The sequence below is a fragment of the Mercurialis annua genome, linkage group LG3 (assembly GCF_937616625.2).
Source record: "Mercurialis annua linkage group LG3, ddMerAnnu1.2, whole genome shotgun sequence".
NCBI lineage: Eukaryota > Viridiplantae > Streptophyta > Magnoliopsida > Malpighiales > Euphorbiaceae > Mercurialis > Mercurialis annua.
In genome coordinates, this window is record NC_065572.1 from 264,188 (window position 1) to 530,341 (window position 266,154).

General features: G+C 33.9%; 34 protein-coding genes and 1 non-coding gene across 54 annotated transcripts; 19 read left to right on the top strand and 16 right to left on the bottom strand.

The window, feature by feature from the left end:
• Positions 1–341: 341 nt before the first annotated feature.
• LOC126674264 (uncharacterized) lies at positions 342–1,117 on the bottom strand. The gene is made up of 2 exons (XM_050368687.2): positions 1,032–1,117; positions 342–911 (listed from the first exon to the last, which is right to left on the bottom strand). Exons 1-2 carry the CDS (start codon positions 1,038–1,040, stop codon positions 528–530), a joined length of 393 nt encoding a protein of 130 aa, XP_050224644.1. The 5' UTR covers positions 1,041–1,117; the 3' UTR covers positions 342–527.
• Positions 1,118–13,182: 12,065 nt separating this feature from the next.
• On the bottom strand, positions 13,183–14,326 carry LOC126672055 (ethylene-responsive transcription factor LEP-like). The gene has a single exon (XM_050365951.1). The coding sequence runs from the start codon at positions 14,136–14,138 to the stop codon at positions 13,443–13,445; it is 696 nt and encodes a 231-aa protein (XP_050221908.1). The 5' UTR covers positions 14,139–14,326; the 3' UTR covers positions 13,183–13,442.
• A 7,761-nt stretch (positions 14,327–22,087) lies between these two features.
• Positions 22,088–24,687, bottom strand: LOC126671548 (nudix hydrolase 13, mitochondrial-like). 4 transcript variants are annotated; one of them, XM_050365326.2, is made up of 5 exons: positions 24,441–24,680; positions 24,135–24,321; positions 22,826–22,943; positions 22,657–22,740; positions 22,088–22,590 (listed from the first exon to the last, which is right to left on the bottom strand). In XM_050365326.2, exons 2-5 carry the CDS (start codon positions 24,203–24,205, stop codon positions 22,264–22,266), a joined length of 600 nt encoding a protein of 199 aa, XP_050221283.1. In that variant the 5' UTR covers positions 24,206–24,321; positions 24,441–24,680; the 3' UTR covers positions 22,088–22,263. The 4 variants fall into 4 exon arrangements, with proteins under 4 accessions (XP_050221283.1, XP_050221282.1, XP_050221284.1 ...); XM_050365325.2 differs by having other exon boundaries at positions 24,135–24,324; XM_050365327.2 differs by having other exon boundaries at positions 22,088–22,377; positions 22,441–22,590; positions 24,135–24,677.
• A 13,622-nt stretch (positions 24,688–38,309) lies between these two features.
• On the bottom strand, positions 38,310–39,443 carry LOC126675236 (uncharacterized). Its single transcript, XM_050369846.1, has 3 exons — positions 38,933–39,443; positions 38,463–38,801; positions 38,310–38,386 (listed from the first exon to the last, which is right to left on the bottom strand). The coding sequence occupies exons 1-3, from the start codon at positions 39,441–39,443 to the stop codon at positions 38,310–38,312; spliced, it is 927 nt and encodes a 308-aa protein (XP_050225803.1).
• Positions 39,444–56,085: 16,642 nt separating this feature from the next.
• Positions 56,086–58,863, top strand: LOC126675480 (indole-3-acetic acid-amido synthetase GH3.17-like). The gene is made up of 4 exons (XM_050370126.2): positions 56,086–56,665; positions 56,739–56,840; positions 56,954–57,819; positions 57,906–58,863. Exons 1-4 carry the CDS (start codon positions 56,376–56,378, stop codon positions 58,484–58,486), a joined length of 1,839 nt encoding a protein of 612 aa, XP_050226083.1. The 5' UTR covers positions 56,086–56,375; the 3' UTR covers positions 58,487–58,863.
• An 8,269-nt stretch (positions 58,864–67,132) lies between these two features.
• On the top strand, positions 67,133–73,213 carry LOC126673537 (uncharacterized). The gene is made up of 4 exons (XM_050367717.2): positions 67,133–68,526; positions 70,160–70,731; positions 70,825–71,044; positions 71,777–73,213. The coding sequence occupies exons 1-4, from the start codon at positions 67,303–67,305 to the stop codon at positions 73,121–73,123; spliced, it is 3,363 nt and encodes a 1,120-aa protein (XP_050223674.1). The 5' UTR covers positions 67,133–67,302; the 3' UTR covers positions 73,124–73,213.
• Positions 73,214–73,340: 127 nt separating this feature from the next.
• On the top strand, positions 73,341–74,422 carry LOC126673540 (uncharacterized protein At4g14100-like). Its single transcript, XM_050367721.2, has 2 exons — positions 73,341–74,059; positions 74,145–74,422. The coding sequence occupies exons 1-2, from the start codon at positions 73,588–73,590 to the stop codon at positions 74,288–74,290; spliced, it is 618 nt and encodes a 205-aa protein (XP_050223678.1). The 5' UTR covers positions 73,341–73,587; the 3' UTR covers positions 74,291–74,422.
• Positions 74,423–74,523: 101 nt separating this feature from the next.
• LOC126673539 (E3 ubiquitin-protein ligase At3g02290-like) lies at positions 74,524–78,326 on the top strand. 3 transcript variants are annotated; one of them, XM_050367719.2, is made up of 6 exons: positions 74,524–74,833; positions 74,976–75,183; positions 75,695–76,127; positions 76,253–76,362; positions 77,457–77,562; positions 77,651–78,326. In XM_050367719.2, exons 2-5 carry the CDS (start codon positions 75,073–75,075, stop codon positions 77,541–77,543), a joined length of 741 nt encoding a protein of 246 aa, XP_050223676.1. In that variant the 5' UTR covers positions 74,524–74,833; positions 74,976–75,072; the 3' UTR covers positions 77,544–77,562; positions 77,651–78,326. The 3 variants fall into 3 exon arrangements, with proteins under 3 accessions (XP_050223676.1, XP_055960894.1, XP_050223677.1); XM_056104919.1 differs by lacking the exons at positions 77,457–77,562; positions 77,651–78,326 and adding an exon at positions 77,387–77,413; XM_050367720.2 differs by lacking the exons at positions 77,457–77,562; positions 77,651–78,326 and adding an exon at positions 76,646–77,004.
• LOC126673538 (protein NRT1/ PTR FAMILY 6.1) lies at positions 78,033–80,640 on the bottom strand. Its single transcript, XM_050367718.2, has 4 exons — positions 80,052–80,640; positions 79,762–79,979; positions 79,097–79,677; positions 78,033–79,026 (listed from the first exon to the last, which is right to left on the bottom strand). Exons 1-4 carry the CDS (start codon positions 80,287–80,289, stop codon positions 78,144–78,146), a joined length of 1,920 nt encoding a protein of 639 aa, XP_050223675.1. The 5' UTR covers positions 80,290–80,640; the 3' UTR covers positions 78,033–78,143.
• Positions 80,641–81,885: 1,245 nt separating this feature from the next.
• Positions 81,886–84,708, top strand: LOC126673749 (mediator-associated protein 2). The gene is made up of 5 exons (XM_050368003.2): positions 81,886–82,180; positions 82,820–82,964; positions 83,070–83,148; positions 83,273–83,356; positions 84,229–84,708. The coding sequence occupies exons 2-5, from the start codon at positions 82,830–82,832 to the stop codon at positions 84,540–84,542; spliced, it is 612 nt and encodes a 203-aa protein (XP_050223960.1). The 5' UTR covers positions 81,886–82,180; positions 82,820–82,829; the 3' UTR covers positions 84,543–84,708.
• A 95-nt stretch (positions 84,709–84,803) lies between these two features.
• LOC126673746 (sterol 14-demethylase) lies at positions 84,804–87,553 on the top strand. The gene is made up of 3 exons (XM_050367998.1): positions 84,804–85,151; positions 85,316–85,808; positions 86,399–87,553. Exons 2-3 carry the CDS (start codon positions 85,329–85,331, stop codon positions 87,395–87,397), a joined length of 1,479 nt encoding a protein of 492 aa, XP_050223955.1. The 5' UTR covers positions 84,804–85,151; positions 85,316–85,328; the 3' UTR covers positions 87,398–87,553.
• A 365-nt stretch (positions 87,554–87,918) lies between these two features.
• On the bottom strand, positions 87,919–90,567 carry LOC126673748 (peptidyl-prolyl cis-trans isomerase FKBP19, chloroplastic). 3 transcript variants are annotated; one of them, XM_050368001.2, is made up of 11 exons: positions 90,397–90,557; positions 90,255–90,321; positions 90,008–90,148; positions 89,750–89,835; positions 89,623–89,673; positions 89,426–89,506; positions 89,292–89,336; positions 88,841–88,896; positions 88,642–88,717; positions 88,428–88,561; positions 87,919–88,312 (listed from the first exon to the last, which is right to left on the bottom strand). In XM_050368001.2, the coding sequence occupies exons 1-10, from the start codon at positions 90,460–90,462 to the stop codon at positions 88,466–88,468; spliced, it is 765 nt and encodes a 254-aa protein (XP_050223958.1). In that variant the 5' UTR covers positions 90,463–90,557; the 3' UTR covers positions 87,919–88,312; positions 88,428–88,465. The 3 variants fall into 3 exon arrangements, with proteins under 3 accessions (XP_050223958.1, XP_050223957.1, XP_050223959.1); XM_050368000.2 differs by having other exon boundaries at positions 87,919–88,259; positions 90,397–90,555; XM_050368002.2 differs by lacking the exons at positions 87,919–88,312; positions 88,428–88,561 and having other exon boundaries at positions 88,636–88,725; positions 90,397–90,567.
• Positions 90,568–90,968: 401 nt separating this feature from the next.
• On the bottom strand, positions 90,969–93,671 carry LOC126673747 (uncharacterized). Its single transcript, XM_050367999.2, has 6 exons — positions 93,352–93,671; positions 92,739–92,910; positions 92,175–92,525; positions 91,828–92,016; positions 91,558–91,740; positions 90,969–91,434 (listed from the first exon to the last, which is right to left on the bottom strand). Exons 1-6 carry the CDS (start codon positions 93,516–93,518, stop codon positions 91,189–91,191), a joined length of 1,308 nt encoding a protein of 435 aa, XP_050223956.1. The 5' UTR covers positions 93,519–93,671; the 3' UTR covers positions 90,969–91,188.
• Positions 93,672–95,002: 1,331 nt separating this feature from the next.
• Positions 95,003–98,695, bottom strand: LOC126675435 (probable beta-1,4-xylosyltransferase IRX10). Of its 3 annotated transcripts, XM_050370075.2 has the most exons (5): positions 98,396–98,695; positions 96,704–96,837; positions 96,083–96,471; positions 95,756–95,997; positions 95,003–95,680 (listed from the first exon to the last, which is right to left on the bottom strand). In XM_050370075.2, exons 2-5 carry the CDS (start codon positions 96,798–96,800, stop codon positions 95,167–95,169), a joined length of 1,242 nt encoding a protein of 413 aa, XP_050226032.1. In that variant the 5' UTR covers positions 96,801–96,837; positions 98,396–98,695; the 3' UTR covers positions 95,003–95,166. The 3 variants fall into 3 exon arrangements, with proteins under 3 accessions (XP_050226032.1, XP_050226033.1, XP_055961232.1); XM_050370076.2 differs by lacking the exon at positions 96,704–96,837 and having other exon boundaries at positions 98,396–98,692; XM_056105257.1 differs by lacking the exon at positions 98,396–98,695 and having other exon boundaries at positions 96,704–97,313.
• A 1,948-nt stretch (positions 98,696–100,643) lies between these two features.
• Positions 100,644–100,742, top strand: LOC126675956 (U6 spliceosomal RNA). The gene has a single exon (XR_007640137.1). It is a non-coding gene; the product is annotated as a U6 spliceosomal RNA (small nuclear RNA).
• A 478-nt stretch (positions 100,743–101,220) lies between these two features.
• Positions 101,221–103,253, top strand: LOC126673314 (uncharacterized). Its single transcript, XM_050367406.2, has 6 exons — positions 101,221–101,532; positions 101,750–102,008; positions 102,099–102,135; positions 102,334–102,439; positions 102,551–102,661; positions 102,878–103,253. Exons 1-6 carry the CDS (start codon positions 101,437–101,439, stop codon positions 102,992–102,994), a joined length of 726 nt encoding a protein of 241 aa, XP_050223363.1. The 5' UTR covers positions 101,221–101,436; the 3' UTR covers positions 102,995–103,253.
• Positions 103,254–103,383: 130 nt separating this feature from the next.
• LOC126673313 (cytochrome b-c1 complex subunit Rieske-4, mitochondrial-like) lies at positions 103,384–105,739 on the bottom strand. The gene is made up of 2 exons (XM_050367405.1): positions 105,438–105,739; positions 103,384–104,308 (listed from the first exon to the last, which is right to left on the bottom strand). Exons 1-2 carry the CDS (start codon positions 105,601–105,603, stop codon positions 103,665–103,667), a joined length of 810 nt encoding a protein of 269 aa, XP_050223362.1. The 5' UTR covers positions 105,604–105,739; the 3' UTR covers positions 103,384–103,664.
• Positions 105,740–108,012: 2,273 nt separating this feature from the next.
• On the bottom strand, positions 108,013–112,176 carry LOC126673252 (glycine--tRNA ligase, mitochondrial 1-like). Its single transcript, XM_050367332.2, has 9 exons — positions 111,634–112,176; positions 110,900–111,282; positions 110,642–110,759; positions 110,243–110,437; positions 109,929–110,153; positions 109,519–109,578; positions 109,312–109,392; positions 108,826–109,231; positions 108,013–108,493 (listed from the first exon to the last, which is right to left on the bottom strand). Exons 1-9 carry the CDS (start codon positions 112,132–112,134, stop codon positions 108,258–108,260), a joined length of 2,205 nt encoding a protein of 734 aa, XP_050223289.1. The 5' UTR covers positions 112,135–112,176; the 3' UTR covers positions 108,013–108,257.
• A 12,489-nt stretch (positions 112,177–124,665) lies between these two features.
• LOC126672417 (E3 ubiquitin-protein ligase ORTHRUS 2-like) lies at positions 124,666–129,758 on the top strand. Its single transcript, XM_050366366.2, has 9 exons — positions 124,666–125,259; positions 126,000–126,532; positions 126,765–126,890; positions 127,697–127,796; positions 127,893–127,954; positions 128,034–128,136; positions 128,464–128,599; positions 128,720–128,937; positions 129,108–129,758. The coding sequence occupies exons 1-9, from the start codon at positions 124,810–124,812 to the stop codon at positions 129,462–129,464; spliced, it is 2,085 nt and encodes a 694-aa protein (XP_050222323.1). The 5' UTR covers positions 124,666–124,809; the 3' UTR covers positions 129,465–129,758.
• Positions 129,759–129,956: 198 nt separating this feature from the next.
• On the bottom strand, positions 129,957–132,105 carry LOC126672418 (uncharacterized). Its single transcript, XM_050366367.2, has 5 exons — positions 131,763–132,105; positions 131,305–131,659; positions 130,618–130,688; positions 130,318–130,416; positions 129,957–130,206 (listed from the first exon to the last, which is right to left on the bottom strand). Exons 1-5 carry the CDS (start codon positions 131,982–131,984, stop codon positions 130,096–130,098), a joined length of 858 nt encoding a protein of 285 aa, XP_050222324.1. The 5' UTR covers positions 131,985–132,105; the 3' UTR covers positions 129,957–130,095.
• Positions 132,106–136,779: 4,674 nt separating this feature from the next.
• Positions 136,780–139,081, bottom strand: LOC126675535 (ethylene-responsive transcription factor ERF113). The gene is made up of 2 exons (XM_050370189.2): positions 138,643–139,081; positions 136,780–137,737 (listed from the first exon to the last, which is right to left on the bottom strand). The coding sequence occupies exons 1-2, from the start codon at positions 138,764–138,766 to the stop codon at positions 137,097–137,099; spliced, it is 765 nt and encodes a 254-aa protein (XP_050226146.1). The 5' UTR covers positions 138,767–139,081; the 3' UTR covers positions 136,780–137,096.
• Positions 139,082–144,019: 4,938 nt separating this feature from the next.
• LOC126674776 (OVARIAN TUMOR DOMAIN-containing deubiquitinating enzyme 1) lies at positions 144,020–148,427 on the top strand. Its single transcript, XM_050369284.2, has 10 exons — positions 144,020–144,247; positions 144,361–144,519; positions 145,047–145,112; positions 145,204–145,287; positions 145,406–145,528; positions 146,175–146,227; positions 146,435–146,484; positions 146,593–146,693; positions 147,004–147,294; positions 147,977–148,427. The coding sequence occupies exons 1-9, from the start codon at positions 144,035–144,037 to the stop codon at positions 147,268–147,270; spliced, it is 1,116 nt and encodes a 371-aa protein (XP_050225241.1). The 5' UTR covers positions 144,020–144,034; the 3' UTR covers positions 147,271–147,294; positions 147,977–148,427.
• Positions 148,428–149,342: 915 nt separating this feature from the next.
• Positions 149,343–156,267, bottom strand: LOC126672096 (protein MEI2-like 4). 3 transcript variants are annotated; one of them, XM_050366009.2, is made up of 15 exons: positions 155,699–156,267; positions 154,984–155,152; positions 154,846–154,891; positions 153,822–154,151; positions 153,220–153,617; positions 152,949–153,107; positions 152,668–152,784; positions 152,446–152,594; positions 151,914–152,011; positions 151,439–151,831; positions 150,699–151,359; positions 150,416–150,500; positions 150,227–150,295; positions 149,961–150,140; positions 149,343–149,847 (listed from the first exon to the last, which is right to left on the bottom strand). In XM_050366009.2, the coding sequence occupies exons 2-15, from the start codon at positions 155,041–155,043 to the stop codon at positions 149,701–149,703; spliced, it is 2,892 nt and encodes a 963-aa protein (XP_050221966.1). In that variant the 5' UTR covers positions 155,044–155,152; positions 155,699–156,267; the 3' UTR covers positions 149,343–149,700. The 3 variants fall into 3 exon arrangements, with proteins under 3 accessions (XP_050221966.1, XP_050221965.1, XP_050221964.1); XM_050366008.2 differs by having other exon boundaries at positions 151,439–151,837; positions 155,845–156,266; XM_050366007.2 differs by having other exon boundaries at positions 151,439–151,837; positions 155,699–156,266.
• A 10,327-nt stretch (positions 156,268–166,594) lies between these two features.
• LOC126673333 (uncharacterized) lies at positions 166,595–174,300 on the top strand. 2 transcript variants are annotated; one of them, XM_050367431.2, is made up of 9 exons: positions 166,595–166,982; positions 167,428–168,467; positions 169,239–169,279; positions 169,367–169,452; positions 172,053–172,215; positions 172,766–172,871; positions 172,934–173,137; positions 173,545–173,766; positions 173,943–174,300. In XM_050367431.2, the coding sequence occupies exons 2-9, from the start codon at positions 167,451–167,453 to the stop codon at positions 174,054–174,056; spliced, it is 1,953 nt and encodes a 650-aa protein (XP_050223388.1). In that variant the 5' UTR covers positions 166,595–166,982; positions 167,428–167,450; the 3' UTR covers positions 174,057–174,300. The 2 variants fall into 2 exon arrangements, with proteins under 2 accessions (XP_050223388.1, XP_050223389.1); XM_050367432.2 differs by having other exon boundaries at positions 166,601–166,982; positions 172,955–173,137.
• Positions 174,301–180,808: 6,508 nt separating this feature from the next.
• On the top strand, positions 180,809–183,668 carry LOC126673778 (trihelix transcription factor ASR3). The gene is made up of 3 exons (XM_050368039.2): positions 180,809–181,864; positions 182,139–182,180; positions 182,980–183,668. The coding sequence occupies exons 1-3, from the start codon at positions 181,135–181,137 to the stop codon at positions 183,270–183,272; spliced, it is 1,065 nt and encodes a 354-aa protein (XP_050223996.1). The 5' UTR covers positions 180,809–181,134; the 3' UTR covers positions 183,273–183,668.
• A 95-nt stretch (positions 183,669–183,763) lies between these two features.
• LOC126673779 (uncharacterized) lies at positions 183,764–185,253 on the bottom strand. The gene is made up of 2 exons (XM_050368040.2): positions 184,823–185,253; positions 183,764–184,685 (listed from the first exon to the last, which is right to left on the bottom strand). The coding sequence occupies exons 1-2, from the start codon at positions 185,165–185,167 to the stop codon at positions 183,984–183,986; spliced, it is 1,047 nt and encodes a 348-aa protein (XP_050223997.1). The 5' UTR covers positions 185,168–185,253; the 3' UTR covers positions 183,764–183,983.
• A 5,775-nt stretch (positions 185,254–191,028) lies between these two features.
• Positions 191,029–199,797, top strand: LOC126673787 (ADP-ribosylation factor GTPase-activating protein AGD3). The gene is made up of 19 exons (XM_050368054.2): positions 191,029–191,507; positions 192,107–192,183; positions 192,669–192,769; positions 192,910–192,980; positions 193,341–193,403; positions 193,731–193,775; positions 194,601–194,666; positions 194,772–194,819; positions 194,926–195,021; positions 195,103–195,144; positions 195,898–196,116; positions 196,281–196,412; positions 196,500–196,724; positions 196,889–196,975; positions 197,051–197,383; positions 197,832–197,977; positions 198,078–198,171; positions 198,608–199,095; positions 199,316–199,797. Exons 1-19 carry the CDS (start codon positions 191,463–191,465, stop codon positions 199,428–199,430), a joined length of 2,493 nt encoding a protein of 830 aa, XP_050224011.1. The 5' UTR covers positions 191,029–191,462; the 3' UTR covers positions 199,431–199,797.
• An 829-nt stretch (positions 199,798–200,626) lies between these two features.
• Positions 200,627–203,033, top strand: LOC126673788 (inactive leucine-rich repeat receptor-like protein kinase CORYNE). The gene is made up of 2 exons (XM_050368055.1): positions 200,627–201,898; positions 202,280–203,033. The coding sequence occupies exons 1-2, from the start codon at positions 201,000–201,002 to the stop codon at positions 202,587–202,589; spliced, it is 1,209 nt and encodes a 402-aa protein (XP_050224012.1). The 5' UTR covers positions 200,627–200,999; the 3' UTR covers positions 202,590–203,033.
• Positions 203,034–203,609: 576 nt separating this feature from the next.
• Positions 203,610–207,121, bottom strand: LOC126673789 (uncharacterized). 2 transcript variants are annotated; one of them, XM_056104967.1, is made up of 8 exons: positions 206,875–207,121; positions 206,269–206,411; positions 206,047–206,173; positions 205,925–205,968; positions 205,625–205,735; positions 205,457–205,549; positions 205,237–205,343; positions 203,610–205,144 (listed from the first exon to the last, which is right to left on the bottom strand). In XM_056104967.1, the coding sequence occupies exons 2-8, from the start codon at positions 206,355–206,357 to the stop codon at positions 204,996–204,998; spliced, it is 720 nt and encodes a 239-aa protein (XP_055960942.1). In that variant the 5' UTR covers positions 206,358–206,411; positions 206,875–207,121; the 3' UTR covers positions 203,610–204,995. The 2 variants fall into 2 exon arrangements, with proteins under 2 accessions (XP_055960942.1, XP_055960941.1); XM_056104966.1 differs by having other exon boundaries at positions 206,269–207,121.
• Positions 203,920–204,682, top strand: LOC126673790 (light-regulated protein, chloroplastic). The gene is made up of 3 exons (XM_050368058.1): positions 203,920–204,104; positions 204,185–204,343; positions 204,471–204,682. Exons 1-3 carry the CDS (start codon positions 203,920–203,922, stop codon positions 204,538–204,540), a joined length of 414 nt encoding a protein of 137 aa, XP_050224015.1. The 3' UTR covers positions 204,541–204,682.
• Positions 207,122–212,209: 5,088 nt separating the features above from the next.
• On the top strand, positions 212,210–217,215 carry LOC126674032 (auxin response factor 2-like). 2 transcript variants are annotated; one of them, XM_050368396.2, is made up of 14 exons: positions 212,210–213,019; positions 213,131–213,252; positions 213,352–213,447; positions 213,527–213,583; positions 213,683–213,835; positions 213,940–214,024; positions 214,359–214,449; positions 214,620–214,784; positions 215,021–215,140; positions 215,274–215,349; positions 215,423–215,585; positions 215,660–216,549; positions 216,630–216,820; positions 216,913–217,215. In XM_050368396.2, the coding sequence occupies exons 1-14, from the start codon at positions 212,989–212,991 to the stop codon at positions 217,049–217,051; spliced, it is 2,379 nt and encodes a 792-aa protein (XP_050224353.1). In that variant the 5' UTR covers positions 212,210–212,988; the 3' UTR covers positions 217,052–217,215. The 2 variants fall into 2 exon arrangements, with proteins under 2 accessions (XP_050224353.1, XP_050224354.1); XM_050368397.2 differs by having other exon boundaries at positions 212,211–213,022; positions 213,137–213,252.
• A 64-nt stretch (positions 217,216–217,279) lies between these two features.
• Positions 217,280–221,054, top strand: LOC126674033 (pentatricopeptide repeat-containing protein At5g13270, chloroplastic). Of its 2 annotated transcripts, none has more exons than XM_056104981.1 (2): positions 217,280–219,469; positions 220,931–221,054. In XM_056104981.1, exons 1-2 carry the CDS (start codon positions 217,280–217,282, stop codon positions 221,006–221,008), a joined length of 2,268 nt encoding a protein of 755 aa, XP_055960956.1. In that variant the 3' UTR covers positions 221,009–221,054. The 2 variants fall into 2 exon arrangements, with proteins under 2 accessions (XP_055960956.1, XP_050224355.2); XM_050368398.2 differs by having other exon boundaries at positions 217,280–219,561; positions 220,931–221,020.
• LOC126674035 (protein NEOXANTHIN-DEFICIENT 1) lies at positions 220,648–223,474 on the top strand. Of its 2 annotated transcripts, XM_050368400.2 has the most exons (11): positions 220,648–221,148; positions 221,234–221,317; positions 221,410–221,473; positions 221,549–221,595; positions 221,692–221,796; positions 221,899–221,953; positions 222,083–222,121; positions 222,390–222,558; positions 222,850–222,913; positions 222,992–223,048; positions 223,151–223,474. In XM_050368400.2, exons 1-11 carry the CDS (start codon positions 221,084–221,086, stop codon positions 223,398–223,400), a joined length of 999 nt encoding a protein of 332 aa, XP_050224357.1. In that variant the 5' UTR covers positions 220,648–221,083; the 3' UTR covers positions 223,401–223,474. The 2 variants fall into 2 exon arrangements, with proteins under 2 accessions (XP_050224357.1, XP_050224358.1); XM_050368401.2 differs by lacking the exon at positions 221,692–221,796 and having other exon boundaries at positions 220,654–221,148.
• A 54-nt stretch (positions 223,475–223,528) lies between these two features.
• Positions 223,529–226,647, bottom strand: LOC126674034 (serine carboxypeptidase-like 45). Its single transcript, XM_050368399.2, has 10 exons — positions 226,335–226,647; positions 226,149–226,250; positions 225,809–225,904; positions 225,343–225,435; positions 225,159–225,238; positions 224,625–224,906; positions 224,403–224,527; positions 224,212–224,304; positions 223,969–224,086; positions 223,529–223,872 (listed from the first exon to the last, which is right to left on the bottom strand). The coding sequence occupies exons 1-10, from the start codon at positions 226,570–226,572 to the stop codon at positions 223,723–223,725; spliced, it is 1,377 nt and encodes a 458-aa protein (XP_050224356.1). The 5' UTR covers positions 226,573–226,647; the 3' UTR covers positions 223,529–223,722.
• Positions 226,648–261,146: 34,499 nt separating this feature from the next.
• Positions 261,147–265,847, top strand: LOC126673940 (DUF724 domain-containing protein 2-like). 4 transcript variants are annotated; one of them, XM_050368272.1, is made up of 7 exons: positions 261,148–261,773; positions 262,325–262,741; positions 263,300–263,743; positions 263,888–263,975; positions 264,211–264,273; positions 264,772–264,861; positions 265,030–265,847. In XM_050368272.1, the coding sequence occupies exons 1-7, from the start codon at positions 261,255–261,257 to the stop codon at positions 265,680–265,682; spliced, it is 2,274 nt and encodes a 757-aa protein (XP_050224229.1). In that variant the 5' UTR covers positions 261,148–261,254; the 3' UTR covers positions 265,683–265,847. The 4 variants fall into 4 exon arrangements, with proteins under 4 accessions (XP_050224231.1, XP_050224229.1, XP_050224230.1 ...); XM_050368273.1 differs by having other exon boundaries at positions 262,325–262,726; XM_050368274.1 differs by lacking the exon at positions 264,772–264,861 and having other exon boundaries at positions 261,147–261,773.
• The last annotated feature ends 307 nt before the right edge of the window (positions 265,848–266,154 follow it).

The window sequence follows — 266,154 nt, forward strand, 5'->3', positions numbered from 1 at the left end:
ACGAATTAGGAATCAAATGAAAATTCATTCTCACTCAACCACTATCTTCTTGAGATTGACTTCTTACGGATTATTACGAGTTGACATTTTTGCTAACACATACCAATCCGGTCACAAACCGGTCACGACAATTGGTGACAAAAATTCAAAAATCGGTATCAAAGTTTCAAAATATATATATATATATATATATATATATATATATATATATATATATATATATATATATATATATATATATATATATATATATATATATATATATATATATATATGTGTGTGTGTGTGTGTGTTATATATTATGTCTACATGAATTTGCATATTCAGCTTAATGCAAAATCAATCATCAAACATAAAATAATCTTTATTGATCGCAGTCGTATAATTACAGACATAATTAATCAATGAATAGATAATAAAACAAGGGATTAGTATTTACAAATTGACATGACATATTAGTAAGCATATAGAAGAGTTAATGAAAGATATTTAGCATGAAAAGATTGTTGAAAAAGATGATGTGAAGATCAGGTGGAAGAGGAGGAAATGTGTTGATGATGATCCTTCTGGATGCGACCAACCTTCCTGAGGAATGATTTGTTGATGAATTTGTCACCATCGGATGTGACGACGTCAGGAATATCCAGCTCCGGCAGAGATTCTCTCCTTTTCTTGCTTATGCTAACGCCCGGGGCATGCACCAGCTGCTGCTTCGCTGTGTGCAGCCCTATGGCAACTGCCACGCTCACAAATCCCATCACCACATACACTGGCGCAAACTCTCCTGTCATTGCGTACTTGTTGTGAATCGGACGGCCCGACACCACTCCTTCGCCCTTTGTAGCCGTCACAGTTCCAAATGATGAGTTTCGCTGCTGGTTCGCCATGAATGCTCTCCTTAAATATTGCCTCTGCAATTTATTTTCCTTTTTCTATTACTCTTTCATCGATGCATCGTGCATTTCAAATACTAATTTAATTTCTATTGTCAAAAATTTAAAACAAAGAAAATTAAGCGAAAAGTTACTTACGGTTGCCATTGTTGATGGATCGAGGAGGCTGCAAATGATGAGGAAATTAAAATATAGATAGTAGTGGAAGGGAAAAGCATTTATATAATGTATACATTTGACTTTTCCAACCGGAAAAGAAGCATGCCAAACGCCTAACCGTTCAAATGAAATTGCAGCAGCAGATTGACACTTGGCGCGCATGCAGCAGTATTTTTTTTTAACAGCTTTCTGAACGAGAAATACTTGTGTGAACCTAGTTCGGCACATAAGATTATGAACTATCCATTAAATAAATGATATGTGGCGTTATTAAATGTTGTATCCAATATACATTAATTAATAATATTTTAATTACAATTAAATGCACTTTATTGATTGGATACAATATTTAATAACGCCATGTGTCATGTATTTAATGGATAGTTTATAATCCTACGTGACGAAATAGGTTCACACAAGTATTTTTCCTTTTGAACACCTCCTTCACTTGAGAAAAAAATAATTAATGGACCAAAGCCCATAATATATCCTATTCAATCAATGAGAAAAATTAAAAGAAAATGACATCTTATATCCCTTTTTTTGTAACTTTTGCAAACTTACTCTCATTAAAATTCGGTTAGCAAGCGTGCTTGTTTGTTTTGTTATTTTTATTTTCATATTTAGGCCTTTTAATGTTTTCTCCCTTTTTTTTAGTGGCCATGCGATCATCACTATAAACTTATCCTTTTAATGGACCAAATTTTTTTTGGATGTTCAGATCAAATGTATTCTGCAAAATTAACAAATAATTTTAATTCTATAAATATTAAGAAATCATGTCACCTAAAATAAATTATAAATTTTATAATTAATGCTCATTAAAAAAATCATATGTAACTTCCTTTTTACTTTATTTTAATATTATATTATAACTATGATAATTAAAAAAATTAGCATAATTCATATTATTTGTAAAAACTTTATAATGCTAAAATAATCTAGATGTTTGTCTTTTTTCTATAGACACTTGTTTTTATTTATAGATATTAATTCTCCATTATTTAAGCATTTTTCTATCTTTAGACACTTATATATTATAATGAAACACTTGTTATTTTACATTTTTAATTTATTCTTGGATAAAATTTTAGTACTCGCTCCGTCCCGTAAAAATAGAAAAAATAACTATTTTTTGGTCCTATAAAAATAAAAAAAATAGTATAAAATTATCAAAATACCTTTAGAATTTATCTATATCGATATTAATTGATTTACAGTTTTAATGTATGATTTTAAATATATGAAATTTCCATTAGACAATATTTATGTAGTGGTTTTGATTTAAATCGTCTTTCGTTTAATAAAATGGATCACTTTAATTTTATTTGTTCTTTTACTTAAAAATATTGGGTCGTTGAGTTTTTGTTGATGAATATATTTTTTCTCTCTTGTAATTAAGGTTTGTAGTACACTAAACAATTTGAGACTTGATATAATGGTTCATGATATGATGTTGTCTATAGATTTTGACATGGATAAGTTCTCATGAGTAAAGAATATGACATTGTATCGAAGTTTTACAATTTAAAAAAGAAAATTATAAATGAGAAATTCGAGCAACTAAAAAGCAACTAATGAGCAACCGCAAAACAACCAATGGGCAACCATAAAGCAACGAATAAACAACAACAAAAAAAGCAGTTATAAAGCAACAAAAAAACTATTCCGTAACTAAAATACAACTAAAACTAGTATAGGCATCAAAATATTTTACGTAAAGATATTAACACTTGTGAAATTAAGATGTTGATAAGAAATTTGGACAATTAAATCATAACATTTCGTCATTTTTAAAGAATTTTATTAGTTGAAAAAAATATATAATATAAACGTGAAGGAAAAAATAAAAGATAACTATTGAATCATCATTTGTGTTGTGTCATTTTAGTTATTTCTTAAACTTCATTTTTAACTAAAAACTAATAAGAATATAACATTGGATGTTTAATCTAACAACGGAATATATTAGTAAAATGTATAAATTCAATTTATATAATAATTAAAGTTGTCTGCAGCTTATAAATGCAATAAATTAAATACTATACAACTTATGTGATTGGCTATTAAAGTCAAATGAAAATAAAAAAATATTAAATAATTTTATTTAACAATATTTATAATAATGAAATTATGCAAAAAATATAAAATATATATTTTATTAAGAATAAATTTAAGAAAATATTTTCTTACTTTAATATTATATAGATTATATGTTATATATTTTATATTTTTTTATTAGATACATAAATTTTAATATTTATATTTAACTTGATGCAAATAATCTTGATTGGCTAATAATAATAATTTGTATATAATAAATAATAGTTAAAAAAACAATATTACTTGGGATGTTACAAATGGACAAGAGTTAAATCTTTAAAATGTAAAATATAATCAAAGTCAGTGCCTTCTGACTTCGTGCTCTTGACCTACTTGTTCTATTAGTCTTGGCGGGAAAACTCCAATCAGTGGGACTGTCATATTCCTTATTGGAGTTTTTATGCAAAAGTTTCTTACATAAAAGCGTAAAAAATGCATAAACATTCTTTTCGGCGTATGAAAGTTATATAGACCACTTATTCAAGTGTTTATGTAGAAAGCCCAAAAATTAATAACTACCCAACATAGGCAAACTTATTAAAAAATATACCGTGGTAAAAAAAAATTGACAATATTAACTAATATATTATAAATTGCACAAATAGCTTTAGTTAATATAAGATATACGGTGATGATATGGAAAAGAAATATGCTAAATCTTTTAAAATGCTTAATTATAGCAACCATTATGGAAGGATTCTGTTATGAAGAGATGATAAAAATCTTTTACAATCCTTAAATGCTAATAAAAAACCATAAAAAACGGAGATTAAAGGATTCTTCAAATATATAAACTGATTTGAAAATAGAAAATCATCAAACAATTGATAATATATCAAATTTTCAGCAAAAATAGACATTAAAAAATTCAACCGCTTGACAGAAAAAAATTTGCAGCAATAGAAGACATTCATAAACTCAGCATTTCAATCGGGTAAGTGGTTTCTGGAATTAAAATAAAAATTTTCATGTACCAAAAGGATGAATTATGTATTATAATTGGTTAATTATGTGTTTACTAATGATTCGAATCAGCGATAATTCGAAAACATTAGTGATTCAAACAAACCAAAATTACTAAAACAGCAGCTTAGAAATTGTGTTATAAATAGTGAATTACAGGCGTATTTCATAGTAATTGAAGAGTTAATTGTTCATGCAATTGCATGCATATTTTTTTCTGAATGTTGCCATATTAAAGAGGATATTAACTGACATTTTTAGTTCTGTAAGCTAACTATTAGTGTACTAATGGTTAACTAAAGGTTAACTTAAATAATTAATAATATTATTTATTTTTTAAATAACTGCAGGAATGACAATATTCAAGGTTCTTATTTACTATGACAGATTATGGGATGAAAATCTAAACTACTCAAAATCAAAAGACGATGTGGAATTTGAAACTCTAAAATCTTTGATTTTCGGTATATTAAAGGTTAAATTTGGAAAAACTGAAATAAACATCAAATTTCAGTTTGAAAACTGAGCAAGATCACATTCAACTGAGAACATGTAATTATATTGATTTCAATCTTATTTTTGTCCTAGTTACTTCTATTGTCGTTTATAGTTAACCTATAGCTAACTATAAGATTACTAATAGTTAAGAGGTATTTTGTTTCATTAATACTAATCATCGGAGTTATATCAGGTGCTGGACAATGACATCAAATATTGCTGAGTTTTTTAATGCAGCAATCATATCAGCAAGGGAATTACCGATTGCAACACTTCTAGAGTATTTAAGGGTATTAGTTCAAGAATGGAGCTACAAAAATAAAAATATGGCTTCTTATACTATTACAAAACTGACAAGTAAAGCAGAAGAAGCACTTAGGGAAAATTATTCGATAGCTAGAAGAATGATAGTAACATCAACTTAATATTTTAAATATATATATATATATATATATATATATATATATATATATATATATATATATATATATATACACATACAGTTAACTTGCAGACTAATTTTACTTAATTATTATTTTTAAAAAGTACAAACTGCCTATCTAGATCAATTTTTGTTAATTAATAGTAAATTTGTAGATAACTAAATATCTGATTGAATTGATACATGTTATTCCTTCAATAACATATATATACAGTGTGAAAGACGGCATAAAAATTTTAATAGTAAATCTCATTGAAAGGACATACAGTTGTTGTAGATTCTAAAAAGATGAGCTAATATATGCACATGCAGTGATTTATTTATGGCTTAATACATAGTTTGACCCTTGAATTTGTACCCTTTTACCCATCTAACCTCTAAACTTAACGTCTCACCTATCGAACCTCTGAACTTGTTAAATAATCCGATTTGACCCCTGAACTTGATAAATTTGTAAATATTGAACCCTTCGTGTCCACCTGTCACTTGAAACATTTTTGAAGAAATTGTGTACGGAGGGGTTCAATGTTTACGTATTTATCAAGTTCGGGGGTCAAATCGGGTTATTTAACAAGTTCAGGGGTTCGATAGGTGAGACGTTAAGTTTAGGGGTTAGATGGGTAAAAGGGTACAAGTTCAGGGGTCAAACTATGTATTCAGCCATTTATTTATTTTAAGAAGAATAATGTTATTTTAGAATAATATTATTGTAGTTAATGTTGAAAACTTTCTAATTTAAGAAGAATAATGTTATTGTAGATGGTTTTAAGTGATTTATTTATATTTAAAAATTGTTATTATTTTAAATAAAAATATTTATGCCCTTAACATGTTATTTTTATGTTTATTTTATTAATTGTATTATTAATCCTTTAACTGTACGTGCATAGTTAACTACTCCCTTCGTCCCACAAAAATAGGCCGTTTGGACAAATACGAGAATTAAAAAAAAAGTAGTTAGATTAGTTAAAATTAGTTTATTTGTGTACTTTTCCATTTTTAGCCTTTAATATTTTTTTTAAATAAATAAATAATGTATTGATGACTAATTTTTGTATTGGTGTAATTTGCATTGGTGCATTTATTCCATATTGGAATATGGAGCAATTAATTACGTTAAAGATAACAATGTACATTTAATAGGCGTAAATAATATTTTTAGGTTCAAAATTATTAACCAAAAATAGAAGGTGGCCTATAATTTGAGACGCTCAAAATAGAAAGGTGACCTATCTTTGTGGGACAGAGGGAGTATTAGTTAACTAGTAGGGTTTTAATAGTTACGTAATAGTTTTTGTATAAATATTCTATATACATGAAAGTTTTAGTTAACTAACAGTGACATATTAGAAAACTTATAGTAAAGAACAATTTATAAAAACATATCACGTAATTTTTAAAAAAAGGGATAATATCACATTAAAAAGTTGACTAAACTATTAATCAAAAAGCAATATAGGAGTGATTACAAAAGTTAACTAATTATTAATCAAAATGCGATATATTATTTGCATTTAAATTCGCAATCCCTTGTTTATGTTATATATTTACTTTTTTATTTGAAAGAATTGCTATTTTTTAAATAACAGTACACTATCAGTTAACCATTAGTGTACAGATAGTTCAGTGTTTAAATTTGAAATGTAGTTTACGTGAATTAACTAATGGAACATTATTAGTTAACTAATATTACAGTGTTTAAGTAGTTATAGTCATATATTTATTTTAACTAACCTGAAAATTTAACATTAATAATAGATCAATTGTTAACCAAAATAAATTGTATATTTGACATAAACATGTGTTTTCAATTAAAAAAAGATATATAAAAGAATTCTAAAATTGGTCACACACTTACAAATATTTTAATTTAAAAAAAAAAAGCAAAAACCTAAAGATCACAATCTGTCAAACCTATCTAATTCTTATATATTGCCTTCTTCTTTGTTCTTCCCTTCAAGTTTGGTTTCTTACTGACCTTCTCCTTACTGACAATGTTATGAGCATACTTGTTTTTTCCATATTGAAACGGCAAAAATGAAAGCCGCTCAAGATGGCTCTCAATTGGGAATGCTGCTAGAATTGGAAGATTCTGGATTAAATGCTCAGCGAACGCCAAAACAAACGCTCCGCAATCACTAAAAATAAACAAATCATGGTTAATAATTATACACAAAACACTGAATAATAATTCTGCATAGTAAAAAGCGCCTATTTTGCTGGGTTGGTAGACCGGGAACATGGACAACGGAAAATGGAGCATGCATCGCTTTATGACGATATGCAGGTGATGAAAAATCAGTGTCCGTCCGAGCATCGTACAAATTTAAAATAGCAAAAATCTTGGGAAGCACCAGGGCATATTTTGATCCAGCTTTCTCTGATTCAGCCTTTGAAGTAGGAGTGTTCATCGAATTGCATATGTAAATGCATCTGTCTTTAAACACCAAACGCCCTAACACCCAATGTTTCACATATATTAATCCTTACACATGTACCAAAACAATAAAACACATAAATAAAAATATGGTTAACATAACAAACACATAACCAATCTTACTTATCATAAAATTAGCAACATAAAAACACAATACACATTTCATAGAAAAGATCTAACACATTAATACATTTTACACTCAGTTCACATATAGTTAACCATCAGGCAACTGCATAGATTTTCATAAAACGGATTACAAACATCAAACATGTATTAAAAAAAATTGAAAACAAACATAACAAATACATAATTTAAACACAGCCAAATAAAATAACAAAATAGACAATATTTAGTTATACAACTGTATATACATTATTGAATCACATGAAACAATTAACAAAAATCTATTAAAGGTAAGAAAATAAAGAATTTAAAAATATTATACCTTAACAACAATATGAGGAAGAGGAGCAAGAATTGAATGTCTCGAAATCACTATTACTTTCTTCTTGATTTTCTTCTTGATATTCTTTGATTACTAAAAACTCTACGATTCTTACTCGAAGTTGGAGCATCAATAAAATCAACCTTTCCTTTTGTAGATACCCTCTTCGATTTTGCAATTACGGGTGTCTTTTTTGGGGATGATTTCATATCAGATATCTTTGTTGAAGAAGACGTAATTTTCGATATTGCAGATTTTATGTCAACCAAAAATCGAACAAATGGGAAAGATTTGGAAAGTCGGAATGTGGAGTTATTTCCGGCTGAATTTTAGAAGAATCTTTTTCAAATTAAAACATGCCATCTGACTTTGAAGAGGGAGGTTATCATTTCAGTTAAGGAGATTTTTCTAATTTGAAAAGTCTATAGTTGCTAAACAATTTGATTAAAATCAAAAAAAAAAAAGCTAACCGTAAAACACAAAATTGACTTTTGGGGCCGTACTTTTCTAATTAAAAAGCCCTAAGCCCGTATCTGGACTAATTTTCTCTCAATCAAATCATACATGAGGTTATGAATAACGGCCCAGAATAAATTTGTTCAAACCAATACAGTTCTTCTGCTTCATCTTCATCCATGGACCATGGTACGTTCTTCCTTGTTTTGTTTCACATTTTAATTTAATTTTAATTTTATATGATTAGCTGAGTTGAGTAGCAACAAATTAATTTGATCTTAATGAATGAATTAGTGTTTGTATATACCTAATTGTGTATTTGACAACTAAGAAACTTCTATATTACATCAAAGCTTCCGTTTTATCAGTGTGGTAGCCACCATAGTAATTCAGAAGTAGGAAGATTGCGCTGGGATAACTTTCATCTGCCTTAGCACCAATGCTGATTTCTTTTTGAGGGCATCGTTTCCGAGAAGTTGGATAAGGATCCTCTCTGTCCTTTGAAATAAAGCGTCGCTTATCTTCGTATGCTTTACTATTTTGTGCAATAGGTCCAGCGCTTTGCTTTTTCCTGCGACGGATCCCTTCTCCACCACTTGTAATATGGCCGCCACCCCCTGGCTATCCACAATGGCCGCAGTTGCATACGATACAGTGGCAGGGTCTGCCACCAAGGTTTCCAGTGTTGTTAGTGCAGCCTCTGCCACTTCGCTCTCTGTTTCGCTCATTATTTTTACAAGCGGTTGCAATGCATCTGCTTTTACCAGGCATAATGCGTGTCTAGGTGAACAAGCAGCTCCATGAACACCACATAAATCCTCATCATCTGCTGATCCTGAGCAGCATCGAGACATGTTTGGGAATAGGTTCATCACTTGCAGCATAGGTGCAGATCTCTTGGCCTGCTTTGCCATATTGGTCGCGTCCAATGCTGACTTGCTTGTTGATTGAGATAAATGCGCAAGTGCAATGGCTGTTCGTATCTTGGCCAGCGAACTGCCTCTTGAGAGAACTCGCACTAGGGATGGATACAATTCAAGCTGGCCCACCTGTCTCTGAAGTTCAGGTTTTGTTGGTTCTGTGAATCGTAAAAGTGCTGCTAAAGCATTCTCCAGTAGAGATGCATCTACATCAGCAGGCCCTCTCTTCCCATTATTTTCCTCTACTGCACCACAAATCACCTCACGAATGGCTTTTAATGCTTCTGATTTTTGCAGTATGTCATCGATGTTGGTGTCATCTTTAGGGAGCTGGCTGATGATTGCTGCAGCAAGACTTCTTTCTTCAGCATCCACTGAATGGGTCAAAATTGCTATTAAGGAATTAATTGCAGTTTCTTTCCCATGGGATGGAGGGAGCCGTACCCCATCAGGATGACCATCTGAAATACAGTGTGTTAGTTTAAGTACCCATCTTTTCACCTGAGGTTGAGCACCATCAAGCAAAGAAAATAGGTGAGCGATTGTATGGCTATTGGATCGGATTACTTCTTGAGCTATGCTAGATTTATGGCTGAGTTCAACAAGAAGGTGCAAGAATTGAATCTTTACTTGAGGGTCAGGGTTGACTACTAGTTCCATAAAGAGGCTAATGTTGTGTTCTGATTGCAGCTCTCGAAGGCCCTGATGCATTTCGAATTGAGGATGCTGGCAAGCTTCAACTAGTCGAGCAAGGATCTCACCAGCTTCTTGCTTCAAATGTACATCAGTGCTAGTAAGTGAGATGACACCAAGTAGAGGCAATATCATTGCAGTGTCGGATAGAAGGTGTTGTGACATTTTGGGGTATGCTATTAGCTTCTTGAAGCATCCGAGGGAAACCAATTTTAATGCGGAGTTGTTTGAAGAGAGCATATGTGTTAGACTCTCTATGAATTTCCTATCCTTCAAGCCATTTAAACTTTGTTCACTGAGTTGCATCTTCAGAAAATCATTAGCCATCCATGCTCTACTTTCTTGGGGTCCTGTGGAAGAGACTATGTCAGTGATTTCAAGCTAAAGTGGTGGAAAAGTAATGGGTGCCATTTTTTTGCTTATGTACCTTGATTGAAACGAGCTACAAATGGTTTGAAATATCCAGCTTCAGCCATCTTCACGACAAAGGATGTGTTGGAGGAAAGATTCTCTAACACGTCCTTTGCTTTTTCTGAAATGCCAGGGCTATTATTTTCAAGCAATGAAACCAAAAGAGGAATGCAGTCTCTGGTATTCCCAATTTTTTCTGTAAGCGTCTCACGCTGGGACAATTCTAGCAAAACTGCAACAGCATCAGCTATTTTATCACTTCTATAGATCTGTTTCACAATACGGCGAACCACCCCTGCTTCTACCATTGCTTCCTGCAAAGTTCCACAGAACATGACCTCTTAGAGTTACATAGGGGAAAGCTGAAATCGAAAAGATAGTCAACATCTAATCTCTGCTACCTTGTGGTTATCAGTGTGTTTGGCAAGGAAGTAAAGACATTTCAAGGTTGCCATGGTGTTCAGCCTATTTTCATTTAAGAATTCTACTAATTTTGGAATGATGCCCTTCTCTACGGCTGTGACTGCACACTCTGGGATTTCCATGAAAATCTGCAAGTCCTCCAAGGCCGTATTTTGTGTAGGACTATCATTGAAATTGATAGCAGAGAGTGCAGCTTGGAATTTTAAATCCATGTCCCTTCGTTTCCGTTCTTCTACGGAGCTTCGAAGAATAATATTTGGAGTAAGCTCTAAAGAAGAGAGCTCCTCTCTACAAGTGGGACAGTTTTTCTCTCCTCTGTCGAAGTGGTCCTGAATGGCCTTCCTCTCAAAGCTATGGCCACAAAATATTGCAACTGGGTCAGTCATCATCTCTTTGCACAAGGGGCATCTGAATGAATTAATCGGGTATTGCTTTTGGCGAGTATCGATATCCTTTTCTTGTGCTCTGCTTACAGTTTCTGTACTGTGTAACAATTGCATCAATTGAGACAGTTGAAGTGCCTCTGCCTGCTTCTTCTTATCTTCCATTTCTTCCTTTTCCTGCTTCAGAAGTATCAGTTCCTTTTGAATCAAGGATGCATTTGCACCAACACCAACAATTTCTGCAATCTTGTCGAGGAGCTTCACTGCATTTTCCTGATTCCTAGCGTTCTGGGACATTGAATTCTCTATCTCTAAAGCAATTGATTCCATAGCAACTGTTGAGCGGAATTCCATTGATGTCAGATTGCTGATTATCTGGTTAGTCATGGTTTTTAAGCTCAGTGCAATATCAAGATTGACCAACTGAAACGAGGCAATGGTAGTGGCTATCTCTTTAGCTAATTCTTTCATCTGCAATAGGATTGAATGTGATTGAAGTAAAAGGCGGAGGTGGCTTCCGGTCTTGTAGTCTCGGACAATTTGGTGAGCCTTCATTAGCTGACCAGTTAAGGTCATTAATGCAACTTTTGTAAATTCTGAACCCATTGCAGCTTCAACTTTTTTGGCGTCCAAGGCCCTGAGGAGATTGCTTAGCTCAGAGAGAGTCCTGGAAAATTGTTGAAAGCTGTCCTTATTAAGAACTACATCCCTTGTTTCGCTAACAAGGTCCATTGCCTGGAATGTGACCTTATTCCACATTTCCTGCAATACAGCTACTCCTACGTCCTCAATTCCAACATCCATTGAAAGTCGCTGATATTTTGGAAGCAAACTGAAACTTGTTTCAGTTACTCTTTAGGTCTCAATATCTTATTTGTGAGCATTGAACCTGAAGCTGACAATATATACAATTCATAGCTGCAATCTCGTCTCAGCACAGGTGAGAGAAAAAACTGATCAAACAGCTTGGAGTATGTTTCTCACCCTGTGTGCAAGATTTGGGGACAGTCTTCAGCTATGCCATATTTTTTACGAGGTAAATATGTTGGTTGAACTTACTAGATGGAAGAGTAAATTTCAGATGATTAATAGATTTGGTTAAAGTTAAATTTGCTTCTTGATATCTTTGATTTATAATTTGCACAATCATTTATTGCATTAAAAAAATTGAACTTTGTGAGATGCCCAACAAATGGGATAATTCAAGTGGCCTCTGAAGGATGACTTAAAAAGCAAAGTCAATATGCAGAAATAGACTAAAACACATTTAATGGTGAAATAAAGAACAAAAATAATAATCAGGTGGCTTGCCTGAAATCTGCAGCCTAAATATTCGCGGAAATAGCAGACACGAATTCCCTGTTTCAGTTTCAGGCTAAGAAATTGACTGTGTCGAGCAGAGCAGAAAATTGAAACCTAAGAGGAGCTTGAGATGATGTTAAGAGTAGCAGATGTGTGGTTTTGGGATGGTGGAAATAGAGAGGTAGGGGACTGAAATTAATCTTGATTTTTAATTGTTGCTTTAGCTTTGCACACTCTGGGGCCATATGATATATAGTCAAAGGTACTATTTATACGCGTACAGCATATATCTTGAGATTGAAAGGGTAAAGTAGTTGTGACTATATATTGAAAATGATGGCTAATTAATTACATAGGCGGCCTTGAGCAATTCTGGAGTGTAAAATGGGAGCTTAGCTCATTTTCTCGTAATTCCGGGATGCGCTTTGACATAGGAAATTTCCAGGCATTTTCAGAATCTAGATAATAATATTCACATGACGACCTTGTTATTTTCTTAGTCGTACCAACCATATTTTTGACACATTGATCCCAGCACTTGAATTTCATTATCCAGTTGAATTTTATTGTGGAATGCTAAATTTCAGATTCTTTTATGATATCATTATTTCGGAATGCTAATATATTTATATTTAGAATTCGTAAAGGGAAAAAAAAAAGGCATGCACTTGCAGTTGCATGTACAAAATTATAGTAACACATAAGAAGACCATAGCACACTGTTGCATCTCCTCTTTCTTGTTGAGGACAATCCAAAAACCGTTATGACTGTCTACACTAACTCGCTCACAAACCAAAACAAATGAAAATGGCACCACGAGGAGCCACATTCGCCCAAAAAACAAAAACGTTATTTATATATATAATATATAGATAGATATAGGCGTGCTTAGGCAGGCAATGCTGTATTTTAGTCAAAAGAAAAAGGAAGATGACGATGAGCTGAAATCAATCCCGTCTGTGATTGCAGCATCAGAAGATGGGTGGTCGTTAGAATGAAAATTCAAAAAGGATCCTGTTGCTGAAGGGTCAAGGCAATAATCTGCAGGCTGTTGAGAAAACCCATAAAAAGGGGTGTCGTTCCAGAAATGATGATCCAAGTCTGTGCCATAATTAGTAGAAGTAGTGACATCAGGAGGTAGGGGAGGAAGCTGAATATCATCAGAAGGCCTGCCAACAGCAACTACAGGAGCGGTAGAAGGCTCGAATTGGAAAGATGAAGCTGCAGACCCTCCTGGTAAGTTGGCATCATGAGGAATGAATGAGGAGGGTGCACTGAAATGAGGGAAGAAAGCAGAGAGGGATTCATCGGGGGAGAGAATGGAGGTGACAGAGGAGGTAGCAGGCATATCAGAGTACACAAAGTTTGTGCGAGCCTTCAAGCCACGCATGGAACGGGCAGCACGATCGTAGGCCAAGGCAGCCTCCTCAGCGGTGTCAAAAGTGCCCAGCCAATGCCTCTCTTTAGTTGAGGGGTCTCTAATCTCCGCAGCATAGCGGCCCCATGGTCTCCTTCTAACTCCCAGGAACCTCACTTGTGGCTCTTGGCTTTGGTCTGGCAGTTTTCTTTTGGTCTTTGAAGGCGAAGATGAGTTGGTTTTTGTGTCCATGTTATTTAATTGGTAGGCTAAGTAATCAAGCAAAGGATCAAACTAAGTAAAACAGATGAGAGTAAGTTGCTTGTTCAAACAATGGTTGCATGAAATATATATATAGCCCAGAGGAGTGTAGCGTTTTCCTTTCGACCCTACCTTAATCATATCTCTTGTTCTTAGGTATGTTATATATTTGGATTAGCATTTGTATTTCCAAACTAGTAGTAGTATTATATAGTATCTGCATTACAGTTATGTACTGGTATGCTGATGTGTCTGTCTGTGTATGATATGAACTTAAAATTAACTCCCTCTCACTACTGAACACGTAAGTGGTTGTGCAATTTATTCAATATTAAGTAGAGTGCTCTTTTTTACTAAAGGCTTCTTAATGGCATAGAAATTTGTTACTGCCTCACTGTAAAGAAACATCCAAATTCCAAGCATTTATAGCAGTACTAGTATTTTAATTTCAACTGAATTGGCATGCATGTATTCTCAATTAATTGACAATCTCTTTTATATTTTTAACTAGATCTTTTATTTTTTATTTTCTTTTATTATTATTAGCTTTTTTTGTAAAAGCTGAAGTATTTTATATGACAAGAGGGTATAAACTAAAGTAATTATTTATTATATTTAAACTTCATGTCGATAAAATACCAATTTTTTTTTGGATGAGGTCAATTCTAACCAGAACGTTTAAGATCATCAATTTTAGCCAATTTTTGATAAGTACATTTTAATTTTAATCAGTTATTCATTTTTTTTATTTGTTTTAATTATTACAATTTCGTAATATATATCCTACATTTGATTTTACAAATAAAAAAGATTAGGTTTGATTAGAAATGAAAATAAAATAAAAATGTGGTATTGTTTTTGAAAAGAATGAGTGACAAGACTAAAATTGAAATTTAGTTGTTGAAAATTGGTTAAATTAGTATATTTGAAAAGTTTGGTTATAACCGATTTCATCCGAAATTTTCTTTGTAATTTATAAGACATTTATAATTAATGTACTATCTTAAACAATGTGAATAATGTTGTTCTATTAGAAATATTGGTGGGAGTAATTAATTATAAATTGGTGAGAATGTAATAATTCACCCACATGTTTATGAGAGTGTTTAGGTTCAACCATGACCTAATAACTAGAACTAGTTAATAGGTGGTTGAACCTTTACTCTTATAAACTCATTTATATTTGTTCTTCTAAGCAATGTGGGATTATCTTTAACACTCCCCCTCAAGTGCAACCGGGACTGGACATCCGGTTATCACTTGAAATTAACTCCCCCTGAAACTGAAATTTTTGATTTAACAAGCAGCGGCAACACCGGACCGGGCCGCTGGGAATGAACATCCAGACGGACAACCGACAAATTAAGAATCCGGGCCAGACCCACTGAAATTTTTGATTTAATACGCAGCGGCAATACCGGACCGGGCCGCTGGGACTGGACATCCAGACGGACAACCGGCAAATTAAGAACCCGAGCCAGACCCGCTTTGATACCATATTAGAAATATTGGTGGGAGTAATTAATTATAAATTGGTGAGAATGTAATAATTCACCCACATGCTTATGAGAGTGTTTAGGTTCAACCAAGACCTAATAACTAGAACTAGTTAATAGGTGGTTGAACCTTTACACTTATAAACTCATTTATATTTATTCTTCTAAGCAATGTGAGATTATCATTAACATACTCCTCATGATTAGTCATAAATTGTACTCCCTCCGTCCCAATAGAGTTGTCCACTTTGAGAAATATTTTTGTCCCAAAACTCTTGTCCACTTTCAAAAAGTAACTACCTTTTACACTCAATTTTTCTTTATTAACCCTCTTTAAAATTTACTATTGAGTAACTTGCTAGTGGACCCTATATTAAATAGGGGTATGAAAAGAAAAGTAAGGAAAATTTTATAAAACCCATAAGTAATAATTACTTTTCTTAAACTATGTGATAAAGATAAAGTGGACAACTCTATTGGGACGGAGGGAGTAGTACTAATGAACAAACTCCATCGTCTGATGATGGATAATATTATGAGAATATTGCATGCCTTAATACCTCATACACTTATGATTAATTGCTCAAGACATGATCACCTCATCAAAATCAACTTATTATGCACATCATTATTCAATTGTCAGTGCCAATCAATCATCCCTACAATAACATCATAAGATTGATCGGCACATGATTCTTCTCTAACCCACCTTAACTTTTTTCTTATACAAATTAATTGAGACCATAAATTAATTATATATATCTACATGCACGCATACAAAAAGCTCATGTTACCCTATGCTATATAGTACTCCCACCAATTTTTTTAGTTGTCCATTTAACTAAAATTGTCATATTAAAAAGATTTAATTTCTTAAAAAAATCCCATCTTATATTTTTTTTTTCGTTTATACTCTAACCTTGTAAAAATAAATTTGTATTCAATTTTGGATTTTTATATTTTATCCCTACCCAAAAGCATTAAATTATACTATTTTTATTTGAAAAAGAATTTAAACAAACTTTTTTCTGTTTTTAAAAATACAAATAAATTCTTAAACTTACAAAATAATTAAATACATCCAAATAATTAATTAATTTTTTTAATTTTATAAAATTAAAAAAAATATTACTATTTTTAATTTTTTTGTCAGAAATATTTTTTAAAAAAAATTAAAAAAATTAAAAATAAATTCGGAAATATTTTTTAAAAAAATTTAAAAAAATTATCATTATTATTTTTAATTTTTTGAAGAAGATAGTATATTTATATTATTTTAATAACATTAATATCTAATTAATATATAAGTTAAAAATAAAAAATTGTTTTAAACTCTTTTTTAAATGAAAAGAGTACAATTTAATACTTTTGGGTAGAGACGAAATATAAAAACTCAAAATTGGATACAAATGGCGTTTTTACAAAATCAGGGTATAAACGGAAAAAAAAATGTAAGGTGAGATTTTTTTAAGGTTTTAAGCTATTAAGAAAGTGGAGTTTTTGTTTTAAATTATGGAGTAAATATTCAAATAACCTTATTATATAGTAAATGTTTTTGTAAGTTGAGTTATAGAGTCATTTATTAGGCAAGGAATAAATTTGGAAGATAATAGCTAATGTTATCTTAAATTTTTAAAAGGATAACTATTGATGGAAAAATATATTTGTTTAAAATGACAATTAAAAAAAAATGGAGAAAGTACTAATAATGTATATGGAGGACGTGGAACACAAAATGAGTATAATAACCTCAGCCATGTGCGTCCAATGTTCCACGATTCATCGTTTAGAATGCTATAATTAATATTAATGGGTTGCTTTCAAACTCCATGGAAGCCACTTTTCCGATTAAATTCGGTATTCAACTCCAGATTATGAGAATTAAGGCCTCACTCATTGGGTTGCATGTGCTGTGGGAGCGCCTTTCTCGATCAAAGCAGTCTCTAATATTTAATAACATAAACTTTATAAAATTTATAACTATTCTCTGTTTAATTAAACAGAATTGCATAATTGAAGAATAAGAAAAAAAATTAATCATTCAGTGCTCCTTTGTAGTCAGAGTAAATGTTTATGGAGATAAGATTGTAAGGTTCAAAAGCCTGAGCATTGTTCCCACTTGCATGCTGCAAAGACTTTAGAGGAGAAACGTAATGGCTAGAACAAAATACGACATTTACACATATGTAAATCATTCTTAACCAATTGTGAATCTAGCATTCTCTAAAGGTCATTACGGAGTAATTATTTTTATTAACTTTGTGACTCAGGGTTAAAAAAATTGGATTGAACATTTGCAATTTGCATATTATAGTTTGCCTATTTGGGCATTCCATACTCATAAATTTACTGTATTAGTTTTGGCATCATCTAATGCTACCTAACTTTCAAAATTAAAACATGCATTATCAGCTTGCAACTCTAATACTTAAAACATTAAGAAAGGGAAATTTGATGGTCAAAGTCACAAATCTAAATGTGTTTAACAATTAGCTAGCTAGGCCTAGGATAGGGGGATTAAAACATATAGAGTAAGATAATTATATAAAAGTAAAATATATTTATTTAGTTGTCAGTATACCTCGTTTAGTTATTTTATTAAATATATCAATAATTTATTTAAAATGATATGATGTAATATTACATGTTCACATATGCAAAACGTATTTTACTTGACATATATGATACCGTACTACTACGATATAAGCTATGTGGTGGTATTCAAAAACAAATGAAACAAATTATTTTCTTAAAGTAAAACATGATATACTTTTAGTAAGGAATCATATATAAATATATTTTGAGTGTATAAACGGGGAGTATGCAATGCATTACCAAAGTTGATCTCTTAATGAAAAACAATATAGTATGTTTGCCATGTGCAACCAAATAAGTTTTATAAATGTGCATCACTTGCGACAAAAATAGAGCTTTACAAAATGTTATGAAAGTCCAAGTAGTATATATGGTCCTCGATCGGGGCAAACCTAACCTAGCTAGCTAGAGCCACTCGAGCGATATTCTCTTGAGCCAAAAAAATTATACCTATATATGTTTTCTAATTCTTTGCTATCTATATTTGACCTACTACCTCAACTCAACATTACATCTGTTTTGCTTCTTGTTATTTCCATGATCCAAATACAATCGTTTCTTACATATTTAGATAAATAAAAATTATGCTGTTGATGTAGAAATTAACGATGAAAGTCTTTTTAATTATTCCAGCTTCTCAATTCTCAATTCATCCATTGCTACTTCATTTACTAAATCAGTGTCATCTCTTGCGGCACAAACTTATTTTAGGAAACAAAATAAAACCAGAGACACAAGTTAGATCAATAAACAAAAATATAAATATTTTTTAAAATTCAACAGCATACATGTATGGAAAAGGATATTGTCACAATTACAAATAATAAACTAAAAAGACTTAATGACTTAAAAAAAAACTCTACCTTATAGCCTCTTTTCGATCCTACCCTGACGTTGAAAACTTGTCAAATTTACCGTATTTCGCATTTTATCGTTTCAATTATACCTCAATTTTTCAATTTTTGTCAATTTTTTACTTAAATAATGAAATCATTCAATTAACCATGTTTAAAGATAGAATTAAATTTATTTACATTAAAAAGATACAAATAAGTTCTTTATTTTTAAAAACTAACTAAAATCCATAATCAAATTAAAACTAATCTAAATTCTTTATTAATTTAATTAAAATTTAAATAAATTTTTAAACCTGTACAATTAATATATACTATAAATGGACAATATTTTTGATTTTTTTTTAATTAAAGACTGTCAATTTAATATTTCAGGATATAATTGAAATGATAAATGTGAAATCGAGTAAAATTGTCAGGATGGGATAAAAAGATATTATAAAATCGGAGATTTTTATGGTATTAGGCCAACTTGAAAAAAAAAATAACTCATGTAATATTGATAGCAAAAAGTATATTTCACTCGAAAATTCTAGTTCAAGTTTCTCCTTTTCCTACTATCAACAAAACACTTCACTATAAAAAGAATATTTTATTAGTCGGTAATGAATAATTTGAAAACTTAATTAATTTTCCATCTATTTTACAACTGCAACTTTAAAAATTGTTACCCTTAATTTAAATATAATAGTAATATTTAAATAAAATTCATTTATAGCTGAAAAAGTCAACTAAAAAGTTTTAATTCTAAAGCTTAATTTTCAAAAATCTCGACATTTTAGCCTCTTTTTAATTTCACCTCAACGTTGTAAAATCGCCAGTTGTACCCAAATCTGAACCTTTAAATTTTAATTGTACCTAATCTCATAAATTAGATTCTTTTTCATTAGTTAAAAAAAACGCTTACAAATGACTTAATTTAATTTCTTTTCATTTAAATAATTCGAAATAAATTACTTATTGGAACTTTTTTTTTTCAAATGAAAAAGAGATCAATTTAGTACTTGTTGTACAATTGAAAGTGAAAGATGTAGATTCGAGTATAATTGGCGATTACACCGTATGTAAAATAAAAAAAGGCTAGAAGGTCGAGATTTTTTTAGGACATTTGACCTAATTCTAACAACAAGTTTGGGTAGAAATTACAAGAATTCAAAGCTACTTGATAACATAGTGTCACCCAATAAAAAAAAATTCAAGCAATGAGGTTGGTTCAAGTGGTAAGCGGCTTGATATTGCTTAAGTAAGGTCTCGGGTTCGAGTCCTTGTGAATGCGGAAAAATTCACTGGCAGACTCACCCACCATGCCAGGTGCGCGACGCGGGTCAGATCCGGATTAGTCATGGCGAAGCCTTGAAAACCGGATGAGCTTACCAAAAAAAAACTTCACAAAACTAGATTTAGAAACAAAAATGTTCAAGTGAGCATAAACTTACATATCTAAAAATTATATAAAAAAAAACTTATATTTATAACAAATTTAGAAAACAGCATCAAGTTGTAAAAATTTGATGTGTAAATTAATCTTTCATAAGGGAATGAAAAAAATATGGATTTCGATGATACATTATTTTGGTCGATCTCAAAAGCGCAAAATATCGAATAATGTCTTGCAAAGATTTGTATTTGAAAAGAATCCAACATGAAACACATATAAGATAGACCGTAGATAAAACCGAAAAAAAATTGCTACAACTAATAAAATATGATAATAACATCATATATTTATTGTAAGATTAAGAACTTTTTAGGATGAGGAGGTGATTTTAGCCAAAAGCAAAGTCACCTCCCTTATTAAGGTCTTGTTAGGGCTTGGGAAGAGAATGTTGAAAAAAATAAAAATAGAATATTGAATAATTAAATTATATGCAGTAATAATAATGATAGAATAAGTAAGTAGTAGCTTATTTATTTTTTAAAATTTCTTTTAATTATTGTTTTTATGAATTTTTTATTTTATAGTAATTGATTTATGATTCATTTTGCATAAAATTAAATCCAATGGTGCCAAAAAGACAAAAAAAAAAGAATTTTAGAATTTCATCTAAACCTTTTCAAATTTTATAAATCTATCCAAAAATTTGAAAAAATCACTAAAAATATATTTAATTTTTTAAATTTTATTTAATTGTACCTACGTGATAATTGAATGTATAATTCAAAAAGAAAAATAAGAATTGCCAATTGGATGATACATTGTTCAGATATTGAAAAATTTGATAAATTTCCAACTCATTGATCAGATTGAGGTAGATTTATAACTTTGAAAGATTTGGATAAATTTTCAAATAGTAAAAAAAAATAGTTCTTTTGGCACCATTACACTTAAAATCAATAATTTCTTTATAACTATTTTTAAACTTTTGACGTTAATATTATTTGTATTTGGTACTAATTGAAAATTTTTGGCAGTAATTTTTATTGTTATTATTTGTGTATTTTTACTTGGTAATTTTTTTTATTACTGTCATTATGTTTTTATTTAGCGGTAATTTTTTGATTTTATATTGTTATGTTCAACAAGCTGATAACCGTTTATTTAAAATTATAGTTCGGTAATCATTTTGTAACTTTTTATAATTCGTTAATCGTTTTATAAAAATGTTAGAGTCTGATAATTGGAAAAATATGTAGCCTCTTATTTTTCTAGGCAAAAGGCTCATTTTAGCCCTTGAGGTCAGAGCGAAAGAATTAATAAGACCCTAAGGTCGGAGGTTGCTCACTTTGCCCCCTGACGTTGTCCAAACTGGCTCAGATCACACCAAAAACTTAACACCGTTTGTTTTTCAGTTAAATGATGACGTAGCATGTATGGAAAACTTAACACTGTCTTTTTTGGGCTGAAATTTTTATTAAATGTGAAAGTTGGGCTTAAAATTGGAAGATACTTGAAAATTTGGGATTTATTTTAACTATTAAAAATTCTACAAATTAAAAAAAAAAATCACTTGTTGGCTTGAATTAAGTTTGGGTTCCGCTAATGATTCCATCTGCATTGGCGAGGAAGAAATGAATTTTGTTGTGGTCGTAAAGAATGGACATGCTCATTTGTCACCGGAAACAGATCACAAATGCAGAGTATATAGTAATTAAGGTAGCTAGGGTCTACAAAAGAATGATGAGCGATTGGTTTGGTTGAATTGCTGTACAGTAGTTGATACATGGAGATGGTCACCAAACATTTGATCCTCTGCTCCCACTAGCTCCCAGCTTGTCCAGCAAATTTTGAAGAGCTTCTTTCATCCAGTCGTAGCGGCAGAGTTTAAACGCTTCCTCTGTGGTGAGCTGCAATGCAATATTCAAATCAGGAAACTGGAACCCAAACCCATAATTATCAAAACAACTGACCCATTTTCTACTGTAATTAGACTGTCCTGGCCAGCAGTGAAGCTCTTGCGTGACCTCCAGCGCAAACATATAGCCTCTACAGCCTCCGATCAAGCTGCTGCTCTTCTCGCTGCTCTTGCTTCGAAATTCCCAAGCTCCCAGTGGATTCTCCTGTTAGTAATAACATTTACATATTATACATTGCTACATAATAAGAAGAATCAGAGACGTACGTACAGCCAGTATTCCTTGCACTCCAGCTTCTTCCATGGCCTCACGGCTTGCTGCTTCTTCCAGGGACTCGTCATCTTCCCACCCTCCCTTTCATTTTAATTATATCAAAAACTAATTCATACTCGCTTTTCTATTCATTTCCGCACCCAATTTCTAAATAATTAATGTGTACCTTTGGAAACACGAGATCCTCACGTTTTGGTGTCGAAATCATGAGCACTAATATACTCTCCTCCACTTTGCAATTTCCATCCTCAATATTCTTCTTCTCAATTTTGTACGGAATGCACCTATATTATAAGCGAAATAGCACCACCACTTTTCAGCAAACAGCTACAGAGGCATTGCCGCACTAAAATTACTACGGTACTGATGCTAATAACTAATATGGCAAAAGATCCATATACACTCTTTAACTTTTTATTAAAACTATTTATATTTTTAATTCTTAACCCCTATTCTTGTAAAATCGGATCAAATTCGCCAATTTTTTTAACAAAAATATAATGAATTTATTATGAAGAGCTGATTTCTACCATTTTTTATAATTTAAGAGTTCGAGTTATACTAAATAAGACTTTAGAAATATAAATATTCTTTCATCAAAAACTCAAGAGTCACTACAACAAAAAAGGTCTATTGTGACACTGGACAAATATTACTTAATATTAAAAAATCGTCGCACAAAGTTTATACCAACATTTTTCATAAATGTTACTTGAGTGTTACATTAGCATCTTTGTCACAATAATACTATGTAATATTTTTTGCAATGGAATTTAAATAGCTTTAAAAACGGTATCATATAAAAAAGATTTGTTTAAATTTAACTTTATTTTAAATATAATAAATAATTAATTTTTTTTACTTAATACAAATTATAAATTTCTTATTAAGAATACCACAATATAAATGGTTACCGAATTATTTATTATTCTCCTACTCTTAAAATTACAAAATCAATTGTACTCAAACTATTTTTTTTTTAAAGAATCGGGTTACACCAAATTAAAATATTTAGATATATGAATATCTTTTTGTGCTTTATATGCAAATTTTGAAGGTCTAAAAAATTAATCATGACTTTCATTTAATGAAGTGGGCAAGTTAGGAGAAATTTTTGAGTATATATGATAAGTATAAGACATGTGTGAAGCTAAGAAATCGTTTGGATATAATAAATTCATAGTATAATTTGGAAACTGAACAAAGAAAATACAAAAGTGTCGGATGTGGTTGATGGAAGGCAGAGGGGATCCTAGAGTATGATCTGGGAAAACAGTACCCCTCAACCGACAAGCTCAATTGATTTCTAATTTTTCGCTATAACTTATAACTTAACAAAGAGTATAAGCAAATGCAATTGCAAATTATAAAATCGATCGATCAAACAGTCGTGTTAACGGAAACTGAATGTTTACTTGTAATTTGTTATTGCTGAAGCGAGAGTATAATGGGAAGAGAAATATAGACATACATACCCAGCAACAAGCCTAAGATGGCCCTGGTAACGCTGTCTGTGTCTGCCTGTTCGAGCTAACAAGGACGACATGCTTCGCAGTTGATCAGTAGCTAGAAATAGAAACCCTTTTCATTTATTTATAGCCAACCGTCTCATTATGCATGAAATACGTAGAAATGAGAGACGTTGACACCGACGACGACCTGCTGCTGCACATACAGATTCAATCAAAACTCAACGCTATGAAATGTTCTCTAAGGACGCATAGTCAATAATGGCAACTCAAACAAGGTTTTTATGTGATTTCGTAACTCAGAAATGCCACCTTCTCAGAAACATCGCTCAAACTCTTAATTTGTTTTCCTCATATCATATGACCACATCAACATCGATCTCATCTTTCTTAAAACTAACTCTATGACTATCACATATTTATCATGGAACACTCTTATCCATGTCAGCTAAATCAAAAGTAAGCATAATGGTGTAAAAAGCCTAATTTTTTCTTTTTACCTATCTAAACCTTTAAAATGTTGTAAATCTATTTCAATTTGACCAATGCTTTAAATCTTTGAAAATTGTCAATTTGGATGCTACATGTATATAGTTGAAGCAATAAAATACTTATTAAAAATTTATTGCCAAGTGCAAAATACTCAAAAACAAATGTATTGTGGCATATATAAATCCAATATAGATAAGAATTTTTGTTAATGTGATGTTTCTTTCTGCCCATTAACTTGGTCATAAAAATTTATACAGTCCGCATCTCCATCTTTATGTTTTTGTGATTTACTATACGTTACAAGTCAAAAGACAAGTTCACCATTTTTTTTTCTTTTTTTGGTAAGCGCATCCGGTTTTTAAGACTTCGCCTTAACTAATCCGAATCTGACCCGCGTCACGCACCTGGCATGGTGGGTGAGTCTATCAGTGGAGATTTTTTGCATTCACAAGACTCGAACCCAAGACCTTAATTAAACGATATCAAGCCGCTTACTACTTGGACCCAACTCTATTGGTAAGTTCATTTTCTAACCAAAGATTGATCCATGCCAACATTTTTCTTCGGTAATGAAATTATTGATTGTTAGATTGAAAAATAAATGATTAGATTAATTTAGATGTTGAAATAATAGTTAGTTCAATACATATAAAAGGACAAAATGCAATTAGATCTGATAGATGGAACTAAAATTACATATACAATTGCATGTACACGTAAGCACATAGCTAATCTGCCGACCATCTCACTTTCATTAATCCATTCTTTGGATTTATACTCACCAAATGGGAAAATAATATTAATTTCTACTCAAACATATCTGGAATATCTGATTGAGATGTGATCCATATGTTAGCTATCCATCCGGCCCGTCCAAATCTGATATATTTAGGTCTAAGTTGGACGCTAAATTTTTATGTAACGTTCAATCCAAATTTAAAGAGATTTAAATTTATAAAATGTGAGTCTTACTCAAATTCCGATTGAATATAAAACTAGTCGGATTCAAATAGCAAATATTAAACCCGAATTGGATTGGAACGAACTCAAATTTACATTTTAAAGTGTTAAGCCTACTTAAATCTGTTTCAGCCTGTTAAAATTCGGCTCATATTTCTAAACTCTCATATGGCTAACTACTACTAATTACACAATTAAACCTAGCATATGATATGACTATCCCTCACTTCATTTCTAAAGATTGCATAAGACCATTAAATTGTGGGTTAATAATATGTTTATCTTCTTTTCATTAATTATTTCTAGTTTTAGCCCCTAAAATCAGGTTTTTCTGATTGGGAAAATTCTCCCAATCCCAATCATTTGAATTTTTTAACCCAATCATTGATTTTTGTTTAAATTTTTCTAATTATTTAAAAAAAGTTATGGATAAAAAAATTTTATGGGTTAAAAATTTTACATCTTAATTGTTCAATTTTTTGAATTAAAAACGTTTGAATAAATTAATTGTTTTACATTCTATAAAAATAAATTTATAAAATATTACAAGACAATTATATTAACAAATATGCAAATATAATATGTACTTCATAACAATAACATATTTAATAAAAAAAATATTACAAATAAAAAAAATATTACTACAGCAGATAATGTTCAAAGTACAAATAAAATTACCGAGGGGTCCTATCGTCATATCTGCTAGTCACCGGGAGGTTCGAGCGCAAGTTGTTTCTTTTACGGTTCGCCCGACGGCCTGTACTGATGGTGAGGTAACGTCGATTTGGGCGACCATCACCATCTCCCCCTCCTGCATCGTCGTCGTCCTCGTCCCCGTCGTCACCCTGCTGGTCCTCGGGAATGGTTGTACTCGTCGTGGCTGGTGGCGGGGTGACAAACTCTTCTTGTTGACGGAACATCATAGCCTCCATGCTGTCTAGGCCTAACCAACTACTACCGTATGACAGAAAGTATGTGGTCCCAGGTGTATCTGGAAGTCCCTGTGAAGCTGGAAAGTCCTGTGTACCCTGCGTAGGCTGATCCCACTGAACCTGAAAAGGAGCCACCGTTGGCTGTACATAAACAGGCGGCGGTGGAACAAAAGGTGAAGAAGGTCCTGGTGGCACTGGATATAAACATGATCCCTGAAAATAGTGATGTGCCGAATCCCCGTAAAACTGGCCAGATGAAGAAGGACCCGATGAAAAGGGAGGCGGTACAGAGCTGGACCCAGCGTAATAGTAGTGTCCCCTAAAAGGATGAAAAACCACTGGGGGAGGCATATGATCGGTCGAACGCTGAGGTGGTGCAGGGGGATGACGCCGCTCTCGTCGTCGATGTCGCAGCGTAGTCGGATCTATCGGTGCGTCAGGTATGACTGATAGTCGATACGGTGGTATAGAAGGCTCGATAGGGGGGCGATGTAACATCACGGCAGTCCTCTCTAGTGTCTCTCTGTGTGCTGGCTGCAAACCGCCGAAGCTCAGTGTCAACAGGAGCATCCCTACGTACACGCTCCACAAAATCGGCCTGTAAATAAAGATATAATACGTTAAAAAAAGTAAGACAGTAACCCGAAATTTGAAATTGATAAATTATTTAAAAAAACATATTATTTAAGAAAATACCTGTGCTCCGAGCTCAGCGCCCTGTCGTGTGATCCAGCGACGCGTGATATATCGAAACCAATCCATATACTCAGAATGGTAATGCGGTGGATCCCAAAGGGGCTGTCTTAAAATAACATACGGGAGTCTATCGTCCCACACACGAATGTAGTAAGAGTGTGTCTGGATCCAAGATGAGTTGCTCTTCAAGGTAAGGGTGTGTAGTGAGTGATCCTGAAGTGAGACGTCTAGAATACCCTGTTGCAATCTGAACTGCTGCAGAACTCTGTCTGCCTGGTGCCACTCCACAATATGAAAATAGATCAGTGGAATTCTGGCTCGCCAAAAAGCGCGCCCATCCAAACAATACTCTGGGAGAGTGTCCAGCATATCCTCAGTGTACGGCTGCCAGATAAACTGCATTTATAAAATATAAGCTATTTAGTATTAAAATATTCTCATAATAAACTATTTAAAATACGAGGAAAAAAAACGAAATATAATTTCTTACATCTTCGTAGCGAGACGTGTCAAGCCGAACACGGATGTCAGGTAGCGAGTGTCGACCCGAATGGCTGGCGTTTCTCCGGCCTCCCCATCTGTTATTCAAGAACAGCAACACGTTAACAGTCACATTTTATGAAATAGAATGAAACTAACAAGTATTAAACAATAGAATAAAACTAACAGATATTAAAACACACCTGTCGCCCAATGGTAGATGTGGTGAAATAGTGGGATCGGCTAGAGCGGGAGCAATAACTCTAAGCCGGTCCAATGCCCACAGCTGCAGTATCCACAACGCTCCGCCCATGATGTGGCGATTCTGAGACCGCAACGAACATAGGCAAAGCTCGTGATATAAGTAAGCCAGTGTCGCCGATCCCCAGCTGTAGGTCCGAACTGCCGCTGGGTTTTTGATATTTGGGTGCCTCAAAGGCACCCAAAATTCCAGATCAGTGCCTCTTTCGGAATTAATTCCGAAAGAGTGCCTGGTCCCACCTGTTCCGTATTCTAGGAATGCGGAACAGATGGGGTTCCGCATTTCTAGAATGCGGAACAGGTTAAGCAGCTCATTAACCTCGTTAATTAGCTGCTTAAGCACGTTCCGCATTTCTAGAATGCGGAACAGGTTAAGCAGCTCATTAACCTCGTTAATTAGCTGCTTAAGCACGTTCCGCATTCTGGGAATGCGGAACGTGCTTCTCCCCAATGATTAGGGAGACAGTTTTGTCTCCCCAATCATTGGGGCTGCAATGATTGGGCATTTTAGTGCCCAATCATTGCTGAATTTTAATTTAAAAATAAATAAATATTATTTTAATTATTTTAATAAACACTATAAACTAAAAACAATTTAAAATAATTTTATCAAACGATATATTAAGAAACGATTTAAATGCTTGTTTGATTTAACTACTGATTTTAACAAACGCTTATAAATAAATAAAAATCTTAACAGACGATTTAAATATTTGTTTTATTTAACTAATGATTTGAACAGACACTTATAAAAAAAATAACAATTTTAACAAACGATTATAATATACAGAATAGAGTAAACATACAACATCTACTAAAATACAAAAATCGATAAATGAACAAAAATATGAAATCTAATCTTGATATCTACGAGTCCTCGGTCTCTGTATCCTCAAACCGTGAGTCTCCCGTCGGTGCCGCGAGCTGTCGGTAATCGAGTAAAACTGTCTGGGTACCAGAGGGCCCTCGCTGTCGTCGTCCTCGTCTTGAGCTGAAAGCTCAACGTCTGCTGCTGGTGGTGCAGTACCGGTCCCCTCCTGTGTGGGCGGTAGGAGTCTAAAAGACGGAGGTATGATATCCGGTCGTGATAAAAGCTCCTCGTACGCCTCTGAACCGATCTCCGGACCAAATAACCAGGACTCTGACAGTGTAAAATGTAGCTGTGATGGATCCTGAGCCTGGTGAGAAGAAGATGGTCGCGAATGTGACGTCGACGGCTGATCATCCGGAGGCAGCGTGGGACGGTAACACTGATCGAAAGAAGTGAGCTGCTGATCATCTGTAGATAGCGCTGGACGGTAATACTGATCTAATGCAGCAAACGGCGGTGGTGTGGCCTGCCGAAACTGAGACGCCGGTGGTGTGGCCTGCTGGAACTGAGACGGCAGCGTGCCCAGAGGAGTCGTATATGCTGTCTGTCCGTAGGACGGCTCAAAAAACGGCATCGACGAAGGCGGGACCTGATACGATGATACCTGGGGTCCTTGAAACACAAAGTAGAAAATGCAACATTTAGATTATATATTTAAATACGAGTTAAAAAAGCAATAAAATAATTAATAAATGACATGAAACCTGTGGGAAAGAGGTCTGAGGCTGATAGGAGTAGAAATACTCCTCCTTTTAGGTGTGGTTTTGACTCGATAATTGCATATTTTGATCAGTCTTATTGGTGTTTTATTGTCTTATTATTATTTCGAGCGTTTCAGGTGAAATATGCAATTATGGCGAGAATCAGGGCATTTTTGGTGAAACTTAGAAGTCAAGGATTAAAGAGGACACGAGAGCATAGTGGAAGGGCCAAGAATGAAGTTTTTCCAAGGCAGAATTGACAAGTATGCGAACGCAAGGGTAGTGTGCGAGCTCTTCACGAGCTGATTCTTGAGTTACAGGAGCTGATGGAAAGAAAAGGGAAAAAGAAATTGGCCAAGGCAAGGGGTGTGCGTTCGCACACCCCATGAAGGAAAGGGAGTGTGCGTTCGCACACTCCCAAGAAAAAGAAGAGTGTGCGTTCGCACACTCCCTTATGTGCGAACGCACACTACGCGCAGGATTGGTTTTAATCGGACAAAAATGCCCCTGTTCGTCAGCAATTTCTAAACAAGTTTCGAGGGTATTTCTGGGATTTCATCACCGCTCATCCTAACTACATCAGCAATATTGGGAGCCGTATAAATAGGAGACTTATTCATTGTAATGGGGTTCGCTTAATTTTTAATTAAAAACATAAACCCTAGATTAGAGTTTTATTATCAGTCGATTATTGAATTCATCGTTTCTTCATTATTTTGTTACCGATTATCATTAGTTTATTGTCGAACAAGGTACGATTATTATCAATTTCATATTCAGTATTTTATTCAATCTTAGCATGAATTCTTTAATGATTGTTTTTAGTATTTTTATTATTATGTGTAGCTAAACCCATCGTTGGGGATTATTAATCAAATTATGTCTGTTTAGTTAAATCGGAATTATGGGTTTTTGTTCTTGATATGTTCTTGATTATTGTACTTAATGCCTAGCCTGAACTGATCACTTAGTCTTTGCCAATTGTTCTAATTTTAGCTCGAGAGAGTAAAATTGGAATAGACCAACATAGTTAAGAACGTAGGAGTTAATTGTGCGAGAGTGAATTAACAAATACGTGTTCTTAGGATTCACTTCATAATCATTCAATTAATCAGTAATTAGGTTAATCATTGTGCGAGAGTGAGTAATTAACCTATTATTCATTAGTTTTATGTTTTTGCCTGCAATTGCTCGAGAGAGAATTTAAGGTGCTTCCGATTAGTCCGAACCATATCAGAACAATATAATTCATAACCCAAATTAAATAAACAGCATAACAAAGATTAATAATCCCTGCTTTTCTCATTATTGTTAAAACACCGTTTGAATTACAGCTTTAGTTACTTTAAATTACAATTGTCAATATCTGTCTTTTAATTACAAAACAACCAATATTTGTCTTTTCGGCTATTCAAATCGAGTCTTTCAACTGGTTGTCTTTAGAACTTTCCTTGTGGGTACGATATCCGGACTTCACAGTCTGTATTACAAGTTGGCATACGTACGCTTGCGTATTTTAACCAACAAGTTTTTGGCGCCGTTGCCGGGGAAAGTTTTTCTTTAACAACTAAGTTGGGATTGCTTGGCTTGTTTTAGTCTTTATTTTTCTTGTTTTACGCGTGTGGTTTGTTGATTTTGTTGTTTCAGGTACCCTTCTCTTAGTGTATGCATAATACACGACGCAAAGGACTACCGTTAGAACCGTTTCAACAAGACCTCACTACCTTTGAGCGAAGTGTCAGAAAAGCAACACACTCAACTCAAAGGAATCTCAACATGGAGAACGAAAACGATGCTCCTCCTGGATTCAACAATGCGGGTGATAATCGAGTGATCCCGCAGAATCAAAATCAGCAGAATCCGCAGAATGCTCAAGGACAGAATAATGAAGGGCCTCGAGTGAAAACACTGATGGAAATATTTCAGCCAAATGTGGGAAGCAACACCCATGGCTATTTTGCACATCCTGTGCCGACTACCCATTATGAGATCAAGACGAGTGTCATTCAGCTGTTGAAGGATAACTGCCAGTTCTATGGGCTGCCTAGGGAAGATCCTAACGCACATCTTGCAAACTTCTTGGAAGTATGTAGCACATTCAAGATGAACAACATGACTGACGACGAGGTATGGCTTCGCCTGTTCCCATTTTCTCTGAGGGATAAGGCAAAACAATGGCTTCACGCTCTACCTAGCGCAGGCATTAATACTTGGTCCGATCTGGCGAAAGCGTTCTTGCACAAGTATTTCTCCATGGCAAAGACTGCAAAGCTGACGAGGGATATTATGCTCTATCAGCAACTTGATGGGGAATCAGTTCATGAAGCGTGGGAGCGCTATAAGGAGATGCAGAGGCAAGTTCCGCATCATAACATCACTCGGGAGAATCTGATACAAACCTTTTACAATGGAGCAACTGAACTGGGGAGAAGCACGATTGACGCAGGCGCAGGAGGGTCTCTGATGAGAAAAACGGCGGATGAAGCATTCGATCTGTTAGATGAGATGGCAGTAAATGGCTGTTTTTGGCCATCTGAAAGGGCGAAGGCACCTGCGCAGAGAGGAGTTATGTCAGTTACTGCTGATTCTGCAATGGAGGCTTTAAAATCGAAGACTGCAGCATTGCAAAATCAAGTGGATTTTCTTACACGGCAGGCTGCAGGAGTTAATATTAACAGTGTAGCTGCCATTCAGAGTAACTGCGAGGTATGTGGGGAGCATGGTCATATGTCGAATGAATGTTCTGTATGGGGTCAGCCTAACAATGAACAAGTTAATTTTGTGGGAGGGCAAAGACAGGGCAATGATCCATACGCTTCAACTTACAACCCAGGATGGAGGAATCACCCAAATTTCTCATGGAAGGACAATGGGGGTAATGCCAACAATCAGGCAGGTCCGAGCTTTCAGGGCGGACAGAGGCCACAACACAATCAGGGCAACTACCAGAATCAAGGGAACTTTCAGAATCAAGGGAATTTCCAACATCAGAACAACCGACCGCAGCATCCTCCTGGCTTCCAACAAAGAGAGCAAGGCGAGTCTCTCCACAGCAAGTTTGATAAATTGATGGAGATGATGATGAAGAAGGATGCCGAGACGCAGCAAACATTTAAAAATCATGCTGCTACAATTCATAACCTTGAGGTGCAGAATCAGCAGATGGCTAAAGCACTGCAAAGCAGAAGTCAGGGGGGTTTACCATCCACTACTGAGGAAAACCCCAGAGAGCATCTCAAGGCTATTGAGTTGAGAAGTGGGAAAGCATTGGATGATCCATATGCAGGACGTGCTACAGTTGAGGCGGAAAAGGAACAGTGTGAGGGTGGCGAGCCCGAAAAGGTAGTTGCTAAACCACCTCCACCACCTCCTTTTGTGCCAAAGGTGCCATTCCCACACAGAGTGAAGAAGCCGCAGGACACTTGGAAGTTTCACAAATTTCTTGAAACTTTCAAGAAGCTACAGATTAACATCAGTCTGGCAGACGCATTGAGAGAGATGCCGCACTATGCAAAGTTTCTCAAGGAAATCATCACCAACAAGCGGAGTTGGGATGCAGAGGGACCAGTACCGATGACAGAAAACTGCAGCTCAATCATACTGAGCAGTCTACCGACCAAGCTGAAGGATCCAGGGAGTTTCACTATCCCTTGTACTATCGGTAACATGCAATCTGTCAATTGCCTTTGCGATTTAGGTGCTAGTATTAATTTGATGCCCTTATCCCTTTTTCGTAGTATGTTTGGTGATCAACAGGTACAGGCCACGCCGATGATGTTGCAGCTAGCGGATCACTCTCTGAAAAAGCCACATGGGATTGTGGAGGATGTCTTAGTGAAGGTCAACAAATTCATATTCCCTGTGGATTTTGTTGTCCTTGACTACGCAGCGGACAAGGAGTGCCCGATGATATTGGGGCGACCATTCATGAACACTGGCAGAGCTCTTATCGATGTTCATGATGGAAAGCTGACTCTGCGAATTGGGGATGAGAGCGTTGAGTTTGACATGAGAAAGATCACACGCCATCCCAATTCTGGAGGTGAATGCATGCGGGTAGACATGGTGGATGAGTTAGTGGAAGAACAACTGGTAGAAAACAATGCCATCCTGCAGTCTATGCCGAATGAAAGGGAGGAGTACTTAGAGGAACCAGTCCTCGAACCACTGTTGAAAAGCAAGCACATCACTCCTCCCTCCTCAGAGAAGCCACCAAAAGTGGAGCTCAAGACTTTGCCTGCACACTTGCGATATGCTTTCTTGGGAGCTGATGGCACTTTGCCTATTATCATCAGCAACAAGCTCACCAAGAAGCAAGAGCAGAGGGTCATTGATGTAGTCAAGGGACGTATCTTGGCTATTGGGTGGCAGATTTCAGATATCAGAGGGATCAGCCCTTCAGTAGTGATGCATCGGATTCATTTAGAGGATGAGTCTAAGGCATCTGCGCAGAGACAGAGACGGCTGAACCCTAACATGAAGGAGGTGGTTCACAAGGAGATTGTGAAGCTACTTGATGCGGGCATCATCTATCCCATTTCAGATAGTTCATGGGTGAGCCCAATTCAGTGTGTGCCTAAGAAAGGCGGGATGACAGTCGTAGAGAACGACAAGGGAGAACAGATCTCTACTCGCACAGTTACTGGGTGGCGAGTGTGCATTGACTACAGGAAGCTGAATGCCGAGACTAGGAAGGATCACTTCCCACTTCCTTTTATTGATCAGATGCTAGAGCGAGTGGCAGGACATGCGTTTTACTGTTTTCTGGATGGTTACTCTGGGTACAATCAGATCATTATCTTCCCAGAGGACCAAGAGAAGACTACCTTTACTTGTCCATATGGCACTTTCGCCTACCGCCGCATGCCGTTCGGTCTTTGCAATGCGCCTGCTACGTTTCAGAGGTGCATGACGTCGATCTTCAATGACATGATCGAAGACATCATGGAAGTGTTCATGGACGACTTTTCAGTCTTTGGAGACTCCTTTGAGCGTTGTCTTCGAAATTTAGATCGAGTCCTGCAGAGATGCGAAGACACGAATCTGGTGCTGAACTGGGAAAAATGCCACTTCATGGTGGAAGAGGGCATTGTTTTGGGGCACAAGATATCTAGAGAAGGTATTGAGGTTGACAGAGCAAAGACAGAGGTGATTGAGAAGCTTCCACCTCCAGTCACAGTGAAGGGAGTCCGTGCCTTTCTCGGGCACGCAGGTTTTTATCGCAGATTCATAAAGGACTTTTCTTCCATAGCGCGTCCTTTGACTAACCTACTTGTCAAGGATGCGCCTTTTTTGTTTACTGATGCTTGTTTAGCTTCTTTTCTCAGGTTAAAGGAAGCATTGGTTACTGCCCCAGTCATATCTAGTCCGGATTGGGATCTGCCTTTTGAGATCATGTGCGATGCAAGCGATCAGGCGTTGGGAAGCATACTGGGGCAGAGGAAGGACAAGAAGCTTCATGTCGTCTATTATGCGAGTCGTACTCTAACAGGCGCGCAGCTGAACTACACTACCACGGAGAAGGAGATGCTAGCTGTAGTGTTTTCACTGGACAAATTTAGGCAGTATCTACTTGGCTCAAAGGTTATCATTTATACTGATCATGCTGCGCTGCGATACCTTTTTGCCAAGCAAGATGCCAAGCCTAGATTGATTCGGTGGGTATTGCTTTTACAAGAGTTTGACTTGGAGATCAGAGACAAGAAAGGGACAGAGAATGTGGTGGCAGATCACTTGTCACGGTTAGAGGTGCCCGAGCCGGTGATAGAAGGTGAAGTCATCAATGAACGGTTTCCTGATGAGGCACTTATGCTCATTAAGGAGACGATGAATCCATGGTATGCAGACTTCGCCAACTATCTCTCAGCTGACATTATGCCCCCTGACATGAGCAGTCACCAGCGCAAGAAATTTCTCTCTGATGTTAAGCGTTATCTGTGGGATGAGCCGTATCTATTCCGAGTTTGTGCAGATGAGATGATCCGGAGATGTGTCGCAGAGGAAGAAATGTTGGCTATTATGACTCAGTGCCATTCTTCAGATTATGGGGGTCACTATGCTTCAGGAAGGACAGCAGCACGGGTATTGGAAAGTGGCTTTTACTGGCCTACATTGTATAGAGATGTGAGAGACTTTGTGCAGCACTGTGACAGATGCCAGCGGACAGGCAATATTTCTAGGCGCGATGAGATGCCTCTCTCTTCCATTCAGGCCACGAAGGCTGTGATGCTGAAGTGGAGGTGGAACCGTAGTACTGAGTCGGCCCATAGTACTCCCCCCGTCTGTCTGAAGTGGCTGTAGGATCGAAGTGGTAGTAGACCGGTTGGGGGATAGGGTCGTCCGGGCGCTCGCGAGGCTGGGGGGCTCTAGGCTGCCGTCTACGCGCTCCCCTGATGTGAGCCAGATCGATGTTCAGGGGAGGAAGAGGAGGTAGTACGTAAGACGGAACTGCTGGCTCTGGTGGGGGGCAGTGTGACGTCACGGCGCTCCTCTCCGTAAGCTAATTGGGAACTGCGTGCAGCAGTCCCAATCCTAGACGCACGCGCCTCTCTCTGAAGGGCGATCATCTCGAAAGTGTCGCGCTGTTTACATCAAACAAACAAATTGTCAGTGTATACAATAATAAGAGAAATTTAATAATAAAATAAATACATATATTCTGTCCGGCCGTTGCGCCCTCATGGGTAATCCAACGCCGGCTGCGGCTCCGAAGCCACTCGATATACGCTGAATGGTAGTGAGGTGGACGCTGGAGCTGGTAGCCCTGAACAACGTAAGCTGCTCTGTTGTTCCAAATCTGGATGTAATCTGAGAGCAGTTCATCAAAGTTGTAGTTCCCCTGATACTGGATGTTATGAAGGAGCCGATCTTGCATAGCAGGTAGGGGAATAGGCTGTTGTAAGCCGAACTGCTGCAGAACTCTATCCGGCTGGTGCCACTCGACGATGTAATAGTAGATCAGTGGCGCTCGGGCACGCCAAATATGTTGCCCTGTCAGGTAGATCTGTGGGATGGACTGAAGAACGTCGTCGGAGTATGGCTGCCAAATGATCTGTGTACGTAAATTAAAAAGTTAGTTAACATTTGTCCTTACATTAGTTCAATTGAAAAAAATTTAAAACTTACATCGTCGTAACGCAGCCCGTCCAATAGAAGTCTGAAGTGACAAACTGAGTATCTGGGAACTCGTCATGTCCCCCGCTCCCGCTGTCTGAGACCCCCCCATCTGCACACATTATTAAATCATATTACAAGTGTAGCGAAAAACCAAAATAAAGATAACTTCATACGAAAAGTGTACATGTCACCCAAAGGTAACCCCCCGTGACACCAAAGTCGGCCAAACGGGGCCGCAATGGCCTAAGACGCTCGTAAACCAGAGCTGTAGAATCCACACAGAGCCCCCGATGTTTTGTCTGTTCGCCGAAGCAGAGGCGCAGAGGCATATCTCGTGGTACAAATAGGCCAGAACCGCCGAACCCCAGCTGATATCGCGCAAACGGCCTAAATCCGCCAGATGCAGAAGAATCCTCACCCCATTCCTGATGCGAGAATCTATCTCGTGAAATGGAGTAAGTCTGGCGCTCGATCGTGACCCTAGGGAAGACTCGCCGTCCTGAAAAGGTAAAAATTATATAAAAATTAGGACTCAGATCTTGGAAAAAGCAAATATAAAGTATTGTGTTAATAACAAAACAAGATGTTACCTGGTTATCCCAAATAACCGAGGATCTGTGATCGTCCTGCATGGTCAGAACGTCTGGCACCAGCGGCCCATGAGTGTAGTAGTCCCGGCGTTTAGCCATAGCTGAAATAACAAATACATACAACAGTTATTAAAAATTACAACACACATTCATAAGAATAATAAATTAGTAAATGAGATTCATAAGAATTACTAAAATGAGATTCATAAGAATAATACATTACTAAAGTAACATTCATTAAAACAATAACAGTCATAACAAATACAATAACAGTCATAACTACTTCCTCTCTATTACACGACAACAGTCATAATCTACTCATCTCGGATAGGATTGGTACAATCATTTGCATTGTGACCCCTGTTACAACATCTACTACACCAGTTAGGACTCTGATCTTCCCTGTATTCTTGATCCATCTCGTTCCTGAAGCGCTGGTTAACTGGAAGCCCCCTTTTTCGACGCTATTCAGGGTTTGGAATGAAGTGGGGTTCGCCTACGCCGGACTTCCTCCAGTATGTGCGGGCACATAACACTTTAAATGGAGTGTTCCAGCATTGAATAGCAAACTTGGTATGATAATGCCAATGCACAAACTCAAGAGGGTTCAGCTTCTCCTTCGCACAAACGGCCATAGCATGAGAGCAGAGCAACTTAAATTGCTGGAATTTACCGCACGTGCATTTCTTATTCTGAAGGTTTACCGTATGGGTATTTCCTCCTCTCCCATTGGAGTGGTTCTTCCTAGTTTCCACTTTGCATGTCATCGTAGAACGGTCGTACGTCTGGCTGGTATGGAAACGGGTCTTCTCCCCCCTCTGCTTCAGTAGTTGGATGCATATTGGAGTGTAGTGAACGTTTGTGGCAATCAACTCCTCATACGTCTTCCAACGCGCGTCGAACATTTTAACCATCCGATCAAAAATTGCCTCAAGCATTGATGTGATCGGAAGCCCCCTTATATTCTTCAGCGCCGCGTTGACAGACTCAGCATAGTTAGTTGTCATCACATTGTGGCGTTGCCCTTTTTTGTCATACACCCTTGTCCACTTTTCTTTAGGCCGCTTTTCTTTCTTAGTCAGTCATGCATACGCTTCTGGTCTTCTAATCTTGATCGCGTCCATGTAGCGAGTATACTTCTTCTTCTGATATGCTCGGCCTAAAACACAAACCATAATATTAGCGCATAATAATAACCTATGTTGTCAACATAATCACTCGTAAAAAATCATTACCTGCTTTCTCCGCCAGCTTTTTCAAAACCTTGTTCCTAAACTTGGTCTGAAAATTACTACAGAAATGTCTGATGCAAAACTTGTGAGCGACTTCGGCCCATTCAGGACGCTTCAGAACCAAAAATATTCCAGCGTGCCGATCAAATATAATGGCCACCTTCCTTTCACAAATCACTTGCTCACGCAAATGTTCAAAAAAGTACTCATAACTGGCAGTACTTTCAGATTCAACAAGTGCAAATGCCAGTGGCATGATGTGACTGTTCCCATCGATTGTCGACGCGGTCAACAAGATCATTTTGTATTTGCCATACAAATGAGTACCGTCGACGAACAAAACTGACTTGCAAAAACAAAACCCATCAATGGTCGGTTTGAAAGTCCAGCGCCCACATATCACAAGTTCAATAATATTAGAATTATTACTTGAAGCAACTCGTTCTATAATAAATTAGAGTTATTACGTATACCTTCTGCATGCCAGAAAGATCCAGGGCTGACATGCATCATCTCGTTCATGAACTTGTGAACCATAGAAAATGATTCATACCAGCCACCGTAAACATCAGCTATTGCCTTTTCCTTTGCATTCCAGGTTCGTTTATACGGAGGCCTAACTCCATATTGTTGCCAAATTCCAGCTTTGAGGGTATCAATCCGTATGTCACGTTGCAGCTTTACTTGACCCTTGATATAGTCTGCGATCGGACCAGACCCAAAATTCCGATGGTTTGGATCAGGTAACAGCTGATTGCACGTGTGCGGGCCAATATATTTTGTCAACGTCCACGTCTGAGTTGATTGCAGAAGTGTAGCGTGCAACCACCATTTGCAGACAGGGTTGTGCCTACAAACCAACACTATTGTGGAGTTGGTAGTCCAGCGACCCTTGTACTCCCTTCCCACCCCGACCGAATAAGAAGTCGCACAAGTTCGGACGGCATCGCGATTTGGGAAGACCATCCCTACTCGGAATTCCATCTCAGGATCTCACATAATCTTTTCATCAGCCTCCGGGGCAACGTCAAAGTCGCAAAGATCCGCCCTTCTTACATGCTCAGGAAGTTGCGACTGATATTGTGAATCTGCTCCTAAGTCTTCCTCGACATCCTCTTCGTTGTTGTCATAGAAATCCTCTTCTTCCTCTTCTTCCTCTTCATCACTACCCCTCTCAGACCCGCTGGAATCACCTAAAACCAACTAGTCCAATAAAGTCTCGTTGCGAACCGCAGCCTCGTATTCCACGTACATTTCCAAAATATCCAGTTGCGGATACTGCACGACCTCGTTCAAAATTCCAAACACATGCTCGTTATTCTCCACAGAAAACAACGAGTACGAGCGTATCGCACCCCCAGCTATTCTTGGAAGCCGGAAGTAGATTTTTGAAATTTCTACTTCCCCGTCGGTAGAAACTGCTCTTCTACAAATATTTTATAATTCTTCAAAACTCATTCTCTCGCTAAGCGCCATATTAACCGGACGACCCCCATGATATTCTATTCCACACAGAGAACTCACAATACGGCCATCACACCATATCAACAAAGATATATTTGGACTCGTCATTTCTAATTAATAAACAGCAAATATATCACTGTTACATTTAAAATGCGAATCTTAAATTTATAGCATGAACATATCAATTGCAATTACTGTTACTTTATTTCTAATATTTTTTTTAAATAAAAATAAATTAAACATATTTTAATATAATTGTATGAAATTTCTAATTATACATTTCCTTATTACATGAAATTTCTAATTATACATGTTCTAATAATATCCTAATATAATTATATTAAACATATCCTAATTTTTTTATATTATACATGTATTTCTAAATTACAATTAAAGTCTAATATTTTGCTATATTAAAATTAATTTTATAACAATTTTACATATTATTAAATTTCTAATATTTATTAACACTAAAATTATTTAAAGCAATAATTAAAAAAAGTACACGTACTAACCTCTTGTAGTCCTTTAAAATAATTAGTATCGAATAAAAAATATAACATTTCACGAAGAGATCCGTTTAGCTCCGAAATATAACTTCATCCAACTTTTTTCTGAAATATAACTTCTTCAAAATATAACGCCTCGAAACTATTTTTTTTTCTGCCCTATGCTCTCATTTTTTACTCCCTTTAAATTATATTGGAATTTTTTTTAATTAAGTAAAAAGGGTTTGAACCCTTTTTATAGGCAACCGTGGGGAGCTGGTCTCCCAGCGGTTTTAAATGCGTTCCGCATTTCTTGAATGCGGAACGCATTTAATTTACCGTTGGGAGACCAGCTCCCAACGGTAATATTGCAATGTTCCGTATTTCTAGAATGCGGAACCCCACATGTTCCGTATTTCTAGAATGCGGAACATGTGGGTCCTGACACTCTTTTGGAATTAATTCCAAAAGAGGCACATGACTGGAATTTTGGGTGCCTATGAGGCACCCAAATATCAAAAACCCACTGCCGCTAGATCCTCTAAAAGTGGAAGAATCCGCAACGAAGTCTTTCCACTAGCGAGGTCAGTGAAGCACAACCCTGTGATAGCGAGCAACAGCTACGCCCGTGTATACCGACAAACAAGCTCGTCAGGGGCCTGGTCTGCTAAGCGACTAATGTGGGGGAAACTCTGTAGGATTCAAGATGTCCGGACTGAGGAATTTGCCCTTTTAACAGGATATGTGCTCGCGGGAATCTCCAAAACCCTCTCTGCCACTGCAGCCCAATCATGTACAATACCCCCTGTAACTGCATGACCGTCTACTAGTAGTCCGGTCTGAACGGTCACGTCCTCTAGGGTAACCGTGCACTCTCCGCCGGGTAAGTGAAAAGTGTGGGTCTCCGGTCTCCACCTCTCCACTAGGGCTGTGATCAGCTGCATGTCAACGCTGTAGTGACGCATAGCAAAACAGCCTGCAAATCCAGTAGGCTGGATCATCGACCGAATACGCTGGTCCAGCTTAGCGAACGGTAAAACGGAGCTCCTTCTAGTCGTACAACTACTGCGGGACTGAAATCCCTCGTCAGAGCCCTGGAAAAAATAAACATGGAAAAAATAAACCATTAAGTAAGTTCGAAATTTAAATTAAGTTGCAAACGTAACTATTGAAAAAAAAATATTACCGTGCCATCCCAGACATCCTGAGATATGTGATCATGCTGTAAATGTAGGAGCGCCGGTGTTTCGGGGCCCGGCTGCATGTGATCGTGAGCAGCTGCCATGGCTGCAATTTTTTCAATATAAATTATTAAATAATTAATTTATAATAATATCAACCAATTAATTTACAAACATGTCAAATAATTAATTTACAAACATATCAAATAATTAATTTATAATAATATCAAACAATTAATTTACAAACCTATCAAACAATTAATTTATAATAATATCAAACAATTAATTAAAAATAACTTCACTATAAAAAAAAGGCAACATTCCACAAACACAATAGATAACATCATTTTCAATAGAACACAAACGAAATTATACATCCTTAGTACATGATAAATGGAAGCACAAATCCTCACATCACTGAATATTCAAAGGACAAAACCTAAGGTTATGGTCATATGTAAGACCTTTTCTACAGTAGTTGCTAGTTGGCCTGTCTCTAAATGTCTGGTCCATTTCATTCCGACGCCTACTCTCAACCGGCCTGCCCTTCTTTCTCATCCACTGTCTGTTAGGAACAAATGGAATTTCAGTGGAATTGATCCAATACTTTCGATTTCGTAAGGGTTCAAATGAAACAGAGCTCCACGCTAAGATTCCATACTCGCATTTGTAATACCATGAAATGTAGTCACGGTAGTTCTCTCCGTATTGACTGACTCAGCATAGTTAGTTGTCACCACAACATGCCGCATTCCAGTCGTGTCGCCGCTCATGCTCCATTTTGTAACGTCAAGGCGGTCAAAATAACTATAACCCTCAGGTGAATCCGCCTCTATCAATGACATGTACCGAACTCTTTTATACTCTTGGTATGCGCGGCCTACACGTTGATTAAACCGTCAGTATTTTCCCAACAACCAAAAATTTATTTATTATAATTAATGACAAGAAAATTACCAGCTTTTTCAGCAAATTTTTCGAGATTTTTTTTTTGAAGGCATTGTGAAAGTTGCTCACTAGGTGTCTAATGCACCACTTGTGGGTATCACCCGCCCACTCAGGCCCCTCCATTGCACTCATAATACCGGAGCCGCGATCAGATACAATGCACACCTTTCGCTCACCCAAAACATACCTCTTCAACATTCTCATAAAATACCTTCAGGATGCAGCAGTTTCCGACTTCACAATGGCAAAAGCTATCGGCATGATGTGGTTGTTCCCTTCAATTGCAGATGCAATCAGCAAAGTCATTTTGTATTTTCCATATGTGTGGGTGTCGTCGATGTACACAACAGGCTTGCAATACTGAAAACCCTTCACCACTGGCTCGTACGTCCAAAACATATGCTCGAAAGTTCTGAATCCTGGATTGTTTTCAATGGGTGTACTTGTCCATACACCGTTATTCGTAATTATTAAATCATTACCATTAATATTTTTAAATAGTTGAAATTTTAAAAAATTTACCTGCAGCATGCCACACTGTCCTGGGATTAGCAACAGTGACATTCGTCATAAAATTGCAAATCTCGCCGAAAGAGTCGTCTCATTCTCCGAACATGTTTACAATGGCCTTTTCCTTGACATACCAAGTTTTTTGTATCCAGGCATAACTCGCAGACTTTGGAAAATCCCCGCTCGAAGCGTTTTAATCCTTATGTCACGTTGCAGTCTCAATTGCGTGTTGATGTGTTCAGCTATCTGTCGCGCTCTTAAATTGCGATGGTCTTGGTTCATTGCATGGCCGCTGCATTGGTGGGGGCCATCATATCTTGTTATCATCCAATCTGCCTCGCCTTTTAGAAGCGACGCATGCAACCTCCAATTGCAAGTGTCATTGTTCACACACACACAAGCACTATTGTTTTACTGGTTGTTCGACTACTCTTGTATTCTTTATTAGCTGCAGTATGATAACTCGTCGCACATGTCTGGACAGCATACCTCGAACTAAAAACCATCCCCAGTTCAAACTCTTTGCCAGCTTCCCATATTGCATTTTTTTCAGGCCACAGATTCATATTGACACGCATCTCGTCAACATTCTGATGCGTATACTCATAAGGAAGGCATGACTGAAAATGATCTGCATTTTATTCCGACTCACCACCGACATTAGCACCATGAGTGCCATCTCCATTCTCACCACCGATGTCATCATCATCATCATCATCATCCTCGTTGTCATCAGCAACAACCCTTCTTCTTCCTCCTCTTCATCACTAAAATCATCATCATTGTCAACATCCGCACAGTCCTCTACATCCGCACAGTCCTCTACATCCGCTATTTTAGAATCCCCAAACTGTGCACGTATACTTGAGATAGCAGGTTGTACACAATGTAAAATTCAAGTACCCTCATTTGTGGCGTCCGCAAAATATTACGCCACATTGCTTCCATGTGAACATCTGTCTCTATAGGAAAACCATCATATTTCTGAAATCTTCCACGTTCATCGAACCGGGGCACTCGTAGGTAAATCTTCACTATCTCATCAGTATCGTTCAGCCCAATTGCCCTTCTAATTACGACTTGTAGTTGTACAAAATTCACTACAATCGTCAACTCAACCAGTTCTGATTTACCAGAGACATAATCAACTCCACCCGGAGTCGTTAATATTGTACCGTCCCAATAAATTTTTAGGGTTGGCAGCCCATTTATCGTCATTACTACATTAAAGAACATAATTTTAACTATATTTTTTTAAATTGGCAATCATAATTTTAACTAACTTAACTACATTTATTTATTTTAAACTTTCAAATTACAATTAAAATTTAACACAAATTGAAAATTAAAATAAACAGGTTATTTAGCATTTTTTTACTAGGTCACATTTCAAATAGAGTGACAAATAAATGAAGCATTTTCTTCACAAAGTAACGATTAAAATATTAATAATATTACATTTAATATATAATTTTAAAATTTATAGTTTTCAAATTTTGTAGTAAATTTTAAAAAATATTAATAATTCACTTTATTCTCTTATTTAGATTTCTACATCAATATTACAGTTTATTAAAATTTCACAAAAATAATAAATATTCAATTTTCAAATTTTAATATAATCTAGTTTACATTTTTCTAAAATTTACACATTAATGTAATTTATTTTATAATCTAACTATATTATTTCAAAAATCTCACTAAATCTAACTATATTATTTAAAAAATATCACTTAATCTAACTATATTATCTATCTAACAACATTTCAAACATTATTTAAATTTAACTACATTATTTATCTAACAACATTTCAAAAATTATTTTAATCTAACTACATTATTTATCTAACAACATTCCAAATATTATTTAAATCTAACTACATTTAATAGTTAAAAATAACATTTTAATAAATTTAAAAACTAACCTGATGTAGTCCTCGTTTATATTTCTGATCGTCCGATAATTCCACCAAAAAACAAATATTCCACCATAAAAATCGATTCCGTAAAATCTGCTCCACAATAATTAATTTATGAATAATAGTTGCTGCCCTCCCACAATAATTAATTAATCATCCACTACATATTTTTTCCCCAAATCTCTTCCCCTCCCAAAATATTAATAATAGTTGCTGCCCTCCCACAATAGTTGCTGCCCTCCCAATATTTTTTACCTATTTTTTTCAATGCTGTGCACTGAAATGAAAGGGGGAATTCGTTCCCCCTTTTACAGTAGTTGTGTCTCGCGGAAGACTTCCGCGAGCCACAACTACTTAGTCAGAGGGATTTATTCCCTTTGACTGATACAACTCGCGGAAAGCTTCCGCGAGTTGAACCTACGTGGCTCCAGCTGCCTCCAGGTGGAGCCACGTATGTAAATCGCAGAACACTTCTGCGATTTACTGCAATTCGTAGAAGTGTTCTGCAATCTGTATAGGACAATTTGAGAAAAATTCTTAATCGGGGGCTAATGTGAGAATTTTTTTTAATTTTATAGATGAATATGTCACTAACCCTTAAATTGTAGCCTTAATTTGATATAAATTTGATATGATTACTTACAAAACCAGCTCTGCCTTCAACCACAATATTTACATTTTAGAAATAAACCTACGCAATTAGCAAAGCGGTTACTTCTTATTTAAAGCCTAACTTAAATACCCATATATAGCCCAGTACAAAACGAAAAAAGGTCCAAGGAATAATCTAGGGAAAGGCTGTAGGACTTTTTATGCCATCTTTGAGATTATGGGCCGAATTTGGGCTGGGTTAGAATAGAGAAAATTAGGGAAAACACTCTATTTTTTAAAATAATAGTAAATTATACCTCAACAAGTAAAAGATAGAGAAAATACCTCAGCTTTTTAACACTTTTATTTTTTTATTCTAAAGCCTTTTTTTATTATAATAATACTTATTTCCTATTATTATTTTTACTCTAAGCATTTTATTTTTACTCTCACATATATCTCCCTTTTTTTCCAGATTTTCTTCTCTCTCTCTCTCTCTCTCTCTCTCTCTCTCTCTCTCTTCTCCATTTTCTTCTTCTTCTTCGTTTATTTTTTTCTTCTTCATCACGCGGCCGCCGTTCCTTTCGACGATCCGCCATTGCTCCGCCTTCGTCCCGCCTTCGTTTCGTCTTCACTCCGCCGTTCTTACACATTTTAGCAATTTTTTTCTTAACTCGTGGTGATTATTACGATTTATTTTAACTCTCAGATCTAAAAAAATTATTTTTAAATTTTTTTAGTTTAAGATCTGAAAATCTGCATTAAAAACGATTTTATGATGAAAAAAAATTATTTTCTGCAAAAAAAACGATTTTCTGCAGAAAACAGCGCCTGATTATCATATTGTTATCACTATGACGTTATCATATCAATATCATAACACTGCAGAGAAAAACGATTTTCTGTCAAGAAAAATGCTTGATTATCATTTCGGTATCATTAACGTTAGCATAACTGTATCATAGCGTTATCATATCAATACCATAATATTATACGATTATGATAATAATATGATAAGGCTATGATATAGTTATGATAAAGTACGTTATGATAATATTTTTTGATATTATTATGATAAAGTATATTGTGATAATGTTATTATAATAGTATGATAATTTTATGATAAAAGGTTACGATATAGTTATGACAAAGTACGTCATGATAATATTATGATAATATTTTATGATACTGTTATGATAAAGTATATTTTGATAAGGTTATGATAATAGTATGATAATGTTATGATATATAAAGTACGTCATGATAATATTTTATGATATTGTTATAATAAAGTATATTATGATAACATTGTGATAATATCATGCTAGCGTTATTATAATAGTATGATAAGGTTATCATAATATTATCATATAATAATCTGCTACATACGGTACTAATAATGACATGATAATAAGATGACAATGCAATATGATAGATTGATAATCACATGATAAGTGAAACTGTGATAATCATATGATAATGTAATACTGTGATAATCATATGATAATGTGATACTGTGATTTTGTCTAATATTATCCAGCAGTATCATCACATTATCATATAATAATTTGCTACATATTGTACTGATAATGACATGATAATAAGATGCCAATGCAATATGATACACTGATAATTACATGCTAAGATGAAGCTGTGATAATCATATGATAATGTGATACAGTGATAATCATATGATAAAGTGATAATGTGATTTTGTCTTACATTATGCAGCAGTATCATCACATTATCATATAATGATCAGTTATATACGATTTTGAATAATGACATGATAATAAGATGACAATGCAATATCAGAAACTGATAATTACATGCTAAGATGAAGCTGTGAAAATCATATGATAATGTGATACTGTGATTTTTTATTTAGTTCATATAGTTTTTGAATATGCTATTAATATAATAAAATATTTAAATATTAGCATATATTTTTAAATTAAAAAATATTTGATACTGAAATAAATAAAAAGATGATTTTTAATTTATTTAATAATGTGTAATCTGCAATTTTATTAATTTAATAAATGAAGAAAAAAGAAAAAAGAAAAAGAAATGAATCACAAAAAAGAAATAAATAAAAGGAAGTTTAAACCTGTGAATAATTTGTAATGGGCATAAATAAGGTATGTCACGTCATACGAGAGAGAAAAAGAGAGCGAGAGAGAGGAGGGGGGACCACGTGGAGAGAGAAAAAAAGAAAAAAAAAAGAGAAAAGGAGGACCACGTGGAGAGAGAAAAAGAAAGGGGGACCACGTGGAGAGAGATAGAGAGCATGTGCAATGTGTGAGAGTAAAATTATAAACAATCAAATAAGGAGAGTAAAATCATAAAAATATTAAAACAGTGAGGTATTTGTACTAACTTTTCCTTATTGAGGTATAAAGTCCTATTATTTTTATTTTTTAGGTAAATTCCTAAATCTCTCGTTAGAATATCCACAATGTACTCCCTATTTTTTAAAAGGGAAGATTAGGATAATACTCTATTTTTTAAAATAATTTGATTTCCTACCTCAATAAGGAAAAGATATAGAAAATACCTCATAATTTTAATGCTTTTATTTTTTTACTCTAAAGCATGTTTATATTGTAATTATACCTACTTTCTATTAATTTTTTACTCTATATACCTTATATGACAGTTGTCATGTTGTTACATTTCTCTTTTTTTTCTTTCTCTCTCCTCTCTCCTCTCTCTCTCTTCTTCTTCTTCTTCTTCTTCTGTGTTTCTTTTTTTCTTCGTCAATTTTTTTCTTCTTTATTTCTTCTTCATTTTTCTTTTTTCGCCGTACCTTCATCGCTTCACCGCCGTTTCTTCATTGCTCCACCGTCACTGCATTATTCAATCATATTTTATTTTTTCTTTGATTCATGGTGATTATTGCGATTTTTTAACATTCAGATATAATTAAATTGCTCTTGAATTTTTTTTTAATTTTAGATCTAAAAATCTGCATGAAAAACGATATTATGATGAAAAAACGATTTTCTGCACAAAAACGATTTTCTGCAAAAAAACAGCATCTGATTATCATATGATTATCATAACACTGCAGAAAAAAAGATTTTTTATAAAAAAAACAGTCTCTGATTATCATATGAGTATCATTGTATTACCATGTTGTTATCATAACACTGCATTAAGAATGATTTTCTACTAAAAAAAATATTGATTATCATGTTATTATCACTGTATTATCATGTCGTTATCATAATATAATCATATGATACCGAGATGATAATGTATTATTGTGAAGAAAATAGTATGATAATGTGAAGAAAATAGTATGATAATGAAGTATAATAAGGTCATATTATCATACTATTATCTTCACCTTATCATCTTATTATCATAATTTTTTTATAATTGTTTTTTTCATACATGTATCATAATATCATACTATTATCTTCACATTATCATCTCGTTATCATAATTTTTTGTAATTTTTTTTTCGTACATGTATCATATTATCATACTATTATCTTTACATTATCATCTCATTATCATAATTTTTCTGTAATTTTTTTTACATATATGTATCATATTATCATACTATTATCATAACTTTATTCTTTTATTATCATCTGGTTATCATACCGGTGTCATGAATCTTTTTGTTATTCTATTTTCACGTACGTTATCATCTAGTTATCATAACCTTATCATAATTCATTATTATCTAATTATCATACTCCACTGTTATGATAACGACATGATAATCAAACACTATTTTATCATACATTACCATAGATGTTATCATATATGTACCATAAATATTATCATCTCGTTATCATATGATAAAACATTGTCATATGACACTATTTCTGTAATTTCTTTTCCATGTAAGTATCATATGATAATGTTATGATAACAATATATGATAATATTATGATAATCAAACATTATTTTCTACAGAATTTTTTTTCCTGCAATGTTATGATAATTACATGATAATATAGTGATACTCATATGATAATCAGAGGATGTTTTTCCATATAAAAATTATCTTTTCTGCAGTGCTATGATAATGTGATGATAATGCAGTGATACTCAGATGATAATCAGATGCTGTTTTGTTTGCAGAACATCGTTTTTTGTGCAGAAAATCGTTTTTTCATCATAAAATCCTTTTCATGCAGATTTTTAGATTATAAATTGAAAAAATCAAAGAGTAATTTATTTAGATCTGAAAGCTAACATAAATCGTATTAATCACCACGAATTAAGAAAAAAAAAATTCTAAAATCAAATATGAAACGAACGGAGAGCGACAGTAGAACGATGGCAGAGCGGCGGCGGATTGACGGCGGAGCGGCGAAGAAAAGGAGAATAAAAATAGAAAAGAAAAGAAGAAGAAAAGAAGAAATGAAGAAGAAAAAAAATGGTGGAAAACAAACAGAGAAGAAGGAAAAGAAGGAGAAGAAGACGAAGAAAAAAGAAAGAGAGAGAAAAAAAGAAAAAAGTGACAGTTGTCACTTAGAGTAAAGAAAAATGGTTAGAGTAAAATAATAATAAAAGTTAGGCATAATTATAATATAAACATGTGTTAGAGTAAAAAAATAAAAACAATAAAAAAGTGAGGTATTTTCTTTATTTTTTCCTTATTGAGGTAGGAAATCAAATTATTTTTAAAAATGAAGTATTTATCCTAATTTTCTCTTTTTAAAACTCTTTATAATAAAATAAAATTACACAATAATTAAAAATGCGGTAACTTTTTAGTCAAGTACCAACTCTTTTTTATCTTTTCTCCACTATCCATTCTTACTTATTTAAAAGAGAAAATTACAAGAATGGGTCTTTCTTACAAAAATGCTAAGACTTCTCAAATCTTACACCTATGCTAATTTTTTCTTTACTTTTTAAAGCTAATAACGAAAAAACATTACATTTCATACCTACTTAATCTCAACCTTCCACTTGTCCTTTTTGATTCTTTTTTTTTGTGTGTGCCATGTGTTGCATCCTCATTGGGAAAGTATTAAATGTAAAGTTTCAATTTTTTAAGGTGATCATGTAATATTTCAACAAATTTAATATTGTTGTTATTTTCTTCCTCTTTTTGTATAGTTTTGTTATTTTCTCTATTTAAAATAGCTTAGTTGGCATATTTTTTACATTTTATAACCATTCTATTTTTGAGCTGTCATGTTTATTAAAAATACACAAAGAAAAGGAATTCAAATTAGGTTGCTGGGAACTTAACTGCCTTGAACATAAAATTTTGACTACCGTAACTTTCACTCCGACAAGACCTGCAGAAATTTATTTTCTAAATTTGAACAGTGACTGACTACAGATTCAGGTCCGGATAATAATATATTATAATTTTTATATAAACTTTTATGTTTTACTCTTGTCTTAATCTATTTTAGTTATCTAGTTAATTGCATGTGACTGAAATTGATAAATGTCTTGTACATATAATTGTAAAGTAATATAATTTTTCTAACCACACGCCGTATGTCTATGATTGCTTTTATGAATGTTAATTAAACGCTAATTATGTCTATGTAAGAATCAATTTTTAATTTTACCATTTTAAATATCTATACAACCTGACTAATTACATTTCAATTGATTTTAAATATATATGGTAATTGAATTTAGTCAATTTAGACTAACTATTTACTAATCCTAAATTAATTATATACAAAATAGGTGATAGATAAAAATATAATATATACCTACATTTAAATTAATTTTAGGGTTTGATTGTTAATTTTAATTAAAAGAATCTAAATGTCTAGGTGTGATTGATTTTAATTAATTGATGTTTTTAATAAACTATACAACCATTAACTGTATTTTAATTAAATATAATCTTGTTAAATAAATTACTTTTATTTAAAATTATTGAATCGTCTAACCTAAACATGATTAATCATAAAGTAATTGCTTTAAATTAAAAGCAATTGTGCATCAGAGTTTCCACCGTAGAGCGATAGGAGTAGAAAATACTTTTATATTATATACATTTTTGATTTTGAGCTTATTTGTACTTATTTTGTGTTAGAACATCTCAGGAACAATGTGAGCATATTTCGTGATTTTTAAGTCATTTGGAAGCCATCGGAATTAGAATGAAAGTATAGAGGAAAATTGTAAGAATATCCGATGAAAATAGACGCCGAGAGCATAAATGCTTACTTGTGAATTTGATCTTTCTACATTAATTGAAAATTTTAAAGTATTCGAAACTTCTAATAAATTCATGTTCTCATAAAAAAATAAATTAGACATCCTAAACTTTCTAGAAAATTAAGAACTAGCTGATCCTGAAGTGTCTATATTATAAATTATGAAGTTGTGAAATTGACAGTTGTGTATCAATGTGTTTGGATGTGCGTTCGTATAAGTGAAATTGTGGATAAACAGAGTTTTTGACCTTTGGTTGTATGCCTGGAGTGTCGTTGATTTGGCTTGTGTGCAAATACACGGACATATGCGAACGCACATGTATCGATCCCAGAGGTCTAGTTTTATAATTTTGACCTGGTTTACTACTATACTAAGGACGACATGGTAACTTCAAACTACACATAGAACGAGTTAAAATTCTACTTCGTTGGTACTATTAATAATTCAAAATTGACATCTTGCTATTTAAAACTCGTTGCAATTTAATTATAAAATTATGAATTCATCCTGATTTAAAAGAATGTTTGCATTTTGGTGCACGAAATTGTAATTTAGTCTGTGAGCTCTTTAAGAAGACTATTTGTTGGACGATTATAAATTAATTATAAAATTTTGAAAAAGTTCCATTTAATACAAATCAAATTATTTTTTAGAAAATCATTTATTTTAAGTTGGACGATTTTTTTCTGGCTATCATTATTGGCCATTGGCGCATCATTTACAAAACTGTATCCAGATTATAGTACTTACATTAAAATTAAAATTAAAATTTAAAAAAAAGTGGTTTCACTCTCCTAAACCATCATTGTTCAAAAAATGTATTCATCATTTTAATCATTTCACTATATATATTTTTAAAACTTAATTTGAATTGATTCCTCAATTTTATAAAATATAATAATTTTATCCAAACTTAAAATTATATCTTTTTTGAAATTTATTTTATAATTTTATTATTCCATAAATAATTATTTTACACCATTGATTATTTATTTTAATTTAGAAAGGGTTATATTGATTTAAAATGAGAATTATATGTCTGAAAATAGAATTAAATTGAAAATCAAATAGATTTATTTTAATTTGTAAAATTAGCACATGAAAATGTCTAAATTAAATTTAGATATATATTCATTAAAATGATCAAAATTATGGATATTAAAAATCGTTTTGCTTAAATTTTAAAGTAAATAGAGAGTTTTTTTTATGAATAAGTAAATAAAGAGTTTGTTGGAGATGTTGTCTGAGATTAGAAACATGAACAAGTTAAGAAATTGTATCATGTTGTTGACATGCTAAATAATCAGTTGTGGATAAGTGAATAAATGGACAGTCATGCATCCGGAATTTGATCCTGAAAATTGTCTGAATAAACCATATATGTTAGTTAAACTTGTGTTAGTATAAATAATAGGGATTCATTATGAATTTATACAAGCAGCAGTCCATAATAACGTGATGATGAAGAAAGCAGTAAGTTCGGGTGCGGTGGCCATGATGATTGTGGTGATGATAACACTGGGAGGTATAATTGATCAGGTGAAATGCCAGGTGGACGTCGGAGAATGTGTGGAGCAGTGCGCTGATTTGATGACCGGGTGCATGGATAATTGCTCCTCCGCTGATCTCGGCGATGCCCAACAAATTTCATGCTTCACCGACTGTCAACAGAATTCCCTCCAGTGTTTCTCTTCATGCACCGGAACACAGTTACCACCACGCAACTGAGCATGCATACTTAATCCGCCACCTTTAATAATTACTATTATGTATGGCTTGATGCATGCAAATTTCACATAACTATTGATAATAAAATATGGTAGCTTTTGGTTCTAATCTAAGTATATATTTATTCGAAATATAAAAATGAATCTGGCTTTTGTTAGAAGTGAATAAGTGGTAGTTAAAGAAGAAGCATGTGCATCGCCTCCCCCTCCCCTATCCTTGAAAAAAGAATTGAGAGGCTCATGTGCTGCTTCTGGGCTCCATCAATACATAACGTGCCTCCTCCCTTTTCTATTGCTTTTCCAACTAAAAACAAAATCATATTTATATCCATATCTTTTGTCTCATACGTGACTTTTATGATGTCACATGCAGATTAATATATATATATACGGCTTATATTCACATTATTAATCCAACCATGCATTAATGTCTTCATTATCAATTAGGGTTCTTCATTGGGTACTCGACTCTAGTAATGTGTGTTATATTTGTAGCATGAATTTTTTTAAAATTTTGAGGTAAATTAGGAGATGGGGCTTTTATTTTAAATCTTTTTGCAAAGCTAGCTAGCAAATGTGTTTGTTGTCTTCTTTAATTATACGAATTGGATCTAAAAACCATTACAATTTGACATAGTCAATAAAATCAAGTTGAAGAGTTTTATAAAAATAATGAATGTAGTTAGTCTCGGATCTGGTGAGTTTGGTCAAATTGAAATGATGCAGGCCAAACCACTAATTGACGCATAAAAATAATCTTCTTGGCTTGCGGCATATGATAAGGATAAGTCTTAGGCTTACAGTTTAGTAATTTTTAATAATTTTTGTCCCTAAGCCTAATATTTATGTTGTATTTCCCCTGATACAGTTGAAATTAACAACACAAATTGTTAGTTAATGAATAATTAGGTTAGGTCCTCCCCTGACCCTGCCAATTTCAAGGGAAACAGTGTCCCCTCCCACTTTGTCCTTTTCTTCCACAAAATCTAGCAAATCCCCATATTTATGCTCTTTCCATTGCTTTCTTTACTACCTCCACTCAAATTTTCCTCACCCGTCGTCATGCATATAATTTATACTGCATTATATAATCAAGGTCTAATGAATCAGAAAATTCAAATATTATCAATTCTTTTACCATTCTAACCAAAACTTACAGCTTAACTTCAAATGTTCCAAGCGAATTTAGCCAAATCACTCAAATCGATATAATAACATGTGTCTAATCGGCATGATTTGAATTTTCTTTCCATTATATCTTGTCGCATCGGTGCAGTTTTTCAACAATGTTGGAACCGCGTGAAATTGGACAAATTTTACTGACGATTTGAATAAATTCATTAAAATTGTTACAAACATTTAAAATTTGGATAAAATTGTAAATTTTTAAGACTTTGGTTGGAATTGAAAAGGAAAATATTTGGTATTTATTGTAACTGGAGGGAGGATTTTCACAGCCGGATGGAGCAGATTAAAGAAAAGCATGCATTTTTTTCCATTGACTTAGCATACAAGAAATTAAAAATGAAACATGAAAAATGGAGTTTGGATCCCGATAACATATTTTAGGGTGGGCTCTCCAATCATAATAGTTTTTGTTGATAGATAGCAGACGTAGGACCCTTCAAAATTTGAAATGACATATGATACGATTCACCACTTTCTCATTCTTTTCCTTCTGTCTTTGTTTTTATTCTCTTTCTCTTTTTTTATCCTTCTAAATGTGCAATAATCAAAAATATGATTCGAATACCGCCAAGGGATAATTACTAAAATTAGAGTTACGTAATTTTGACACCCTTACGCTAGAGTTAAAAATAAAGTGCGTACAATGGCAATTTCTGAGATTTGGTGCATTTTAAAGGGTTACGAAAACCATATTTGAACAAGTTTCATTAATTGTACAAAACTTGACCAGGATAGCTAAAACTGAATACACTCTACTGCCGTGCCTATCCATATGACTAATTAAGATGTTTTTCCATTGCAAGTATATTTATATAATGTGGAAGAAATAGTGAGACATTGGTTTGGAAGATTTTGAGTAGCACTACCACAAAAGGAAATGTTTAAACATCATGCATGGATAGTTAAGCCACTGCAGACAATATGCGAGCTGTCAACCTAATTTTGTTTTCCGACCCAACTTTTTTAGCCAAAAAATGGCAACCCAAGGCCTAACCAAGGCCATGAGGTGTGTAATCTAGCGGCTGTTTTCATGCACATATCCATGTGTAGTGCTTTCAAAACAAATTAAACTCTACTAATAATTAATTGGTATAACATTCATGTCATGATGAATTCAGTTTTAGTGTCATCTCACTAACAATAATACATTGGCATCTGTGATGATTTGAAGAATAGTTTAATTAGTTTTTGACCAAAGGGCTTTAGCAATAATAAGTCTAGTTGATGCTGTTATTGAATTCTGAATTAGGACGTTAATTAATTAGTAAGTTGGTGGTAGTTTTGACCAATAAGAGTTGCATCTGATCACAGTTTATGACCAGACAAAGCCACGTGTGTAGGACCTTTACAGCCTCTGCTTCCATCACATTTCCTTCACTTGTGGTAATGTTGGCAATTCCAGTCCTGAATCTGTTTATTTAATCATTTCCCCTCTTCCCCACAATCCTTAATTTTGCTTTCTAACTCTCTATATATAATGCAAAAACAGGAGAGGCCTCCCATTCATTGAAAACAGTGAGTTTTCTTTCACATTTCTTGTTTCTTTTATTAGCATTTGAGTGGGATACGTTACCAACAGCCTAGCTTCTTATCAGTTTTCAAGGCTCATTTAACATGTTCCTCAGCTACTTAAAACCTCTAACCTGAACCATATATATACACAGAGACGGAGAGATAAAAAAATTAACATTCACATACAATTTCCGTAGTTCTGATCTTGTGTTTGATATATTTGCCAAAGATGTTCCCAAGCTTTGATCCTAATGACAACGAAGCCGGTCTGAAGCTTTTGGAAGACCTCACGACAAATGCATGTCAAATACAAGAAGAGGTTTTGCAGCATATACTAACTCTCAATTCCAAAACTGAATACCTTAGCAGCTTCCTCAATGGCCTTTCTGATAAGGCTAACTTCAAGGAGAAAGTTGATGTTGTTAATTATGAAGATATCAGGCCTTTCATCGAGCGAATTGCCAATGGAGACCCTTCAAATATCATTTCAGCTCATCCCATCACTGAGCTTCTCACAAGGTATCTACTTAAAATCCTTTTCTTAATCTTTCTCCTGCAGTTTCAAAACATTAATCTTCTCTTTATGATGCAGCTCTGGAACTTCAGCAGGACAGCCCAAAATGATGCCTTCAACTGCTGAGGATTTGGACAGGAAGACATTCTTCTACAACCTTCTTGTCCCTTTGATGAACAAGTAAGATTATTCTATTTATCAGTCATAATTTAGTTCTGTTACAAAGTTCTACTACATTTCAAATCATATGTATTATGAATGTAATAGTACTATCACACTTGTTTTTTCCCCAGGTATATAGATGGCTTAGACCAAGGAAAAGGAATGTATTTTTTATTTATCAAACCTGAAATTAGCACCCCTTCAGGCTTGATGGCCAGACCTGTTTTAACCAGCTACTACAAGAGCAATAACTTCAGAAATCGACCTTTTAACCGATACAACGTTTATACAAGTCCTGATGAGGCCATCTTATGTCCTGATAACAAGCAGAGCATGTACTGCCAGTTACTGTGTGGTTTAGTACAGCGAGATGAAGTTATTAGAGTGGGTGCAATTTTTGCATCTGCTTTCTTGCGAGCTATCAAATTCTTGGAAGACCACTGGCAGGAATTATGCTCCAACATAAGAACAGCTTCTATCAGTGAATGGATTGACGACCAAAGTTGCAGAAATGCTGTATTGTCAATCTTGAAGAAACCCAATTCAGAACTGGCCAGCTTGATAGAAAATGAATGCAGCAGCAAATCTTGGGAAGGGATAATCAAAAAGCTTTGGCCGAGAACCAAGTTTATTGAAGTCATTGTTACCGGTTCAATGGCTCAGTATATATCCACACTTGAATTCTACAGCGGTGGCCTCCCTTTAGTTTCAATAATGTATGCATCTTCCGAATGTTACTTCGGATTCAATTTAAAGCCATTGAGCGATCCTTCCGATGTCTCCTACACTCTGCTACCCAATATGGCCTACTTTGAATTCCTTCCTGTGGAGAGAGATTCAGGAGAAGCAGTACATCTGAATGGTGTTTCTGATCAGAATTGTATACATGGGGAGGGTGAACATAAGAAGAAGAAACAGAAGAAGAAAACAGACACCGTAGATCTTGTGGATGTGAAAGTTGGTCAATACTACGAGCTTGTTGTGACTACTTTTACAGGTGAGTTTTACGCTTCTACTACATAACAGACCGATTTATGTTGGTTCAAACAGTAACCTGTAAATGTTTCTGGTTTTGATTTTCAGGGCTATACAGATACAGAGTTGGAGACATTCTGATGGTGACAGGTTTCTACAACAATGCTCCTCAGTTCAGGTTTGTACATCGGAGAAATGTGGTCTTAAGCATTGATACAGACAAAACCAATGAAGAGGATCTGTTAAACGCAGTGACACAAGCGAAGCTACTGCTGGAGCCACTGGGGTTTCTTCTGACAGAGTACACTAGCTTTGCGGATACGTTTTCAATCCCAGGTCATTATGTACTGTTCTGGGAACTTAAATCCAGAGGAAATAATGGTCCCCTGGAGCTTGATCCGGATCTCATGGAGCAATGCTGCTTCACAGTAGAAGAGGGGTTGGATTATGTTTACAGGAGGTGCAGGAAGAAGGATAAGTCGATAGGAGCATTAGAGATAAGGGTAGTGAAGCATGGAACATTTGATGCACTCATGGATTTTTGCCTGTCTCAGGGATCATCCGTAAATCAATATAAAACACCCAGGTGCATCAAGTCCGAGGAAGCCTTGCAGATTTTGGATTCAAGAGTGATTGGAAATTATTTCAGCAAGAAAACACCTTCCTGGGAGCCGTTTAAAATGGAATAAACAATAACTTAATTAGTAAATATGAACGAGTGCAAATGAAGGGTCGCTTTGGCTCTTTGCGTTTTAATTTAAGGATTTGTAGTCTAGTCTAGTCTTGTCCTGAATCTCTAAATTGTTGAAAATTACAGTAGTTCAGCTCAGATGACACTTTGGTTTGCTTACTCAGAAAGAAAAAGCTTTTATGATATAATGGATGTAGATTATTAAAATTGATCAATGGTTAAGTGATTGTAAAGCAAATAAATAGTACTACTACAACATACAAGAGTGAGACACACGAGGAAAGTGATGTAAACAGAGCTAGGGGTGTTGAATGATTAAAAGTGGTCAATGTAGATATCCATTAAATTCAGATTTGGCTTCAAAGTGCACTATCACTATCATTTTCCAACACTATCCTTATCAAACACTGTGCACTAGATTAATTATTTCGCAAGAAAATTTCTGTTACTATTGTAGCCAGTGGCGGACCCAAAAATATTTTATAAATTGTTTAAAATTAAATTGAAATTTTATAAGATAAGTAAAATTGACAATAAATAAATTTTAAAGTAAGCAAACTATATAATGTAAGGTGACAAAATCATATTTTTCAATTCTTTAGGAATTCAAAATTATAAAATGAGCAGTTGCCCACCATACGCTCTTTTTAGGTCCGCCCCTGATTGTAGCTTTTTCATTTACAAGCGGCTACCCAGTGATTCAAAGTGTGCCACGATTACACACGGCTGTGAAGTATAAAAAAGCAAAGCAGGCAGAGGCCAAGACGCAGCCACGAGTGGTGGAAGATAGGCGGAGATCCATAAAGCATGGACATGGGTGAATAGGAGGGGACAAGTAGAACTGTAGAAACAATAAGGGTGTGTCTCCTGCATTTATGGGGAACATGTGGCCTTAACCACCACCAGCTCCTACTTAGCCAGCCCATCACCACTCTTCTTCTCCCTCGCCATTCATTGCTTGCTACTGCAATTCTTTCTCTGGCTCCACACACCTTCTTCTAACAATTGTCAAGTTTAGATTTAATATAGTACTACGTACAGATTAAGCCTAAACGAGAATATGAATGCTGCTAGCTCGATTAGGTAAGATTATAATGCAATGGTCATAGTCGTGTATTTCTCAAGATTGATTGATTGATAGAAAAGAGTTGACAAATTATTATGTTTCAGACTGGGAGTGGTGAATGTGCGCGGGTCACTTTGTTCAACACCTATGAATTATTTGTAAGCAAAATACTTTAACCTAAATCAAATAATTGCAAGATCTATAACGCAATTTTAATTCAGCCATATATTTACATACTTGATCCATGCTTTCAAACTTTAGTGAATAGATCGAAGATAATCTTTATTGCGGAAACCTTCTTCTTCGATCAATAAACGAATTTCTCGCCTCTCTTCCTTTAACCGTTCTTGTTTTCTTGATAATTAGAAAACTGCTGTAATTTTTGTATTGTACGTGTTTTTCTTTTCACTTTAAGGTGACTTTATATAAGGGAGAGATGAAGGGATTGAAACTCTAATTCTAATCCTTAAGCCTAACAACCATCACATTGGACCCGTACTGTTAGAATTAACCATAAATCACATGTGCCATAATTGGATTAATTAAATAAGTCCAATATTATTAACCTACGCACTCGTATGTTGCCTCCGCTCCTTATTATTTTAACAAAACACGCAAATTAAACCATCTTATTCTTTCTTTCTAACTCCATTTTCATTTCAATTTATTTATATTTACTGCATTTAATTTTAAATCTAATTGTTAAATCCTTTTACAGTTTTATTATTGTTACGAAATCAAAATACATTGACCATTGATCTTCATGAGTCCAAATGGTAACAAGTGTGGTCCAAAAAATTTGAGGTCTTCCACTTCCTGAAGATGAAAGGATTTATATCCTAAGACCATGTTTGGTTCATGGAATAGGTACGGAATAAAATATCTATTCCGTATTGAATAGTTGTTCTCCATTTTGATCATGGAATAGTAATTCCATGGAATTTCTATTTTATAATTTTGTGGATAAAATACTCCTCCCAAAAAAGAAAAGAATAGCTATTCCATTTATTATATAATAATTATTCCATTTCATATTATTCCATTACATGAACATGGCCTAAAATCGAAAACAAAGAGTTACGAACGTCGGCTGTAATATTGTTCCATCAAATGACGAAAATAATAATTATAACTTATAAATACTAGTGGTTGTAATACATTGTTTATAACTTTGTTCTATATCAAATCAAATACTAACAAGAAATTAGTTAACAGATCATAAACAAAAAATTTGCAAAATAGATTAAATGGAAGACATATAATATAACAATCATCCTTCATCCAAGGGGCTTTGTTCATGCATTTTACTATAGAATGAAAAGGAAAGGACCATAATAAAAAGAGGGTGTGGGTCATTGATGCTGTTTCTGTTAAGTCAGCAATGAATTATGCAAAGGACTGACTCAACCCAAACAATGAGAACAAAGTTCAGCACTGGCCCTTCTTTTTGTATGGATAATTGTCAATGTACTACATCCACCTCTCCATTATTATTATTATTTCTTTGAGAGAAACTCTCCATTATAATTTAGCTAGTTGAAAATGATTATATACATACATGCATATATACAGTATGTAAACAAATAAGCATTTTATTTTAAAGGAGTAATATTATAAAATACATAAACTATACATGTTTTCTCAATTTAATCACGAACTTAATTTAAAATGTCTCAATTGTATGCATGAACTTTCATTTTTTTTCTCAATTCGATACATAGAGTCATAATATGATGATGTGACTGCCAAAAATGATGTCCACCTTAACAAAATTACACGAATAAATGAGTGACACGTCATCATATGCATCAAATTGAAAAAAAATGAAAGTTAATGTATGCAATTGAGACAATTTAAAGTTCATGATTAAATTGAGAAAATATATATAGTTTATGAATTTATTTAACATTACCCTTATTTTAAATAATCTTTTTCTAATAATTAAGAAAGATAGCCCGGCGCTTATATTATTTGAGTTATGACTTGTTAATCCAATGAAATTTTTATAACATAAAATTAAAATAAAGAATAGATTCTTCTTTTTATATGTGAAAAGTCAAATTCTCTCTCTATTTTGTTATTACATCTTATTAAATAAAAATGGTAATATTGTTTCTCCATTAATATTAATTATAAATTTTGATTTTTGGAAAGTATCATAATCATCCAATAAGAAGGATTTTTCTCTTTAATAAAATTTTAAATTCAAAACACGTCAATTATCTTTTGTTTGTAAAAATATATATATTAAAAAAAATCAACATAAAAGGATTAAATTTTCTTTTCTTTTTAATTCGTCTCTTATAATTTTTTTACTTTATCCTTATACTTTTGAAAACAATTTTACAAAAAATTTCTAATAGTATGGTGCACTCACAGAGTCAAGTAAATCATTTTTTAAAAATACAAGAATTAAGTAAAAAAATAGATGGCTTTATAAAAGTGCTTTTGAAAAATAGGAACCAAGTAAATAAAAAAAAAAAGCCTAGAAACAGAATAAATAAATATAAAAAGTACGAAAATCTTTGGATATGTTAAGCCAATTGTGTTTATCAAATCCTTTTCTAAACTTCTATTTTTATCTATTTCATTAATTTATTTAGTTTGAGTTTTTAAGTCATATTTCAGACAGAAAAGGAGAGTACATTGTTGGTAGCGAACCGCAAGTGACGGTATCGTGCAAGTAATATAATCCGAAAGTATGGATATTGATCCCACAGAGACAATGGATTTAACGACTAATTTTGAGAATTCTTTTGACCGGTTATCTACGAAAATGGTTTGAGATTTTGTGACCAAAATATTAAAAATAATCAAGTAATAAATAAATTGAGTAAATAAAATCAATAAAATTAAAATGATTTAAAAGATAACTTTTAGAAATAATAAAAGTAAAGGGTTTAAGGGTTGATAATTCTGAATAAGAATATAAAATTACGAACAATTAATATATTGGTGATTATCTAGAATCGGGCTATTCTAAAACATAGAATTCCGCTCTCTCGAGCCTCAAAGACCGAAATGATCACAATTCAGTTGTATTGCCAAATTATAGTTCAGACTAGTCTAAAGTACCTATAGCTATCTCTCGAATTACTAGAGATAAAAATACGCAAATAGCCAATTTATAAGCAAATTACTACTCTCATATTATAATGAACCTAGTCAAATGATTAAATGATATTTATTAAGCAAACCCTTAAGAACACATATTAATTAACTCACTCTCGTGTTATTAATTCATACGTTGTTGATTAACTGATCTATTTTAACTAAGCTATCTCAAGTCAATAATTAAAACATAGGATAATGAATGAATTGAACAAAAACATTAAAGTATGAAGAATATTAATAAACACCAAATTTTAACACCTATTAATTAATCGATAATTAATTCACTCTCGTGTTATTAAAAACCAATTAACCAACTAAATTGTGATTATGAAGCAAACTCAAGATTACTTAAATTCCAACCCACTCTCGTGGCGTTGTCCTTTAAATTTCCGATTATTTAGATCTATTTAATTAACAATTTCTCAATTAGCTAATTAAACATGATCATGAATTAATTTCTCAATTTAATCCAAGCATTAAGTTCAATAACTGAAACACGATAAATCACCAAAATATCCAAGGTCAATCAATTATATAAATAAACGTTGATATCAACCCTCAAACTAAAGGTTTAGTTACCCATTGACATATGAATTATAACAATGGATAAGTTATACTTTGAATACATGAGAAATAAAAGATAGAAATAATCTATACTAAAAGAGTATTTTTGATGGCTAAGCCTAAGTTTACACTAAGTGGTATATATTTGCTCTACACAAATGGGGTCTATTTATAGAGTCACTTATAATGGAGTTCAAGCTAAAGATGTCATCCTTCCATATGAAACTTGAATCATGATCAAGGTGAGGATATCTTCTTTCCTTTGAAAGTGGAGTAATGATCAGATTCTTCCATAATCGTCTTGAGTGGACCAATTTTTAACTTGTCTTATTTTAAAAAGAGCATAGCTTCTTCCCTTAATGAGCTTCAATCTTATTGTCAAAGCTCACTTCTTTGTGTGCAAGTCAAGAAAGATCACTCTCTTGAGTGTGAATGTAATATTCTGCTGATTATGGAAAGTCCGATGTGATAACTTCAGAATTTTGTTGCCTTATTCCAATGCGAACACATTTTCGCGCGTATCCAGGTCTCAGCTGGCCCTTGGCCGGCCTGATGTCGTGGGCCGGCTGGAGGCCGGCTGACCTGCTGGTCTTTGTTCTTCGACCGGTTCGATTCAACTCGAACCGGTTGGACTTGGGTTTGGCTCTAGTTTTCTGAATTCTTCTGACTTTACTATTTGACCTTGTTTCAATCATAATTAAATACCCCAAAAATGATGAGATTTAATATTTATTCATAAAAACTACAAAACACGAAACCTAACTATATAAACTCTTATTTTACGCATAAATACTAAAAACTAACGAATAAATGCTATAAAAACTACGTAAAGTAATAGCTTATCATTCATTAACTCGGCTAATTGGTCTGAAGTTGTCGGAACGAATCATTTGCTTTATCGAACAAAGTCGTGCTAGAGTCGAACCTACAAAAGTCCTATTTCCTCATGAATATATAATGAATTGGGACTTTTTAACCCAATGAAATCCGCGTAGGGCCGAATTTAAAATTTCCACCTAACTCGATATACTGTCAAAATGAGCATCATCATCGAATTTAAAAGACCAGGTAAATAAAAATTAGAAGCACATGAGCTGATTGAAAAAAAATTAAAAATGAAACAGATAAACAAAATAAAAACTATAAGAGCCTTTTGTCATTTTTAACACGGAAATTGTTTATCACTTAACGATAACTGATTCATGTGATCAACCTCCGTCTGTAAAAGACTCATTAAATAAAAATTAAAAATAATGGAGTCTTTCGATGGGTCGAATCAATAAAGAAAAGTTTAGCCATCAAAAGATCAATGTACGTTTAATTTTTATTTATATGGTATCTTTTCGAAATTTATTATTCATTAGTTTATGTATTATTTAATTTTTATTTAATGTGTCATTTATGAACGAAATTTGTGAGTGTGGTGTGACTTAGCCGTCGTTAAATGATTACAATATTTCACCTCAAAAAATAGCAAAAAAACCCATATTTTTTAATTTCTTGTTTGTCGGGTCACTTTTTCAAATTATTTTTATTTGACTAATGCCCTTATACTTGTAAATTTTTGTTTGACGGTCTCGAGTTAGGTCGACATTTAAATTTAATCTCATGAGTGATTGATGAGAAGCGTTATGCACTCTTCTTTTCCATCCAAAAAAAACCTAAAATTTATAATAAATTAAGAATAAGAGCTAGATAAAGATATAAATTTTTTAAAAAAAAATAACTAGATAAACAAATGAATTAAATGTCATGATTGTTGTTTTTGATATCAAAAATCAGTTTGCGGGTGATAGAAAAATTTGATCGAAGACTACACTTCATTATCGAATAATTGATAATTTGATTTTTATTTTCATTAGTAAATCTATGAATCAGGCAGTGTGTTGTCTGTTGTATGTGAAGCTATTAATTTTTTTATAAATGTAACTGTTTATATTTAATTTAATGAAATTAAAATAAAAATTATAGATAAACAAAATCTTGGAGTGCATTACCTTAAGGCAAAATTTATATGGAGACCCCTATATTTTATCAGTTTTGTTCGAAATGGCCCCTATCCCAAAGATGTTTACGTTTGAGTCTCTGTATTTGGCAAAATTCTGATTTTCAAGTTCTTTTGAGGGACTGGAGGAACAAAAAAAATTATAAGTAGAGGAATTGGAGAAAAATAAAAAAAACCTGAAAATTAAAAATTATATAAGTAGAGGAACCGAAAGAACAAAAAAATAGTATAAATTTTTTTTGAACAAATATAATATAGTACGAGAATCTTTAAATAGGTTTATCTTTATCAAAAGATGGGTTTGGTCATGAAGAAATGACAATCCATAGCTATCATGAATTCATGATGATGATAGTGAAAAGATGGCTGAATACATAATTTGACCTCTAAACTTATACCTTTTTACCCATCTAATCTCTAAACTTCACATACCTATCTAATATTCGAACTTGTTAAATAATACAATTTGACCATGAACTTGATAAATACGTAAACATTGAACTTCTTCGTACATAAATCCTTCTAAAATGTTTCAGGTGCCAGGTGTACACTAAGGGGATCAATGTTTATGTATTTATTTAGTTCAGAGATCAAACCAGATTATTTAATAAATTCAGAGGTTCGATAGGTGAGACGTTAAATTTAGAAGTTAGATGGATAAAATGATATAAGTTCAGAGGTCAAACTACGTATTGAACCGTGAAAAGAGCACCAGAATGTTCTTGGTATAGAGCCATGCTAACGTGGCCTGGGCTCCGTCTGAATCGCAATGCACTCTTATGTTAGAATTTGGCCCAAACGAACTGTAAAATGGTCAGTATAGTTTGGGCTTCTCAATTGTAGAATGCATGATACAAATTCTTCACATAAGTAAAAGTTCCATAAAATTTGAAATCTATTTTATTTTGTGAGTTTCTTTTTAAAAAAAATTATTTTTAATCGAAGTTTAAGATTCAAATAAAATTTGAGTTCAATGGATATTTAAATATATAGAAAAAAATCTATTTATGGCCAAAATAGTTCAATATGATATGATGTTATAGAAATATCAATAAAATTTATAAAATTGTCATCACATTTTATAAAAATTTATTTATTCTTTGAATATCTAGAATGATTAAAAGCCTTAAAAATATGTCAAAAATTTTCTATCAAGCAAATAAATGGTAAACTTGAATAATAAAACATGATCAAGATTTGATAATGTAAGTTATTATTAAATATATATAACAATAATACAAATTAGTTCTCATTATGAGTTATTTGAAGAAATTTTGCGTTGTATGACTTCTAATATTCCGATGCATATCACGCGAACAATATGCTAGTTATATATTAATAAATAATAACGGCTATAAAATTCTTGGTATTATTTTGAATATAAATTTTTAATGAATTTCTAAGACAACTATACCGGTAAAATTAGTGTAAAATTTACATATACAAAAATACAGCATAAACTGTAAACAGCTTTACCATTTATTATAAATTTACATTTTAAATTTTTTCAATAGTTAATAAGTTTATTAAAAAATTAACAATAAATGCCTAATTCATTAATAATTTTTGATGACATACAATATCAATGAGAAAAGATATATTTAAAAAAAAATATTTTAACAAATTGAATATCAACTAATATATGGAACAATGAATTTTATTGTCTAAAAGAATATTAAAAATGTGATTTCTTAAAAAAATAAATTAATTTACCTTTTAAATTTCACAATAAGAAAGTAAATTAAAAATGTAAATAATTTAATAATTTGGTTCAGAACTTTAAGAAAAAACACAATTAATGATGTGTTTCATCCCCAAATCAGCTGTGAACTGTACCGTGTGTTGCTTATTACTATTACTGTGTAGAGGGGAGGGAGGCAGCAGGTAATTGTTTGTTTGGACCCACTAAACGGATGATCCAACGGTTCTTATTCGTCGAAACACGTCACGGTTTGCCCCAAGAAGCAGCGAAGATCAAAACAATCGCGACTCGAAATTCAGACACATCCTTCTCTCTCTCATACTATTAATCTCATTTCGCGTCCCGTTATAAGTCCGGCGAAAAATGATACCGCCGGAACTCCAGGCGCGGCCATTCCGACCGTACATAGCATCCTCCATTAGCGCCCCTTCTTTCTCTTCTTTCAGCAATGGCCGCTCTGATTCAAACCCTAGCCCTAACTCCCACTTCCATTCTCCTCTTCCTTCCTCCTCCTCCTCCTCTAGATCTCGCTTCTCTCCCTCTACTTTCGCTCACAACGCCAGAATCGCCATCGCTCTCGTCCCCTGCGGCGCCTTCCTCCTTGACCTCGGCGGCGGCCCCGTCCTGGCCACCCTAACCCTTGGCCTGATGATTGCTTACATCCTGGATTCTCTCAACTTCAAGTCGGGCGCATTCTTCGGTGTTTGGTTCTCTCTAATCGCAGCTCAGATCGCTTTCTTCTTCAGCTCTTCACTGCTCACCTCCTTCTACTCGCTTCCTTTAGGCCTCCTGGCGGCTTTCCTCTGCGCTTATGCTAATTTCCTGATTGGAGTATGGGCTTCTCTTCAGTTCAAGTGGATCCAGCTCGAAAATCCTTCCATCGTCCTTGCTCTGGAGCGTCTCCTGTTCGCCTGCGTCCCCTTCACGGCTTCCTCAATCTTCACCTGGGCAACCATTTCGGCGGTCGGAATGAACAACGCTTCTTACTATCTCATGATATTCAACTGCGTGTTCTACTGGCTGTATGCCATCCCCAGAGTTTCTTCTTTTAAATCCAAACAGGAAGCTAAGTATCACGGGGGAGAGATTCCGGACGATAGCTTAATCGTCTCACATCTCGAGGGCTGTTTCCATACTCTCAATTTACTCTTCTGTCCTTTATTGTTTCACATTGCTTCTCACTATTCTCTCATATTTTCTTCCGCTGCTTCTGTTTGTGATTTGTTCCTGCTCTTTTTTATCCCTTTCTTGTTCCAACTCTATGCTTCCACCAGAGGTGCTCTGTGGTGGGTTACTAAGAATGCTCACCAATTGCACAGCATTCGCCTTGTCAATGGCGCTGTTGCTTTGGTTATTGTTGTGCTCTGTCTCGAGGTTAGAGTTGTTTTCCATTCCTTTGGACGCTACATTCAGGTTCCTCCTCCGCTCAGTTATCTTCTCGTCACTCTGACTATGCTCGGAGGGGCAGCTGGTGCCGGTTCTTATGCCCTTGGTATGATTTCTGATGCTTCCAGCTCTGTGGCTTTCACTGCTTTGGCTGTCATTGTTAGTGCTGCCGGAGCTATTGTTATTGGATTTCCCATACTGGTATGCACTACTTTGCTTTATTCTGTTTCGTAGTTGTTTCCGTTTATTTTATAACCATTCATGTGCTATAACTGGATAGATATATGCTTGTATTTCATTTTTGAGATGATGAAAGGATACTTGGTTTATATTGTTCAATTGCTTATACTCTTGCTCATTTTCTTGTGGTCTGATTGTTAAATAAAAACTTAAGACGTTTGACTTCTGTATTTGATAAATGATCATATGATGCATTTTGAACTGATTGAAACCGGTAGCTTTTGTTACCTCAGCATATCTTTGGTATACTGGTATAGGAGGCCACTTTGAAGACTTGTATATTATACTTTTATTTTAGTGGATAGAGGAGTTGTTCCTCAAAAAAAAAGAGAGAGAGAGAGAGACCAATAAAGCACCTCAAAGCCACATCATGACAATTCTTAGAATTCTACTGGAGCAAAAACTTTAATTGGGAATAAACACAGACATGATGTGGGATAGAAGCATACAAAATCCAAACAAGCAAAACTTTTATCTGGGTTGAGTAATATAAATGATGTTCATGTATTGACTAAGAGAAGGAGATAGTAGCTGAATGATTAAGCTGCGAGCATACCTTTGAGGCCCAGACTGTTAAATATGAGAGATGGCTTTTTAGATTTGCAATCTTGCAATTTACTATTTGATTCGTCATTGAAAGATCAAGTTGTGATAATGTGAATTATGTTTGAGCCATTTAAACTTTTTAAGGATTAGAAAGCTCGCATGCAGGAATTTGGGGTAATGTCATGGGTTCTTGGAGGCTAAACTCGTGAAACTATTTTGTGGAAAATAAATGGCTGTATCAAACCTGCATCATTAAACACCCATTTCAGATTACGACTTGAATGCTTTCCCCAAACATCCCTCACCCTTGTCTTTCAACTAAGCTTTTTGAGGGAGGAGCATAATAACCCTTGCTAGCATGTAGCTGCACTACTAGCGAAGAGTGGTTCAGCTGTGAGATTAAACATTCTGCTAGGAATAACATAATTGCTGCCCCTGTTCAAGCTTATTTACTTATGTTGGCTAACCACAAGAAAAGTCCATGAGGAAAGCTAACTTTAACTCTATTTTTTTTTTCCGGAATGAGTAATTTTCAATATTTTTGCATCTTCTTTTGTAAAGTCTTAACCTGGAACAACTATCCACATGAGTATTGGAAAGCTATTCTACAGGTTCTATATCAGTTTTCTTAGACTAGCTGTAGACACATCACCAAGACATCTGGACTTAAAAGTTCAAACTTTATAAATTTATTTGCTAATGTATGTTAAAACTTAGATGTTCTGTTTTTTATGTTTTGCAATTTTTTCATGCATTTTAATCTGTTGAGTGTCATGTATATCCATCATGATTCTCTGCTTGTAGCTGTTGATTACGAACAAACATTGAAACGGACACGATAGAATTGGGATAAATTTTGATTTACATATTACTTTCGGAATAATAGACAGTCTTTATTTTTATGTCAACTTCTAAGTTTGTGCAATTGGATCTCAACAATGCTTTTCTTTGGTGTGATATCTCAATAATTTCACTATTATGAAGGGGGAGAAGTAAATGGTGTTCAAAGTTCATAAAATAATACTTTCATCTCTCTTTTATTTTGCAGTTCCTCCCTCTACCTTCTATTGCTGGCTTTTACTTGGCTCGCTTTTTCACAAAAAAAAGCCTTCCATCTTACTTTGCCTTTGTTGTGCTTGGGAGCTTGATGGTGATATGGTTTGTGCTGCACAACTTCTGGGATCTAAATATTTGGCTGGCAGGCATGTCACTGAAGTCATTTTGTAAACTCATAGTTACTAGTGTCATCCTAGCAATGGCTATTCCTGGTTTAACTCTACTTCCACCCCAACTTCAGTTTTTAGTTGAAGCTGGTTTGATCGGCCATGCATTGCTTTTATGCTATATTGAGAATCGATTTTTTAGTTACTCGGGAATATACTTTTACGGCATGGAAGATGATGTGATGTATCCAAGCTATATGGTTATCGTGACAACTTTTGTGGGTTTGGCTCTTGTTAGACGGCTATCTTTGGATCATCGAATTGGGTCAAAGGCTGTTTGGATTTTGACATGCCTATATTCTTCAAAGTTGGCCATGCTGTTTATTTCGTCAAAGTCTGTTGTATGGGTTTCAGCTGTACTATTACTAGCCATTTCTCCCCCGGTACTTCTATACAAGTGCGTAATATCAATTTGGACTGTTGCTTTATCAGTTGACTCTGAAGTGGGTTTCTTCATTCTTACATGATCTTCTCATGTTGTATGTTTCAGGGATAAGTCACGAACCGGGTCAAAGATGAAATCATGGCAAGGTTATGCACATGCAGCTGTGGTTTCTCTATCAGTTTGGTTTTGCCGAGAAACTATTTTTGAAGCTCTCCAATGGTGGAATGGAAGGCCTCCATCAGATGGTTTACTTTTGGGCTTCTGTATTGCCTTGATAGGATTGGCATGTGTACCAATTGTTGCTCTGCACTTCTCTCATGTACTGGTCTGTTTTTCTTCCTCGACTTTTTTGTTCCTTTAATTCATTCACTTCCCTTCACAAAATATTTACCTGTGTCTTTAATGAAGTTATTCGAGAAGGTATATTGATAAGTAAAATTGCGTCCTTAATAATAACTGGAGTAGGGACAATCCAAAACGTCTGTTTAAAATTCTGGAAAGTTGACTTTAACTAATTATCATTCCGAAGAAAAGAAACTCGAACCTTAACGTAGATTATTTATGATTCTAAGCCTCACTTGGTTGGGGGTAAGTTCACTAAGGAAGTTTAACTTCCCGGTTTTCTTACTTGGTTTATTTTTGTCAATCTACTTCCCGGGAAGTTGAGGGGTTGACTTCCCTTTGACTAGGGAAATGACTTCCCTAGCAAAACCTTGTTAAGTTCTACTTCCCTAGTTAAATTAATTAAAATACTATTATATCCTTACATTTAATTAGCCAATTTAGTTATTGAGGGTAACATTGTCTTTAAATTTTAATTAATTAAAAATAAAATGCAACTTCCCGGGAAGTTATAAAGTGAACCAAGCAATGAAAATATTAATTTCCACCACACTAACTTCCTCAGGAAGTATACTTCTCGGGAATTTTACATTTTTGAACCAAGTAAGGCCTAATTATCTGGTTGGATGCTTTTATGTTTCTCTAATTTTCAGTTTTTTAATGTTATCTGTAATTTAATGTTTTAACTGACTGCATTTCTTTCCTCTTTGTGCAGGCTGCTAAGAGATGTCTGGTGCTAGTTGTGGCAACAGGCGTTTTATTTATTATGATGCAGCCACCAATCCCATTGGCATGGACTTATCATTCGGACATTATTAAAGCAGCTCGTCAATCTTCTGACGACATCTCTATTTATGGCTTCATGGCATCAAAACCTACATGGCCATCTTGGCTTCTTATTGTGGCTATTCTGCTCACTTTAGCTGCTGTGACATCCATCATACCCATAAAATACATAGTAGAGCTCAGAACATTTTACTCCATCGCTATTGGGCTTGCTCTTGGCATCTATATATCCGCAGAGTACTTCCTACAAGCTGCAGTATTGCATGTTCTCATTGTTGTTACCATGGTCTGCACTTCTATATTTGTTGTCTTCACTCATTTCCCATCTGCTTCAAGCACAAAGATTCTACCATGGGTATTTGCTCTACTGGTAGCTCTCTTTCCAGTGACATATCTGCTGGAAGGTCAAGTGAGAATTAAAAGCATCCTAGAAGATGGAGGAGTTGGAGATTTGGGAGAAGAAGATAGGAAGCTCACCACTTTTTTGGCAGTTGAAGGAGCAAGGACGTCTCTTCTTGGTTTATACGCAGCAATCTTTATGCTCATAGCACTGGAGATAAAGTTTGAACTTGCGTCACTCATGCGGGAAAAGGCTCCTGAAAGGAGTGGAATTAGACACAGTCAATCTGGTCAAAGCAGCTCTGCTGGTTTTGCTCCACGGATGAGGTTCATGCAGCAGCGTCGGGCCTCTGTTCCGACCTTCACCATCAAGAGAATGGCCGCAGAGGGAGCCTGGATGCCTGCGGTTGGAAATGTTGCTACCATAATGTGCTTTGCCATATGTCTGATCCTGAATGTGAATCTGACTGGGGGTTCAAACCAGGCAATATTCTTCCTAGCACCTATTTTGCTGCTTCTAAACCAGGACTCTGATTTTGTTGCTGGTTTTGGGGACAAACAGAGGTATTTTCCTGTTGCAGTTGCTATATCAGCGTATTTGGTATTGACGTCGCTATACAGCATATGGGAAGATGTTTGGCACGGGAATGCTGGATGGGGGATGGAGATTGGGGGGCCTGATTGGTTCTTTGCAGTCAAAAATCTAGCACTCCTCATTCTAACATTCCCCAGCCACATTGTATTCAACAGGTTTGTGTGGAGTTACACGACGCAGACCGGAACCACGCCATTGATGACGCTGCCTCTTAATCTACCAACTATCATAATGTCAGATGTGACGAAGATAAAGATATTGGGGGTATTAGGAATATTTTATAGCATAGCCCAGACTCTAATTTCTAGACAGCACTATATATCAGGATTGAAGTACATTTAGAGGAAAAGAAAAAAACTACAAAGTGTACAATATGTTTTGGAAATTTTCAAGTGAGGTGTTACAGAATTCAGGTTAGAGTTGCATTTTCTTGTTTGATTGTGCCAAATTTCAGTGGGCACAGTTGCAAATAGAATAGGCAAATAGTTGCAGGAGACAGTATAACACCACCGCTGGGATTAAAAACCATTTCTCAAAGCAGACTGATCTATGCGAGGCCATGCTCATACTCATACCATATCAACCAGCAACCTTTATTTATAAACACGAAATGTAATTTGCCAAGTAATATAAAACCCTGAAAACGTGGAGTGAGCAGTATTTCTTGTACATTTTTAAAATAAAAAATGAATTGAATAAACTTTGTACAGATTGATGTCATTAAAGAATGAGCGAATAAGGGTAGTTGAGACATTACAAAAATGTTGCTATAGATAGCTGACGAAAAAAGTGTAGAAGCAGGAAGAATGGGCAGCGTAGCATCCTCCAGCTGTACAAAATGCCTTATCTTATTGTTTTTGGTGTTAGTAATGAGATCACGGTGGGCAGAAGGAGAAGCGAGTCCAGCGCCATGGCCGCACCAGTTCCACGCCCTTCTTTTTATGAATTACAGCGGGATTCTTCAGAAGATCGATCTCTGGTACGACTGGACCAACGGCAGAAACTTCAACATAATACAACACCAGCTGGGTAAGCTGACGTACGATCTTGAATGGAACAACGGGACTTCCTTCTTTTACACGCTGGACTCCAACAAAGAGTGTTCTTCGGCTCAACTGGAGGTGGGAATCCTCCGGCCGAATTGGCTGGATGGAGCCAAGTATTTAGGGCAACGTGACATGGATGGATTTGTTTGCAATGTTTGGGAGAAGGTGGATTTCATTTGGTACTACGAGGATGTTGTCACCAAAAGACCCGTTTACTGGGTGTTTTACACCGGTAATTTCAAGTGATTGTTTCTAATTAATTGTGTTCTGGTCAAATGCAGCCTAACTTATTGGTATGCTACAATATGAAAATGCAGGGAGGGAGGCCCATGTGATGACATTTGAAGTGGGTGCTGCACTTGAGGATGCTAAATGGCAAGTCCCTGCCTACTGCTTTGACCACACAACCTCTTCTTCTTCTCCGCAAACTTTGAGTTTTGTCGTGGATGGAGGCTCCAATTGATTTGTATCACATCCCAATATCCCATCCATGATAATAATAATAAGGATTGTGTTGTCTGTTTTAATTATGCAATTTAAGGCTACTGATGATGTGTAAATTATAAGCTTCTGCTCTTTTTGTTTTTTGTTTCAACCAACATGTGGCTCAATCACAATGTGGTGTGAGTTGAGCAGTCCATTTCCTTTGCTTTCATTACAGATTTTAGATTTATACTAACCTAATCCCATCCCACTAATTCACATAATCCAATTGTTAATCCACCCTCCCACACTTTAACTAATTGCCGATGCCATTTTGATTTGTTCTGTTGGTCCACAAGGAAGGAAGGAGCTAAATAAAATTGAAAAATAAGGCATAAAGTGGCAGGGGACTGCACAAAGTCATTTGATGACTTTTTCTTTTATCTTCATTAATTTAAGTGAGAGAGTAATTATGACACTGAAACACAACAGATCTTCTTCTCTCTTTCTTTCTACCTGTTTTATTTTTTATATATCACAAACATAAACACCCCATTTGATCTCAATCTCTTCAATTTCTCAGGTTAGCAGTTTCAATTATTTGATTATGGGTGGGGTTAATTTCCCATTTCTTTAATAAGAGCTTTCATGGTTAGTCACAGTGGTGGCTGGCAGCTTTGCTATTTCTCCTCATTCTCTTCTGTCTAACGCCTATCCTCTCACAGCCTCGACTCCTCTGGACTTGTCTGCAACATTTACTTGCCTTGGTGGCACCACTCGATTGCGTTACTATTATTATTGCCGGAGTATTGAAATTAAAGAATGGGTGGGCTCTGCTGCTGCCCAAGCAGCGATGAATTCCAAGAATATGGTTACCCAACCAATTCATTCTGCATCTCCCTCAGACTCTTTTTCCACCACCTACTCTCTGGGGTAAGCTATCCATTTCTTTTCTTTTACCAGTTCATCACTTTTTAGTAACTTTTGGTATATATGGAAATCCCATCAGTTTTGTTTGACAGCCTTCTGCCTCTGTTTTTGTTTGTTCAACCGGCAACATTTGGGAGTTTGCCTAGCCAAATATCTTCTAAGTCCCCTTTATAATGTCATAGTCTGTGTTTGCATATTCCTAAAATCTATGCAACCATCAACTAAATTATTTAGTGTTAGAGAGCAATGCCACTTTTAGGAGCCAAATATTTGAATACACAAGACTGTATAGTATACTACCTGCATTCTTTTATCCAATTCCATGGTATCTCTTTGTTCTATCAATATGCATTCTAATATTTGAGGAATACACTCTGATATGGAGAGCTGAAGTCAAGTTCAAAACATTAATCCCATCTACTATTTAATATCAACAAATTAATCGCATTTTTTATCTTCTTTTATCTATTCTAATTTGGTAAATCCTTCGGTTACCCACTTCATTCACGTGCAGTATGGCACAATGTTTCATAGACTTGAAGGTAGGCCCACATCTCCGACACAAATGGGATCTTCCTTGACTTTAACTGGTGTTAACACAGGACTGGCAGATGGTTTTGTGAATGATGCTCATATCTCATTGTCAAGGCCAGTCCCTTATGATGCTGATCAGCGATTCACTCGTTTACAGCGTGATGGTTTAGTATCTAGAAAATCAATGACCCATTTTCAAGAAGAAGCGCAATCATTGAGAAGGAGCGTGAGCAATCTTGGCACTGAATCATCTGGTTTTGGGAAGAATCAGAATGAGGTTGATTCTGAGGATGACAGTAAACCGAGTCGTTCAGATTTCTCAGAGAAAATTTTGGCAACAAAAACTACATATGGACTGTCTTATTTGCATTCATCTTCTGAATATGAAGATGTTTGCCCTACATGTCTTGATGGTAATTTTATGCGTCTATGTCTAATGTTTCTTGTTGGCTTACAACCTACAAGTGATAAGAATAGTTTTTGTTCTTAGTTCTTAAGCAAGTATACTTTGAATGATGATCTGATCATTTTCTCACAGAGTACACTCCAGAAAATCCTAAAATTACAACAAGATGCTCTCACCATTTTCACCTGGGTTGTATTTATGAATGGCTGGAAAGAAGTGAAAATTGTCCGATATGCGGCAAGGTATGCCTGATTATCTCCTTTTTAGTAGTGTCGCATCTTTAAATCTGTAAAGGGAATAACCTCTGGTATCATTTTTTTATGCTTCGCCACATTTTTATGGACCAAATTAGAATTGATAGAAGCTTGTGGCCTGTTTTATTACTTCATGGTCTCGCATTATTGTTATGTAAAGCTCCATATTTTAACTACCCTATTGAATTGGAGATGTAGAATGTATGATGCTTTAAACTTGAAATACTTGTTGAGTATGTCTAATATGAGCAGCTTCATTCTGAAATTTTAGGAGATGGAGTTTTGTGAGAGCCCTTAAGCTGATGTGCATCTGATTGCAAAGTAATGAGGCAAGAGCTGGTGGAACAGTATGTAAATAAAAGTTTTTTTTATTTTTATGGTCATCCTTGGAATGGAAAGTGATTTTGTAACATACTTGGTCAAATGAAGCAGGCCACAAGCTCTATTTACTTTGTTCTCCCTAATGATTGTGTGACATACTTGGTCAAATGCTTGTTGTCTATTTAATTCTAATGAAAAACTAGAACTACTGATCAATGTGAAGATGTAATTGCTGGTTGTAAATATTACTATCTTGCAATCATATTTACGATGCTTGCTGAAAAATATTAGTTACAATTTAAGCTTCAAGTTCTGGAGGTCTTTTAGCATGTATTTATTTGCATAGTTTGCTGGAGAAGATGACTTGGTTTATAGCACAATCTATTGTGTACACTAAGTGCAGAGTAACAAATTGAGCGATACTTTATTAACAAATTACTTCCACTGATGTCCTGTGAGGTGATGAGCTGCATTGTCATCATGGTGCTTTATCTTGGAGATCCTAACAACATTGTATTTTTCATTTTCGAGCAGACAAATCCCGTTTTTTGTCATAGCATGAATCCACAATATCATCTCATTGTCATAGCATCATGTAGTTTCCTTGAGAATATGGTTGATTTCTGCAATTAGAAAAATGTAGGTCCAGTCTTTCTATGAGAATGAGATATTTATTGATGGGCATGTCCAGTCTTTCTACTAGAATGAGATATTTAGTGATGGACATCCTTTTGCACTGTAATTTCATTTCGGGGAGTTAGAAAGATATTCCTGGAGGAGCATCTGCTAGTTTCACGAGCTCGAAGACTAATGTTACTGTTAGCAATTCAGAAAGAAAAGGACAATGATTGGAAAAAAATGACTATGGTACGCCCCTTTTCCCTATTTTTATGTCTTTTACCAAAATTTGGTATTTATTGTGCCGTAATGTGGTGTTACTATGCTATGCTGCCAGGTACGTTTTGTAGGACTGTTTAATGACAAATGGGTCCGTGGTTGAAACTACTGAGAAGGGAATTGAACTCAGAGGACTCTATCATGTGCATTTAGCAGGCTCAGAACATGTGCGAGCCGGGACAAAGTCATGAATATTGACAGGTAGATCCAAGCCAAGCAGGCAGCCATTAAGATGAGTAGGAGTTGGCCCCTGCTTCCAATCAGGTATGGATCAACAAAGTCATTAATCATTTAGTAATTTCCCAATAGAACCCCACGATATTTGCAAGGCAGAGCTGTGCCATCAAGTTCTTTAATGCACCAGGCAAGCTGTCTTGGGCGGATAGCAATCATGATTGAGATCATGATTACAAATAGCAATGTAAAGGGGTTGGCAGGAATTAACCCAAAAGAAACAATGGCATTTCACATATTTTTTGTTACATGGAGATGAAAGTAGAAAAATAGATACTATGGCAATTTCTCTATACTAGAAAGTAAATTCCTGTTGCCTAGGAAGCTGTTGGGGTGCTGTTTTTAATTGTCACAACTTGTTCCCCTGTTTCGAACTTTTGCTCTGCCCTGTACTTGTATCTGTAAGCTGAGTATAGAAAAACACAGAAATTTATGATGCTAAGAAGGGTTAGCAGCCAGTAAAAATAATCAAATCTACCAGTATTTATATTCTGGGACAACCACGATGCCTGTTGTTTTTCAGGGTTCCCTGTTACTGATTTGATGATGCTGTTCAAGATGCTTGCTCCAAAGCAGCCTAAACCCCCAGCTACTGCAGCGTAAGCAGACCCGATACTCTTCATTGCATCAGGGGATTCCTCGTACAGGAACTCCAGTAGTCCTACCACGCAAAATACTTCAGCTATTCCAATTAGGCAATACTGTATCAACAACCAGTATGCACTTAGGTTTGGCATGGGTGTCAAGAAACCAAGTTCATAACCATGTTTTATCGCATAGTCTCTCCGATACTTCTCAAAAATCCCGGCCCATGCCACAGATATGATTGAAACTGCCAGGCCAATGCCTACTCTCTGAAGCTGAGACGCACCATGAGGATGACCGGTAATGCGTCGGCATAGTGGAACGAAGACGGAGTAATAGAGAGAGAGTATAAGGAAAATGCTGAGGCCGGGGAACACAGGCATGCATGTTACAGGAAGTTTGAGACGACCGAGATGGGTGTTCATTGTGTATGCCTGCTGTACTGAGAGAGTGAGATACTCTGTCAAAACTAAATTCAGCATAATTGTGCAGGCTGTTACAGGAACAAGCTTTATTAGTATCTTCACTTCCTCTACTTGAGTTACTGTACAGAGCCTCCAAGGACTTGTACTCAAACCGTCTTCCTTCAGCTGCAAAGCTGCTTTGTCCAAACACCTGCAACCCCCAAAAAAGATTATTGCATCTAGCAACTACCATTTGCACGTAAACAAGGAACGGATTTTACCTGAAATCGTCAGTATGAGCTATCTTTCCACTGCCCATTATAGCCGAATGCTTGCCGGGAATCTCATAGAGGCCTATCATTTCGCTGCTAGAAAAGCTGGCATTTCTCTTCCGGAAGGCAGCAACCAGAACCTGAGCAACTCTTGTGAGGGGGCTGCCTCCGGGCAATCTATGGCGGTACATGGGAGTTCCTAAAAAGAAGAGTGTGTTTGATACACCCATAGCGATTGCCAGAGAACCAAAAGCAGATCCCCATCCATGTTCTATTTGAATGTAGACTACTAAAGTGAAGGCCACAATTGCTCCGATAGTTACAAAAAGATAAAAGAAGTTGAAAAATCTATCAAGGTGTGATTTGTAATTTGGACTTCTTTCGTCAAACTGATCGGCCCCAAAAGAAGAAACACACGGTCTTATACCCGCAGCTCCAAATCCAGTCACATACAACACCGTGTAGAGGAAGGTCATCTGCCATGATTTTGCAGGCTCACAATTACCCAGAAGCAAGGATAACTGATCACAGTTGTGCTGATTCGGAATGAAAATGCTCATTGATGCACACAGGGTAATGCCTGTCAAACCCTCCAGGAAACAAGTAGAAATGTTAGTTTTATTTTATATACAACAAATTACTACAGCAGGTTTTCATGTGTACAACTAACTCACTGCAAGATAGATGGTGGTGAATATGGCAATGGTCCAATAACGACCGAGGTAGGCATCTGCGAGGAAGCCGCCGAGAACAGAAGAAGCTTGTGAGATCCCTAAGAAGTTGTTAACTGCATTTGATGAACTGGAGAAGGGCATATGCATGACATAGAACATAAAAGCTACCATGTTCACTGATAGCCCAAAATATGCCATCCTCTCAGCCATTTCATTCCCTGGACAACAGACAAATCTTTTTCAGAGATGACTAACAGGAGTGTTGATGGAATACAAAAGTTGGTACTTACCAAATATGAAGATGGAAGCAGTCCAACCACCGGTCTTTGAGAGATCAGCAATAGGTTTCCCATGAATGTTGACCGGGGTAGTTCCTCCGGTATAACCACGCCCGAAAGCCATACGCCTATTATCGGACTCCATGAAGTACATTCCGAGCTTCTTGCTTCCACTCAACTCCGAAATTCTTTGCAATGGGGAAACGGCCGGCAGACCTTGAGGTGACTTGATTTCACTACTAGTACCCATTCTCCCACCTAACCTCACGCCTCGACACGAAGCACTTCAACTGTAACAGTTGAGTCAGAAACTGTCAAGAAAAGAAAGAAGTAAATAAAAGATGAAGAAGAAATGAGAGAGTAATAAGTAGAAGAAGAAGAAGATGGAAGTGGTAATGGGGACAGTTGGGATGAAGGCAAAAACATTAAAAGAGGTGCAACTAACAACAGCATCATTACAATAAATGTTAATGATGCTAAGCTCTTCTTAGTACAACCATGGAATAAATGCCTTCATATTTAGTTGCATTTCCCTTTCTTCCTCTTATTAAACATTTGCCGCCATTCTCAACACTTATTTACACACTTTCTTTCTTGATTTCACACACCAAACTCATTTTATCTACTCTTCATTCACTTGCCTTCATCTTATCAACCATTTATAATACAACTTTTCCTTTTTCTTTTTTGTATAATGCAACTGTTTATGTGATCAACATTCTTACATTTTTTTCCTCATTCTCAATCACATGTGCTTTTTGATTCATTCTCTTCTGTTTTTCTTCTATAACTAGCAACCATCACACTTGATTCATAGTAATGTTGGCGAATTCAGTCAAATTGTTTCTCTTAATTTCTACAATTATTAATATGAATATAATTTCTATTTACACATAGATATATATTTAAGGCATAAGGTATAAAAAAAATCCTCGACTTTTTCTCAAAAGTATAAATCAGCCCTTTTACTTTTTTTTGGGCATAATTAAACCCTCGTGTTTTTAAAATTGAACAATTAAACACTTGTTGTTTTAAAATCAAACAAATATATCCTTTTAATTTATTTTTTGGACACTTACCCCCTCAAATTTTCGGTAAATATTTTTAAACATTAAAATTATTTTTGAACTTTTTTCCTATATGATTATGAGAGACATGTCAGCCATTAACGAGTGTTTCTAATGATGTTGGATGCAATGAGTTATTTGTTTTATTTGAAAACAAAAAGGGCTTAATTATACCCCCAAAAAATAAAAGGGTTGATTTGTACTTTTGTGAAAACCATGAGGGTTTTTTTGTACCTTTTGCCTAAATTTAAATACAATAAGAACTAGAAGTCATCTAATTAAAATGTTATCATTGATTTTCGCAATAATAAAATAAAAAAAGTATTAAATCTTACAAAGCTAATAAATAATTAAAAACAATATATGATAACTTGAATAAATGTTGAAGGTACCAAATAAATGATTACTTAAATCGGGAATTTGAGCATAAAGATTCCACTGACCTATAAAATTATTTATTATAATTTATTTTTCATTATTAATAACAAAATTCTAATTATTCATATTCGAAACTACTAATGAAATTTGACGAAATTAAAATATTACATTAATATTAAAATTAACAGAATTTTTTAAATAACGAATCCTATAATTTAATAATATACTAATTTGAATGAAATATTTTTATTGAATCCGAATGAAAAATTATTTAGTATTAAGCTAATATATATTTTTATAAAATTTATTATAATCAAAAATAAATAAATAAGTAAAATTTGTGAATAATTGTGAAATTAGAAAGTTATTTTGTACAAAACCAAAAAAGTATGATGTTTTTTTTACCTTTTGCGCAATTAAAAAGTTCATTCTTCTTCTTCTTCCTTTTTGTTTCTTTACCCAACAAACCCTAATCTCTTATTTTATACCTTTTCATTAATTCCCTTCACGACTACCATTTTAATCTCCACCTTCCTAACCACAGCGGTTCGCCAGAAGCTCCTCAGCGCTGCCGCCAGAAATTCCATCAGCGCCGCCGTAGACCAGCAGCTCCTCACCCAGCTCGCCACGCCACCAGCAGCTCCTCTCCCAGCTGCTGCTTTGTGCTCTGTTCCGTCGTCTGCTGCAATCTCTTGGGTAATTCTCTCTTTTGTTCATCATAATTCTATCTTGTTCTTGAGTAATTTTAATTAATTGGTTATTATTTGTTGATTAATTCTTATTTCGGGCGTTGGAATTCTTTGATAAAGATTTAAAAATGGAGTAATAAAAAAAACATTAAACTTTGATTAGCTTGCTTAAATAAATTGTTAAATTGCAGATTGTTATTTTATTTTGCTTATTCAGATATTATAATTGCTTGCTCCAATTCCACTTTTAAGGCTTCCATAACATATCAATATATATAAATCGTTGTAGGAGACCCAAAAAAAATCAACAAATTAATACCCCAAGAAGCAGAAAATAAATATCCATAAATTAAATTTTCTGTTTTGCTGACCGGCTAGTAGTCTTTTATTTTGACTTTTTAGTTAAAAATAATTAATTATTAAAGAATCAGATCACTTTCCAATCAAAGCGTACCCTTAAGTCTCTTTATCCGCCCCATGCTGCCATGTGCAGCCCTGTTATTCTCATCTGCTGGAAATTGTAAGCAGTTATTGACATTTCTATGGAACAGGTTGTTGGAACTCTCATGTGTTCAGAGGGCATTCGTCTAAATGCCTCACTGAAGTTTTGTTGATGTTTTGACTATGTTTGTTTGTTGGATAACAGTTTCTGAGCAATGGAAGGTGTTGATGATGTGGCTTACTGGCCTACAGCGGAATTTGAAGAAGACTCTAGGGAGCCCCTTTTTGATCTTTCTTTAACAGACTCCGACTCAACTGAGTTTTGGCTCATTCAATGGCGACATAATGAAGTAACTTCCTTTGTCGATTCCTGCCGCCTTTCTCCTTCCCTTTCAATATTATTACTTCCTCTGGAATTTATTGCCTAATCCCTTTTTGGTTTGCATGTATTGTAGCTTCCGGATCTCCATGGCAAAGAATTATCACTTAATCTTCATAGTGATGGATGCTTAGCGTCCTTTGAGGGATCTTCAGGTTATTACAACTCCTCCCTGATTATCTCATTTCTTTGGTGAAAAAAAATAGCTCGTTTTAATTTATGTGGACCGTTCAGTTTTTGTGTTGTTTCTGAATAATGTGATTTATGTTATTGCATCAGGAAAAGTATATGATGTGGTCAGTTGTGCTGCTCAAGATCCTGATGCAACTGTTTTCCTTTCCTCTGCATCAGAAACAAAATTTGGTACTTCTATTTATCTTCTTGTTTTTTGTTTCCTCAAAAGTTGGTGTCTCATTTTCTATTTACTTCTTTGCATTTCAATTGTTTTCTGTTCTCTGTCGTGAGAATTCTGTGTGATTTTTTTGACAAATCTCTTGGGGAAACAAATTCCACAAGATACATTTGAAAATTATGTTTGATGGGTGCTCTTTGTATGCCATAATAGCTAGGATCGTATTCGTATGCGTTAGAAAATAGAATTTTATGAAATGGTTATTCATAGTGCTGACCGATGTAAATGGATTAATCACGGGAAGTCTTCAGGATCAGTTCTTCATCAAATAAGTTGAATTATTTGGTGAAGTCTTTTTGGCGTGATGCTGACAAATTGACAATTATTAGCATCATACAAATTTAAAAACACCTCGTGTTTTTCTTCTTGGAGGAGCAGGGCTGATTTGGAGATTATGTGATGGTGGTTTTGTTAGACGTTGGTTTTCAGTTGAGAATTTAACTGGTGGTTTCAATTTTCCGGGCCTCATTGGTCAACATATGTTAACAGTAGGGAAATTTAATTGACAATGTAATATCACTGATACCGAAGACTTTATAGATTATATCTAAAAGACCATTTTGAGGATATGGGGACTCTGCTAATTTTAATGACTGGCAACTAGTGTTGAGTCTTTGACATAATCATATTTTGAAAGTTAATACTCATAGAGTTTTGGATTACTTGAGTTGTTATAATTGTTAATCTATGGTGTGATGCTGACTGAACAGTGCAACTACTATTATATTTTGTACTTGTGTGTTTTTGACATGTCGATAAAATTGGGATTGAGACTTAGTTGAATTGAGTTGTGTGGTCTTGACATAGCTGCCTCTAATTACAGTGGGGAATATTTCAAGGCGAGTTTCTCTTGCTCATTTTCCTGATCCGAAACAACTTGAGAAGGAAGCAGCTGAAAAGAAATCAAAGCGACTCCATGGGATGTCTGCTGGATCTTCCTACTATTCTGCAACTCCAACCCAGACCAGCAAGCCAGGTTCTTCATCAAGGGCACGTACGGCCTCAACACACAGTAGCAGGCATAAAAGTTCTCTGTCTGAATTTGGAGAGCCAACGAGTGCGAAAAGAAGACAGAAGCATGAACATGGTGCATCAACAGATAGATCGACTCTATATTCAGGAAGGAGCCCGAAGTAAATGTACTGTTTCAGGCATCAAAGGAGAGTTATGAAAACTATTTAGTTGAGTCCCCCAATTGTTTACAAGTGATTGGATAAATGTTGTAACAAAATTGTATTATGATCTTTGGTAGTCCCTTAATTGATTTAAGCGGCATATGATGCAGAGGTGAGTTTATGCAGAATTGTATTTTATTATTATCATTATTATTGTAGAGTTATGCGTTTGTATGAATCTGCATCTTCAAGGCATTGGGAGAGAGGAAGAAAATGAGCAGAGGGGGATGAGGTTGTATAGAAATTCCAAACAGTATGAGATAAAAATGGAGTCCAAAAGCAGTTGAGTTGTGGTCCGTATCTTAAGGATTCAAAAACGAACAAAACAAATTGGTATCCTTATTTAAACCAAACAGGCAGTCCCCACTCACATGCCATTACTTGTTCTTCTATTTAACAGCTAAGATAGAGCAGACTCCTTCCGGTAAACGACACAAATGCCCTTCCTTTTTTTATTACTACAGTGACACTAACAGAAAAGCAGTTCAGATTCAGTCTCTCGTCTTTTTATATATAGTAATAGTAATAGTAGTATAGATTAACTTCTTCATTTTCCATTTCAATTCATCCGGTGCGTACTCCTCTCCTCGATCTCTCCGCTTTACTATTTTTTATTTTCTTTTCACTAATCATCCAATTTCTCTTATTTGCTTCCAAATTATTGATTTATTCCTTTCAATTACCATTTTTATGCTTGACGTCATCTATTTCTGTTTCCTTCTCCTCCATTTACAGTCTGTACGCAACCATGGATTGGGATGACAAGGCTCTGCTAAACATGAGTTTACTATTCGCGGCCACCCTATTAGTGGCCAAGCTCATCTCCACCTTCCTTATCACGCCTGCTAGATCTAAAAAACAATACCGTCTTCCTCCGCTATTGAAGGGCGGTTTGCCACTCGTGGGAGGCCTTTTCCGCTTCTTGAAAGGTCCCATCATAATGCTCCGCGAGGAGTACCCAAAGCTGGGGAGTGTCTTCACTGTCAACCTGGCTCATTGGAAGATCACTTTCTTCGTTGGCCCTGAGGTTTCCTCGCACTTTTTCAAGGCTCCCGAGGCTGATCTCAGTCAGCAGGAGGTCTATCAGTTCAATGTTCCTACTTTTGGACCTGGTGTTGTCTTTGATGTTGATTATTCCATTCGTCAGGAGCAATTCCGCTTCTTTACCGAGGCTCTTCGTGTTAATAAGCTCAAGGGCTATGTGGATCAGATGGTTACGGAAGCTCAGGTATTGTTGCCTTTCTTCTCATCTCATGCATTCTATTGTTTCGCTTATATTTTGAAGCTTCTTGCATTAAATTCAATACTGCCTTCATAGATGCGCTCATTTATACTGCTGTTGGAGTTCTGTCTTTACTGAAATTCACTTGAAACCTTCGATTTATTGTAATTTAGTGCATAGATAGGTGCCAACATCTTTAGTCTCTTTGAGTTTTACATTACTTGTTAATATAACTCTCAATTAATCCATATTTCAAGCATGCGTCTTTTATTTGGTTCTAAACCAACTTGATTATAAGAATAAAGGAATTTGCTTTTTGACATGATTTAGTGTTCCAATTATTCTAAACCTGCCATGGTTTTATTAGTAACAAGAGGTAAACTAAAAGGAATTTTTTTTTGTAATTTGTCTTTATTTAACCTTTCTTGTTACGTAATTATCATTCATCATCAAATTCTCTGTAAACTAGCTTTATTCAGCTTGATTATGATGATGCTGATTCAGATACAACAAACTTCACAGAGTTGTTAGATTGTCATGCTTACATGCTGAAATTCCACGCGCTAATTCTTATGCTGCCTTGTGGAATCTGACAGGATTATTTCTCAAAATGGGGAGAAAGTGGTGAAGTAGACTTAAAGTATGAGCTTGAGCATCTGATTATTTTGACAGCAAGTAGATGTCTGCTGGGTCGAGAAGTTCGTGATAAGCTTTTTGACGACGTGTCTGCTCTGTTCCATGATTTGGACAACGGGATGCTTCCCATCAGTGTTATCTTCCCATACCTGCCTATTCCAGCCCACCGTCGCCGTGACAGAGCTCGCAAGAAGCTTTCACAAATCTTTGGAAATATCATAGCTTCCCGTAAACATTCTGGCAAAACAGAGAATGACATGTTGCAGAGCTTCATTGAATCAAAGTACAAAGATGGCCGCCCAACAACTGAATCTGAGGTTACAGGTCTGCTCATTGCAGCTCTCTTTGCCGGGCAGCACACCAGTTCCATCACCTCTACTTGGGCTGGGGCCTATCTTCTCCGTTACAGAGAGTACTTATCTGCTGCGGTGGAGGAACAGAAAACCTTGATGAGAAAACATGGAAACAAGGTTGATCACGATATTCTATCTGAGATGGATGTGCTGTATCGGTGTATTAAGGAAGCTCTAAGGCTGCATCCTCCACTGATAATGCTGCTACGTAGCTCTCACAGCGACTTTAGCGTGACAACCCGAGATGGCAAAGAGTACGACATCCCAAAGGGGCACATTGTTGCAACATCACCGGCTTTTGCAAACAGGCTGCCTCATATATATAAGGAGCCAGACAGATACGACCCTGACAGATTTGCTCCAGGGAGAGAAGAAGATAAGGCAGCAGGGGCCTTTTCGTATATTTCATTTGGTGGGGGGCGGCATGGATGCATTGGTGAGCCTTTTGCATATTTGCAGATAAAAGCTATATGGAGCCATTTGCTAAGGAATTTTGAACTTGAGCTGGTATCTCCTTTTCCTGAGACTGACTGGAATGCAATGGTGGTGGGTGTCAAAGGAAAGGTGATGGTTCGCTACAAGCGCAGAGAGCTTTCAGTTGAGTAGTAAGAAGGTGTTTTGCAGGTTTTAAACAACAAACTCCCTGCAACTTTTCCTGTGTTTCTAACTCCTTAACTGGCTCTCTAGTTTTGTTAAGTTTATGTTTATGAATGTTGCTTTTGTTTGAATTCTTAATATGGAAAACCTCGGATTTTGTTTTCATTTTACCTTTTAGCCAAGATGTGGGTATTCCCTCAGTTTCCCTTTTCGTTTTCAACCAGTCGCTTTTCTTTAATTCATAACAAAATGGTCTTTTATCTCACCACCTCCCTACCTGTTAGCCGTAGTGGAACCAAAATTACTTTCAGCTTGGACTAAATTTAATCTGGTCATCTAGTTTATTTTATTTTTCCGGCAGTCCGGGTTTAACTTTCATCTGGCCTCAGTTTCACTATAAATTCCATCTCCTTTTCTTAATAACTTTCAAAAGTTTTCGAAGGCTTAAAGTGTTTCCGCCGCTGCTTGCCAGCGTGAATCTTTGGAGGGTAATTTTAAGAAATGATTTGAAGAAATTATACAATAATAAATGAAAACAAAAGCCGCCTTTTCTTTCTGCTGTATGGTATTCCTTCTTTCTTTCAACAATTATCTTAGTTCACAAAATAAAGAATGAAACATGAAAAATAAATATTAAAAAACTAGACAGTATCTTCTGTTTTGGACAACAAACAGATGATGCATTGCTCAAAAATACAATCATGAAGTCATACTTAAGCTCCAGAAAATCCACATAATGCTTGGCAGGTGGAAGCCAAGTGTTAATAGTCTTGAAAGAGAAACATGATGCAATAATCTGATGCAGTAAATCTTCATTCTCATTCCCAACAAGTGTTACATTGGCTAGCAGCAAATTAGGGTCCTTCAAGCCCTATACCATCACAAAGTTCATTAAAGCCTTGAAAAGGTATAATTAGTAATACTCTGCAAAACAAAGGTTGTACAAATACAAATTATACATGGGGAGTACTTCCCTACTTTTCAAAATGAAATAGAAATCAAATCGAATAAATTTAACCTAAATTCGGAAGGTACCAACCAGTGCAGTATCTAGACATTGACGATTAATATTTGAACTCAACGTGGTACAATCTTGAGGAGCTCAATATCAAACAGTAGAGTTTTGTCTATCAGCCCCTGGTTCTTCAAAACAAAGTCCAAGGCTCTTTGACCCTGCCAGTACAATAAGTTTCTCTCATTCTGGAAACTATTAACTTTAACATATGCATCAACAAAAAATACTTGGTTATTACTGAAAATGTTGTTGGTCTTGGACCGCTCCTGTTGAAGTCATTCTCTGGATATCCCAGTTCAGGTGGAACAATTAACCTGCATGGCTGTGAAGCATACGTGAAATTGAGAACATGTGTACTGTGTGAAGTTCTCTTCAAGAAAAAGGGTAAAACGATTCAAATGACAATATTTATGTAGTTAAGAAACCAAATGCAGCACCTTCTAACCCCTCCCAAAGCCATGCCTGAAACAGCTTCTTCAAAAGCTGGTATTACCTGAAAAAGTCCAGGAGCCAGGAAAACCTGTTAAAATGCCTTTATTCTGAGCATGGTATGAGGGACGCTACTGAACTACTAAACATATTGACATGATCAAATATCAATTAATATTGTCTAACATAATCAATATCTGTGGATTTGCATCGCAATTTTAAACAACGTAACGTAACTTAACATATAAGTATGACTCTAGAAAGACTAACTACGAAGTAGTAACACCCCAAATATCAAATATGTGAGTTGAGAAACAAATTTAAGTTCAAAATCCAGGATAAAAGTTGCCAAGAAAAAACATACTAAGGCACCAGGGGTACAAAAAGACAATTACTTCTATTCGAGCAGCAAGGGAAATAAAATTAAATCATTCAATTCAAATAAGAAATCGAGCTCACCTCTCCAGAACCTAGTTTGAATTTGAAAAACTCCTTGTCATTGCCCTGCATATAAAGAAGAGGAAGTGACATAACATTAAGGTGAAGCAAGTCAAGCACCTCCACTTCAGGAAGAGGTGTGGAGCATTTCATACCTCAAAGGATCCGCCCTTTGTCTTGTTTCTGGCTTCAAATATGCGACCATAATAGCCTATGGTATAACCATCCCAATCAATCTGTAACCAATCATAGCAGTTGAGAAATTATTTCCTCAACTATTCACCAACTACACATAATACAACGAACTTGACATTCCAAACATAAGAATACAATAAGAAAAATAATCCCTTACCACAACCGTGTCTCCCTTCTTAGGTTGGGGGCCATCTCCTACTCGCAGGTCCTGCAATTTGTTATAAATAAAAGTAGCATTCACAAGGAGTTTTTAGTGTATAGAAATCAATAGAATAGATGATGACCTTATACTGAAAGCCTGATTGAGTTTGTGTGTAGTCTGGATAGCTCATCTTTGACTTGCCGTAGTCTTTCCCTCGGATTGCTGGCACTGCATGCAGATGCAGATTCAGATACAGAAACAAATGTTTTAATAACATTTTTGCACACTAATAAGAAAAGACAGAGAGAGCAGTTGACGCAAAATGAAAGTTAGCTATGCAGTCGGATTAGTCATATACATATTAATAGGTATGGAATGTAAAAAAAATATGATGACATACTGTCAGCAAATTCAGCTGCCTCAGCTACTCCTCCTCCGTCATTCAACAAAGAAGAAGAAGCCGCTCCTCCGCTGATTATTCCTACGGATAATAATACTAATTCTCTTCTTGTCCTCCGGAGAGTATTGCTGCTTGTTTGAACTACAATGAATCACCAAAATCAGTGATTTCTTGAATCTGAAAATTTCATACATGTGCATATGAAAAGGAAGTAAGAACGGAATTTGAATGAAATTGTGCATCTAACCGGATAAAGTGGATGGGGAGAGCTCATCGGACTGATGATGGGCAGCAATTGCTCTTCTGCGCCATCCCTGGAACATATATTTACCTTCAATTTTATTTTCAAGAAAAGGAAATAAATTAAAGGGGAAACAAGAAGAGCGTACAAAGGCGGCGGTCGAAGTGGAGGGATGCAGCAGGGGAATTCCGATAGGTGTAGTAATTAAAGCCATTCTGTAATTTTAGAACGCGGGAGGGAGGATAACCGCCTCACCTTTCTTATAGCTTTTTCCTGCTGGGTTTTCCACCTCTTAATTTTTAATTATATTACCAGAAAAGGAGAAAAATGCAGTATCTTCCTACAAAAATTATCAAAGATGGTAAATATAAATTTATATGCTGGATGGAGATTATTATTAACCCACACTCGAATTTATGTTAAATTTTTAAACTTTCAACTCTTTTTCATTCTTACTACGGGCTGATCTTTTTTCATCCTCACTCACTCAAATCTTGACCTGCATCGTAAACGCGTTGGCATATTACATCATAGCTTACCAAGCAATTAGGTTGAAGTTAAATTAACCAGAGAATAATGTATATATATATATATATATATATATACATAGATGGGCAGAGCAGGAAAGATTGATGTGCTTTCATCAATACACATCCACCCTAGCAACATCTACAATACACCAACCCTCCAGCGGCGCCCAATTCCTCTTTCGGTATCTCATTGATCAAACATTACATTACTATTTTATGCGGAAGTCCACAAACATGCATACAGACACAATACAATAGTATCTCTCATATTACAATGAAAAAGATGGTACATAATTTGTCTTACATATCACACTCACCTGCTAGCTTTTCTTTTACAGCGGGACTCCGGACCCCTTTTATTTGCTCATCGCAGTACTAATCAAATTATTAAAAAGAACGATACATATGGTTTAAAGGCTAACAAGTTTCAGAGAGTTTGCCTTCTCTTGTAGGGTATCCAGCAAACTGTCAAAGCTCTTCTTGAAAGAATCAACCCCCTCATCTTCAAGCTGATTGCCCACAAAACCCCAATCAATTCCCAGTTTCTCAAGAGCACTGTATATTCCTTCAGCTTCAGATACATTCGCATCAATTGTCCTTCCAACACTTCCATGATCAATAAATGCCTGGAGAGCTTGGTCAGGCATTGTCGATACCTGCATATGGAAAGCATCGCATGTCAAAATCAGAGCTACTAGCTGTGATACATTAGCTTCAAGTTTATCAAATAGCTATGCACTTCAAGCTCAACGGACATAATTCCCGAAAAGACGGCTCACCGTGTCAGGTCCGATAAGAGGAGCAACATATAGAGTATCAGAATAGGCAGGGTTCTTGACGCTCGTTGAAGCCCAAAGCAACCTCTGCTTTTTAGCTCCTTTTTTCGCCAATGCTTCCCATCTAGGACCAGAAAATTTCTTCTGGTACAGCTGGAATGCCAGGGCTGCTTGAGCAACAGCAGCCTAAAACAAACACGATGCACTAATGTTAATGTTGCATGCTACAGGTTACATCAAATTACAAGGAAAAAAATATACAAATTTACTTACCTTCCCTCGAAGATCAAGGGCTTCTGGAGTTCCAATCTTTTCTAGCATTTTGTCAATGAGAGTGTCTACCCTGCTGACAAAGAAGGAAGCAACACTAGTAACTCTGGAGAGATCACTAAGGCCAGAAGCCTCAAGGCCGTCCAAGTAGGCATCAATGACTGCCTCATATCTAGAAAGAGAGAATATAAGCTGTGGCCAAGAATAAATGAGAACCGACCGTCAGTTGTTGCATTACGGAAATTTTAATACAAAAGAAAAAAAAAGCCAGCACATTCAGGTCACTATTTTCTTGTAACAGGAAGAACAACAATGAATAAGCCATGAAAGGAAGCACACGATGAACTTACAGTGACATTGACACTAATGCCATTTGCAATAACTTCCTTGATTGAGGGAATGCATGGGGCTGTGGCAGGAATCTTGATGTACACATTGCAACGATCAACCACCTTATGAAGCCATTTGGCAGCCTCAATAGTCCCTTGGGTATCATCAGCAAGTCTGGGAGAAACTTCAACAGAAACATAACCATCAGCAGCATCTGTTTGATCATAGATTGACTCAAACAGTTTGCATGCATCTTGAATGTCCTTCACCACAAGTTCCCAGTAGGCACTTTCAATGTCTTTTCCAGATTGCACTAGTTCTCTAAATTGATCATTGTAAGCATTGGAGGATGATATTGCTTTCTGGAAAATCTGCAACCAATAAAAAGCTAGCTAGATGAAAAACTGACAAAGAAAAAAAAGAAAACAAACAGCACCAGAAAAGGTTGAATAAACACCAAGTCTAAGTTAAACTGTAACCACCCAAATTCAATCTTTTTGTATCCTCTGTTACTTAGAGGAATTTCTTGAACTTAACTCATTGAGAATCAGATTTTGTACAGACAAGAAAGGGGAAGAAATTACCGCTGGGTTGCTAGTTACACCTCTGACACCACTCTCGATGAGAGGAATGAGATCGGTGACGGGACGGCAAAGGTTATCATACCATGGACTCTGTCCCTCTTTCTCATAGAGATCGTGAAGAGTGGTTCTCTTTGTTGGACTACCATTTCCGGTGGATTGTGAGCATCTGACACTGTAAGTGTAACAAAGATGCCCATTAAAATGTATTGAGCAGGAAGCAGATTATCCAATTGATCCCTTCTCATTGGAATCAAAACGTATCGAATGCAACGCAGTCAAATCATATAATAAAAAAGTCAAAAGTATTTCGTTTGGAATATGCATTGGATTGTATGAGGAAGCTAATAATGAAGAAATAAAGGTCGATGTAAATTTATTATGAAAGACAACATGTGGCATGGGTGTAAAAGAAGCTTGGATACAAAAAAAAAAGCAGAAAAAAATAATCTAAGAAGTTGGATCAGCAGAAAAATATCTAAATAAACAAAGTTGAAGATATATATGTTAAAGTGAACCAAACTCTAATCTAAGGCTGTATAAGAGATCAGGCAAATATATTTTTTTTCTTATTCTTTCTATTATCAAAAAAAAAAGAGATTAGAGAAATACATACATCAAGGATCCCCGGAAAGGGTGGATGTTTCGAAGGGAGAGCTTGGAGAGACGAGCATCTTTAGTTTGGAAAGCGACGAAAGAAAGAGGAGCGGCAGAAGATCTGGAGTTGAAGGCGGCGGAGGTAGCAGCAGGGCCTGGATTTGAGAGCTTGGAAATGGTAGCCATGGTTGGTGATGATCTGGATCAACAAATAAACACCAATACAAAGAGTCTGTTGAGTTGGTGAAAGAAGACCCAAGAGCAGGGGTGGGGTTTTCTCCTCTATTTACGTTACAATCTATGATTTTTAATTAAGTAAAGGGGTCGGAGCCTTGAAGGGTCATCTTGTCTCCTATCAGTTCACTAATTTATGATTGTATTAGGGTTAAGGGAAGTTCTTACCTAGATCCGGTCCATAAAAAATTCATGGACCTATCCAATGAGGTGTTAGACAAATGAGAAGAAAGAGAAAATAATGAGAAGAGAGAAAAAATTGTATTAGATTTTCTAACACCTCATTGGATAGGTGCATGGAAAATTCATGGACCGGAATTAGGTAAGAATTTTCCTAGGGTTAATACAAGCAAAACTGTTTTAATAATCGTATATATGAAGTGAAATTCTTACCTAAATCCGGTTCATGAATTTTCCATACGCCTATCCAATATAGGTCCATGAGTTTTTTATAGACCGGGTCTAGATAAGAACTTCCCCTATATAGATGCAATACAAAAATCAAATAAACGTAGTAGTAATTTATGTAATTTGTTTAATTTAGACAGTCGATTATAAATTACAACAATACAATTTACTTAATTTGTTTATTATAAGAGTTAAATATAAATTCCATCAATATAGCGATGCGTACGTAATTTTTTTATTTAAATGAGTTGAATGTATATCATTGCCAATACAACACAATTCAATTACTAAAATAAATTGAATATGAATAACATAAATATGATACATTTAGTATATTTATTGATAACGTGTTTTATCGGATAGACACAATATGACACAATATAAATATATTTTAGGTCGTATAATAAATGAATCAATTTTCATACCAATCGGGCGCGTCATGTTTTTTTTTTAAAGAAGGCACATCATGTTTTGAATAGTGTCATGAATGTTAAAATATGTTTTAAACTAAATAGCTTATGACTCGGACACATTTAACTTCAATCTCAACTCGTTATTTTTCTGTATCAGGCAAATCGAATTACGTGTCATCGTCTAATTTGACATTCCTAATTGTAATAATTAAACAAAAAACCAAAGCAAGTGGAAAATTTAATATTACTACATCTATTTAATAATGATATAAAAAATTATTATCATTAAAAAAAATTGGTGAGTATGAAATAGAAATAAAATAGGTTTGTTAGAATAAAATATTTAAATTGTTAGGTGAGATGGTTATAGCAGCATATACATTTAGGTGGATGGATTTTTAAGGCCAATAATGGTATTACAGAAATACTTGTGTATGTTTGTTATAACTTGTAAGCTCAATCTCACAATAATGGAAATTTGGCTGTCATCTTCATTTTTGCAAATGTAGCTTTAACCCAATAATTAAGAGTTAAGTTAAGACTTTTGTTTTTAGCTGAAAGACTTATAAATTGGTTTTATATCTATTTGTATGAGTAAGAGAAACCAACAAGATGTGAAAGTGAATCTACGCTGAAATTGACATCACAAATGCTCCCAAAACATGATGTATACAAAGCACTGTTCAAATGTACAAAATATATCATCTCTACAAGAAACAAAATTTCCTTTTTCTTTTTGGTATCGCAAGAGTTTCATTTCGGAAACACATCACCTTCACTCACCAAGGTTTCAGGTCCCCTACTGGCCCAGCTGTCCAATTCAAAACCTTATCACCACCCTTAACATAAATACTCCTGCCATGCGGCAATTTGCGAGCTAACCCGTTCAGGATTTGGTGAAATGCATCGCCAGATTGCGCAGGCTGAGGGAACAGCATTGCTCTTTTCATCGAAGGATTTGCGAGAAGCCTCTGCTTCCTTAGTATTACTTCTGTTGGTATAGATGTTAGAATAGTGTCCAAATTAGGAACATCTTCCTCCGCTACAAACACTCCGATTTCCTCCCATGGTATAGCATCCGCAAAGGGTAACACAATGTCATCGGCTATGATGACAGGAATGCACCCGAACACCACAGCTTCAACTAACCTCGGACTCCACGGAGCCCAACCGAGAGGGCACAAGCAGAATATAGCTCGCTGCATGTCTTCATAATAGGTTGTTGGATGTTCTGTTGAGATGTCAAATAGAGGATTGTTCTTGAAATTCTCCCAAACAGCGGCTCTCGCTCCTCTGTCGTTCAATCAAACAAAACTAATAAGAAATAAATTCTCACAAAAGCTACCCAATTCGAATATATTAACATACCTCGCATAGTAACCACCTTCAGGATCATTATTTACATCATAAAACAAGCCTCGGAAATAGACAAAGATGGATCGCGGAGTTTCTGGAGGTATCTGTCGGGCTTGCATCTTTTGTGGAGGAGCAAATGGAGGAATTGTAATGGAACCTTGTTTCAAGCATACATGATTCCGTTGTCCAAACGTTTGTACTAAAGTAGAACGACGGAGTAATGGGAAAATCCCCCGTTCAATAGCTTTCTCTTCCTACATTCACAAAATAACCTGAGAAAAAACTGTTGCTAAGCTGTGCATTCGGATGACTTATAAGTTAGCTATGCATATTATGTACCTGATAATGGAAGCAGGCCCCAAAGTCATGGGGCACAACAAAGAAATGATCCTGGCCTTCTGTGCGATTCCAATAGGGCCAACTGGTAGAAATAAGTTGGATGGCACTTCTCATCATACGTGGAGATTTGAAGGGCAATGGCAGGCCAGTAGGTGTGAGGTCACAAGTGGTGTAGATTGGGGTATAAAACCAATCAGCTTCATCAGGATTAAGGGTCCTAACAGGGCTGGATAAAAGGAACCTGTGCATATAGATCTCGGCAGCAAACATATGGGTCAAACATCTGGGATCCTTCTGCAGGATTTTCTTGTTGTATTTGCTTGGCAGCTCATACACATACACTTTCAACCGTCCAACCGGATCATCTTCCAACACATCACCAGCACTTCCTGAATTGATGAAATTCATCTCTCAGAATCAGAAAATACAAACTCATATTGCTCACTACCAATTAGGCTAATCCCATAATGATTGTAATAGTTCCATGCAACAATCCTGCCAAGAATATCTATGCCAATTTATTAAAATAAGATTTAGCTACTATAATATATTCAAAGAAGTAGTATTAGGTGCCTGTATTGTTTGGAGAGAAAGCAAATAAAAAAAGTAAAAGAATGTGACCTGAAATCCTCTCTGTGCGTGCTCTTTTATCAGCAAAAGCACTACTAATGAAGCCACATACAAGTAGCAAAGTGAAAATCCAAGCAGACATTGGCATTGGGTTAATTAGGGAATGGCTGCATAAAACCAGAATTCTGAACAGAAAAGAGCAATGACAAGATAAAAGTATTTAACAAGAGAAGGAGAGGTATGGGTGGGATGTCGTAAAAATAGTAGTTGAGGAGTTAGCTTAGAAAATGAAAATGGAGGATTTGCAGTGAAGTATTTGCTTCAAGAAACAGAGAAGAAGACAGTTGCATTGTTTATTTATTCATTACGTGAAATTTGCAAAATATTCCAAAACACAGCTTCAATTTGCAAAAATTGAAGTGTATGGATTAATTGAAAGGTGTGTTTGTTTTGCCAGTCTGATAAAATGTCCATCTCATCATTTTCTTTCTTTCTTGTTCCTTACTAAACTAACCACATTACAAAATTTCGCTCTCTTTCACCTCTTTTTATATGGTACAAAACTACAAAGTACACTTTTTCCACCTTCATAATTTTGTAATGAATAAACCTTATACATTTCAAATGACGCCACCTCATTCGATAGTCTAATTTTAATTCCATTGAAAATGGTTATTCTAAAATGCAAAATATAGGGTGATTGATCCTGACCATCACTATATTTTCAGAGAATTTCATTTCAGTCATTGAAGAATTTTTATTTTCATTTCAATCATTAAACTTCAATTTTTTTTCATCGGGAGGTATTATGCCTCTTTTTGCAAACGTGACTCTCATTTATCATCAGAATTTTCCATATCATTTATTTTTGACAGATCAACAAATCATGTCAGCCTAATATTTAATTCCACCGTGTCCCACTGTTCAAAGTTGAATAACGGGAAAATTTGTTCCCCAATTCTCTTCTTCTGGTAAAAAATAAGAACCCTAATTTTCAAAAACAAAAACCAAGATGATGAAACATTTATAATTCTTCTTTAATCTCCTTAATAACCTTCCTAATTTTTAACTTAGCCCTAATTTACAACAAAAACTAATACAGTCGACCTTTTAATAGTTAATATTCTATAAATTAATAATTCTAATAATTAATAGAAAATTGAGAGAACCAACTTCGTTCCACGTCGGATAATTAATAAAATTTTAAATATATTCTACATGAATATTAATTATTAGAGAGATTTTTTAAAAGAAATATATAAAAATTGATGATTTATTTGAGGCAATACTAACCTTAATTCATAAAGTGGAAGTTAAAATACCATCAAATTATGACTTTCTTATTCTTTTGAGAAATTTTAAAAGAAGTTATTAGATAAACAAATTAAAGTAAGTAAAGTATCTCTAGTATAAAAAATATTAATAATTATTTTATTTTATGAATACAGCTTCTTAATAATTATTTTTTGATTTGATATCAAATGATACTTTTTAAATTGAATATAAAATTATTTCTTTTAAATTGAGTGATTGTAAAGTATATTTAGTTAGTTTTTTTATAATATAATATTAATATTAGGTCTATTAATATAGATGCTTTAAAATGTCTTTTATAATTTTTTTATACAAATTCAATAAATTAATAATTCTAATAATTAATAAATTTTTGATCCACCATGTCTATTAATTATCAGAGAATTGACTGTAACAGGTTTATAAACCCTAAAATTAGCAATAACTTACAATATTTGGGGCCTCTTATTCCACTAACACGATGGAGCCAGCGAAAACCATGGCTTCAATTAGGATTTCAATGTCGCAAATCTTCCTTTTCTTCAATGGTAGACGATGACCTCGCGCCATTTGGTGACAGCAAATCGTCACATTCACTTCACTGCTACTGCTCGCTAGTTTGAAGTGAAGAAGGAACTATATTAGGGTTAACAAGATGAGGAAAGGAAGAAGATTAAATGTCAAAAAAAAAAATAACCCATTATTTTGTGGAAGAAGGGTTAATAGTCAGTGAGTGGACACGGTGAAAAAAATTCAATAAAATATTAGGCTGACATGGTTTGCTGATCTGTCAAAAATAAATGACATGAAAAGTTCTGATGATAAAAGAGAGCCACGTTTGCAAAAAGAGGCCAGAATACCTCCTGGTGAAAAAAGATTAAAGTTTAATGATCGAAATGAAAAGAATAATTTTTCAGTGACTGAAATGAATTTTTTTAAAAATATAGTGATGGTCAGAATCAATTATCCGCAAAATATACTAGTTATTTCAAAAATATCAAACATATTACATGACTGCAATCATCTCTTTCTCTTCAAAAAGACATATAAACATTAAATTGTTATTTGCATTAATTTTATAAATTGAAGGGTCGATTATATTGATTTAAAATTTAAAGATAAGTTATCTTTTATAAGGATTTAAGGACATATAAGTACATGGTAATTGTTTTTTTATCTTAAAGTGTATATACCCTGACCAAAAGTGTAAAATAATTGTCAAAATAAAATTAATTGTCAAAATAAAATTAATTAGTTTATTAATCATTAATAAGATGGTAAATCGTTTTGGTTGATCATTTTAGATGTCATAGTAGGTTTGATATTAATAGTAGATAAATCATGTACTATTTACAAGTGTTTATCCCACACAACGGATATGTCACGTCATTTTTACAACAAGCCAATAAACATTTTCGATAGAGAATATTTATTTATTTTTTATTTTTTTTATCATTAAACATTGCACATGGCTAACGCCTCATTGGTTTGTTTCACGAATGACGTGGCGCAACCGTTACGTTATATAATTATTCTGTATCTACTACTATTTGATTTCTTGATTTCTCTTATATTTTTCATTCAATTCTCGTAAAATGAATAAAGTTCAAAAAAAATCAATACATATTACTAAGGTTTAATATCATAAAAAAATCTCGATCTTTCAGTCCCTTTTCAATTTTCCCTAACGTTTTAAAATCGTCAATTGTACCCAAATGTACATCTTTAGATTTCAATTGTATCCAATTTTATAAAAAAATCACAAAAATATTTGTATTTAAATAACACTCTACTCAAATACAATTGCTTTATTTTTACATTTATGACAATACAAAGAGAAAGTTTATATTTTCTACCTGACCACTAAATAAGACACATGGCATACCAAAAAAGTCAAAAAATATGCCAAAATAGGTTAAAAACGCGTCATTAGTTTATTTTATCTAGTACTCTACACAATTATCTTATCATAATAGTTTATTTTAGTTAGTACTTTGATTTTAATAATTATTTTAACACAGTAGTTTATTTTAGTTCGTATTCTAACTTTAATAATTATCTTAATAATCTTTAATTGTAAGATAATAGATTTTAGGGGTTACTGAATTTTGACCATGTTGCAATTTGGTGACCCAACTTTAACTCATTATAAAATGGTTACCGTACAATAAAAAGCCTTCCGACGGTTGCTAAATGAATTTTGGCTAATTTTTTCCAATGTGGCAGCCGGAGTCCGAGCCACCCCTGCCTCTTTCACAGTATCATTTCGCAAGTCATTTAAAAATCACCAAAAGTCAGCCTTTCTATTGGGCAGAATTCATTTGTAAAATGTCGGAAGTTAGCTTTTTATCGTACAGTAACTATTTTGTAATGAATGAAAGTCGAGTCATCAATTTGCATCTCGGACTAAATTCAGTAACCTCGAGAATTTATTACCCCTAAAAAATAATTATATTTTATAAAATAAAAAAAGACAATAACATAAATATGTTTGTTCGTTCTACTATCCGCACTATAATATATAGTGCAGATATATTATAAATTTTAGTTTCGTGCAACCGACTCTAGAATTTATAAAGTCCGCGTAAAATAGTCCCTATCCCTATCCCTATCCCATTTATATTTTCATTAAATAAAGGGCCAAGTTACAACAACTTTCTAATTTTAAGAGTTGGACTTTACGAAGTTAGAATTTAGGGTCCCTTTTGGGACATCCGATCAAATTGAAACAATACAGAAAAGATTAGCATGGCCCAGCATAAAGATGCACATATAGATGGAAAAATACAAAATGATTGAAATCTAATTCAAATGGTTAAAATGGAAAAATACAAAATGATTGAAATCTAATTCAAATGGTTAAAACTCTTTAATGCATTTTTGAAATATTAATTTTAAATCTCAATAAGGCTGGTTGTGTAAGGCTATTTAAAATATTAAAAATCTTACTACTATTCACTCGCTCATTAGATTCTAACTCGATCAAAAAAAAAATTAGAATCTAGGAGTGCAAAAATTATTTGATGAAAGGATGTATTTGAAGATTTTGACAAACATATCCTCAGGAAAAATGGATGATTAATGATACGGAAAAAATAGTGGTATGTATTACATGATCCACCAAACCAACATTTATTGAGAGGAGAGAAGAAGATGCCACATATATGAATTTGATCAAACGTCTTTATCTCTATATTTATGATTTCTTTCCTTTCTTTATAAACAATGGTGTGTCCATTAGCCATCCACGTATACATATTTAATCTTGATTTAATCATGTTGACATTGGCACATAGCCAGGCGTAGTGTATGAGACAATTGCATGGGGGAAGCTTGACTAACGGAAAGAGTCGTGAGTCGCCCTCTTACTTCTAACTAACACAAACAGCTCATACATAACTAAGTACTACCAATTCTCTATAAAAACAAAAAAAAAAGGAAACAAGTTGAAAAAACAAAAGAGAGATCCTTCCTGGGATTTATAGAAACAAATGGAAACGGCACATGGCGAACAAATCGACGAGGTAGAGCAGCGAAAAGTCCGTATTATGAGAGCCCATGTCCAAAGAGAAGATCCCTCTGCAAAGGTTTTTTCCTTTTCTCTTCACTATGCGTCTTATGCCAAATCATGAACTCAATTCCTCTTCAATTCCTGATTCTTAATTTGTAAACCAAGCAGTTTAGATTGCCTATCGGATTTTACTTTCTTGAGAGATCACGTCTCCTATTTTGATACTTTGTGTGGCCTGAAACATGAAACTAGAAAATGTTTGTATTTGATTACCCTTTCATTGGAAATTTCAGGAAGTAGATGATTTGATGATCCGGCGATTTTTGCGAGCTCGTGAGCATGACATTGAGAAAGCTTCAACCATGTTCCTCAAGTACCTGAGCTGGAAGCGATCATTAATCCCTAATGGCTCTATATCTCCATCAGAGATTGCAAACGACATTGCCCAAAACAAGTTGTTTATGCAAGGTCTTGATAAGACCAACCATCCCATTGTGGTTGTTTTTGGTGCCAGGCATAAGCCTTGCAAAGGACACTTGGAGGAGTTCAAGAGTAACTATTGTGACATCTTTCTAAAATTATGTTTCCCCATTGAAGGCCAAAATATGAAACCATCCTGATCTGTTGTTTTTCTCCTTGCAGGATTTGTAGCCTTCTCTCTTGAAAGAATATGCGCCAGGTAACACATCCTCTGTATCTTTATGTATATATCTAAGAAAATGTCCTGTTTAACACATTCTATAATGCAATTAGACCTCAAAATTCCTTCTCAATCCTCTCATAAACTTGATGGATCGTAATCGATTCTTATACAGTCAAATATTCTTTTGAGTTGACTGATAAATCAAGCTTATGTAGCCTCTTGCTCCTGTTGTAGAATGCCGACTGGACAAGAAAAATTTGTGGCCATCGCTGATCTTGAAGGTTGGGGATATACGCACAGTGATATTCGTGGATATCTAGCAGCATTATCCATTCTGCAGGTTTTACTGCTTAAGACTTTTTAGAATTTTGTTCTTCTGAATATTCATCTTAACAATTATGCTAGTAATTCCATTCTGAGCGATAACGGAATGTGGATGTTTTGGTGGCAGGACTGTTATCCGGAGAGATTAGCTAAATTGTTCATAGTCCATTGCCCTTACATATTTATGACTGCATGGAAGGTTATCTACCCCTTCATTGATAGCAAAACCAAAAAGAAGGTATGATATGATATTCACCCCTTCATTGATAGCTAAAAGTATCTTCCGCGATGAAAATGGAATAACGAAACATAGAATTTGATAAGTTCCGTGCAACATCTACCTTAATTCTTAAATGGTATGGTGGAGATAGTTTGAGAACATCAATTTAGAGTTAAGACTGCCCTGAGCTAGCATCTTGGCATAGCAGTTTAACAAGAATGTGTTTGGTTGCAGATAGTATTTGTGGAGAACAAAAAATTGATGTCCACACTGCTTGTGGACATTGACGAGAGCCAACTCCCAGACGTATTTGGAGGCAAACTACCATTAGTCCCGATACAGGACAGCTAACTAGTTGGACTTGCATTTTGGAAAGAGGAAATTACATGTCCAACCATAAGCCAGCTTCAGAAGTCAGACGTTAGAGCAAAGATATCTTGTACCTGCATTTTCTTCTTCCTTTAGCCTTGTCAAGGGTTTGTAGTCTTTCAACCCAGACCAGGACCAAAGGCGCCTGTAGTAGTGATGACTTTAATGTATTTTCTGGCTTAATCTTCTACTACCCATATTAAACCACATGGGGAAATGAGAATTGTTCTTTTGACGTTAATCTTTATTATTATGCTGTGATTCGTGGAAACATCTGTATGCAGTTTGCCAAAGAAATATAAACTCAAAAATACTCCATTATGTCGTCAATAAATGGAGAAGATCCTAAAAAAGTCACCTGAAACAACATATTGAAGTAGAAAGAATGCACCATGAGCTACTGTCCAACTCTTGATACAATGAACTTACAATTAAACTGTAAATGTTCAGTAAAAATCCAGGTATATTATTCCAAAATCCGTAACCCGGTGAAACAATGGCAGCAGATACATTGCCTAAACAGGAGGAGCATTATGCGTAAAACAAACATAAAAATAAAATGAATATTGCAAAACTGTCATCTGTGCTTCCCGTTGTGCAGGGGACAATGTCTTTTATAACATCACAATATAAACCTAATGCTGTAGAAATCTCACCCTATGAGCAACTTGTTTTCTTCCAAGAAGCTGTAAGTGGGAACCTCTAAATTCAAAGGTGCTGGGCCCTTGCGAATCCTTCCAGAAATGTCATAGTGGGAGCCGTGGCATGGGCAAAACCAACCACCAAAATCACCAGCATTAGGTAATGGGATGCACCCCAAATGGGTGCAGACACCAACCACTATAAGCCATTCGGGATCCTTAACCCTGTCAGCATCCTCCTGAGGATCACGAAGGGATGCAACATCAATACTATTCGCCAGCTTAATATCATCTTCAGTTCGCCGCCTAATGAAAACGGGCTTTCCACGCCATTTGACTGTGACGGTGGTCCCAGGCTCAATGCTAGAAAGGTCCACCTCGAGGGATGCGAGAGCAAGGACATCTTTGCTAGCAGACATGCTCAGCACTAACTTGAGGACCAAAAGACGTATCAACGAGGCATACACAAACCTCCCGCCTGTCAAGACAAAATAGGCAAAGGCTCGCTTGCTAGGGTCACCAGGTGGATGACGCTCATGATTGTATTCATCATAGATAATTTTTGAAGTAGGATTCTTCACAGCAACTACTGTAGCTGGGAGATCTGAGATCAGACCAAGATCATGTGGTGGTGCAAGGGCTTCAGATGAATACCCTGTAGAAAGAATCACCAATTTGGAAATTCATTATGTAGCCAACATAATTACAGCATAAGATACATAAGGACACAACACAATTTTGTATATCGCTACTAACACTACAAGGAGTATGCAGTTGATCATTCATATAGTAGACAACATAATCTTGTCATTATGTAGCCAACATCATTTACAGCACAAGATACATAAGGACACAATACAATCTTGTCTGTCACCACTAACACTACAAGGAGAAACAGTTGGTCATTCAAATAGTCAAGAAGAAAGTGCAGAAAGCTAACATGTCGGTAAATTCTGAAAAAGGAACAGTCAAAAATGTTATTAAGCCAAAGTTCTGCATTCTTCATAATTCTCTAGATTCGGAGAAACTTGATTAGCGGTATTAACACATAAAAATAAATGATATGAAAAAAGAAAATGAAGCACGTGAATAGCCCTTGGGCCATGTTTAGTTCATGGAGTAACCAAGGAATAGAATAGCTATTCCATATGAAATAATTATCCCTTTCTTTGGTTCGTGTAATAGTAATTTCATAGAATTGTTACTCCGTAACTTCTGTAAAGTAGTTATTCCATTGCTCAGTAATAGCTATTCTACTCCATGTGTATTTTATCTCACGAACCAAACATGAAGTTAGAACTATCTGAAAGATCTAACACCAGAAAAAACAACGAGTCTGGGACTAATAGTTATACTTCAGTGTGATGCCATATTATTTAAGTTCCTCTATAAGTACCATGTAAATGAAGAAGTTGTTGCCTAGAAATGCACTTGTGTTTCGTGGAAAATAAGACAATCAACCCACAGGGTTCCAGGATTTGGGTTAGCTCATTATATCTTATCAAAACATGATGTGATGAGTGCATCTGCCATCAAAAGCATAGGGTGATAGGGTCAATTTTAAGCTGACATTTTTACTGGTAAAAGCATTTGAATGTGAAAGCAGAGAACAAAACATTTGATAGAGCAGAGATCATAACAGATACAAAACCAGAAGAAAGCATCCACTTCGAAATAATTGCGGTTGACATTAATTGATTAATATTGTGCAGAAAATAAAATCGATCCAAGCGGTAAGGCAAATTAAACATTTCTATGATAAAAAAAAAGGACAAAAAGCTAACCTCTGAAGAGATGAGGAGATAAGGAGAGGATGGATCTGGAAGGGGGAGAGTCATCGGAGCCAGTAGAAAGAGGATGAGGATTATTAACCAAGGCGGCGGCGGAGGAGGACGATGACCTCCTCCAATAACTAGCAGATGAGAGCCTCCTCCCTGCTGCCCTCAGCATCTTCCTTTACCCTTCTGATATGCCTTTTTTAGGTATGCTAACTCGCAATTCTTTCACAGCAGACTTCCCGATTATGATTTTCTAAATTTCTGCTACACCCCAATATCACCCATATTTTGCAATGCAACTCAACTAAACGATGCCGTACCCATCTCACTAGACTTGTCTTTATTGAAACAATTACTAAAACCTCGTAAAGGTCTTAAAAAAAAGCTTAATCACTCAAAAGCCCCTCACCTTTAATTTTTTTTTCAATTGCACCCTGACGTAGAAAAATTCTCTCAAAACTCTCCCATCTTTAGATTCTTTTTCAATTGTACCCCAAAGTATTAAATTGACCTCTTTTCACGTGAAAAATAATTTAAAATAATCTTTTATTTTTAATCTATATTCTAATTAAACACTAATATTATTAATAATGTAAAAAATCATTCTTCCTAAAATTATATCCAATAACTTTTTAAAATTAAAACCATTAAAATTTCTAATTTAGGATACAATTGAAAAAAAAAATCTAAAGGTGGGGTGATTTTGAGAGGATTTTCTAACGTCAGAGTGCAATTGAAATGGAATTTAACGGTGAGAGGGTTTTGAGAGAGTTTTCCAACGCCGGGTGCAATTGAAAAAAAGTTTAAAGGTGGAGGACTTTTGAGTGATTAGGACAAAAAAAAGGAAAAAAGGCAAATATGCCCTTATGATTTAGGACGGGGAGCAAGTAGGCTTTTTTTAAATTTTTGATCTCAATTAAACCTTTAATGTTTTAAAATTGGACCATTCAAGCCCCTCTGTCCAACATTGTCAACGAAATGAGTTGGCCTACGTGAAAAGATTCCTAAAATTTTATTGAAAAAATAAAATCATTTTTTAACTTTAAAAATGAGTTGGCTACGTGAAATTTTTTAATTGAGATATTAAATAACATGGACATTCCACGTAGACAGAGAGTAGCGACATAGAGCATTTTGTTAACGCTGTTAGATAGAGGGGGTTAGATGAACTAATTTTGAAACGTCAGAGACTTAATTAAGATCGAAAATTCATAAAGGTTCTACTTGCTCCTACCTTAAACCATAAGGGTATATTTTCCCCTTTTTGGCCACGTGAAAAATGACATGGACATTCTACGTAAACAGAGAGTAACAGTATATAGCGTTTCATTGACGCTGTTAGACAGAGGAGTTTGGATGATCCGATTTTAAAACATTAGAGATTTAATTGAGATCGAAAATTCAAAGAGGGTCTACTTGCTCTCCACCCGAAACCATAAAGGCACCCTTTACCCCTTAAAACACCTCCTTTGTTTTCGAGACTAAAAAAAACTGACCGGCTTGGTGTTCAGCTCGAATAGCTAGACTCTAGCTCATTTGTCAATCTTAACGATTTAATTTGAACTTGAATTTAGTATTATTCAATTTATTTGCATTTACAAACGACTCATATGTAAAGTCACAAGTTGGCTCATATGTAAGCTTGCAAGCGGGCTCGATCTTGATGATAAGGTCGATCGGGCTCGCATTTAAATTTGTTGGCTTATATATAAACTCGATTATTAATATGGAGTTCGTTTGTAATTTTTATTAAATTTTATTTATTTATTTTAATTAAGATTATATTATTATTATTATTTTAAGGCAAATCAAGGTCGAACTCAATTTTAATCATTTCTTTAGATGTTAAAAGAGTCGGGTTTAAATTCTGTTTGTTCATGAAAGTGCCAAACAAGATAATCTCAAGCTCGGTTTGTTTAGCACTAGAATGAATAAATTTGATCTCGGCTCATTTAGCTTCTAAAAGAACGAATATGAGTTGAACTTACAAAATTCAAATGAATTAAACTCAAACTTAATATTCAAAGTTTGAATCAATATAAACATCTCATTAATTCATTAAAAAATTAATGAAAATAATAAGATCAAACTTAAATTTATTTTGTGTAGTATAAATTAATTTTTCAAAAAATTAAAAAAATAACACAAATTCATTAAAATATCTTTTTAATATTTAAGTAAACAAAATATTACTAAGTACCAAACCCCTTGGACACCAAAGGGTCATGATCGTGATCAAAAGGAAATATTTCAGCTTATTTTTACTCAGCGCTCATATTAGTCAGATTTGTTTAAGATCCTTTATGACCGTCATGCCAGACAATGATATCCTCGGAACTCATAAGAGTCTGCAAACCTACTAGTACCTCAACTCAACTAGCCACACTTCTCTATTTTCCTATAGCCATAGAATTGGTTGAACTCGGATATTATACACACACAACTACACAACTACCACTGCATATAGTTTGAGGCTTTGAGCTATGAGCTATCTAGATGATCACATCAAAACATAATAAAACAGCAGTGAACTTCAAACAGTAAAAATGCAGCACAGATTTGAATCCTCCAGTATCAACTCTAACAAGAAAAAGATGAAGATTTTTTACCATATAAGATGTTAAACCAACAAGTGCCAAGTACATCATTTCATAGTATATAGTAAAATTATTGTCCCAAAACAATTAGAACAATGCAGAGAATGTTCGAGGATCGGTAACCAAATACAGATTAAAAGTATTTTCATTACCACATTGCATCTGTTCAAGAGAATTGTGTAAAGAAAGTGCTAGTGTAACCTAAAGTCTCATCGCCTTTATTCAAAACTCACTCTGTGTCTGTAGAACTTGACAAGTGATGAGGGAAGGATGCCCACACATCATCCCACGTCTGTAGCCCATCAGTCACAGACTTAACAACTAATGCTGCCTCTTCAATGCTAACACGGATTTGATCCTTGCTATCCCTCTCTCTGATTGTCGCCGATGATGTTGAGTCAACAGTTATAGCAAATGGCACACCCACTTCATCTGTCCTTGCATATCGCTTGCCAATTGAAGTGCCTGCAGACAACATTCGTACAAACAGTAAAGCATAAAAAAATTGCCAGTAAAAGAAGCCAATTATCAACTGCTGCAAATGAAATTGTCCCAGACTCTTTTCTTTTTTGGATAATTCCATGTAAATTTAATTACCATGGAACAGACTTTGAAGCACAGCGCTAAAGCCAATGCATATAGTTAACAGTTTTTGAGGGTTCAGAAGCTGGGAATAGGATTGTAAGTGCGAGGCATACTACTGAAGATGCCCCCACCTTATGTCAAGGTTTGCATAAATCATGATAATATCAGATTGCCAACAGCTACCACCAAGTTAGATTAAAGGACGCACTTACCTGTAATATCAATCTTATGTGAAATTCCAGCTGCAGTCAAAGACCTGGAAATGACTTTGGCAACCTCCTCGTACTGTTGATTCTGAACGAGTGGGAAAACAGTGCATTTGATAGGTGCTACGACTGGAGGAAAGCGGAAAACATTTAACTGTTCATCCCCAGCTTTACTAGGTCTCATGTAGAAAGAATGCTCAAAGAGACAATAAATAATCCGGCCAATGCCGAACGATGGCTCAATCACTGATGGAGTGAAAACTCTTTGGTGTTCCTTCTTCTTCTCCTTTGAAATTGTGACCATGTTCTTCTTAATGGTCACATTTTTCTCAAGAGTACAGACATAAAACTCTATTTCTCCCTTACTTTCCAGCGAGGCCTTCATTTCCATGGCCTCTTTTTCTTTCATTGCCTAACACAAACAGAATAGCACACATCAAGCTTCTGCAATAGCTTTCTCCGATTTAAGGACTGACGAAATTTCACTTTTACCTCCAATGCTTCAGTAACATTTTTTTGACTTCCCTTGAATGCAAGGCCCAGCTCTTTCTTTGCTGGAGATATAACAAGTTTCTGAAATCATAAATTTAAGTTTACTAACAATACTCAATCATAATTGATAAAAGTTTTATGATTAAATAGTTAGAACTGGGAAGCAGTTTTCAAAACATAATGACTGAGACTGACATAAAACATTACCTCAACTTCTCTAGGTTCTAAAAACTTCTCCTGGGCCACAAGAGGGATTCCGCTTTTCTCCTGTAAAATGCGATAAAATTTCCTCAACAGACATGCACCATTACTATGTTCGATGAAAATAGCAAGTATTTGAAACAAAGAGTTTATGATTCTGGATAAAGTGAATTTTCTAGATGTGGCATAAGAAAAGTTTTATAATGCCACAAACTCACAATAAGAGTAAATCCACTCTATTCCACTCTTTAACATCTAAGGTAAGTACATAACAGTTCATAATATAAACAGTCACAGGCTCACAGCTTAATCCTATTGGTCCTCACACATAAAAGAATTCATATTCAATCATCCCCAGTTTATAGTTATTAGCTGTAAATTTATTTATGTGCAATTACATCAGACAAAGTACTCACCGAGTGGGCATGCAAGTCAAATGCTGATCTATCAGCAATACCAACACACTCAATCCAACCATAGGAACACTCGATCTCAGCATCCCAGCAATCTGCAGCATAATGGGCCATTTCATTTGCAAGATGCTGTCGGAAACGTAACCTCTCCTTGTCTATGCCAAGGCGAGTTAGGAAGAGATAAACTCTCCCAATAAAGTAGGCGAGAGTTTCATTGTTGACAATTCCCTAAATCCAGATAGATCAAAGCATCATGACAAGGACAAGATGCATAAAACAACATTACAAGTTAAAAACTTTTCATGATCCAAACTAACATTTGAAACGGCATCACCAAGCCGAATTTGCTTTGCAGATTGGCCAGACATTTGCTCTTCCCTTGGGAACATCAGAAATTTCAGATCAGCAACTTCAGTGTATTTGGGGTGAGATTTGTCTTCAGGATCAACAAAGTGCTCAATCTCGGCCAATGTGAACTCACGGACTCTCAGAAGGCCTTGGCGAGGAGATATCTAACACATATGTATAAGAATGATAACTCAAATTCTCCCACATCAATAAGTACAGCAAACACTTGATCCATAAAAAATATAAAGCATGTTAATACTCTTAGCTTAGCTTCAATGCAGCATGGGCGTTGTCATTTAAAAAGATAAAGAAGACTTTGCAGCCAAGAAAAATAATTGAACAAATTCTGAAGTGTAAGGATTCAAAACCTCGTTTCTGAAAGCCTGACCAATTTGAGCAGCAGCAAACGGAAGTTTCTTCCCATTGTAGTAGTACAAGTCCTTGAAATTTACAAAGATACCTTGCGCAGTTTCAGGGCGCATAAAACTGCAGGAGATAAAATGATAAATGGCTTAAGCAGCAAAATCACAAAAAACTACCATGTTGTTCAAAAGCTAATCGTATAAGATATGCAGACCCAGTGCATGGCTGTAACAGAAATGATATGTAAGCACAATTAGACTCACCCAGAGCTCAAACCAGAAGGGCCAATTGATGTTTGAAACATCAAGTTAAAAGGATAGGGATCAGAAATGGGATTTTTTGTATCAGGAGCTGTAATGCCGTACTCTTTGATCTTTGCTCCGAGCTCTTCAGCAGAAAGATCATCCAACACTGCAAGTACATGTTTCAGTTCTGCAGCCTTCTCTGCAGTTATGCTAAGATCCTTCTGAAGCTTTTCATTGCAGAAATCTTTGAGTAAGTGGTCAGCCCGGTAACAGGTCCCAGTTTTCTCATCCTTAACCATAAGGTCAGTGAACTTATCAACGTGACCAGATGCTTTGAGGACAATCTCTGGCGTCACACATGGGCAATCAACCTCCAACATGTTCTCCTCCAGAACGAAATGCTGCAAAACAAATAATATAAACCATGATCTCCTGTATCGGTATATAAAAACGGAATAACAATGCTAACTTATATATTCAACAATTATAAAGTTCAAATGTTTAGCACAATGTGTGTAATAGAAGTCTAAAAACACAACCGTTTAATGCAACTCCATTCCTTTATTGAATTGCCAAATTTGCTGTTAAAATTCAATTGTTTCAGCTTGCAAAAAAGAAGGCATTAGGAAATTATTAACATCATACCAAACATGCGATTAAATTTACTAGAATTCAGCTCAATCATTGTATAAAATGTGTGCCAAACAATCCCCAAAACCTCCTAGTGAATTTCAAAAGGCAGTGTAGGATACCTGACGCCAGAATGCGAGAACATTGGATTTGACGGAGCAACCAGGAGGGCCATAATCGTAAAGGCCAGCTACACCTCTATAGATCTTGAAGGACGGAATAAAAAACAAACGGCGTTCGAGAGTGTTGACAACAGCTTGACGGAAGGCTTCTCTGTTAAGGGAGGAATCAGCTGCGCCAGTTCCAGTAACGAGAGCTTGAAGCTGCTTCTCGACGGAAGATTTCTCGTTCTTCAAGGCGCTGAGAGATTCAATTGCAGCGTCAATTTCGGCCTTAGCAGCTTTGGAGGCCTTAAGAGCGCGGACTACATTTCCTTGAGATTCAACTGCGGAAAGCTTCTCTGCTACGGCTCTACGGAGAGAATCTTCGGTTACGGTTGTGGCCATTGGCCGAGAGTGGTGGATTAGGGTTGATAGATGAGAAAATGTGCTGCGTCGAGAGAGGAAATGGTGACCAATGGAAGTTGATGAGGCTATGAGAATGAGAGTGGAGAAAATACGCATGCGACTAGCGACAAGAGTCGAGTGCGTTTGGTCCTAGGGTTTTAGAAGGATTAATTAACAAATGCATTTAGGCTTAATTTCAATTTTATGAAAGAAGGATCAAAAATAGATAACATTATAAAATATTACTAATTGAATTATGTAGTATTTAATCATAAGGCTTCACTTAGTTGGGTGTAAGTTCACTAAAAAAATTTAACTTTTCAAAAAATAGCATTCTTCTCTCACATCACTTTTGCCAATCTATTTCCCGAAAATAAAGTGGTTGACTTTTCTTTGAATAGAAAAATGACTTTCCTAACAAAATCTAGGTAAGTTCATCTTCCCTAATTAAATTAATTAAAATACTACATTCCTACATTTAATTAGCTAATTTAATTATTAAGGGTAATATTGTCTTTAAATTTGAATTAATTAAAAAATAAAATATAACTTCCCGGGAAGTTATTAAATGAATCAAGCAATACAAATGTTGACTTCCTCCACATTAACTTCCTCAGTAATTAAGTTTCTGGAAAGTATATTTCCCGGAAATTGTATATTTTTGAACCAAGTGAAATATAAAATTTTACAAAAAAAATACTCTCTTTCTTCCATAAAGATAGGTCAAGTTTTTATTTTGATCTCGTCTCAAAATATAGATTAAATTTTTTATTTTAATTTTGTTAGTTATGTTGAAATGTCATTTTTGTCCTTCATTAATTACAGCTATTTATATTATTTTTTCAAATTATCATCGATTATCTCTTAATTTAATAAAAATTAGAAACAAATTTAATTTTTTAAAATTTATTTATAATCTCAATAAATAATTGATGTATTTAAAGTGTATAGTTAAAAATATTAAAAATGTCTAAATAATTTGATTATGATAATAGGAAGTTAATTTTTAATTTGTATTTTTTTCGTGCATAAATTAAATTTGGTCTATCTTCATGAGACGGAAAATACATTCTCTATTTTGAATATAGAGAGTGTGTTTATTCTCCACTTGTAGAGATTAAATACATTCTCTATTTTGAATTTATATTATAAATAGTCTATTGAACCTATATTTTATGAAAAATACGTGCGCGAACCAAGTTCGTCACGTACGATTATAAACCGTATATCATCGTGTGATATATGGCAATAATGAATGTGACAACCAGTCGTACAATAATACATTAATTATTGTTAACATAAGATTAATAAACGTATTTAGTGATTGCTTATCACATTTATTATTGTCACGTGTCACGTAATTAGTGGAGGGTTCATAATCTTACGTGACAAACTTGATTCACATGAATTTTCATATTTTAGCATCAAACTCTTTAAAATAAATAGTTAAATTCTTTTAAAAAATCTATTAAAGATGTTCTAATTTATCAATAATAAAAATTAGACTTTTATTTATCAGGTCACTTCGGCAATGAGATAATTAATGTAAGAACAAATTCTTACTTTATCCGCTCAATTTGTGTTAAAGTATCAAAAAAGTCTCAAACTGAAAAATAGGATCACTTTTACCCTAAACTTATGTAAATAACTTTCACCCCTAGAGAGTGAGGCACACTCTCCGGTATTTGATGGTGTTATTTTTTAACAAATAATTAATTTACCCTCTCAACTTGACATAAAATATCAAACAAGTCATTCTTGCTGTTTTTAGTACTAACATACCTAAAACTTGCATTTTAGTATCAAAATTTCACCCCCTCCCCCCTCCCCCTCTCTCTCTCACCCAAGCAAGTGAACCACACTCTTTATAAAAAATGAAAGAAAAATTAAACGACCCATAATATTTTATTTATCTCTTAAATTAATCCTTAATAATTTTCAAATTTCAATTATATTTTTATGATTTAATTATCATTTTAGCTTTTAATACAAACTTAGGGACCTTTTTTCTCTTTTCCTTTTTCTCTCTTCTCTTCCTCTTTTTTATTTTTCTTCTTCTTCTTCTTCTTCGGCCACCATCCGTCCTCCACCCACTACCGCACGTCTCCATTTCCGCCCCCACCGCCAACCTAAAATGAACGAGCTGTTCATCCCTTTTGAGATGAATAGCTAGGCGGATTTCGGTAGGCGACGATCGACAGTCGGTTGAGTGGCGGTTTTTGATGGAGTTATAATTAGTGTTAAATAGAGTTTATGTTTAATTAGTATTAAATTATGATTAATTAGGTTTCAAAATTATTGTCACGACCCAAAATTATTGAGCCGCAACCGACGCTAGGGAACGGGAGTGGTAGCTCCGGAACCCGTAGCAAGCCTAAAATCACAATTAATTTTTCGCAAAAAATAATATAAAATAAACAATATCAAAAAACGGAAGCAAAAGTACATATATATATCATATAATCATACATTTACACTAACTGTTTCAAAACCTCGCGGGCTCTAGTTACCGTACCCTGTACGAACTGGCCTCGCGGTACTATATACATCAGTTAGTGTCTCAAAATATCACACCGGCATTTGGGGCCGTGGATTATATACAAAACACGTAGCCTATTAAAAAGCATATAAAACAATAACAGCAGTTAATATATACAATAAAAATAAACTGCTGTCTAGGCTACTGTTCTACCGACACAGGACCACTACTGCAGCATTCACAGAAGTCAAAAACTAACATATACAGATGACTTCTGCACTCCAAAATTGGCTTCTAGCTAGGTCCACAAACTAAGCACCTGTAAGACATCAAAGGTGAGGGGTCAGTGTTTGGGAAAATACTGAGTGAGTTGTCATTTACTAACAGTATTAATATATAAAAACATAGCATCGCATTTCAAGGAAACAATAATATGAAACATATAAACACGTATTTGATCCGTACGAAACTAATATCCTAACATGCGACACATTTCTCGAATAATCATCATCAATCAACCCAATCGTAACTATCATTCGCGAGTCCAACTCGCTGGTGGTCCAGCCACTGGATACGGGGACTCCAGACTACACCGTAGCCGAGTACTCACTCGTATCAAAACCCAATCGTAAATATCATATTCATCAACAGCTCCCAGCTGTGTTAAGTCATTTCTCAAATGCAAACATACTAGACTGACTCGATACTGGTGATCACACAGCCTATTGACACCCAATAGGTAGCTAGTTTCTTCGGATCGCATACTAGTTCTCATATATAGAATTTAAATAAACATATAACATTTCAGTCAACTATATATAATACGATGCGTGAAAACAGTATATATATATATATATATATATATCAAATAGTTTTAATACATGAAAGTAAAAGCACAACTCACAGTGACCGCAATCCAAGAAATGATATGATCGATCTGATGGTACGCTCTCGCTAGTCCGCTTCTACTGATTCCACTATTCGCTGACACGTCTGATAAATTGTTAATGATTAGACGTGCACTTCATACTTTAATACGTATAACACTTTTAAGTTCTAGGATTTAGTTTTATTTTTAACTTTATTTATGATCGCATTCTTCCTTTATCATAGTTGCGATATCTCGAACTCTGTTTCTCGTATTCGAGAAACGTATAATATCCTTGATATTTTTCATTATCATAGCTCTCGTAAAACGTCGAGCTAAAACTTTACTTTTCAATTTATCGGGGTCCTTAATCGTTTTTAGGATCTAGTATTCCAAAATGTTGAAATCCCATTCCCTTAGGGCTAAAAGCTCAATTAGGTCCCTGCGGACCCACTGTGTGCGCTCGCACACTTCGGTGTGCGTCCGCACACTTCGGTGTGCGTCCGCACACTTCGGTGTGCGATCGCACACCGAGTGCAGTTCACGCACAACCCCGGAAACGTCGTTTCCGGGCTTCCCGTCGTGCTATCACTCCCCATACACGCCAAACACTCCGTTTCCAACAAAACCCGTAACTTTGTTTTTCCAAAAACGCTAAAATCGAGTTTAAATCGATAATTCCAATTTCTAAACTAAAACAGCCTATAAACTTGCTTTTAGCACCAAAAATCCGAAAATTTACCTTGAAATGAAGCTCAATATCAGTAGAGGATTGAATTCCGGAGAGATTGCCGCGAAAATCACGTGAATCGGACGTCGGACGGCGAAACGGCGGCGAAACGATGTAATCGGCGATATATCTCTCGCTCTCTCTCGATCCTTCTCCCTGTTCTCATTCATATCTTATTCCTTATATATTCTGGCTAAAGGTTCACTTTGGTCCTTGTTCTTTTTGTTTCTTATCATTTATCCTTTAAACTTTTCTTTCCTATGATTTAGTCCATAGCTAAATCGATAAACTCTTTTATTACAACTTATACGTATTATTTATATCCGATAAATAATACGAAGCTCGATATTAACACTTTCCCGTCAAAATCCAATATTTCTATTTTTGATACAAAGTGGCTAAATTACCACTTTGGTCCATATACCTTATTTTTGACTTTTCTTAACATTTTTCCTTCTAATTTCAATTCTAACTTTAGAATCGAAATATAACCTTAATTTTCTCATAATTTATTTCCTGAAACCAACCTACTTGAAATTTATTTATTTGAATTTTATCAAAATCTTTCCAATTTCGCCACTCTGGCGAATCTAAACTGAACACGTGGTCCAATTAGATAATTAGATAATTTGGGGTATTACATTCTTCCCCCCTTATAAAAATTCGTCCTCGAATTTTTCATAAATCTTGTTAGGATCTTAACTTATTCTTACAATTTCCTTGACGTCCGTTAATCCGTTTTGATCGCAGCTTTTCCTTTTACTTAACTCTTACCTTTCCACGTATGGCGGTGATCCCATTAATCGATTATCTATTTTGGTCACCGTAGTCTCTTGCTGTTGTATAGTTGAGAATCTTCTCATTATCATCTTGTTTCATCTGTCGTCTTTCCAGAATAATGTAGCTGTAATTGCATCCTTAATATCATAATCCTTGCGTCGTTGCTATTTGGTTGTAACTAATCATAACTTAATGTTTTCTCGTTTCGTCATTTCATTCTTAGTAGCCATAGGTTGCTACTAGTCTTCTTTATACGTGAATGGTCACGGCGTGCCAATTTCATCCTTACTGACATACTTACTTTATTCATATTCTTATGAATATTTTCTCTTGTAATCATAACTTGCAGTTATGATCTTTCCTATCGTCTGCAGTTATCACTTTCCTTTCTTAACTGGTTCTTGTCATTTCTCACTCCTTGCTATCATTGTCTGACACTTCGTTCCTTATCATTCAATCTTCTTCAACTTGCTTTACGTCTAATACATTCACTATCTCTTACATAGCTAAGCCTAATACTTCCTTTACTATCTTTGATTTCTTCTTCTTTTACTTTTCTGATCTATCGTGAATCTCATGTCACCTGTTGACTATGATCTTTCATTCCTTTTTCCGTTACCCTAAACGTTCCACTTCACGTTACTTTCGATTATATAGCTTGTACAGTTGCCCTTATTTACTAGTATTACTCGTATTCTTATCCTTTTCACTTCTTTCTAGTTGCTCCTTTGAGGTTCGCCCTGAATTTCTTATTGACTTTTAATCAACAATGTTCTTCCTTTACGTCACAGTTCCCTATTCATGATGACCTCATAAGAATCTCGTATGTTTCTTTAATCATTTAACTCTTTTAAGAATCTTTTTGATTAATCTTTACTTTCATCCTTAACGGATTCAGTAGATCCTTAGTAATTTATTTACTTCTTTAATCTTCATTCCTTCTTACTGTATAATCAACTTTCTTTCTCATCTTAAATTTCTTCCTCTTACTTTCGAATACCTTCATAATTTTATTCTCATTCTTCAAGGTGTCGCTTTAATACTAGTCATGATCATTTCTTAGTTTGTCCTTATTCCTTCCTTCCTCTTCTTCTCGAAGTGTTTTCTTAGCACTTATATCATGATTCTAATAATCGTTCTGATGTATCTCTTACATTTATTAACACGTACACCTATACGTGTGCTTTTCTGCTTATGTTAGAATTTTACGCTTAACCTTTCTCCTTTCTATTAACGCAACTTATAGTTCATGATGCTGATATTAGTTACTTCACCTAATATCAGTCATAGTATCATTACCTCTTTTGATCTATCTAATTTAAACTTCCATGTCTCACAAAATCATCTTCTTGTCACTTGTATTTCTTTTTCTTTCTACTTCTGCATCTTTAAATACTGATGTTGATAACGCTATATCTCCTTTAAATATCACTTGATGTTCATCAGTCATATTATCATCTTTTCGTCCTTCATACTTTTAATCTCTTTCCTCCAATTATGACTTCTTATTTCTACTTCATTTATCTCAATATAAGAGTAATCATATATTTATTACTCTTATGTATTCGTTATACTTTCTTCTTTTAACACGACTCTCTGTCATTTCATCCTTTGTTCAATCATAAGGATAAATATTGTATCCTTAAGTATTGTCAGTGCATTGCAGCTTATCTGCATATGTTCTCCGGCGATAAGTCCTGATTCACATTCTTATCTAGCTCCACTAGCTTCGTTGTAATAATTATTAACATGGCTTTATTCTGTTATTGGAGTTTCTTTTACAATTTTTTTTTATTTAATAAGAATCTTTTATTCTTCGTCGCATGGCTTTATATCCGAGTTTACTTACTAAACAAAGCGACTTTAAAACTTCTTTTGGCTGCGCAGCTCTTTCTAAACTAATTTTCATAAATCATTTAAAATCGTTAGTACAATTGTTGCTCAGAGTGATGACACCTCTCATCAACAAAGAGTTGCTTACAATCGCATTTTTCTTTATCATTGTAAAGATATGATGCATGATCTAATTTTTTTGAAAATCATTCTTTTATGCATTCCTATTATGATTATGCAATGTCACATGCGATGTCTGAGCACCATTGTACCTTGAAAAATCATAAAAACTTTCAAAATCTTCATAAAATCGTAAGTCTTACTCTAGATTATACGCTCTGCGACTATTAACGGCTTTCTTTATACTTATTGGGTATATTTCAAATTTTTGCACTGCTGTCATATTTTTGTATTACTGTCATTTTTCTGTCATTTACAGACTGTTCGTCTGTCACATCACTTCTTTCTCTATATCTCCGATAACTCAATTAAGTTCAAAATTTTCTATTGCTGTAATCATCATATCCACTTCTGCAACCTTCTAATCTACGTCATATTCAGACGCAGATACCGATGTTTCACATCGACTTCCTCTATAACAATCTATCTTTTCCTTTACACTTCTTGAACGTAATCTAGGAATTACGTTCACTACAAATATATTATGTAGTGTATATTATTGTTTTTGTGAGTTATGTTTATATGTTCTTTTGCTAGGCGCGTGTTTAACTACAACGCTTCCTATAGGTTCTCACTTTCTGAGGTATTATCCTAGAGGCAAAACCTATTACTGACATTCTACTATGCAATGCAGCAATTATATAAACACAATAATGCAAACACATAAACACAATACTTAAAGTACGTAAATCACTAATACCTGGAGGTGCCTGATGCGGAACGTTAGGTTCCCTAATAACTATGCCTGTATGTCGGCCCCTAACTGTTCTACCAGAGTTCCTTCCACCTCTTTGCACAAAATAAGGGTTGGTTGTAGTTCTGGAGGACGTACTGACGTAATCTGGGTGATACTATAAGGTCGTACCGGATCACCCGCCCACTCATGCTCTGTTTCAATTCTACGGGCCATTGTAGTGAGCGTGCTAAAATGTTTGTCCACGTGCTCATATAGCTCATCAAACTGAGGTCCTAAACCCCTGACATATCTACGATTAATGGTTCTATTGCTTTCATTCAGATTAGGGACTCCATCTGCCATCCGCAGAAAATCAGTAGAGTACGCTCCTACAGTCAACATTCCTCTAGAAAAAGAACGCATTTGCCTCCTAACCTGATTTAGGGCTATCTGCGCCTGACCGTTAGCTATGTCCGCATCTTCCCTCAAATTGCGGTATCTCCGCACACTTGACCAGAAATAGTCACCTCTGTATTCCTCGACATCTAACTCATCTAACTCTTCTTCTTCATGCTCTTCTTCCTAAGGATTTTCCTCTTCTGCTTCTTCTTCTAATTCTTCTTCTGGATCCTCCTCAGGGTCTTCTTCAGGATCCTCTTCCGAATTTTCTTCCGGATCTTCCTCCGGTTCCTCTTCCTCTTCTTCGTTGTACTCTATTTCCGGTGAATGCACTCTAACTCTGTTTCCAGAAGAACTACCTATCTCCGACACAGACATATAGCCATTTTGATATATCTCTGGTGATGCTCTAGTATTTGCGTGGAATCCATTCTGATAGACCCCAGATGGTTCGCCTACTTCGTTATGAAACCCGTTTTGAAATATAGGAGGTGCTTTCTCCCGTTCTTCCTCAGCATGCGACTGAGCTCCATTTTGCCCAGACATGCTGAAAAGAAACAATTTCGAACGTAAGCGACCATCTGAGCCCATTTCACACGCAATCCCAATCATCAATTTATAAATGCTGTAAACATTTAGCATTTAATCCAGCCGCACGTAATTCGCAAGCAAATAAACATTTAATAATCTCAGCGCAAGTAATAATCACGTAATTACCTCAATCGTTCGTAATTTGCAAATATATAACCACTTTCTATCTCTTAACGTAAGTAACAAATATTTAGTTACCTTAGTCGTCCGCATAAACAGATACTATTCACTTACTAGCTTAATAGTCCTGGTTCGCGCGCGTTATAAAGCTTATTAACAATGCATATGTCAATCAAATGCAGACAACTAGGGCCCGACTCATTGCTGCAGTAGTTCCTAGGTATACTTACTGACAAATACTCCCAGTCAAACAAGCAATCAAACAACTCTAGTAGTGGTAACTGGACCAACTGCTCTCAAACAAACATTGAAACAAACTTGCAGTGGTAACTAGACCAACTGCTCTGATACCAACATTGTCACGACCCAAAATTATTGAGCCGCAACCGGCGCTAGGGAACGGGAGTAGTAGCTCCGGAACCCGTAGCAAGCCTAAAATCACAATTAATTTTTCGCAAAAAATATTATAAAATAAACAATATCAAACAACAGAAGCAAAAGTACATATACATATCATATAATCATACATTTACACTAACTGTTTCAAAACCTCGCGGGCTCTAGTTACCGTACCCTGTACGAACTGGCCTCGCGGTACTATATACATCAGTTAGTGTCTCAAAATATCACACCAGCATCTGGGGCCGTGGATTATATACAAAACACGTAGCCTATTAAAAAGCATATAAAACAATAACAGCAGTATTTGGGAAAATACTGAGTGAGTTGTCATTTACTAACAGTATTAATATATAAAAACATAGCATCGCATTTCAAGGAAACAATAATATGAAACATATAAACATGTATTTGATCCGTACGAAACTAATATCCTAACATGCGACACATTTCTCGAATAATCATCATCAATCAACCCAATCGTAACTATCATTCGCGAGTCCAACTCGCTGGTGGCCCAGCCACTGGATACGGGGACTCCAGACTACACCGTAGCCGAGTACTCACTCGTATCAAAACCCAATCGTAAATATCATATTCATCAACAGCTCCCAGCTGTGTTAAGTCATTTCTCAAATGCAAACATACTAGACTGACTCGATACTGGTGATCACACAGCCTATTGGCACCCAATAGGTAGCTAGTTTCTTCGGATCGCATACTAGTTCTCATATATAGAATTTAAATAAACATATAACATTTCAGTCAACTATATATAATACGATGCGTGAAAACAGTATATATATATATATATATATATATATATATATATCAAATAGTTTTAATACATGAAAGTAAAAGCACAACTCACAGTGACCGCAATCCAAGAAATGATATGATCGATCTGATGGTACGCTCTCGCTAGTCCGCTTCTACTGACTCCACTATTCGCTGACACGTCTGATAAATTGTTAATGATTAGACGTGCACTTCATACTTTAATACGTATAACACTTTTAAGTTCTAGGATTTAGTTTTATTTTTAACTTTATTTATGATCGCATTCTTCCTTTATCATAGTTGCGATATCTCGAACTCTGTTTCTTGTATTCGAGAAACGTATAATATCTTTGACATTTTTCATTATCATAGCTCTCGTAAAACGTCGAGCTAAAACTTTACTTTTCAATTTATCGGGGTCCTTAATCGTTTTTAGGATCTAGTATTCCAAAATGTTGAAATCCCATTCCATTAGGGCTAAAAGCTCAATTAGGTCCCTGCGGACCCACTGTGTGCGCTCGCACACTTGGGAGTGTGCGTCCGCACACTTGCTCAAGTGTGCGTCCGCACACTTCGGTGTGCGATCGCACACCGAGTGCAGTTCACGCACAGCCCCGGAAACGTCGTTTCCGGGCTTCCTGTCGTGCTATCACTCCCCATACACGCCAAACACTCCGTTTCCAACAAAACCCGTAACTTTGTTTTTCCAAAAACACTAAAATCGAGTTTAAATCGATAATTCCAATTTCTAAACTAAAACAGCCTATAAACTTGCTTTTAGCACCAAAAATCCGAAAATTTACCTTGAAATGAAGCTCAAGATCAGTAGAGGATTGAATTCCGGAGAGATTGCCGCGAAAATCACGTGAATCGGACGTCGGACGGCGAAACGGCGGCGAAACGATGTAATCGACGATATCTCTCTCGCTCTCTCTCGATCCTTCTCCCTGTTCTCATTCATATCTTATTCCTTATATATTCTGGCTAAAGGTTCACTTTGGTCCTTGTTCTTTTTGTTTCTTATCATTTATCCTTTAAACTTTTCTTTCCTACAATTTAGTCCATAGCTAAATCGATAAACTCTTTTATTACAACTTATACGTATTATTTATATCCGATAAATAATATAAAACTCGATATTAACACTTTCCCGTCAAAATCCAATATTTCTATTTTTGATACAAAGTGGCTAAATTACCACTTTGGTCCCTATACCTTATTTTGGACTTTTCTTAACATTTTTCCTTCTAATTTCAATTCTAACTTTAGAATCGAAATATAACCTTAATTTTCTCATAATTTATTTCCTGAAACCAACCTACTTGAAATTTATTTATTTGAATTTTATCAAAATCTTTCCGATTTCGCCACTCTGGCGAATCTAAACTGAACACGTGGTCCAATTAGATAATTAGATAATTTGGGGTATTACAATTATAATTAGTTAATCTACTCTCTTTTTTATGTAAGAGGGGTCTTTTTGATACGAAAACGCAAGTTGTAGATTACTTTATACCAAAAGCGGCGAGATTGACTGATTTGATATTTTGTGCAATTCGTGCCATGCATTTTTTTTGTCAAAGTGGTATTTGATGATAAATAAGTTAAAAATAGTCATAAATAGTTTTTAATTTTAAATTTCAACACATAATATTTTAAAAGAAATAATTTAATTCTTTTAATTTTAAAATTATATATATCAAATTAATATTAACTAAAAATACCATAATCGGATGTGAGAGTTCCAGAAGAGGATAGTTCAACTTCTAGATGTGGGAGGAGAATTTTTTTTTTTAATATAGAGGCCTAATTAAAAAAATATAAAAATGAAAAATAATTTAACCAATATCAATCAAACCACTAAAACCCAATTAAAACACTCTAACCCCGCAATATTTTTTTATTGTCCTTTTTTTCACGCCACTACATTTGCCAGCTACCAATTAAACACTAAATAAAAGGGTTAACCCATATAGAGGTCCCTGTATTTTACACATTTTTTTCCGTAAGTCCTTATACTTCATTTTTGTATTATTTGGTCCCTCTACTTACCTATTTTTGATTTTCAGATCCTTTATGAGTTTTTTCGGTCGTTTTGTGTGGCTGGAGGAAACAAAAATTGTAAGTTGAGGGACTGGAAAAAACTCACAAGAACCTGAAAATCAAAAATAAATAAGTAGAGGGACCGGATAATATAAAAATGAAGTATAAGAAGCTATAGAAAAAAAGTGTAAAGTACAGGAATCTCTATATGGGTTTGGCCCTAAATAAAACCCGAAAAAATGATCCTATCGCGGTAAGTACATAGACGACGAAATCGTCGTATAGGTTCAATGTGCTCGTCTAAGACGAGCAGGTCTCCAACGAGATCTGCTCCTCTCTTTTGAGAATGGAAAAGAATTAAGAAACGTCACCATAATTGTTGCGGGGGTGGAGGTTGAATAAAATAAGTTGGTGAGTTGGTTTTGTTCGATTGGATTTGACTTAGTTAGGTTTTTTATTTTTAAATTCTTTAATTAGTATTTAAGTATGATTAATTAGAGTAAATTATGATTTTTATGATACTCACTCTCTGATTAAGGTGATATGTTAGCAAAAGGAGTTTTTTGAGCCGCTTTACATAAGTTTAGGGTATAAATAATCGATTTTTGCTATTTTGGACTTTTTCGATACTAGACACAAATTGAGGGGATAAAGGGATCATTTGTTCATTAAAAAGATTCTGAATCTAAAATTTGCGAAAATTCAAACCTAAACTGAAAAGAAGGAGAAAATAGAAGTCCCATTTCATATACAACCCCGCTATAAAATTTCACTTTTTTTAAAATCCAATCCTAAAAATGAAAAGAAGGACGAATTTCCATAGGCAGTCCCGCGATATTTTTAAAACCTAAATGTTTTAATCGCTTAAATAGTGAAATTATCCCATTTACCACCAAAACCTGTATTTCTCTCTAATGGCTCAAGTCGGCGATCTTCCCTGCGACGGAGATGGCATTTGCATGATCTGCAAAACAAAACCATTGCCAGATGATTCTCTTAGTTGTAAAACTTGTGCCACTCCCTGGCACATCATCTGCCTCTCATCTCGCCCTGATACCTTGGCGGACGCCCTCCAATGGGACTGCCCTGACTGCTCTATGCTAAATCCTACTAGCACGGCCGTCGGAAAATCCGAGGATAATTCCTCTGACTTGATTTCCGCGATTCGGGCGATCGAGTCTGACGTGTCACTCACTGAGCCTGAGAAGGCTAAGAGACGGCAGCAGCTCCTTGGTGGAGGAGGAGGCGAGTCCGGGAAAGAGAAGATTAACTGTACTGCTAGTGGTAGTAATGAGATACTGGATATTCTTGATGCCGGATTAAACTGTTCCTTTTGCATGCAGTTGCCTGATAGGCCTGTTACGGTAGATCTATCTTCGTCTAACCTAGTTTTTATTTGTTTTAATTCAGCTACATGATAACTAGTGACTCTAGATTTCCCCCTGCAAATTTTACTTTTGCCTTTGAAATTAGTAGTTAGATTCTGCAGGGACGAACAATTGCCCAGAGATTGTGTGTCTTCTTTATGGGGCTTGTTCTGTTTCAAGTTTTAACAGAACCGAATTGACTGAATTGTGCAGATTGCAATGGCTTTAGCGTGCTACATTTTGTGGATTGTAACACTTTTATTTTCTTTGCATCCCCATTTTTTTTCTGGTTTTGATGTCACTTGATATGAATAGTTAAATTCAATTGGCATATTTTTTTTTCTATATTTCTTTCCTTTGTTAGCTTTCTTGATTTGGCAAAATATCATTATTCAGTCATAACATTTAATCTATCATTTTTTTTGCAGTTTTGTGTTGTGATGTTTTATGATATACCTTTTCGGTTTTCGGCAATTACTAATTAGTTATGAAGAGATTCTTTGTGTTCTCTTTATTATTTGCTTCTTAATCTGTTTGTAGTTGATAAATTCGTGGAAGTGGTATTATAATTGATTGCACAAGTCCATGCATAGACTTTATTACCATATAGTCTACGTAACTTAATATGAATCTACGTTTATACTCTTTTTATTGGCGTGGCAAATAAAATAGAATATTTTTCTCAATATTTTGTTGGTACTCGGTACACTCATTGTCTTTTTCCTCTGCTGTTTCAGACGCCATGTGGTCATAATTTTTGCCTTAAGTGTTTCCAGAAATGGATTGGACAAGGAAAGCGTACATGTGCAAATTGCCGCAACCAAATTCCCGCTAAGATGGCAAGCCAACCCAGAATAAATTCTGCACTTGTCATTGCCATCCGAATGGCAAAGATGTCAAAATCCAATACTTCCGGGAGACTTCGTGAAGCAAGTCATTTTGTTCACAATCAAAACAGGCCGGACAAAGCATACACTACAGAAAGAGCGAAGAGAGCTGGAAAATCTAATGCCTGTAGTGGAAAGATCTTTGTCACTGTACCCCCCGATCATTTTGGGCCCATTCTTGTTGAGAATGATCCAGTAAGAAATCAAGGTGTTTTGGTTGGTGAATCATGGGAAGATAGGCTGGAGTGTAGGCAATGGGGTGCTCATCTTCCCCATGTTGCAGGAATTGCTGGTCAGTCAAGTCATGGCGCTCAATCAGTGGCCTTGTCTGGAGGTTATGTGGATGACGAGGACCATGGTGAATGGTTCCTTTACACCGGGAGGTATCTTTTGCAATGCATGTGTTTTTTTCCAAAGTCTTGAGTTTACTGCATAGGTAGTTAGCATTTAATTAGCTGGAGAGCATTGCACTATACATGCTAATCTAGGCTACTGTCGATTCTTTTTTTCCAATTATGTTGTACATAATTGTGATTATAGTATTCATGTTAGTTTATTCTTTTAGTATTCTTGTAAATTCATTTGTTTTCTTGTCTGGCAACTTGTGGTAAATAGTGGAGGAAGAGATCTCAGCGGCAACAAACGCACAAATAAGGAACAATCATTTGATCAGACCTTTGAAAAGATGAATGAGGCATTAAGATTAAGTTGCAGAAAGGGATACCCTCTACGAGTTGTGAGGTGAGTGGTCATTATGTATTGTTTCTCATTTAGTTTTTATACTCTTGGTATTTTCTTTATGCTATTGAATGTTTTTCTTTTATCTAAAATGAATGATTGCTAACTGGCTTGAATGCTAAATTCAGTCTCCTCTTCTGTGTGCATCATAACTACAAATTTACTAGTACAGTGATATAAAATAGCATGTGAAGCTCATATGTGGAAAAATAAAATAGGCTTCTCGCACAGAAATTCCCAGTACGTGTGGTTTTGACTTTTCATGAAAGACCAATATTTATTGATTACAGTTAATGAGCATGCCAAGTATGGGAAAATATGGACATTGCAGAAATCACATTTTTTATAATAGGATTTTAATCTTCCATCAATATTTTTTTTCAAAAAGTTTATAGGTTGCAGCGACCTGTTTGCATTCATTAATATCGTTAATTGCGTTGACCAGATTAGTAGCAAAAAAAAACCTTAATTGAGGAAGGAGCATTTAATATCTGAAATGAGGAAAGAGCACTCTTCAATGTAATACTTCGTTTTCTTTTAAAAATTTGGTCATTCTAACTGTTTCTTGTATTAGATGTTCTCTACAATGCTTATGGTGGTGGTTACCCATGCATTTGGTCTGGAACTTCCAAAAGATCTACTAGTCTGATTTGAAAGTTATTTATTTGCGAATTTACCTAATTTGTCGCCCTTCCATTTGTACTAATTCTACTAGAAAGATGAAGTAAATTTAAGCAGTTATTTACATGATAAATATCCCTTTTTTCGGATTCAATATTTTTATCTAAACGTTTTTCATTTGCGTGCAGATCTCATAAAGAGAAGCGTTCTTCTTATGCTCCAGAAGTAGGAGTGCGTTACGATGGCATTTATAGAATTGAAAAATGCTGGCGTAAAATTGGAATTCAGGTAAGATTCATTGTACCCAGTTGAAACCATTGAGGAGTCGACCAGATAATCCATTTGCTAAATGTGTTTAAGAAAAGTTTCACTTTTTTCTTCTAGGGCTACAAGGTTTGCAGGTATCTTTTTGTGAGATGCGATAATGAACCTGCACCTTGGACAAGGTATGTTCCACTCCCTCCCTCCCTCTCCCTCTCCACATCTCTACTGTCCCTGAATCGAGTGTGACATTTTGAAATGCAGCGATGATCATGGAGATCGTCCGAGGCCTCTGCCAGCTATTGGAGAATTAGAGAATGCAGTTGATGTGACTGAAAGGAGAGTATCTCCGTCCTGGGATTATGATGTAAGCAACACTATGTTTCATCAAACTTAAGACTTTTCCTTTTACACTATTAGAGGGGTTATCTCTGTCACTTATATAAAGGATGCACACAACAAAGCTATTTACTTACCAGTTGTATCTGTGTTGCCAAGTAATTAGTTTTTACATGCTTGATTAGTGATATATGCTACTAAGGCACTCCCGTGTTTGATGATAGACACACAAAATTTAAGAGCCATATACTGTCTGTTAGCGCTTTTTCCTAGTTGGCATAACCTTTGTTGGTACATGAACTTGGTGATGAGCAATTCTATTAAGAATCCTGTAAAATACTTTTTGACTCCTCAGGAAGAAAAAGGTTGTTGGATGTGGAAGAAACCTCCACCAACTAGCAAAAAACAGGTTGCTGTAGGAAATGGAGAAGATGGCAAGAAAATGAGAAAATCCAAGGGACGGCAACCTGTGGGAGACAAGCTTTTGAAAGGTGCAATCTTTTGTCGAATTTGTTCTTGCAAGTTTTATGTTCTTCATTCTGAAATCAATTAGCAAGTGTGGATGCTTTGTGATGATGATTATAACCAACAGAAAATCATGAACGATGCAGAATTAAGCTGTCAAATTTGTCGAAAGGTGATGAGTAATCCTCTTACTACCCCATGTGCGCATAATTTCTGTAAAGCATGCCTAGAGGATGCTTTTGCTGGTCAAAGTTTCACCAGGCAGAGAACATGTCAAGGCACACGAACATTAAGAGTGCAGAAAAGCATTATGAAGTGTCCGGCCTGTACAAATGATATAGCAGAGTTTCTTCAAAATCCACAGGTTGAAGTTGACTGGCTACTTTAATTATGTTTCGTAGCTTAATATTCATTGTCTTAGAGCAGTTTTCTTGTATGAAATATCATTCAAAGTTGTGGAATTTCTCGTTAATAGTAATAAACTGGCAAGCAATACTGAAGCTTCAGTTGATAACATCTAGCTTTGTTTAGCAGGTTAATAGAGAATTAATGGGTGTGATTGAAGCATTACAACAGAGAAATAAAGTGTCTGAAGACTCTGATACAGTTGCTGATGCAGAAATGTGTAATATGAATGGTGAGGTTCTTCAAGAAGCCAACGGTAACATTTTGGGGGATCAGTCAGAAATTGAACAATCTGATGGTGTGGATGGTGAAACTGTAACTCATAGCGATGAATCTGAAAAAGGGGACTGCAATGAACAGCCAGCTACCACTGAATTCAAGCAGAACTGCAGCAGAAAGAGGGACAATGATGTTGGGGATCAGCTGATAGAAGATGCTCAAGTTCCCACCAGAGGCAAGAGGGTAAAGGTGACTGTAACACAATGAATAGTCTGGTGCTCTTTCTGGTCATGAAAGAAGTTTTGTTTAAGCCAACTCAGGCTTCTGTTTATAGAAGAGACTTTTGTTGATGATACAGGTACTTGGTGAAAGCCTTCTATGTATTTTCCTATTTATGTCTCTTTGGCCAATATCTGGTACTACTTTACAGTCTCATGAAAACATTGTAAGGTCATGCAACACATATTCACCTCGAACATGGAACTCCCATCTCCTTTTGGGGGAAGATTAGGTTTTTTAACCTGCAACCTGATGGGCATTTTGATGCCCTTGCTATGATTATGATCTCTCGCACAAACGTTTCTTATGCAATCCGAGTAATTTGATCTGAATAGTTTGGAACTTATCTGAGATTGAAAAACAATAGATTGCCCTATTTTCCCAAGTTCAATTTCTCCTGCTGGAGGTATTAAACACAACTATGTCAACGGCTGTAAAGTAGTCCTAGATGCTGGTAGTCAAATATATCCACGTTTGGCCTTTGACGCAAAGGATATTTTGACAATATGTAGTACATTACAAATTTACAAGCATATATTACATATGATGGCTAGTCAAAATTGTATATGAACCTTTTCCCTCTTCAAAATAAGATGTCATGTTTGATTCAAAATTCTAGCTAATTAAGATCCTGGATGAGCTTTTGCTGCTCAAGCTTTTTAATCAAAGCGTTCTTTTCATCTTCTGTGAGAGCATTGAACATGAAGACGGATTTGTCACCAACATCATCCTTAAAAACACAAGAAATCATCAGGAAATAAACATGCTGTGGGATCTTTTATTTTCTTTAAATTAGCGTTGCATGAACAAAAACTGAGATGAATAGTATCAGATAAAGTACCTTGATGGGCTGAGTGAATTTCCTTCCAGCAAATATCATAAAGAGGACCATCCATGTACCAAGTAAAGCAAGCTTTTGCCCATCACCCATTAAATTCGTCTGCAAATTACAATGAATCCCATTAATGGATTGGAAATACAGGATTTAAAGGAAAATAAAGCAACAAATTAGCAAACAAGATGGGTGTGATTAACATATAGGCTTTTTCTAAACCAAAGACTTAAAACGCTATATACTGCATATAGTAAATGAACTGCTACTTGATATGTATGTAGTTTGAATAAGTTGCAAGAGGATTACCAAGTGCCCAAGAAGCAATGAAGGTATGATGAATGTTAGAATACCGGCTTCCAGCTTCCCATAGCAAAGTCCTGCCCAATATTTCAGTAAATCAGCTTTCTTAAGAAAACAACTGTTTTGTTGACTGAAATATAGAACTAAACCTGGATTAAGTTTACTCTCTTAAACTTCGTTTGGTTAAATTCTACTCTAGAATTCCTTTCATTTTTAAATGAGCTCATTTAAACAATTCTGCGAAACTATTTAAATAGAGTTACAAAATGAATTTTTAAGTAAACCAACCACAACTATATCTATTTACAACTGAGTTTCATATAAGTTTGTGGAATTCATTTAAACCAAATGCATCTTAGTCCCAAGAAAAGGTGAAAATTGAAAATATCACTGGTCTAACAAACTCAAACTGAACTTCCGATGAAACAATTTAGAAGCAGAAAGCTAAGCATATTCAATTTGGAAAGTAGAGCAGGAAGTAGAAATAAGAACCTTAGTCTGAAATACATAAAGTTCAGCAGCTTGTTAAATTATAATTTCAGGATGCACGAAACAGTTTAATTAACACAAACATGTAACTAAGCTGTCTATCGTACAAAAAGATTCAATATAATATGGAAAAGCTCAAAGTAATGCCAAAAATAACAATGCAGTAAGTAACTAATTGATCATCAGAAGCAAGCGGGTGGTTACCTTCTTTGAAGACGAGTCCCGTAAGCGCTGCAAATAGAGGACCAACAAACCACACAGCAGTTGGATTATGAACGACATACTGGACCAAATTCTCACCAGCAGGTCTAGCAAGAGCTGTATATGTGGCGAAAGATCCGAGAACACCAAGTGCCCATAAAGCCTGAAGTGTACGTTTAATTTCAGTTACATATATATGAATCAAAAACAATGATAATCCCAGTCCTCCAGCTCCAACAGCAAATAACAAATCAGGGTTTATTTCCCTTAACCAAGAGTCATTAGGTAAAAATGCTTCTGATGCAGCAATTACAAACGTAGAAGCTGCAGTTACCAGCCCTGATCTGTATAAAATCACCTGTCACCACAATTAAGTCTATCGAATCAAATCACCAATTATTAACAGTGACTAATTAAGAGAAATTCAAACAAATCAACAAATAGAGATAGAGTAATTTAACCTCTCGAACGTCGGTTTGGTCAAGCGTCCAGTCACCATAAACACCTCTAAAAACAGGTGGTTGTAGAGAAGTCGGAGAGCTTTCGCCGGTAGCTTGGCACTTAGTTGTTGAGACGTTTCTGAGCTTAAACGACACCGTTCTCGCCGATATATCATAGTTGGTTCTGGATTTTAAACCACAGGTTGTGAGCGTTGCTGAGGGTAAGATAAACGACGCCGCCATAACTAAATTAACAACCGAGTCTTTTAGCACTGAGGCAGCCTCAGGTAATTAATTTTAATCGTAAATTCATATTTATCCATAAGTTTTAAATTAAGAATCGGCTCCATTGGTTGAGAGAGATGATATGGTTTATCACAGTAAAAGGGACCCCCTGTGAAATGCAATCTACAAGTTTTACTTGACACGGCGCCGTTTCCCTCCACAAAAAGCAGTGGCAGCTAGTAATTCCTCAAAATTCTGACCAGAATTAATTTTTAAGAGAAATATCGATTGATTACATACCAAAATTTGTATATAATTATAATTTCGTTTATATTTGTGTTAGCTCAACATTTGAATTAAGCATACAGGGGATTATTTACTACTGAATTTAATTTGCTTATGTTCATGTGGGGTTCCAATTTCAACAAAGGGATTTCTACTTAAAGATTCTCCATCAATTTGTTAAATCTTTTGCGGTTTATTAGAAGTCTTCATGAATGAAATAATTTTTGAAAAGAATAATTTCTAAGGATGTAAATAGACTTCTGAAAATTAACAGAAGGCAATATTTTTTAGTTTTGCACTTAAAATTTCATTCTTAAACTTTTATTGTGTTGCTGTATTTCCTTTAAATGATTGACTGTTAAATTTTATTTATTTCTATATCATTATACAGTCGACCCTCTGATAATTAATAAACACGGTGGTTCAAAAATTTATTAATTATTAGAATTATTAATTTATTGAATGTATAGAAAAATTATAAAAGATATTTTAAACCATCTACATTAATAAACCTAATATTAATATTATATTATAGAAAAACTAACTAAATACACTTTACAATCACTCAATTTAAAAGACACAATTTTATATTCAATTTAAAAAATATCAATTGATATCAAACCAAAAAATAATTATTAAGAAGTTGTATTTATAAAGTAAAATAATTTTTAATATTTTTTAAATTAGAGATACCGTACTTACTTTAATTTGTTTATCTAATAACTTCTTTTAAAATTTCTCAAAAGAATAAGAAAGTCATAATTTGATGGTATTTTAACTTCTATTTTATGAATTAAGATTAGTATTGCCTCAAATAATTCATCAATTGTTATATATTATTTAAAAAAAATATCTCTAATAATTAATATTCATGTAAAATATATTTTAAATTTTATTAATTATTATATAATAGAATTATTAATTATCCGACGTGGAACGAAATTGGTTCTTTCAATTTTTTTATTAATTATTAGAATTATTAATTTATAGAATAATAACTATTAGAGGGTCGACTATAGTACTAAATAAGCTGTATATCAATTTATCTCAAATATAATCTAACTTTTGACCAAAAAAAAACAGCAAAGGGACATATAATTCCTCTAACTTAATACAAATAAAAAAGATCTAAGTTTATGTTTTACGATAAAAATAAATTCACAGCTTGTCAATATTGGCAAGTTCATATGATCTTGACTATAAAAATCATTCTCAAATTACGGTGTTAAAATTTGATAAACTTTGAGTTTTTTAGCATAAAAAATGAAGTTGAACATTTTGTACAATAAGTTGAAGGTGTAAATAGAAGTTTTGGTGGGTCCAATTTTATGGAATATTGAAAAGGGAGAAATTCTTGTGTGAATCTAGTTCACCAAGTGGGATTGTGAACCATCCATTAAATATATGACACGTGGCGTAATTAATATGAACAACCAATTATTAAATAGCCTTATGTTTTAAATAAAAAGACATCCAATTAATAGGTTATTTAATGGTCGGTTGTTCATATTAATTACGCCACGTGTTATACATTTAATGGGTGGTTTACCATCCCACGTGATGAACTAGGTTCTCTGAAAAGGGACGATGACACGTAGGGTTGGAAGAGTTTTGATTGAAGGAGAAAGGTGGATGTGCACATAACTATAGAAAGAAAGAAGCCGCAAAATTTGACGTGGAAGCCGAAAGCATTCTGATTACACGTCAACATCTAAACCAATGGCCCCCCACCTCTTCTCATTTTGACCACGTCAGCTTCCACGCCGCTTACGTGGGATATCTCATGAGACTTTTGTCGTTATTGAGTTCAGCCAGTGGGCCATCTTACTTTGTTGTAGTGTGCGGAATATGCATGCGTAAAAACTTGTGCTTTTTTGTAAAGCTGTTCTCTTCTAGCCACTCATTGGACACCATCCATGAGTATACATATTTATAATATATAGATTTATGACGAGACAAAACAAATCAAAAGTTAGGGATATATTCAACCAAAAGAATTTTAGATGCATGTGTTCATGTCAGTCATCATTTCTCACACACAACACAACCCATTCTCCTTTAGTTTGCTTATTCTGCCTGCTTCTACTTTTATGTTTTCAAGTTGTTAATTACTTGTCCATAAACTTTTGCCCTTAATTAATTAGCTTGGTTCCCGATTGATGATATATTATGATTAAGAAATCACCAAAAGGAAACTATAAGCTTCTTTTAACTTTATGATTTTCTCATAAATTGTTTTTCTTGTCACATGTAAAATCGTCGTGGCTTCTTTTTTCTCAATTTATATACTCTAACTTTAAACAAATTTATGATGATGTAATGTACCTTTAATTAGTAGATTTAATTTTAGTGCACGCATGCAACTTAGATTTGACAAAAAAAAGTTCTAAATAAGTAATTTTTTTAGTGATAATCTTGAGCATGGGCATTGAATAGCATGGGTTACTTACTACAAATTTGTTCATCTTTCAATTATGATCTTGGAAATTAAGAAACCAATTATATGAGTTGATAAGAGAAGGATAACAATGATCAAAAAACTTTTTAATGATAAAAAAAAGAGAAGGACAATAAATTAACTTGTTAGGTCATCCAATTAAATTACTTTAATTAAAATGGATTTCAAAATTTCAAATGTTTTTAATGTTATATTTAAATGTTGTGATGGTCAGATAAAAATATTGTTCTTAAACATATTTTAAATCATTCATGTCTCATACTAGCTACCTGTTTAAAATAGTAATTAACAAATTAAAATTGGAGTTAATTTTGATTTTCTTTTAATATTGACATGCTTATTTAATATGTTAGTCACTAGAACTTAAACGCCTCAGATAGTGGAATTATATGAAAAATACGTGTCGTATAAATCATACTGGCTACCTGTTTAAAATAGTAATTAACAAATTAAAATTGGAGTTAATTTTGATTTTCTTTTAATATTGACATGCTTATTTAATATGCTAGTCACTAGAACTTAATAGCCTTAGATATTGGAATTATATGAAAAATACGCACTACAAAAAATACTTGAATTAGCAGCAAATATTTTTGCTACTGATAATGCTAAAATTGTTATTATTAACAGATAGCATCAAATGGCGCTCGCGCTGCTAATAAAACGTTGCCTTAAGTAATTGGTAACAAAATTTACTGTAAAATGCTGCTATAACTTAACAAATGGCAGCAACTTTTGAAATTAATGTTGCAAAATATTTTTTAGCAACAAAAAAAAATTAGCTGCAAAAGAATTTGTTGCCAAATATAGAATTTCTTGTAGTGGCGTGTCGTATAGATCACATAAATTTTATTAAGAACAAATAGTAGAATTTATAATTAAAGAACAATTGTAATTATCTCAAAATAAAATGTACGAGTCGATAAAACTAAATTGACAAAATTCAAGAAAGAGATTATCTCCGATATTAGTTTGTTGCATGAGATAATTTATTCATAAGAAAATAGCTGAAAATGGCAACCACTAGGGCTTTGAAGTTTGACTGTAGAACTTGCCATTTTTCAAACGTTTGAACAAACTCCATACCCCCGTTGATTTTTCTTTTAATAAAATATGAAGAATATGTTTTTGGACAATGAAATGGATAAAGGAGTTTGAATTGAACTGCACAAGTTTTATAATAAGAATTGATCGAGTCACAGTAACATGATTGCCAATTAGAATTGTCTACATACAGACGACATCATTGCTTCACTCCAAAAATTAAATCAAAACCAATTTAGACTTTGAACTTAATGAATGACCGTGCACATTTATTTTACAGAAAAGACATTTTTTTTTATAACAAAAGGTTGTTCGCTATACATATTCTATACTACTACTACTTATTTGAATCGTCAATAACTCCACTTATAGTCCCAAATACATCCACTTATAGTCAATAACTCTAATGAGTAAATTATAAATAGATACTGAAAATATTTTTAAAAAAATATGTTAAATTTTTTATTTTTTTTTTGAAACTCTTCAGAGATAAATGTTTTTTATTTGCCAAAGCAGAGATAGATGTATTTGTTTTCTAAAAATTAGTCCATTATTTAATTAGAATTCTAAGGATTTTAACATAATATATGACAAATGACAGTCAAGATGCATCTTGCATTTATTTTAAGGGTTAATCCATTAAAAAACTCTTGTACTTTTATTTTTTATGTTTATGTGTTATGATAACATTTTTCAACAGATTCATATACTATTTATCTTTCGTTTAATAAATTATTTTATAAACGAAAGTTATGAGCGTGCAGCTTAATCTCCGTTAAGTGATTAATAATTTTCATCTAAAAAAATTTAAAGATATTTATACTTTTAAATTTACATTTATCTGGTCCTTTCTTTATTTTATTTTATTCAATAGGCTCATTTATTTATATATTTAAGTTTATTTGATCTCTCTTATTATACTTGCGTTACGAGTATAATGCACACTTCTTTTTCATTCAAAAAATGACCTAAAAATCAAAATAAATTAAGTACAAAGAAGAGAAAAAAAATTAAAGGAGGACTAGATAACAAAAAGTTTGATATTACGGGGGCCTAAGGATGGATTTGGCCTTATTTAACAAATAAAAATGCTGCTGCGAGCCAAATTCAATTTTGTCTTGCAGTCCGGACCTGCTCTTACAATCCTCATTAAAATTAGCAGAAAGGAGATCGTTGGAATGTGACTTATATTATCATCATCCCATGCATCCATAAAATACAATGCAGAAGATCTTCAGTTCTAATACAAAAATATTAGAAGCTCTTTCCATAGATCGATCATCTTATAGCACTGCAATAAATAAATGATAATATTTATACTAATAAGGAGAGAAAACATACAGCTACTCGCTAGGGTTACTAGGGTCCTTCCCATGTTCTTTATTATCAGAACTATAGGAGCTATCGAACCATGGCGAGTATCCCATCGGATCGTGTTGATGCTGACCCTGATCTTGATGCTGCTGCTGCTGTTGTTGATGATGCGATGAAAAAGTTGAAGATGGTAGATTGGATGAATAATGAGGAGAATAGGGGTGCTGGTTAAGGAGATTGGAAGTGTAATATGGGAAATTCGCATCGTTACTGGAAAGAATTTGCGCATATTGCAGCAAATCTGGGTAAGTTTCTTGAGGAAATGATGGTGCTGGAGCAGCAGCAGAAGGAAGATTATTATAAGAAGCCGGAGGAGGCACCGGAGTCTGATGCTGTCCTCTAGAAGAAACAGCAGTGTTACTTGAATCACCAGAAGCGGCCATGAAGTAGCTAAAGTCAGGATTTGGTTGAACTCGTTCAGGAAAATTAAGCTTAGCCTTTGTGCCTTTGAACTTGAGAGCTGCTTTGTCATATGCAAGAGCTGCATCCTCAGCAGTGTCAAAAGTGCCAAGCCACACTCGAGCTGCCTTCTTCGGATCACGTATTTCAGCCGCCCATTTCCCCCATGGCCTTTGTCTTACCCCTCTGTAGTGCCTCCTCCTTGTATTATCTGCACTTCCATTCATATCTCAATATCATATTTCCATTGATAAATGTATATATATACACGATAGAAAATTCAACAATTCATCCAGATTAAATAAGGTTGATAGGCACCAAGACTTTTTTAATATTTTATGTACCAAAAACTTAAAGAATATAAGTATGATTCAAATGAAATTTAACGAGAAGTGTTGGTCTTGGAAGACATGATAATGTACTTGAACCCTCTAGATTTTTTGGTTGGTGTGGTGTGTTCCCACCAATTTGCTACTCTATATAAAAACAAAATCGGGTGTCGCGCGCTTTCAAAATTAGGCATAACTTATTTTGGTGAACAAATTAGGCAGAATTTGGAAAGGAGAAGGGATTAAGGTCAAAAGGTTGAAGATAAAGGAATGCTAGTTATTCACGGAAAATACGAGGAGGAATGTGTCACAAAGAAGTTGCATAATGCTTATCTGTAGAGACATGAGCACATGCAAAACGACGAACACCTTGACATCACTCTATGCATTGTCTTTGCCAAGTTTGGTAATAAAGCTCCATATTATAAGGATTTGCTTTTAATAAGGAGAGAGACTGAAAGAAAGATAGTCCCTTACGGAAAGCAAAGATGCACTGAACTTGGAACAAAACCCTAAATTCCCATATCTACCCAAAAAAACAAATGAACAATCTTTTCCTTCAACTGTTGAGATATTGCTAAAATTTTGACAGCATATTAACAAGAAAGCCTAAAATTGGAAAAAGTTTATCACACTTCAAGCTATAATTAAATCTCCAGCTTAAAAAGGCAAACAGATGGTTAAAATTTCTAGCTACTACATAAAACTTTACTACTTTAACCCACAGTTAAAGTAAACTTAAAGATTTAAAGCAGAATATCAAGAACCAAAATCTAGAATTTGTTACCTTGATCTTGAGCTGGACGAGAGTGGTGAAGCTGGTGTTGCTCTATGGGAAGTGGAGCTGCTGATTGCACCATAGTAGAATTACTATCGATGCCTCGGGAGAGAGCTGAAAACATGGCAGACATATCTGTTTCAGACCAAGAAGCTGCATCTACTTGTTCTTTCTCTTTCTGCTCCGGTGTTTCCGATGGAAGTGGCCTCTTTCCATGCCTTCGATCCACTTTTATATAATTTATTTAAGCTTTATTTACACTATACCTATATATGCCTTCAATTTTATCGACTTAATACAAATTTACATCACTGCACCATTGAATGGTTGGGGTCTCAATTTGCAACCTTCGGCCTAACACTTAAGAATCAGATCGAAATAGTAATGGTGTAGGGGAGAGAGAGCAAAATAGACAAGGGAGAGGCTGGAAGAAGAAACAAAACTGATTTTGATACAATATATATATTTGTAAGTTGGAGGACTTTTGTACAATCATTTTTTAAGTTGGAGAATATTTTAATATTTTAGATGGTCTTTAATGAAAATGGATTTATATATTCATAATTATAATTAAATTAGTTCGATGTCCACACGTTGCGTTGGTGAAATTATATAATTTTTTATATATAATTAATGGAAACACATTTTATTAAGACCATAATAACGAACCGAGTTCTGTAAAAGGTTCGGCCAACAAAACTTCAAAACTCGCCTAGACGTAAGCGGCGATACGTATCGGCACGACCGAATGTTGAGAGATTCGCCTGTTTGAGAGCACGCTCATACCGATTTCGTCCAAACAAGATATTGGCCGAGGAGTCGATAAAACTCAAAAGACTGAACTCTAAAAGATATAATCTTATTAAAGTGATCCAATGCAAAAGTCAACTAATAAAATAATTACGGAGAGAATATAGAAGATAAGATCTTCTAGAATAAATCAAAAAACGTTCATATTTAGGACTTTTCCCTAACTAAAGAAAGATAAGAGATCATGCTACAAAGTAGGAATGTCTTTCATACTTCGATTATACTCTCCGATGCTTAAGCCAGTAGATCAAACTTATGAGTTTAACTAATTTTGATCGGTCTAATTAAAATTTAAATTTAATAAAATAAATTTTGAATAATTTTTTTTCTATAAAAAGCTTGTAACATAGACAAATTTTATTAATTATATCGTACATTTAAAACTCACATCGATTCAATAATTATTTCATTTTTAAAACATTGTTTAAATAAATTATTTATTATGCATAAAAAATAATTATTTATTATGACAAACAAATTCAACATAGAAATATGAAGTTATCTTCTATCTAATTTCTTCTTGAGCAAAAATATAATTGAATTTGTACTAGTTCTTTTGAGTTGAGCTACCGACAGGCAATAACGCAATTGAATAATCATTTAGTGAGAGTTATTTTTGGACTCAGACAGCCAAATTATTTGAAAAAACTGAGAAAAATTAAGAGAAAATGATTAATTTTCATGGAGATATAGTACTACATAAGCTTTCCATTCGTACTTAGAATCGATAAGATGTTGTCAATAAGAGAAACCGCTTACAAGCTTACGGGTGTTGCATTAAACATTATATATCAAATTTGATTAAAACAAATCGAAATTACTCAATTATGATTACATTAGTGAGAAGATACAATTAAAGTTTTGATTTTGTGAAAATACTTGTTGATTTTAATTTCCAAATTGAGTCGGTTTCTCTTTAAATTAAAGAGAATCAAACACAAAAATTGAATCTATTTTTTTGTTTGAAAAAAAATTTGACTCTATTAATTAATAAACAGAACAGAGTACAATAATTTAATTATGACTCCATCAAAAATGGACATGTAATGGGGATGATTAGAATAATAGAAGTGATGCGAAATGAAAGGGATTTAAGGCAGTTTACATCATGGTGTATGTCATCCATGCCTTTATGATTGGAAGCCATGGAACTAAAGGCTTGTACCACCCCCAACATAACAATGTATTTACCTAATTATTTCAACATTCTTATGAGTAGTGGAACATTTCTCTTTATCCTTGCTCTATAAAGCTGACTTTTTTTCTCAGTTGAAATATTATGCGTTATTTTTTTAATTTAAACAATCAATTAATCTCTATCCACGAATTTATAACTCAATTAGTTAGGAGGAGGTCCAAAATTTTAAAAGTCTTAAATTCAATTTACAATGGAGACATAATATTGGGGATTTATGAAAATTTATAGAGTAAATTTGAAGTTTGCAAAAAAAAAAACTACAAGCATTAAAAGCGTTAGCTAAAGACATAATGACATATATAAATATTTGTAATACTTGCAATACTTATATATAAATATCAAATATTAAAACTGTAAGTGTGTACAGTAATTTCTATTTTATATGATTTTGAAAAAGAAGAATCTTTGAATATCTAAAATAGAATTTGAATATACGAGAGAGTGGCACATTGATAATTGATTACATTACATAACATCAATCCTGCTCAATAAACAAGAGAAGCATTATATTTTCAGAGTGTTGTGTTGAATTCTTGTAAAGTGTAATAAATGAAACGGAGAAGCATCATGCTGTGCTTCTTTATATTACGGAGTAATTTGGATTTAAGATTGGCCATAGTCAATTTAAACTCTAATACTAGTTTAGAGGCAAATTAGAATAATTTATAGAAGAATTAAGCTGTTTTAAATAAACAAAGAAAAAAAGAAGCCAGTACATATACTACTAATTATTGAACCACTTGAGATAAGAGACCTACAAAACCCACACTACATTATCCGTTTGACTATACACCGAAATTGGCTATTGAATGACTTCACCTAATTAAAATTTGACCTTTGACTTCACTCCCACATTCCACATTCAATGTTTCAAAAATCAATTTAAATTGAAGACTCTAAATTTAATACTCAGTCTATTTATTTTTGTTTTTAGCATTTTAAATTATTAAATTATTTTTATTTTTAATAATTAATTAATTAATTAAATAAATAAACAAATATATAAAATAATTTTAACTAGATTAATTTCAATCAGCTAAATTAAATTAGTTATAGATTTACTAATAACAATAATGGTTGATATTTTACACTTTAATATTCGAAGTAATTTTATATATATATATATATATATATATATATATATATATATATATATATATGTTATGAGTCGCTTTGAATAGTAAAAATATTTTGAAATATTCTATGAATCAATTATCTAATAAATATTATAGGTAGGTATAATTTATAATTTTTTTAATTTATTGGTAAACTAAATGAATATATCAATAGTGGATGGAATATAACGAATGAAATTTTTTGCTTGGCTTCTAGCTAGGGACAGATTATCTTCTAATGATTTGTTGGTTCGCCGAGGGATTATCAGTGTCTCTTCTTGCTCATTATGTGATTGTTTGGAAACTAACTCTCATATTGTTATGCATTGCACCTTCGCTTGGAAGACTTGGAGCTACGTCTTTCGGCTTTGCAATCTTAGTTGGGTTATACCTTCTTCGGTTGATCTTTTCTACTATCAGTGGAATGCCATCTCGAGAAAGATTTATAGGGATCTTTGGCATCTTATATGGTTTTCGGTTTGTTGGGAGTTTTGGAAAGCAAGAAATCATCGTATCTTCAGTCAGAAAACTACTACTATAAATGTGATAGTCTACACAGGTATTACTAGAGCGCTCATTTACTATAGGAGCTTTCATCCTTGTTTTTCTTATTCTGGAAATGATGTTTTCAGAAGTTTTGATTGTTTTTGTAATTTTCATTGACATTAGCTCCTTGAGCTTTCCTTTTTGCCATCCACTTCTTTGTGGATGAACTAATCTACTTATCATTTATCAAAAAAAAAACTCTATTTTCAGTGACCAAATGTACTAAGATGCTATCTATTTTTATATCAAGAAATCTTTAAATTAAAACAAGGATACTTGCTTTTTACTTTGTAGAATTTTTTAATGAAAACTCTTGATATTATTTATGTCTTATGAAGCTCTACATAATTATAGAATTTTGGAAAATTACCCTTTACTACAGAAGAGTGGAATATTTACGAAAATACTACCTCATATTTTTCTTTATAAACAATACAAACTTAACTTTTTAATTTACAAAAATACTATTTTTTTATACTCTTTTATTTTTTTCATCGACATCTTTTACAATCCTAATTTTTTTCTCTTCTTTTCTTTCATTAACACCAATATCCACCTTACTAATTCACTACCATAACGCACTACTCGCCGCTGCCGCTGCACTCTACTCGCCGCCGCCGCTCACTTCTTCTATGCTTGCATATACTACGACTGTCCTCCCTTCCTTCTCGGTCCAAATATAAAATCGGATCTAAAAATACCAGATATGAAATTTTAGATCTAATATTTTCATATCTGAATCCGTTTTTTTTTAAAATGTATACAATCCGTATTATATACAGATTATATGCAATAAAATTGTATACGTATATAATCTGATTTGTATACAAAATTTGTATTAAATGTATATAAAATTGTATTTTTATAAATATTTTTAAAAAATAGTATTATTTGTAAAGGAAATGTTTAATTAGTATTTTTTAAAATATTTTCTATTTTTTCACTAGAATTTTTCATCTAAACTCTGAACTCTATTTTCAGATTTCATTTTTGGACATGTTATCTATGGACGGTTAGCCAATACATTACAGCCCAAGCCAATACTACAGCCCATGCTAGTACTTCTTGAAAGCCCAATTAAACTTTTGTCCTTTTCAGGGAAAAAAGTGGTCAATTTTATTTTGCCACATTCCAGGAAATCCTTGACAGTAAGAACCTATGAAAGTATTGGCATATAATTATGGATAAAAGACAGTATTGTCATATAATATTAGAACACTATGTTTAATTGTATTTTTAAAATTATGATTAATTATTTAATTAATAAACAGTGACTTTTATCACCTTTATAATTACTGATGATTGGTGAATTGCAAAAATATATATAATTGCCCAATCAAATTTGTATATATATAATTAAAAAAATAGAACACGCTTCTAGAAGGAACTAAACACATAATTTAGCGAATTACTGTCCAACGCTTATAATAGAACCAATTATTTAATTAATACACATACATCTTTTTTTTAAGAGTCAAAATACACATACATCTAAGGTAAGAAGTATATATTAATATGGCATTATAATTTTTAATTTGTTTTTTTTAATCTTCTAACTATATAGTAACTTTTTCTAATTGTCTCTTTCAGTGTAATATTTAGAAATAATCATTCAATTAATGGACATATATGAGATTTAGAAATCTAAATTTGAAATGGAGAATTATAAATTGGATTTTTATAGCTAAAAAATTTAAAAGAATTAAAGCAAAATTCCGGTTGTCCCCAAGCAATGCAGCAAATTCATATATTTTCTTTAAAAACAAAAAACACTATAAAAGGAGTTAGTCACAGAAAACTTACGCATACTAAACGAATAAAAGTTAAAGAGGATAAATGGCGATCTTTAGCAATTAAATCAAATCAAATCAAATCGAACCTAATTAGAAACAAGAACAATTTTGCAGCTGTAGATCAAATCATCAAACAACCGAACAATTTTCAGGTACTTTTATCTTCATATGATTTATAGTTTATAGTAGTGGTAGTAGTAGTAGTACTGTTAGTAGTATCACCAATTTCAAGCGTTCTTTTTCTTATGATTTTTGTGTGTTAAAGAGCAAGATGCAACATCAAGAAGAGAACGTAGCGGAGGAGACGAAGGCTAGCGTTGAGAATGAGCAAGATTGGGCTAATTTTGGAGACGAGGATATTATTCAACATCAGTCTTCTGTTCGCTCCATTGATGCCGATAAACTTCCATTTCTCAGTGACAAGGCATTTTTTCTTGTTATCTTGTGTTATCTCATCTTTTATTTTGATTGAATCTTACATTCTTATATCTGTTTCTAAATTGTATACAATTTATTTGAGGAAATAGTATTAGAATCTGTTTTGCGATTAGTAATTTTTTTGCAATGATATAATGTTCAGGTCGTGTTTGGATGTTGGAATGAATCATGAGTCCGAATTTACTTCAATTTTGAATTCTTGCAAATATCATGTAACTTCTGCATTGATTTCATTTCTTTCAAAATGCTTTACATTTTCTAAATTAAACTAGTGAGATTTATTTGCTATGATCTTTCCAAACATGAGAGTCGACTGAATAGAATTTGGTGGAATTGAATTCTTGCATTTAAGTTAAATCAATTTTTCTACCAATACAAGTTCTCCAAACACGAGGTTTGACAAAATTTAATTTAACTGATTTCTTGTGTTTTGTAAACTCTTTAAACACTATATTTTGGATAATTTAGTTCCATCCCATGCTTCTTTTGTTAAAGAATCAATTGAAACTGCAGGAACCTCTTTCTGCATTAGCTGCTGAATATCAATCAGGGAGCCCTATTTTGCTTGAGAAGATAAAGGTTTCACTATCCCTGTTTGTCTTTCTTTTTTTATTCATTTTATACAAATTCTTCAGAACCTAATTAGTAATTCGTATGGCTGTTTGTTTAGGTGCTTGGTGAACGTTATGATGCTATTAGGCGAACACGAGGGGATGGAAATTGTTTCTTTCGGGGCTTTATGTTTTCTTACCTTGTATGCCTTGTTGTTCATATGTTTAATGAGTGATTATTGTTCTTACAGTTTCCCCCTCTTTTCTGTTGTTTCTCTGATCTCAATTTTGTGGTTGAATACGTTGTGTTTCTTGAAACAGGAGCATATCTTGGAAACACAAGACAAGGCAGAAGTTGATCGTGTCAAAATAAATGTGGAAGAATGTAGAAAAACACTTCAGAATTTGGGTTATATTGATTTCACTTTTGAGGATTTTTTTTCGGTATGCCTTTTCAGTTTATTTCACTAATTTCCTGTACTAGTTTCTTTCTATTTTCCCCTTCCAGTTAGTTAATCAATACACTCACATTCTGTTATATTTTACAAAATGTTGTACAAGAGAATAACTCTCAGCTTTATTGCTAGCCAATTTAAGATCTTAGGAATTCCCTTTAGCTGGTACATGATATCATGGTTTTGGAATATGTGTTCCTTTTAATCACAAATTTTGAAGGTTCTTTGAGTTTGATTAATGGATTGATTGTTTCATTAGCAAGCCTAACAACATACTTCTCCCACTCAATGTAGGACGTGTCTAATTTTCATTTGATCTTGTTGTTTTTGTGAATATAAATGTTTGTCAAGTAGTGCCATTAGTGTAGGTTCTTTGTTTGTTTTCTCGAATCCCTATTACAACAAAGAAATAGGAAAATTGTTTAATCTCCAGTAGGGTGCACGGCTGAACGGAGGTCAATTTCATTTTTTTTCTCATTTATTAATGAATCAATTAATAACTTACAACAAGAGGATTATATTTTACAACATTTACTAGAAAGAGACGGGTTGCTATGTGCAAGTTTTTTATGTAACTCCTTAATTAACTTAACGATGGATGAATTAGTTCTGATACTAAGGTGAAAAAATTTCAGTTATTCTTGGAGCAGTTGGATAATGTTCTTCCAGGAAGTGAAACTTCAATAAGGTAGAGTCCATTTTCCTTCATGTGGTATTTCTGTCAAAAATTTGAGTAGGGAAGTAACTTTAGTATCTGAAGCTCCACTCCTTGTGTTTCTTCACCAATAGCTGATATAGAATTCAATTATGTGCAGAAACTTATGGCATTTATAATAACCAATAATTTCTCTTGACTGTGTGAGTTGTAAATAAATGCCTTTCTTTTTACTTACAGTCATGATGAGCTTGTAGATAGGTGTAGAGATCAGTCGGTATCAGACTATGGTGAGTAACTTTAAAGACTTGATGGTTTGAATGAATTTTCCATCACTCTAAATAGAAAATGAAAAAAATAAATAAATGCAAAAAAGAATAATGGACTTTGTTGGTTAGTTGTCATGTTTTTCAGGTTTGTTACTTCTGGGGAAATTAAAAGACGCTCTGATTTTTTTGAACCCTTCATATTGGGATTAACAAATACAACAGTAGAACAGGTTAGTTCAAAATTCAACTTTCCAAGAGTTTTTTTCTGAGCATTTTCCTTCCATATCCTTAAAGTTGTAAGTAGAAGTTTTTAACATTCGGTCTAAATTTCTCCATGTATCATTCTCTTTGCTAATATTTTCTGAACCTCTGCATTTCACTGCATATGGTACTTGTTTAATTTTAAAGTTCCCTATCCTTGATACATAATTGTTGTTGCTGATTTCAACATAATGCATTTTTAGGTTTTGGTTATGAGTTTGTGTTTCTGAATTGTAATTTTTCTCTCTCCCTCTAATTTTGCAATCTGATTTGGTATAGTTTTGCAAGTCTTCTGTGGAACCTATGGGTGAAGAGAGCGACCATGTGCACATTACGGCCCTATCTGATGCATTGGGTGTGGCGATTCGTGTCATGTACCTTGATCGCAGTTCATGTGATACAGGCGGGGTTAGTGTAAATCATCATGATTTCCTTCCTGCTGCTGGCAATCTGCCAAATCCTACCAGTGATGGTTCTACGATCAAGGATCCCTTCATTACCTTGCTTTATCGTCCAGGACACTATGATATTCTCTACCCAAAGTGATGCTCTTGAGTCTTGCCCACCCTGGTAAGCTAATCTAAAACTTTTCTAGTCATAAGGGCTAGCACTTGTGTGTCATGGGTGGGGTGGGGGTTTCTCTATGTTCATTTTAATGGGATACCTCTAAACCACTCTTTGGACATCTCTAATTTAGCCATCTCGGGTGGACATTCTAGTCCTGCATTCTTGTGATTGATACTATTTAATAGTCTGCTAGTACCTATGGTCATTCCACACTCCACAGGCCTAAAATGGATGTAATCGAGTCGAGTTTGAGTTTGAGCTACTCTAGTTAATTATCGAGTCGAGTTTGAGTTTGAGCTACTCTAGTTAATTATCGAGTCGATTTCGTGCTTCAAAATATTCGGCTCGAAAAGCTTGTGAGCCTAACTGAGCTTTAGTTAATTACTTTTTTAGTTATAATTATATATATTTATAATAATACCTTTATTTTTAAACTTAAATTAAGATTTTAAATTTTTATACATATAATTGAGTCAAACTCGAGTCTAAAATATTCTAACGAGCTTGAGCTCCTAAAATCAAAATAAACACGGTTGAGTTCAAGTTGAGTTTCGAGCTTTAGATTTTAGATCCGAACCGAGTTTGAGCTTGATAGTTGTGGTTACACTCCTGGCTAAAAACTTGCTTAAATGTTTGTGTTTCAAGGTAATTTGTTAGTTGAATTGTTCATTTGCATATATTGCAGGCCGTTAATAGATTCCTGGTTAATCGTGGGGATACGCAATTGAAAATGACTGATGGCAGGAATCATAGTGTTGTAAGGCAAAGGCGTAACGCTGAATTGCTTTATGCTGTAGCTTTTTGAAAATATTCAAAATCCTTCTAAACAGTGCGAGTGAGGATATAAAATTGCAAGGTTGCTTAAAAACAAGGGATAATCAGCATTTGTAATGCATATCTTGGGTTGGTCCTCACTTGTGTGAATTTGCATTCTTGCAGAGGGCGATATACTGTTGATTCTGATTTCCTTTTATGCTGTTAATTCTTGTTGTTTCTTTGTACCCATACATAAACATATCATACTCCTGCAAATTGCAGACGATAGTATTTTTAGGTGTCAACAACTATATCATGTTGCCCCTGCCTGGTTGAGCATTTTGTCTGGAAAGTCATACCTGAGCTATGGTTTATTCTTAGCTTCCTTGTATAGTTTTAATTGAATGATGAGAGTAATTTGTTTCAAAGTGTTTTTTTTTTTGTCAAAATATAAATATAATTTTTTAGAATGTAAAATTGTTACTCCTTCTGTTCCAATATTATTATCGAGTCTAAAAAATATATTTGAAATTTTTATACATTTATCTTTATTTTTTGGGTTGATTACTATTACCTCCATGAGTTTTAAAAAACGACTATTTTCTCCCTCAGTTTTATATTTCAACTAACTAAAACCCCTCTACGGAAGGAGTTTTTTCTTGAAGAAAATACAAACATAGAGGAAATAGTCGTTTTTTAAAATTCATGGGGAAGTAGTATTTCGGACCAAACCTCATGGTGGTAATAGTAATTATCCCTTTTTTTACTATATTCTTTTTAAATATTTCTTCAGTCCCATTTAGGAAGTCCTCGTTTTTAAATATATTAGAAAAACATAACCTATAAATATCATTAATTGTTCTGTAAATTGCTCTACAATATAAATAAAGCAAGGGTAAAAAGAAAAAATTATATTAAAAGATATACAATAGAAGTTTTTAAATGGGATATAATAAAATGATATAAACTTTTACATGAGATGGAAAAATTACTATGAGTAATTCACTTGGCAGTAGATAGTAGATTTTAAAGAGTAATACATGTAAATTAATTTTAAAGTTGTGATTTACTATAAATGGGCAAATATCTTGAGAAAAATGTGGACAGTATTATAAAATGCGGATGAAATATTGTTTAAAAAGCTATTTGCACAAATTCAATAATTAGTTCAAAAAAAAGCTACTTTTCTAATCCAACCAACTAGCAAATGAATGTCTTGTCCCTATCCTTAGCAAGTACGTACAGTTACAACATAAATTGCACTAGACAATCAATAGTGTTTGAGAAGATTGCCGTAAAATAGAAAAATAAATTCACTGCTTTCTCAAGAAGGAACAATGATACACAGAAGCTGGTAGTGGCTTGTACATCTCAGCAAATACATATGGCCCCCCAACAAGAAAATAATAAATAGAAAAAACAAAGATGTGTTAGAAGAAGGTAGTCTCCAGAACCCGAGTTAAAAACCCCTCCAGCTCAGAAACTCCTGCTATCTATTAAATAACATTATATTACTTTCAAGAATACCCAAAATTTTGAAGCTTCATTTGATGCCTCTTTTACAGTTTCCCAGCTTGAAGAAAGCCCAAAGATATCAGATGGTCACTATTAATTTGGTTATTCGTGGTTTCACCTAACTTAAGTGAAAAAATGTTAGTCAGACTCCTTTTCTGTACCTGAAGAAGCATAGCCACTCAAAGAATCCTCTTTATTTGCCATATATGAATACATTTCCTCTTGGCTGATGGATTTAGATTTTCCAGGTCTAGTCCGGACATTAACCCCCATTGGAAAGGGCACCTACAGATGAAGAAAGGGTCAGCATTATTCAAAGTGTACCAACCTTAGAATCTATTTTATGGTCAAGTAGACAAGGAAATATATAACTGAATCCCAACTGCCCACTGGTTTACCTGATCACCAGCATTTGGACCATCGGTGGTGAAGAGAATGGGCCGGCATCGCTTATCCTCATTCATCAAGCTTGAATTCTGAAAGTGTGCAATAAGAGAAGCTTTTCCTTGTATGCGGGCATATGCAAGTGATGCTACCTTCTCGCTATTGAACTTATCCCATTTCTTTCCATTAAACGCCTGCCAAAATTATAATTTATTTTCAGCCCATTTATTCAGATGTAGTAATAACTTACACACTTATAGGTAAGAAGTTTCAGTCTTACCTGATAGAACGGAACTATCTGGATTGGTTCAGTCATATTGATGAATGCGTAACCCACATTGCATTTATTCTGCAAAACAGGTCAAGTAATTCCAATAAGTAGGTGACATCAATTTCGGCTCTTCCCAAAACCTTAACCCTCAACTTCATTTTATAAATGCTGCGTAAATCAGAAACAAAAAGCACTTGCCTTAAAATCAATTGGAAGATAAATAAAATCATAGGTTCCTTTATGGTGTTCATCAATTGCGGCCAAGAGCATCTTCGAAGTATACCTGTCATCAGCATCAAATGACCATGTTAACTCATGAATGGATCAGCAAGCGATATATTGAATGGAAAAACTTTTTATAATCCTAATATCCTAATAGTAGCGTGGATTACATGTTAATGGTTCATAAAACATGGTTAAAACTATAATCGCATAGCAATTAGAGGGAAAATGGACAGAGCTGAAATTAAGTTTTATATACTTGTTAGGAATATTCTTTATCATAAGAGTTGTTCGGTTGTCTTCTCCTTGGCGTATGGAATCTAAATCAAGTTCATACTGTTTCTTGTCAGCCTGATTAATACTCCCTTCATTTCTGCGGCTCCTAGCACGTTCATTTGGAGAATCATATGAATTAGCCATAGGACTCATTTGGTTCCGGCCTGGAAAAACCGGAGATCTTTGGTGGTGAGGTGGGAGTCCCACATTTTTAGGTGGAGTTGACAAATCCATATAGTTTCCAGCAAAACGAGGAAACATGTTAGGAGAGAACATGTTAGGAGAGATAAGTTCTATAGGGTGCACTGAATTATCAGAAATTCTCAAGCTCCCAAGAGAACCTGGATGAAAGCCAGTCTCAGGTGATTCCCCTCCATAAGCACGTCGCCTTTCCCAAAGAGAACGATTGCTAGTCGGGGCTGATCCCACATGGTGGTTAGTTACAGGTATGACACAATTTAGAGCAGGAGGTGGTGCTCTAGGAGGTCCATGTGGCCGTGGTGAGGGATGACCCATGGAAACTCCATTAACAAACGCTGGTGATTTTGGACACATATTGCCAGGGGACTTCAGGTGATAAGAGTTACCCCATGAATACTGATGTCCAGGCAGAGAAGAGCTTCCATTAACAGCACATCCGAAACCTGGAAAAAAAGGAACATTGAATTTACCAAAACAAAAAAGCATTAAAAAAAAATGAATGCAATTGACTGCTAGGCTTGCCTCCATCATTGAATTCAATCGAGTTCCCATTAGAGCTAATTCTTTGTAACTGCCTGCTATCATTTCTTTCATGTGGATTTGTACTCATATTTAAAGCCATGCTTCCAGGAGAACCACAGCAAATAACACTCTTTAAACCATCGCAATATTCTGGAAGTGAATGAGGATGAAAATTTGGTGAGACTTGAGCATCGTATTTTAATTGATTCCTTGCATGACCAGGCTCAGCAATGCCAGCGGATTCAGTTCTCAAGAGAGAGGACAAGCTGTTAGGAAACCTAGGTGAAATTCCATGATGAAATGCAGATTCCATATATCGGGCTTGCGTAGGAGAGGGTAATCCCAGTTTAGGTCCACTATCCATGCCATTGGAAATAATTGGGCTATGTGAAACTGTTCCTGTTAACAATGCTACATGAGTAAACTTAGACAATGATATTCAATAACCATGATGACTTATTGGCAATAACCCTACCAGGGAACCCAGCAGTAAAATTATTGGGAGGGCTACTCTGCTTCATATAAGAGCCACAATCATCTTGTTCCAACTTGGGAGAAATCTGTTGTAACAAACTGCAGCCAGAAAAACGCACACTTCAATGATGGATCAAAAACAACTTAAGAGTTACTTCCAGGATAAAATACATGGTAGCTAGTGCTGTTATCCCTCAAGTATTGACATTAAAGAGCAAGCAAACAGCATTGTCTTGAGGCTTGCTCAGGTGTTAGAGAATTCAGCTTAGCTTAGACCTGAACTTCTAATCTTGTCTGAAAAAGGAAGCTTAAACATGTTTGTATATAGTAAGACTCAGAAAATTTATTCTTTTCTCCTTACAACTAGTTATAACTGAAAGAGTAAATTTTTCTTCCACCTACGTGTGGATAGAAAAATATTTGTGTTCTACCCATCTAAATTTGATAATAAATTCAGATAAATTAAAACAATGGGGGGAAGAAAAAACATGGAAGATAATGATGAATGCAGAGTAAATATGGTCGGACAATACCGTCTTGAATCCCCAGGACGGCATGGCTCAAGTTTGATCCGCTTCCCTGTAATATCACTCCTGTTTGATGCACGAAGAGCCTCCTCTGCAGCTCTAACATCATAAAATTCGATGAATTTCTGATGACTTCTGTTTGAGGTCTCGCGAATCTGCATTGAAGTCAAAACATAGATTCATGCTTTACACATAGCTGCTCTTTTATTTAATGTTTAAAATTCTTACCTCCTTAATATCTCCAAAAACACTAAAAATTCGATGAAGTTCATTGTTTGAAATGGAAGCGTCAAGATTTAAAGCAACCAGAGTCCCCTGACTGATATCTTTTTCTGAGGGATTGTCCTGAGAGGAATAACAATAGGAAAAGAATCATGCAACAGGATTGTGCAGATTTAACACAAACCCAAAATATCATACAAATAAAACTGGGAATTTTGCTAACAGCCTACAAAAATGAAACTTAATAAAGGCAAAATCATAATCAGGAAGGATTATTAGAAGCTCACTTTTGGGATTGAATAATGAATGTCAAGTTTCCGACGCCTCAAAGGAGTATCCTGGAGTTGTTCCTTTGCGTTGCTTGCAGCTCTAATATCATAATAGGATATCATAACAAAACCACGATGCTTGCAAGATGTATAAAGAGTGCGGATGTCTCCATATTGCTGCACATTTGTATGAAAGGATTTGCAAGAGGCACAATGTTCATGTAAGACAAATATCTCATGTAAAGGAAACACATATACTGCAAAGTAAATGATAAAAAATATAACACACCTCAAACAGGGCTCTCAACTCGGACTCTTCAACGTTGCTATTTATGTTTCTCACAAAAAGTGTCCTAGATGGTTGTTCGCCAAAGGGATGTTCTCCGGCTATTGATCCATTAGAGTATCCTAGCTGACCATTAGAAACTCCTCCGTCCTCTCCTAAATCAAGTCCACCAACACTACTAAAAAAGTCTATATCTTCCACATCATCTTTACCACTGGATTTGATAATAGTGTCCAATTTATCAGTCATCCCACTAAACAAGTCTTCATCAGTGGGGAGAAGATTCCCGATGGTTTGAGCCTCAATTTCTTCAAGAGATTCGAAAGGCTCCTCTTCCTCAAAATGGGAGGCGACGGTATCAACAGAGTGTCCATATAGAATATTATTTGAGGCAAATCTCACTGTATCAGAAATATGATCCCCACATTAAATTAGCAAGCAATATTCAAAAGAGAATTTAGAAGTCAAACCTATAATTCGGAAAATGCTTGCATGTGGGAAATAATATGAATTTTAAGAATTCTAGTTAATACATACGTGTATATATGTGAAGGAATGGAATAAATGTTTACATAAAAGAACACTAATAAGGGAAAGAAACATACTCTTTCTACTGAATAATTCAACTAATGAGCTTGAAAAGAGACTATTCTCATACGGAGTAGCAATCATGCCAGTTTTGACACCTTCAGAATGATAAGATGCTGGCCGTCCATTCAAACTGGATCTAGTCCCCGGGTCCTGAACCACTGGTCTCAGAAAAGTTGATGACTGACTCACTGCACTCTCTGTTCCAACAACAAACCTCCCTAAGCTATGATTCAATTTTTGATCGTGCATTAAGTAAGGGTGGTGCAGTTCAAATGACTTTGCTGACTGACATTCAACAGCTCCAAGATTTTCCAGGGGTGACATAGCAACAGATTTCCCAGCAGCTGTTCAAGCAATTATCATTAAAATAATGAAAACCGTAATTCTTTATAGATTGTACTACAGAACTTAGAAGCAAAAAGATATTGCACAGAACAGCTATTTTACATAGCATTTATCTAAATTTTTCATCTGTTCAAGATCCAAAGTGAATGCAGGGGACTTCCATCTAAGACGGGCATTCTTTGTGTTTCTACTTCTTCCCACTATTCATATGCTCACTATTTATCTTAAGCGACAGGCGCACTTCCACAGTAGAAAAGTAAGCATGTCCCCATTTTATTGAATACAAAAGCTTGTGGCCGTATATGTTGATATACATATGAAAGCTTTCTCAATTGAACCTCACTTTAATGTGCTGGAGATGATTATAATTGAAGTTCAAATATTACATTAAACATAGATCATTATTCAATATTTACTACTCTCTTGTTAATATTACTATATAAAATCTTATAGCATTCATCTGAATGCATATTTAAGTCATCTGTTAAGTTTCAATCAAAGATGGAAGCTATCTCTTTCGAAACCCACAACAAAATCAATGCAGATGTCAAAGGCGAGTATTGACGGGTTGAACTAGGAAAGAAAGTAATGATATGAAACAATAATAACTGCCTATAAATTCAGCAACTTCATATAGTACTGCTAACAATTGAACTTCATTGACAAAGAAATTCAAAAATAAGCTATGCTCACCATAATGATCAGACATGCCGTCTGACTTCCAGAATCCAACTTGCCTCTGCAGTATTAAAAAGAAAAATAATGACTTCAAACAAAAAAAAAAACAGCAGAGCATATAATCAAACAATACAATCCACAAGAAAACAGCACCTCACTAGGAAAAGTTGAATCGGTAGAGAAGAAATCCATTGTTTCAGAAGGCATAATCATTTGATATAAACTATAAACCGCAAGAAAAGTATAATATTATTCAGAGTAATTGCTTCCAATGGCCGGCACACCTTTATCAATTTATATCCAGCCTTCAGCAATGCAAAATCTGCAAGCCAATATTTTAGGAAAGTAATTAAATAACAAAACAGGAAATTGATCGACATCCAACTAAATAGTATATATCTGCATGTCAAGAGATAAGCATTACAAGGTGAATCATTACCTTAAAAAGGGAAAATTTGCTTTATTAATTTCGAGATTTCGGATCTTAAAAAGGAAGAAAAATAAATAAACAATTGAATTAATTAATAATGTTTAAGATTATAACAACAGAGCATCGTCATATATTAATAACAATCCATGATTTTGCTCATTGATTGCAAGATAACACATGCTAATTTTTCACGAAGATCAACAGATCCAAACAGCTGGAATTAATTAAAATTTAAAAAAAAAAACAATAGATTCACGCGCGCAAAAGCAGCTTAGAACAAACATTTGTTTATTCAAAAAAAAAACACAATTAGAAATCAAATATCAAAGAGAAACAAATCATCATAGAATCAAGATGAAACAAAACACCTTGGAGAATGAAATGTGAGAATAGTTTAAATTAAACAAAAAAAAAACAAAGCGTGAGGAACAAGCTTACCTTGAATTTATTAAATATTAAAAGAAAAATAGAGGTGAGAGCGATGAGAAGCAGAAGAAGAAGAGTAGAGAGGGGGGAATTTAAACAGAGAAGAGAGTGGGAATAAATTAGGGCATAAGGCAAGGAAAATTGAATGCGGAAGCTACCGATACGATATCATCTTGGCATTTGTGCCTTGTAAGATCCTCCAAACCCTAACTTAACTTGATTCTTCTCTTTACCCTGCATTCTACGTTAACCACCGCCTTCTCCTCCTCCTCCTCCTCTTCCTCGTCCTTTCTTTACTTCTCCCTCTCTCTTTATTTCTTTATTATTCAATGCCTATATATAATATATTCTCTCCGTATCATTCAAATTTTCTCTCGCTGCTTCAGCCGGCAAATTATTCGGTCGGATCAATGAGTTTCCGGCGAAGAAAATGTGAATACTCCGGCGAGATGGCGAGATTTCTCGCCAGAGACAGGTGGGAGAGAGAAAATCGATAAATGTGTATGGTTAAGACGGAGAAGCGTTTCTTTGTGTGAGGAGAAATGAAATAAAACAAAGACCAGAGTTCCTACAAACCCGATATTATGAGGTTCAAATAACTGTTAAAACTGTTTAACGGCGTCAACTCCTAATTTGTTGTGTGCGAAGAGAGTTTTTCGGAGGCTGTACTAATAGAAATTCTTTATTTATATTTTTGGATATAATTTAAGGTTCAGTTTTGAAACAATGAGATATATTTTTGACCCACAAAAACATATAATGACAAGAAAAAATTATTAATTTTTTCTTAACTAATTATAGAACAGTTAAAATATACTATTAATCATTAAATAAATAAAATTTAATAATTACAATTAATTTAATATTATTTTTAATATTTTATTTTGTTAAAATTTAAGACACTAAGCAAAGTTTAATACTCCATCTATTCTAATAGACTTTTTATTTTTTACAATTTCAAAACTCTTGCCTAAATTTATAATTAATTTATATATTATTTTAAAAAAATCACTAATGAGCTAATATTTATTGTCGTATATAAGAAAATGAGAATTTATAAATATATTAAATAAAAAATTTGCAGAAACAATTACAGAAGTTTAGTACTGATTGTGTTATAATGAAAACATAAACAACTACCATTAGAACAGAATAAAATTAAAATTAGTGATTGTTAAAGGTAGATAAAAAAATTTAAAATTATATTTTTATAAGGAAGAGAGTAAAGTCTCTCTTAAATTGCTATTGTTTGAGAATTAATGTAAATGAACTTTTATTAACTGCTAGCTAGTCTATCACCTTCAATTGGTAAAATATGATATAGATTTCAATCCACAAATTGCATTTTTTGATACATTAATTTTAGATTTGTTTACATCATAGAGTTGAAGTGAGAACAAACCAAAGCTAGTCCTATATTAAGTTTAGTGACTGAGCCAAAATTTCTATATCAAAAGGACTAAATTGCAATATGCACTATATATAAAAAATAATCATTTAAAATTGAAAGAAGCCAAATCGCAAAAAGAAAAAAATATACTTTCACGTTTATAAAAGAAAATGAAAGTGATCATCTTTTATAAAAGAAAATATAAAATGACATAGTATTTAATTATTGTCTAGTAATGTATTTCCCACTTTATTCTTGTACTTATACCTATAAAATAATTCATGACTTTAGTAATTCTTATATTTAAATTTAGTACTCACCTAAATGAACAAAAATTGACAAATTTATAAATTTGTAAATAATACAGTAGGAAATCAACCATGTTGAATTAGTTTGGTTCTAGACGTATAGAGGTGCCTAACAACTCATTTATAACTTTAACTTACGTTTAAATTTACCAAACGTAATTTTTTGTGTGAGATCTTAGAAAAATGTGTGACCAAAATGCTAAAAAGTCCAAGCAATATATTTAAATTGTAATAGATGATAGATGTAATAAATTTGAGGGCGGGCTAGTTGGAGCGAGATTTATTATAAAATTGAAAAATAAGGTGGCGAAGACGAGAAGAAGCAATGTGTGAAGTCCAAGGAACACAAAAACAATGAGCTGAATGAAAAGATAGAAAAGGAAGCAAAGATAATGATTGATGGATTAATTAAGAAATAAAGGAGCATGTGAGTGCAATGATAGGTATTGTTCTTCTTCTTTCTAATCCAACCGTTCAAATGAACCCCTTCACCCTGTCTCTTCCAATAAATCCTATTCTATTCATTGAGCATAAATATTTAATGTTTTATTTTCAGTAATTTATCATAATCATACAAATGTTATTAATTGAGAAAACTATGTGCAACTTGATATAAAATACACTAAACAAAAACAAACAAACCTCAGTTATATATAATGTATATATATGTATATTATTCAATCATTTTGGTGTAACTTTTTAAATGTGCAATTCAACTAATACTCCATGCAACAGCCATTTCAAACTCCTATTTAATCTTTAAATGAACCTGAGAGAGCATTATAAATAAAAATATTAACAACTAAGAGTTCCACTGTAAATTAGAGACGAAACACAAGAACAAGGTGGAATGCAATGATGTCGTTTTGACCTTACCAAGATAAGCACACAACAAACTTCTTCTATCATTAGGAGTTTGTGAAATTTGAACCGGGGCAGCAACGTTGGTTCGGCTATATGGTTAACATTATTTCATTTACAAAAAATGGTGTTTTTTAATCAATTTTAGAAGATGAATACCTTTTAAATAAATTATTAGACATTATTTGGATTGAGCAATATTAAATAAATATAATTCATAAAGTTTATAAAGTATATGAATTCAAACAAAATCAATCAAATATGATAAGAAATGGACAAAAATTTGTAATTTTGAAAATACACCGTCCTCTAAAAATTCGTAGGGTCTGTTTGGTTTACCTGATAGCTTTGGCTGGTAGCTGATGGCTGATAGACCACACGTGTTTAGTGAGATTTGATTAGTTGTTTTTGTTTATGTATAAAATGACCGTAAAGGGCTTAATTTTTGTTTTTATTTATTAAACTATAAATATATATATTATATAATATTTAATAAAAATATTAATAATTATTTTTTTATTAAAAACAATTTTTAGTTTTAAATTTATTTAGATACTTTTTTGGATAAATTTATGATTTATTTTAAAAATAAATAAATTATAGTTGTTTTAACATAAATAAATAATTTTATATAATTTATAAATAATTAGAGTATTTAAAAATAATTTAAATAATTTTATATATTCAAAAAACGATATATTCTAGTAGGAATAATTTTGTCTAAATAATTAAAAAAATTAAAACAGCTATCAGCTGTTGGCAAAAAGTTCCAAAATAGAGTTTTTCAAACAGCAGCTATTAGAGGTTTAAAAAACTTCAAAAAGCTCTTAAAAAAAATCTCACCAGACACTTTGTTGGAACTTTTTGAAAAGTAAAAGTTAAAAACTCTATCTAAAAACTGAACCAAACACCCCCTTATTTAGATTTCATATGAGATGTCGAAAGTTAAAATTTATCATTTATATAATATATTAATATTTTAAAGTGATTTTTAAATTTTTAAATTTCAGATTTTATAAATTTAAAATCTGTAAATTTACTTAAATTGAAGAATTTTAAAAATTTAAATTCAAATGGTGCGTTTCCAAAATTTGAGATCCATGCCGTTGTATTATTTTAAGCTGAGCGCGGAATAGCTCGTGATCTGATTGGCTGATTTACAGGCCTAAGCCCCTATCTAGGCTAAACTCATCTAGAGGCCCTTGTACTATATCATTTTTATTCAAAAAGCCCTTGTACTATTTTTTTGTTCTTCAGGTACCTGTACTTGGCAAAATTTCGATTTTTAGGTCCTTTTGAGGGACTGGAGGAACAAAAAAATTGTAAGTAAAGGGACTGGAAAAAACCAAAAAAGGACCTAAAAATCAAAAATTATGTAAGTAGAGGGACTTGAATAACAAAAAAATAGTACAGGGGTTTTTTGAACAAAAATGCTATAGTACAAGGGCCTCTAGATGGGTTTAGCCCCCTATCTATTGCTACGACTGGCCTGAGATTCTTCCCCACTCTTGCGTTTTACTTTAACTCACGTGTGTTATTCCTTTTCTTTCTTAAACTTGTGCTTTCCAAAATTAAAATTTGTTTAAAATGATGAATTACTACTAATCTTCATCAGGTGGACCACTGACATTGAATTCAGAAGACCCGTTCGCCAATTTTCTGGGAGTCTATATTTGTCTTGTTGCACCGTATTTTTTGAGCATATTCTCTCACGCGCAGCTCCACTTGATGGAAAATAATCTATTTTTTAAATTAATTACTATTAGTTTTATGAATTTATTAAATTTAAATAATTAATACTTTTCTTGATATATAAAGAGTGGTTAATTTATAAATATTAAAATACGAGAAAATAATTATTAAAAATTTATGGAAAAAATAATAGATCTCGGATCTAAATTTATAAAATAATATTTAGAACAAAAAACTTATTAATAGACAATAAAAATAAGTTTTTCTAGTATTGATTTCATCAAATTTCCTTTATCCTCTAAGATGTTTTTACTTTTTATAGAAAAAAAGTTACCTCTTAAATTTTATCGGAGTTATAAAAAAATTAATGATTTTTTTAAATTTCTACTATATTCACTTAATATTATGTTTGTTAAATTATTAAGTTGAGTTTGTTGTTTTTATAGCTAAATATAATTTTAGTATATAATTTTTTTAGCTATTTAATTACAAAAATAATTCTTTTAAATTGATGTATTCAAGACAATATACATCTGATCTATAACTAAATAAAAATAATGTTGTGTCTACATAAATATTTTTGTCCATCATATTTTTTTGGATGATCATAATTTTTACTTAATAGCTTGAAATTTATAAATGTTATTGATTAAATTAAACATAACTGAAAAAAATATAAAAAAATACAAACACTCTAAATATTTTCAAAAATACCAACTTTCTCAAATCTTTTGACTTAGTACTTTTTGAGGAAGTTGCCATTTTATGAAAAGATTCTGAGTAAATTAGTATTTTATGAAAAAAAAATATTTTTTTCTAGATTTATTTTTATATTTAGGGATTAGCATTTAGAGTTTAGTTTTTAGGCCAACAGTTTCCGACGATAACTGTCAGTAGGGGTAGTCAGTAGTGGCCGTCAATACGGGAGCGACAGTCGACATTGGCCGATAGTCTCTGGTGATTGCTCCCGATGACTATAGGCAAGGGCGAAGGTCGGAGGTGGGGGTGGTGGCCGGACGCTGGAGGTGGTGGCCAACGGTATCTATCGGTGATTGTTGGTGTCGATGGGGTTGGTGGCCTACAGTAGGGGAGCGTTGGTCATATAGTGGCCATGAGCTTTTATCGGCGACTGTTAGCAGATGATGGTGGTTGTGGCCGAAAGGAGGCGGTGGTGGTGGCGGGTAGTGATCAATGGTTTGTTTGGATACCAATGTTATAGGCCTTATTTAGTGTTTTTAAAACCCTTCAATTTCTTTATTGATGGTAAAAAAACTTTGTTTAATACATCATTTGACCTCTAAATTATATTATTTTATTTTTTACGACCTTTAAATTAGTTTTATGTTCCATTGTATCTCTTAACTTTTTTTGTTTCTATTTAACCTCTTATTCGAAACGTGCACACAACGCGCGTTGACGTGGGTAAAATTGTTGATATGACCTTACTGATATGGCGTTAAATTAAACAAAAAAAATAGTTAAAAAGTTCAATGGAACACTAATATAGTATAGAGGCCACAAGGAACAAAAAAATAAAATTTAAGGGTCAAAAATATTTTAAGCCTGAATATATTTCTTTTATTTAAGATAAAAAGTGATGTATTTTATATATTATTTGAAAAATAATAATTTAAGGGTTAATTACTTTAAAAATCATGTAATTTAGTGTGTTTTCCAATTTTAACACAAAATTGAAAAATTCATTAAGTATGAAATTGCAAAAAATTAAAAGCTGGTGTATTAAATTTTTTAATATTAAAAATTTATGAAATGCACTCAAAATTACAATTTTTTAAACAATCAAATCTTTATTTAATATCATCACATTTATATATTTGATAACATCGTTAAAAATAGACAAACTCCCTTTATTATTATTGAAATGTAATTTACAAAAAAATATATCATGTAATTATTTGACTAAATTTCAATATTTTTTATTTTTCTATTTTTTTTATTTATACTGTCGTTAATAATTTATAAAAATATTCTTAAAATATAAAATAATTTTACTTAAAAAAAAAAAACTACATGTCACCGTATATAAATTAATTTATATGCTTATAGTCATTCATGCCAGACATAAAATGGTTAAAAAAAATAATTGTATTTGTGAGGAAGTTAAATAGGTAAAAATTAAAAAAATTAGTGCGCAGTAGGAAAATAAAATAGTTCAAGGGTCAAATAAAATAAAATAGTATAGTTCAGGGATAGAACAATTTATGCATTTTTGACATCCTTTACGTGCTTTAAAGCGTTTGAAAATACACGTTTTTGCCACGGTAGACAAAAAGAAATAGGAAAAAAAATTAAAATTGAAGGGTTAAATAGAACAAATAAATAATAAGAGATTCAATAGGATACAAAATTTATTTAGAGTTCTTAGAGAATAAAAAGTTATAATTTAGAGGTCTAATGATATATCTATATCTATATTATATATAAAAGCACGTATGGGGGGAGGGGGCAGGTACATTTACGTTAATGTCTTTTTCACTTATAAAATTTAATTATTAATTAAAAATTATTAAGATAATCATTAAAATTAGAGTACTAACTAAAATAAATTTTTATATTAAGATAAGTTAGAGTACTAAAATAAATTATTATGTTGAGATAATTGTATAAAGTACTAATTAAAATAGACTATTTTGACTATTAAATGCTTACTATTTTAATTATTTTTTATTGTATATAATTCTAAATAAGGTAAATTATTTCGGTTAACTACTATTTTAATTTTTACTTTTTATCTATAATATAAAACTTGAGTACCAAGTTAAATTTTTTAAATAATTAAAACCGTCGTCTTAAGTATTTAATAAGAAAAATTACTCCAAATCAACTATTATTTTAAATTTTATTTGATAATTTGACGAGTCACACTACGAGCCACATGTGAAACACGTAAAGCGACACTAGTTAAGCTAAATTTCTCAAAAAAAAATATATATTAATTAGCTGAAAAAACTTCTTTATTTATTTATAGGAGTTTCCTAAAAAAAGAAGGGTAATCTACACAAATCCCCTAAAATTGACCATATCTAATGTTTTTACCTCAGGTTTTTCATTTTTGCAGTAATCTTTCAATAAAATCAAAAACATTTCACAAATCCCTCATAATCCAAAATGAACCAAAATCAAAAGAAAATAAGACAATTATAACCTTTAACCAAATCAACATCTGTAACAATTTAACATTACTCAATGGATAACTCAGTTTCATTTTATCGATGTAGCATTCCGGCGGAGCTACAACGGTGGTCCGGTAGAGGGATGGCAGTTCGATGACGGTCCGACGGGGTATGGACGATCACTTGTCGTCTTTTTATTCTTGGATCTAAAACCATTCTACCTATTACAACTAGATCTGTATCCACCATCGACTGCTACCGGACTTCGCCGGCTATTCATAGATCACGCAAACGTTCTTCGACCGTTACATCTGTTTCATGGTCTCCGGTTACACAATTTATGGAAAGCATCAATCAGTAGGATATTGAAAAAAGTTAAACAATCAAAGATGAGTAAAGGAGGCACGGCGGCCGGAGCAACTGAGGGAAAGAAGAAAGGAGCATCTTTTACAATAGAAGCTGAAGAATACGGAGACTTGAGTAAAGGAATTACTGAGAGAAGAGTTTGAAATGGCGGACAAAAGACTTGAAACGGTGGAGAAAGAAATAGTTACAGTGAAGAGAGGGCTTAAAACGGCAAAGTAAGAGATTGAAACGGCAGAGACAAAGATACAAGCGGTGGTTAAATTTGGAGGATTACCACAAGCTGGTGTTGTGGTTGTAGTGGAAATTGTTGGTGTATTGGTTCATATTTCCATTGTTAATGGAATTTAAGTACCTGATGTCAAACATCTTAATTATTTTTTCAATTTGTTTTGCTTTATTTATATTATATATATTATATCTTATTTGGTAATTTGAATTGGTGTTTTATTTATGTAATTAGTCACTATATGCAAATTTCATAAAGTTAATATCACTTTTAAGTTCTGATTATTTGTAAATTGTAAGTTTTCTCTTATTGTTTATGATTTTATAGACTGTCAATTATATTTCACTTAAAAACAGTTATTCAATTCTTACAATAGACTATATCTTTGAAATTCTTCATATATAAAATATCATATGAGATTGTAAAGAGAAGTGAGACATTTTTTTATAAAAAATAAATAAATTAAGGTAGTTCAGTTGATATAGGTTCATATCAGGTTCGCATCAGGTTGATTTTTAGTTCAGTTGATATTGGTTCATATCAGGTTCACATCAGGTTGATTTTTAGTTTAATAGACTATCAAATACATTTCACTTTTAAAAGATATTTAATTTGTATATTACACTAAATCTCAAAATTTTATTTATATAAAATATCAGTTAAGATTGTAAAGAGCAGTAAGACAATTTTTTTTAAAAAAATAAATTAAGGTAGTTCATTTGATATAGGTTCACATCAGGTTAACATCAGGTTGATTTTCGGTTTTATAAACTATCAAATTCAGTACACTTAAAAGAGATTTTTAATATGTATATTACACTAAATGAAATTCTCTCTATATAATATATCATTTAAGATTATAAAGATCAGTAAGATAAATTTTATTAAAAATTGAATTAAGGAAGTTCAGTTGATATAGGTTCACATTAGGTTGATTTTTGCTTATATAGATTATCAAGTACATTTCACTTCAAAAAAATATTCAATTTGTATATTAAACTAAATCTCAAAATTCGCTCAATATAAAATGTCAGTTAAGTAAAGAGTACCAAAACAAATTTTATTAAAAAGTGAATTAAGATAGTTCATTTGATATAGGTTCACATAAGGTTCACATAAGGTTGATTTGCGGTTTTATAAACTATCGAATACATTTCACTTAAAGAGATATTCAATTTGTATATTACACTAAATCTCAAAATATCTCAGTATAAAATGTCAGTTAAGATTGTAGAGAGAAGTAAGACGACAAATTTTATTAAAAATTGAATTAAGATAGTTCAGTTGATATAGGTTCACATCAGGTTCACATCAAGTTGATTTTTGATTATAAATACACTGTCAAATACTATACTAATTTCATTTTAAATTTACTTTTGATTTAATTTTTATAAAAACTTAATTAGTTTACTTTTAAAAAACCACTAGTTTATTTGTCATTTTATAAATTTAGTTTTAATAGTATAAATTATCAATAGATTTATTTTAAAACTATAATCGGCTTATTAAGAATTTACTTTAGTTGGTAACGTTTTGAATAAACACACAAGTTTAAGTAAACAAATCTGGCCATTAGTCAATAGAAAAGATGACTGAATTTCGACCACAAACTCTAACTAAAATAATATCATTCTAGGCAAAAAGAACCCAAACTGATAACTTTGTGCTAATTGTAGTTGATTAGCAAAATGGGGTAAACTAACTTTTAATGAATCCAAAAAAATTGCTTATGCAAATAGTTCCTTAAAACTTCATATGTTTCTGTATTGATGGCTATAAACACGCAATCGCAAGTACCTTCATCAAGCTTAACTCATATAATCAAATGAATTGTTAAGCTGCTAACTTATCCATTATTAAATTATTTAAAATGACAATTAAAAACACATATTAGTAATGAATTAAATGGAATTTTGGGATTTTTCAACGAAGATAATAATAACAGATGCAGAAATTAATCAATTTCATAGAGTGGCATCAAAATTCACTATCAACAACAACACCTCATTTGCTTCCATTTTAATAAAAAAGGTTTATTTATAATTATCAATTCTACTATCATTTATTAAAACAAGAGAATGAACAGCACATTGTAGCAAATAAAGAGCAGGTGTGGACAAATCCATGAAGAATGAAAACATAATGGAAATTTAAAACAAACAGGACACGGTTTAAGTAGCAATTCAAGTTCGGTCACCGACCGTCGGAGCTTTGGAAAGAAGAGATTATCCACTGATTTCTATGATTTTCATAAACTTCAAATCTCTCTACACCATAAATAAAAAACTTCAATTCAATTAATAATCAACATCAACAAATCAATTACAAAATTGAAATCAATTTCAATCTATTATCAATTTCAATTGGAATTTTGAAATCAACCACTTTGTACCGATCTAGATAATATTAACCTGTAATGTTGAAATCGACCATCAGCTGCACCACCTCGATCACCGGCAGTCCGATCATTGCCGCTCGAACCCAGTGGCCCAACCACCAACCAACCACACATATACACCAACCCAAACTCTAATCATTAAACATAGATTATATGAGGACTAGAAACATGAGAAAAGGAACAACCAAACAATAATAGAATCACAACAGCTCGCCGACCAACTATTGCCGACCATGAATGATGTATAGTGTCGTCCATAATAGGTTTTCAGAGGAGAAAAAAGGAATTGATTGTGTGTATTACACAAACAATGGTAATATACAAGTGAGGGATAAAATAGGAATAAAAATATAAAAAGGTAGGCATGAAAAGAATATTTTAAAATTGAGAGATTTTTGCAAGAAAAAAAAAGTTGAGTCACTAACGTAAACTTTTGAGATTTTGAGGGATATGGTGTAATTTTCTCAAAAAAGAACCTCTAAAGAATAAAAAGCCTTGTCCAACAAACCAGGCCTGGTATCGGGCTTCACATATCTGTCTAGGACGCTGGACGAGGAAGCTTACATTATGGGCTGAGGTCGTAAATAGGCCCATGTTTCCAACGGCTTCATAGCAAAAATAAACAGAATAAACGGAACCACCAATAGCAGATGGAAGCTAGCAGCGCGTGTGAGAAATGGGTTGGTTTGGTCAGTGTAGTAAGAGCAGATACCTCGTAAAAAATGACGCTGCTGTAAAAATACGAGACTGGGCAGTGGGGACTACGTGCCAAGGGCTTTTGCTGCACACTGCACTCATTTATTTCTCCCAACTCATTCCTTCCCGCCGAGTCACTCCCATTTTCAAATCTCATAAAGAAACCCTAGTTTGAACCTCTCCATGCAACACTCTCTCGCTCTCGCTCTCTAATCTAATCGAATGGTTAGTTATCTCTTACTCCCTTTCTAATTTTAATTATCCATTTTAATCTCTGCTTTTATTTGTTAATGCTAATGTATGTACGTTAATGCACTATGTTAATCTCAACTGTCTCGAGCTTATAATTTTTGATTTAAATGCTTTATTCTACAAATGATTGCCTTATAGTGTCCCACTAGTGATTGCTTATAGCTGCATAAGTCTCAATTAGGTAATTCTATTTTGAATGCTTGTTTGATTAATTTTATTTTTCAATTGTTTTTTCTTTAGAGATTTCGCCTTTTGCTTCATTATTTTTATGCTTCCAAATTAGAATCAGATTGGTTGTCATTTTTTTTTGCTTTGTGACAGCATTGTCTCTTTTATGTTTAATTGTCATATTCTTTTAGTGGAATTTGGAGGAGTTGAGTGTTGGAACATAATCATTGCTGTTATTTTCTTCATGTAGATTTCTTAGGTTGGAGTCAATTGATGGGTAGTGAGTATATCGAAAGCAACATTTCCACTGATGTTTCTACGGAACAAGAAGCTCAATGCGATGTACTTACTCAATCTATCAGTGAGAGAGTTGCTCAAAAAGTTCAAAAGCTAAGGTCCGAAGCATTTCTTCTGGAAAAGAGAATTAGCCCAAGACTTAAAAACATACCCAAAGACAAAAGACCATTTTATGGTAGTGTCACGAGGAAGAGGTCACATACTTCAGAAGCTGTCACTGCAACAGATAACATTTCCCCACATGCTCCAGAGATAGGGTCAGAGAGATCTCTTTTGAACCGGAGGCTTAGTCCTAGATTTAGAGGTATACCTGTCAACAAAAGGCCATATTATGGCAGTGTCCAGAGGCGGAAATCGTATGCTTCTAAAGATCTTTTACATGACAGAAGAATTGAAGATGATGATTGGAAGAGAAAATCGAGTTCTCTTAATGAAAACGCGGATATGGAAAAAAATAAAGCTGACATTTATGTAAGAGAGCAATTTTTGCAAAAAGTTCCTAAAATGAGGTTAGATGTATCTCCTCTGCAGCAAACAGTTGGTCAAAGAAGTGAAAGTATAATATTAGGTAAAAGGCTAGACTACAGTAATGAAAATGGGCTGGTGGATGCTACTATACATGACCATCGTGACGGAAAAACTGAAGACAAAAAACTGTATTATGGCAGTAATCACAATATAAAGTTGAATTCCTCTAAAGATCACGTCTGTAGCAACAATGATCAAAGGATGCAATTACATTCTCCTAAAAATAACTCTGTAAAGAAAAAAGCTATCTTTGATTGGGTGATAGAGAAATGTATAATAAATGTTGCTAGGAAGGACATATGCGATCCAGACACCCCAAGCTGGGTGACGTCTAAATCTGCAGATAAATATGAAAATGCTGAAATAATGCATTTAGAGAATGGTGAGGATTTGAAATCAATGGGTTATAAGAAATTTGTGGCTGATCATATGTGTCAGAGTGCTGGTGCAAGAGTGAAACAAAAGGTCAGGACTCTTAATAAGTATTATCCATGCTTTGATCGAGTGATTGCACTTTTAAAGGATCTTCTGTTTGAATGAATAGAATTAAGTGGTCTTAAATTTTCTTGAAAGGTTTTTCACGTTTTTCTAAAACTGATCTTTAGCTAGTTCTCTTTTATGCAATACAAGTTCTATGAAGTTAAAATTTTGTATTATTCATTTGATAGCCCTCACCTACTATTTAAGATGATAAAACTTGAGAAAGGGATCCATGTAAGTAGCTCCAAATTAGTTTGAACTGAGGTTTAGTTGAGTTAAGTATTATCACTCAATAGCTAACCAATGAATGTGTTTAAATAGGGGGGGGGGTCCTTGGTCAGCAGGTTGCTTATGGTTTATTGAGGATCTTGCCCTTTGTTGTTCTTCCTTCCTACCCCACTTGCTTTCTTTTAGGTGATTTTTAAACTATCAGCTGGACTTATTTTCGATTTCCGAAACATAATTTTGTTGAACTGATTAATTTGGGCAACGTTTAAGGAGGTTATGTAATTGCTATCGGCTTCAAAAGTTAATACTTTTGTTTTGCTGGGCATGGAGATTTATTATAGTGAGCTTATTCTATGAGTCCTTGCTTGTTTAATCTGAAATGTAGCTTAATAGAGTGATATACGCTGCTGTACAGATCTGCTTATCACATGCATGTATTTTTGATGTTATTTTTTTTGGCATCTTTTGATTTATTTAACTTGGTTATCATTTCACACAAGTCAAACTTGTTTGCTGGTTTGGTTATAGGATTATTTTGGACGTACAAGAGCATCGTCTAGAATTCGGGGGTATGGAATATAATAATCAAATGACATTTGATTTTCATGTATATTGCACACAACATATAAACTAACTTACGTGTTTTATTTTCCTAGCTATGTGTGTGAGGACATATCTAATGGCAAAGAAGATATACCTATACCAGTTACCAATTTGATTGATCCTCCTCTTGCACCTACAGGCGAGTACCTATTGACTTATGCTTCATTAGAGCACATCTAAGATAAGTTTCTCTTTTGTTTCTGAATAGCTTTGCTTGTGTATGCATGTTAATGTTAAGTGCACTTTTGTTTGTTACCACAGCATTAATATGCATTTCTTACTAGTTATTAGTGTTGCAATACGTATGCTGCATGTGGAAGAATATTTTATTGCTCCACTCGTAGAAGCTGTCAATTTTCAACTGATGTAGCTACAGTTGTTGGAGTCAATCTAATAAGATATACCAACTAAACATAGAAGGTAACGAAAGATTTGGTCTATTAAAATTGTTTAATTGGTGGGAAAAAGGTTGCTTAGCTAATTCAAAATGAGTTTGGGTAATCTTTTTATCTTTTGGTTGCATCAACTTTGACAGTTCACAAAGATATAAAATATGGTCTATCCTCAAGTTTACATTTGATGTGCTGCTTTAATTATTATCTTTTTAGTAATTGCTATGTCATTGTGGAAGAGGATTCTATTAGAAATCTGATGTATGGAAGCAGATGTTGGGCGATGAAAAGATAACTCATTTCTAAGATGAGCGTGGCGAAGGTGAAAATTTAGATATATGTGGACATATGACACTGGATAGAATTTGTAATGAGTATGCTAGGGAGAAAGGGGATGCAACTCCCATTAGAATAAGCTGAAGCCACATGCACAAAATGGTGGGCGATTGATTACTTTTTGGATTTGTTTTACGTTAATATAGTATATTAATAATCCCAATCACGCATATTAGACTCATTTTTGATATATTGACCACCTTATTCCTCCACTAAATTAAAAAAGATCGTCCCTTATAAGTAGTTCACGGCTTTGTCGTCCCTGACTAAGAGGATTTGGATATGTGAATTGTAGACTTAGACCTATAAAGCACTGACACTCCTCTTGAGTGCCGTATCTAGGGGGACACGGCGGGGACAAGTACCCTACATGGAAAATCCCGTGTCCCGACATTTGTTCAAAGAGAGGGGACACGGCGGGGACACTTTAGTAGTATTTTACTGAAATGATATTATATATAAAAAATTGTTTGGGATTTGTACAATATGTGAGAGTGGTGCTGTGGTAGAGGGATATTTAGGTGTAAGGTTCGATTCTTATCTTTCCAATCTTTACTTTTCTTGTTTATCTTAAAAAATATAACGTAGTGTTTTCAATAAGTTTCGAACTTAGGACAGTTAACAAATCCAAAGTGGACTCTTCCACTGCGCTAGGAGCAATACACTCTACAAGTTGTCATATTTATTATATATTGGCTTCCGACCGAACAGAAATTCCCCTCTTATTTCGGTTCAGTTTTTAGTTAGCCAAAACTGATTGGTTTTTTTATTTAGGGTCGGTTCGGTAACCAAACTAACCGATGCACACCCCCTATATGCTTAAGAAACTCTATTTGGATGAGGTTGACCCGTGTGCTTAAAATAAAGGTGTAATGGTGCCAAAAAAAAATCAGACCTTTTCAACTTTTTGCAAATCTATTCAAAGCTTTCAGAGTTTGTATATCTATAATAATTTGATATTTTCATTGGAAATCTTTCCAATTTTTTCAATCAAGTTAATTGTGTCAATCTCTCAACCCAGTGTAATATCCATTTTCCTTTTATTTTATTTTGAGATTCAAACTTGCTTTTTTTTGCTTCAACTTCGATAGGTAGAGAATTTAGAATTTGATTTTGCAATTACTCTTGAATTTTTTATTTTGATTAAAAGTTAAATTTTGCAATTTTGAAAAATGGATTTTGCTAAATAAAGCGTTGTTAGTATATAATTCAATTTGGTAGTAATTGATCGGGAAAAATTGTAGAGATTTACGACAAAATTATCGAATCGCGATAAATTTGCAAACTTTGAAAGTTTTGTATATATTTGCAAAAGGTTGGAAATGATTGGCTTTTTTAAACCATTAAGCCTAAAATAAAATGGATAGCATTTACCTGGCAATTATTCTCGATCTTTGGTTTCACAAAGCAGGGTAGTTCTTTTCACTTTTCAGTTTTTACTAATGACAGAAAAAATGAATTCTAAGAAAATAATTTGATTATCTAACCTTTGATCCATAAAGTCATTACACTTGAAGTTGTGTGAACTTTTCAATGACAATTTTATCAGTTAGTTGTGGCAAAGGAATGCACTTAAAAGATTAGTTAGTTGCTATTCTTTCATGTGCTACCATATGTTAAAGATGCTTGTTATGGTGCCATGTGCATAATGCACCATTAGACATCGGCACAAATGGCTTTTATGTTTCTGCACAATGAAGATATTTTTAACATACTGTTTTATCAGGGTCATGTGTTTGGATTTACATATGACTTTCTTCCCATAGCATTTCCAGCCCCCAGAAAGGCAATAATTCTCCCATGCATGGTATAACATTTTTCATTTGATACATGCTATTTGCTGCTCCTTATTCTCATTTTGACAGGGGTGGGGAATATGCTGGTTTCTTTCTTAACTCTTTTCTGGTTCTTCTATGCCTTTAGGTTGCTCTAGTTTATCGCCTGGTCTCAATTATTAGTCAGATACAATTATTAATATGGTAATTATTGATGACAAATTTTTAAATTTCAGACTTTACATATATTAAATCTATTCAAGTTGCCAGCAATGTAATTGTTCCCTCAAGTCCTTCTGGATGCAATTGCAAAGGAAGCTGTACAAATCCAAAGACTTGCTGCTGCGCTAGACTCAATGGTTCCGACTTTCCATATGTGTGCGAAGAAGATGGTGGCAGGTAAGAGTTGCATTATGGTCCATAGAGAATATTGTTTAGCTGTTTTATTGGAATATTTCCAGTGTTTGATCAATGTGGAGTCATATTTGAAAATCATTGATTAAAGTATATAACTTGCTATTTTATGTATCTTCTATTCATTTTCTGTTGCAATTTTATCCAATTTTTTTGTTGACCACAGTTTGATGTCTGCCAGAAAAGGTGTATACTCATTCATGAAACTTGTTGGTTGTAGTTGCCAACTTCTGCGGACTAAAATGGGTATCTAAATAATTCTCATCATAAGTTTGAGGGACTGAAATTACATAATAAATTTATTGATAGGCTATGCCTTTAATTTTCTTTGTTCCTCGTGCTCACAAATGGTCAAGCAGATAATTCATATTGCTAAAATGACTGAATTTATGAGACTTTCAAATGGGATCCATTTTTCTAATTCTTGCTATTTTTGCTCCTTTAGAAGGCTGCAATACTGTGATGCATCATTATTTTTCACTATTGACGATATTCTCACCTCATCCAATTATTTGTTTTGAATGTTATACTTCAGATTGATTGAACCCAAGGATGTGGTATTTGAATGTGGTCCAGGATGTGGTTGTGGACCAAATTGCATCAACCGTGTTTCTCAAAGGGGAATAAAATACCGGCTTGAGGTATTCGAGCTATACAATCTAGAAGCATCCTTCCAATATTAAGACGCTCTTTCATTTTATAGGAAGCGTTTCTTTTTAAACAGGTATATCGTACACGCAACAAAGGATGGGCCGTTAGATCTCGGGATTTAATTCCTTCAGGTGCTTTTGTGTGTGAATACATAGGAGTTCTTATGCGGTCTGCAGACTTGGAAAATGTCTCCGAGAATGACTACATTTTTGAGATTGATTGCTGGCATACGATGCATGGAATAGAGGGACGAGAGGTACTTCTACAACACTCCAAAAAAGTGGCATTTCCATGTCGCTTTTAGCAGTATAGTAACGGAGCATGAAATTACTCTATTTCTCTGTTGCATTTGCTTCATATGCTGAGTTTTGAATGTTAGGTGCAAATTATGTGGATTAATAATATTTCAACCATCAATATTGAAAACGTTGGTGATATTGAATTTCAATCGTAGTGTGTTAATTACATCTCATTTGGTTCTTAAAATTCGATAAAGCAAACTCTTGGTCACAGAGCCAGTCTGACCCGTAACCATCTTTCCTTCGAGACTCTTTGCATTGTACTCCGGTTTATTTGTTCTTTTTATGTTCCTACAGTTTTCTCTCAATTTCAATTTCTGTGAATTATTTTTTGATGTTATTTTTGATTAATTTTACTGTGCAGAGGCGACAAGGCGATGTATCCAAACATGGGCATTATCTTGTAAATAAAGCACAAAATGAGACAGAATTTTGCATAGATGGAGGTTCTTATAGTAATGTCACCAGATTTATTAATCACAGCTGTGACCCTAATCTATTTGTCCAGTGTGTTTTGAGCTCCTGCCATGATATTAGGTTTGCCCGTATCGTGCTGTTTGCTGCAGATGACATACCTCCTTTGCAGGTATCTCCACCATTTTGTTCTTCCTTTCACTTCCAATTAAATTGGGTTTTAAGCTTCTTGTTTCAAGTGTCCTATTAACAATGGCTAATTTTTAACTTCAAAATGATCTGTTTTTATTCATTATCTTTAATATGTCACCAGCAATTTTTATAAGTATTATTCAATTTTGCAAGCAGGAACTCGCATATGACTATGGTTATGCACTCGATAGTGTTATTGGTTCTGATGGGAAGATAAAGAAGTCACCATGCTACTGTGGTACAAGTGAGTGTAGGGGACGCTTATACTAGTCAGTAGTCAGCCAAAGGTTTCTACCTATTCATTGTTGTTGTTGTTTTCGGCGGTTTATGATGTTAGACGTAGGTTTTATATAAGCTAGTTGCTGTTGGGCTGCGTCCCTCGGAAGAGTGAACTATAACTGCACCTGTTTTATCAATGTGCTGCTACATTTTTATTCTGAGTCATTGATTATGCAGATGCAGTAATTTCAGCTTTCTATAATAATCTGCTCGGTGAGTCCAATTTTCCTCTTTATTTGTTTCTGTACCTTGGATTTCTTAATTGTTACCCATGTTGTTACCAAGTAGTGTTGAACATATTGTTGATTTATAAGAATGTAATACTGCGTTTCTTGTAAGATTAAAAGTAGGCCAAATGTCGTAAAAAGGCCAAACTTTTTATAAAAGTTTCACAAAAGTCCTGACCTTTCAATTTTGTCAATTTTGGCCAAAAATAAATTATTTGGTTTCAGTTGTGGCCAACTCTCAATTTGATTTCAATTTGCCTAAGTGGCGCCTATGTGACGCCTATGTGGCATGCCAAATATTGAGAGGTCAGGACTTTTGTGAAACCAAATAATCCATTTTTGGCCAAAATTGACAAAATTGAAAGGTCAGGATTTTTGTGAAACTAAATAATCAGTTTTTGGCCAAAATCGACAAAATTGAAAGGTCAGGACTTTTGTGAAAGGTTTGTGAAAGGTTTGGCCGTTTTATAACATTTGGCCTTAAAAGTATGTATATAACAAGATGTTAAGAAGAATTTATGGTTCTTGTAATGGCAAGAGTCATGAAGATCCTTTTTGAGGTCCTACAGTTCACCCAAGAGAAAATTAATTTTTTTTTGTTAACTAAGAGAAAGTTAATTAAGCGGGTGATCAAAGAAAAAGTAAAAGCAGGACCATATTCATGTATGAGCAAAAGTAAATCCAATAGAATTGGGTAGCATATCCTTTGATAAAGATGCCTAATTTCTTTTCTTGCCACTACCTCACTGTTTCTACAAATGATTATGACTTAATACAAATGATTATCATCATATTCATGGGAGGAAATGAATTACTAACATCAATGCACCGTTTAGATTGAAGAATTTTTAGATAAACAAATTTTTCAAGTGATACAATATTTTTATATTCAATCTAAATAGAAGAATTTTTAAATTCCGTCCTCCAATCTCACAGTGCCTCAATGAAAACGGGTTCCCATTATGTATTTCTCAGCCATTGAGGCCTTCACTTGATGTTCTCTATTTATGGTATCCAAATTTTTCAAGAAAAGAAAAGGAGACTAGGTAAGAACTCATTTGTTAGTAGAAAGATATTAAAAATATCAAATTCTAAAGGGATGGATTTGTAATTTTTCGACTAGAAGAATTGGTCAGCTGGTATCTCCTCTTGGAGAGTATCTCCTAAAGCCAATGGACTAACAAATGATTAGCTACTGATTAAACTATACTAAGTGATGACTTTTGTGTTTAAGAATAATGCATTTAATTAATTAAAGTAATGAATGAAGGGTTAACGTTTGAACCCATTACTTCACTAAAGAATCGAACACTCTTATTTTGCTGATCCCTTCCACTGAAGGAAGCACCTACCCCAAATAAATGTAATTTACTCGGCACAAATTAACTTTTGACTAACATAATAAAAACAAAAATTAGAGTACCAAATGATGAATCTATAAAAGTTAAAAGTTACCGCTTAGAATTGTATGTTGATGTGAGAAAACAGCATGAGCTAAAAAAACAATTAACAGGTATTTATTTCATATAACAGCTGCTCTACGTCAATTTGCAGCAAACCAATAAAAATTTATGATATTAAAAGATTCAATTATTGTTTATTTATTATCATGAATTATTTTAATACTACAAACGTCTTGTTAATTTATTGCATGAATGACGTGACATACTGTTGCATTGTATAATTATTTATTCTCAACACAGTTAACAAAAAAATTCTAATTACACTATCGGGTAAATTATGGATTGACAAGTGTCGCAAGATACCTAATAGATGCATATTGTTGTAGATGCATATATGCTAAAGGCCTAATGGTAAAAAAAATCCAAACCTTTACGACTTGTTGTAATTATATTCAAACCTTTTAATTTTTGCAATAATATCCAAATTGCATTTTTTAGTTGCAATAATATCCAAATTGCATTTTTTAGTTGCAATAATATCAATATTGCATTTTTATAGCAATAATAGTTAAATTGATGGCTAAACTTGTTGTTTTCAATTAAGATAATAGGCTATTATTATTTTTTGATGTATAATAATATAGTAAAATTCTTAAGAAATGGCAAAAAATTCAAAAAAATTCATATAAAAAGTGCAATTCACATGAGATATAATTATAGATATAATTATTATTGTTAGATAAACAAGTTTCCAACTCACCAATACTATGGATTAACAACTCCACAAGTTGAGAGAATCACAATTCCTGTGTTTATTTGTGATTGTCTCTTTTGATCTTCTGATTCTACAATTTTGGAATAACTAATTGTACAAGTTATTTGAATTCAAAGATATATATGGTTAATTTTTACCAAGTCAATATTCCAACCACTTTGATATACTACTTCATAAAATTAAGACTTTTGGCATTATATTATACCAAAATCCTAGTATAAGTAGGACAATTGTTTTTTGCCATAAACTATCTCCATCACAGAAGTTGTAATTAAACTTTTTTAATTAATTATTATTGATATTATTCATTTTTCTTATCAAAAGATATATATGAGCTTCAGTAAAAAAAAGTGCATTTCTTTGACAATAAAGAGCGAGTCGTTTTAAAAATAAATAATGGTACTGCAAAACATTCATTCAAAATGATTTTTCAGCCATTAAATAAGCTACCAAATTACAATTATCTTGTATAAATAGAAATCTAATTTCTAAACACAGAAAAATTAGGCAAGATTCAAGACTACACAAAATATTAATCAACATTAGAGGAGCAATTTAGAGTAAAAGATCTGGCAATCATCTTAAAAAATGTAGGTAGTCTATGAACAGTAACTCTTTTATCCACGTTTGAAGTATATATAAAAATCTTATTCATATCAAGATCCAGCTATTAAATGAATGGGTTAATGTCAAAAACAATCATGAACTTTATACGTTTTCTCATTTTAATCACGCAGTTTAAATTTTCTCATTTTCATACACGAACTACCATTTTTTCTCAAATTCATGCACGGTGCTGAGGTGGCACTCATTCATTGGTATAAAATGACCTATACCTCAGCAAATTACACCAATGGAGTCGTGACACCTCAGCACTATGCATGAATTTGAGAAAAAATGATAGTTCGTGCATGTAAATGAGAAAATTTAAACTGCGTGATTTAAATGAAAAAACATGTAAAGTTCGTGAATTTATAACATTAACCCTAAATAAATAATTGAACTGAGGATGACATTTAATTTGCTCTAATTACACATAAAGGCTATAATTATTTCCCATAGACTGCAGAAATGAGGAAAACGAGTAATACTGGAAATTAAACGAACAATTTAGCTTATGCTAATGCTAAATTGCTAATGGTAATGGTAATTGGCGTGGGAGACATATATCACTAACTCCATAATTAAAAGATAATTCTGGTGATTAGGGGATCTGCAGGTCCTACTCCAATATTTGTTCATCTATATTTTTCATTTTAGATTCTTCTTCATTTTTCATAGTGGTCCTATATGTTTATATTGTCTAATCAAGATTTAGCATAATTTTACTTTAGTTTTTAATCTATTTATTGTTTCCTATACCACTATATACAAATTTTTATTTAAAGAAAAACACCTTAAAAACTATGTATTAATGTCTTTTAAAATACTATGAGCCACTAGAAGGTATTGTTTGAAAAAAAAATATAACCAATAAACTATAGTTCAAATGATATAAGCAATGACAACATTCTATTAGCTGTCGGTTTAATTTTTTTTCCACAAACGCTTCCCTTAAAAATAGAAGGAAAAAAATTACTTTATAGTAAAAGGTATAACAAAATCTCTATACACTTAATTAAGCAATTTTTCAAAATTTTGATTTGAACTTCTTTCATTAATAATAAACATTAAAAATCCTCCATCTTTTTTAACTTTTTTTATTTATGACCAATTTTTTTTAAAATGGTAAGTCTTGCCTAATTTTGATTATAGCTGTCTATTCAATTTTTCAAAGAAAAAATATCAAATCTTTCTTTTAATGATCAAATCTTTTAATTTTATTAATAGTAATCTAACTTTAATAAATATTTTTCAACTGAAAAATGTTGGGTTTGATCACAAATAAAAAAAATAAAAAAATCTTGCATTTTAAAATTAATATGCTTAATTGATAATTATCAATATATGTTTATTGGAATTAAATTAATATTAACATTTTCAAAAAATTAGACTGTAAATAAAAATAATCTAAAATTTGAAATATTTTTGAATTACTAAGCCTAATGACAAAGAGCATAGAATGGGACTAAATGAACGGGCATGGTCCCCACTGAATCGCAAGGAGAATGTGACTCCTCACTTACCCCTTAATCGCAGCCTTTCATCACACACCCACCTTTGTAAGTATCCTTATGATAATTAATTAAGTATTAATTTTCTTTTTTCTTTGATTGAATAACTTTAGGTTAAATTCATTTAATCACAAAATTAGCACATAAATTACGTGTGTATGGTACGTATAGTGTTTGGCTTCATATAACTTTCAAATAGAAAAAATGGTACCCCTAATCTATAATTTTGTCCAAATACTAAATTATGAAAGAAAAAAGTAGGTGGGGACCTTGTTTAAGCATTAATTAGCCATTAAGTGAAGATTAGGGCAAATGATTAAGTGAGATAATAAGAATGGTGTGGTGGTGAAGAAAAATAAAGGAAGGTGGACACAAATTTCCTTAGTGGTGGTGGTGGTAGGGTAGACTGCCCTTATCACAGTTTCATTCCACGCCTAGCATCGGTCGGGTTTAAATCGATAAAAGATAACTATGGTGAAATTTTTAAAATCTTCAACTGAATCGTAGTTTTTTTAAACCAAATATCGAAATTTTTAGTCAGTTTGGTTTGGTTTTAGTTTTAAAATTCGGTTTGAATTTATTTACAGATTAGGTAAAATAAAAAAAAAAATCTTAAAATTTTGATTTAAAGTTAAAAAAATCCTTTTTGATTTTGAAAAACTCGGTTAGGTTGGGTTTTCAGTTATTTCAATTTTACAATTCTCCAAACTGACCCCTTAACCGAACTCCAAACTTTTCAAAATTACCCACAGAACCAAACCGTTTTCACCGAATTACAAACCAAAATAAATTTTAATTCGATTCAGTTCAGTTCGATTTATGCTCATCCCTAATTCCTCACCAACACTTAAAAATAGTGAACTAAAAATTTAACAATTATTCAATTTTAAGAAATTTTCTTACATGAGTTATAACTAAATTGTTTAATTTAATAGTTTTAATTTTATTTTACTCACCAGTGCCATTTTTAATTAATTGCTAGTTTAAACTAAAAATTCTCAAATCAGATTATAATTGATAAAATTAAATTTTTCAGTTAATATTGTTAAAAATGATAAATATGTTAAACTATTGGATTATTAGGCAAAAGAAGTTCGAAATTAACATCTGACAAAAACACAAGGTATAATTTGCAGCTTCCAATGTACTACCTTTTAACTTTAGAAAAAAAGTCTAGCAAATGTTTTAAAAGGGACAGTAGAAAAAGATAATTAAAGGAAATACAAAAGATGAAAATGAAATGTGGTCCATCAAGAAAAAACGCATTACAAATTCCAGAGAGTATGTTAATAGTAATTGGCAATTAAGAAAAATATACTAATATTTGGATGCCCTTTCAGGATTCAGAGTGTTGTTGTTAAGGTCACAAAACATAGTATTTTAGTTTGTAAATTGTTACACTTGTATTTAATCATTTACTTTTTGAAAATTTATGAATTAATTTCTTATATTTTTTTATATTATTTAAGTCATATAATAATTTTGTTAGGTTGCAACATATTATTAATATAATCAAGTTGTTATATTTTAATTTTCTAATATTTGATTGATAAAATATAAAGTACTCATTTTAAAAAGGCCTAATGGCAAAAAAAACTCAAACCTTTACGACTTGTTGCAATTATATCCAAACCTTTTAATTTTTGCAATAATATCCAAATTACATTTTTTTGTTGCAATAATATCCAAATTGCATTTTTTATAGCAATAATAGTCAAATTGATGGCTAAATATGTTGTTTTCAATTAAGATATTAGAATATTATTATGTTTTGATGTATAATAATATAGTAAAAGTCCCCAAAAATGGCAAAAAAACTCAAAAAAATTCACATAAAAAGTGCAATTTGGATATTATTGCAAAAATTAAAAGGTTTGGATATAATTGCAACCAATCGTAAAGGTTTGGTTTTTTTTTGCCATTAAACCTTTTAAAAAACATATCTTTAGTGGAAATACCAATTATTTTTATGGCATTTGCTACTATATCTTATTGGTATTAAGAGAATTTAAAAATATAAAGAATAATTATTAAAAATAGATAAAATACAAAATATTGATTAATTTTGTTAGTATTAACTGATTTTTTAGAACTCTTAACTGTAACTTAATAATTTAATCAACAAAAGTATTTAAACTGTAAAAAGGTAATTTTGTGACCTTAACAAACCACCTATTTCAAAGACGTTAATTTGGATGACTCCAAATCAAGAAAGTAACCTTTCCCTTAGCTCACCAAAGAAACAAATCATTCAATAATCCAAATTAATTAAGATGATATGACCCTAATTTAGGTACTGTTACCCTTAATTAAGTATTAGGGAGGGGTTTACTCAAATTTTACCCATTCTCCACTTTCTCTTCTATCATCTTCTGAAATCCCTCTTTTTCCACTAATCTTTGCAACAGATTACCCCTCTCTCATAAACTCCGTAACGGGGTTTTCCATTTAAACGCCGTCACTTCGCCCCTAAAAACCGTTTTTTCGAGTCACGTGCCTTTTTTATTTCCTTTGTAAATTAATCCATTTTTCGCATTTAATTTAATTATTATGCCTTTACAGCGCCAACTTAACTTAACCTCTTTAAAAGCCGTTGACGGCGATACTTCTAACGGCGTTGATGCCGCCCGTCCAACCTCCGTCGACGGCGGGGATGACGGTGGGAAAACCCCCAGGCTGCCTCGTTGGACTCGGCAGGAAATTCTGGTTCTCATCCAAGGCAAGAAAGTGGCGGAGAATCGGGTGAGGAGAGGAAGGACAGCCGGCATGGCGTTTGGTTCGGGTCAGGTTGAACCGAAATGGGCATCGGTTTCGTCGTATTGCAAAAGACATGGAGTGAACCGTGGACCGGTTCAGTGTCGGAAAAGATGGAGCAATTTAGCAGGTGATTATAAGAAGATTAAAGAATGGGAAAATCAGATACGCGATGAAACGGAATCGTTTTGGCTTATGAGGAATGATTTGAGAAGGGAGAGAAAATTGCCTGGTTTTTTTGATAGGGAAGTTTATGATATTTTGGACGGAGCAGACGGCGTTAATGCAGCGGCGCCAACGCCAGCACTCGCTTTAGCATTAGCTCCGGCGTCAAATACGGAGGAGGACACGGAGGTTGTTTTTGATAGCGGGAGGACTGCTGCTGCGGAAGATGGATTGTTTTCGGATTTTGAGCAGGAGGAGGCCAGTGGCAGCCCGGAAAAGGAGAGCACGGTAGCTAAGGAGATTCCGCTGATAAAAACTGCACCGGCAACGGTGGGGATTGCTGCTCCTACACCAATTTCAGGTAGTACATGAATTAAATGATTTTGTTTTGTTTTTAATCAATGGGAGCAGAATCTACCTGGTGTTTTCAAATTTAATCCCTTGTAGGGTTTATTAGTATATATCTGTTGGCTGTCAGTTTTAGCACTCATTTATAAAATAAAATTGATGGTAGGGCTCATATAATTGAAGAGCTGCCTCTCTGTCCTCTTCACTGTGGAGTAAATGAGCACCTTTGGCAACAAATTATAAAGGGCTTCTGTTTATTAATATTCTTTTCTATAATGTATTTGCAGAGAAGCAATACCAACCATCTCCTCTAACGGATCAACATCAAGGTCAGTTGTGTTGCACTTTACTTGAATTTAATCATGTTATCATTGCTTTTCCGTCTTATTCTTCTATTGGGACTTAATGTTCGTTTTGACTACAACTGGGACCTATTACTATTTGATTAGTAGTTCAAATGATATCTAAACATTTCAATTGCAATTTCTTTAAGCTGCATTTCTTGCTTTTAATTTAGCCAAGTGTCTTGGTGAATCGTAAAAGTTATGACGAGAATGGCCCATCCAAAATTAAAGCTTACGAATGAATATCTACAGTTCACAATTAATAAGTTTGGCTACTGTATATTTTGTTTATTAACCTGAATTTCCTGATTTTTAGTCGTCCAATAATGATATTAGGTGGACAATGTAACATTTACTTTGTGAAAACAAAGTAACCCTAGAAGGTAGCACAAACACTCTGTGTTCTTCAATCATTTTTCTACTCTACCAATTAGTACTCGTCCATTTGCTGTTTGTCTTATTTTAAACTGGCATGCTTTTTTGCATACAGCAGTTTTATATATAACATACTTGTTTGGTGTCTAGCTTCATTTTCAAACTTAAGTCATACGTTGGTTCCCCATTCAAAACTTATTATTAATTCCAATTCCATTTGCTTATTGTTGTGCAATGCGCATCATACAGCATTGCATGAAAAGTTGATGCACAGTTTTATGTAGCCTACTTTGTAAGGTTGAGGTGCTTGTGGTTTCTGCACCTGAAAATGATTGTGTTGAATAATTGATGTTACGATTTAGTTTACCTTACTATTATTATCGTAACAAGTCTTTCTTGCACTATACAGGTACACCGAATGAGAAACAGACGCCTTCAAATCCCGAGATGGGTTCTACTTCGCATGAAACTCGGAAACGGAAACGGTTTGAATCAATGGATGGGGAAGAAGAAACAACTCATATCCAGAATCAGTTGATTGGTGTCTTGGAAAGGAATGGGAAGATGCTGTCTGCTCAACTTGAAGCACAGAACAGCAATTCTCAGTTGGATCGAGAGCAGCGGAAAAACCATGCAGATAGCATGGTTGCTGTTCTAAATAAGCTTGCTGACGCTCTCGGAAAAATTGCTGATAAGCTGTAGCGAAAGGCAAATATAAAGACTGTACATAATGAAGCTCCTCTGCGAGTCCTATATTAAGGTAGTTGAGATTGAAGTATTGGTGAATTAATTTTGAAGATTCTTCTAGGCTTTCCCATCTTTTTCTTCTTTAGATGCTGTCTTTTACATTTTGCCACTTCTGTGGCCTAGACTGCTTTAGGGTCCATACACACAGAAATAAGCTCATAGATTATAGGGTATATACCACAATTCTGCTTCTTTAATTTATCTTGAGAGTTTATAAGGATGTTAATTTTCTATTGATATTTGAGACATTTGTACAGGTCACTGATTATTACTTTCTTGTAATTATATACATTGTGAATTGGTTTTGTTGGCTTGAAAGTACAGTCATGGACATGTAAATGTTGAGATAAATTTGATGCTCTGCTCATGTAGTCATGATTTCCATCAATGTTTCTCTGTTTCGGAACCAGGGAAGATAACTTGGGCATTTTTTTTTGACATACAAAAACCTTGAAATAACACAGTTTCATAGTGTTTAAGTGAAGACATTCCTACAATGTGACCAAAGACAAGCTTGAATCTTTTGGAAACAGAGCTAATAGAAATAGATGAATATAATCAAATGAAACTACTGTAAACGTAATTTTAATGACTACAATTTGCCTAAACATCACAAAGCATAAAGAATCACTTTCATCTGAACTTGAGTTTGTTCAATACTTGCAATCAATGTTCTCGTGAAGCAACACTTTCAAGTGCAGCATTTACTTCTGCTTCATTTTCCTCCGCTGCACCAGCTTCATACTCATTTGATTCCTCAGGAGCAATGCCGGTGGACAACTGATTACGGTCCTCTTCTTCATCTTTCTCAACCTCGTGGCAGTCTGTTAATGCTTTAAGTATAGCTGCTTTAAGGTCGCCTACTCCATTCCTTGGAACAAAAGTTGCAGACTTCGGAAGGTCAGCCAAATCATCATTTTGCAGCTCGAAACTTGATTCTTTATCTACCGTAAAGAAATCCATTATAGCCCGGGTATTGGATTCCACTTCAACTTCAGTACTCGAATCAAAACCATAACAATTATAGTCAGAAGGATCATATGTATCATTCGACATATGATCATCGTCATCTTCAACTTGTTCAGATTCCTCTACCTCGCACACCATATTACTATCAGGATCAAACCGCACTCGCTTATTAAGCGACATAGAATCGGAATTAATGTCCTTTCTTTTCAGAATAGACTTCAATTGAGTATCAGCACTACCCCGAGAAGCATTACTCAGCTTCTGAGCTTCAACTTCATCTTCTTGCAGCCTAATTTTAGCCGCCATGTGATCAGCCCGTTGATCTTTGTTATGAATACAATGCTCACCTGTATTATTTTCTTTTCCTATAGCCACTTTATCATCTTCATCTTCCTCTTCCTGTTTCCATTTCAAAATTTAAAAACGATTTTCAGAACCGAGAAATTAGAAAATAAAATCACAAAAATCATAATCATCAGTGTGCCCTAACCCTAAGCAAATAATTAGATAAAATAAATAAATAAATAAAAACAAACCTCATTATCGAGCGTACGGTCGAAACCAATAGACGATCTAATATCCGATTCATCTGCGTCCATTCCTTCTCTCCACGCCACCTTATTGGACACGTCATCCGGATCATTAAACGATGAGCAAGACGGAACTTCGTCGCAGTCAGAGTTAGAGGTATCTCGTTTCAATTTTTTTCGGTCGACGTCGTCGTCGCTGAGAGACCAGAGCGCTGATTGAAGAGACGACGGTGGACGCTGTTGCGTAGGAGATGATACTGACGATGATGTTAATGATCCGAATATCTTCTCCACTCTTTCTTTGAAACTGTCATCTGCCGTTGCTCCGCCTGATGACGGTGACGACGCCATTCTCCGATTGTGAAGTATTGTACGGTTTGGTTGATATAGGTTTTCATTTTCTTTCGGCTTTGGATTCGTTTTGCAATTTATAGTTTCAAGAAGCAGCGCCACCGCCTTTTTATTTCAGGGGTCCTTGTCGTTTTGGGAATTTATATTTTGGGCCTACTTTTGGGCTTTTCAGGTTATCCATCGTGGTCCCTAATTTGGTGTATGTATGTCCATCAATCCGTCTGTTTGGCCCAGCTCATTTATAACTATTTGTTACCAATGAGCTTTAGCTCAAACGGTTCCCCTCCCTAAATTATCAAAAAAAAAATAACTATTTGTTGAATTAAAACTTTAAATCATTATAAATCACAAACAATTAATATTTTATTAATTAATATTAAATATTCTTTATTAATCGGAGATATAATTTACTTATGCTATATGTTACACTATTAATTGGCAATTTATAATTTTATACGATGAATTGAGTTTACTTAATATTTTCTCCGTCATCTTAATTATCCTATTCTTTTAGTGAAAACATTCGGATAGATGTGATGTAAATTAATGAAGTGTCATTGCCTTGCCACTAGAAGCATGAGTGATCCAATTAGAATTAATTTAACAGTTTAAGTGGGAAGTAGAGGAGTAATTTAAACCCTACAACTGTATAATGAAATAAGGAAAAAGCAATACATAATTAGTCTGCTTTAGTTCTCATTGTTCAAATGAGATGTCATTGTCTGTCGGCTCTTTTCTTTTTTTCTTGTTTATAATTTTTTTTCCTGCTCTTTACTTAACTCCTAATAAGTTTTTAAGTTCAGTCTTCCTATTTATATTTGAGACAAATATTCTTTGAAGTGCACGATTTCAATTGATTTGTTAATAGAAATATATATCCTAGTATTTTTGAAGTAAAAAGTAGTAGTATCAACTTCAATTTATATGTCATCTACTAATTATTATCCGGAACAAAAAAATAAATAAACATAGAACCCCCAATTTGTGTATAATTTGCATTATCAATCCACCATGGTTAGGTATAGGTCTTGGTTGGCACTTGATCCCACTCCACATGTTTTCAATTCTCCCGTGCCTTCTTATCACAACTATAGGAGCTTATATATGTCAAAGGCTTTTTCTTTTGCAATGCAAAATTGAGTATTATTTCGATTTAGGTGCCAATTTATCTTTCAATTTGTAAGCGATAATCAATTGCCACATACTTTAATTCTTAAACTAATTCTATTTACCAAGTTACTCCGTGAACAGCGCGTGTCGTACACTGCCAATAATAGTTATTTTATAAGTATCAATTTTTCCTTGAAATTTGTAGGCCGGTATTCAATTAACACCAAATTTAATTTTTAATTATCAATTGACCTCTTCAACTTGTCAATTTTTATCGGTTAGATAAACTTTATACTATAGGAGGTAGGGGTGAGCATCGGTTGGTTCGGTTCGGTTCGGTTAGAATTTTTTCGGTTTTTTCGGTTTGGGAAAATCCAATCCAAACCGTTCTTTATTTAACCAAACACCAAAATTTTTTTAACCGAAAAAATCCGGTCGGTTTGGTTTCGGTTTCCATAATTTTTATCAGTTTGGATTTTTAAAAGCCATAAAAAAAGTTAAAGTAAAGCCTATAATTTTTAATAAAAAATAAAATAAAATCTATAATTTTTAATAAAAAGTTAAAGTGAAGCCCATAAATTAAAACTACAAATACATTATAACATAATAAAATAAAAACCTCCATTAATAATTACAAATATTAGGATTTGTGAATTGAAAAAATATATATACATATGTTTTTGTCCCTCTACTTAAATAATTAGAGTCTAATAAATTTTTATATATATTTAAATAACGATTATTAACTCATACATCAACAATAATTAAGATACAGATACAAAATACATATTAATATAAATATATATGGATATTATTTTTTAAAAATATATATATTTTATATTAATGTTCGGTTAATTCGGTTTTTCGGTCGGTTCGGTTTTCAAAACATCCAAACCAAACCGAACACCGAACACCAAACTTTACCTAAAGTAGAAACCGAACCAAACCGTTTTCACCGAAAAACCGAACCAAACAACAAAATTCGGTTCGGTTTGGTTCGATTTTCGGTTTGATTCGGTTCTTGCTCACCCCTAATAGGAGGCTTAATGACATAAAGACAATGCAATTTAGCTCTTCAATTTACTTTTAGAATAAATCACGTTGTTTTAAACATAACATATAAATAAATATTAAAATTGGCATAATATTTTCAAAAATAATTAACATTTAATCATTTCTCAAATAATTTTAGATAATAATAAAATAATTAACAATTACTAATAAAATAATATTATAAGATAATTAATTTTATATGCAATTAATCTTTCGTTACATAAAAAATATAGACTACCTTATTATATTTTTCTATAATTTACTAATTAAAATTATATCGAATTAGTAGTTATGATTATTTAGAACAAAATAAATATTTTTAAAATTATTTTGTAGAGATTCTGAAATTGATGTGTGGAATTGATAGAAACTAACAAGTTGAAGGTATGAGTTAATAAAAAAATAATTTTAGTGTTAATTGACCACGACGTACAAATTCAAGCTTAAATTGGCATTTAAGGGATGTAGTCGTCCATTATTGAGGATGAACATCATGCTCCAAGTCAGGTAAAAAATAGGATAAATTGATGGAAAAGGATAAATTAAAATGTTAAATTGATTATAAAATTAAAATATGTATTAATTGACTTTCAAGTTGATGAGATAAATTACTATTTAAGTCGTATTGTTTTCTTCAAATAATCATTGGGAAAGTGTTTTTGAAATTTAGTTTGAATGAATGTAGAAAAGATTAAAAAAAAAAAGATGTTTTTGTTTGAAAGAAGAGGAAGGAGTCAAAAAGTAAAAGGAATTAGGCCACATCTCATTGTTTTTATCCCACTTTTGATTTTCCCTACAAGACTGCATCATTGTCTTATTTAAGTTTCGATCTCATCACATATAACAAACATTAATTGATTTTAATAAACATCTTATTCATCCTTCATCTTGTACTAACAAGCATCTCAAATGGTTATCTTATCGCAACAGTTTCTAAATATGCATATTAAATGGATATTTATTTTTAAATTGTATAAATGATTACAATTATCAAAATTTGATAATTTTGCTAAATTTATTCAATTAATTTAATTGTGTAAAATTTTCAACTCTTGAATCCCACTTTTATTCAATACTACGAAATTGTTCTTTTGAATTCAAAACAACAACAATTGAATTCAATTTTAAATTCTCTATATTTCAATGGTTTAAGCCAAAAATAAGCAAGGTTGAAATTTAAAATTGAAAGATTAACAACCTTCCAATTATTATAAAAGATAGGCTTAATCACCAAAACCCCCCTACCTTTTAGCCCATTTTCAAATGCACCTGACATTACAATTTTGTCAGCTGCACCCTAATTCGCACTTTTGGTTTTCAATTCCACCTTCAAGTATTAAATTGATCTCTTCTCCATTTAGAAAAAGTTAAAATAAGTCATCCATTTTTAACTTTTTGTGTGTAAAATAGTTCAAATGAATACTTTATAAGGATTTTTATGAATTTTTTCCGAGTGATAAAGAGTCCAATTTGATTTTGAAGGTGGAATTAAAACCCAAAGGTGCGGATTAAGGTGCATCTGACAGAATTGTAACGTCAAGGTGCAACTGAAAAGTGGCTAAAAGATGTTTTTTTTTTTTGATAATTAAGCCTAAAAAATAGCATGTTAGTTGCAATTTTGTATTAGTTGTATCTGATTAGTCTCCTAATTGGAAATATGCCTCATAGAATGAATGAAGTATATATTAGTACGATTTAAGGAAAAACATTTCCTTTTTTTCTCTAAAATAACCATGCAAATACGCTAGCAAACTGTACGTGCAAGTATTGAAAGCACATACCAGGCCATACGTGAGTCCATCTCACTCGTGATCTACTCAAAATTCAGCCCGAAAAAATTAATTTAAAAGCTTGTGAGTAAGTTCGTTTATATATTTATATGATAATTTACTATGTAATTATTTCAATTCTTTAATCTTTAAAATTTTAATTTGATAAAAATGGATATATTATGGATCACTTAAATTTATTACTATAAATAAATATAGTATTTAAGTTTTTTTATTAAATTGTTGAATAATTTAGTTTATTAAAATCATTAAATTGTTGAATAATTTAGTTTATTAAAATCAATTAAATAAAAATGAGACTCGATTAAACTCTTGAAATATTCGATATATAAAAAAATAAATCAATCTTACTCTTCTAAATACTTGGCTTCACTCGATTCGTTTACCTTCTCAATCTATACTTCCAAATGTGCCAATTCCCGTTCACAAGTTTTTTATAAAAAAATTTAGATACTTTAAATTTCTTAAATCACACTAAATAAACATATGCAATGTATTTTACCACATTCCTTTCACTCTATTTTGAAATATTTTAAATTTTCAAATTATTAGATTTATTTTTGTCTATACTCTCAATTGATGCCACAATAGTTTTTTTTAGATAGTCACAATAGTTTTTAAAATATATTAATATGCAAAAAGATAAAAGATATATAAATTAATATAAAAATAATTACATAAATTTTGTATATGGATATATATGTATGTTATATGTATTAGGTTTATGTTCATATATTTTGTTTTGCTCCCGGTTAGATGTGAGCTAATAAGTAAAAAAAAATGATTCAGAAATAATTATGATTTTATCACAAAAATATTTATTTGATCAAGCTCAAAAGAATGCTCCATGATATTTTAAGAATTATCTGATTTTTTACTATGTAAGCATGCATAAAAAACCTTAAATTTCAACTTGTCTTTCAAATTTATACGTTAACACTAAAATAAATTTTCAATTTTTTTATTAATTAGATGAAAATACCAATTTTTTAAAATAATGATATATAAAAGGTTAGTTGATACATAATTGGATTAACTGATTTGATGTAAGTTTAATTTCACTGGTAAAATTAAGAAAATAAAAAAACCCAGCATATGAATTAAAAAGACAAATTAATATTCAAATTCATAAAGTAATAATACACCAAGACAAATCTGATTTCTGAAACGGTACATGAATTATGAATATATGTCGTTTAAATACAAGGGAGAAAAATATCTGTCTGAACTCTGAAATATGGACCACTCGCACCTGACCTCAGCTACATAAGCGTGGGGCGTGCTTCCAGTGGAGCAGTTTACTGGTCCCACAGACTCCGCTGATTAATTTTATACTAAGCATTTTATTAAATTCTCTTAAACTTTTTATTTATTTTTCTATTTATTATAGTTAACGATTTTGTTCGCTGTCTACAACATAAACGTAAATAATTAAGAAAACAAAAACAATTAATAGTGTAATCAAGCCATGGCCAAAACTGGCTAAGTTCTTGGACCCGCTGCTTACAAAGAGCATCTTTCAGATTGGATACCCCCACGCGCACTTATCATCACTTAAGGGCTGCTAAATTAAACAAACATATAATCTAGCTTTACTGAAATTAAAGCTTGACGGTCCATCCTAAAAACTATATGCTATAACATTAGTTTTGCTAATAATTATTTGATTCCCCTGTTGATAGCCTGGCTAATTCGACTTTAACTCCAACCAAAGTTATTCCGATACATTCGTATTACACACGCGCTTGTAAGTTACGTTGATAAAACATGTCGTCCTCGTAGCCCATGACGGTGTAAAGGTAACCATTGTCAGTGGCTCATTGTCATTCATAATTAATAACGACGTCGTTTGAAGCTCTGTACTCCACTCTCCCCCACTCTGTTAAAATCGCCATCTTCTACAAAAAAATTTGCCTCGCAAAACTGAAAAGAGCAAAAAAAAAAAAAGGAAAAGAAAAAAGGTTCCCTTTTATTTTTCTCTGTTTTTCCCTTTAATGACACCTTTTTCTAGGCCTGTGTTTGGTTTCGAAATTTACATGTTAATGAGAATGTGAAGTAAAACAAAATCGATCCAAAAATCTATGTTTTGTTGCTCATTCTAGGGTTTCTTGCTCCCTCCATTTTTTGCCTGTACTTGCTCTCCTAGGGTTTCTAAAAACCAACAACAGGAAGGTGTGCGTATCGAGCTTGATACGGTTTATTATTAATTTATCTTCAAATAAATTATTTTAAAATATAGTCGAGGATCGGAGTTGAAGAGAAGATTTCAGGAGGCAGAGATTTTGAAATCTAATGGTTAATACAATTTGTTATAAAAAACAAACAAGATTTTTTTATTCAAAATGCCTTTCGCCAAGCTCGATGACTCTCCTATGTTTCGCAAGCAGGTTAGTCTGCCCCTTCTTCTTAGTTACTTTGATTATTTTATCTGTTACGAACTGAATTAGCAGCATGATTAATTGCTTAACATATATACTTGTTGAACCTCGCTCTTTCTATATTTAATTAGTTAGATGTAAATGGAAACTTTGCTTGTTTAATTAAGTAATTAATACTGTTTCCTAAGGAGCTAATGGAAAATGGATCTGCATTTAACGAGATTACAAACACATGTGAATCGTTTTTAATCCTGAGATACGAATTACTAGATTTCTTTTTAACTAATTATTTTTCTGGACTCCACACGTGAACCTTTGTGTATTTATTTTTTTACCTGGTCTGGTGGTATAAAATTTGGTCTCAGAAGTAGCTTTTACTATATGAAGTGCCCCTCAAAAGACATTTTCTGCTTCTCTACTAGATATTCTTGCTATTTCTACTGTTTTTTTTACTGTTATGTGCACTATTCATGATCCTTAGAGCTTGATTTGCCAAACAAATTGTATGGATGATGGCAATTATCGAGTGCTTGTAGGCAATCAAAATTAATTTAGTGTGCATTGATTTGAAGTATAGCGTCTTATTGATATTTTATTTGGTGAAACAGATGCAATCCTTGGAGGAAAATGCTGAAGTGTTAAGGGATAGGGGTTTAAAGTTCTACAAAGGATGTCGGAAGTACACGTATGTCTTTTTAACTCCAGTTAAGCATCTATGATTGTGTCTGGTCTAACTTGTTTTTCTTTATTAATTACTATGTTTAAGAGCCTTCGTATCAAATTTGCAATTGCTCCGACTGAGGTCTGGAGACATATGATCTTTAACTTAATAGATAATTATGAAGTTCCTTTTGTTTTTAAGTTGGGGGTGGGTGGAGGCGGTTAGATAATTTTTCCTTTGCGATGAGTTAACTATTGGTATTTCTAAAGTTCTTTCATGTTGTAACTTTCTTTCCTTTAAACTATATGGATGGGACTCAACCAATTTGTAAATTTACAATACATAAAGTACATACTTGAAAAATGTTCTCCCCTGTGCGTTATATGCCTATCAACACAACTGCATCTTTCTTCATTTCCTTTAATCATCAATTTCCTCTTTCACTATAGTATCTGTGATCAATGAGTTCGTGTGAAGTGTTTTATTGTATGTATTTTGCTCACTTGCAGTGAAGGGCTTGGGGAGGGATATGATGGGGATATTGCGTTTGCTGGTGCTCTAGAAACTTTTGGAGGAGGGCATAATGATCCAATTAGTTTGGCTTTTGGAGGTAAGTTTTCTTGTTTATGCAAGTGACTCCGTTTAGCATTGTTTCTTTTCTTTCTAAAAGAATATAATAAGAAGCAATGTCTGGTTGCTCTTAAGATGAGACACTGGAATTATTGGTGGAATATCTGTTTGTTCTTGTAGGCCCCGTTATGACCAAATTTACCATAGCCTTAAGAGAAATTGGAACATATAAAGAAGTTCTTCGATCTCAGGTAATTCTGACGTGCGTAGCAAAATCATATATAGTGATTTGCCTTTCTTTTTCTTTGTTTGTTAGGATACCAACTGAATGCTATTTTTTGAAGTTCTTGTATCATTTCACCAAGCTTCTTGGTTAACACTTGCTATACATTCCAGGACTGTACTAAATAAACAGCAAAATCATTTTCTTTCTAGGCTTTTATTTTGTCTTGTAATCATTATATAATATAACCAGAGGCGAATTACATTTCTTGACTTAAACATTATCACAAGATGTTATTGCATGAATCTGCCTGTAAACTGTTATTGAATCGCAAGATGCTTGTTTTTCTTGACCTTAGTCCTGAGATTTTTATTTTCCCCTTTTTCAGGTTGAGCATATGCTGAATGACAGATTACTACAATTTGTCAATATTGATTTGCATGAGGTCAAGGTACAATGGGATTTTGAATTTTCCCTCATGATAATGCAAGCTATGCAATCCTTGGAATTTATATATGGCCATCAATTTTTTTGAGCTTTTTTTCTGCAATTGAATAACTACTTCAATCCTTTTTATGCATATTTCACGGCTGTTTCAAGTAATTAGTTGTTTAGGATTTATTTTTTTTCTCTTTGTATTTTCGGAAATTTCTCTCTCCTGGCCTGATTATTCATTTTTATCCTCCTTTCCTGGTCATCCAATTCTTCTTGTACATACCAACTCGTGGATGTTTCTCCTTTTTTTTTATATAGTTTAAAAGACCTTGTGTTTGTGCAGGAAGCAAGAAAGCGCTTTGACAAGGCCAGCCTTCTTTACGATCAGGTGCTTTTCTTTGTTAGATTGCTCATAATTTCTCATTGTAGTTGATGTCATTTTCATGTTTTTCGGTTTCCAAGAGTCATTTTACATTCAAAATCATTGAAATAGTCTTAGTATCACTTGAAATGTTGATTCCTCCTTGATTACTGTTCTGCGTTTTGAAGACATACTATCTGTATTAAAAAAATGTATTCACTTGTGCCAGGCTAGCTGGAATTGAACGTATTATTATTAACCATATAATTGCAAAAGGTGTGTCTCTCTCTATAGATAAATATATACACTCTATCCCAAATTGATAAACAATTTAGGACAAATGCAAGTTCTAAGAAATTTAATTTATCTGGACAAAATGAGTAAACTTATTAAAAATACCATACTTACTCTTATTTAATGTAATATTTACTTTTTTATCTTTTAATATTTTTTTAATGAAATAATAGTATAGCTAATGAGGGTATATATGGCATTTAATTATTCAAGTAATAAACGATTACCTAGAATTTGGGATAAGAAAAGTGAAAATACTGCCTATCAATTTAGGAAGTATGTAGTTTCCAATTCAACAAAAGCATGGGATTGTGGGTTGTAAATTTTGGTATGGTTTAAATTCCTTGTATAACACAAATGGTATCTTGTTGAACGGGCTCTTAAAGTATAGTTTTACAATTGTCTTTAGTTGAATGTTTTAAAAGTTTACATCCTTTTTTTAGTCAATTGAATTATTTACAAATTGGATATAATATTCTGGGTTATTTCCTATCTCCATAATTTCTGAATGGCAGAAGCAGTTGCTTTAATTGGTCTTAATGTTCTTTTATGCCATAGGCTCGAGAGAAATTTTTATCACTGAGGAAGGGCACGAAGACGGATGTAGCTGCACTCCTAGAGGAGGTATTCTGAAAGTTTTCTTTTCAAAAATTAGTCACTGCACTCTTTTCTCATAGCTATATTATATATCTTAATTATCTAACAGTTTTTATATATTTGATATTTCAGGAACTTCATGCCTCAAGGTCTGCATTTGAGCAAGCTAGATTTAATCTAGTAAGTTAACATCCCAAACTAGCTGTTTATTATAGTTTTTCTTTTTAAATAATGTTTCAGATTCAGCAATAGATTAGTAACTAGTCTGCCCCCTTCTTTTCTCTAGGTGACAGCTCTTTCTACTGTTGAATCAAAGAAGAGGTTTGAATTTTTAGAGGCTGTCAGCGGAACAATGGATGCGCATCTCCGTTACTTCAAGCAGGTAGATACTAGCATAGTGGGACGTCTTTTCCTCTTCAGTGTTTTTTATTTAAATATATTTAAACACCCTTTTTCCATGTAGGGGTATGAGTTGTTGCATCAAATGGAGCCGTACATACATCAGGTTCGTTACACAGTAGCGCATACGCGTTATGTTTGAGCTCTTTAAACTTGTGCCACATTGTTGCAAAATTAACAAGATCCAGCTATTGTGCTTAGGGAAGCTCTGCTCCATACTAATTCTTCTAAAATTTATTAGCTAAAGCAAAGTTTAGCAGTACGAGTAAAAATAAATTGTAACTAAGAGCAAATGCATAACTTCTACATGTGGGTGTACTTCTAAAAATTGGGGTTTCTGGTATACTTTACATGATGAGGGAGGTTAATGTGATGATTTCCTAGAGTTTGGATGAGGCATGATTTGTTGTTCACAGAAGTAAAGTGAACTGCTGGATGGTACATAGAGATGGCCGGTTTGTTATCTTCAGGTTAAGCTAATACCTGCCATATCATGCAGCTAATTCTTTGATGACCCTATTGGTGATTCTTTATTCATTCCCAAATGCCTTTAAATGCTATAGTAGGCTAAATGGGTCGATGCACGAATGGTTAATGGTGACGGACAGTAAATTCGTTGGCAGTAGTTTGTTCAAATCCCGATCGACCCAATAATTCATTGAACCGCCATGAAATGATATCACCTCCTTGTTCTCTCAAAATGTCTGATACAAAAAAAAAAGTAATTTTTTTTGGATATATATGCCTTTCTTAATTAATTTGTTTTATTTTCTTCTTTTCTTCCTCACAAATTTCAATCTTGCTAGTAAAAAGTTTATCTGGCGAGCTTAGAGGAATTAATAGTTCCCTTGTTTCCTAGGTTCTGACTTATGCTCAACAATCTAGAGAGCGGTCAAACTATGAGCAGGCATCACTCAACGAAAGGATGCAAGAATACAAAAGGCAAATTGATCGTGAGAGTAGATTATCTTCAAATGGCTCTAATGGATCTCCTATTGGAGGAGATGGCATACAAGCCATTGGTAGAAGTTCACATAAAATGATTGAGGCAGTTATGCAATCTGCAGCAAAAGGGAAGGTACCCAATTAATTTGACCTGGCTTTTGGATAGAAACGTATGGAATTATAATGTCTGATTTGACGAATATAATTCTTATTTGATACTGGATTTAAAATACTTACGGCGTCACATGAAAATTTCATTTCAAACATTTAGTTCTAATATGGCGAGGAAAATGTCAGGTTCAAACGATTAGACAAGGTTATCTATCAAAACGTTCCTCAAACTTGCGAGGAGACTGGAAAAGACGGTTTTTTGTTCTTGATAGCCGAGGAATGCTGTATTACTATCGCAAACAGTGCAGCAAATCATCTGTAAGTAATTTAGTTGGAAAAGATGCTGCTTTCAGATTGAGTGTTCTATTTTCCTGCCTTTAATTGTTGCGTTTGAATAATTTCTAGAGTTCTGGTAGTCAACTATCTGGTCAGAGGAACAGCTCCGAACTTGGATCTGGACTGTTGAGCCGTTGGCTGTCTTCCCATTATCATGGGGGGGTGCATGATGAAAAATCAGTTGCTCATCACACCGTCAACCTTTTGACATCAACAATCAAGGTCGACGCTGAGCAGTCAGACCTACGGTTTTGCTTCAGGATTATTTCACCAACAAAGAACTATACTTTGCAGGTATGATGTAAGATGTAGATTAGATATTGTAATTTGGAGTAAGTTTTTCTGCACAATATTTAATTGCCACAAACAGTTTTGCTAGACATTAGCGAATCAATGTATAATTTTGGTTGTTTCAAGAATAGAATCTTAATAATGTTTATTTATGCTTGTCAGTGCAGGCAGAGAGTGCGCTAGATCAAATGGATTGGATTGAAAAAATAACAGGAGTTATTGCTTCACTTCTCAGCTCTCAGGCTCCCGAAAGGGTAAATTTTAAAGCATTGTAATCATTGTTGGCCTTTAATTACCAGACGTTTTGACTGTAGTAGTCCAATTTCCAGTGCCTTACTTCCAGTCCAATGGGAAGTGGTCATCACCGTTCCACTAGTGAGAGCAGTTCATTTGAAAGTGCCGACTATGATCACTCTGCTGTTGATGAATATGCATCTGAAAGGAACCTTGCTGGTTCACATCATGAAAGGCCATCAAGAATTCAACAACAGCAACGATGCAATGTAGAAAAACCAATTGAAGTTCTGCAAAGAGTAATTGGAAATGACAAGTGTGCTGATTGTGGTGCCCCAGAGCCAGATTGGGCATCTCTAAACCTTGGTGTTCTTGTTTGCATCGAATGCTCAGGTGTTCACCGTAATCTTGGTGTGCACATTTCAAAGGTAACTATTTAACTATAACTATTTTGTTTCTAAACAATCTCTTCTTGACCTGTGACCTATGCTCGCATGCTCAATTGCTACATGCCTTAAACATCAGTTGGAGAATGCCTATAGGCAGCCAATAGCCAAGCAAAAGCCATATTGCCCAGCTAGTTTGGTTCTTCTGGATATATTGGGACAACGGGGCTGATTTTTTCTGACTATGAATTAACAAGATTATCACTTAAGCAAATCATATGCAGTAAAAAAGACTATATCGTTTTCAACTTTTCACTTTTTTTAAAGTGTTAAGGTTATACTAGCAAGATTGGGCATATTACATTTTCATGGAAATGTATCTGGCAATGGGTGCTTCTGGTTATACTAACTAAATTCTTTATCTGGCAATGATATGAACATTGTCTGTCCTCTTGTGCAGCTCTTATTCGTGTTTTGAATTTAATCGCAGGTCAGATCCCTGACACTTGATGTCAAAGTGTGGGAGCCTTCTGTTATAAATTTGTTTCAGTCTCTAGGAAATGCCTTTGCTAACTCAGTCTGGGAGGAGTTATTGCAATCGAAAAGTACCTTTCAGGTTGATCTCATTCCTGCAAGGTAAGAATCCCTATTGATTTAGTTGAAGTTTTCATCAGTTATCTGTAGTTGGTCATATTTTTGTGGTGCTAACGTTCCTTAATGTTATATGCCGGTGAAGTTCATACAAGTCTGATAAGTCACAGCTGCATTTTACTGGCAAACCAAATCCTTCAGATTCTATATCAATAAAGGAGAAGTTTATTCATGCAAAGGTCCGTTTACCTTCTTGCTCGACTTTTATCAGGCCTTTTTTGTTGGTTGCAATGCTTATTTAAGTGAACAAGGTTTACCTTCTTACTTGACTTATATCAGGCCTTTTTTTTGTTGGTAGCAATGCTTATATAAGTGTACAATATGGATCCAGTGAATCTGTATATGCTTTTGATACTTGGACCTTGGTATTTTATAACAGAAATTTGAGCCAATATTTAGAGTTGTCTTTTCCGACCTTTATGTTCTCTCCCTTTTATACTTGTATAATAAAATAGAGAGGTTTGACAAGATGAACAGTATTTTCATGGCCCACCACATTAATGAACTAAGCAGCACCCGGAGTTACATATTAGGTGACAGTAGAATAGATTCATTTACTCAAGTTTTTACTCATTAAAACTTTTAGGGATTAAATCCTTTTTTTTTATTCTTCAGTATGCAGAAAAGATGTTTGTTTGCAGGCCAAGAGATGGTCAATATCCTCATTCAGTGTCCCAACAGATGTGGGAAGCTGTTCGTGCCAATGACAAGAAGTCTGTATACCGTTTAATTGTTGATCACGAAGCAGATGTAAATGCTGTGTATGAGCAAGCATCTTGTAGCTCTTCTCTAACCCTTGCTAAAGTGATGCTACTGCAAGAGCATGCACTTGACCACTGTTCTACCTGCTCAACAGGAAATTCATTGGACAGGTCATCCACTAGTTCCTTAAATTTGGCTGGCAGTGGTGAAGCCCAAATTGTGGGTGATCTAGATGGGTGTTCCTTGCTTCATCTTGCTTGTGAAACTGCAGATATTGGGATGTTAGAACTCCTTTTACAGTATGGTGCAAATGTAAATGCAACTGATGTTAGAGGCCAGACTCCCCTTCACCGTTGTGTTGTCAGAAGACGATCTGCATTTGCAAAATTGCTCCTTTCAAGGTGACTTTCTGGTCCTTGCTGTGTCATGGTATTTTAGTAGAGTATTAGGCTGCTAGTTTTGCTTTGCACATTGCATTCATGTCCTTTATCTACCTGTCAATTTTCTCTTCTCTACAACATTGAAATATATTGTCGCACATGAAGCAGAGATGGAAATAGAAATGAAGGGATATATTGTTTTTCAGTTACTGGTTTCTTAATGCATTTAATGTGTTTGCAGGGGAGCAGAACCAAGGGCTGTCGATGGGGAAGGGAAGACCTCCCTTGAGCTTGCAGTCGATTCAAATTTTGTCGAACATGATGTTCTCGTGTTATTATCGGACTCCAATGGATGACGCTTTAGGAAAAGGTAAATATAAGAAGGCCAATTACAGCGAGGTTGGGATTTGAAATGAAAAATTGATAAAGGTATTGCTTTTTCTGTAAGTAAATATTATAAGTTGAAAGAGCGAGTTCTCCATTGAAGATGATATTTAGAGTGGTAGTGGTAGGTTGGCATGCCTGCCTCATGGGCATCTATGCAAAATAGCGCCTCTTCAGGTTTGTATTTTATACTGCTAAAAAAGGGGCTGTTGTAATGTGATGTTTTTCTTTTTGCTAATTCAGCTTGTTTTGATTTTGTCTTTGTGAGGGTTCAGTTTAGGCCATTTGTGTATTTTGTACATTGTTTTGTGGTAGTGAAGGTTATTATTATTGTTGCAACTTTTTGGATGCATTTATTCCACTTTTTCTACTGTTGCTGCATTTGAGGGGGAGCGAATTGCGTTACCAACGTACCATAATTGTTTATGTTTTGTTGTGATTTTCTGGTAAATACTTGGCAACTGTATCTTTTTCTATTAGATGCTGCACATCTCAGTTTTAAAATATATCTCTTTCATTAATGGGGTATTTCTATCGTGATTTTGTGTTTTACGTCGACTTTATTTTCTATCCAGTAGTGGTACATTCGATACCTTCACAACGATATGATGGAAGGTTTCTACCGATTGCTCTGGGTAAAGAACAACTAATGTATGCATTGTTGTTGCAATGCGTTACCTGTTTAACAGCAGTTGAGTAAATAGAAACAAAACTGTAATAAACTGTTGAACGCAGTGCTAAACATTTAAAAAGTAAGAGTGGAAACAAAGAATTGATTCAATTAAAATTTAATTATTTTAAAGAGATAAGAAAAGAAGATAAAGTAGTGGTGGTGAAAAGTAAAGCAATTACTAAAAAGAATTTGCTAATCCCACGATAAGACCGCATATGTTAGATACTTAAATATAAAACAGAAGCACTAAAAAGAACACATGAGAATTGATTGATGGGGAACCCAAACCAAACCATTTGCCGAACCAACGGTTAAGATGAAGAGAACCGTGTTTCCTTTTTGTAGCACAGGGTTCGATGATGTATCGCTTACGGTGTCGTGAAGCAAGCCAGCGTGGCCATTGGACCCCACCTCTCTCTTTCTAAAAGGCGGGAAGGTCCTTTCCTTTCACACTGTTTCTCTCTTTTTTTGTTTCTTTTGGTCCTTTTAAATAATAGTAAATAAAATATTTGTTCTCCAACTTTAATACAAATCTGCAGTGTGTAATGTATGTCTCTGTGTATAAGAGAGTAGATAGAGAGAGACTGTCTGAAAACAGACTCAGTTGGCGTGACTGAGTGACTGAGTTTTGGTTTAAAGTTAAACCACTCGAAAAATGGGAATATGTAGAGATATGATTCCTTTGAAGTCTTTCTTGCCAAGTTTTTGAGTTTGATTCTCATAGTTCAACACCACTTGAAACACATTTTCTTTAGCTATTCATTTTCAGCTCTATTTGTGTTTTAGCATATCAAGAACTGAACTTCTTTTAAGCCGGAGTTTTGGAACTCCACCGGAAAATTTCTTAGCCTGACTAAGTAGCTTGGAGATGGAGAAAAAGAGATGCAGTCCCCAACTCGCCGGAAAACTTTCAGGTTTGGTTTTTCTGTTGAGCTTTTGCTTTCACTTGTTAATAATAGAATGCCACCAAGAAAGCAGTAGAACCAGAATGACAAGGTACCTCTCTACTGATCAACCCCCGTCACCTTCTAGGCCATCTCAGTTCGATAGCCAACTGAAAAAAATCCTACTCAGTGTCATTTTAGGAATCCTAACTGGATTATCAGGAGCCCTTCTTTGTGCTTATGTGGTCCGTTGCTTATTCCGTTACATGAACAGAACGCCAGTCCTCAAAGGCCCTGTTACATTCTCCCCAAAAATTGCTCCCAAAACTCTCCAATCAGCTCTTGCTACTGAGAATCACTTGCTGGGTTCGAGCTCAAACGGGAAGTACTACAGAACTGTTTTAGACAATGGGCTCACAATTGCTGTCAAGAGGCTCGAGCCGTTTGAGAGTGGCTCGCCGGAGAGGCAGAACAAGTCTGTCAAGAGAAGAATTCAGCAGGAGCTTGAAAGATTAGCCAGCCTGAGGCATAGGAATTTGATGAGTTTGAGGGCTTATGTTAGGGAGTCTGATAGGTTCTCTTTGGTCTATGATTATGTTCCAAGTGGGAGTCTAGAAGATGCAATGGCTAGGGTAAGGGAGAATCAGTTGGAAGTCAGTTGGGAAGTTCGGCTTCGGATTGCTGTTGGGATCGTTAAGGGGCTTAGATATCTTCACTTTGAATGTGTTCCTCAGATTTTGCATTACAATTTGAAGCCTACAAATGTGATGTTGGATGCTGAGTTTGAACCGAGGTTAGGTGATTGTGGATTGGCTAAGCTCATGCCGAATTTGGATAGAGCTACTTCTGGTTACACTGCTCCCGAGTGTTTTCAGAATTGCAGGTGCGTACATCAACTTTAAATACTTCTTGTGATATTTGCATTGCTTCATTTTGTACTGAGCCTAAATTCTGTGATAATTGAAAAGCATTGCTATAGCTTCTTTAAAATACCCATGCCTTGTTTCCTAGCTATGTAGCACGGACGCGGATACGTGGAAACATAACACTTGGAAACGGATACTGCAAAACAATGTTATTTTAAGGTTTTTTATATTAAAAATGAAGTTTTTATGCCCGAAATGTTGAACTTCCGACACGTTTCTAAAACAGAAAACAATGATTGAATTTAGTATCTCCTACTTAGCTTCCTTGTATATATAAATATGTTGTGTATATAATTCTAATCATAAATGTAATGTTTTTTCCTACCAAATTATACTAGGTATACTGATAAGAGTGATATCTTTAGCTTTGGGATGATTTTGGGTGTTCTGTTAACCGGAAGGGACCCGACTGATCCATTTTTTGGAGAAGCAGCCAATGGAGGAAGTTTAGGTCGTTGGCTCGGGCATTTGCAGCAAGCTGGGGAGGCAATGGAAGCACTAGATAAGAGTATTCTTGGGGAAGAAGGTGAGGAAGATGAGATGCTGATGGCAGTCAGAATTTCTGTTGTTTGCCTATCAGATTTGCCTGCAGATAGGCCTTCCAGTGATGAACTTGTTCTCATGCTATCCCAATTGCACAGTTTTTAACAGAAATGTAAGTTTATCTGCAAATTTTGGGAATTGCATTTTTGCTCTGAGCTTTGGTTTGCAATTGTTGTGGTGTTCTCTTAACTTATTTGCAATTGCAACTTGTGGGAGGCCAAGGTAGGGGTGTAACCGAGTCTAGTTAACTCACGGGCAACTCAGAATTGATTAAAAATGTACTCAATATTGATGGAGTTTTAATTCGAGTTCAAGCAACCTGAGTTGATTGCTGAATCGATTTCAAATTTTCAAGCATCAAGATGCTCGACTCGATTACACCCCTAGGCCAAGGCATGGGTGCATATAATTGCAGCCTATTTAGTTTTCGAACAGTTGAATTTTTTTACCCTTGTAATTTAGTATACAATGTTTGAAAACATGACTTGTAACTAATGCTGTAGTCAAAAGGGATTACTAACGCCAAATAAGAAACAGTTTTACTGATGACTATGTGGGACAATCTCTATTATTGTGTTCTCAGCAGATGATGGTGGGGTTTGGTTAGCTGTCTTTATTTTGACATGAACTCTTTAGTTTATTTTTATTTCGACGAATTTAGGATGCTATCTTATCATATTAAGGTTCTTAAAGTGGTTTATTCTCATAATTTCAAATGTAGTCGAATATTTTTAAATCATTTTTTAAATTTGTTGAATACTTTTGAGTTTATCCCAATGTAGCATGAAAAGGAATTAAAGAGGAATTTTGTTAGTATGGTGCATATTTTAGATATTGGATTTCTGCTCAAAGTGCAGAGGATTTCCACGTAAAGCTAGATTCTTGAAACAGTATTTGTTTTGGTTAACGACAATGCCAAAATTTAGAATCTCATTGAATATAAAATCGACTACTAAGAGTTTCAAATCCAACCACGGTATCGAACATGAAATTTTGTTAGATAATTATAGTCAAGTCGGGCATTTGCAGATAATGCTTGCATATCCACATAATAATGAATCCATATTTAATCTCAAGTAAAAGAAATGGAACAGCAATTGCAGAGTGGGATTTTAAGATATTCAATTTCTACATAAAATGGAAATATATATTAAAAAAAAGTGTTACATCAAGTCGGATAATGCATACAAATAAACGAAAACTTACAAGTCAATCCTTGTCATTTTGCCGATTACTGAAACATTTAAAAACCAAAGTTAAATATCCAAAGCTCTAAAGAGTTCACCACCACATTCTCAATCAGATGCCTTATCCATTCACTGAAAATATCTTCGCAACCTAATCTCACCAACATATTTATTATTTTGGATCCTCTTCTTCCAGTAGCCGCATCAATTTCAAACACCCTTTGCAAATAAACAACGGAAAAGAAAAAATGCAGGCGACTTTGCATCTAGCGCCAAGACCCTTCTACACTGTACCAGCAGCTAAAATGTCGACCACCTTGCCACGGAGGTGCATCCAAAAGTTAAAGACTTCAAGATGTTCTCCAATTAGAGCTACTGCACCAGTTGCCAACGACAATTCATCAACAGTTGATTACAGCTCCATGACTTCTTCGTATGTCTTGTCATTTTTCACTATCAACGTAATTGATTTTTGGTAGTTAACTAGTAGGATGCAATTTGAATTCATTGCAGTGTTTTTCCAGCTGAAGCTTGCGAGACAATAGGAGGGGAAGTTTGCGATGTTGAAATGTATCCCGAGGCCAAGCTCAAGCCAGAAGCCAAAAGCACCACTGTTAACTCTGCAACAGAGCAGATAGATAGAGAGTACTTAGAGTATGACGGTCCGAAGACGTATGATCTTAATATCCCATGCTTACAAATTTTTACATATAGGTCCTTCAATTAGCAAACTTTAGAATTGAACAAGATATGGAATTAATCTATTAACAACGATCTGCTCTTTGATGCTTTGTTATAGGGTGTTCCTGGATGAGGCTTGTGACGATCTAGGAGGAGAGTTCTGTGAGCCTGAGTATCAGCGTACCTGAGTGCCGAAGACTTCAGTATTCATAAAAATTCTGTGAATATGTTTCTTAGAATATATATTTATTAAATATACTGAATAATTAACTGTGAAATGTATGTGTGTGTTTTTTCTTTCAAATATCAACTATTTAGCCGTTTCTTTTATCCCCTGGATTGGAGCATGCTGCATGTATACAGTACTAAATATGAGATTTTTAATTAAAAAGTGTCAACACCTTTATAACCAGAATTAAGATTGAAGAAAACACATAAGGCCATGTTTTGTTTGGTTTAGAGGTTGGGAGAGGTTAAAGCTGATCAAATGGTTGAAAAACAAAGCTCTAAAATAGACCTGAATTCACCTAACAGTTCCCAAGGCTGAACAAACTAAACATATCCTCAGACATTATCACAAAATTATTACTGTAATTTAATCTGCATATCATACGTTACTTACTATATATTGCAGCGAACAACATCATGATTTATTGTCATCGTCCTCAATGATCCCCTCCAAACATAGATATTGAAGTGCTATGGAGTACTTTGCAGTTTTTGTCCTCGCAGAGTTGTTGTCACTTCCTGAATTGATGTTTTTTCTTAGAAGAAATGATCCTTTGCCATCACCTTCATTGTCAGCATTAACTTAATCAAAATTATAGCCAGTTGACACATACCCAACAAAAACAAACACATAAGATTGGATAACTGGTTTAAACCTTTAATGGTAAAAATGGATGAAACCCATCTTTTATAGATAAAGAGCAACCTCGGGGGATCTCCATGTTGCGTATCAGAAAGAAAAAGCTTGCAATCTCCTTTCTCACTATACATTCATATACATACATTCAAACTTAAACCAATTGCAGGTTATAAAAAATTGATCGAAAAAAGCAGGCAAGTGTATTGTTTATGTATGTGATGCCAAGTGAACCTCACTTTGCATGCATTATAGCATTGTGGCACAAAGCAAGAATCCGAGCCATCGCTAAGTCTCTTCCTCGAGGATTCCCATATTTCTCCTGGCAGCTCCTTCAACACAATTTTACAAATCAACTTAAACATACAAAGGAGAAAAAATGTGAAACTAAAAAAGCAGATAAATACCTTTCAGTAAAAAAGTCTCCAAAATCATCAATAATCACAACTGACGGAAATGTATCATACAAGTGGAATGCAGCAAAGTACTTCTTGATCCCTTCATCATCATCTACATACCTTCACAAAACTAATCAATCAATGAACAAATGATAAAATTAGTTGATAAAAAGCCGCTCGAAAGAGTTTTCTTTCTTGCCAGTGAGGGTCTAGTCGTGATGGCTAAGGCGTCTCTGCAACTAACATCTAATAATTGAGACTCTAATAGTCGGAACCCTATTATGCTTATAAAAATAAGAGTTTTCTTACTTCATTTGAATGCGTCCGAAGGCATCAGAAGATGGATCGATGCCCTGTGCAATAAAATCGGCAAATTACTTAATTAATTAAACAAGGTTGATTTAGAGGCTGAAATGACAGCCAAAAGCTACCTGAGATAGGTAAGGCGGTTTAGTTTCTAGCTTGCTGCGGTTGCATATGAATACGACGGAGTTTGGACCTTGCTCAGCAGCTATCGCGGCGGTTAATGCCAGCTGAAAGAGTAACGACGTTTTCCCGCTGCAATTCTACCTAATTAATTCTCAGTCTCACAAATTGAACTTACAATAAATGAAATTAGTTAGCATTACTATTATGATTTCCTCATCACTTACCTAGAAGGAGGACCGGAGAGAAGCGTAATTGGACAGCAACGGCGGACCGTAATTTCCAGTTGACCGCCACTGAAGAATTGTTCCGCCATTTTTGGAAATGCTTCAGTTCAGTTTAGTGGCTGCTTCTGCTTTTTTACATTTCCCTGATCAGATATGCGAATACCATAACTAGTTGAATGGAAATTACAGGCAAAAATATTGAACAAAGGATCAAAAACCCCCCTCAACTTGGCATGAAATATCAAACATGCCCAAAGTCACGAAACTGGATCAATTAGCTTCCCGCACTCTCACCTCCTCAAGTGTATTTCGCTCTCCATGAATAAAAGGTAAAAGGTTCAAAGTAGTCTTTAATATTAATTTCTTTCTTTAAATTAGCATTTATGATTTTAAAACTTCATATACCATATAAAATTTTAAATAAAAATTAAGGACCTTTTTGGATTTTTGTTTTTCATCTTCTAAACATATTTTTTAACCTAATTCATCTTTCCTAACTTATCATGCCGCCACACAACTTCCACCACCGCCCATCACCGTTTTTCTTTTTCTTTTACAAAGTTGAAATTGGAAAAGGGAAAAAGATTCAGCTCCAGAAATCCATACGCCAGGTGAGGATCCAATTGGGTCAGGGTTCAGCTGCTTGTTTATCGGCAAAAATAAAGACCTAGGAAGAAGAGCGGAGACGGCGACTTCTGTTTCTCCTCGAAGAACAACCGATGCTCGTCCATTGTTGCTACACTCTAATAACAACTTCTGCTCGTCCATTGTTGCTGTTGAATCGAAGAACAGTTGGTGTTGAAGATGGTGGTTGAAGTTAGGAGATGGAGGTTGGCGGCGGCGATAATTAGGTTTCGTTTTTCTTTTTTATAATGGTAGGTTAGATAAGTTTGCTTAGATTACTTAAATTAGTTAGATTAATTAGGAATTTAATTAAACTTAATTAAAGAAAAATGGTAGAATAGGTCCCTAATATTTTATTAGTTAGAATTTTAATTAATTATTATTCATTAGAATTTTAATTAAGGTTAATTAGGATTAAGTATAGTTAATTAGGTTAAATTATCAATGTCACTCTCTTTTTATGTCAGGGGGATTTTTGACCGAAAATGGGAACTCTTGGTGTTTTTTGACCCGAAATCATGACCTTGGACATTTTTGATATTTCGTGCCAAGTTGAAGGGGCTTTTTGATCCTTTGTTCCAAAAATATTAAAGGGTCCCTCGGAATTTATAACACATAATTCACTTTTTATTTTTTGAACAACCAACTTCAAAACTAAACATTTTTTTGTCAGTTTATTTCATAATTGTATTTTTAAAGCGCGTAAAATACAAATCGGAAATGAGAGATGTGGGAAAATAAATAGAAAATTTCTTGATTATTATGATAAAATTATCTTAAACTTGTTTTTTTTCTAATAAAAATATAAATTATGGGGTAATATGGCCGAAAAATGAATAGCTTTTGGATTAGTTGTTCAAACAAGTAAAAATTGGATTAAATAACTATGTTACAAGTTCAGAGGGCACGTTGTTCATCAAGCACCGCGACCCTTTGTTCATTTTTTTATTTATGGCTAATATTTTTAAATTATAATTTTAATATATTTAAATTACAGTCGATTTTGTTTTTTATTATTAATATTTTAATTTTTATTATAGTATTATTTTTATAATCAAATGAAACAAAATATCAGATTAATCATTAATGAAAACTACTAAAAATATAATATTTTTAATAAATATATTTGATCATCAAACATTAATTAAATTAATGTTTTAAAAGATTGGTCAATGAATAAAAAAAACAAAAAAAATTGACATAACTATCTGAAAGATATAAAAATACTGGCACGAAAAAATAATTTTCTGAAATTTTAAAAAGAAAAATATTTATCAAAATTGGTTTAGGTAGCTCAATTGATTAGCGCAAAAAATTAAAAATTGTTGTGTCAGTGGTTTGATCCAATGACCGATCACGAGACTCTGGTGAGGTAATTTTATGTTTTTCTAAATGCACATTTTTTATAATAAAAATTAAAAGTAGTGTTTAAGTGGTTAAATAGAAAGTGTGATTTTTTTTGAGGAAAAATAAAAAATAAAATGATGTACTTCTGCAAAAGTAAAAACTTTATAATAATAAAGTTTATTTAAATAATTGTAAATTGCAAGGATAATTCAGTCAAAAAACTAAGGAAATAAGGCAAGTTTGGAGTGAAGTGATATAAGAGGAATTCAATGAAAATAGAAAGAAAAATTAAATTATATTGATGAATAGGCGTTGGTGGGGAAGACTGCTCAGTGCTGGTTGCTGTCTCATTGCTCTGCACCACTCTTCTCTGCACTGTACACATACTTCATTCACTCATCACATGTGTTTCTGCCATCTCCCTAACTATTACTTTTAACATTTCAAATAATCTATTTTTAAATTTAAATAAATTTACGAGAATTACATTTTTTATTATAAACTTGAGTTGCAGACTTTTTTTTTTACTCAATTGGTTGAGTTATAGTCTTCTTTTATGTTAAATTGCCACCATCTTGTTGCCGATTCAAAAGGCAAGAATAAAAGCTCGAGACTTATCAAAATTAAGAAAGCATGGTTGAAATTTTCAAATTGCACATGAATTGGGTTTGACATGTTGAATTTTGACAAAATCAATTGGTAAATGTGTGGTTATATAATAAAAGTTTAGTCATTTAAACATTTTGAAGATGCTGAATTTGCAGGTTCTGGTGTACAATGCACCAAGACAATGTCTTCATACGTTGTACGTTATGTTCCTTCTCATCCAAAAACAGTGTGTCATATCATATGTATATAAGCATAGATAGGTGGAACATTGCTGCAACGGGCAAGTAAGGTTTTTATTTCAAACTCTAATTGCATTACCTATTTATGCACTTTCACCACAACAAACAAATACTTAATCATCGTCATCTATCTTGCTCATTCTTACAGAGTTTATCAAATCTATAAATGCCCCAATTAGGTATTTAGTAGGATTAACAATTTTTGGTACCATCCGGTTATACTTATACAACGACACGAATACAACATGGAGTTAAGTAAGATAGGATTGAGCTTATATAAGTTCGGGTTATAAATTGATCAATTTGTTTATGGCACAGTTAAATAACATGTTTAAAGGATTAAACTTGTTTAAAATATGTTTGCTCAATTTTGTCAACATATTAATTTATTACATGCAACTCAAATATACTCATGTAACATTTTTAACTTAGTAATTTTTGTTTATTGCATGAAAGTTTGTGATTGTTTAGGAGATTTACTGTTTAATTGTAATCATTTTATTAAAAAAAGGCGTAATTGCTTAAAAAACCCCCACCTTGCATTTTATTTTCGTTTATACCCTGACCTTGTAAAAACACCATTTGTACCCAATTTTGAGTTTTTATGTTTCATCTCTACCCAAAAGCATTAAATTGTACTTTTTTCATTTGAAAAAAATTGTAAAACAATCCTTCATTTTTAACTTATATACTAATTAGATATTAATAGTACAAAAATATCATTTTCTTCAAAAAAATTAAAAATAATAATAATTTTTTTAATTTTTTAAAAAAATATTTCCAATTTTTTTTAATTTTTTTAAAATATATTTCCGAAAAAAAATTAAAAATTAAAATAATAATTATTTTTTAATTTTATAAAATTAAAAAAATTAATTAATTATTTGGATGTATTTGATTATTTTTTAAGTTTAAGAATTTATTTGTATTTTTTAAAATAGAAAAAAGTATGTTTTAAACTCTTTTCCAAATGAAAAGAGTACAATTTAATGCTTTTGGGTAGGGATGAAACATAAAAACCCAAAATTGGGTACAAATGGTGTTTTTACAAGGTCAGGGTATAAACGAAGAAAAAATGCAAGGTGGAGGTTTTTTAAGGAATTAAGCCTTAAAAAACATATGATAAAGAAGTTGAACATATTATTAATAAACATATTGAACAAGTTTTTATAGCAATTTATTATGATTTTTTTTAAATAGATGAACTATACAATTGGACACGTGTTTATTTTGTTTAATAAACATTGCCGTATCTAGATTTGACATTTTAAACTGGTGAGATACGGATTATAGATTTGTTCATCACAAATCTCTTGATTTCACGATGCCTAAATTTAAAATGTATTTAAAATTTAATGTCATTGTCTTTTAAAATGTTATAAATAATTAAGGTGTGTGGTAATAATTTAGACCAATATACCCATTACGGGTTAGTCCAGTTAGTATCAATGTGTAGATAACAAGTACTCCCTCCGTCCCACTCTAATTGACAAAATATGGAGTTTTTGGTGTCCCATTCTAATTGACAAAACTAACATAACTATAATTTTTTCCTTTAACTTTCCATCTTTACCCTCATTTAAATTTAAACTTTTTATGGAAAAAGGTGAATATTTAATGAGAATTTGACTAATATACTAATAGCATTAATTAGCTCCATCATCAATAGAGGGGTATAGAAGTAATTATCTATGTTATTTATTAGTTTGTATTGGTTATTGTAATTTAGTTATTTTGTCAATTAGAGTGGGACGGAGGGAGTATGAAATAAAAATCAGTTACTTCGAATTCCATTACTCATATATGGAATTTGTTGAAAGCATTTTGAGTTATTAAAGGCTTGTATTAAATACAAAATGTGGGAAGCCGAGACTAGTCTCTCCAACGTGGTTGGGTTCGATATTGGAGAAGCACAGGGACTCCGCCAGAGTTTCCTGAAAAAAAGAAGAAGACCAATATATCTTTCTTTTAACAAAAATTGGTAACTTATAAAAGTAGAAATATAGTACTATTATTTTTCTAGAGAAATTTTTTATATGAAATTCTAGCTAAAAAATAACTCCAAACAATATCCCAAACTTCCTATTTTATTTTAGACTAGTGTATACCCTAATATTTACCTTAGGTTTCTGTCCGGTATCTCGATCCTTTTTCGACATTTTCACTGAATAATTGCAATTTTCCTTCGTTGGGTTTTGAATGAGTTGAGAGTATTGATTTTTTGTTTTTAAAATAAAAATAGAATAAAAGGTGTTTGAGTAATAATAGGGACGGTGGATAGTAAAAAAAAGGCGGTATTTAATAGTCCACTAAAAAAATTTATCACATTAGGATCTGATCAGTTTTGACCACTTCATTAATAAATGCACACATTCTGCTTTTAAACCACTGATTATTAGAAACCAACCAAGTCGCGGGCCTTAAGCTGTGCTGTTCCATTTTTCTATTTTTATTTTGTTAGCATTTCAGTATTTAACTAACACAAGAAAAACACCCTCTAACCCAATCATCCGATACATTTCTTTTCTGTATACGCCTTTGTAATTTTTTTTTGATTGTGGACATGCCTCAACTATGAGACCACTCATTCAAAATAATTCTCACTCAAAGTGCAGGTATTTTACAGAAAATAAAACTATACAAATTCCGACTATAATTTAAACTAACTTCATTTGAGTTGATTTTTTTTAAAAAAGTGAAATTTTAATTTTAAACGACTATCTATATCAAAACCGTCTGAACTAACTAACTATCTTACTTAAACTAAGAGAGCACTTCAACAGCTCCCCTTATGCCTTAGGATGCTTTTGTATTTTTTCAAATCCATCTAGAGGCTTCTGTATTTTATATTTCTTTTTTCATAGGTATTTATATTTCATTTTTATATTATCTGATCTCTCTATTAATTTATTTTTTATTTTTCAATTATTTTTGAATTTTTTTCAGTCTTTTTATATGACTGGAGGAAAAAAAAAATTATAAATAGAAGGACTGGAGAAAAAAAAATTATAGACAAAAAAACTAAAAAAAACTCAAAAAGAATCTGAAAATCGAAAATAGATAAATAGAAAAATCAGTTAATATAAAAATGAAGTATAAAGACTTTCGAAAAAAAAGTGTAACGTAGAGGACCATCTAGGTTTAAGCCGTATTTTTTAATAGCATGAGCTCTACTTACAAGTTCCAAGACCACAATTACTGCAAAGAAAATGGACACGTGTCATTTTCCTAACTGACAGATGATTTTCTCCTTATAAAGAAAAATCTCCTCTTCCGCACCGATCCTCTTGTCTGTTAATATCGGGACAACAATCTCATCCTGTAATCGGAACCACTTTCCGTCACAGAAGTCAAACACCGTCTACTCTCCAACCAATAACAATCAAACACATCCGCGGTAACCGCAACGCCCGTTTACATAAAACCGTCTATTCTCTCCAGTACTCTATTATCTCTTCTTCTAATTGCCGGTTAAACAGAGGACATAACAGCAAAAGAACGTACAGTTACCGGAGCTACCGGTAATCAAGTTCTGTAGCAGACAATAATTCAGTCCGAATTGATTGCAGCAGGTTAAGTTATTTATTATTAAAAAATTAAATTGAAGAGATAAAAAAAGGTCACTGTGAGTGAGGCGACATATACAGACTCACAAGCACAAAAAACAGTGTACGAGTGGTAATGGGAGCAACTGTTGCTGAGATAATTGCAGAGGAGAGAGAAATCGAGACAGACGATGAGGAAAAAAAGATTCAGAAAGTGGTTGATGTTGGCGTCTATGAATCAAACGACTGTTATTATTATTGTTATTTGATTTCTTGTTTCAGTAGCAGCAACACGCTTTAATAAAGAGCCTTATTTGTAATCGAGTTTTAAACATTATTTGAATTTTCGGATTCTGATGGATGAAATCGGGAATGGAACCGCCGTGGCCGGTAAATGTTTCTTCTGTTCTGCTAGAAATGCCTGATTTCATCATATTATAGTATAGATTTCTGAATTAAGAAATTTGTTTTTGATTATAATTTTTTGTTGTGACTTGACCGCAGATTCATCAGGAGATGCACTGTACAAGGAGCTGTGGCACGCGTGTGCTGGTCCTTTGGTGACGGTGCCTCGCCAAGGAGACCTTGTTTATTACTTTCCTCAAGGTCATATCGAACAGGTTTGTTTTATGATTTTTGTTTATTTTTAGAAGATGCATTTGTGTTTTCAGCTTATGGTTTATTTGGTGTAGATTTTTTATGAAATAATCACATTACAGGTGGAGGCGTCGACGAATCAGGTAGCTGATCAGCAAATGCCAGCTTATGATCTTCCAGGGAAAATTTTATGCCGTGTGGTCAACATCCTATTGAAGGTACATTTTGGTGTAAGATTAACACTTGCTTGACCAGTTAGGGGTTTGATAGTTTAATGTTGTTCTTTTTTTGTTTCAGGCTGAATCTGATACGGATGAAGTTTTTGCTCAAATTACTTTGCTCCCTCAATCTGAAGTATGTTTTTATTTTTCATTTCCTTTGAAATTACTTGAAATATAAATCCAAAAAAGATGGAGTGATTGAATCATGTGTTGTGTTGTGTGGATCTGCCAGCAAGATGAGAATTCAGCAGACAAGAAGGCTTTGCCTCCATTAACACGTCCGCGAGTGTGTTCCTTTTGTAAAACGCTTACAGCTTCTGATACAAGTACTCATGGTGGATTTTCAGTTTTGAGGCGCCATGCCGATGAATGTCTTCCTCCACTGGTCTTGAATCCCCTTCTCTAGTCTTTGTTGTTTTACCTATTCTATATTCATTAATTTTTTAATATCTACCAAATCTGATGTGTTGTGTGCTGCTTGACTCACAGGACTTGTCTTTACAACCTCCTGTTCAGGAGTTGGTTGCCAAGGATTTGCTTGGAAATGAATGGCGTTTTCGCCACATATTTCGAGGTAACTTGTTTTGAAATCAGGAAGTGTATTTTTCCGTATGCAAGCAATACTAGGCGTGCTTTTATAGCTACATTTCAAAAGGGACCTTAGGAGTTGTTTGAAAACTTTTGTGTGAACTTTTAATATCTTAAATTGGTTAGAGGATGTCTACCAAAGTCATCCCTCTGCGCTTGGGCTGCTCTGTTTTAGTGTAACAAATCTTCTGCTGTTTAGCTGTTAAAGAACACACTACTCTTATTTTCCATTGTTTTTGCTTATTCTTAGCATTCCAATTGATATTGTTGAAAACTGACTGAGTTATGTTAGCAATATTACCTTGAAATCTAAATGGCAGGTCAACCAAGGAGGCACCTTCTTCAGAGTGGTTGGAGTCACTTTGTCAGTGCTAAAAAGCTTGTAGCAGGAGATGCATTCATCTTTCTCAGGTTTGCAAATGCCCTCATTTTTTAATCAATTACTGTGATAGCACTTTGCACATTGGGTGAGTCCTCTTTGTGCTGTGACTGTTTAGGATTTATTCAGTTTAGTTGCCAACAATAACAACTGATTCTTTGAAAAACATAAAGCCTGACTGATTTCTGAACTTTATAAATAGAGGTGAAACTGGGGAGCTTCGTGTTGGAGTAAGACGCGCTATGAGACATTCATGTAATATTCCATCTTCTGTCATATCTAGCCACAGTATGCATATTGGTATCCTTGCTACTGCATGGCATGCTGTTTCAACGGGAACAATGTTCACTATCTACTACAAACCAAGGTTTGTGGTTTTATTTTATGTAGTTTCTGAAAGGTTATGTTTGGCTATTAACTTGTTAATCTAGAAAAATAATTATCCTCTTCTTAGTGAGATAAACCTTCCAATCATATAGATATATACATTCCTCAAATGGAAAATCTAACGTGTCCAAGTAATGTGGATGAGCCATAACATATTTATCATTTTTCATTCTATCTGTATAGCTTCTTTATCGACAGTATATTTTTTTATTGCAGGACTAGTCCTGCGGAGTTCATTATTCCAGTGGACAAATATACGGAGTCTGCTAAGAACAACTTTACTATAGGGATGAGGTTCAAGATGAGGTTTGAAGCTGAAGAGGCTCCAGAGCAGAAGTATATTTTTTAATTAGTTATAATTTTGCCTATGTAGCTGATCATACTAGAAACTGAAAGGATGAAAGAATAGTGGATAGATGATGGGGTTGTATGTTTTTTCCATTAAGATGCTTCTTTTGTCCATTGCTAGGTTTGCAGGCACGGTGATTGGAGTTGAACATGGTAATCCCATGAGGTGGCCTAGTTCAAATTGGAGATGCCTCAAGGTACTAGCATATAATTATCAGAATTGGAAAATTATCTACTTTTTAAAGCTCAAACTGAGCATGTTTTCTGTAGGTGCGCTGGGATGAAAATTCTCCTCTTCAACGTCCAGTTAGGGTTTCCCCTTGGGAAATTGAACCTGCTTTGGCCCCTTCTATAGATCCCCTTCCAAAGAGCCGATTCAAGAGGCCCCGCTCAAATTTTCCAGCTGTAGATTCCTCTTCTGTAATGAAGAAAGGTACTATGGGCCATCTTTCCTGTTTTTCAGCTTTCCAGCTTCAAACATGGTCTTACTGTCAAATGTTTCAACAGATAATGAGTTGTCAGAACTACAAGATCAAGAAATCCCAACCTTGAGAAGCAATCCTGTAGCGAATAATTTTTCAGACACTGTTCATAATTCTAGTGGATGGACTCCATCTCAAGACAAGGATCAAAATGGCACCTATTTTGATATGAGAAAATTTGTATTTGATAATGGAATTTCTCAAGTGGTGCCTGGAGTGGAGTATAAACACTCAACATCAGGACCGGACACCATAAATGAATCTTATGACTTTGGTCGATCCTTTCTTGAACTGCACCCTAATAATACCGACCCACCAATGAAGCATGCTTTTGGTCAAGAAAGAAAACTCAACTGGTGTTCTCCATCCAAGATGACCTCAGGCTCCTCAATCAACATGTTGGAATCCAATGCAGAGCTTTGTTCTACAAAAGATAACGAAATGAAGCATAATTATTCTTTGAATCTTGAATCTGGCACTCTTAAACAGAATCATACAGTGCAGAATCTTGAATCTAATTATCAGCTCGGAAGTTGGATTTTGCCTTCCATAAATGCTGATAATTCTCCCTTTTTATCGGCACAACAAATACATCCTCTGGCTTTAAACCAGTCTGAGGTAAAATCGAAAGGAGATGGCATTTGCAAACTTTTTGGTATCTCCCTCACTAGCAACCCTGTACTGACTGAGAAAGCCACGAGAGATGGTAATTTCATGTATAGACCAAAAGGACAGCTAAATATTTCATCAGCTCAACTGCAAGACTTTGGCTCTGATTTGTCGTTGCAGCAATTGAACCACCAAAAATCGTCTAATATTGTAATTAGATGTGAGGAAGAAGAGAAATTTTTTATGGATTCAGATCACATTGTTGAGTGCAAGCTTCAGAGCGGTTCAACCAGAAGATGCGTTAAGGTTTTCACTGCTTATATTAGATTTTTGTTCTCCTGGAAATATATATGCAAATGTTTACCTTATGGCTTCTATCAAAACAGGTTCACAAGCAAGGGATTGCTGCTGGGAGGTCTGTGGACCTGACCAAGTTCAACGGCTATCATGAATTGATAAAAGAACTGGATCATATTTTTGAATTCAATGGTGAGTTAATGACTTCTAACAAAAACTGGCTGATCGCGTTCACTGATGATGAGGGCGACATGATGCTCGTGGGAGATGATCCATGGCAGTAAGGACTCAACTTATAGTTAATTTGTAGGCTTGTATGTATATTTCATTATTTTGCAAATTGAATCGAGTTCCTTATTCTGTATGATGTAGGGAATTTTGCAGCATGGTACGTGGAATCTTTGTCTATACCCGTGAGGAGATAAACAAGATAGATCTACGATCCTTAACTCAAAATTTGGAGGATAATTCACCAATTGCGGATCAATTGGTTTGTACAGTGGAAAAATAAAACATAATAACATCTGCAGCTAGAATAGTACGAAGCTAGTCATATCTAATTTATGGCCTATTAGATGTCCTAATTTCTAAACTGGGACAGGTTAAAATTGTCTTCTAGTAGTGTAGTACTTCTTTAAATTTCTTATGGCCTCATGTTTTATCTTTCTCACTCTATTTTTGGCGCAATACATAATTGAAAGTTCACTCAACAATCATCGTCATTCATTGAAAGTCTTCAATGGACTCTTTTGCTGTAAAACCTTCCAATCCGTCGCTACTTAAGGTTCCAGCCATAAAATCTGCAAACTTCGTGAATTTTCCTTCATCGGTTTCTCTTAAAAGCACGAATAATCCTTCATTACTGAAAACCCAACAATGTAGAAAAGGTGAAGTAGAGAATATACATTTGGTTTCGCTATCCAAGCAGGGAAAGCTCAATGAAGCTCGTGAATTTCTCAAACAAATGGTCGATGCTGGAATTTCTATCAATTCTCATTCTTATAAAAGTCTATTTGAAACATGTGCCAACTCTAAATCTTTATCTAATGGAAGATTGATTCACCAACAGTTCCAAAGGAGTGTGAAGAATCCACCGGGGTTTCTTGAGAATTCCGTCCTTCAAATGTACTGTGAATGTGGAAGCTTAGTAGATGCCCACAAAGTGTTTGATAAAATGACTGAAAGGAATTTCTTCTCTTGGGGCACTATTATATCAGCCTATGCAGAAAATGGATCTCTTGATAAAGCTTTTTCCTTGTTTATAAATATGATTTCTTTAGGAATTAGACCGAATTCATCTATCTATATTGGTCTCTTACGGTCCCTGCTAAATCCTTCTCTTTTGGAGATTGGTAAACAGGTGCATTCTCATGCTATAAGAAATGGGTTGGATACTTGTGTCTCTGTTAACACGGGAATATCCAACATGTACGTCAAATGTGGCTGGTTAGATGGCGCTGAGCTCGTCTTCAACCACATGACTGAAAAGAATGCTGTGGCTTGGACTGGATTGATGGTGGGGTATACTCAAGCTGAGAAACAGAAGAGTGCTTTGGATTTGTTTGCTAAGATGGTGTTCGAAGGTGTTGAATTGGATGAATATGTGTTCTCTATTTCTCTCAAGGCATGTGTTGGTTTAGGGGACTTGAATTTTGGAAGGGAAATTCATGGTCATATTGTTAAACTTGGGTTGGAATCTGAAGTTTCAGCAGGAACTTCTCTTGTGGACTTCTATGTCAAATGTGGTTGTTTTGAATTTGCTTCCAAAGCATTTGAGAGGATTAGTGAACCAAATGATGTTTCATGGAGTGCTCTGATAAGCGGCTGTTGTCAAAAAGGTGAATTTGAGGAATCTCTCAAGATTTTTGAATCTTTGAGAGGTAAAAAGAGTGAGAATTTAAATTCTTTCACATACGCAAGTATATTCCAGGCATGTTCCGCCCTTGCAGACTTTACTACAGGTACTCAAATTCATGCAGATGCAATAAAAAGAAATTTGCTAGCCGACCAACATGGTAGGACCGCAATGATTACCATGTATTCACGATGTGGCAGATTAGAGTATGCTAATGAAGCCTTTAAATCAATATATAGACCTGATACGGTGGCTTGGACCGCTATGATCGCTGGTTATGCGTATCAGGGTGATGCTACTGAAGCTCTCAAGCTTTTCAAGATGATGCAGCATTCTGGTGTAAGACCAAATGCGATAACATTTATTGCAGTTTTAACAGCTTGTAGTCATTCAGGTTTGGTTGCAGAGGGCAAGCAGTATTTAGATTCGATGAGTAGCAAATATGGTGTGAGCCCAACTGTTGATCATTATGATTGCATGATTGATATATACTCTCGCGCTGGATATCTGCAGGAAGCACTTGAATTAATTCGGAGTATGCCATTTAATCCGGATGCAATGAGCTGGAAATGTTTATTGGGCGGGTGCTGGAAGCATAAGAACCTTGAGATTGGGGAAACTGCAGCGGAAAACCTCTTTTTGCTGGATCCAGAGGATACTGCAGGCTATATTCTAATGTTTAACCTTTACACTTCATTCGGAAGATGGAAAGAAGCAGCTGATGTTAGAAAGACGATGGTAGAGAGAAATTTGGGGAAGGAGCTCAGCTGCAGCTGGATTACAGTCAACGGTGAAGTGCATCGGTTCGTAGTGGGGGATAAACACCATCCTCAAACAGAACAAATCTACATGAAGCTCAAGGAGTTCGATCAAATTGCTAATAAAGATGAAAATGGCCTATTCACAGATGATGGTATTATATCCAGCAGCTTGCCGGAGAGGAAAGAACAGCTTTTGGACCATAGTGAGAGATTGGCAATAGCTTATGGGCTCATATCATTACCACATAATGTTCCTTTAGTGGTTTTCAAGAACCTACGAGCCTGCCGGGACTGCCATGATTTTGCTAAGCAGGTATCTTTAGTCACTGGACGTGAACTTATGGTTAGAGATTCTTTTAGATTTCATCACTTCAAGTTAGGGAAATGTTCTTGCAATGACTACTGGTGAATCCCTTATCCATCCGTTTGCTTACAGCATCATTATTATTTTTAATGTTTATAAAGATATATTAGTTTAATCTTTAATTATGTATTGTGATAATGGTGAATTCTTTTTTGTTAAAAAGGTATATTATATTATTATAGATAATAATATGCAATAGAATTGGAGAATAGAAAGATTGAGGCTTTGTTTTGGTGACACGTTTTGAGAGCACAACTAAATAAAAGCCCATAAAGATGAGTGGAGATTCTCCTATACTGTGTGCAATGATTTTATGCTATTGCGTGGGGTCCACGCCATCCTATGTCATCCATGACCACCACTGATCAGTAAACTTGTGTCCTGTTTCTTATGTGGGCAAACCATAAGATCAGAGTTGAAGATTTGCTTGTAAAGATAACACCAAGAAGATGCAGATTTTTTCTTTTTCTTTTTCTTTTTATCATTGAGAGAGTGGGAATTTGTGGAAGAATCTGATTTCACAATTGTAGCAGAATATTATCTAGCTATTTCTTGAGTCTAAAATGCCGCCTAGTTGAAGACAGTGTGCATGGGATTAATTAAACGGTCAGAAGTTCAGGTGTGTAGGTGTGGGTGGTAGCTTTAGATGAAGTTTGGTTCTTTGCCATTTAGGGAATATATATTATCTTCAATCACTTTTGCATCCCAAATATCTTAATAAAGTAAGATTCAATGCTCTTTAAAAAATATATTTAAACCTCAAGTTGTGTGGGGGATTTAGAATAGATAGATTAGGAGATTAAAAAATGAACTAAAAGATGACCACATATGTTTGCGTCATACTATAGTGTGGGAAATGATATCGTAAAAAATAGAAGAAAAGTACAAAAGATGGTTCGGTGGTAATAATAGTTAAATAGGGGTTGGCGCCAAATGAGAAGCTAACTGAAATGAATGAAGGGATAGATAAAGCTTATCCACTTCTGATTGCATGCTTAGCTCACTCACTTTCTTCTCTTTTTATCTCTTCTTTCAATTCTTTCTCTCTAATTTTCACAATCTTCTCTTCCTACTGTAAGTCTATTCTCCCCTTTCTTTAATTATTACAACTGATTTTCTTGATTATTACCTACTTTTTCACTTGTTCATCATCAATTGTTTCTGTTTCTTTTCCAATTCTTTTTTTCTTTGGTATTCTTACATGGGTTTGCTTACATTTCTCGTTGTTCTTTTAGTTTCTTTAATAACTACTTTTCTTGAATTTTCTTTTATCATTGGGAGGGGAAGCGCCTGTGTTGAACGCACGATCTAGCATAATGTTACTTAACGTTTATACCATTTCAGCTATACCTCATTGGTTCTTGATTTTTCTTTTGAGTCAAATTTGAAGCTTTTCATTCTTTTGGTTAGCTTTCAAGAATTGCAGATATTGGGAAATGCAGAATGCAAGCACAGATAAAAGAATGGAAAATTGCAGCTCCAGTTTAAGGATTGTCGGTTGGAATTTAGAGTGCTATGATTGACATTTGACACCTCAAATCTTGAAAATTATCTTCTGAAATCATGGGTGTTGCACAAACAAAACGTACTTCAGCCTACAGCAAGCCTCCTTGGATATTCAAAGGCAGGCATGAGCCTCACTAATTCTCAAATTTCTTGATTTACTCACACTTGAAGAATTTTTTTATATTTTGTTCTGATTTTTGATTTCAGTGCCTTGTACCAACTTCATCTTGTGAAAGCAGAAACAGCTAGAGCATTCATTCCAAAAGAATTCAGATTAGTTGAAGCTTTTGGGTATTTTTATTTATCTCTCACTAATTAGTAATTACAATAACTGCAAAATTACTTCACATATTTTTATCTTAATTGACATTTTTGTACCTCAGCTATACTCTTGGTGGATTTTTTCTTGCCAATTACGAAGACAGTCCAGCCGGGCCATTTGATGAGGTCGGATACAGTTTCTTAACTCAAAATTTGCCTAATTTTCATGGCCATTATAATAACAGTGTTTTTTATCCACAGCTAGTGGTGATTGCAGGACTTGTGTGGAATCCGCCGACATCTTGCGCGTATGTTTACAGTCTTTCCACCACTTGTTTGTAATGATTAGTTTAATTATATAAAAGAAAAAATCAATTAAAGGCACCATTTTTTCTCTAGTTCAGGCCCCAAAAATCTGAAATCTATCATGGTTCAACTTTGGAGATATATTTTCAGCATGACATGGAGCACTTAGTTTTTCTGTTTGGTGGGACTAAAAGTTGTATGAAGTGTGTTCTATAGTATAATAGTATTTCATAATACTAATGGAAAAATATCAACTAGAGGTTTTGATATATATAGTGCTTTTTTTTACCTCATTTTGTCTACAGATGGGCAGCTAGGGTTCTTGTCAGCAGTGATGATGCCTGTGATCATGGAAGAAAGGTAAAAGATGGTCGCAAAATTCTTTGATTATGCAAATTTTAAATTTCAATTTCACGGTTTTATTAATAGCTAGATCAGACGAAATTGATATATTTATCTCTCATTTTTCTTGCACTCTTTGGCTGGCAGGAAGTAGGGCTTCCAAGTCATGTTGCCAAGTTTTCAAAGGTTATCTTTCTTTTCAAAGCGGAACAATTGATTACTCTGTTCTGTTCTGTTCTGTTCTGATCTGCTAATGTTATTGTTCAAAAAAGGCTCTCTCGAATATTGCTTAAGCTTATACTAGATGTTAGCTCAGTTATAAAAGTAGCTTCTAAGGTGGATTGTGGTTTTACTTTTACTCTGTCAAATTACTTCCGGCCAATTTTTACATTGCAAATTTCGGTCAATTCATTGAAACTGACAAAATGCTTTTATTAATTTGTGGTTGAAACAGAGAACAGCATCTATTCCGAGGAAGCAAAAGAGTATAAACAACTGCTTTCTTGAAATGATCGGTTTGGAAACTGCACCTTCTAGACCTGATGATCGCATGGATGTTCAAGTCACTGAAATTAACAGTAATTCTACGACAAGTATATGCAATATCAACTTTGCAACTGCTGGTGAGTTGGTTAAACTGCAAGTCGAAGTCTATCTCATTCACAATTGCTTTTTTCTGAAAAACAAACATTCTATAGAAATTTTTTTGTGTGTGTTATGCTGCCTTTTCTGCTTGCCTTCATTATTATTTCAGCTTCTGCCTATATCAGACAACAGAAAATATTTTAACATATTAATGAAGAATTTTTTAGTTATAAGCTATTTGCTTCAAAGGAGCTATATTTAATGGTGTAGTATCCATCCTTTTCTTTTCTTGTTTAATTATTTTTGGTTCACAAACTTGTTCATGGCAGTTCCTGGTTTGAATTCAGACAAGTGGATGGGGCCAAAGATCAACATGTCGCTACCGAGTTTTAGGTAAATCTGTATGGGATCGGTGTTTAAAGAATTAATAAGCTTGCTGCATGCCAACTTATCTATGTTTTGAAAATGCAGTGGTCGTACGGAGTACAATCCCAACCTCCTCAAGTATTCATGCGATATGGAGTGCAGGTATCAATTCAGACAACTATCCTTTTCATTCTACTATGATATACAGTATATCTGGTTGGCTTTACAAGCTGAACTTGCTTCTTAAATCAATTTGCCTCATAGGGTGCGAGCAGTGCAGCCAGCAAGAGTGTTATCAGCTCCGAAGGTTGACGCAGAAGAGTCTTTCAGTAAAACTGCAGATTCTGTTACCGGAGGGCTGCTCGATAATGGTCAAAACTTAAGCATATCTGTAATGTTATCGAAACCAATATTGGCTTTGGAGTTTAGTTGTCTGAAAATGCAGGTTAAAGCCCCAACTGTAGTTTCCGACTGTTATAAAACCCCCGGCAGAACTTCTTTAGGAGTTTCTTGATTTTAGTATTGCCCTTTCTTTTTCTTTCACGTATTACTTTACAATAAAATTTGACCATAAGTTGATTACATAAAGTCGCAATTCTTTCTGTAGTTTTTGGTAACATTCATTCATTTAGCACGAGCAGGAAAAAGAAAAAGAGAAACACTTTCTTTCTTCACTTGACATTTACAGAATTTTCTCTACATTCCATATCATGGAAAAAAACCCCAGGAACAAACAAACCAATGCAGTATTTCCTTTCTAGAAATTGAGAACTGACTTCTTGCAATTGCAATCCATGTTAAGTTACTTACAATTGAATATGTAATCCTTGAAAGAATCAGAATGCTTCTGGTAGAGGCCTTCCTTCCAAAAATGACTTGAACAGAACCAATGATCTTTCAGGCTGGGAAAATGGAGCTTCATGCGAAGCTCCTCTAATGGTGGCAAACGATAGAATGTTACCATATACTTGAGTCCACCCACCAACCTGACGGTTATAAACAAATCAGTATTAAACTCTTAATCATTATACTCTTATAATAACTATAAGGCATAAACCCTAAAATTGTCTAATAAGACTTACCTGTTCCCCTTCAAACCAGACCCTGTAAGGCACAGTAGTTTTGAGTCTTAATTCCTCGGCCAGGCCATGAACTAGTTTTCGGCTTCCCGTCAATGGAATGACCGAGTCTTGATCTCCACTGTAGGAAAACGAGGCAATTCCCGATTATTTTCATAGTCAAAAGTTGATGAATTTGTCTTCCAAAGTTCTCAGCAAGCATAAAGCAGAAGTTGCTGCATAATAGAATATGCATTTATGATTTACCTGTAAACCAGGACTGGTATTCCTGCCTTGATGAGCTTGCCCACTATAGAAATAGTTGGTTTTTCCACATCAAGCAGCTCATAATCAAGGATACTGTAATTAACACAATGCAAGATTTTTTTTAATCAGATAACTAACTCAATCAACGGTTTCATTTTGGAAAAAAAAAAGTTAATGTGAAAGAGAATTACTTGCTGCAAACGGTCCATTGATGCACGCCTACAAGACGGGCATGGAGAGCCATCTGCACGTCTAGCCTGTTGAGATAACTAACAGTTTCATCTTCTACACATACATCCACATTATCGGCAACTTGCTGTTGGGCCAAAAAAGGGGCAGAAAATTAAAATCTTTACTATTAGCAATTGAGAAAAATGTGAAAAAATGAAATATAATTTATATGTATTACTCACATGGGGATTAAGGATTTTCGACTGTGACAACACTGATGATATACAGACATCAAGTGTAACATCATACTTGTCAACGAACTTGCTAGTTTCTCTACTCACTTGGCCCATCACCCTTGAGCATAAAGGAGATACTGAATCTCTGTAGTATTCACTCACATATCTTGAGTAGTTACAGACTGAAGTAAACATTTTATAGGTTGTATCTGATATCAATCCATGAGACCAAAAGAACTCAGCCCTTGAATTGAAATCTGTAGCAAACTCCAAAACTGGATTTCCTACCTGCAATATTATGAGCAAAAACCTTGGGCTAAATACCCTTTCATACAAGTAATAGCTTAATGCTTAGACCTATATAGCGTGGAAACTGAAACGTTCAAATTAGAAATGCTAGTATTAAAAACGGTGAAATGACTTCTTTTACAAGAATATAATGAAACGCCGGAACGTAAGACCAGACAAGTTTTCGTGCAATATAGGCACAGACCATAAGAACAAAGAGACGTAGAGTTTTTTTATTTTGTTACTACTTACAGCAACTCCTTTCAAGTTGAACAATTTCTGCTTCTTGTTGAATTCAAGCATGAGTTCAGCTAGCTGGGGTACATAATGACCTTGTTATTACAACAAAAGAAGAACAAACATTAGTCTTCAGATTCTTTCAATCCCTGTGTACATGGAAACTATTCATATATTAATTTAGGCAGCAAGAGATTACCAGCATAACTTTCTCCAGTGATGTACAAGCTTCTGTTTCTGTACTGTGGGAATTTGACAAACCAACGTTGTAAGAACACCAGATTGTCTCTAGCTACAGATAACAAAAAAACAAAAGTTTTTCTGTAAAGGTGGCCTTTTTTTTCAACTTGAAATACAAAACTTCAGTGTCAAGCACAGTAACCATTTAGATGTCATATCTGTAAAGTGGGTAGGAAAAATTAAAAGTAAAACGGAATTTTCAAATATTCTAATTATATCAAGCCTTTGTGCAGAAAGAAAATATAAATATTATGACAAAAGAACAAGAGAAGATTAGCCAATTAACTTAAAGTGTAAAAGCTGACTTTGAATATTTGGTATCTGAATTGACAGTTTATTTACATAACCCTTCTTCACCAAGATTTGCACATTTAACATACGAAAACAAAAGTTAAACAATCTGAGATTTAGTGAAAAAAATATACCAGTAATCTTGTCATTTACAGTCCCATAAGAAGAGGTATCAGTGGAATATGAGAACCCAACTCCAATTGGTGTCTCTAAATACATTATATTAGCTTCTGCATTATAATGAAAAATGCTAAAATCAGCAAAAAAAAAAATCCAGCAATCTAACAACAGCTAGGTAGCACGGACACTTACTCCAATTAACGTGTCCCTTTTCAGAAACATTTATGACATTTTTTTTAGACACGAAACTTCGTTTTTTAAATAAAAAACCTTAAAATAACATTGTTTCGCCGTGTCCGTGTCCAAGTATCCATGCTACAGAGATCAACAGCAGCACCATTTTTCAATAGTTACCTCTGTTCCAGCTATACTGATTCTTGACAAGAGCCTCACCATTAGGCCTAAATGGCCCATTTTCAGAAAATGCTCCAACTCCCAAAGAAGAGCAACCTGGTCCTGAAACAAATTAAGACACAAAAGTACACATCACAAACATATGATCAGTAAGAAGAATAATATTTTTATGTTTAAATTAGAAACCTCCATTGAGCCAGAGAACAAGAGGCTTAGAAGCAGGATCTGTTTCAGCTTCAGCAAAGTAGTAAAACAGAGCAGTCTGGTTTTTATCATCAACGGTAACATAACCTGAATACTGGTTGAACCCCACTTCAGGTTGGCCTGGTAACTTTACAATTTTATCAAACAGACAAGGATTGGAATTTACTGGTATTAAAAAGAATAAGGGAAGCAAAATTAGAGCAAATGACATTATTTCCATAGTTAAAAACCAGAAAGCAAAGCACCTAGAGGAAGAAAGAAAAAAGTTAGTGAGAGCCTAAAATGTTGCTCAAATGAGGCTGCATTATATAAAGACATAAACTTTTTTAATATCTATACTATATATAAAAGCACGGATGGCGAGGGACAGACAAATTAACTGAATAATCATTTTCAGTTGACTACTAAATAAAAATTTTATAGTCATTAACTATTTAGTTACTAGTTAGTTATTTATATATAATTTATAGAATGATTAAATTTTTAAAACATAATATAAATAATTCTTAAAAAACAAAACTTCATTATTTATAAACTAATATAAAAAAAATATCTAACGATTTTAATAATAAATCGTTTTAAAATACTGAATATCTACGATACATTTTTTTGTATTTTATATTTGCAAATATTTTTTCTATTAGTAGTATTTGTTATTTATCTCTCTAGTGAGATTTTTTTATATCTTTGCAAATTTGTCTGCAGCTTCTACTTGTAATGAAATATGGATCAGATACTGTGCCTCTCAATATTTTACGATATTCATCAAAAAAAATTTGTGATTTGATTTTTTTTGCAATTGAAAATAAAATAGATATTTATTTTCCAATATAAAATGTGTGTTAAATTACTGCATAGGCAAAACCTGGATGGTTGTTTCTTTTTTTATAAGACCACTTTAGATTACGAAATCCTTACACTAATTTTCCTGCAAAACTATATTGATAGATTCCAATAATAATAAAAAAAGCATATTTGTTATTTGCTCTAATAAAGTGTAAAGAAAGGTCACATTAGTTCATAAAACAAAAAATAAAGACCCAAATAACCACAAATAATTATGTTTAGTTATTGTTTAATGAATTTTATTCCATTAAGAAAGAAAATAATGTTGTTTGAAACATACGAAAACAATAGAATCTCATTATTATTTTCTGACTCAATCAAACCACATTGTTACTAAGTAATTTATTTAAGAATTATACAAAAAAAAATATTACATAAAGTGGAACAATTTCTAAGTCTCTTTGATTTCAAATCGAGGATTATGTCTAAATTATCCAGCAAGTGTCGGTCGAGACGTAAGTGATGGCTGTTATTTTTTTTGCACTGTTCAAACAAAGACAAATGATTATTCTTCAATTGGTAATTTATTAGGATGCTCTATGGGTATTTATGATAATAATAAATAAATAGAATGTTATAGATTGTTGAAGTATTAGAATTTGTATAGTTGTAAAAATTCGGTATAGAGTTTGTATAATATAAGGATTGTAGAGTTTGCATAATAGAAGAATTAGATGTAGAGTTTGCAAAGTTAAAAATTAGTGGATATATGATATTTTTAAAATTAAAAATTAATATATATTTTAAAATTTAATTAAATTACTTGCAACATTTAATTAAAATGTCTAAATCAAATTAGTGTTTTTGAAATTTTAATGTGAAATTTGACCAATTGATAAACCGACCACGAAGTTATTTTTATAATCTTGAATCCAATTTAATGTTTAGAAAATCTGAAATTGTGATGTGAAATTTGTCTTGTAAGCATTAAAAAAAATAAAATGTTTACAAAATTAGTGTATCAAATCTAAATCAATAATTTTGTATCTTCAATCTAAATTAATATTTTTATAGCCACAGACTTTTAATCTGCAGGAATATTAAATTTAAAAGTTGCAGAAAAATTCTATGAATGCATCATTTTTATGCAAGTTTTGTGATGAGCATGAATATAAACATAAACAATATAATTATTAACATAATATAGATATGAAAGATTATATATTTACTAAAATAAGCGACATAAAAGAAGCCAGAGAAATTTACCGGGGGTCGAAAAGCTCTGTTTGTTGAAACCTTTAGCAAATTTGTGGAAGCCATAGCACAAATAATCATAACTAAAAATAGAGAATCTAAATAGCAAAGTGATAAAAATAAAAGCATGTTTTATTGTACTTTCAACATATTTATGGCAGCCTAGAACTATATAATTTTTTTTTCCACCTGATAAAATACGAATCAGTTTTTGTGTTTTGTATTTATTTTGGATTTAGAAATTTGATGTGCATTAGGAATCTTAACTTGTTAAAGTGATAACTAACAAAAGAATCGTAACTGATAAAATTATAAATGAAAATCCTAATAAAAACATAATAAAATTAATTAAATTAAAATAAGTAGTTTAGTAAAAGTGGGAATTAATAAGAAAGCTCTATTTGGTGAGAATCAATGTGAGAGCTCTGTTGGTCCTCTCAATTATATAATACTAGTCGTAAGCCCGTGCATTTGCACGGAACAATTAGTATTAATATTTTAGAAATTTATTCATATAAAATGACTTAAATTTAGTATTTTATAACTTATAAAATAATACATAAATATTTTATTCAATTTTAAAAAACTAATGACAATACTTAGTAATCATAATTTTTTTAAAAGAAAATAAATATTTTATCTAAATTTAAATTTAAAAAAAAATACTTATTTAGTATTATTCAAATTGGAAACTAATTAGAATTATCTATTAATCACAACTTTAAAAAATTAAATAAGTATTTTATTTAAATAATTAATGTAAAAGAAATTAAACAATGATAAATTTTGCAATCTAAAAATTCATATTCATTAGAAACATTCAAGATAAAATAAATGACTCATAGTAGAAATTTTAGTCCCTAAAGATAAAAACTATTGGATGATCATTAAAAAGTTAATAAATGAAAATAAATATATTAAAAATTGATATCTATTAATTTGATCAATTTTTTTTAAAAAAAAATTAACCACTTAATCGAATCAAAATATTTTATCAATCGATTCAAATTAGCCAAAACCTTTGATCCATCTTCACGACATTATCTGTTTTGTTGCTTTATACTATATGTTAATTGTGATGAACCTGGTATATTGAAAAGTTATCACATTCAGACACAATAACTGTGTAGTATACCTATATTATATTATGTGTCTAATTAATATGCTTTAAGTAATTATACCATTCTAAGAATAATTATTGTGTGTGCATAATCTTATAGCGATTTTTATACATGATATGCATTTATGTGGAGAAAATAAAGATTAGAATAGAATTAAAAAAAGATTATAAAACTATATAATTTTATAGTTTGAACTTTGAACAATTACATATTTTATCAAACTCTTCCTCATTCAACTAACTTTTATTTAAATTGTAATCCTACTGAAATTAAACTCTTATTAATTATTTATTATTTAAAAAATACTTAAATAAATTGATCTTTTATAATAATAATTATCTATTAATAATAACTTTATTAAATCAAATAAATATTTTTCTAAATTTAAAATTCATGAAAATACTCTTTAAATCCGCCATATATAAATTACCAAATTCATATATCATATATATCAATGATTATCTAGTAACAACAACCTAAACAAATTAATATTTTATCTAAGTTGAGAATTCATGAAATAGAATAATAAAATAAAAATTTATTTTAATGTTAATAATAGATTATTTAAAAATGCTGAGGTTCTTCAATATTGATACTCTTTTAATAGTAATAATTTTTATATTAGGTAAAAATCAAATAAAATATAATGTTAAAATAATAAAAATTAAACAAATATTTTTATAACATGTGAGTTTGTCAAAATTCTAGATTAATTTTATTTTTTAAAAGTTAATATTCAATAAATAAATAATTTGTAAAAATTAGAAATTTTTACAAACTAATATGTATTAAACACTATAAAGTGTAGAGGAGTTATACTTTCTTAATTGTTTCAATTGGAGATAAACTCGTTTCAATTAATTTGAAAGTATTTCTTATTTATTTGAATGAGTGATCATGAAAAGGTAAAAATTAGTTTTGCACCAAAACCCAACTCTTCAGTATTTCAGAGTCAAAATCCATAAATGAAAAGTAATAAATATATATAAAAAAATTATATCATACCTTTAAATCTAAGCTATAAGCACCTTCCACTTTTCCTGTAACATGCCACCTGATAATAAAAGTAAGCAAATTTTAGATTGCAATAAATCAGGATACAATGAGTAAAATATCTGAAAACTCAACAAAAGAATAAAACAAACTGTTTGAGTATATAACTAACTAAAAGAAAACAATTGCCGTGATAACAAAAATTAATGAGCAAAAGTAAAATCCTAGAAATAACAATGCTTGAAATTATAACGTGAAAAGTATAATGGATATTATGGTGGTATTTATATTGATATATTAGGTAGTTCATTTAGATTAGGTTGCTAAATGTTATGATAAACTCTAATTGAACTAAGTATTTTATAAAAGGTGGAAACTAATGTAATTATCTATTAATATTTAATTTTAAAAATTAAATAAAATTGAAGTAGTTTATAAAAATTGGAGACTATGAGAATTCTCTATTTTATGAGAATCAATGAGAGAATTCCGTTGGTCCGAACTAAGTATTTTATAAAAGGTGGGAACTAAGGTGATTATCTATTAATATTGAATTTTAAAAATTAAATAAAATTGAAGTAGTTTATAAAAATTGGAGACTATGAGAATTCTCAATTTTATGAGAATCAATGAGAGGCCTCCGTTGGTCCTCTCAATTATATAAGTATATAGATATAGATAGATTTAATTAATCACTACTGTAATTAAAGTCCAAATTAGAATAGGTAGCTAAATTATCTCCAATTTAGTTTTTAATATGTAAAAATTAACTAAATTGTCTCCAAATTAGTAGGAATATCTATCTTTTAGTTTGATTGAACTACAAAATTAAAATATTGTATTTGATCAATATTTTATTATTTAAATTTAATCTTATTATTCAGTATGGAAAAATATTTTATAACCGAATATATTATATTTACTTTTATAAAAATTCTTAACTAACTTAATATTAATTATAAATAAAAAATTGATATAATTATACTAAGTTTGCTAATATGTTTATTGACGAGTTACGTTACGAGCCACGTGCATATCACGTAATGCGAAACTAGTTTATATAAAAGCGGCGGGGAATACATATTTTTTTTACCAGCCCAAACTTTATTTTAATTTATCTCTGATCTTCCGACAGTTCGGATTTAACCTATCAGAATGCACTATAAATTTTATTTATACTATGAAGAAAAATCGGAGGAATTGTAGCCTACCTTAAGGGTAGTTTCGCCGCTATATATAAATAAATAAAGGGTTATTTGTATAAAAAAAACTCTCCATCTTTAACGTTTTTTATGATTTAAGTATATTTTTTAAAATGTGACACTTCATATTTCAACTTCTTCAGACTATTTATCATATATCTCAATATCCAAGCGATGTTGTTTTGGCGTTTCAAATGACTAAAACGATAAGTCAAAAAATAAAAATTTGAACTTTTTCCGTTAAAAATGAGCTTTTTTTTTGCTAAATGTCAAACAATGTGTTTAAATTGCAAAAAAAACGTAAATAAGGATTTTGTATACAAATAACTCTAAAATAAATAAATTTGAAATGTTATGTTTATATTTGGAATTTTGGAGAATAAGATTTGTGGTTTAGAATCAAATGGGTATGAGTTGGCAGTGCTGACATAGATGGGTCTCATCCCAGTCAGCAAATGGAGGTATGGCTGTCAACTGAACAGAAAAAAGTGTGAATGTGCTCTCTTTTCTCAGAGAGGTCTGTGCAGTATTTTTAATATTATTATTATTATTATTTAATCTCTTTTAATATTATGACAAGAATATTATAAGCAAACAAAAAAAAGATGTGAATTTTCTCACGGAATGTTTGTTTTATTGGTAGATTAATAGCAAGTGAAGCCAAATTATAATGAGTGCAAATTGTATAATATACTGTATGTCTTCTACAGGAATTCCAGGTGTAGGAGAAACTTTTTCTTATTTTATAGGCAAAAGGTACAAAAAAACCCTCGTAGTTTTCACAAAAGTACAAATCAGCCCTTTTATTTTTTGGGGTATAATTAAACCCTCTTTGTTTTCAAATAGAACAAATAACCCCTTTCATCCAACATCATCAGAAACACTCGTTAATGGTTGACATGTCTCTCATAATCATATAGGATAAAAGTTCAAAAATAATTTTAATATTTAAAATATTCACCAAAATTTTGAGGGGGTAAGTGTTCTAAAAGTAAACTAAAAGGGTTTATTTGTTCGATTTTAAAATAGTAAGAGTTTAATTGTTCAATTTTAAAAACACGGGGGCTTAATTGTGCCCAAATAAAGTAAAAGGGCTGATCTGTACTTTTGAAAAAAAGTTGAGGGCTTTTTTCTACCTTCTGCCTATTTTATATATTTCTTCCCAAAGGCTGAAACATTTGGGTGAGTAGTGAATTTGACAGCCACACCATAAATCTGTGTGTTTCTGTAAAAATATTTGAAGGAAATGGTTTTATTCTTAAAAGGTGGGTGAGGCAGAATCATGACTATTGTTAATAGCTAGAAGCAATCAAGATTTTCTTTTTTGTTTCCCCAGCCCTGACTCATCATGTATAACATAATGTTCCACTAATTTAATTTATTTTTCATTTTGTTTCACAGAATTTGGAGACGAACATGGAAAAACAGTGCTATTTTAAGAATTTTTATGTTAAAAATATAGTTTCGTATATGAAATGTCAAGTTTTTGACACATTTCCGAAATAAGAAATGTATGATTGAATGAAATGTCTGTGCTGCCTAGATTCCGAAGGTGGCTAAGTGACATAAGTGAGATAAAAATTCATTTTGACTTGTGCTAAATAATATTTATATATCAATATCTACTTATAAATCACTCGCTTTCATTTATTTGCCTAATATGGAAGAAGTAAAGACTTCATGGTCCGTGTCTAAAATTCATATTGCAAAAAGAAAACAATTGATATTTTCTTATAAATTACTTGACATTTTTTTATTTATATAAGTTTGGATTATCTCTGAGAGATATGAGATTCATTTTCATCCCAACAGACATAACCGAACGTATATTGATTCTATTATCTAGTGAATGTTGAAATAGTTGATATATATGTATATGTATATATAAAGCTAGCTAGCCTTACTAATAGCTCTGAGATAAATTAGCCATATAATCATGGCAAATTTGAAGCTGTCGTTAAATACAGCAATGATATATTTATTGAACATACTCGAGAAGAATCTTTTGTTTTTTTTGGATGATTTGCTTGGTTTTGACTTGTCCCATAAAGCCTTTCATTTTGTCTACCTACTTTACAACTAAAAGGCTCATTTCTTGGAACTCAAGATAACAACATATCATGAGTTTTTCAGTCTTTTGACTTCGGTCATTTGATATATTTGGTCCTTCTAATTACTGAATAGTATGTTTTAAATGCACAAGAATATTCATAGATTTGGCACTACCTACTAACTGATTATGAAGTTAAGTTAAATTATCTTTAAAAATTAATGTACATTGTTGATTTATTTAATTTTGCTCCCTCTCAAACTTAAATAGAGTTTAGCAACTTTTGAAAAGGAAAAATGAGAAAAAAATAGAGTTTTCGAAGCCATGGTTGGGAAATGTGCTGCAAATGAAAAGAGTAGCATATAATGAAATGAAATCCATATTATATACTCTGTAAGCTTTTCTATGTCTTGTAATGGAAGCAAAGTTTCACTTTATTTCTTTCCCCAGACTTTTCTTTTTTTCATTTCTTTTGATGATATGGTCTTAATTATTTTTAATTTGCATATTTATATATCAAGGCAAAAGCCAAGTTACTTTTAATTTTCTTAATAGTTTTTATCCTTAGCAGTACTAATTAACAAAGTTGCTAATTAAACCAGACAAATTAAAATCATGGCTCGTTGGTTCAATTAATTTTCAACAAGATTTGCATAACATGAGAACATTTAAAACTAGACTAAAATTGCAAAAACAATAAGATTTTTCAACTTTTTTTATTGATAAATGATGATTATATTAGCACAATCACAAAATAGTGGACGGCAAAAAAAAGAAAACACTAGTTTCAAAAGTGAAAGTCTAGCGATCTGAATATATTATTACCATCATAATTAAAACTCGAATATTGTAATATTTGTAGTGAACCACACCTTTATTAATATAAAAAAAATTAAATCCGTGTAGTCCGTTATTTCATATCGCAAAACTCAATGTTCATCCAATTTAAAATTCCAAAAACTCAATGTTCATCCAATTTAAAATTCCAACACACTGATGTAAAACCTGAGAGGATAGAACAGAAGACATGTTTGATGTGATGATGAGGTGAGAATGACTTATGAATTCCACTAGAAAATAAAATATACATAATGTGACTCGACCATTCATTTGTAAATTGTAATCGAGACTTGAGAGACAAAAAGCAAACCCACATAGAGACATATATTCTACCTGGAACAAATTTCAACTCAACTAACTTCCATCCAAACTTTCACAACTAGACAATATTAAAAGTGTAATTTTAGAAGACTTAACTTAATCCCGCTATAATCGTTTCACTTTGTAATAATTGTTAGGAAAAACATACAACACCCATATGTGTAGGGTACTACTAATCTTTCTTTTATGTCTTTGATAATAATTTTAATCCAATGAACTTTTTAATGGGAAACCAAAAAAAGTTTAATTTCTCTAAAGCCAATAAATTGGACCCCATGTCACTAATTAGAAGAAAGCGAAATTTTATAATAAAAATTAGAATAACGTTGCTTGAACTTTTATGAATATGCTATTTAATATCTATTTCTTAAGCATTTTAATTTTTCAATAGTGTGCAAAAGATGTGCTTTTAACTGTTTTCTCCATCATGAACAGCTAAAAATCTCAAAAATAAATTTATTGATATTGTTTGTTGTTTTAATTTCACATAGATAATTGTATTTTTTGTGCGCGTTACCATCATTTTTTATTAATATGATAATAAAAACTAAGCAAATATAAAATATGTCTTTATTATCTTTTTAGCACATCAATTATTGAAATGACTAAATTTACCTATTTCATATGTTTTTATAAAATGAAAACACTATTAAAAAAAAAGTTAAGACACTAAAATATCTATTTATTTAAAAAAGGGACAATACTATAAAAATTCACGAACTTTACACGTTTTCTCATTTTAATCATGTGCAGTTTAAATTTTTTCATTTTCATGCACGAACTACCACTTTTTCTCAAATTTATGTACGATGCTGAGATATCACGGCTCTATTGGTATAATTTGCTGAGATGGAGATCATTTTACACGAATAAATGAGTGTCACCTCAGCCTCGTGCATGAATTTGAGAAAAAGTAGTAGTTCGTGCATGAAAATGAAAAGATTTAAATTGAGTGATTAAAATGAGAAAATGTGTAAAACTCATAATTTTTTTTTAATGTTAGCTATTTAAAAAAATAGATACCACTAGTAAAAGAATTCCACAGAAAATAGCGGTAGATAAGGGTTAGCTAAATGAGGTATAGAGTCAAAATCAACTTTAGAAATTGGATATATTTTCCATGCGCACCTTTCCACCAAAAGAATAAATAAGAAATTGAAATGCACATGCACATGCACATGCACATGCACATGCCTATCCTCTCTAATATCTATCAATTTATCTATCAAGAAGAGCGGAAAATTGGAACCATCATCGGTCCTCACTTTACTTTGCTTCGAGTAAGTTTATAGTATGGTGTGCCCTAATATTACAAAAATAATATTATATAGTTTTAGCCTGGCAACAAGACCTGCAACGCATGCTTATTGTCATACATGCTAGTATGTATAATATAAATATAAATATATAAGAAGACTGTCCAAATCCAAACGATTCCAAATTTTCCAACAGAAACATTTTACAACGTTCCATTAGAGAAATGACAAAAGCTCAGCCATTTTTGTTTTTTTCTTTTTTTAATACAAATGATATTTTACAGCTATTTCTACTCCATAAAAGGGCTCCTCCGCTTGATTTTTGGGTTGTTAATTGATTAATTAAGTTTTATTTATTTGTATTGATTACATTCTTTTAAACAACCGGCAAGTAGCAACTAACCACCTACAAAAAGAGCTTTGGCATTAAGTAGCTCTTTATCATTATGTTCTTCCTTTTTTGAGGTAGTTGAAGAAATAAAAGTAAACGGGTAACGGCAAACTCATAAATATTTTATAAGCCGGATAAAAATATTAAAAGATACATATAATTTTAATAGTAATTCGGCAAATCATTCAATGATATATTATACGGAAATGGTTTATAATTATTCTAACACGTAAAATCCAATCACAATAAATGGTTTAATCAACTCTACAACGAAAGATGGATATTTGTCTTCACCCATTCTTTCATCATATGCACATATAATTTATTTCCTCTAATGGCAACAACAAATATACAAACAAACAATCAATGAGTTATGGTTCTGTTTGCACCGGCCCAGAGATCTGGAAAGGAAGAAAAGCTGAATGGGCTCATAGGGGATTTCAGCCCAACAGGAGCTATGTTTATTTTAGCTTTTTTATTATTTAGTTCTCTTTATTAATTAGGAGATAGAATCTCATTAGAATTAGGTCTCTTTATTAGGGTTTGTTCCCTATAAATAGTCAGTAGTTTGTATTATTATTTTTATCAACAAATCATTAATCAAAAACCAAAGCTCAGGCTTTTTATCCCAATCTCCGGATTGAATTTTAGTTTAGGAGTAGAATTGACATTAATCTCGCTTGGATCTCAGGATTCCCAGATTAATACTGTTAGTTTAATCGAACGGCGGCGACGTCATTCACAATTTGAACAACGTTACTTGAATTCGGGTTACGTCACTTGAATTAGGGTTGCGTCATTCAGATCCTGTTTACCTCATCTAGAATTATACCGGTTAAAGCATCAGTACCTAAAGTTACCCATTAATAAATTCAAAGGTTTGAGCAAGGTGAAAATCTAGCGAACATCTTTTGGCGACTCCACTGGGGACAGTTTATGGTCAGCACAAAAACCGGAGTTTTTCCAGACGATTACAGGGAAACTCGGTCTCAAAGCCGAGCGAAACTTCAAAGGAAATTCGGAGAAATAGAGCAACCAGATCCAGAGATCATTACCGTCATGGCTAAGGGCGATAAGCAGTCACAGAGCAAAGGGGTTCAGAACACTATACCCGATGTGACTTCCGTAAGCAACAAATCCATGGAAGGCGATGACGTGGAGAAGGAGTTCGACGAATTTTCCCGAGAAATACCACCCACTCGCCCGTCGCTATCTAGGGCCGATTTTACCATAATGAGAGACGAAATAGCTCAGGAAAATCGGCAGATGTTTGACGGGGCGATGCAACAGATGTCCAACGCTTTCAAAGGAATGTTGGCCGACCAGGCGGTCGTTCAGCAGTCGATCGTGAAGAATTTGAACAACTTGACGAGTTCAATGGACAATCTGGGGAAGATCTTTTCGGGGCAATCAGTGACCGATCAGAATCACCGAAGGGCCGATTATACTTCGACGACGCAGAGAAATGGCGGTCTCGGTAGTTCGGCCGATGCAGGGCAATCACCAAGTAAAACCGGTTTCGCTTATGGATCGGTACGACTGTTAACTCGCCCAGAAGGAGACACGGGGGGTAGGACCGATCCTTCTTCGTCAGGAGCTGGGCGATTTCACATGGGCGATCAGCCATCTCCAGGAGCCGGGCGATTCCAAGGGGGCGATGGTACTGGTACCGGAGCGACTCGATACCAAGGCAACGACCAGTTGCCAGGACAACAATACCCAAATCTGCAATCGCCACAGGATAATCCCTACAGTAGTGACAACGCCCCCATGGCGGAAAACAACTTATACAATCGGGGACAGTTGCTAGACGAACTAGAGAAATTAGGGGTCGACGTCAGGCCAATGCCTCGGCCGTCGTACATGAAGCCATACCCGGATTGGATCGACAAACTGTACCCATTCCCTAGGGGATACAAAGTGCCCGAGTTCAGTTTATTCTCGGGAGAAGAGAAAAGCCAATCCACGGTAGAACACATTGCGCGATTTTCTGCCCAATGTGGAGAAGCAGGGGCCCATGATTTTTGGAAACTACGGTTATTTGCCAGCTCTCTCACCAAGGTGGCGTTCACGTGGTACTCTCACTTGTCGCCCAACTCAATCGATACGTGGAAAGACTTGGAGATAAAATTCCACGAAGAGTTTTACAGAGCACCACCGGATGTTACCTTGGCCGATCTCGCTAGGATTTCGCAACTACCCAGCGAATCCGTTGAGAAATACATCGGGCGCTTCCGGAACCTAAGGACGAGGTGCATGACGCACATATCAGAGGGCGATTGCGTGCCAATGGTCGTAAAGGGGATGAATTTCGCAATGAGGGAACATTTCGAAGGCCATCGATTTAGGGACTTATTCGAGCTCACCAACAGGGTCACGGGTTACGAACGATTACTCCAGGAGAAGGAACAGAGGCGAGGTTCTTCGAAAGGCACCTATTACCGCGATCAGTTGGACGTGGCCGTCATCTCCGATAGTGAGGGCGATTCGTCTGATGATGAGATATGTATGGCCGAATTCCTCGGAAAGAAACCAACAGAATGCGCAGCGTTAAGGAAGCCAGGGTATGTGAAGAAAAATAAGATGGCGGTCATCCAAAAGGAATATTCGTTCGACTTGACGAAAGCCGACGATATATTTGACGCTTTGTTAAAAGACGGGCAAATATCCCTATCTGAGGGTCATGTGTTGCCAACAAGCGAGGAACTGTTGGGTAAAGACTACTGCAAATTCCATAACTCATGGAGACACAACACCAATAATTGCGTGGTGTTCAGAAATGTAGTCCAGAAAGCAATAACGGAAGGGAAATTGTTATTCCCGTCAAGAAGGGAGGCCGATGCGAAATGCGTCTCAATTAATTTGATTCGGCCCAACTTAGACCAAGTATTGGGTATCGGGAAAGTTTTAGAGAAATGGAGTGCTAAGAGACCTCGACAGAGGGTAGCGGTGAATGATGCAGTAGGGCAACGTCGAGTGACCCAACCAGTCGCATCAGAGCCAATTTGCCAACATTGCCAGCACTGCCAGAAGCGCCCCGAGACCAAGTACGTACGAAAATCGGTCAGAGCAAATCCAAAAACATTTAAACCAAAGTCCCCCACCAAGGAGTGGCAACAGCACATGCCATCCGGACAGAAAGGGAGGTCGGTTTTTAAAAGGGTGTTCAGGCCAACGGAGGAGACCCCTCGTATGACCAAGACACAAAAGAGACGGATGCAAAGAATGCGACAGGAGTCGCGACTGATCGCTGCAGGGTCAGAATCGGCACCAGAGAGCCGAGTCCCAGTTAAAAATCGTTTAACCAGTGCTGCACCTCCTTCCGGGACCAAAAGACCGATTCAGGAGAGACTGGGGGCACTTGAAGACGGTTTGGACGCAGACCAGGGCAGACGTAGCCGATCCGAGACCGAGCCCTTTGAGATACCCAAGCGAAAGCTAAGGAAGGTCTGGGTGGAAAAGAAGCGACATCAGGATAGTGACCTACCCCCTCATACGCTCGCAGGAGATGAAAAATCGCCCACCAAGGATAGGCGATCTTTCAGGGACGTAGTCCTGAGTCACGCAGACGGCCAGTTGAAGGCCTGGGTGCCCGTGAAAAAAGAGTTGGTCGTTGTTCACCAAAACGGACAGCTGAAAGCGTGGATTCCTAAAGATGATAACCGAAAAGAGGTCCAAGTAGTTACTCTTCCGGATTCATTTAGGAATAAGCCGGGGCAGAAGTCGATTTTAGACGGGGATGTTATAATCCCGGACGAGAATAGTGTGGATGCGTCGGCAGTTGTGTCTCTAAGCAAACCACCAGCACGAATGACAAGGCACATAAGGCCATTGTACATCAAAGCCGAAGTAAATGGCGTCGCCATTGGAAGGGTTCTAATCGACAACGGCGCGGGAGTAAACATCCTGCCTTCCCGGATGCTTAAGAAGTTCGGTATCGAACGCACCCAGCTGGAGACCACCGACGTTTATATGACAGACTTCGCCGGAGGCGAGACCCCCGCCGAAGGGTACATCACCCTTAAGATAAAGGTGGGCCGAGTAGAGACCGAAGAAGGTTTCTTCGTTGTTAATGCCAGGAGTAATTACAATGTGCTACTCGGCCGAGACTGGATCCATTCCAATATGTGCATCCCATCAACCATGCATCAGATGTTGATACTATGGCGAGAGGCTGGAGAGGCCGAGATAGTACAGGGTGATCCGAGCCCTTTCGGCGAGGATAGCAACGTTCTAGAGGCCATGATGTATGACGAGCAAGTAAGGAACATCCAATCTCTAAGTCATCGAGATATCAAAAGTCCCAGGATCCTTATCAATGCGGATCGGCCTGCAGACGTTACCCTCGGGGGCAACGGCCGATCTACGATCTTACAACATTCTGATGGATAGACGACATACAGAGTTGCGAAAAAAGGTTCTTGACTTAGCACTCAGTTTCGGAGTGTTATCCGCGGAATGCATATACGAGGATCAAGATCAAGACCCAACTGGTACCTTGAGAATAGAAGATCTCAAAATAGCCACCGGAAAATTGGGGGATGATCCAGCCCAAGTTCAAGATACACTCTTAGAAGTTAATTTAGGCTCGGAATCGTCACCAAAACCGATATTTATCAGCGCGAACCTCGGCGCCACGTTTAGAGATGAGCTGATTGCACTCCTTCGGGAATATAAGGATTGTTTCGCTTGGTCGTATGCAGACATGCCGGGTCTCGACAAATCAATCGCTGAACATAAGTTGCCTCTGAAAGATGGCTTCCGACCATTCAGGCAGCCTCCTAGACGAATGTCAAAAGAGGTCGAGGAGTTGATCAGAGAAGAGATCAATCGGCTTAAAGAGGCGCACTTCATACGGGAAGCTAAGTACACAGAATGGTTATCCAACATAGTGCCCGTCATGAAGAAGAACGGCAAGCTGCGAGTATGCGTCGACTTCCGGAATTTGAATCTAGCGACACCCAAAGATGAATATCCGATGCCGGTAGCTGATATGCTGATTGATGGTGCTGCCGGACACAACATCCTTAGTTTTCTAGACGCTCATTCTGGATACAATCAAGTGCCGATCCACGAAGCTGATATCTCAAAAACCGCTTTTCGATGTCCAGGGCCGATTGGAGCTTATGAATGGATTGTAATGCCCTTTGGCTTGAAAAACGCCGGTGCAACTTACCAACGGACCATGAACAAAATGTTCGAAGGGTTAACATGTCTGGAGGTTTACATCGATGACGTTGTCGTAAAATCGCCGAGCGATGCGGCTCACCTGGCCGATCTGAAACAGGGCTTTAAGCGGATCCGGAGCAACGGTTTGAAGATGAATCCATTAAAATGCGCTTTCGGTGTATCGGCAGGTAATTTCTTGGGTTTCTTGGTTCACCAGCGGGGGGTAGAAGTAGACAAAAATAAAGCGAAAGCGATAATCAATGCTGAACCACCAAAAACCAAGAAACAGCTACAGCGGTTGATCGGACAGATAAACTTCCTAAGGCGCTTCATTTCAAACACAGCCGGCCGATTACGCAGTTGGAGCGTATTATTGAAGGGGAATGATAATGAGAAATTTGTGTGGACCCCCGAACAACAACAAGTGTTTGACGAACTGAAAGCATACTTAGTGAAACCGCCGATTATGATGCCACCAAAGCCAAATCAGCCTTTGTTACTGTATATATCGGCAGCTCCCCAATCTTTGGGATGTATGCTCGCACAGGAAGACCAAGGCGTGGAGAGATCGGTCTACTATCTCAGTAGAGCCCTGACCGATACTGAAACACGATACTCGGACATCGAGAAACTATGCCTTTGCTTATATTTCACTTGCTGCAAGTTGAGATACTACATGTTGCCAGTGGTGGTTTATGTCCTAGCACAAACCGACGTCATAAAATACATTCTATCCCGACCGTATCTTAGGAATCGGATGGGAAAGTGGGCAGTGGCAATGTCAGAATTCACACTCGTGTACGTACCTCAGAAAGCAGTTAAGGGACAAGTCCTTGCCGATTTTTTGTCGGATCACCCAGGAGTCAACATAAAAGAGGGAATCGACTGCATGGAACTACATCCATGGAAATTGTGGTTTGACGGATCAAGAACAGAAAAGGGTGCCGGAGCAGGAATCGTCATTATCTCGCCCTCGGGGGCACGGTTTACAATGTCTTGGTCTTTAGCGTTCAAGTGTACCAACAACCAAGCCGAGTATGAAGCTCTCATTTTAGGCTTAGAAATCTTGATGGAGCTGGGGGCAAAATCGATCCAAGTCTGGGGTGATTCGCTGCTAGTGATAAAACAAGTCTCCGGAGAATACAAGTGCGAGTCGGAACTTTTGATCCGATATTGCAACAAGGCTAAGCATCTTATTGGCGGTTTCTCGGATACATGGTTAGAATACACGGAAAGAAGCGGCAATATGGAGGCAAATGATCTCGCCCAGCACGGTAGTGGCTACAAACCTTGTTACGAGTATGAGGCGATCCGGAGAGATACGCCAAACTTGGTAACAGGAGACGATGCGGTGTACAAGGCAATCCATTCCGTGTACCAGTTGGATTTTTCCACAGATTGGAGGAAAGAGATAACTAAATGGTTTGAATCGCCAGATATGTCCAACAGAAGGTTACGAACTCTGGCTCTCAACTATGTAGTTCTAGCCGATGAATTGTACAAAAAAGGGAGCGACGGTTTGCTATTTAGATGCATCGGCCCGAAAGAGGCGATGTTGGTCATGGCCGAAGTACACGAGGGAATCGCCGGTGCACATCAGGCTGGTCCGAGAATGCGATGGCTGATCCATAAATACGGGTTCTATTGGCCCAAAATGGAGCAAGATTGTATCCGATACTCCCAAGGATGTGAGGCATGCCAAAAGTGCGGTCCTGTTCAACACGTTCCTGCCGAGACGCTACACTCGATAGTTAAGCCTTGGCCTTTCCGAGGATGGGCTGTTGATTTAATCGGCAAAATATACCCGTCATCGTCAAAAGGGCATACGTTTGTGATAGTTGCGACCGATTACTACTCTAAATGGGTTGAAGCCATACCTCTGAAATCACCAAGTCAAGAATCGGTCATTAAGTTTTTCAGAGAATACATTATCCTGAGGCATGGGTTACCAGAAACTATTACTACGGACCAAGGAACTATGTTCACTGGAAGTGAGATAACCGATTATGCAAAGGAGATGGGCTTCAAGTTGATACATTCCACCCCGTACTACGCACAAGCAAATGGCCAAGCCGAGGCGACTAACAAGGCGATTAAGGGCATCATTCAGAAGATGATAGAAGACAACCCAAAACAATGGCATCAGTTATTAACTGAAGCTGTTTGGGCAAACCGCACAAGCCAAAAATCGGCAACGGGCACTACACCTTTCAAGCTTGTGTATGGGCACGATGCGATGCTACCTATGGAGTTGACGGTAGCGTCTACGAGGCGAAAGATGCAGCACGTCTTGACAAAGGCAGACTATCATGATAAAATGGTTCTTGAAGCTTTGGACTTAGATGAGGAGCGATTATTGGCACTCGACCACTTGGAAGCTCAGAAGAGAAGAGTAGAACGAGTTTACAACAAACGTGTCAAAAATAAGAGTTTCCAAATAGACCAACTCGTCTGGAAAGTCATTTTGCCCATTGGAGCAAAAAAGGAAGGACTAGGAAAATGGTCTCCGAACTGGGAAGGACCATACAAAGTTGTCCGAATACTGGGTAACGGTGCATATATACTCGCTGACATAGATGGTCGAGTCCATGACCGATCCATTAACGCCCAGTATTTGAAGAAGTACGTCCCAAGTTGCTGGGAAGGAATTGACAGACGCATCTTCGAGAAGTAAGGTGATTTTCACCAAATCGGACTCTTGACCGATGGGGTGACGGTACGGAATGGATAATCGGAAGCAGAGCCGATTCACATTATTAAGGCTTACCTTGTAATATGTATTTGCGTTAAACATATATGAATTTCGGAACACCAGCCGATTTTATTTTGTCAATTACCACTGACACTGTTGTGGGTGTAAATCGGAATATTAGCCGATTAACATTATGCTTCTTGACTTTTGATTAGACACGTATGAACTTCGGAACACCAGCCGATTTTATTTTTTTTTATATTACCACTGGCACCTTTGTGGATTTAAATCGGAATATTAGCCGATTAACACAATGTTTATTTTAATAAAAAGAATCAAAATGACAAAGTGCAAGCAAAGTGTGTAATATCAATAACATCGTACAAAGGTTACAAATCCAAAATGTTTAAACGACAGAAAGAAATCAGCCAAAATGACTAAAGAGATCGCCCATCACGCTTCGGATGTCGGATAAATTCTTCACTGCCTCAGAATAACGCTTCTCAGCACTGGCGAGTGTTTTCTTCAATTGGTTCCGACGATCCTTCAGATCCGTCCCTTGGGAAATAAATCCATCCAGTTGTTGCTCTAAGGGCGCGGCGATCTCTTCCTCGGCTTTGAGCTCCGCCTGCAGTTCCTCAATTTTGGATCTTAGCTCATCCATTTTTGTGGTGTGAGGGGCGAGTTTGTCAGATGTTTTCTTGGCATTCGCCCTCAGAGAGCCGAACTCATCGTCAAGCTTGCGCTTGGTCTCCAGTGATTTCTCATATGAAGCTCTGGCAGGGGCGGCTTCTTTGTACAGCTTTGTGAGGTTCGGCAGCTCCTTCACCACTTTGGCGATTGTCTTCCTGGTTGCCTCAGGGACTTTGTTCACATCCTTCACAGCAAGAAGGGCCTCCAGAGATGTCTTCATAGATTCGGCCTCGTCAGGATCGCCCAGCACCTGGATCCCCTTGGTTTTCATAGCTGCCATGGTATCCAGGTGGAGATCCACATCATTCGCCGAGTCACCAGCTTCAGGCTCGGAGTCAGAAGAACTTTCGGTGGAGCCCTCTTCGTCACTCTCCGTATCGGAGTCGAAGGCGAGAAGTTTAGTCTGCAAGAAAGGTACGAATTAGATTTCGGGGTCATGACCGATAAGTGAAGATTATAAGGGATGTACCTTCAAGGCTTCGGTGCGCGAGATGGTTGGCTTCAGACTCGAAGGGCCAGGCACCGAAGCTGTTGCAGCAGCAGTTACTGATGCAGGCGATTCCACCGCAGTTGGGCGATCCACCGAGCCCCCGCTCATCTTTATGGATATCCTTGTGCTGCTGCTTTTCTTTGAGGGCTCTTTTCCTTGTGGATTCAAGGAAATCGCCTCCGGTATGATAATCGGCGGAACGACAACCGATTTTGTCTTTTTGGGTTGTGGCTTTGGCTTCCTGCCAGTTTGCAGTACTGCTGGCGATTTCCCGGTTCGTTTCCTCTTCAGAGGTTGTTCGTCTTCCTCATCTTCAGAAGGAATCGCTCCTTCAATCTCGGCTTCTACCTCTGAAAAGAAAAGAAGTCAGACGAATTTGGCAGAATTACAAAAGATATAAGAGGATATGTTAATTACCAGCAGGTACTTTCAATTCCTTAACAAGAGCGGCGATGTCTTTGCAATCACCTGGCACAAAATAACCAGTAAATGTCACCTTGTTAGGACGAGACTTCGGCCACTTATTCGCTAACATAATTTCAGAATTTGGTACTAAGGGTGCTTTATAAAGAAAAGATGGGCGAATATGTTTTTGGAAAATTGGGTAAGGGCGATGCGGATATTTTTTCTCCCATACTTTCCGCCACTTAAGGACATATTTTCGCCACGCTTCTCTTCTATGGTTTTCCATTTTTAAGCTTAAAAGAGGGCGATTTGTGGGGTCATACTTGAATTTGTAAAAGCGCTCAAATTTAACGATTTCAAGGTGATGCTCGTAATTACCTTTCCTCTTCTTCTGCTGCGGCACCTGTAAAAGAAAAACATCGGCGTGAGTACGTTTTCGCTTCGTTTCAGGAAGTTGAAAAATATTCAGTTTAAGTATTTCGTCTGCCGATAATCCAAAGTTGATCCCGATTACTATCTCCCACCACTCCTCGAACTCATTTGTTGAAGAAGGGTTCCCGTCAGGAATTGGTAATTCGTCTGGAGAAGGTAAGTAGGCTTCATGCAGTTGGCCGAGGTACCCAACATATCTAGGAGTTGGTATGGCTGAACGAGTAAGCCCTTGTTCGTTTCTGTCTATTAAGAACGGGCATGGAATCGCTTGGGTATAGCCGAATTGCCTTGACAGGTAGTTCGGGCAGTAAGCTTCAGAACCGCTGTGTTTGAAGTTGTTGCCGATCATAAGGTTGCGGCTGGTTAGGGCGTTGCACCAGTTTCCCCACCATTGGGAGTAGATGTCTTCATCAATGTCATCGTCATCAGTTGTCTCCCAACCATAAGTAAGCCATTTGGGTGGGAATCGCCAGCTAAGTATCGGGCACCAGGTGTTAGGCGATTCGCGTGTGTCCAAAAAGTAGGCGATGACATCTTTGAGATGAGGTAAGGTGGCGACCCCTTGAAAGATGGTGTATCCAAAACATATGTCTGAGGTTCGTTCTGGAAGTGTGACGATATCTGGGAAGTACATAAATAGCCATGCTTGGATCATCCACATCGGCCCACTGGAACATCGGTGTGCTTTGACTTTGCCATTCTTGATCATGGTATGCATGCATCGGTAGAGGTGTCCAAGGATGAATTCGCCCATGTTCAATGGATGGCCTTCGGCGAGGGCAACGGCGATACGAAGACACTCGTGGGTGACTCGGAAAGAGGCTGGGCATATTATGAATTTGGCGAGGAAATAAGCTAGAAAAGCAACATGTTCGTCCGCAGTTGGAGGGAGGTGATTTTGACCGATGTTCGCGGATAGGAAGTGTTTGAAGCTTTTTGCCGATTTTTCGGGACGGAGGTGTAAGTTTGGAAGTGTTTGGCAATTGAGAGGCGATATCCTTATACCAGTTATGTTAATATTGAACATACACGCTAAGTCTAGAAGGGTGATGGACATCGGTCCCTGTCTGAAACAGAAGGTGTTAGTGGTGTCTGACCAAAAAAGGGAAGCCCCAAAGCAATAATGTTTGGCGATGGGGAAGGAGTTTTGGCTTATCCCAATTAGATCGTACAGGCCGATAGCTTTCCAGACATCGCCGTAATAGCCGTGAAGCCTTAAAACCCAACTTTTGTAATCGGCATTGGTACTTGGCCAGTTTCGGAAAGTTTCACCGGTCCATACGGAAGAGTAGTGGAGTTCGGAGAAGCGAGGTGGAGCATGATCTGGGAATGGGACTGCGGTTTCACAGAGTTCTGAAGGAGTGGTGAGAATCGGACCAACTGAGAATCGGTTATCATCTAGTTCTGAAATTACCTCAAAGGAAGTCGACGGGGCAGCTGAGCGGACTTCGGCGATTTTGTTTGATGCTTCGAGAGCAGCTTGTTCTTGTTGAGACATGATGATATGGTGATTCGTGTTGAAGGATAGGCGATTTGGATCTAGAAAATCGGCAGGTGGTCAATGATTCTGAGAGAATTTCGGAGTCAAAGATTCAGGTAAATCCAGAAAAGGAAAAAATGACCATTTTATATCCGGTAAAAGCGGTTACTGAGTGTCAAAAGTCAAGAAAAATGTTACCGCATGGGCTTTGTCACATGGAGTGAAGCCCATATGAGGCTCTAGGCCGAAAATAACAAGCCCAGAGCTGTAACTCTAAGCTTGTTGGGGGCATTGTTTGCACCGGCCCAGAGATCTGGAAAGGAAGAAAAGCTGAATGGGCTCATAGGGGATTTCAGCCCAACAGGAGCTATGTTTATTTTAGCTTTTTTATTATTTAGTTCTCTTTATTAATTAGGAGATAGAATCTCATTAGAATTAGGTCTCTTTATTAGGGTTTGTTCCCTATAAATAGTCAGTAGTTTGTATTATTATTTTTATCAACAAATCATTAATCAAAAACCAAAGCTCAGGCTTTTTATCCCAATCTCCGGATTGAATTTTAGTTTAGGAGTAGAATTGACATTAATCTCGCTTGGATCTCAGGATTCCCAGATTAATACTGTTAGTTTAATCGAACGGCGGCGACGTCATTCACAATTTGAACAACGTTACTTGAATTCGGGTTACGTCACTTGAATTAGGGTTGCGTCATTCAGATCCTGTTTACCTCATCTAGAATTATACCGGTTAAAGCATCAGTACCTAAAGTTACCCATTAATAAATTCAAAGGTTTGAGCAAGGTGAAAATCTAGCGAACAGGTTCAAATGTTATAAGCGCTAAGCAGCAAACTGCTAGGTCGTGGGTTCGATTCCTCCCACAAACTGATAAAAATGTAGCAATCTTATTGAAGTTTACCAGTTTAAAGAAAAAAGAATAATAAATATAAAATGAATTACCAGATTTTTTCTTTCAAAAATGAACTTTTCTTTAAAGCATATGTTTGAAAATTTTGACATAGGCCATATTTATGAATTTTCCTAAATTTATTGTGCTTATTAAAATTGTTACTTTAAAATTTATCATAGCACAAAATAAAGATGGCTATCATATTAAAGATGAACAAATAATTTATTTTCTCCAATGGCAACAATAAATATACTCAATAAAACTAAAAGAGAAAATTTAACAAATACCCAATATGAGTTAAAATATTATAAATTTTACTAGAGTAAAAAAAAATTTGACAAATACAATTTCTAATTTTGATTTTGCGCAAATAACATTTCAATGTTAAAAAATACGGTAATAATAAAATAAGGAAAGAAGTTGTTACTGAAATCAAAGTCTCCTACAAAATCTCAAACTACCATAACCGAAAATATTTAAAAAAATCTTTAAGCATCATTGATTATAATAATATTGTATTTAATATTTAATTTCCATGTATAACGGCAGTTATAGAAATAAAAATCTCCTACAAAATCTCAAACTAACATATATAGAAACCCAAATTAAATTTTTTTAACAATCATCAACTATAGCAACTATTTGTTTAAATTAAATTCTCATATATAATTTTGTTATCTTATTAATTTATGAACAATAATTTTTTTTAAATGGTTTTAATTAATTTTTTAATGCTAAATTTTGTTATTATTTTTTATTAACGTACGTAATCCCTTTCCATGTTATATATAAATTTGCTAATTTAACGGGTTTTTTATATGGACTAACAGTTAACTTTCAATCAACTAATAGTTTAATACTACTCCTTAAAAACATCAATTTGTCTTTTTATAACTTGATATTTTGTTGGAAAAATAAAAACAACCAAACCATGTAAAATAACATTGTGCAGTTAACATAATATGCCGTTAACTAGTAGGATATTTTTAATTAACTAATTGTTTATTGTTAGCACACCTATAGTAAATACAATTTACACACAAACACATTTATTTAAATCAAATGAAAATATAACATGAGAAAATTGCCTAACTGGTAAACAAAATGTATTATATGTTCGACAATAACAAATGTTTTCATAAACAAGGCAATTACAACTGTTTTCGTTTAAAAATAAAATCAAAACCTAAATCTTCCAATCTGTCAACAAATCTAATCATATTGCATCCCTTTCAGCTTTGGTTTCGGTTCCACCTTTTCATCACTGTAAAAAAAACACTAGTGTACTATCAGTTTACACATAGTTAACTATTGATAAACTACATCTAATAAAAAATGTTATTAACATTATAAAGTAATTTTAGATAAATCTAACAAGAATATATACAAACATTTAACAATACACCATTAATTTAAAAAATGATTTAATATTGCAATAAAACAAGTTAATGATTGGTTAACCATCAAACAATATCTAGTATCCCTTAATTATTCCAAGTTAACATCAGTTAACCATCAGACAACATATAATCTTTAATTATTCCAAGTTAACTATTAGTTAACCATCAGCCAACATATAGTATCCGTAATCGATACATGATTGATCCACATAAAAAAGTTACCACAACAACTATCAGTTAACCAGTAGATTACATATACTTATACATATTATTCCATGTTTAGTTAAAAAAAAAAAGCAAATGACATCCCTGACATAAAAATTCAATCACAAACAAATAACATACATAAAAACAACCAAAATAACATATTTGACACATAATTTATCCATACAAAAAACAATTAAAAAATTTAGGACAATAACTATCAATTAACCAGTAGACTACATATAGTGGTGATACATCCCTAACATAAAAATTCAATCGCAGCAAAAACAAATAACACACATACATAAACACATACAATAATCAGAGGAAACAAATAACACACACATAAACACCCATAACTGATACAAAGTTCAGTAACAAAATCAACTAAAGATAAAAAAAAAGTTAATTTAAACGAAGAAGGAGCATCAATGAAAGCAACCTTCTGTTTGCTAGCAACCATTTTCGATTTTGCCATTGGACTTGTCTTTGGTGGAGATTTTTTCATAGGAGAATGATTTGTAGAAGATTTAATTTTCGCCATTCGAAATTTGTTTCAACTTAAAATCAAATTAAAATGAAAAATCTGATAGTATAAGAATTCGACCATGAATAAGAGCTAATTCAAGAAAAAGTAAATGAAATGAAATGAAAGCAACCTTAATAATTTGTCCAAATTTCCCTTCTTCTTTACTCTTCATTTCAATTTGTGGAAGACCTAGTTTTCGCCATTTCAATTTTATGTCAACCTAAAATCAAAGTAAATTGGGAAAGATTTGGTAAGAAAAATTGGGGAGTTATTTCCGGCGATTTTCTCCGAAGAATCAATTTGAAATGGCAACATGTAAATGATGAGGGAGGTTACCATTTTGGTTGACAGTATTTTTTTGATATAAAAGTATCCTTTTGTAAATCAAAAATATAAAATTCAAATTATAAAAATGGAAATAGTAAAAGCCAATTTGGACTTTTGCTCCCGTAGTATTCACATTAATTTGGCCAAAGACCGTACCTGGGCTAATTTTCTCAAAGTAAAATTGCGGGCTTTTTACACAATCAACCAACATTGGCTAAATCTTTACTTTTATACGGGTCATATTTCCAGTTTCCTAAACTACCATGTGCGGACACAATCTTACTTTTATACGGATTGTATATATTCAACCCTAATAATACAGACATCATAATTTCACTTTTTTTCTCTCTCCTCATTATTTAATTTTCTCTTCCTCTCAACTCAATTTTCTCTCTCTTCACTCATGTTTCTTTCTTTCACTCTCAGGTCACCTCTTTTTTACCGTTCTCCGCCGTCTTCCGCTGCGTAGTCCTTTGTTCCTCCGCTCCTCCATCATCGTTCTCATCATCGTCTTCTTCGTCATCTTCGCCAACAATATCATCTCCTCTACTCGTCGTCGTCATCTATTTGATTTCAGATCTACAATTTATTCATTATTCTTCTTCTTCTTTTTCATTTTCAGATCTACAATTTTTTACTGTTTTTTCACGATTAAACATGTATACAGATTATATTTAAAGAATATAATGCTGATTTCATGTTATGTAAAATAAATTTATGATTATATGGAATAATTTTTTGCTATTTCTTCATTTTGTTTTTGTGTTTGGTTGTATTTCTGTGTTTATTTATTTTGCAGCTCGTTTTTTTTTATGATGGTTGATTACTGAATTATTATAATGTTACAGTGTTGTTGATTTGTTGTTGATTTTGTGTTGATAATCAGTTGGTATATTCTTTGATTTTAACATCGGACAATTTTTTTTTAATTTTTTTTTGGAAAATTAGATAACTTTATCCGCAAAATAAACTAAATAAAATAAAATTTAATAGAGACTATATAATTATATGTTAGCATTATCATGTTGACATGTTGTTGATTTCTTGTTGATATTTTATCGATTGTCACAATTTTTCAAAAAGTTATGTTTTATTTTATTTCTTATGTTGATTCGTTGTTGATTTATTGTTGACATTATTTTGATATGTATTTCAACTTTTTTTGATTTTCAATTTTATGTTGACATGTTGTTGATATACTGTTGATAACATGTTGATTTTTCAATCATTGAAAGAATAATAAAGTTAGTTTTAAATTGATGTATTAATGAACTACTGATATGTTTTTGATAATATGTTATTGTTTTTTACTTAAATCAATCAATATTCTCATTTTACAAACATCTTGACTAAATTAGCATTAATTGTTGATTCTTTGTTGATTTATTGTTGACATTATGTTGATAAGTATTTTAACTTTTTTTTTATTTTCAATTTTATGTTGACATGTTGTTGATATACTGTTGATAACATGTTGATTTTTCAATCATTAAAAGAAAAGTAAAGTTAGTCTTAAATTGTTGTATTGATGAGTTGTTGACATGTTTTTGATAATATGTTGATTGTTTTTTGCTTAAATCAATCGATGTTCTCATTTTTCAAACATCTTGACTAAATTAGCATTAATTGTTGGTATCATGTTGACATTATGTTGATAACTTGTTAATATGTAGTAGTAATTCTACTAAAGAACAATAAAGGTACAAAATGTTTAAAATAAATGAATCAGATAAAGATGTTAGCAGAGTAAGTAATCAAAACAATATGAAAAAACAACAACAATAATTCAAATGAAAAAATAAAATTATTCTTACATATAAAAATAAAAAAATATTAAATATACACCAGCACAACAGTTCACAAATTAAAGAAATATATTTCAAAATATTTTTTTTCCTCAATTCTCTTTGCAGCTGCACAGTTTCTTTAAAATCACTTGTATAATTGTTTTGCATTCCACCTCTCATATCTAACTAAATTTCGACAAAGACGGTTATGATACAGTTTTATTTCATCCAACGAAAGTTTATTTCACAGACAATATTATCTTATTTGTCAATGTTAAAATAAAAAGAATCAGTAGATATCAACATAATATCAACATAAAATCAACAACACTGTAACATTACAATAATTCAGCAATCAATCATCATCAACAAATCGTTTTGCAGAATAAAAAAAACGCAGAAATACAACAAAACACAAAAAAATGCAGACATAACAGAATTTTATTATATAAAATTACAAAATTATTCTATTTAACATGAAATAAATATAAGATTCTTTAAAGATACTCTTTATACATGTTTAATGGTGAATCAACAGTAAAAGATAAACAAATTACAGATCTAAAAATAAAAAAAAGAACAAAAAATTTCAGATCTAAAATTAAAAAGATAAAAAAAAGATGGCGCGGCGAGACAAAGGCGGAACAATGGAGGCGAAACGGCGGAGGCGCAACAACGGAGGCGGAACGGCGGAAGCGAAGGAGTAGAAATCGTGAATTTTTTTTCACAACTCAAAAGAATTTACTGTTACATAAGTAAGAACGGTTGAAATTATGATGAAATAGAGATGAAAATGAGAGAAGAAAGAGGAGTCGTGCAGTAATGGAGATAACACACAGCAAAATCGTGGAGATGCGAAGCGAAAATGGCGGAGAAGAATGAAAAAACCGCCAGTTAAAAAGGAAAATAAGAAAACGGTAAAAAAGAAAGAAATCCAAAAGAAAATGTTAGGTTTCATAAAATTGATGGTGTGAAAAGTAAAGATATAGATTGGGCCATATAAAAGTAAAGTCTAGCCCAAATCCTGTATTATTTTATATAAAAAGCCTTAAAATTGCTGGCCCTTACTCGGGCTTGCCTTATCATCGAATGGCCCATTTGTTTCAATGTGTCCATTCATAGAACTTCAGTCCAATTACAGCTGCCCAGGAGCCTACATATTAGTTATTTAATTGGGCCTTATTTGGGCTCTGATTAACTGGGCGTCTATATCTCATCAGCCCTTTAAGAAACCAAATCGTTACTAGAGAGGGAAAAAAATAGTAGATGAGTTGGCGTCTTGATGATAATTTCTCATTGGCTTAATACCTTTAAAAATCTCCGATCTTTCATCCCTTTGCAATTCTATCCTGATGTTGAAAATTTGTCAATTTTATCCAATTTTACATTTTTCCATTTCAATTATATTCTGAAACATTAAATTTATCTTTATTTATGTGACAATTTTAAAAAAATTCTTCAAAAATGATCAATTTAATATAAAAAGTTAATTTAATGCTAAAAGGATCAATTTAGAGAATTTGTGCCAAATAAAAAAATGTCAATTTTATATTTTAGGGTATAACTGAAATGAAAAAAATACAAAATAAAATAAAATTGACTGATTTGCAACGTCAGTATAAGATTGAAAAGGGGATAAAAGGTCAGGGTTTTTTTAAGACATTAGGGCTTTCTCATTAATGTACACTAGCATACTATCCGCGCGATGCAGCGGTTTATTAAGATTTATGTTATTATTATTAAAATTTAATGATATTTTTATGGGTTAATGTTACTATATAGTATGATGTTTAGCGTTTCTTTATTTACGCACAAATTATAAAACGTCTTATCTAATAGCATAACCTTTTATTATGTAGCATATATAGCATAAATATCTAAAATAACATTGTTTTGGTAAGCCACACAGCCAAGCACGATGTTACTTTACAAAAAATAAAGCATAAAATACATATCAAACTATATAATAAAAAATTTAAAAAGATTGTGCTAAATGATAAGACAAATTGTAATTTGTGCTTAAAATAAAAAAAACGCGAAATTTTATTTTATTTAACACCATTTAAAAATAATGGTGATGTATGAATATTTTATCACATGAAAAATGGTACTATTATTTTTAGAGAAAATAACAAAATTGCCAAAAAATAGCTTCTATTTTCACATAATATCATGTCATTATAAGAAATTTCACCTGTGCCATTTTTTTACAAAAATATTTCAACAGTACCATTAATCTGACGTCAGTGCGCGTCAGTCTGACGCACACTGACGTCAGCGCGCCAGCTGGCCTGATCAGGCCAGCTGACGCATTTTAATCTGGTGCACCTGCTGGAGCAGGTGCACCAGATTAAAATACACTGACCCGCGCATGACGCGCGGGTCAGTGTATGAATTGGCCCAGTTCAGCAAGCTGAATTGGGTCCAATTCATTTTGTATCCCAATTCAGCTTGCTGCTGAATTGGGTACTCATTTTTTTAATAAAATAAATAATTTTTTTTATATATTTATTTAAATTTTAAAATATTAATTTTAAAAATATAAAAATACACAAATGATATAATTTTATAAATTATGCATCAGATGTATAGTTGATACAAATCGAATACGGATTCAATGTATAAATATTATATCTACCATGTATATTATGTATCAGAGTGTATTTATTAAATATAATAAAAAAAAAATATTATGTATAAATTATTTATCAACGACATATTATTTAATTGTAAAAATTGTATAAATCATGTATAAATCATGTATCATTTATGTATCTATTAGGTGATTTTTTTTATCTATCATGTATAAATTATAAAGTAAAAAATGTTACTATCATGTATAAATTATGTATCAACCATGTATCTATTAATTACATTTGAAATGTATTTATCATGTATAAATTATGTATTGAAGATGTATCTATTATACATTTAAAATGTATCTATTATGTATAAATTATGTATCAGAGTTGTATTGAATAATGTATCGGAAATGTATCAAGTATTTATATCAAGGAGCAAAGATGCATTCCATGAGCATCAAATATATATTAGAGATGTGTTAAATAATATATAAAAAATATATGTAATAAAACTACAAATAAGAAGACGTATAAAAAAACAAGAAAGAGAGTTCGAACGGTCAAATATGTATCAAATATGTATCGTAAAATGTATTAGATATGTATCAAATATATATTGGAGATATATCCGTTATATAAAATTTGACAATGATCTATTTAAATATATTTTTCAAATACCTTGTTTTATATTTGATTATTTCTTAATAAATATATCATGCATGTATCTAATACATCAACCTTTAATTAAGCTCTTAAATATAAGAATGTAACATTATAATAAAAAAAACATTAATAAGTGTTTGCTTTAGAAAAAATCCTACTCCTAAAATGGCAGCAGCTGCATACCACGGGTCCTAGTTATATTTTCATATTTGTCCACTTAACACATTAGAGATCTAATTTTTTTTAATTGAGTTTTCTAAATATTTTCAAGTCTCGGTACCTAAATTCAGTATCTTCAAACTGAAATTGAAACCACTAATTTTTCTCTGTGAATGGATCCAATTTATAATTTAATTAGCTCGCAAAAAAGTTAAATGAAAATAAATATCAAAAAAGTGAAAATAAATGACAAATAGTTTACATCTTTTTTATGGGAATAAAAAAATATATCTTGTGAGGGGTTGATTTTTAAAATGAAAAATCATAGAAATATCCAAAAAGTAGTACAGAGTTGGAAAAAAAAAAGAATTGTTGGCCGGCCATGTGACTTCCACCTCACAAAAGGAATAGAAGCTATATATATATATATGTAAGAAGATGGAACAGTTAATGAGTGTGGAGGTTTGGACATATATAAGTTTGAGAAAGATGGCATTAAATGAAAACTAAATGAGTTTTGTGCTATTAATTGAAATAATAATGATAACAAAGAAATACCTTTATCTAAGATGGCAATTGGTGAAAAGCAATTGTGATTTATAAGTTTTCTTGTTATTTTCTCTTATTTTTAAACACATGAAGTAATATTTTATTACATTACGAAAATATCAACATTAATAGATAAATTGTTATATATAGTCTATCTATAATTATGTACCTTATTAGGAATTTTATCATGAAAATTAATATAAATAAACATTTATTGTACCCAAGTACAAAATTATAAAAAAATTAAGAAAATTAATATATATTATAAATTTAATTTAAATTTATCATGTTTAAAATTATTAATTTACATTAAATATTTAAACTTTAAAATAATTTGTCCAAAATAATTGTAGATCAAATATAATAATTATATTCCAAAAAATGTAAATTATTAAATTACGGAATTACAAAATATAAAAATTAAAAATATTTTTTTTGGCACAAAAAATATTATTATGTTTTAATAATCTAAGTAATATTTATACAATGATGTTGATATTTTTACGATAAACATTTTTATGTTTCGATGCAGTAATTTTTTTATTGCATTTTTTTTACGCAATATAAGACAAAAATATTAGCAATAGAGAAAATATATTTACATTTAAGTTGTAGCGTATAAATTGATTTATTATTTATATATCTAAGCTAATAATTATATTTTACGGTGAAGAAAAAAATTGAGTTATAAGTCCACTTTATCATTTTTAATTTAAATTTTACATATATGAAGTTTTATTTTATTTTTATTATACTATATATCTTTAAATTACAAATACACATAATGCATGTATATATAACAAATATTTTCATAAAATTCAAAATAAAATATAAGTACTTTCATAATTTTAATGTTTTATAGTAACTATTGTATTTTTTTCCTACCCCTAAATAAAACAAATAAATTGTAGAAAATATTATTTCATAAAAGATTTACAATTTATTTTTTTAATTTTTCAAAATTAATTAATTTGGTGAAAAATAAAATTTAGGCTTAATGTCCTAAAAAACCCCGATCTTTCATCCCTTTTTCAATCCTGCCCTGACGTTGCAAATTTGTCAATTTTACCCCATTTTGCATTTTTTCATTTCAATTGTACCCTGAAGCATAAAATTGACCTTTATTTATTTGCCAAAAATTCAAAAGAATTCTTCAAAAATGGTCAATTTAATATAAAAAGTTAATCTAATGCAAAAAGGATAAATTTAAAGAATTTTTGTCAAATAAAAAAAAAGTCAATTTTATGCTTTAGGGTACAATTGAAATGAAAAAATACAAAATAGGGTAAAATTGACTGATTTACAACGTCAGGATAGAATTGAAAAGGGAATGAAAGGTCAGGATTTTTTAAGACATTAGGCCTAAAATTTAAGGATTGAAATGTAACTTTAATACATTGAAGAAGTTAAAACATAAACTTTTCCATCCTCTTTTGGCTTATTAGGCATTGGCTTTGACAAAGAAAAGGAACTGTTGACTTTTATGGTTAATTTATATGTCGTTTTCCATTTGCTTTCCTTTTTTTGCCGTTTGTTCTTGATGTCGTTTGTTCCTTAGGTTTCATGTATAATACTAGCAAAATGGCCAAGCGTTGCTTTGACTTCTATTAAATACGTTGATTTTTCAAGTTAATATTTCCTCTGTTTTAGTAGAGTTGTCGACGCTTTCCGACTAATAAATACGCTGAAAGAAAACAATTTTTTATCAGAAAAAAACTCTTAACTTCTTATTTATCTATTTTTTATTTTTAATTTACGAAAAATTATAGCTTGATATTTATATCTTTCTCCTCACGTGTTTATCTTGACAGTTTTTTTATTTCTTGCATTTCTTTTTTAAAAAAGTTTGTTTGATAAATATATTTTAACATCCTTTAAAATATCTATCATTTATATTTCAGTATTATTTGCAATATAAAATAGGGATAATTCTATATAAAATCAACACATTTACACATTTTTTCATTTTAAAAATGATGATTTTATATGAAATTAACCCTATAAAATAACATATATTTTGTACAATTTTCATGTAACATTTAATTTTAAGCGAACATTAACAATGTTGTAATTTATATGCAAAATTTAATTTTATTAGTGAACTTAATAATATACATTTTTATTTAGATTATTTCTTTTATAAAAAATTATATGACTTTTATTATTCATAAATTTTAGTATTAATTTAATTGGTGTTTGCCAACTCATCACTTAATTTTAAAAAATTTGACATCTATTTTAATTAAATATTATTTATAACACATATTATATCCAACATACTTTATTCAATTAAGTCAAAAACCAATTAAAATATTAAAATAAAAACGTTATCTTTTTCAACTGAAAATATTAAATTGTTAATTTTTTTAATTTTCTTTATTAAATTAACTTTGTTATTCTTAACATATCAACAACAATTTGTAAACTCCTTAGTATTTTTTATTTTTTTTATATTAATATTATTGTTTTTTTAATTATATATATATATATATATATTTAACTAATACTAATAAATTAACAATTTCAACATTTAATTTTATTTATTAAAAAAAATCAAGTGATTGAAGTTAACAAACAAAATATTAAATTTAGCACTTAAAATATCAACATTTATTATATTCGACATTTTGATTCCAATACTTATGCTTACTTAATTTTTTAGTTGTATAGAACATCTAACCTCAATATTTATCTAGCTCTCTATATTTTTAAATCATTTTAACCACTTAAAATTTAAGTTCAACATTTTAAACACTTAAACTTATTTATTTAGCTACATTTAGTATGGGGGTGTATGTACTCTATTTTATTAACATATTTAATTAGTAAATTATTAAAGAAAAATATTTAAAAAATACAATAAAAATATAAAAATTATCAAAACATTATCAAAATTATAAAATATTTGCTTGAAATTACTGTATAAATAAACTATTTTAAGTGAGAGAAAATATTATTAAATTAATTGATTATATGAAAATAATTAAAATATTTAAAATTCATTGATAATATAAAAAATATTATTTCATATATATTACAAATTGGTAATATTACATAAAATTATGACTAAAATATTATAAAATTAATAGATTTTCATTTATTAAATATACAATTTCAAATAAATATAATTATTTTCCTAAAATTTTACAAACAGTCTAATTAAATTCATTATAAAATAATTTTAAAATATTATTTACACACAAATTTTTTATGTGATTATAGATATATAAATGTTAGCTTTACGTATTTTGAAAAATATAATCTTAAATAAATATAATTGAGACTTAAAATATTTTTGTTATTAAAAAAATTAAAACATTGTTTTTAAATAAAAGCCTTGAAAGGGTGAGAGGGATTTCCTTAAAAATTATAATGAAATGGCACCGTTTGGATTGAGGGTTTTTAAAATCTATAGATTTTAACAAAATCGATGGATTCTAAATCAATGGAATTTAAATCCATAGATTTTAAAATTCCATCGTTTGCATTGAAAATAAAATCAATGGTTTTTAACATTATTTATGGAAAAAAATAAATAGTATAACAATCCATCATTCATAAAAAAATAGTGGATTTGGACTTTCCCACCTAGTAGGTGGGAAATCAAAACCCTCAAAAATGATGGATTGTAAAAAATGAGGGAATTTATAAATCTATAAATTTTATTAAATTTTTTTTGAGGCAAATGATGGATTTTGTCCAAATCCATTGATTGTTTAAAATCCATCATTTAGAATCCATCAATCCAAACGGTGCCAAAATGTGTTTTTGTAATTAAAAACAACAGTTAAAAATTAGAAATAAAAATTAAAGATCATAAAAATATTTTATAATCTTTATTAGATCCAAATGAGATATATATAGAATAGAAATTTCAATTTTTATATCTGGTCAGTGCCAAGTGTCCACATGATAGTATGCAAATGCCTTTAGCTTTTTCTTTATCTTTAAGAGCGTGATGTCATTTATCTAGAGATATGTGTACCATTGTTGTTTTGTTCAAATTGTTGTTTTACTCAAGATAGTCCATTATCCGTTTTATGCATTGTAATTACATAAACATTGCCGTTTCAGTCATTAACTATGTCGTTGATAACTTATGTCGTTTGATTCTTAGGTTTAATGTATAGTATAATAATTCATTTCCTGCTCACTGCTCTCTGTTCAAACTTCAAAGCAAAAAAAAGTAAAGAAAATTTCCGGTAGAGTTGAACCGGCAATGGAGAGTAGAACCAACAGCAAAGACAAAACAATATACCATAAAAAGGTTGACAACAAGTTTAACAAAGGTGATGTAGTTGAAGTCAGCAGTGACGATGAGGGTTTTAGAGGCGCATGGTACGTTGCTACAGTTCTTAAACCAGCCTCTGCTTCAAGAAACTCAAGCAGTTATCCCATAAGAAAAACCAGGGCTTTGGTTGAGTACCAAAATCTACTCTCTGATGCAGATCACAGCAAGCCATTGACAGAGTCTATTGAACTTTCTTATATTAGGCCTTTGCCTCCGGTTCCTGATGATGATCAGTCGTATGAGACGCATGATGTTGTGGACGCATTTCACCGGGATGGGTGGTGGAAAGGGGTGGTGTCCAAAGTTTTTGAGGGTACTGAGAGTAGTGAAAAGAAGTACGCTGTTGTTTTTATAGACCCACTTGAACAAGTTGAGTTCTTGTCTAAAGATTTGAGGTTTCATTTTGAGTGGACTAATGAGACCTGGGTTAAATCCCCACCACAAAAGGTACATTTTTGTTTCTTTTTTCATTTTGGGTTTGCTTGTATTGTATCTTAGGGGCTGTTATTCCGAATTATTTAGCTTTAATCTTAATATTCAGCGCTCTTTAGTTATTTGAGTATCTTTTGAAGCAAATGATTGTTCATGTTGGCCTTTGTTGATTAATCTTAACCTTAGGCACTTATCCATGAAATATTCACTTGTTGTTAATTGTTGTCTGCAACATAGTTGCTATGTGGTTGCATCATGTTCAAGACAATTTCAAACCTGATATTTTCGGTTTTCATATTGTCCAAGCACGAATAAGCAGATATAGAACAAACTGGTTCCACTTTCTGCAAAAAAAATGTTTCGGTAGCTGAGTAGTGCTGTACTTGTTGTTTTTGAAGCACTTGTCATTTTTTGATAACTCAAATCCTTTAGTGCTTTCGTTGTCTTGATAACGGGTGGTGTTATTTTGTTTTTGAAGCGCTACTCATTTATTGATGACACAAATTCTTTAGTAGCTTTCAGTTTCTTGATGTACAATACTGATTTGGTTAACTGATATGCCAAAGAGAATGGAAGGGTTGAAGTTTAGCAAGGGAATGGCCGTAGAGGTGAATTTTGACAAAACAAAATTCCAAGCTGCGTGGTTCCCAGCAACTATTCTTGAAGAAACTGGCTTCAACTCTTTCTTGGTAAAATGTGACCACTCAAGAAACAATGGCAAGAATGACCATATGGAAGAGACTGTTGATTCCTTCCACATTCGCCCTCCCCATCCTAAGTTGGATATTGCAACTTATGAAGTCTTGCAAGCAGTAGATGCTTTTGTTGATTCAAGTTGGAGGGATGCTCGCATAACCAGAACTCTTATAGATGGAAGGTACAATGTTGTGCTAAAGCATACAAATAAGGAACTGGAGCTAAGACATTCTGAAATTAGGCCGCACCTACACTTGGAAAATGGCTCATGGGTTAGTTTTAGCAGGGTATTGTATCCTCCTCCTAATTATCTTTCACATTCTATGTAAGACTGATTGTTGCTTAATTTCTTACTTCTATTCGAAGACACGTGTTGTGATAATTGCAGGCTTACATATATGTTCATATTCATACGCATATATCTTTTGTTCCATAACTGGCATTATTATTGTTTTTGTGGCACGGATTAATTAAAATTTCAAGAGTAGATTGACCTAACTAAGTGACTGTAAGATTGTTTATTTTGTTGTTTCGTGACTATCAACATATGTGTGTCTACAGAGGGTTAAAAACCACTATGTTACTTTTTTTTTTGTTAAGAACTTGAATTCAAATCAGTATCATCATATATAATTGAGATGCCACCTTCTGTGAACACTCTTTGGGTTGAAGAGATGCATGAGTAGATTGAGAAATTATTTGCTGATGTTTTCATTACAGCATGGCATTTACTCTCTTTCAGTTGCTACATTTATATAAGTAGTTATTCATTTAGGTTCCTTCAGCAGAATAACATGTAGACTACTGAAGTACTTACTAGTTACTAACTTATATAGCTGTTTCAGGATATATCAATTGGCGTACAAGCTGAAGAACAATCAACGGATGCTGACAGTAATGCAAGAGACCCTGACATGGCTGTGAATGTTGAGAGTTCAAGCGGAAGTGATACTTTGAAATCTATTCGTAGAAAATTTAGAGAGAAATTGCCTATCAAAAGGTCAAGGAAGAAATCATTGGAGCATTCAACGGATTGTGTTTCAAAATCACCTAGTAAGAAAACAAAGAAGAATTTACCTGAGAGTGAAGATGCACTTCCATGCCTTGCCAAGGAGTTGAACAATGAAAATTCAGTCAAACCCTTACTTTTCCAAGCTTGCCATCTAGAGTTGACGCCAATGCAGACAACAAATCAAAAATTACAAGTCTCTGGTGGTGTACTAACCAAATGCTCAACCATTAATTTGGTTGGCAATCCGCCTTCTTCTGGATCTGACAGTTCTTCCAGGGTAAAGAATACACCATCTGCTTTTATCAATATGTGAATTTTTCCTCAAGAATTGCATTATATTTTTCCATCTAATGCCATTTGTTCATTTTTATTTATTTCATCTTCATGATGTATGTTTAAATGCTTTTTCTTACTAACACAGCATGTTAATATCCAAGATGTTGGATCAGAGAATGAAGCTGCAGGCTCCTTACAGAAAAGTGAAAGACAGATGGATTCTCAAGCTACAGGTAAACACCTTCGCTTGTTTAGCTGCTATATGATAGATCCTCTTGTTTTAGCACTCATTCAATTTCGATCTATTCGATACAATTTTTCCTCTTTAGTAAGTATTTAATGTCATAAAGGGGTATCAAGTAAAATTATACTTTAGTTGTAGTTTTATTTTAGATAATGTGTATAGAAAATCTTGTTAATTAGATTGAGATAGAGGAAGTAATATCAAATCAAAGCAAATGTTTGCAGGTAGAGAGGACGAGAATAATGAAAACTCTGCTGAAATCCTTGTAGATGGGCATCATAAAGAAGGTACAGTATATTATTCCCTTAATAATGCTGTTAGATTTATGTGGAGAAATTAATGTACTTTATTCCCTGTCGATGAAAAGCATAATGTAGCCGGAGATGATTATAGTGAATTGCCCTGAAAGATTGTGCAACTATAGAGATTAAATCTTCTAGAGTAATCGGTATAGCACTTGCAGGTATAGGTTGAATAATTGATACTCCTTTGCTTTGTGAACTCAACAAAAATTAATGCGTAAAAAAGAACATCTACACGGAATAGTGAGGTAAATTAATTAGAAATAAGATGTAGAATATGCAACCTGAATTAAGTTTAGTAGTTTAAGAACCTGACTATTTGTTTCATGGATAAATATTTGTATATACACTTGATCATTACCAATGTATAAGTACGTAGAAATGAGACAAGTCTTTTAATTTGATGAGACTTTAAGCTTTATCCTTTCATTTGGTCAGTATTGTCTTGATGCTAACACTTTCTTGAATCTGTATAATTCCAAGATGTTCCGGTCACGACGTCACCCACGAATTCTTTGGAGAATCACATCGAAAATGATGTTAATTTGGTCGCTGCAAGAAAATTCTGTAATGGTAAAGCTCTATCAGCAAAAGAAGTTTCTATTTACCGAACTGAATGCTTTATGCAAATCTATTTTAGCAGAAAACTTAGGTGCACTGTCCATTTTTTGTTGACTGAAATACAAGATTTGCTGCGATATCCTTTATGTTGACTGATTTGATTGAATGGTCACTATCCAGGTAATGGAGAAGGTGAATCTGAAAATGTCAAGCGATCTTCGTTGATAAATGTTTCAGGAACCACTGAGCTCGTGGAGAGTCCAGCATTGCCTTTTATTAAGAGCTCATCTTTTTGGGAAAACATCGAGTCGTTGGAAATTTTCCAAATCTTGCCACAAAAACCACATTTTGGTCCTTTGCAAGAATATAAAGAGGCAATCCGTGAAGGATTTGCTATTGGTTATATGGCGACTTTCTCTAATTTAATCGAGAAAACATCCAAGTTGCGAGCTGACAGCTCCAGAGAAGAAATTGACAGCTATTTAGAAACGGTTGCTGATCTGAAAAGGTTTGGATTTGACGTGAAGGCGCCGGTCGACCGCCTTCAAAAATTGTTGTCAATCAAAGATAGGTGCGAACAACTTAAGGATGAGTCGAAGAATGTTCACATTCAGATGACAGAATGCAAACATGAAAAGACACAATTAGAAGAAGAAATTGTTACAACGGAGCTGTTGATATCGGACTTGGAAGAAGTACGGGCAATGAAAGTGTCGATGAAGGTGATGCAAGAGTATAAACTGGTTGCTTTACGAGCTGATGCTAATGTTATCAATGAAGGCATTGCGAAAATGAAGCATGAATTTGAAAGCCAAGCTGCTGCATCTTGGTAATTTGATTAACTCAGTGATTTTGGCTAGATTAACTTCAGAATTAGATGCAAATATTAATGCTTAAAAGCTAGTAACTTATTTGAGTTTTGTATATACAGTCGTCTGAAAATCAAAATGTAATCAAAACATGTTACTTTCTAATTCAACCCGATCTTTTAGGGGCTATCTAATTGTTGTATTAACTAAAATTTAATTTTATCACTGATGGGGGTGAGTATTTGGTTGGTTTGGTTGAAACTATACTGAAATTCCTAAACAGGCCAAACTGAAACCGTCGAACTGAACTAATAACCGATTTTTTAAATAATATTGCTCGGTTAGGTTGACAAAAATACAAAGAAGAATTTAAAACAAAATTCAAATATTTGATTATTTGTTAGGTTCAGTTAAGCTTGATTTTCTAATGTCAAATCCAAAATCGAACCAACTTCAGTTTTAAATGAATTAAACTGGCTGAAATTTATCAGTTTGG

Excerpts from the sequence above, each read along its gene's own strand:
- LOC126674035 (XM_050368400.2), top strand. The coding sequence starts at position 221,084 with ATGGGTGTTGCACAAACAAAACGTACTTCAGCCTACAGCAAGCCTCCT. Across the intron at positions 221,474-221,548 it reads CAGCCGGGCCATTTGATGAG|CTAGTGGTGATTGCAGGACT; the intron begins GTCGGATACAGT and ends TTTTATCCACAG. Across the intron at positions 222,914-222,991 it reads ATGTCGCTACCGAGTTTTAG|TGGTCGTACGGAGTACAATC; the intron begins GTAAATCTGTAT and ends TTGAAAATGCAG.
- LOC126675535 (XM_050370189.2), bottom strand. The coding sequence starts at position 138,766 with ATGTCTGCCATGTTTTCAGCTCTCTCCCGAGGCATCGATAGTAATTCT. Across the intron at positions 137,738-138,642 it reads TCGTCCAGCTCAAGATCAAG|ATAATACAAGGAGGAGGCAC; the intron begins GTAACAAATTCT and ends ATGGAAGTGCAG.
- LOC126673940 (XM_050368272.1), top strand. The coding sequence starts at position 261,255 with ATGGAGAGTAGAACCAACAGCAAAGACAAAACAATATACCATAAAAAG. Across the intron at positions 261,774-262,324 it reads TTAAATCCCCACCACAAAAG|AGAATGGAAGGGTTGAAGTT; the intron begins GTACATTTTTGT and ends GATATGCCAAAG. Across the intron at positions 264,274-264,771 it reads AGATGGGCATCATAAAGAAG|ATGTTCCGGTCACGACGTCA; the intron begins GTACAGTATATT and ends TATAATTCCAAG.
- LOC126672096 (XM_050366008.2), bottom strand. The coding sequence starts at position 155,043 with ATGATTATGCCTTCTGAAACAATGGATTTCTTCTCTACCGATTCAACT. Across the intron at positions 154,892-154,983 it reads ATTCAACTTTTCCTAGTGAG|AGGCAAGTTGGATTCTGGAA; the intron begins GTGCTGTTTTCT and ends TTAATACTGCAG. Across the intron at positions 150,501-150,698 it reads ATAAAGAATATTCCTAACAA|GTATACTTCGAAGATGCTCT; the intron begins GTATATAAAACT and ends TGCTGATGACAG.
- LOC126673314 (XM_050367406.2), top strand. The coding sequence starts at position 101,437 with ATGGAAACGGCACATGGCGAACAAATCGACGAGGTAGAGCAGCGAAAA. Across the intron at positions 101,533-101,749 it reads GAGAAGATCCCTCTGCAAAG|GAAGTAGATGATTTGATGAT; the intron begins GTTTTTTCCTTT and ends TGGAAATTTCAG. Across the intron at positions 102,009-102,098 it reads ACACTTGGAGGAGTTCAAGA|GATTTGTAGCCTTCTCTCTT; the intron begins GTAACTATTGTG and ends TTCTCCTTGCAG.
- LOC126675480 (XM_050370126.2), top strand. The coding sequence starts at position 56,376 with ATGTTCCCAAGCTTTGATCCTAATGACAACGAAGCCGGTCTGAAGCTT. Across the intron at positions 56,841-56,953 it reads CTTGTCCCTTTGATGAACAA|GTATATAGATGGCTTAGACC; the intron begins GTAAGATTATTC and ends TTTTTTCCCCAG. Across the intron at positions 57,820-57,905 it reads TGTTGTGACTACTTTTACAG|GGCTATACAGATACAGAGTT; the intron begins GTGAGTTTTACG and ends TTTGATTTTCAG.
- LOC126673333 (XM_050367431.2), top strand. The coding sequence starts at position 167,451 with ATGGGTAGTGAGTATATCGAAAGCAACATTTCCACTGATGTTTCTACG. Across the intron at positions 168,468-169,238 it reads GTGCAAGAGTGAAACAAAAG|GATTATTTTGGACGTACAAG; the intron begins GTCAGGACTCTT and ends GTTTGGTTATAG. Across the intron at positions 173,767-173,942 it reads ATGACATACCTCCTTTGCAG|GAACTCGCATATGACTATGG; the intron begins GTATCTCCACCA and ends TTTTGCAAGCAG.
- LOC126673747 (XM_050367999.2), bottom strand. The coding sequence starts at position 93,518 with ATGGCTACCATTTCCAAGCTCTCAAATCCAGGCCCTGCTGCTACCTCC. Across the intron at positions 92,911-93,351 it reads CCTTTCCGGGGATCCTTGAT|TGTCAGATGCTCACAATCCA; the intron begins GTATGTATTTCT and ends TTACACTTACAG. Across the intron at positions 92,017-92,174 it reads GCATTAGTGTCAATGTCACT|CTTATATTCTCTCTTTCTAG; the intron begins GTAAGTTCATCG and ends TCTTGGCCACAG.
- LOC126673790 (XM_050368058.1), top strand. The coding sequence starts at position 203,920 with ATGCAGGCGACTTTGCATCTAGCGCCAAGACCCTTCTACACTGTACCA. Across the intron at positions 204,105-204,184 it reads TACAGCTCCATGACTTCTTC|TGTTTTTCCAGCTGAAGCTT; the intron begins GTATGTCTTGTC and ends AATTCATTGCAG. Across the intron at positions 204,344-204,470 it reads GAGTATGACGGTCCGAAGAC|GGTGTTCCTGGATGAGGCTT; the intron begins GTATGATCTTAA and ends GCTTTGTTATAG.
- LOC126673748 (XM_050368001.2), bottom strand. The coding sequence starts at position 90,462 with ATGGCTTTAATTACTACACCTATCGGAATTCCCCTGCTGCATCCCTCC. Across the intron at positions 88,897-89,291 it reads TCAAACTAGGTTCTGGAGAG|GTAATACCAGCTTTTGAAGA; the intron begins GTGAGCTCGATT and ends GGACTTTTTCAG. Across the intron at positions 88,562-88,641 it reads CAAGACCAACAACATTTTCA|GGTCAAAGAGCCTTGGACTT; the intron begins GTAATAACCAAG and ends TTGTACTGGCAG.
- LOC126674033 (XM_050368398.2), top strand. The coding sequence starts at position 217,280 with ATGGACTCTTTTGCTGTAAAACCTTCCAATCCGTCGCTACTTAAGGTT. Across the intron at positions 219,562-220,930 it reads TGTTCTTGCAATGACTACTG|CTTTCAAGAATTGCAGATAT; the intron begins GTGAATCCCTTA and ends TCTTTTGGTTAG.
- LOC126675236 (XM_050369846.1), bottom strand. The coding sequence starts at position 39,443 with ATGGAATTCCGAGTAGGGATGGTCTTCCCAAATCGCGATGCCGTCCGA. Across the intron at positions 38,802-38,932 it reads ATCTTTCTGGCATGCAGAAG|TTTTGTTCGTCGACGGTACT; the intron begins GTATACGTAATA and ends TTTGCAAGTCAG. Across the intron at positions 38,387-38,462 it reads AAAGCTGGCGGAGAAAGCAG|GCCGAGCATATCAGAAGAAG; the intron begins GTAATGATTTTT and ends TTTGTGTTTTAG.
- LOC126673787 (XM_050368054.2), top strand. The coding sequence starts at position 191,463 with ATGCCTTTCGCCAAGCTCGATGACTCTCCTATGTTTCGCAAGCAG. Across the intron at positions 194,820-194,925 it reads AGCAAGCTAGATTTAATCTA|GTGACAGCTCTTTCTACTGT; the intron begins GTAAGTTAACAT and ends TCTTTTCTCTAG. Across the intron at positions 197,384-197,831 it reads TTGGTGTGCACATTTCAAAG|GTCAGATCCCTGACACTTGA; the intron begins GTAACTATTTAA and ends ATTTAATCGCAG.
- LOC126673252 (XM_050367332.2), bottom strand. The coding sequence starts at position 112,134 with ATGCGTATTTTCTCCACTCTCATTCTCATAGCCTCATCAACTTCCATT. Across the intron at positions 109,393-109,518 it reads TAGAACCTAGAGAAGTTGAG|AAACTTGTTATATCTCCAGC; the intron begins GTAATGTTTTAT and ends TTATGATTTCAG. Across the intron at positions 108,494-108,825 it reads ACATAAGATTGATATTACAG|GCACTTCAATTGGCAAGCGA; the intron begins GTAAGTGCGTCC and ends TGTTGTCTGCAG.
- LOC126673538 (XM_050367718.2), bottom strand. The coding sequence starts at position 80,289 with ATGGGTACTAGTAGTGAAATCAAGTCACCTCAAGGTCTGCCGGCCGTT. Across the intron at positions 79,980-80,051 it reads TGCTTCCATCTTCATATTTG|GGAATGAAATGGCTGAGAGG; the intron begins GTAAGTACCAAC and ends TCTGTTGTCCAG. Across the intron at positions 79,678-79,761 it reads TCACCACCATCTATCTTGCA|GGTTTGACAGGCATTACCCT; the intron begins GTGAGTTAGTTG and ends TGTTTCCTGGAG.
- LOC126672417 (XM_050366366.2), top strand. The coding sequence starts at position 124,810 with ATGGCTCAAGTCGGCGATCTTCCCTGCGACGGAGATGGCATTTGCATG. Across the intron at positions 127,797-127,892 it reads GGCGTAAAATTGGAATTCAG|GGCTACAAGGTTTGCAGGTA; the intron begins GTAAGATTCATT and ends TTTTTCTTCTAG. Across the intron at positions 128,137-128,463 it reads CTCCGTCCTGGGATTATGAT|GAAGAAAAAGGTTGTTGGAT; the intron begins GTAAGCAACACT and ends TTGACTCCTCAG.
- LOC126673788 (XM_050368055.1), top strand. The coding sequence starts at position 201,000 with ATGGAGAAAAAGAGATGCAGTCCCCAACTCGCCGGAAAACTTTCAGGT. Across the intron at positions 201,899-202,279 it reads GAGTGTTTTCAGAATTGCAG|GTATACTGATAAGAGTGATA; the intron begins GTGCGTACATCA and ends AAATTATACTAG.
- LOC126673540 (XM_050367721.2), top strand. The coding sequence starts at position 73,588 with ATGGGCAGCGTAGCATCCTCCAGCTGTACAAAATGCCTTATCTTATTG. Across the intron at positions 74,060-74,144 it reads TTACTGGGTGTTTTACACCG|GGAGGGAGGCCCATGTGATG; the intron begins GTAATTTCAAGT and ends ATGAAAATGCAG.
- LOC126673746 (XM_050367998.1), top strand. The coding sequence starts at position 85,329 with ATGGATTGGGATGACAAGGCTCTGCTAAACATGAGTTTACTATTCGCG. Across the intron at positions 85,809-86,398 it reads AGATGGTTACGGAAGCTCAG|GATTATTTCTCAAAATGGGG; the intron begins GTATTGTTGCCT and ends GGAATCTGACAG.
- LOC126675435 (XM_050370075.2), bottom strand. The coding sequence starts at position 96,800 with ATGCCAATGTCTGCTTGGATTTTCACTTTGCTACTTGTATGTGGCTTC. Across the intron at positions 95,998-96,082 it reads GGGCCTGCTTCCATTATCAG|GAAGAGAAAGCTATTGAACG; the intron begins GTACATAATATG and ends TTGTGAATGTAG. Across the intron at positions 95,681-95,755 it reads GAAGGTGGTTACTATGCGAG|AGGAGCGAGAGCCGCTGTTT; the intron begins GTATGTTAATAT and ends ATTGAACGACAG.
- LOC126672418 (XM_050366367.2), bottom strand. The coding sequence starts at position 131,984 with ATGGCGGCGTCGTTTATCTTACCCTCAGCAACGCTCACAACCTGTGGT. Across the intron at positions 131,660-131,762 it reads ACCAAACCGACGTTCGAGAG|GTGATTTTATACAGATCAGG; the intron begins GTTAAATTACTC and ends TTGTGGTGACAG. Across the intron at positions 130,417-130,617 it reads CATTGCTTCTTGGGCACTTG|ACGAATTTAATGGGTGATGG; the intron begins GTAATCCTCTTG and ends TGTAATTTGCAG.
- LOC126671548 (XM_050365326.2), bottom strand. The coding sequence starts at position 24,205 with ATGTCGTCCTTGTTAGCTCGAACAGGCAGACACAGACAGCGTTACCAG. Across the intron at positions 22,741-22,825 it reads AGGATCTCGTGTTTCCAAAG|GGAGGGTGGGAAGATGACGA; the intron begins GTACACATTAAT and ends TTAAAATGAAAG. Across the intron at positions 22,591-22,656 it reads GAGTGCAAGGAATACTGGCT|GAGAATCCACTGGGAGCTTG; the intron begins GTACGTACGTCT and ends TATTACTAACAG.
- LOC126673778 (XM_050368039.2), top strand. The coding sequence starts at position 181,135 with ATGCCTTTACAGCGCCAACTTAACTTAACCTCTTTAAAAGCCGTTGAC. Across the intron at positions 181,865-182,138 it reads TGCTCCTACACCAATTTCAG|AGAAGCAATACCAACCATCT; the intron begins GTAGTACATGAA and ends ATGTATTTGCAG. Across the intron at positions 182,181-182,979 it reads TCTAACGGATCAACATCAAG|GTACACCGAATGAGAAACAG; the intron begins GTCAGTTGTGTT and ends TGCACTATACAG.
- LOC126673313 (XM_050367405.1), bottom strand. The coding sequence starts at position 105,603 with ATGCTGAGGGCAGCAGGGAGGAGGCTCTCATCTGCTAGTTATTGGAGG. Across the intron at positions 104,309-105,437 it reads ATCTCCTCATCTCTTCAGAG|GGTATTCATCTGAAGCCCTT; the intron begins GTTAGCTTTTTG and ends TTCTTTCTACAG.
- LOC126674034 (XM_050368399.2), bottom strand. The coding sequence starts at position 226,572 with ATGGAAATAATGTCATTTGCTCTAATTTTGCTTCCCTTATTCTTTTTA. Across the intron at positions 225,239-225,342 it reads CACTGGAGAAAGTTATGCTG|GTCATTATGTACCCCAGCTA; the intron begins GTAATCTCTTGC and ends TGTAATAACAAG. Across the intron at positions 224,087-224,211 it reads ATACCAGTCCTGGTTTACAG|TGGAGATCAAGACTCGGTCA; the intron begins GTAAATCATAAA and ends GTTTTCCTACAG.
- LOC126673537 (XM_050367717.2), top strand. The coding sequence starts at position 67,303 with ATGATACCGCCGGAACTCCAGGCGCGGCCATTCCGACCGTACATAGCA. Across the intron at positions 68,527-70,159 it reads TTATTGGATTTCCCATACTG|TTCCTCCCTCTACCTTCTAT; the intron begins GTATGCACTACT and ends TTTATTTTGCAG. Across the intron at positions 70,732-70,824 it reads CCCCCGGTACTTCTATACAA|GGATAAGTCACGAACCGGGT; the intron begins GTGCGTAATATC and ends TGTATGTTTCAG.
- LOC126672055 (XM_050365951.1), bottom strand. The coding sequence starts at position 14,138 with ATGGACACAAAAACCAACTCATCTTCGCCTTCAAAGACCAAAAGAAAA.
- LOC126673789 (XM_056104967.1), bottom strand. The coding sequence starts at position 206,357 with ATGGCGGAACAATTCTTCAGTGGCGGTCAACTGGAAATTACGGTCCGC. Across the intron at positions 205,344-205,456 it reads AATGCTATAATGCATGCAAA|TGAGAAAGGAGATTGCAAGC; the intron begins GTGAGGTTCACT and ends ATGAATGTATAG. Across the intron at positions 205,145-205,236 it reads ATCCATTTTTACCATTAAAG|GTGATGGCAAAGGATCATTT; the intron begins GTTTAAACCAGT and ends CTGACAATGAAG.
- LOC126674776 (XM_050369284.2), top strand. The coding sequence starts at position 144,035 with ATGCAGCAAATTCATATATTTTCTTTAAAAACAAAAAACACTATAAAA. Across the intron at positions 145,288-145,405 it reads GCTTTATGTTTTCTTACCTT|GAGCATATCTTGGAAACACA; the intron begins GTATGCCTTGTT and ends TTCTTGAAACAG. Across the intron at positions 146,228-146,434 it reads GGAAGTGAAACTTCAATAAG|TCATGATGAGCTTGTAGATA; the intron begins GTAGAGTCCATT and ends TTTTACTTACAG.
- LOC126674032 (XM_050368396.2), top strand. The coding sequence starts at position 212,989 with ATGGATGAAATCGGGAATGGAACCGCCGTGG. Across the intron at positions 213,584-213,682 it reads CTTTGCTCCCTCAATCTGAA|CAAGATGAGAATTCAGCAGA; the intron begins GTATGTTTTTAT and ends TGGATCTGCCAG. Across the intron at positions 214,785-215,020 it reads ACTATCTACTACAAACCAAG|GACTAGTCCTGCGGAGTTCA; the intron begins GTTTGTGGTTTT and ends TTTTTATTGCAG.
- LOC126673749 (XM_050368003.2), top strand. The coding sequence starts at position 82,830 with ATGGAAGGTGTTGATGATGTGGCTTACTGGCCTACAGCGGAATTTGAA. Across the intron at positions 82,965-83,069 it reads TTCAATGGCGACATAATGAA|CTTCCGGATCTCCATGGCAA; the intron begins GTAACTTCCTTT and ends CATGTATTGTAG. Across the intron at positions 83,357-84,228 it reads TGCATCAGAAACAAAATTTG|TGGGGAATATTTCAAGGCGA; the intron begins GTACTTCTATTT and ends CTCTAATTACAG.
- LOC126673779 (XM_050368040.2), bottom strand. The coding sequence starts at position 185,167 with ATGGCGTCGTCACCGTCATCAGGCGGAGCAACGGCAGATGACAGTTTC. Across the intron at positions 184,686-184,822 it reads ACCGTACGCTCGATAATGAG|GAAGAGGAAGATGAAGATGA; the intron begins GTTTGTTTTTAT and ends AAATGGAAACAG.
- LOC126673539 (XM_050367719.2), top strand. The coding sequence starts at position 75,073 with ATGGGTGGGCTCTGCTGCTGCCCAAGCAGCGATGAATTCCAAGAATAT. Across the intron at positions 76,128-76,252 it reads TTGCCCTACATGTCTTGATG|AGTACACTCCAGAAAATCCT; the intron begins GTAATTTTATGC and ends ATTTTCTCACAG. Across the intron at positions 76,363-77,456 it reads ATTGTCCGATATGCGGCAAG|AAAGATATTCCTGGAGGAGC; the intron begins GTATGCCTGATT and ends TCGGGGAGTTAG.